General features: G+C 44.5%; 7 protein-coding genes, 1 long non-coding RNA gene and 2 pseudogenes across 15 annotated transcripts; 6 read left to right on the forward strand and 4 right to left on the reverse strand.

Annotated features, from left to right (window-relative positions):
- The first annotated feature begins 1,096 nt into the window (after positions 1-1,096).
- On the forward strand, positions 1,097-1,553 carry LOC309834864 (RNA-binding protein 3-like; annotated as a pseudogene). Its single transcript has one exon. The product of its transcript is annotated as an RNA-binding protein 3-like (transcript).
- A 38,239-nt stretch (positions 1,554-39,792) lies between these two features.
- ANXA11 (annexin A11) lies at positions 39,793-80,885 on the forward strand. The gene is made up of 15 exons (XM_082673431.1): positions 39,793-40,022; positions 63,657-63,719; positions 65,268-65,380; positions 66,326-66,712; positions 68,019-68,106; positions 68,352-68,446; positions 69,073-69,186; positions 71,168-71,258; positions 71,647-71,726; positions 71,859-71,915; positions 73,633-73,726; positions 76,788-76,883; positions 77,891-77,949; positions 78,162-78,284; positions 80,094-80,885. Exons 2-15 carry the CDS (start codon positions 63,665-63,667, stop codon positions 80,151-80,153), a joined length of 1,512 nt encoding a protein of 503 aa, XP_082529557.1. The 5' UTR covers positions 39,793-40,022; positions 63,657-63,664; the 3' UTR covers positions 80,154-80,885.
- Positions 59,626-60,487, forward strand: LOC309834636 (small nuclear ribonucleoprotein Sm D2-like; the record flags this gene model as incomplete). The annotated part of the gene is given in 2 exon segments (XM_082673622.1): positions 59,626-59,647; positions 59,650-60,487. Coding segments are annotated over 2 exon segments (354 nt in total). The 3' UTR covers positions 59,982-60,487.
- An 8,618-nt stretch (positions 80,886-89,503) lies between the features above and the next one.
- PLAC9 (placenta associated 9) lies at positions 89,504-102,690 on the reverse strand. Its single transcript, XM_082673602.1, has 4 exons — positions 102,547-102,690; positions 92,314-92,411; positions 90,990-91,128; positions 89,504-90,510 (listed from the first exon to the last, which is right to left on the reverse strand). The coding sequence occupies exons 1-4, from the start codon at positions 102,608-102,610 to the stop codon at positions 90,464-90,466; spliced, it is 348 nt and encodes a 115-aa protein (XP_082529728.1). The 5' UTR covers positions 102,611-102,690; the 3' UTR covers positions 89,504-90,463.
- On the forward strand, positions 101,754-212,921 carry LOC309834624. 3 transcript variants are annotated; one of them, XR_014297875.1, is made up of 4 exons: positions 101,754-101,856; positions 106,877-107,092; positions 115,556-115,646; positions 212,366-212,921. It is a non-coding gene; the product is annotated as an uncharacterized lncRNA (long non-coding RNA). The 3 variants fall into 3 exon arrangements; XR_014297876.1 differs by lacking the exon at positions 101,754-101,856 and adding an exon at positions 102,886-103,077; XR_014297877.1 differs by lacking the exons at positions 101,754-101,856; positions 106,877-107,092 and adding an exon at positions 108,535-108,562.
- On the reverse strand, positions 128,076-135,063 carry TMEM254 (transmembrane protein 254; the record flags this gene model as incomplete). Of its 3 annotated transcripts, none has more annotated exons than XM_082673537.1 (4): positions 134,930-135,063; positions 133,677-133,780; positions 133,430-133,489; positions 128,076-129,806 (listed from the first exon to the last, which is right to left on the reverse strand). In XM_082673537.1, the coding sequence occupies exons 1-4, from the start codon at positions 135,017-135,019 to the stop codon at positions 129,686-129,688; spliced, it is 375 nt and encodes a 124-aa protein (XP_082529663.1). In that variant the 5' UTR covers positions 135,020-135,063. The 3 variants fall into 3 exon arrangements, with proteins under 3 accessions (XP_082529663.1, XP_082529665.1, XP_082529664.1); XM_082673539.1 differs by lacking the exon at positions 134,930-135,063 and adding an exon at positions 134,546-134,653; XM_082673538.1 differs by lacking the exon at positions 128,076-129,806 and having other exon boundaries at positions 133,426-133,489.
- On the forward strand, positions 192,811-193,701 carry LOC309834690 (vomeronasal type-1 receptor 3-like; annotated as a pseudogene). Its single transcript has 2 exons — positions 192,811-193,175; positions 193,394-193,701. The product of its transcript is annotated as a vomeronasal type-1 receptor 3-like (transcript).
- A 24,366-nt stretch (positions 212,922-237,287) lies between the features above and the next one.
- Positions 237,288-247,705, forward strand: SFTPD (surfactant protein D; the record flags this gene model as incomplete). Its single annotated transcript, XM_082674127.1, has 7 exons — positions 237,288-237,501; positions 242,988-243,104; positions 243,376-243,492; positions 243,806-243,922; positions 244,277-244,393; positions 244,985-245,068; positions 247,332-247,705. The coding sequence occupies exons 1-7, from the start codon at positions 237,303-237,305 to the stop codon at positions 247,703-247,705; spliced, it is 1,125 nt and encodes a 374-aa protein (XP_082530253.1). The 5' UTR covers positions 237,288-237,302.
- Positions 247,706-259,441: 11,736 nt separating this feature from the next.
- Positions 259,442-263,961, reverse strand: LOC309834558 (mannose-binding protein A-like). Its single transcript, XM_082673493.1, has 5 exons — positions 263,796-263,961; positions 261,974-262,166; positions 261,470-261,586; positions 260,527-260,601; positions 259,442-259,884 (listed from the first exon to the last, which is right to left on the reverse strand). Exons 2-5 carry the CDS (start codon positions 262,155-262,157, stop codon positions 259,511-259,513), a joined length of 750 nt encoding a protein of 249 aa, XP_082529619.1. The 5' UTR covers positions 262,158-262,166; positions 263,796-263,961; the 3' UTR covers positions 259,442-259,510.
- Positions 263,962-269,717: 5,756 nt separating this feature from the next.
- LOC309834666 (pulmonary surfactant-associated protein A-like) lies at positions 269,718-273,980 on the reverse strand. 2 transcript variants are annotated; one of them, XM_082673694.1, is made up of 6 exons: positions 273,887-273,980; positions 273,257-273,418; positions 272,845-273,039; positions 272,465-272,584; positions 271,615-271,692; positions 269,718-271,139 (listed from the first exon to the last, which is right to left on the reverse strand). In XM_082673694.1, exons 3-6 carry the CDS (start codon positions 273,014-273,016, stop codon positions 270,763-270,765), a joined length of 747 nt encoding a protein of 248 aa, XP_082529820.1. In that variant the 5' UTR covers positions 273,017-273,039; positions 273,257-273,418; positions 273,887-273,980; the 3' UTR covers positions 269,718-270,762. The 2 variants fall into 2 exon arrangements, with proteins under 2 accessions (XP_082529820.1, XP_082529821.1); XM_082673695.1 differs by lacking the exon at positions 273,257-273,418 and having other exon boundaries at positions 273,887-273,920.
- Between the last annotated feature and the right edge of the window lie 14,378 nt (positions 273,981-288,358).

Genomic DNA, 288,358 nt, shown 5'->3' on the forward strand with positions numbered 1-288,358 from the left:
AGGAGAGGCCACAACAGTGAGAGGCCCGTGTACCACAAAAAAAAAAAAAAAAAATGTTGGCCTGATTACCCTAGAGAGAAGCCCACAGTCACCAAGCACACACCTCTACCTCCAAAACACAAACATACACAGAGTGTACAGTCAGATTTTGGTGTCTTCCTCAGACAAGAACACAGACAAGAATCACCTGTTGTTTTGGGGAGAGCCTCTACTAAGAAATAAAAGCAACTGGGAGAAACAGAGGCTTGCGGGGAGAGGAACACTTCAGGAAAAACTATCACGAATATTTTCAGAGAGATGAGAAGAATTATTCCACACATGAAACAAAAAGAAGGAACTATTAAAAAGAAGATCCAGAGAACAAAAATGAGCTATTAGACGTTAAACATATAATAATAATAAAAGTTCAGTACCTTAAGAGTAGGAAAAGGCACATCAAAGACTGGGAGAAAATATTTGCAAAACACACATCTGATAGAGGCTTGTATCTAAAATATACAAAGAACTCGTAAAACTGAACAATAAGAAAACCAACAACAAAAAAGAAAGAAAACCAACAAATAAACCAAAAAATAGACAAAAGATCTGAACAGATACCTCCTCAAAGAAGACATACGATGGCAAATAAGCATATGAAAAGATGCTCAACATTATATGTCATTAGGAATTAACAAATTAAAATAACGAGGTACCAGGAATTATCTAAAAGCCAAAACACTGACAACACCAAATGCTGGTGAGGATGTGGAGTAACAGGAACTCTCGTTTATTGCTGGTGGGAATGCAAAATGGTCCAGCCACTTTGGAAGACAGTCTGGAATTTCTTACAAAGCTAAGTGTAGGTTTGCCATCTAATCCAGAGATGGTACTCCTCGGTATTCACTTAAATGAGTTGAAAACTTATGTCCACACAAAAACCTACACACAAATGTTTATAGCAACCTTATTCGTAGTTGCCAAAACCTAGAATCAATCAAGATGTCCTTCAGTAGATGAATTCAAGAAGTACCAAGAGCGCCCAGTCTCTCGGCTCCTTGGCGGTAACTGTCTCTTTGGCCTTTTTACTTCTTCATTTCCAGGACTCAAATTTACTGCCATGTCCTCTGAAGAAGAGAAGCTCTTCGTGGGAGCCCACAACCTCAACACTGATGAGCAGGCTCTGGAAGACCACCGCAGCAGCTTCAGACCTATTTCTGAGGTGGTTATTGTCAAGGACTGGGAAACTCAGCGATCCCGGGGTTTAGGCTACATCATTATCGCCAATCCAGAGCATGCCTCAGACACCATGAGAGCCGTGAATGGAGAGTCTCTGGATGGTCGTCAGATCCGTGTAGACCACATGGGCAAGTCGGCCCTGGAGAACAAGAGGGGGTTCCTATGGGCATGGTCACAGTTACTCTAGAGGTCGTGGGGACCAGGGCTGTGGAAATGGCAGGTATGACAATCAACCTGGAGGATATGGATATGGAAGGTCTAGAGACTATGGCGGCAGAAGCCAGGGTGGTCATGACCGCTACTCAGGAAGAAATTACAGGGACAATTATGACAACTGAGTTGAGGCATGCACACCTAATATAGATACACAAGGAATGAAACTTCTTCTGATTCAGGACCATCCTTCCAAATGGCTGTATTTATAAAGATTTTTGGAGCTGCACTGAAACATCTGTTTTAGTACATCAACCTTTGTTTTTGAATTGAGCTCCCAAGGTACCTTGTTAAAGACCTTTCAGAAAGCTTCATGTGTTTTTTAAAATTTTTCTCCCATTTAAAGACAAATTCTGAGCCATTTGTAGAGTATGGGTATTTTTCCTTTTTTTTTTTTTTTTTTAAACCAGATTTTTAGTTCAGGCTCTCAGGATTATTGGTTCTGGCAAAAAATGTTTGGCCAGACTGATTGTTCTTAAAAATGTGTATCTAGGAACATTTTAAAAACCTGTGCACAATGTTTAATCACGGTTAGGAAGCAATTCCAACTGTTAACTACAAGAAATCAAGAACATGATTACTTAGAGGTGTTTTATACTCCCGATCTCTGTCTGATTATATAGAAATTTCTTCAAAATATTTGTGCATTTTTTTTGTTTTCTTTTTTTTTTTTTGACCGAGCTGTATGGCTTGCAGGATCTCAGTTTCCCAACTAGGGATTGATCCCAGGCCACAACAGTGGAAGTCCAGAATCCTAACCACTAGGCCACCAGGGAACTCCCCTATATATATTTTTTAATACTGGAAGAAAAAAATATTCTGTTGTGTTTCATGAAGCATTTAGGACATCCTTCACCGAGTTGATTAAAAAGATGAAACCTGAAAACAAAACAAACAAAATAAAACAAAAAACAAGTACCAATACAAGCAAGTTATTTTGAAATATGCAAGTAAATATGGAAAGCATTGTTTAAAAGAGTTGAGAGTGGTTGCCTCTGGGGAAAAATAAATAGTGAGGACGGGGTAAGAAACTAGTTTTTGTTGTAACAAAAGAAGAATTTGCCTCTTAAACAGTGTTAGTGGATCACTGTGATAAAAGTAAAAACAAAGATAGAGAAAAAGAAAAAAAGAACTGGAGAGGAAGGAAGACTCACACATAGACTGAGCCCCGACTCTGGGCCAGTGCTGTTCCAGACACATCTGCATGCTTTGTCTCTTGTAATCCCCACCAGCCCAGAGCATGTATCACTCTCCTGTGAGCCAGGTGATAAGACAGAGGCCCGGAGTCGCCAAGAGCATGCCTGGGGAGACATATCTAACAACAGCTGCCCAATCTGTTCATCTCCCTGCTCCCACCACTTTGGGCAGCTCCCACCAGCACGTTATTTTTCTTCTGAGTCAGTTCCTCTAAGGAGAAAAGGTCTTCCCCAAAGCCTTCCTCCAACCCCTGCTGACTTGGGGACAGAACTCTGTCAGTGATTTAATACAACCCAGATGGAAGGCTCCAATTGGCTCTTAAAGCATGCCTTTTGGGAGATTTGCAGATAAGCCTTGGGGTGTGAGCGGAGAACAATAAAACAGGAGGGTGACAGAATATGAAGGCTGCGAGAGGGGGAGTCACTTAGGGATGAGTATGAACCTGACAAAGCAGCCTCGTCCACAGCTGTCAGGCCTGTGGCCGGGGTTTGGGGCTCGGCCACCAGCCCAGAATCTTAGAGTCAGAGACACATGTGCTCCACACATTCACAAATTCCAGAAACACTTTTGAAGACCCAGTGGCAGGCATTGGGGTGGGAGCTGGGATACAGTGTTGAATCAGACACAGACCTCTGCCTTGAAGGGCTCACAGACTAGCAAATGAGACAGAAAGATGGACGGATGGATAGCCAAATATTTACGATCCAGTGGGATCATAAATAAACATTACAGTAGAGGCAGGGACGGAGTATAAGAGGAGGACAAGAGAAGAGTCCTTGTTATGGAGGAAATGACGTAGGGCTGGGTCGTGAAGAATGAACAGACTCATGCCAGCAAAAGACGTTGGGAGGGGCACCCCAGGCAGAGAAAAGAGCAGGTGCAAAGGCATAGCAGCTTGAATGGATGGTGAATCATAGAAGCAGAGTGAAAGGAGCTCTCAGGGCTGTTTGGAGCAGCCCCGCAGAGCTCAGAGGAGCTGGTGTCGTGAGATATGACATCCATTCCTGGTCCCTCCTCTTCCTAGTGTTGTGACCTAAACAAAGTCACCTCACCTCTCTGAGCCCAAGTTTCTTCATCTATTTTAATGGGTATGATAGATTTTAATTTTTTTAACAACATGGAAATAATATATTACATTGCATTTTTTTTAAATCAAGAAATGTTGGGCTTCCCTGGTGACGCAGTGGTTAAGAATCCGCCTGCCAATGCAGGGGACAGGGGTTCGATCCCTGGTCCGGGAAGATCCCACATGCCGCGAAGCGACTAAGCCCGCTCGCCACAACTGCTGAGCCTGCGCTCTAGAGCCTGTGAGCCACAACTACTGAACCTGCGTGTCACAAGTACTGAAGCCCACGCGCCTAGAGCCCGTGCTCCACAACAAGAGAAGCCACCGCAATGAGAAGCCGGCACGCAGCAATGAAGACCCAACGCAGCCAAAAATAAAATAAATTAAATTAAAAAAAAAGAAATGTTATACACATGTGTCATGAAAAACAAGTTTCTTGGTCCAATCCTTTCTACCCCTGACTCACTTCCTCAAGGCAACCTCTTTTAAACACCTATATTTTTGTTTACTTAGGTGGTAAGCCTCTGAAATTATTCCGTTTCTTGATTTACAGATTTTAGGTAATCTATTGACTCCACGGTATGAAAAATGAAAATTTAGTTCACATAAATGCCCTTCTTTTTCTTTTCCTCTCTGTTTTGCCTGCTTATCTATCTATCTATCTAGTCTATCTATGTCTTCTTCTGTTTACATTTGAACATTTAAACAATGTACTTACTCTTCTATCCCTTGTTTGTTTTATCAACTCTGGTCAATATCTCAGCAATCTTGTATGAGAATTAGACTATTAACTTCTCCACTTTTTATTTCATTTCCCCACCTCTAATTCAAGTATTCCACTGACTATACATTTATTTTTATATTGTCAAAAATCTTAACATTGACATTCTATCTTCAATCATCACTGAGTTTCTATGCTTTGTCTACAAATTGTTTCTAAAAATTGAAAACAGTGTTTATATTCTTATGACTACATATTGTTTACTACGTAACCAATAGGATGCTATAATTATATTACCTCGATTGGGTTTTTTTGCCTTTTTTTCTTTTTTTTTTTTTTAATATGTTGTCTTTTGCCTTTTTTTAAAAAATTTATTTATTTATGGCTGTGTTGGGTCTTCGTTTCTGTGCGTGGGCTTTCTCTAGTTGTGGCAAGCGGGGACCACTCTTCATCGCGGCGCGCGGGCCTCTCACTATCGCGGCCTCTGTTGTTGTGGAGCACAGGCTCCAGACGCGCAGGCTCAGTAGTTGTGGCTCACGGGCCTAGTTGCTCCACGGCATGTGGGATCTTCCCAGACCAGGGCTCGAACCCGTGTCCCCTGCACTGGCAGGCAGATTCTCAACCACTGAGCCACCAGGGAAGCCCTTGCCTTTTTTTCTTGACATTTATAATCGCCTTTCTTTTTCCCCCTGCATTACCTTATTTTGCCCTATCCCTAAATTCTTCCAGTGTCTCTAGGATAACATAAAATCTATGTAATTTCTAGATTGTGAGCTCCACAAGGGCAGACATTTTTATCTGTTTTGCACACTGTTGTGTGTCCTCAATCTGCCATCTTGAACCTGAAGTCAGAAGTTTTTTTTATCTACCTCTCAAGACTATTTTTTTGGCCGTGCCGCATGGCATGTGGGATCTCAGTTCCCTGACCAGGGATTGAACCCATGCCCCCTGCGGTGGAAGCGTGGAGTCCTAACCACTGGAGCGCCAGGGAATTCCCTGAAGACTATTTTAAGAGGCAATTGTGCCAAAACAACTATTTAAATGTCAAGTAGGACTTCCCTGGTGGCGCAGTTGTTAAGAATCTGCCTGCCAGTGCAGGGTACAGGGGTTCGATCCCTGGTCCGGGAAGATCCCACATGTCGCAGAGCAGCTAAGCCCCTGCGTCACAACTACTGAGCCTGTGCTCTAGAGCCCATGAGCCACAACTGCTGAGCCCACGTGCCACAGCTACTGAAGTCCTTGCGCCTAGAGCCCGTGCTCCACAACAAGAGAAGCCACCGCAGTGAGAAGACCCAACGCAGCCAAAAATAAATAAATAAATAAATTTATAATAAATAAATAAATGTCAAGTACTATAAACATGAAATTATTATTTCTATTAAATTTTTTTATTTTTATTTTATCCATCACCTCCCAGACTGATGACTGTTCAACCTCTGTATGCAGTAATGAGAAGCTCACTTTCTATATTTAGGCATCTCTGATTCCTAAAACATCTTTCCTCTATTAAGCTTAAATTTGCATCTCCATACTTTCTTGCTATTAGGCCTAGCTCTTCTTTCTAGGATCTTAGCATGTCAGACAGCTCATTGCCTCCTGGGCCTTCCTTCAGAAACAGGGCAGCCACATCGTGACCTGCCTGGTGCTCATCTGTAGAGTTTACTCCCAGCTCCTCCCTTCATTTCCCCGACCATGCAAGTTCCCACCCTTCACTGTCCTGACCATGCTGCCCAAAGGGCAGAGCCTACAGCTGCCCACAGACTCTAGGCCCATCTCAATCCTCACAGTAGACAGTAAGTATATGAATGGTATTATTTTCTTAAACTCTCAATCCTTAAAACAGCATGAGGACCAAATATAGAAAACAACAATCTCTCTCTCATTTAAAATGTCAGGTCTTGTTAATACACAAAATATGTACTGAAAGGCCAGCATTGACACTCTGCCTTATTACTGCAATCACAACACAGCCTCCTTACATGGAGTTCTTCTCAAACCAGGTCCTCACATCCGCTTGCTCCAAAACCCCAGCCCAAGGACACAAACTGGTTTGTGGTGAGTTTTTCATTTGTTTGTGCAAAACAGAAAAATTGAGGGCAATAGAGTGAATGTTCCATAAAGTTAAATTTATTAATTTAGAGGACTTTTCTTTATTCAGACACTCTGTTCCTCTTCCTTGTTTTGGTATTAAAATAAAAGTATCGATATTAAACTTTGTATTAAAATTATTTTATAAAATGATGAGTGATTCCCATTCAAAGGTTCAAGGAACTACATTTTGGGAAAACTGAGGTGCAGATCAGATCATATTTTAATGGACTTCTTGGAAAATAAAAAGTAGGGAACCTTATTTAGCGCTCCAAATTGCAGGCAGTGGACACGGGGGTGGGGGGTTGTTGCTTATACGCCCTTAAAATCCAGGAGTCTGGGAACTGGGCTAGATGGGTAGAGAGTAGAAATCCAGACGGTCTCTGATGTTAGTGGCAGGAACTTTAGGTCTGTTCTGAGCACGTGCAATTACCTTTGCTACCCTGAAGATCAGCCCGGGGCAGTGGTGTGTGAGTTAGGCAGGGTTGCTGGATGAGATGGTAAACTGGGACGGGACTAGGGCCGACTTGCTGCGGCTCAGGCTATGGCGCGGGCTGGCTCGTGGGGCATTGGAATGAGTCTTCTCATCTTTTCCTCTCTTGGAGATATTGGCCAGGAGGGCCTGTGCCTGTACTTGTTACAAATGAATGGAGGGAAGAGGTTTTGTTATACTAAGATGGGTAGAGCTAAGCATCCAGTTAGTGACAAAAAATGAGGTATCAGAGGACTTTCCTGTCAAATAACCTGGGGAATGCTACATTTAACAAAATCCTACAGGCTTATTCACTACAGGGCTTTTAACATGTGCTAACTCCATGTGAGATGCTTAATCTCCAGGAATCAAATATGCTATGTTTCCTCAAATTATGGACCCTTTACCCAGAAATGACTATGGAAAATAGGGGAGAAACATGATGAAGAGGTTTGACAGGCTAAGATCATAGAAAGCCTTGAACCTGAGGTTCTCAGTCCTTCCTGTGTATGAGAGGAATGTGGGCTGAGTATTAAAAATGCAGACACCTGGGCCTCATCTCCTGACAAGAGGTCTGGAGCAGGGCCCAGTAATCTACATGTCTACAAACTAGTTCCCACGCGAGGGCTCTAGGGACCGCACTTTGCGAACGTGGAGTGCAGATGAGACGGTATCCACAAACAGAAGGCCTGGAAGCTGCAGTTCAGACGGCGTGCATGAACTCACGCCTCTGAGCAGGCAGAAGTCTGGAGCTGAGAACCTCGTGGGCAACTCCACCCCTGCCCAAAGGAATGGGAGTGGGGAGAGCTGAGCCGTCTTCTCTCTGTCAGAGCAGAGGACATCCCAGCAAAGCCACTTGTCTTCCCCCTGGTGTCTGAACAAGATACTGCAGGTCAAGGCTCACAGACCTAGAGAGCAACAGACCGGCAGCTGCCCTGGGAAAAGTAAGTGGACAAGACTCAGCCCAAACCTTGCCTCTTCCAGAAAACTTCTCTTAATTTCATCCTCTCATCGGTGCTCCGAGAGTTTCTGAAACATATCACTTCACTCTGCCATGCCTCCTTCTGATGTCTCTGAAATGGTGATTTTCGAGCTTATGGGGACACGGAGAGCTTTATTTCAGAAAGTGCAGAGCCTTAGGGGTACTTTTACAGCTGGAGGTATACATATGCTAATTAGAGCTATGAAGATAACCATCAAGGAACAAATACCAGCGATGTAGCTGGACAGGGAGAAAGGGGGAGGGCAGATAGAATAATCTCCCATCTCATACGGCCGAACCTCAATAAAGTAGGTAACTTAAGAGACAGCAGAAAGGCTACATACTGTCACCCTCCATTTCTATGACATTGTGGAAAGGGCAAAATCATGGAGACATCAATTGGATCCATGGTTGTTAGGGAAGATTTGAGGATGAGCTGGAGAGGGTAACTGCTTTGCAATCAGGCGTGGAGGCAGGAGGAAGGGGAAATATACTGGGGAGCGGGAGTGGGTTAGAGAAAGTCCCAGAAAGCATCCTACCTCGGCGGACCATGCCACAGTAGTGCGGAAAGCAGCCTGCTGGGCTGTGCACAGCACTCTCCCAACTCTGCCCTGGCCGCTGACTAATGTCTTAGGGATGTAAGAGGCCCAGGAAAGGATGCTGCCAAGGATTCCAGGAGGGGCAGGTCACAGAATCTTGGGTAGGAACGAGAACAACAATAAGAGCAACTGACTTGATTCAAGCTTCCCATTTGCCCAGCACGGTATGCTGTAGACTTTACATGTATTGTCTCATCCAATCCTTGTAACAGTTTTTGGCATTATTACCCCCATGTAACAGAGGAGGAGACTACTGGAGCCCAGAGATGTTAGGTAATCTGCACAAAGTAACACAGCTAATAAGAGAGAACAGGATTGGAACACAGGCACCTCTGTCTCCAGAGCCCTAGCCCTTACCCACCACCATGCAGGCCATCTCCCGTCACCCCAGCGATGGCAGAGTCTCTTCCAACACCTTCCTGCAACGTGCCCATCCTGCCTTGACTTGCATACCTCTGTTGGTGGGTACGCATTATTCCCCTGCGAAGGTCGTGCTTCAGTGGACTTAACGTTGACTTCTGAATACATTCACTCATAGCCCAGTTACCCCTCCCGGCCCTGAGATCATCATTAGTGCTGCCCGTCAAACATTTCCATCTGCTCCTGGGCCCTGGGTGGGTCTGCGCTTCCAGCCCCCTGAAATTACGTGTCTCCACGTGACTTCCTTCAACCAATGAAATGTGACGCTTTAGAAGTCAGGGTGCGGCTCACCTCTTTACTCTGCCACGGTGTTTGGGGGGCAGGGGATGCTCACGTCTGGAGGAAACCCCAGTTGGCTTGGATCCCTGAGTGACCAGGATGAGCAGAGCCCCTCCTGCCCTGTACTGTGATGTCAGCAAGGAAAGAGCCTTGGGTGCGTAAGCCACTGAGACTTGGGGATTGTTCCTCATCGCAGCCGAACCTAGCCTGTCCTGGCTGAATCGGTCCCACAGAGCAAGTCAGTCTGCAACAACCCAGCCTCCTCTCAGCCTTCTCTAAGCTAGTCAGCCCGTTTTTTTCCAGCTGAGCCTCCTATGACTTGGTTTGTTGACTTGTCACCTGATCTTCTCTTCTAGACAGATTGCAACGTGAGAACTCTTGCAGGAGCAATTGGCGGAGCTGCTGCCTCTCCCCTCCCCCTCAGCTCTCGACCTCAGTTATGCAGCCGTGATTGCACTAAGCCTTGGGCAGGCAAATAAGTCTTCCCTCTCCCTGGGGTTCCATTCTGACCTGCCTGGTTCCAATTCTTTGGGCCCTGGCTAAAAAGAACACTCAGGATTTGGAATTAGAGTGACCTGGGTTTATATCATGGCTCTACTACTAACTTACTGAGTCACTGTGGGCACGTTACTTAACCTCTCTGAGACTGTTTTCACAAAGGGATAGAAACAATAAGACCCAACCTTGATATAGTTAGAAGTACCAGGTCAAGTGCCCAGCACCTCCCTGGCATCTAGTGGGCCTGTACAGATGTTATTTCCCCTCTTTTCCTCCTAAACTCCACCTCCTTCAGGTTCACAAAATGAGGGGCGCAGAAGGCATTTTTGGAATGAGGCCCCAGGTGGCTCCTCTACCACTGCTGTGCCCTAATCCCCACGTCTCAGGCCACTCAGGGGCCCCTCCTACGTCCCCTCCCAGGTCGCAGCTGTCTGCTCCCCCTTCCTCCCCCTCTCCGTCTCAGGGGGCTGGGAGAGAGGGAAGTGGACGCCAGGGTGCAGATGTTCAGAGTTCAGAGAAGGCTGCTGAGCTAATCCCAGGTCTGCTGGTGAGACTGGGCCAGCGCCTCAGAAGTGGGCGTCCAAGAGGCCCTCTCCTGCCTGCCGGCAGCCTGAGGCTCAGCTCGAATTTCCGAGGCCCCAGCTCGGGAACAGCTGCGTGGCTTCCCCTCCCCTGCCTCCGTTTTCTCTCCTCTCTTCTCCCGACATGAGTCAAGTAGACAGTGGGGCAGGGCTAGCCAGGGGTCTGGATGGAATCCAGAAGGCTCCCAGCCACTCAACCCAGGTCTCTAAACCCCCAGGGAGCTCAGATACACAGGGTTTCTTGGGCCTTTCCACTCCCTACTGCTCTCATCTGGCCAAAAATCTCAGGCCCAGCTTTGATGTTTGGATTGGTGTCCACCCCTCTGCTCCGAGCCTGGCTGGCCTTCACAAGACAGCTCCCCAGTGCCGCGGGCAGGACTAGACTTGGGGTGGGGCCTCTTGGTTCAGTGGTACCCTCACCTACAAGCCTCCGCAGCTTCCTCCTCCCCCCGCCCAGTTCCTAAATGCCTCTCCCAACTGTCTCCCAGGGTGCTGGATCTCTGACCTCCCTTTTCACGTCCCTGTCAACAGCCCCCCACCTCACCCTCTGCCAGCAGAGGTACGTGTGCATGCTCGCCACCACTTCCTGAATGTTTGGTACATGAAAAGCTTGTTTCCTTTTATCCTCAACTGTCTTGCTTTTTCCTCTTTGACAAATAAGGAAATGGAGAATCAGAGAGGCTAACTTGTTCACAGAAGTAGGAAATAGCAAAGTCAGGATTTTGAACCCAGTTCTGATGTGTTGATGATTTTTGAGCCCAGGCCCTCTCTCCACCCAACCACCTGGCCTAGTAAACACCAGCCCGGTCCTCTGGCCTGGAGCACGCAGAGCAGCTGCACCTGCTAACTTACGTACCGAGCACCCTGGGAGCCGTGGATATACGTGTGCCATTTCAGCTGAACACATCTGGCCAAGGGCGAGAATGAGGAGAGGATGATTTAGCTAGTGATTTAGGAAGCGGGCAATGGGAGGGCTGAATCCACCGCCCTTGGCTGGGTCCCCAGTCTCCAGCACAGTTCCTTTTCATGCTGGGAGTGATTCTGGATGAATATAGGGGTACTGTTTGTGTGTGACCTTGAAACACAAGCCTGCTACCACTCAAGGATCTGAGCCCGGGCGGGAGGGAAGCCCACCCCCCTGGGTGTATTGAGGGGCTGCGTGGAGGGTCCCCCAGCTGTCTTTTAAGATGTCTTTAAGGGTAATTTTGACTCTACACAGTCCCTGCATGTGATTGTGAACTAACTCTAAACATGAATAGTTGTTCCTTACTCCCAGGGAACTGGCCTATAATGGTTGGATTCCAGAAATGGGGGGAAGTCAGGGGAGGAGACTGGGGACCTGGGGCCTTTCGGGACCTCAGTCTCACACTGTGAGGTCCCAGGAGCTCCCCCTTGTCCCTCTCCATCTAGGTCTTCAGTGTGGAGCCATGAAGGAGTGTTGGACAGGGAATGAGTTCTGTTTCTGCGGTGGGACCCTGGGCAGGTCACTTACACCCACAGTTGCCTCAACTGTCCGATGAGGCTGCAATGCTGATGAGATGCTAGAGGCCCCTGGGGACTCCACCTGGGCTGGGGAAGGCTCAGAACACTGGCCTAGGGGCAGCCCCGCCTCCAGTACCGGCTGTCCTGCCTGAGGCCCCTCTGCCACCAGTGGTGGTTGCTTTGGGTTCGGGGCTGGCTACTAGATCTGCTTCCACGGATGGTGTCATCACCTCATTTTCTAGGTGAGAAAAACACCTTTGTTGCCTGTGTGGCCTGTGCAGCCTTCCCCTAGCCCTACCCGCTTCCCAACACCTCCATCCTCCCTGTGTCCCCCTGTTTCTAAGCCCCGTCTTCCAGCATTGTCCTTCCAAGGCCTGCCTTTCTGCTGAGCCTCAGGCTTAGGTCCCCGCAGGCCTCCGCCATAACCCGCTAGGTGCCCCATCCCCCAAAGAACTGCCCCTGCCCTTTCTCCCTGTTTCAAAAAGTCCATGTTTTGGCTTGAAATTGTCATGGGCCCAATTGCTCGTTAATATCGGCTAGGTGACCTTGAATAGATCACTTCAGCTCTCTGAGCCTTAGCTTTGACATTGGCAATATGAAATATGAACGACAATAATAACAGTAATTTGAGCATCAATCTTACACGGGGCGCTTACCCTGAGCCAGGCTGAAAACCAAGTCTTCACAACAAGCCAATGAAAGGAAAGCAGTTGTCTCTCAGATGAGGAATTGAACTTCAGAGAGGTTAAGTAACTTGCCTAAGGTCACAGAGTGAGTACGTGGTAGAACTGGGACTGAGCCCAGGGATGCCAGTTGCCGAGGTCACTGTGCCACGCTGTACTTCTGGGACCTCTGTGAGGTGAGATGGCAGTGCTAAGGGACTCAGCAAACAATGTCAGGTCTTTCTTCATGATCTTATTGAATCAAAGTTCATCATATCCAGTGAGAATGTGAGTGCCCGGTCGTCTCCAAAGCCCTGGGGATTGTGTCTTAGAAGGAAGAGTGTAGCCCTGACCTTGGGCCCTTACCCCAGGAGGGCCAGGCCTTGCCTAAAGTTTGGGACATTCTCTAGGCACTGCCCAGGCTAAAGGCTGATGCAGCGGGAGGCCTATACACGTGCACCTGCCCCGGGGTGGGGAGGCCTATACCCATAGCGCCCTGGGCACAGCAAAAGGCTGGGAGTGAGGCAGAGGGGGAAGTTTGCGTTGCTGTGTCGGAGGTGCTGTGGGGGGACGGTAGGCCTGTTGGCAGTGCAAGGGGCTGGACTGAGGTCTAGCCACCCACAGGAGAGCCACAATGTAGGGGCATTGGGCACCTCACAGCTTCTCCTCTGGCAAGCGGGGAGAAAGTTCCTACCCGGCAGTGTCAGCGGGTTATAAGTGCTCAGCGGGGCGCTGCTACACAGTAGGGTTAGCTAAATAGGGACAGCTGCATCATGCTTGCTCGATCCCCGGCAGGACGGGCTCAGTGTGAGGTGGCTGAAGACCCCCCTGCCTGCAGTGAGGGCTGGCCTGGAGGAGGGTTGAACCTCAGTGGTAGTAGAGGAGGGGGTGTTGGTGGGACGGCGGCAGTATCTGGAGGCAGCAGAGGCTGGGGAGGGAGGGAGGGGAGGGGCAGTCACCCTGGGACTAATGCATTCACTGAAGTAATAGTCAGGTAACATACAATTCACCACTCTTTTATTTTTTTTAATTCACCACTTGAGGATTATAATTTAGTGGCATTTAGTACATCCACAGTGTCGTGCAACCACCACTTTTATCCAGTTCCGAAACATGTTCATCGTCCGCAGAGGAGATTCTTTACCCATGAAGCTTTGCTCCCCTGCTTTCCCGCTGCCCGGCCCCTGGCCACCCACCAAGTCTGTTTTCTGTCTCTTGGATTTACCTCTTCTGGACGTTTCAGATACATGGATTCAAGCAACATGGGACTTTTTATGACTGGCTTCTTGCACTCAGCATAACGCTTTCAAGGTTCATCCCTATTGCCCCATGAATCAGTATCCCATTCCTTTTTTATGGCTGAACAACATTCCATTGGATAGATACACCACATCTTATTTATCTATTCATCATTCATCCACCATTCACCGAATGCTGGTGGACATTTGGGTTGTTTCCACCACTGGCCCCATTTTGAAGTGAAAGTCATTGAAAGGCTGAGGTCCCACCATCATCACTCAAACCTCGGGGTGAGCAGAGCTCCAACCAGAGTCCCCCCACGTAGCGTCCGTCCTTTCCTGCCCAGGCAGCTGCCACGATGGTCACAGCAGTGCTCTGGAGCGGCTGCTGAGCATTTCCCCTTGGAGAACAGCTGAGTTTCTTGGTCTTTATTCAGATCCTCTGGCCCAGGGCAGAGGGACAAGAGGATGGGAAGAGAAAGGGAAGGTGGGAGGAAAGAAAGAATGAGTATAAGCTCCCACAGAAGCCTCTGGAAGCTCCGGGCCAGTGAGTGGTGTCCACGGTGGAAAAGCCTAGTTGTACCTGAGTCTCAGTGGAGCCCACCTGAGCACCATTGCTGGGCAGGCTTGTCCAGGTGGGGAAACTGAGCCCTGCGGAGCGGCGGTGGCATGACCAATCTGGAGCCAAACCAGAGATCAACCCTGGCTGTTCTGATTCCCAGCCTGGGTGTTCTCTGCCTTCCTGACGTCAGCACGGGACCTGGTACGGGCTTGGAGGGGCTGCCCCACCTCTCCAGTGGGCCCATTCTGCAACCAGGAAGCAGGTAAGCGGTCTGTCTCCTTCCGTCACACGCAGGAGACGGAAGAGGGAGGAGCGAGCACTGGATCTGGAGCCCTGGGTTCCAGCTGCCCTCCTGCGAGCCCCTCCTGCCCTTGCAGCTAGCCTTCGCCCCCCCCCCCCACCTGTAAAATGGAAATTTTAGCTCCCTGGCAGGGGATTTTGGGGTCCAAATGAGACCACACCTGCAACAGGTGCATGCAGGCTGTAAAGCTGTACGCCGACCCTTCGCTCACCGTGGCCCTGGCAGGCGAGATCCGGCCGTCCTGTCCTCCTGGAGGAAGGACTGTCCCAAGAGGGTGTTTATCTCACCCTGGGCCAGTAACACACTTGACCCGACCCAGCCCCCAGCCGCAAGGAAAGAACAGCACCTGATCTGCATTAATCTCCACTCCCTGCTCCATGCCAGACTTGGGCTAAATTAAGTGCATCCTTGGCCAGCAGTTCCTTCCCCAGAAACTGAGCACATCCTTCCCAGCTCCCCTCCCACCCACAGCTGTGCCTTCCCATCAGGCTGGTGGCTGGAAAGCAGGCAGGCCTCCCACCCATCTGCAGCCCCGATCTGCCCCCTGGCCTCTGGCTGTCCGCAGTAGTACCAGGGAGGGGACGCTCTGCCACACCCCTCACCATGGGCCTGGCCCGGGGTGGGGGGGTGGGGGGGCGGATGTTGGCGTTAAGTCCCTCCCTCCTTCCCTATATATTTTTTGAGCACCTTCTAAACGTCCTGCATCCTCTCCTCTAAGTACAGATCCCTGCCCTCAAGGAGCTTACATTGTAGTAAGGGGAGACAAAGAGGAAACATAACAAGTAAATTATACAGTGTGTTAGAAGGTGAAAAGTGCTATTTTAAAAAAGAGAGAGAAAAGGGACCAGTGTGAGGGGTCAGGGTGCAGGTGGGTGAGAGTGAGGGGTGTGTTGCTGTCTGAAAGAGGGAGGTGGGACAGGCCTCACGGAGAGGATGGCAGCTGAGCGGGGCCCACCCTCCCCACCTAAGGATTTGCGTACGTTTGCAGAGCGTTGGCAGCAGGCACTCGTTTTGACTATTTTCAGGGGCAGTGAGGGCAGCTGCTGACGTGGCTCTTCTGTCCGGCCCAGGCACGGCTCCTCCCGTCCTGGGCAGGGGGCGTTTCTGCTGTGGGTGGAAGTCCCAAGGGAGCGGGGCTGCTGGCCTGGCCTGGAGGGGACCTGCCGTTGGGGACGAACCAGTGTGAAACCTCGGTCTGTGCCAAGGATGTGGGCCTGTTTGGAACAGAGGAAGCCCCAGCTGACACACTGAAACAGGTCTCGGCTGGGCACGCTGACCAACTAGGCAGGGATGCTGGGGCGGGTACCTGGGGGCCGTGAGCCACAACACACATGCCGCTAAGATGTGAGCGTCCTGTCCCGGCTCCCTCCGCGCCAGACCCGCCATCCCCAGGTACACACACTCCCACCACCCCACACGTCCTGCATCAGCAGACTCAGAAAGACCCACCGTCACACTCTCACACAAGAATATCACAGCACAGACACACAATGCACAGACACACCCCGTATACACGCACAGTATATCACACACACACCAACCATCATGTCACATACATGACACACCCACCCCACACACCCTCAAGCGAACACACCCAACATATACACGCTACTCCACACAGACACATACATGCCACACCTCACTGACACGTATCATACACCCACCCATTGCCATATACACAGCACACCTGCCATCCACACCCCACACTTTGTCATAAAGTACAGGTCCGAAGCGTCTAGGTGAGCTCTCTGGTACTGTCTCTGCCACTTACAGAGCTGGGACACCTGCGATGTGTCCCCTGACAACCACTTTATCTCTGTTCTACGGCAGGGAGGAGGGAGACCTTCAGAATTCTTGAAGTGTCACTTCATAAAATGTCCACTAAGGAAGGGGAGTTCTCTTTCACCACGTAGAGCTCTCTGGAACAAGGGGAAGATCTGGCATAAATACCAGAAACTGGGTTTTACTGCTAGCCTGACTGATTACCAGTTACATGTCACTAGGTAAGTTACCTTTCCCCTGTAAACCTCAGTTTCTTCTTCTGCAAAATGGGAATAAAAACTGCTCTTTCCAAACTTCTCAGATGAAGAGAAACTCTCTGTGAAATTGCTTTGTAACCTGAAAAAATACTGATACAAAATAGGATTGTCAGAAATTCATACAGGGCTTCCCTGGTGGTGCAGTGGTTAAGAATCCGCCTGCCAATGCAGGGAACACGGGTTCGAGCCCTGGTCCGGGAAGATCCCACATGCCGTGGAGCAACTAAGCCTGTGTGCCACAGCTACTGAGCCTGTGCTCTAGAGCCCGCGAGCCACAACTACTGAGCCCACGAGCCACAACTACTGAGCCCATGTGCCACAACTACTGAAGCGCACGCACCTAGAGCCCATGCTCCGCAACAAGAGAAGCCACCGCAATGAGAAGCCCGTGCACCACAACGAAGAGTAGCCCCCGCTCGCCGCAACTAGAGAAAGCCCGCGCGCAGCAACGAAGACCCAATGCAGCCAAAAATAAATAAATAAATTTATTTTTTAAAATAAGAAAGAAATTCATACAATTGTACATGCCTTGTTGTTCCTCCCTCATCTCAATCCCCCCATGCCCACCCCCACCCCTGCCACACACACACACACACACACACTTCCGGTCAAGTCCCGGCATCCTACACTCCGTGGGGTGGTATGAGCAGGGGTCCCTGCTGCTTCCAGGGGAGGCTGAACGGCGTCACACAGGAAGTGAGATGGTGCTGCAAGATGGGCTATCTCTTTCTTCTCAACCCAGGCCCCAGCAGGAAGTGATTCTTGCCAGCAACTGCCCTCCCATGGGCTGTCTGGGGCAGAGAAGTCACAGCCACGATGGGGAGAACACCAGTGCAGGACAGAGAGCCCAGCTCGGGAGGAGAGACACAGAGCTGGGGCATCTATCACTCGGCGCCAGCCTGCCCATCTGCTCGGGGCTGACACTTTGCAGAGAGCGCTGGAAGGACGTCTACACTGGAAGAGAGCTTCTCTGGGCAAGGTAAGAGCTGCTCCGAGCCATCGCAGGGCTAGGGGTCCTAGGCAAGAAGAGAACTAGGTCCCTGTAAAAACATGCAGTAAGATCTTGAAGCTTTCTGAAAGATGGGGACTCTGTCCTTCTCAAAATCCACAAAGGCTATAATAGCTTGGGTGGGCACAGGTCGGCAGCTCCGAGCCATTGCTAAATTGCGTCTGTTTCATGTAACAATCCTAAAGGCAGTCTGGGGCTGGGGCAGCAGCCCTGTGGCTCTGGGGACCAGGTTCACTGCAGTTTCTCTGCCATCATCTTCATGGTCCAAAATGGCCCACTGATGTGTCTGCAGTCCAGTGGTGGGATATTGTGGGGCAGCCTGCAGTCTCTGTCACAAAAGGCAAGGAAAGGAGCCCTTACGCAGGTCATTCTCTCTTGTCACCCCTTCCTCCACTTTTTTCTTTACCTGTCTCTCGGCTCTGTGCTGGGGGGGCTCACCCCTGCAGACTGAGTCCTCCCGGCTCCTTTGCCTCTAGCTTCCTGTTGGGTTAACCAAGGGAGGCGCAGGGGGATTCTGGAAGGCAGGAGGACAGAGCCCTGGAGTATCTCTCCCCTGCTCCCCGCTCTCTTCACCAGCATGTATCCATCTGCCGGTATGACCCCCACGGTCGCAGTTCCCTCAGGAGATCCTCCTCCGTGGCTCCAGCTCTCAAGGGGCCCAGAACACAATTTCCTTTCCTAATTCCTTCAGCCTGGGAGTGATGAAGTCTTCCCACTGCTGCTAGTCTCTATAAGCCTCTTGCTTCCCCATCTGTTCCCCTAACCTGCCCACACCTCTGTCGGTAATCTCTTTATTACAGCATCTTCATGGGTACCATCTGGGGTGATTCTGTTTCCCACAGAGACCTTAATGGACACAGCCCTCAAGGGAAATGATGTCTAAACACCCGGCTCACATGGAATATGCTTGACTCTTGGAATTTAAGCTCTGGATCATCATCAACGACCCCTCTCCCTCCTCTCTCCTTGCAGATTCTGCCTTCTCCTATATTTCTTTCTAGATATGCCCTGTGTCCCCCAAGACTTTTTTTTTTTTTTTTGGATGTGGACCATTTTTAAAGTCTTTATCGAATTTGTTACAATATTGCTTCTGTTTTATGTTTTAGTTTTTTTGGCCGCGAGGCATGTGGGATCTTAGCTCCCTGACCAGGGATCAAACCCACACCCCCTGCACTGGAGGGCGAAGTCTTAACCACTGGACCTCCAGGGAAGTCCCTCCTCCAAGGCTTAATCTGAACACACAGGTGCAATTTAACACCTTCCATCAAATGAGAAATGACCATCTCAGTGCCTAAATGAACTGGTTGAGAACAGAGGACCCAAGGGGATGAGACTGCCTTTCTCAGCCTCCACTGAAAGCTTAGGGGCCTCAAACTCACCTGGCAATATTCCACCTCATGCAGAAATCATGTGAGTAGCCTCCCTGGCAGATGGCCAACCAATTTCTGCTCGTGTCCTTCTGGTGACGGGGAGCTCAGTACTTCTTGAAGCAGTCCATTCCTAATGGCTTGCTCTCAAACTAGGGAGAATCAAAATCTGTCTCCCTCCACTTTCTACCCACAGGACACAGTTGTGACCTTCGCACAAGTGTTGTGGACTTTGAAGACGTCAGTAATTGTGTCCTCCTGAGTCTTCTTCTCTCGGGCATTTCACGTCTAACCCAGCCTTCCCGTGGCTTTCAGGTGACCTCCCTCTCTCCCTCCCTCCCTTCTTACCTTGATATGAAGAGTTTACAGACTATTTCCTGGGGAGATGGAAGAAGAATCACATCTCACCTCACACAGCAGAAACTTAATAACATTTCCCCTTAAACGTTTCTGACTTTTCCTCCAAAGCTCCTTTATCCTGCTGCTACTTCACCTTTCTTCCCCTCCCCCGCCCCCTCCTCGAGAGTGGTCCTTTCACCGTGGGACTCAGAATCTCTCCGCAGCCTCCAGGCCCACAGCATAGTGTGCGAGACTGTACTCTTCTCAGTCACCACCAGAGGTCTCCCTACTTGAGTCTGGTTTGCTCCCGTTCCAAGCCACCGTGCATCTTGGACAGTGGTTTTGCCCGTGCTGTTCCCGCTCGAGACTGTCCTTTTACCAGTGTCCATTTTTTGCCATCTGGATTAAAATATCCATTAATGGAGCTCCTAATTATCTTTCAGATATCAACTGATATGGAGTCTCTGAGGAGCGTCCCGGACCTTTCTGGTCCTGAGCAGTGAGATAACATTGCCCCAACACTCTCTGTACCCCGCTAGAGTACTCGTGACATGGTATCCTCAACGTGATGGCTTTTCTATCCTTGAACATAAGCCTTGTACATTTGATACTCTCTACACCAAATATAGGCCTCGTATAATACACTGAGCAATGTGGAATATGGGACTATCACCTCCCTTGTTCTTGTTTTTATATCTTTGTGGCTAAAGATGGCAAAAAAAAGTTTTTATTTTGTTTTAGTCTTGGAGCCAACCCAAATTCCTAGACTTTTTCCCAAGGATCCTTCCTGAGTCAGATGTTCCCTGATCCTGAATTTGTGAAATTAATTTTTTTGAGTCCAAGGAGATAATGTTAACAGGGACCTGTAGCAAATCTCTCCTTGTTCATTTTGGCCTCTCATCCATCTTTACAAGGTCTCTGTGGACCTTGGTTGTGTATAGAGCACAATTCCCCAGGTTTTTGTTCATGAAGGCCCACCGCACACCAGTGAAAGCTGTACCTTCCCCCATGACTCTCAGGTGGAGCACACGACCATCAAAACACAGTAGCTTCCCCTCCTTTGAAGGTCAGCTCTGAGCATTTCTGTCACCTGTCTTTATCCTCAAAGTCAACCAAATTCCAAAATGCTCTCCCATAACCTTGGACACGTAGTAGGTGCTCAAGAAATGTTAGTTCCCTTTTACGCTACACAATGATCTCAATACTTTCTTGTTACTCATTCATTCAGTAAAGAAATCACCTTTACATGCTAGTTCTACAAGATACAAAGATTTTTAAAATACACTGATTCATCAAAAGAAAAAAATTAAAAAGACATGCTTCCTGCCAACAAGGAGCTTAAAATAAGATATAAACAAGCAAGTGAACAATGATAAGACACTGTAAACAAGTGTTACATAGTCTCTCCTTCCAAATTTTTGAAAATTCTTCTATATAATTAGTTTCCTGCAATATTTTAGAATGAGGTAGTATCTCAGTCTTCCTAGGGATAGCCATAAACAGAACAAGCATTGGTACCAAAAAGGTATCATTAGATTTTGGAAGAAAGTATATCACCCATGTGTGCAATTCTACATCAATAAATACCTGTAGTCATTCATTCAGCCACCAAACATTTATAGAAACTGTGTTAGGCAAGACGCAAGTTAGGTTGTTGTAACAAAGACGCCCCAAATTAAAGAGGTTTAAGTAACAGAGAAGTGTATTTCTCTGTCATACGAAGAAGCACAGTTGGTAAAATAAGAAGCCATATAGGCAAGCCATGTTGCATAAAGTCCTCTGTCAGTGAGGCAGGCTGGAGGAGAAATATTGTCCACTGTGAGCTCTGCCTCTGCCATGCTCTGTTAGCCTGGAAAAAGTAAATGCCAAAATAACTCAGATACACAGCCCTGTGTCCTAGGGAAGATTCCAGCTGTCCTGAAACACAGTCCTGCCCTGCTCCCCAGTGAATGTCTTACAAATATCTAGTTGAGGAAGAATTTGTCTCATTCACAGATAAATAATAATCAAAGAGGAACATGGTATCTATAAAAAGATACTCCATAAAAATAGGAAAGTGACAGAATATTTGTCAGAGGAATGCCAGAATGATAGAAAAAGATCACTACACAGCAGTTGGAAATTGTGTTCAAATACATCACCATGAATTTTATAAATGTAATAAAGCAAATTCTTCTATTACACAAAAATTCTAAGCAAATACGTAAGAGGTCCGGGAAGATCAGACAAGACAACAGAGGAGATAAAACAGACCCTGATGGAGATCTTGAAAAGAAGTGAAGAGAAAAGAAGCATTCCAGAAATGAACAGTACACCAGGAGCAGCAGAAGAACAGACACTGGAAAACACAAAGAGAGATGGAGTATTTCTTTATCTTATCCCAAATCAAAGAGACATACTTTGGAATGAACAAACAATTTAAAACAGGAGAGAAAATTATAGCTATGGAAGACAAATGATGAACATTCAGTAGAGGGAAACTATACCCAAAGACATCATAGGAATTGAAAGAACTTGAAGAAATATTTAAAGGTATAATTTTTTTTTTTTTTTTTTTTTTTTTTGCGGCACGCGGGCCTCTCCCTGTTGTGGCCTCTCCTGTTGCGGAGCACAGGCTCCGGACGCGCAGGCTCAGTGGCCATGGCTCACGGGCCCAGCCTCTCCGCGGCATGTGGGATCTTCCCGGTCCTGGGCACGAACCCGTGTCCCCTGCATCGGCAGCCGGACTCTCAACCACTGTGCCACCAGGGAAGCCCGTTGCCTTTGCCTTTAGTGTCAGATGCAAAAACTCATTTCCAAGACCAATGTCAAGGAGCTTACCCCCCACGTTTTCTTCTAGGAGTTTTGTTTTGTTTTGTTGCGGTACGCGGGCCTCTCACTGTTGTGGCCTCTCCCGTTGCGGAGCACAGCCTCCGGACGCGCAGACTCAGCGACCATGGCTCACGAGCCCAGCCGCTCTGCGGCATGTGGGATCTTCCCGGACCTGGGCACGAACCCGTGTCCCCTGCATCGGCAGGCGGACTCCCAACCACTGCGCCACCAGGGAAGCCCCCTAAAGGTATAATTTAAAGTTTCTGAAACATGGCAGATTGAACTTATGAGTTCTTGCCACTCCTTTCTTAAATACCATTAGTATGCTAGTAAAGGTGTAAAAAGCCCATAGCACCACAGGAACAAGAGAATTGGGGGAAGAAACAACAGCAGAGAGGAGATGTCAACAAAATTTTAGAAATTGGAAAAGAAATGACTGTGTGCTAATCCAACAGGCAGGAAAACCCCCACGTTCTCGCTTGGTGGAGGAGACAGCCAAGGATCTAACACACAGAGCAGATTCCTGGAGACCGCCAGGAATTGGAGGCACCAGGAGGGGGCAGCAGAGTCACAATATCTGTTCTCTTCCTTCAGAGTAATGGAACGGGAGCTGGGCACATGATTGCTCAGCTGGACTCTACGTTTTCCGTCCTCCCTTGCATCTGACTGTGGCTATGGCCTAAGTGATCAGTGACCAAGTGTGTGTGAGGTAATGTGTGCCATTTCTGAGTCTGGGCCCAAACACCCTGGGTGTCTGCTATTCTCTCATCTTTATCCTTTTCAGAACCGGAACACAGAGATGCCTTTGGCCCGGCTTTGACCATGCAGAGGAGGACCGTGTCCTAGGAGACAGTAGAGCAACAAGATGGAAGAAACCTGGGTTCCTGAATGACAACGTGGAGCAAAGACTCTCGCCAACCCAGACTGCCCACCACGGCACTGTTTCATGTAAGAACATGTAAGAAACTTCTATTTTCTCTAAGCCACTACATGTTTAGGCGTTTCTGGTTTTGTTTGTTAGTTACACTGGCTTTAGCCAGTTACCTGAACTAATGCGACCAGAGTATGGAGTAGAGCTAAAAGCAGGAGTATTAGTTGAGAGTCTGAGTAAAAGTCAATAACAGTCCTAGATTTTCTTCTCCACTCACTGAGTCTGTAGGTCTCCCTCCTCCACCTTAGCAAAACCACGAGAGGTCTACTCAGAGGAAATGTTTTACCCTCTGGCCTCAGGGGCACCAGGCTTAGTCGCAGGTGGGCATTAGATGCTGGAATTAACATGGGATTAAATATGGACAATACCATGAGCACTGAGGCTCCTGCCCTCTCAGGCCACAGAGCCCAAACATTGTCCTCTGTCCTCTGCTCTAGAATGCTGGTAGCAGATGTATTACTCCAAACCCACACGCCAAGCAGGAGATTAGTAGATTCCTCTTGGGGGGAATTGGCCACCTTCTTCCCCAAAAAGATTTATAGGAATTCACATTTGGGGATCCCTACACAGTCACCGACAGTGAAGGCCACCAGTTGACAAGCCCTACTCATGCGCACAGGCTTTCCAGTAGATGTTTTAGTGCGTTACTAAAGGATTTCCAGAAATTATCACAAAGTTTTAACGTGAAAGATGGAGGCCAAACAGAAAAACAGCACACCTAGAAAACAATTCAGAAAACACAAAAAACAAGCAGGTAGAAAAAACTAAAACTATGCCACTAATATACTCAGAAAGATAAAAGAAGATTCATAAACGTGAAACAAGAGTAGGCTGTTTAAAAAAAAAAAAAAGAGCAGTCACAGGACAAAAAAGATCCAATGAATTTTATTTAAGAAAAACCATAAATGATGATTCTACAGAAAGAATATAAAATTATAGGACTCCTCCAAAACCTAGTATGAGAAGAAAATAGGAGAAGAAAATGTGAGAAAATTAGAAAATCAATCCAGAGATGCAGCATTTGATGAGTAGAAATTCCAGAAAGAAATAACAGAAAAACAGATTGGGGAAACATTTTTTAGGTAAATAATTTTTAAAAAAACTTTCCAGAATAGATAGGCATGAGTTTCCAGATTGAAAGGATACCCAAAGCACCCTGTGAAATGGATGAAAAAGAATTCATACATAGCATACCACTGTGGTGTTACAGAGCCCCAGGAATAAAAAGAAACTTCCAGAAAAAGATTTTAAATAAGAAACACAAAAAAATCAAGAATTAGAAAGACATGAGACTTCTTAATAAAATCATACCCTTGTGGGCCATGTAGGTATGCCTTCAAAATTCATAGCAGAAATGTTTTCCAACATGGAACTACATATTAAGACAAAATAATTACTCAAGTTTGAGTAGAGCTATTTACACATGTGCAAGACTTCCAAAAACTTACCCTCTGAGCATTCTTTCTCAGGAACCTAGTGGAGGATGTACTGCAAAAAAAAAAGGGGAGTAAAAATCAAGAACGAGGAAGACATGCAATCCAGGAAAACACAAGAAACTGGCAATGAGAATGCCCAGGATGACAGTTTAAAAAAAAAACAACAGCGAAAACAACAGCAAGCTAGCAGCGGTGCGGTGAGCTTACAGAGCCATCAACACAGAGGGGGCAGGTCAGGAAGCTCCAGACCAGGAAAGGTATCTCCCAGGCAATTCAATTGACAGAATACTTTACGTGGTGATGTAAACTCATAGCAGAGCATTGGGAATGAAACGTTCTAAGTACTTAAAAATATGGCAAATCAATAAAGAAAAAGTTGTTTACTCCAAGAAAAATTTTAAATGTACAAATTAGGGAAAGTAATTATGGTATACTTCAAGATTCAGCTGTGAATAACATGTACAGAGTCACCACTGAATGGAAATGGAAACCCAGCAAGACACCATTCACCCCACCAAATTAGCAAACCTTAAAAAATCAGACAATATCAAGTGCTTGCAGTGAATTTGGTGTACTAGGGATCCCCCGTCCTCCACACATACACAAACATACACACTTCTAACGTGAGTTTCAATTGGTGGAACCTCTTGCGATAATAAATTGTAATGATCTATAAAGTTGAAAATGCACATGGTCTACAGCCCAACAATTCCACCCCCTGAGTATATACTTGACAGAAATGTATGTGTATGAATGTCCAAGGTAGCAAAAAACTGGAAACAATGGGCAGTAATTCAAATGTCCATCCACAGTAGAATGTGTAAATAAATGATAATATATTCATATAATGGAATACTTCAAAGGAAATGATATGGTTCCTACTTCTTAAAGTTGGCAGAGATTACACAGGAGCTGGTTTCATTCTTCCTTCAAGAAGTCCTTCCAATTCCTCTGTCCCTGCCCCTGAGCAGCTGTCAGGGGAGGAGAGATGCTTAGAGATCTGAAGCCTAACTGGCTTCACAAACAAAGGGACAAGAAGAGGACACATGTCAGGCTTTCCAAAGGGCGTGTTTTGAAACCCTTCGTCTTAGACAAACCCTCAGTCTTAGTCTGCCTAGGATGCCCTCCTTTCCTTCTCAGTACCCACCTGTAACAACCTCTTCATCTTTTAAGGCCCTCCCTCCAAATCCTTTGTCCATCCACCTGTTGAGAAAACTGAAGTTGAAAGCAGCCGAAGAATATGCTTGGGGAACACAGCCATTGAGAAGCAGCCCTGGCTCTCTAGAATCTGTGTCCTGTTTACAGGCAGCATCCAAGACTAATTCACACCTGCATTCATACCACCCTTGAAGATGGTCCTTTGTAAACAGTAGGTGCTCAACAACTGCCACGTCCCCCCTCCAGGTCCTTAGGTAAGTTTAAATAAGAGTGTTGTAAAACTATTAATATTTTGATGCTGCTACACAGAAAATGACCAGCAGATGGCAGCATGGAGCTCTCCTGGCTCCTAAGGTCCCACTTGCAGGTGTAGGGGAGAAAAGTTGGTTTTTCTTTTCCATCTTCCAAACTCTGCTGTCAGTGCCTCCGGAATGCCCATTGCTCCCCTTTGAAACACCCGTCCTCCTACTCCTTTGATGAAAAAAGGTACTGGGCATCTGCGGAAGCTGTAGTTTGGGACACAGTGGCAGGAGGAGAGCACAGGGACATGCAACAAGGACGTGAACACTTTTACTCTCTACAGAGACTTAACATGCCGATTCCCATGGCAAGCCTGTGGTACAGTGGCAGGGAAGGCGGCTTACTTAAGGTTCCAGTTTTCACTTGGGGAAACTGAGGCTCAGAGAGGCAAGGCGATGTGCTCCAGGACACACAGCAAGGTCAGATTTTCTGACTCCTAATTCAGTGCACCAAGTTAGTTTTACCATTAGTTTCTCAAAGGCAAAATCTACCCTGAAGGCACTTTCAGCTTACATATGCAGAGAGGAGACCCGAGAGTTAAAAAATAATGCAAAATGCCCCACCTCCCCAGAGGGTTCAATGCCTTGTCCAGGCTTTCCTGTGGCTGCCCTGCCCCCAGTTTGAATAACTTATCCTCCAGGCACTCTTCGCTTGGGGTCTGTGAACACCCTAGGAGTAGTATCCCCCATGAGCAGGGGAGATTGTATATATATGTGAGCACATGCATGAGTGTGTGTATCCACACTTATGTGTTCCCAGTTTCTTCACATGCCCCCACCAATAACTGTGCTAGTTATTCATGTATTATTCCTCAACTCCAAATTCACCCACCAATACCAGCTCTGTGCTGATGGGCAGAATTCCCATAAGCATCTCTCCTGTACAGTGAGCATAGTGCTATAATGTAAGCTTTCTCAGTAGAGGGTGATGGGAGAACACTGCAGGAGGAAGGGGCTTCAATTGCTGGCTTTGCCGGTTATAAGACATCCTGTGGTGCTCTGCCCCACCCACGTGCCCAGAAGGTCCTCCAGAGACCTTGCAGTCCTGCCTGGCCTGGTGATCATTTTCCCATGACCCTCCCAACCCAGACACTGTACATGCCATGGCGCCCGCCTACACTGCCACTTGACCCCCTCTACATGCCCACATGCCCACCCAGCAGGTTGTGGCTCAACTGTGCCCTGGAGGTTTGCTTCCTCCTTGTCCGGCAGCTGCAGACCAGCTCTGGCCCAGGCACCAGCTAATCTCTCAGCCTCCAGTAGGGGCCATGACACCTTCTCCAACGGGGTCTGATCCCCAGCCTGGGAAGGGGGCCCCCTTCCATGGGTCCTCTTCCTCAGCTGAAGGAAGTGTAGCCTTACAGGGTTCTGTTTACGTCCTATAGTTATTCTTTTATCATAGCACAATATTCTTTCATTAAAGTCCCATTTCTTAAACCCCTATGTGGTTTCTGTCTCCTGATTGGACCCAGACTGGGACTTGTGTGCTTGTGGCCCCCCAAATATTAAGATCCTGGGACTTCCCTGGTCCAGTGGTTAAGACTCTGTGCTTCCAGTGCAGGGGGCACGGGTTCGATCCTTGGTCATGGAACTGAGATCACACATGCCGCATGGCACTAGCAAAAAAATATTTTAAAAATCCAAAATATTAAGATCCACCATACCTAGACCCAGATAAGACAAAAATATAAAATTCTCAGCTCATTGCTGAGCACACAGAGAACAATAAATCTAAGTTTTTGTGTTTCTACCGTATGCTGGGGATGGAGATCACTTCCCCTGTTGCCACAAAGGGTTGGCAGCTCTGGCAATCTCCCTTAAGGGGTCCCTCTTGCTTGTTTAGCTTGAGTTGCATTCTCTCCTGGTGTAGCAGTAAAATAACAAGCGATCAGAGCTATCATTTATAGAGCCCACACTTCATTTCAAGTGGTGTGCTATTAGCTCCATTTTACAGATTAAAAAAAAAAGCAAAGGACTAAAGAAGTTAGGAACTTGCCCAAAGTTTCACAGCTGGTCCAGGAAGAGCTGGATTTTGAACCCCACTATATCCAATTCCGAAGCCCAAACTCTTAAAGCCCATGATATACTTCTTCATAGCAAACATCTATTGCTGTGTCAAGCTCTGTGCTAGACGATTCACAGTAGTTATATAATGTCTCCTATAACAGCTGTGTGTGATAAGCAGTTGTGTACATTTTATAGATGAAGAGACTAAATTTCTTACCCGAGGCCACTCAGCTAGTGAGTGTGGAGACAGGGTTTGATACTGGCCCTCAACTCCAGAGCCCACAATTTTATTTTATTTTTTTCATAATTTTGGAATTAGTAAGGGCTCTCTTAAACAAGAGCACAGGTATAAAGAATATTGTTGAAAGACTTGATTACACACACGTAGACTGAATTATATACCCATATACATGAGTACACAGAAAACCTTATCCTAAACAAATAACATAATAATAATCTCTAATGGCAAAAGTTACCAAAAACTAAATTTTAAAAACCAACAACAGCTTGGAAAAGAATTTTTTTTAAATATGTGCAGTGTGAACTTCAGAGCCCACATTTTTTTTTTTACATCTTTATTGGAGTATAATTGCTTTACAATGGTGTGTTAGTTTCTGCTTTATAACAAAGTAAATCAGTTATACATATACATATGTTCCCATATCTCTTCCCTCTTGCGTCTCCCTCCCTCCCACCCTCCCTATCCCACCCCTCTAGATGGTCACAAAGCACCGAGCTGATCTCCCTGTGCTATGCGGCTGCTTCCCACTAGCTATCTATTTTACATTTGGTAGTGTATATATGTCCATGCCACTCTCTCACTTTGTCCCAGCTTACCCTTCGTCCTCCCCATATCTTCAAGTCCGTGCTTTAGTAGGTCTATGTCTTTATTCCCGTCTTACCCCTAGGCTCTTCATGACATTTTTTTTTCCCTTAGATTCCATATATATATATGTGTTAGCACACGGTGTTTGTTTTTCTCTTTCTGACTTACTTCCCTCTGTATGACAGACTCTATGTCCATCCACCTCACTACAAATAACTCAATTTTGTTTCTTTTTATGCAGAGCCCACATTTTTAACATCTACAGTGTACTATTTCCCAGCTCACATACTGGAAGTGATTTTGGGGGTGAGAATGTACCCTGCCCTGGGGGCCATGATGGGTGAAACAACGGAAAGCACATGGTGCCTGACTTCATATTCAATGTCCATCAGTTGTCAGTCATGTCATATGTGTTACAAGATAGGAAGCTAGTAAAGGAGACCCGTACCAGCAGATGTGTCTCTCTCCCCTCATCATCGCCCTACTGCACCTGACCTTAACCCTCACTCTAAGGAGGAGAGGTGATCTGCAGGCACCTCTGTAGGACTGCTTTGGAGTGACCTATGATCATCTCCAAACCTCGTCTAGGGAGGGGGTTCCCTGACACTCAATGGGGCAGGCACAGCCCCCTAGAGCATCTTGTCAGCACCCCATGCTCTGATTCTATACTCATCAATGGTGTCAATCCTAGTGATTAGTCCCCTTTGTATGGTCTCATGATTGTTCACTAATTTAGCTCTAAGACCCTAGCAGCTGATGGAGAGAGGGAAATATGACACATTATAAGATTCAGAGTATTTGCAGGTTGCTAAGAAAAAGCAACTATTCTAGGGGCTTCCCTGGTGGCGCAGTGGTTGAGAGTCCGCCTGCCGATGCAGGGGACACGGGTTCGTGCCCCGGTCCGGGAGGATCCCACATGCCGTGGAGAGGCTGGGCCCGTGAGCCATGGCCGCTGAGCCTGCGCGTCCGGAGCCTGTGCTCCACAGCGGGAGAGGCCACAACAGTGAGAGGCCCGCGTACTGCAAAAAAAAAAAAAGCAACTATTCTAGATAGTGAGGCCAAAGAGCATATTTACTTCGATGAGTGGTCCTCATGAAGAGGCCACTGTGAATGTAATAAGCTATGCCCTCAACAGCATCCCTACAACAGATAGGGGCTCAACGTTCAAAACTGTATTTTGTATAATGTCCCTCAGTGTAGGTCGAAGGCCACCAACCAAAGCAGAAAGCATGAAAAGTAATTCTCCAGGAAGCCATGGGAGGTAGTCACAGCACAGAAGTCTGCTGCTCTGGCTGAATTGGTAATATATTTAAGAATACATGTCTAGAGATTGAACAGATTACATACTTTATAGGCACTTGTCCACCAACAGCATTTCTCTTAGCCAAGCTTTTGAAAAGTACTTTGTGTCTATGGGTTTTAGCTTCTACTTGCAGTGGTGGTGCTTTCCATGGCCAAATAAGAAATGAGCCACATGCCTTAATAATAAACTGGGCTGGAACTTTTATTCGATCCTCTTATGAAAACTCAGGCACCGACAAGAACATGTCCCTGAAGAGAAGGCCAGCCCACATCCCCTCCAAAGTGCGTTGAGGGAGTCCTTGCCGGCAGAGCCAAGATTTCATTTGGGAGGAACTTTGAGAGTTCTCTAGCAATGCAACAGATGGGTAATTGAGGCCCCACAGTTCCACATCCTAAAGTGTGACAGCAAGAAAAATTAGCCTAGAGACATGGTAAAGCGGGTTGCTAACCATCTTCCCTATTTGGCCACACACGCAAAAACCTGCAACACGTCTCATTTTGAGCAACAGATCTGCTAGTTAAACTGGTTGTGAAATGTCCTCCCAAAGTAACTGAATAAGGTAACTTACTATTTATAATTATTTTCTATACATCTCCCTAAAGTTGGAGGCTAGCTATTAAAATTATTATCTCAGATCCAGAATGTTTCTGGAGGTAATTAGAGAGCAGTATCAATTGTCTATTAAGACCATTCCTGGTCCATGACGTGAAAATGAGGTAATTTGCATCCCAAAGACTGCTTGGCTTTCTGTTTTCCAGTGCAGGGCAGGATGGCACGGGGAGACCACATTTAACTGCGTGCCTGGCACAGACACTGACCCTTCAGAACTGACACTGGCTGGCGGGCTGCACTAAGTCCAGCAAGAAGCAAACCTGCAGCTCATCCAAAAGTGGTTTCAAGTGATAAAGATCAAGTTAAGAAGGACCTTCTATTTACTAGACTATGACTGCCCAATTCATAATTGTTGAATAAAGCTAGTTAGATCTTCAAAAAAAAAAAAAGATCAAGTTAATAATAAAAGAAACCAGGACACATCTTTGTTTGACCCGACTGGATGTTATGAATAGTGTAGACCATAATTTTCCCTACATATTGTGTCAAAGGCTGGGAAAGGATCAGCAAAAGTCACAAGCCCTTTAATACAATTTTTGGCAGATTTTGCCTCAAGGCCCTATAAATTAGAGCGGATGACTGTGCACACAGCTTGCAAGCTGTGCACGGAGAAAGTCAGGTTTGCAAATTGTTAAACAAAAGCCGAACTGTTGGATTTTGCTTGTACTTGCTGGAGTAGAGTGACCAGCTTGTCCTGGTTTGCCAGAGACTTCTCCAGTTTGAGTCTGAATGCCCAGTGTCCTAAGAAACCCTTCAGTCCCTGGTAAACCAGGATGGTGGGTCACCCTACCTGGAGGTCTTCCTTACAAGCTGGTGATCTTGGGCTGGACATCCGCATTTGGAGGTGAGGCACAAAACACCGCCTGGAATCTCTGGGTGGGAATTGGGCTTGTTGACTGATGGAGTCCACTGCAGGGTGTTTAAGCATCCATCCGCGTTGGCATTGAGAGAACCAGTAACTATCAGTCATTGGAGGACGTTTGTCTGGGATGCTCATTTTCTGCACAGATGTATCCTCCAGTTACCTGCTTGTGGATGGTAAATCAGGTTGCTCACTTGCTGGGGACTGGGGTCCCATTATTCAATATGCAGATTTTTGCTTATTCCTTGCTTAGCCCAGTACCTTACCTCTTCCTCCCAAATTCATTGCCTTACATCTACCATTTTGCAGTCCCCACAGTTCAGCTTATATGACAAATAAGTCTCCTTTCTCCTATATCTCCCTGAAGGAGATAGGGAAGGTGACCTAGGGTTTCCACTGGTGCCCCTGTCGTCCTGTGGGTGGGGTGGGGAGAAATAGCTGGCTTCTCCTTGTTTTCTCCCTCTGGGGGCCCCCATGTTGAAGCCTCCTCTATTCTACCAAGTTAGTTACCACTTCTCCATATGTTTTCTATCATCTAAAAATGTGTTAAAAATTCTCATCCACTATTTTCTTCTCTCTTGTTCCTCTGCTCTCGTAGGATTTTACCTTTGCTATTCCTCTCTTGTGCTTTTTCCAGGATTTGGGGAGGAAGAGGAAATAAACTTGTGCTGCCAATCAACCACACTTAACTGGACATCCATTACTCCAGTCTCTCTTTCTGTATCATGTGATGGATGGATGTTGGCATTTCTGCAACGATCTTCCATGTCCATTATCTTTTCTAGTTTCTATTTATTTCCCTTCCTGTTATTTTCAGGGAAAACTGCTTGGTCCAATCTTTTAGCTCATGAGCTCTTCAGCTGCACACATTCTACTACTTAGCTCATCCACTGAGGCAGTTTTTTTCACTATAATTATAAATGATGTATTTTTTATTTCCAACATCTCTAACTGATTCTTTTTATCCTCTCTTATTTGAGAACATTCATTATGTTTACTTCAAAGCTCAGTACTGGTTGTCCTATTTGTTCTGTTTAATCTTGGAATCTGGAGCAGACAGCCTGGGGGACAGAAATGTGCTTCACACACTAAGCTGTATGACTTTGCAGGAAGTTACTTAATCACTTATACCTTAGTTTAGTTTCCTCATTTATAAAATGGGGATAAAAATAGTTCTACCTTAAAAGATTCTGGTAGGGTTAAAGTTCTCTTGTTTTTTTTTAAAATGCATGCGGTACATTTAGAATAGTGCCCAACGTATAAATACTCAGTAACTCTTTCCTAGTGTCGGTGCTTCTCCAGTGACCTTTAATCTTTTGACAATGAATTTGTGTTTTCCTGTGAGATTTCCTGCAAGAAATCTGCTTGCATAACCCACTCTGAGGAGGGGTGAAAACCATTTTGCAAATGTATGTTCCACGTTGCTTCCAGGGAGAGTGCAGAATGGGCTGGATGCCTCACGAGTGGATGCTCTTTTGGGTGGTCTTTGGGGCTTAGCTGCTACCTTTCTTCCCTGGCTTTGCCATCCATCTGGGCCCTGCGCCGTCTCTCACTCCCTTAATACAGCTTGCACCTGGAGCTTGGCCACCTTGTTTGCAAGGGTGGGATTTAGGGAGCTCTCCAGGAGTCAGCTCATCTAGCTTCTCCCATGGGGATGCTTGTCTAACCTTCCCAGCAGTACTCCATTGTCCCCGTCTTGCTCCACGCCTCGCCTATCTCCGGGCATGGAGTGCCCTTGTTGCTGTTCTCACTTTTGTAGTATATATTGTAGTGTAGACATTCAAGAATATATGTAGTTGTAAAGCAACTATACTCCCGTAAAAATTAATTTAAAAATTAAAATTTTAAAAATCAAAAATAGAATTTATGTAATGTACGCTCATGAGCTGGGCTGTAACATTAAATCTCGTTGTGTCTGCTTTCAGTTTCTTAGAAATTCCTCAGCACTTCTGATTCTCTGAACATCTGTCATCTTTTTTGAGGACACTAACTTTTTCCTTTCCTGTCATTTCTGGAGTTTGGGTCAGGTACTCAGTCCACTGTGATGAAGAAGGAAGTCAGAGGATTTCTAGAAAAGATGAAAATTAAGCAGAATCTTGGAGAATGAACAGGAGCAGCCTAATGAAAAGGGAGAGAAGGACACTGCAGGCTGGAAGACGGCAAGAGCAAAAGTATGGGGACACACACGACACAGTACGGTAGCGGAGGGGGGCAGGGATTATAGGCACTTGACATTTCGAGAGAAATAGGACCCGTATAAGCTGCAAAGGGAGAGGCAGGGCATGGTCTTCTGTGCCAGGTTAAGAGGTTCAACCTTATCCTGGAGAGCTCCAGATGGTTCTAAAGGAATGGCATAGTCAGATGTGCGTCTTGTGCCACTCTGGAGGGTAGGTTTGAGTGGAATGACACTGGAGCCAGGAAGACAAGCTAGAAAGCTCCTGCAGAAGTCCAGGTTAGAAATCATAAGACCCTAGAAACCAGGGCAGTGGTACTTAGGGGGTGGAGAGTAGGGGGTCAGTGCAATAAATATTTAGGAAGAAGAATCTACAGACAGGGAGGGTTTTCTAATAGTATTGGTTTTCTTTAGGTAGACTAGAAAGAGACTTCAGTCTTCTTCCAGTATGGTCATATGTTTTTGTAAAATTTGTAAAAGTAAGCTATTTTCGCTGCAAATAGTTAATACTGCTGGTAGTATCATGTAAATTTTTACAACTATTGTCAAAGTTGGAAATACTTCTACCAAGTTTCATGTATGAACTATGAGATTTCAGGGCATTTTAAGTTTTCTTGTACAGTGTCTAATCTTAAATACTTCTTGAATGGATACAAGTATTTTCCAGTTTAACATGAATGTTCCGATTGTGGTGGTGAATTGAGTTTTGTGTTATCCTTGTAGATGTAAGTATTTCATATAAAGTTATCATGAAATTTAATATTTTCTTAGTGTATGCCTCTGGAATTTACAGACTTCATTAGGATGAAATACATCAGAGAAGCTAAGATGCAATCTGATACAGTGAGATGCATGAAGCATTTCATTTCACACGCAGGCATGCTTCGATGTGCAGTACTCCCACAGTTGGTGCCTTATTACACAAGAGTTTAATAAAATATATTCCCTGAAATTGTTCAAAAAAGATGTATGTATATATGTGTGTATGTTATCATTGTATAGGTTACCTTATCAAGTATATTCTCTATAGGAAAGAACTTTTCTTTTTTTTCTTTTTATTGAAGCATAATTGACTTACAATGTTGCATAAGTTTCAGGTGTACAGAAAAGTGATTCAGATATATATATATATATATATATATATATAAATATAACTATATATCTATTCTTTTTCAGATTCTTTTCCACTATAGGTTATTACAAGATATTGAGTATAGTTCCCTGTGCTATACAGTTGGTCCTTGTTGGTTATTTTATGTACAGTAAGAGAACTTTTGTTTTAAATAGGCATGGACGAGAATAGACTTACATGCTTAAAACTTTATACATACAGTGGTTGAAAGAGTTTTCCATTGACCAATTTCTGGCTCTATAAATGTAGAGTCTTGTTTCTCCTCTACTACCTACATACTTCTGAGAACAGATGCTATTTGGACACGTTTATTATTGAGATACCATCTCTGGCTCTACTGGCTGAATCAGAACAGTGTTCCTAAAAGCTATTCCCACACTGGGAAGACTAGCAGTAATGTAATTACACATAGAAGTGACTGCTAACAACATAAACATAACCTACTAAACCCAAACTAAATGCATCTCCAGCTCACCTTTCCCTAGCCAGACCCTCAAGTGCCCATGGGCACTCCAACTCACGGGAGGGGCTTGAGAAGAACTGAGATGGAGGAGAAATCAGAGTAGAAAGACGCTGCCATCTTAACTGTTTGTACCTAAAATAGCTTACTTTTACAAATTCCACAAAAACATAGGACTGCGTAAAACATTGCTAAGCCTCTCCCATGAGGAGTCCCTGGAAACAAGGGGCCCTGCAGCTTCGTGGTGAATCTTCCTAATGTACAGGACTTGGAAGGGGGTTCTGGCAAATCAAGTAGCTACCAGAGCTGTAGCCTGGATGCCTTGGCAGAAGGTGGTAGCTCACCTGAGATATAGGACCCAGAAGAAAATAAGGTTGAGAGGGAAGGATGGTTAGTTCATTTTTGACATTATAAGTTGGTGATTTTTGAGGGATATTCTGGTAAATGTATCCAGTAAGCAGTTATTTATTCATACATTTGTAATTCTAGTATCACTCCCCTGTTTAAACAAAGAAAATTCAAACAATCCAAAGGTAGGTAGGAAAAGAGAAAAAAGAAACCAAGAGAAAGCATATGTCACATGATATTCAAATATTAAGCCACCTGTATGGCCTGTCTGCTGACCAATTAGAGACTTGGAAGAGGTCGTGGAAGGCCTCCCTGTGACAAGCACTGCCTCTTTTGTTGCTAGATCAGGGGAAGGTCAGGGGTGGGGGTAATGTAAGGTCTCAAGGCAACAGCTATTTACCAAACAGGACAGAAGAATTTCAATTTGTTATGTCAACTGGTTCTAGTTGCATATTAGTATATCAGTCCTGAGGGCATATATATATATACATACATACACACACACACACACACACATAACAATAACAAAAAAGGGGCAGAAATAAGTCCCAATATTTCTGTAGTCATTATCAATATAAACTGGTTAAACTCACAATTAAAAGCAGATACTTAGATCTACTTTTTCATTTGTGGAAAAAAATTCATGTCATTTCCAAGAGAAAAACCTAAAGAACAATACAGTAAGAGTGAAAAAGAGAGAGAAAACACATATACCAGACAAGCACTATCTTAGATAGCAACACTAAGAGCAGGCATAATAATTTTTTAAGGAGAAAAGTAATAAAAGGAGATAGTCACCAAAAGATAAGACAATTATGAACTTGTATGAACCTAATAATGTGTTCTCAAAATTATAAGGCAAAATCAGACCAAATTATAGGCAGAAGTTGACAAACTACAAAAAATTGGAAAATGTTAAACTGTCTCACAAATCAATGGATTGAACAGAAAAGAACCTCAGGATAAAAACAATCTAAGTAACCAGATTAGCAAAGTGGATGGAGAGATATAGAGAGAGAATCTTGCACAGGTAAAGAGTGAATATACATTTACAAAAACTGGGATATTCAAAGTCTGTTTACTAGAAAACAAAAAGTCTTAACAAATTCTAAAAAGAGCACATCTCTCATCTCCAAGAATTAGAATTAGAAATCTATGACAGAATATTTTTTAAAAAGCCATAACTTTGAAAACAAAATTGGAAAACATACTTCTAAATAGTCCATGAATTAAGGATAAAATTCTAGTGGGAAAAAACCCAAAATATTTATAACTAAGGCATAACAAAAGCATGGCATATTAAAACTTGTGATATGTAGTTAAAGCAGGATTTAAAGGGAGATTTATGCGCTCACATAAATATTAGAAAACAACAACAAAAGATTCTGAAAATAAATAACTCTAATATTCAACTCTAGAAACCAGAAAAAGAACAGCAGAGCAGACACAAAGCAAGTAGAAGGAACAAAACTATTGATACAAAGATAAAAGTAGAAATTAAAGGAATAGATAACTTTTTAAAAAGAATTAACATGATTTTAAAAATTAGAAGGATATTCATTGCAAAGTCTGGCAAGACTGATCAGAAGACTTTCTGCACTCCAGTCTCTCACCTGCGTCTCACTTACCCATCCTTTTTGCAAGCCTCTATTGTGTGGGGGATTTACAATTTAATTTTTTCTCCATTGAAGAAGAGCTGTGTTTAGAGCCAAGGGGTTTTCTTTCGCACCTCTTCCTGTGGCACCTAGCATAGGGCCGGTCACGTTGGCTGGGTCACGCTGGCTGTATTCAACCATTGTCAGTTGAATGAATCGATGTAAGAAAGATGACAGTACTGTACTACTCTAAAGCTCTACAGCACTTGACCTTTTTACAAGGCACTTACTTTCCCTTCTTTTGATGTTTGCATCAACCCTGAGCAACAATGAAGCAGAGGTTACTTTCCAGATTTGTATAGATTGTTTTGAAAATTTTATAGGCGAGAAAACCAAGGTTTGGAGAACGCATCGCGTGCGAGTGTCAGAATGGGAACCAGAACCCAAACACCAAATCTAGAGTCATTTCCCCCACGTGGTGTTCCTACCGAGTCATAAAAAGCACAGTGGTAGCTATTCACCATTCTGGCCTAGAGGGTCTCAGTTCCAAGGCAGAAAAGTTTGTGCTACAAATAGAAGGAATTCCACCCTAAATGATTTGTTTATTATCTTTTAAAGTGGTATTTCAAGAAGCGTTCGCTCAGCCACGAGAAAAATGAGCCATTCAAAGAAGCTCGCTTTTGCTGCTGCGGGGCAGCAGGGAACGCTGCAAGGCGTGGGTGCAGGGTGTTAAGGCAAAAGAAAGGGCTGGGTGAGTGCCAGGTGACCTTCCCGGACGAAACCCCCAGCCCAGAGAGAGCGCCCGGTAACAGAAGCCCCCCGGAACGCCGCCAGTTCGGTCGGGGGCTTCACACTGGCGCCTGCTCCTGTGCCGCCGCAGGCGTCCCCACCCGAGTAACAACAACCCTGGGAGAGACGCCTTGTGCCTCTGACCCTCCGCTCTTCTTCAGCTCCGGGGCGCGTTTCCTCCGAGCAGCTCCCGAGCCTTTGGCCTGAGTTTCATCCTCCCCCGCCCAGTCATCTCCAAAAAATGCAGTCCAGTCCCGAGAAAGAGCCGCGCCTTGGGCGAGGTAGGGGTGTTGGAGAGGCTGCGGAAGATGACTGGATCCCCAGGGTTCGTAGCGGCCAAGGCTGCCGCAGGGCACGGCTTGCGTCCAGCCCCCGCACGCTGGCCTCCTCTGCAGCCCACCGCACCCGGCCCAGTCCCGCTCCTTGCACTATTAAAACGCAAGCTGGACCAACAGTTTTTTTTCTTTTTTTTTGAACAGCCTCAAACGGGCAACAATCTAAAAGTCCTTTCGTAAAGAGCTAAGTAATTAAGAATGGTGACGCACAAGACTGCTAGTATTATGCAGTGTTAAGGAAGAACCAAGTTGATCCAGGTGCGCTTGCATGCAAAGACCCTCCAAGATCTAGTGAGTAAAAAAGCGCGTTGCAGAAAAATACAGCAACACCGTTTTGTAGACAGTACATCTACGTAATGTAGGAAAGCCAAGCCTAAAAGTGGGCTGGGGGAATGAAGACTGAATCTGTTTTTTAAAAATATTTAATATATAATATCAATATAAATAAATATATTCATATATTGCGTAGGTGTCCTTTTTTCAAAAAAATAAACTTTATTTTTTAGAATAGTTTTAGATTTACAAAAAAGTTCAAATAGAGTTCTCATAAACTCCAGTTTCTGCTATTACTATCTTTTATTAGCATGGTGTTTTACTACAACGAATGAGCCAATATTGATGCGTTATTATTAATTAAACTCCATACTTTATTCAGATGTCCTTAGTTTTTAGCTAATGCCCTTTTTCCAGGATCCCATCCAGGATACCACGCTACATTTAGTTTTCGCATCTCCTCAGGCTTCTCTTGGCTGTGACAGTGTGTGTCTCAGACTTTCCTTGGTTTTGATGCCCTTGACAATTTTGAGGAGTACTGGTCAAGTTTTCCGTAAAATATCCCTGAACTGGGATTTGTCTCATGTTTTTCTCACGATTAAACTGTGATTATGTATACTTGTGAGGAAGACCACAATCGGTACATACTATCACTGTTGATTTAACATTCTTGATGTTGACCTTGATCATCTGGCTAAGGTAGGTGGTCGCGGTTTCTGCATTACAAAGCTACTCTCCCACCCCCATCTCCATTTCCATACTGTTATGTCACCTTTTTAACGTAGAGAGGGTCACCTTTTTAATGTACACAGTCACTAAGTAAGGTACACTGGGCTGGAGGGGGCTTGGGTAAATCCCCTCCCCACGAGTGCGGCGCAGGGCAGGACCGGTCGCGGGAGGCGGTGGGGAGAACTGGCTCCTCGCCTACCTCCAGGCGACTGCTGTATCCTCCTCCCGCGACAGAAGGCCCTTTAGCTTCCTTCCCCTGCTCGGGGAGGATGCTCGCAGCCTGCGGGCCCAGGGCAGCCCTAACCTGGGGGCGGGGCCGAGCGCAGACCACGCCCCTAGGGCCCGCCCCGCCCTGGCGCACGCGGCTCCGCCCTGGGGCGCGTTGGGGCGGCGGGAGAGGGGAGTTTTCCGCCCAACGGCTCCTCCTCCAGACCCTCCCTGACTGCTGAGCAGCTCGCGGGTCCCGAGTGCCCAGCGAGCCCCGAGAGCGGGAGTGGCACATAGCTCGAGGCTGGTCCGAGGTGCCGCGCCTGGGACGCCCGCAGAGAGAGCCGCTGCTGCCCGCGTCCCCGTTCGCCCCTCGCGGTCCCCCACCCCGGTGGCCAGTGGCTAGGTGAGTGAGGGCTCCCCGGCCTGCTGGGGGCAAGGGACGGGGCGGTGGCAGGGTTACGCGGCCCCCGCCGGAAGGCCCCGGACTGTTCCTCGCCCCCTCCCGGTCCGGCCCTGCGGCTTCCTGGTTACACGGCGTGTAACCGTAAGGGGGCAGGTGTCGGGCTGGTCCCGGACGGGCTGAGTCAGCCTGGCTGCCCAGCTCGGTCAACGGCGGGGAGCCCTCCCTGTGGGGTGGGGGGTGCACAGGCGGGGCCCACAGTGGCCAGGGCCACGTGATTGTGCTGCTCCGCCGGAGTCTGGGGCTCAGGGCCTGGGCCGGATTGGGACCGGGTGAACCTGCGACAAGAAGGCGACTGGCTGGTGTGGGGATGGCCGGTGGCCACGGCCCCTCTGACCCCGTTGAGTTCTCGGGAGTGTGCGTACCCTTCTGGGAAGGGCTTATGTTGAGGAGAGCTAGCAGAGGGGGCTGCCTTCAGGAACTTTCCTCCGGAACTGGAAAGACGGAAATTCCTGGGAGCTGCTAGTTGGAGTTGATTTGCAAGGCATTCTGTTTGAGAGAATGCGGGATCTATCCCAGGTGCTGTGTTCACCTGTGTGTTTACCTTCGCTGCCTTTCCTCCATTTCAACCTTGAGCTACAGTTTCAGGGAGGGATTCTTGACTTTTACCTCCCGCTGGGCTCTACCCAGTCCCCTGAAGATTTAAAAATGTAGAAACGCATCTGTTGGCCTGAAGGAGAGCTGTGCAGTTCATCAGCTTGCGACTTTGGGGAGAAGCTAAGCTAGACAGTTCTAGCCCAAGCTGGGAACAGTTTGCCTGGCACATTTCTGTCCCTGCCCCTCTAATCAGTGACCTTTCTTCGGAGATTGGGTGTTTTAGGACAGACCTGGGGGATCTGTGGTAGCCCGCCGCTCTGCCTTCCCTCCCTGCCGTCACTTTGCTCCCTGCTGCTTTGACCTGGGCATGGAGTGGCCCTGTGAGGGGTGAGCCTCTGCCCTGCCCCACGGCAGGGACAAAAGTTTACAGGGCAGTGCCAGGCTGAGTCCAGGAGCTGGACAGGTAGGGCGTGCTATCTTGCTCCCCCCCACCCCGGACTGGCTCTCATTATACTCCTCCATTCCTTCCTTGTTTCAGTCAGTTGTTGGGGATTCCAGGAGGATTAACAGGGCCCCTTCCCTCAAGGCACTCTTCATGCTACTGGGTGTTCCCTGCCAGGAGAGGCCAGGTGAGGTGCCAGGGCTATTTGTTGCCCTGGCGTGGGGTGCTCACTACCTTGGGCTCCTGCATCCCTCCCGAATCTCACCTCTTACTGGTCTCTATGCCTTCATTTCCTCATCTTTAAAGTGGGGGTAGTAATAATACCTACCTCACAGGGTTATGGTGAGGATTAAATGAGTTAATATACTTAATAACCATACAGCTCAGGCACTGATCTGAACAGGTGGTGACTGGTGCACCATACCCCTGTGTCGCAGGATAGACGTAAAGCTTACAGCAGGGCCTGGCGCATGAGTAATCATCTGGAAGAGTCAACAGTAATAATAACAATAGCTATCACTCCCTTCGTGCCCTGAAGGGCCGAGTTGAATTACTCTCCTTCTGACCTGTTCCTCTGTCATAGCTCATGCTGTTCTGCCCTCCTTCTCCCAGTTCTGCGTGTTATTCACCACCCTCCTGGGAGCCATCCAGGTGCCTGGAGCAGGAAGGGACAAGACATGCTGTGAGCCCATGCAGCCCTCCTCCACTCTTTTGGTATCACTTCTCAAAACTCGCCTTGGAGTAATAATTATATGGCCACAAGTCTTCTCTCTGCCCCGTCTTTTGTGTCTGGAGGGTGGGGGGTATTTCTCACTCGTCTCTTGGTCTCACAGCATCCAGAAGGGACCTTGCTGAATGTCGGTACTCAGTAGATATTAGCTAAGTGAAAGAGGCAGGCCAGGGAAGTAAAGTTTCCCTGTTCTTAAAATGTTTGACTTTGGAAGCTGAATTTGGATAGGCCAAAAAAACCCAACAACTTGGGAGAGTGAGATGGAAGTGAGTCCAGACTGAGAGGTGGGCCTAGGAACTGGCTGAGAGGCCAAGTGGGAGTCGCCTTGGACTCCTTTATGTCTCCAGGGCAAGGATGGTAGTCAGGGCTCATCCTGGATTGCTGCACCTAAGATCCATTAGTGATGCCTTGGCCACGTGATTTTGGGAGGATGGGTAGTTTGAGGTGGTAGGAGTGAGAATTGAGCCAGAATAGGTGAGTGTGGGTTTTTCTTGGGAATTCACTTGGGCGGGGAGGGGAAACCCTGTGTGGGCAGGAGGTGAACGTAGAAATGAAATCTGTGCCGAGTGCTGGATGTTCAGAGGACCCAGGGTCTTTGTGGAGCTCCCCTTCCTTCCTGCTCCTTCCTCTTCTCAGCTGCCGTCTTTTCCCTCCCGCTAAGCCTGAAGCAAGTCCCTGATACTTGCCCCATGAGGACCACTGGAGGAAGATTCTGTGTATAGGTGTATTTTACAATCACAGCCAAGCAAACAGACTCAGGTTTCTCTGAGTTTTTCTCCTCAGCACCCTGTGAGCCCATTGCCTGCAGAACATCAGGAATCTGAGGGCTACCTAAATAGAAAAGCTCTTAGGGGAAATGAAGACACCAAAGTTTCCTTGTTGGGAATTTGCATTTTTAAAAGGAGTTGTGAAATTCATGGTGCTTTCTAATAACCCTGAAACCATACCATATTAAGCCTACTGACCCTGAGCCTGGGTACCCCATGAAATAAAGGTCTGATTTCACGTGGTGGTTTGTATTTGGGAGAATCCTGACAGTGCAACATGTACAGTGACTTGAACCACAGCTGGCTTTGCTCCTGATGTGAGAAAGTAACAGGTGAGGCCAATGGAGGGGTGAGGAGACAGAGTTCTCATCCGTGCTTGGTATCCTGGGACAAGCCGCATAGCCACACAGAGTCCCAGAGTTCTGGGTGGTAAAATGCCTACCTCACGTGGTGGTTTGCACAATCTGGTGAGGTGATGTTTGCAAAAGGGGTTTGAGATCAGTTAGGGGGTGGTAATGGCAGTGTTGATATCTTCGTTGTGTGCCTGCGAGGAATCTTGAAGCTGGGGGTGGAGTGTGCAGATGGCAGGTAGCTGACTTCTGGTTCTGTGATCTCTGAGTGTCTAGTCTTCCAGGGGCTTGTGCTCCTGAAGGTCCCACTGCCTTAGCAGAAAAAAAGGGGGAGGAATCACTCCTGAAATTGAGAGGGAAGTCAGGAGCCCCCAGCCTCTTACAGCTGTAGCTGGGGAGAGACTGGCTTAGAGGACAGCGTGAGGGACGAGGAGAAACTCAGAGGCTGATAACAGGGAGCCAGAGGGAGTATATGGCAGATTAAGCCTGGGGAGTGGCATCCCTGGGGGAAAAGGTGTGTATGTGGGGGGCTGGTGATAGCAGACATCAGCTTGCTGTGTCCACCTAAAAGGTCACGGCTATTTTAGGAAGCGGGTGACAAGGGATATTTCTATTGAACTCAGTGTTAGTGAGTATCCACTGTTTGCCTAGCCCTGTGCTGGGAGCACAAAAGCAGAGGCCACCCCTACCCGCCCTAGGTTGTCCCCTGCCTGTTCTGTAGTATAGATGTAAAGTAATTTATTCAACCTTTCCCCCATTGCTGGGTATGGAGACTGTTGACTGTTTTTATAGTTTGAAATGGTGTTGGAGTAAACAATCTATAAAATCCTGTTTGGAATGTCACTGAATGTTTTATTTATAAGGAAGAGTTCACATTTTTATGATATTAAGTTTTCCAAATCAGGGACAGATTACAGGCCTTGTGATGTAGAATGTCTTCATTAGATATTAAGAATAGGATTCTAATTGGATATGCTGGAGATATATATATATCTCATAAAATATGTCATATAATTTGGAAATTATTTGTAAATAATTTTTTTTATTCCTACCTTTTTTTCTGTTTGTTGGTCATTCATTTCAACCTTTATTGTTACTCATTTCTTTTTACTTCTGGCTTATTTTGTTGCTCTACTTCTATTTTATTTATTTATTTTTATTATTTTTTTGTGTGGTACGCGGGCCTCTCACTGTTGTGACCTCTCCCGCTGCAGAGCACAGGCTCCTGACGCGCAGGCTCAGCGGCCATGGCTCACGGGCCCAGCCACTCCGCGGCATGTGGGATCCTCCCGGACCGGGGCACGAACCTGCGTGCCCCGCATCGGCAGGCAGACCCCCAACCACTGCGCCACCAGGGAAGCCCTGTTGCTCTACTTTTAACATCTAAATTGGTTCATTTATTTTTAGTGTTTTATTTTAATTAAAAAAGTATATAAAGCTCAGCGTTTTCCTCTGAGTACAACTCTAGCCAATGGGCCTTTGTATGAAATGCTCACCTTTCCATTGCTTTCTAGTACTCTGTAGATCAGTTTTGATCCAAGAATTTTTTAGAAGGCAACGTCCTGAATTTTTGAGTAAGTTTTGTGGGGGGGTATGGTCATATTTTAATGTTGACTGCTAGTTTTATTGAGTGAATGTGCTCAGCAAAATCTCTTGTTGGACTGTATTAAGATTTTCTTTGTGGCCACCTACACAATCAATGTGAAAAGGTTTCATGGACGTGTACTCTCTGTGGGATACAGACTTCAGATATATCTGTGATCTTGAGGTTGCCCTCTGCATCCCTGCTTATTGAATCTGTTTTTTGAGTCAAGCTCAACTTATATTTGTCTTGGATTTATGAATTTGGCATGCATGTTTGGTGTATACAGGTTTATCAAGCTTACCTTTGTGGATTGTACCTTTTGTCTTTTGCTTATTCAATGCTTTTGGCCTTTGGCCTTAAATTCTGTATTAACTCTTTTAGGAGCATATATCGCCAAGAATCTGGGAGAATCCCTTCTTCTTTACAGTCCTAAAATTAGTAACTAAGTGCATTTTATAGGACAGTAAGTGAAAGCCTCAGAAATTTGGAGGCAGGCGTCAGTCAGGGAGGGGGTAAGCCGCATCCTTTAGTTTCCACTCAGACTCATGCAGAGCAGGTAGTTATCAGACTGCCCTAGCTTGCTTCTGAGTCAGGATTACTGTGAGCTCCCCCTCCTTGCCTGTCCCAGTGGCCCCCATGATAGCCAGGTTTTAGGAGGGATGGATAAAAGGAGATCTGTCTGCAACGCCCAGGGATGGGCCTGAGTACCACTCCTCTGCCTTTGTGTTTGGTTCCCCCCCATCCCTTAGGTCCAAGGAGGTGGACAGCTGTGACTCGCAATTACATTTCCTTCCTCATCTGAAGCGGCAAGGCGTACTTTCTGTTTTCCCCAAGGGATATGACAAAACAGTACACAAAAATGTCCCAGGGCCAAATGTCAGGTATAAAGACTTGGGCCACAAGTTTTACACTCGTTTCTGTGCTTGTGTTTTAAGTCACATAAACTATTTCAAGGGACTAGAATGGCCTAAGCCCTGTTGTACCATGGATTCCTAGGGGGTAGTTTTCCAAGTCTTGTGTTTCCAGATGGCTGAGAAATGGTTGGAAAAAACCCTCAGTTTGCAGAGGCAGGATTATTGGAAAGTCCTCAACATGTTTTTAATATTAATATTTCCACTTCTGGTTTGTCTTTGTGTTTACCTAGTATGTCTTTGCCTTAATTTTTAACTTTTCTTTCTCGTTTAAAAAAAAAAGTGTTTCTCTTGTAATCAGCACGTGACTGGGGTTCGGGGACATGGCAGAAGGCAGTGATAATAGCAACAAACCGAATTTGGTCATTTCTGTCTTTGGTAGAGAATTCAGACTGTTTGCATACCAGATAGTCTTGATTTTATTTCTTGTGTCTTGTTTTCTCTTTATTATTTACTATAATTGGATGTTGTTTCTTTCCTGATTTCTGCTGTCTGGGTTAAGTTTCTCATCATTCCTCTTCCTTCCTCTTCCCCACCCACTTGCATTAGGATTCAGGTTTGGCCATGATTTAAGAGAGGAGTTTCTCGATCTCCAGAAATTGGAGTCCAGAGTTAATAAGTGTCTGTTCCATGAGGTTGTCCAGGCACGAGGCTTCTTATGAAAATTTGCTCCCAGCATTCTTCAGGGCTTTGGTTTACAACCTTGAGCATGTTTAAGAATAACTGGCAAGGTTTGTTAAAACACGGATTCCTGGGCCCCACCCCTAAAGGTTCTGATTTAGGGGGTCTGTGGTGAGGCCCGAGAAATTTCCTTTATGACAGGCACCCAGGTTGTGCTGATTCGACCAGTCTGGGGACCACACTTGGGCAGTGTTGCTCTGGGTGCTTCCCTTACCTGCAAGGCCCAGGACAGCTGACTCCCTGACAGGGCCCTGCCTTGCTGCCAGGGAGGCCTGGAAACATAGTCCTTGTTTGGGGCTGCCATGTGCCAGGCTGCGGGTAGTGTTCTGTCATGGAAGCAAGAGGGGGCAGATGGCTGAGGGGGGTGACGACTGAAGTTTCTGGAACACCACCCACTGGTGTCCTCAGTCTGAAACTACTCCTGTGCTTGTCGGTTTTGCCACTGGCTAAGCCAGCCTTCCTCGGGTTAGGAAGTAGGAATGGTATCTTGTGACAGGGGCAAGCCAGCAGGCAGTGCAGGGGGCGGCAGCCTCCGATCCTGAGGGCAAGTTGCTGCTGCTACTTTTCTCATGCTCTGAGAGTCTCGTTGCTTCCAGGCCATTCCCAATAGTCAGGTCTGGCAGCCATTCGTTCTGCCACTTGGAGTCACCTCCTGATCTTAGAGGGCCCTCGGGATGCGGGGGCGGGTGTCCCTCCAAGACCCAGCTTTGGGATGGAGAGAGTCTAACTGTGCTTCCTTCTCCCGACTTACCTTCATCAACTCCAGGTGTGACACATCATTGTCTATTTCCAGGAGAGCTTGGGGACAGAGGCCATTTGAACCCTGAACTGAGCTGGGCTGTTGGTCAGCGCGGCTCCTGACACCCTGGAGAGATCAAAACAAGAGGCTGCCAACCCCGGCTCTCTGCTCTTGTTAACTCATGGGGGTGAACCTGGAGAGAAGCAGTGTCCCAGAGGCTTCCCTGGGCAGAGGCTGCTTTCTCTGTGGCTTGGTGATATGGGCTTTATTAGGAGGCAGCAGAGTCATTTTCTCATTCTGTCTTTCCCAGGGTAGCCTTTGCATTTCCAAGTCCATTCTCCAGCCCAGGAAGGTGGAATGGCGCCCAGAAGCGTGAGTGGCAGGGAGCCAGCCTGGGCCGCGATGCATCGGCCGGGAGGTCGAGAAACATGACTTGAGTCTTTGTCCTGCCCCAGCCGATCCTGAGAGCCCAGGCAGGCCTTGCTCTCTAGGCCTTGGCTCTCACCTCAGTAAAACAAGCTGGTTGAGTCAAAGAAACTCCTGAAGGCCCCTTCCAGCCCTGATATTGTAGGATTCCTGTGTAATCCAAATGCCAGTGCACTGGGAATTGGCTTTATTATTTTTGTTTTTTTAAATAATTTTTATGTATTTTATTTATTTATTTATTATTTTTGGCTGCATTGGATCTTCGTTTTTGCGCGTGGGCTTTATCTAGTTGCGGCGAGCGGGGGCTACTCCTCGTTGCGGTGCGCGGGCTTCCCACTGCGGTGGCTTCTCTTGTTGCAGAGCACGGGCTCTAGGTGCGCACAGGCTTCAGTAGTTGTGGCATGCGGGCTCAGTAGTTGTGGCTTGAGGGATCTAGAGCTCAGGCTCAGTAGTTGTGGCGCATGGGCTTCGTTGCTCCGCGGCATGTGGGATCTTCCCGGACCAGGGCTCAAACCCGTGTCCCCTGCATTGGCAGGCGGATTCTTAACCACTGCATCACCAGGGAAGGCCTGGCTTTATTTCTAAGAGGTGTCTTTCTGAGCCTGCTTGCTCAAGTTCAACCCCTTGGTCAGGCCTGGACACTGGTCCGTGGCCACTCTCCAGCCTGCTTTGCCCGGAGCTTCTCCAGGCTGGGTCTCCCCAGGTGCCAGCCCTCGGAGGGCAGTGTCTGAGGCACTGTCTGGCTAATGATTGACATGGGCTCCAGCTATTCCTAATTCATGGGTGTGAGTGAGGAGTTAAATGTTTAACAGCACTTTCTATGGGCTTTTTGTTCAGTGCCTGGGAAAGGAGGGTCAGGGTTGGTGGAATGCGGCCCTGGGGCTCACTGGCTTGCTCCTGGGGCCTGATGGCATCTGTGACCCACACCTCAGAGGTGAGGCAGTGCCCCAGCAGAGTCGGGGATGTTCATACGCCCTCTCACGTAACTTGAGGTTCTACCTTGTCGTGGGAGGGAGAGAGGGAATGTCTTAGATCAGTCCTTTCTGCCCCCAGAATTCCTGGAGCCTCTGTACCAGAAGCTCTGACTGAAGAGGTCATTGGGACAGGTGCCACCAGGGTGTGAAAGAGATGAATCAGGGTACACTGGTGTCCTGTTGGTGTGTGTCAGGGACCTTGCTGTGCCCTGCCCCATACTGGCCAGTGGAGGAGGAGAGAAGAGGCCTGTCCTATAGCCCGGGCACTGACTGTCTCACTGGGAGGCCTAGAAAAAGTAATTCTGCCTTGGGCACTAGTCCGGTGTGTGATCCTTGCTTGTCAAGAATTATCCCTGAGCCTTAGTTCCCTTGAGGTGATAATACCTCTCTTGCAGGATCATTTCAAAGGTTAATGAGGTGATATATAATGCGGTAATATATGTATTAATACCTGTCATAGGTACTGGAAAAGGGGGAGTATTATTAGAGCACTAAGAAGACATAGAAAACATTTTAGGCCAAGTGCTGGTAAGTTCCAGAAAGGGAGATCATCGTTGTGGGTGGAGAGATCAGGGTGGGCTTCCTGCAAGAAGTGGGGCTCCATCTGACTAAAAGGAAAGCCAGAATTGACTTAGGCTTAAGGAAGGCACAAAGGAGATAGGAGGACAGACCAGGTAGAGGGACTGTTTGAGCAGAAGTTCTGAGGATGGAAAGTGCTGAGGTATTGGCTTGACTGAGCTACAGACATGCATTTCCTGCGTTCTTTCCATCACACAGAGACCTCCAGGGACCTTCCATTTTCTTGCCATGGCGCAGCCCAGGGCGGGTTGGCAGGCTTTAGCATCCCGCCTGCACAGTGATCAGCCCCACCTGAGATCTGAAAGAGCATCTTCTCCTCCAGGGTGATCTGCAGATTCTGTTGGGGATTTCTTTTCAGCTTCCAGCTGAATAAGACTGGCTGGGGACTTGGTCACCATTAGAAGAGCAGCCCTTGATAAGTGCTATTTGAAGGAGAGATTTCCTGGGGCTTCCAGGAGCTGGAGTATATACTCTGTCAGGTCTTCTAGGTTTGAAGGGACTAGGCCTTTCCAAAGGCTTTGAACAGGCCCCAGGACTGCAGAGGCCCAGGGACTCCCTGCGGCCTTTAGGTCTTTAGTCTTGTGTGCCACCCCTCTCCCCACCTCTTACCTGGCAGGGCCCTGGATGAACATCTGTTCCTTTCATTACAAATATCGGTACCTGCAGGGACTGCCCTGGTGGGGACAGTGGGCAGCCGAAACAGGCATCCTGGATGAATGGGCAGCTGCTGCAGCCCTAGCTGTGTGCCACCACGTGGGAATGTAGGACCCTTGTTGCCAGGTTTCCTGTTTTTCCATTTAAAACAAAATTTAAGTGGGAGAGTCTCTTTTGTGGCCTCACCTCTCCCCTCCCCACAACAAAATAAACGTTTGTGAACTACAAAACCTCCAGGGAGCCCCAGGTCCTGGGCAGCACAAATTGACAACCACGGATCCCTTGCAGGCTCGCTCATTTAACAGATGAGGGAGAGATGCCCAGGGGAGCCTTGGGTTCGCCAAGGCCCATCCATCAGAGAGAAGCCGCTTTCCTAGACACCACGCCTCCCACCTCTCCTGCCTCCTCCTCTCTGCTCTCAGAGCCCTTTCCTCATTCTCAGCCTTAATCTCCATTCTGCCTGGGAGTGGCTCTTAAACATTTTGTGGGTATTTTCCTGTGATTGCTCGTTTGTGTTTATCTCCCCAGCTAGAGGCAAAGCCTGGTGCAGGTCAGAACTTTTGTTTTTTCCTCCTGTGCTCCAGGAAGTCTAGCCCAGCACTGGGTGCCTCTCTGAGCCCAGAGGTGGAACTAGTGTTAAGCTAATGAAACTTAACCTTCAGGTTGAAGCCCCCCCCACCCCCCCAGTCACTTGCGTGTGGCCTTTGCAAGGCTGTGGGAGAGGCCCTGCAAGTGAATTCACAAAGTCATATAGTTTTGTCGAATTTGCAAGAAAGTGTTCTGCATCCAGGGTCTTAAAAGGGCCCCTAAAATTATATAGGCTTCAGGCGCAACAAAACCTGAACCTCCCTCTAAAGATGCTGTGAAAACTCAGCCATTGGCTTGGGTCCTGCCTTTTGGACAGTGGGCCCTTGGCTTGGGAGCAGGAAGTGGGCGGGTCCTGAGCCAGCCCTGGGAGGATCTTGCTGTGTCACCTTGGCCTGTCACTTCCACTCTCTGGTTGTCAGTTTCTCCACTTGTGAAATAGGAGCCGGGGTGGGGTGGGTGGGAATGAACTGAGTCATCTCTAGGGCAGAATGATCTCTGGTGTCCCAGTTGCTTGGTTTTGGCTGGCTGGGTGTGATTTTTTTTTTTTTTTAACATCTTTATTGGGGTATAATTGCTTTACAATGGTGTGTTAGTTTCTGCTTTACAACAAAGTGAATCAGCCATACATATACACATGTTCCCATATCTCCTCCCTCTTGTGTCTCCCTCCCTCCCACCCTCCCCATCCCACCCCTCCAGGCGGTCACAAAGCACTGAGCTGATATCCCTGTGCTATGCGGCTGCTTCCCACTAGCTATCTACCTTACGTTTGGTAGTGTATATATGTCCATGCCTCTCTCTCGCTCTGTCACAGCTCACCCTTCCCCCTCCCCATATCCTCAAGTCCATGCTCTAGTAGGTCTGTGTCTTTACTCCTGTCTTACCGCTAGGTTCTTCATGACATTTTTTTTCCCTTAAATTCCATATATATGTGTTAGCATACGGTATTTGTTTTTCTCCTTCTGACTTACTTCACTCTGTATGACAGACTCTAGGTCCATCCACCTCATTACAAATAGCTGGGTGTGATTTGATTGCCCCACCAACCCGAACATCACACTGCCCACCTTTCCCCTCCCAAGAGCATTTGCATTGCTGGCTGGGTGTGCCTGGCCAGCCATAGGGAACCCACTCACAAGCCCTGGGTCTCACCACGGTGACTTTGTTGATTGATAATAATACAAGCAAGCAAAGCTTTACTGAGTGAGCTCTTATTCCCAGACATGTAGGAGACGTGAGCACCTGGTCCCTCCCTTCTTGGTGGAATGGTTTTTTCTGTGGTCTTGGTTTATTGCTTCTCTTGCTGACTGAGGTAGACTTGTGCACTGATCTCTTATACAAAGAGAGGCTTTTCAAAGAGGACACCATGGAAAGATCTGGAGGGAAGGAGAGAAGCGGTGGTCACTGTATGTACTTGCTTTCTATTGCTGCTGTAGCAATTTATCCATATTTAGTGGCTTAAAACCACACAGCTTTTTTTTTTTTAAATACCATTTCATTTTAACCATTTTTCGGTCTGCTGTTTGGTGGCATTAAGTACATTCATATTATTGTGTAACCGTCACCACCTTCCATCTCCAGAACTTTTCATCTTCCCAAACTGAAACTCTGTCTCCATTAAACACTAACCCCCGACTCCACTCTCCCCTCCCCCCAGCCCTCGGCACCACCATTCTACTTTCTGTTTCTGAATCGGACTACTCCAGGTGCCTCATAGAAGTGGACTCATAGAGTATTTATCTTTTTTTTTTTTTTGCGGTACGTGAGCCTCTCGCTGTTGTGGCCTCTCCCGTTGCGGAGCACAGGCTCCAGACGCGCAGGCTCAGCGGCCATGGCTCACGGGCCCAGCCACTCTGCGGCATGTGGGATCTTCCCAGATCGGGGCACGAACCCGTGTCCCCTGCGTCAGCAGGCAGACTCTCAAACACTGCGCCACCAGGGAAGCCCGTATTTATCTTTTGACTGGCTTATTTCACTCAGCATAATGACCTCAAGATTCATCCATATTCTAGCATGTGTCAGAATTTCCTTCCTTTTTAAGGCCAGATACCCTTCTGTTATGTATATACTGCATTTTGCTGGTCCATTCATCTGTTGATGGACATTTGGGTTGTTTCCACATTTTGGCCGCTGTGAACAATAACTTCCGTGAACACTGGTGTACAAATATGTTCAGGTCCTGCTTTCAGTTCTTTTGGGTACATATGCAGAAGTGGAATTGCTAGGTCGTACGTTTAATTTTTTGAGGAACTGCCCTACTGATTGCGGCTGCCCCATTTTAGCACATGACTTTACTGTCATACGGTTTTGTCTCACGGGTCTCCTGGTGTTTGTTGGCAGGGTTATATCTTTTCTGGAAGCTCTAGAGGGCAATCTGTTTCCTTGTCTTTTCTAGCTTCTAGAGGCTGTCTGCATTCTTTGGCTCCTGGCGCCCATCGTGCATGGATGGAATCCCTCTCAAGCTTCTTATCTCTTTCTTTTCATCTTTATTTCTCCTCATCCTTTCCTTTCATCCTTAACATAGCAAGGAAAGGACTCATGGGTCCACCTGGATAATCTAGGCTACACTACCCATCTCAAGGTTGGTAACCTTGATCACATCTGCAAAGCCCCTTTGTCATGTAGGGCAACATAGTCACCAGTTCTGGGGGATCAAGGTGCAGTCTGTCTGTTGGGAATATTTTTGACAGACCTACAAGGAACCTGATGGTGCCTTGATCGTTGGCTTTGAAAAGCCCTCCCCTCTCCCCTTTCCCTTTTTCTAAATTGTCTTGAAGCACCCATGACCGTAACGATTGGTTAGGTACTACCCTCATTGTGTGGGCTAGACACCTGGTAGACACTGAATAAGTTTGAGTGTCTGTCTAGGATCTTTCTTTTTCCCCTCTCCAAACATCAGAGCCTGTCCTCTTTGACCACTTGGGAGGGTACAACACTGGCTGAATTGGTCACAGAGTGGAGAAAACTCTCCCTATATTATAGAGGTCTTCCCTGTTCTTACTTCATTCAGTCCTCACAGTAACTTCAAAGTAGGTGGGCAGACAGCTTGGAGGTTCAGAGAGGTTAAGTTGTCCTGTGAATGTCACACAGCAAGTGGTGAAGTTAGGACCCAGACCCTACCTACCAAGCTAATGCTCCTTAGGGAGTAAGTTAAAATTAACTGAGCACCTACTCTATGCTAATAAGCTACATGATGGATAGCTTTATATGCGTGTATCAGTGCATCACACCCTCACCACCACACAGTAAGATGAATGTACTTTCCCCAGTTTTAAGGAGAAAGGCTCAAAGAGGTTAGGCAACATGCCCAAGGTCAAACGGCCAGCAAGTGGTAGAGCTAGAATTGGAACCATTGTCATTGGACCCTGTGTTTCTCCCTGGTTGCCCAGCAGCAGTGTTAGAAGATTCTATCAAGGCTGTGTGGGCCGTGGGTAAAATTCATATGACAGAGCTCTTGATGGGGGAGTGTGGGTTGTGCAAAGATGGGGGCACTGGTTTAGAGTGTGGGAAAGAGAGTAATTGGAGGTGGTAGAAGGACCTACGGAGGACCTGGGGTTGGATGTTATGAGACCCAGTGTTGGTGATGCTTAGACTGTGTGACCTGGATGAACCACCCAGCCTCCCCTTCCCCACCCAGACAAGGGAGGGGTTCAGCGAAGGAGCTCCCCAAGTTCCTTTCCAGCTGAGCTTCTGACGGGTTCATTGTGCAGACAGTACCTGCCGCCGAGCTTGGAGTGAGGTGCACCCCTGTGGGCCCAGGCGATCCTGGAGGAACAGCGCTTGGATTGGAGTTTGCAGGAACTGGAGGGACTTGAGCGCCAAGTCTGCGACAGCCAGGAGGCCTCTAGTGCTCTGGGGCTTGCGCTCGATTTACATCCGCTAGTCCCGAGGAGCCCCTTCTGATCAGGTGGTGTGATTGCCGGCAGCTTCCCCACCGGAAGTGGTGAAACTGACAGACACAGACCTGCCTCCCCAAGCCTGAGCTGCACTCAGAAACAAACCACGGTTTCCGTATTTGGGGAAGGGGAAGGGGGTATTTCCTTAGGTCCTGGCCACACCTTGGACTTAGGTGGGGGGATTTTTCTTTCACTGCCACTGTGTCTGTCACAAGAACCTTGGCGACTACAAGAACCGCAGCCTGAGCCCCCGTCATGTCTTGGGCCTGGTTGTCAGCCAAATACTGACACCATACCTGGGTTCACCTGCTTCCTCTGTGGCTGCTTTCCAGTCCTCAGAAATCCTGAATCGGGGTTGGCATTTGGTTAAGTGTTGGCTCTTCCGGAAGCCTGTTTGGTATGGGCACCTGCCACAGGGGTCTCTCCCGATGAGCTGGAGTGACCCAGGTTTGCCAGGGCTGTGCCGTGGAGGAGTTAGTAGAGAGACCTGCTGTGAATCTCCCTGTCTGCCTGCAGGTACTTTTCCATGAAGGTGTTCCCTCCTGCCTCGCCCCCTCCTCACTCCTTCTCCATTCCCACGACCTGGTCTGGAAAGGCAACTGAGAGCAGAGAATATGGTTTCTCTCAGGGCCGTCCCAGGGTGGACATGCGGACAGCAGGCTCCTGGGTGCGGGCACGGCTGGAGCTTTGTGCAGGCTGAGGCCCTGCTCCCGGGCAGGTTTCTTTTCCAAAGGCCTTCTCAAAGGTGCTTCCTGCTCCATCCCTCCCACCCCCTTTTTTTCCTGGAGCTTGGACCAAGCCTCCAGGGCACCCAGGCCTGCAGCAGGGTTGGAAAGAAAACACTGCCAGTTTCCTGTTGGTGGTTTCTCCTCGTGGAGATTGGAAAATCCAGCACAGCCATTCCCGTCCAGGATCTGCTGCTGCACTGGGCTTGGTGTGGGAGAAGGAACCAGCTGACTTTACTGCTCCTGTCCTCTGCCCTTCTTCACACTGTTCTGACCCCCAGCTCTCCACCCTGTGCCCTCCCTGCTCCCACATTTCTCATCCTGTGTATTATCAAATGGCCCAGGGTCCTCTGGGACCCTCTAATCCTGTTTGCTATTTTATGTTGGGGAAACTGATACAATGAGAGGTTAAATGATATCATGAGAACATATTTGATGTTAAACTGTTACTATCTACATTTAACAGATGTGGAAAACTGAAGCCCAGAAAGGTTAAATAACCTGCCCAAGACCACGCACCTCTTAGGGAGCAGAACTGGGATTCGAGCCTGGGCCACATCTGGCTTCAGAGTTCACGCTCCTCCCACCACCCTAGACTGCCTTTAGTGAGATGCTCGGGATCACGGGGAAACCTGGTGTCCTGCTTCCTAGGTCTGTTGTATTCCATCAACCAGTGTTTTTAAAGTTTTGGTCTTTGAAATACTAGCGTCTGGGGCTGGTGGGCCATGTGAGGAAGTACAGCGTAGGGGTAAAAGTCCTGAGCCTCGGAGCCTGGCTGCTTGGGCTTGAATCCTGGCTTATCATTTACTAGCTGTAACCTAGGGCAACTTGTATAATCTCTCCATACCTCAGTTTCCTTATCTCTTATACAGAGATCATAATCTTAGTATTTGTCTTATAGAGTTGTTGTAAAGTTCTATTCCTTGTATAGCACTTAACACAGTGCCTAGTACATAATAAGTATTCGATAAATGTTAACTATTATTATTATTGCCTAGTAAGTTTGGGAAATTGAGGGAAAAAGTTAAGCAGGCACCTTTGTTACAGGACTTCTCAGAGCCTTTATTATCCTATTAAGTATTGGCACTTTTCCAGAAGGGGATGTCGTAGGCAGCGTTTTCCAAAGTTTTTGGACAACTATTCTCTTTCTCTTTTTTAACTGGGCACCTGCTAAATTCTCAACTCATAAGATGTAAGCTGGTGTCGGGGAACACAGTTCAGGAAGCACTGAGCTCTACCTCATGCTGCCTGTTTTTGCTTGGCAAGGCTGAGCTGGAGATGGGAGTCCAGGCTAGACCTGAGCACGACTTTGAAGGACTGTGTGTGGCAGAGCTTGGGCTGTGCCAGGCTTCTCTCCTCCTGTCCCTGTAGGTATGGGGAGAGGGAGGTGGTGGGAGCCGAGGCACCTGAGGGTTTCTGGAACCTCCTGGCCATGAGGAATGTCCTTGGCTGACCGCAGTTCAAAGCAGTCATTGCACTGTCCTTGGAGGAGGGGTCTTAAACTAGGTCACCAGTGGCAGGACCGGTTGGGACCACCAAACCAGCCAGCCCAGCCTAGGTTGAAATGGTCACAGGTTTTGCAGTATGACCCTCTTAGGGAAAGGTAGGCAGACTTTGCTCCCAGCAGGCTGAGTTCTACCTTGGACCCTCTCCCCATGTGTTTGTGACTTGAGTAAACGGTGTCCCTGGCATATTTTGGCTCCAAAACCAAGGTGGTTAGAAACTAGATAATCTTCAAGTTTCCTTCCAGCGTAGGCATTTAGGAAGTCTGTAAATCTAGGATTGGGGTGAAAACCTGAAGAGGTGTCCCCTTCAGGAGTCCTAAAATCCAACTAGGAAGAGCCCCAAGAGGTGAAGCCCCCTGTCACATCCGAGGTCTGGGGAGGTGAGGGCCTGGCTCCAGGTCACTGATCGGGGACCTTTTCCATATCAACATTCTTGGAACTGACTACCTTAAATAGTCTTGCTTTGGGCCCCATTTGCGCCCTGCTCTGGGTTGTTGCCTCTCAGCAATGACCCTGGAGAGATGGGCAGTGTATGGCGGTCAGGAGCTGCTCAGACCGGCTCAGGGCTGGCTAATCCTTCATCTCCCAGCAGCCAGGTACTGGAGGTGGGCCAGGAAGGCATGTGGCTGACCGGTTACACCTTAGCCTGCCCAAACCTAGCTTTGCACTGGAGCAAGCAGAGTTTGCAGATAAGCAAATTTCTTCCTTGTATTTTTAAAAATTATACATATATGTATACACGAACATACATAAACTGTATATATATACATACATGTATGCATTTACATTTGTGTGTATGTGTGCGTGTGTTTTGTCTTGAATTATACTTTGGAAACTGCTCAGTGGCGACCTTTGAGTAGGGGATTAGAGGGGAGAATGAACTTTGTTTCTTTGTGCCTTTCTGTTCCATTTGAATTTCCCTACAGTGTGTTTGTATTCCTTTTATTTTTTATTTTTAAATGTGATTTATATTTTAGAGCAGTTTTAGGTTCACAGCACCACCTCCACCACTATCATCACCCCACATCAGAGTTACAATTGATGAACCTATATTGACACAGCATTATCACCCAAAGTCCATAGTTTACATTAGGGTTCACTCTTAGTGTGGTACATTCTATGGGTTTTGACTAATGGATCCACCATTTTAGTGTCGTACAGAATAGCTTCACTGTCTTAAAAATCCTTTGTGCTCTGCCCATTCATCCCTTCCTCCCCCTAACTCCTGGTAATCACTGATTTTTTAACTTCTCCAGTTTTACTTCTAGAATGACATACAGTTGGAATCGTGCAGTACATAGCCTTTTCAGACTGGCTTCTTTCACTTAATAATATGCACTTAAGGTTCCTCCCTGTCTTTTCGTGGCTTGATAGCTCATTTCTTTTACTGCTGAATAATATTCCATGGTCCGGATGTACCACAGTTTATTTATCCGTTCACCTTTTGAAGGCATTTTGGTTGCTTCCAAGTTTTGGCAGTTATGAAGAAAGCCACTATAAATATCCATGTACAGGTTTTTGTGTCCATGTGTGTCTTCAGCTCCTTTGGGTGAATACCAAGGAGTGCTGTTGCTGGATCATATGCTAAGAGTAAGTATGTTTAGTTTGTAAGAAACTGCAAACTGCCTTCCAAAGTGGCTGCACCATTTTGCACTTCCACCAGCAATGCATGAGTTCCTGTTTCTTCACATCCTCATCAGCATCTGGTGTCATCAGTGTTTTGGATTTTGGCCATTCTAATAGGTGTGTAGTAGTATTTCATTGTTATTTTAATTTGCAATTCCCTAAGGATGTAGGATGTTGAGCATCTTTTCATATGCTTTTTTGCTATCTGTATGTGTTCTTTGGCAAAATATCTGTTCAGGTCTTTTGCCATTTTTTAATTGAGTTTTTTTTTTTTTCTTTTTAATTGAAGTATAGTTGATTTACAATGTGGTGTTAGTTTCAGGTGTACTTTATTGTTGAGTTTTTAAGAGTTCTTTCTGGATTTTGGATAACAGTCCTTTATCAGATGTGTCTTTTTAAACATTTTCTTCCATTCTGTAGCTTGTCTTCTCTTCCTTTTATTTTTAAAAAGAAATCAGCAAGGATCATCTGAGCTGCATGGTTTAAACTCTACATTTAAATTTTTGCATAAACACAGATTGAGGATTTAATGTTAAAAAACTAGCACAAATAAATACTCTAGCCCCCAGACTGGGAAGGCCGGTGGAGGGGTCATCCCACGAAAGCGTCCACCCTAGTCCAGGCCCTCTTGGTCTGCTGCTGGTCACTGGGGCGGGAGGTCTCACGGCCGTGCAACTTCTGGCCCTGGGAGACGCGTCCAGGTCTCTGCCTCCTCTCAGTGTTAGCCCGCTGTAAGCTGTGTCCCCACCTGGCCCTCTGGGGAGGACAGTGCTATATCCTTGTGTGAGGCATGGCCCTGCCACCATCCTTTTTCCTCCATGTCCCTGGAAGTGAGGCAGGACACCAGAAGATGTGCATAGTGCATCGTCCAGCCCGTCTTGCCATCTCCCACTGTGGGGGTTGGGGGAACAAGAAGACTCCCCATTATGGGGTGTGTGGCTAGGTCAGGGTAGTGAGGTGCCTCTTGTTCTGGGTGATTTTGCCTCTTCTCCCAACACAACAATATCTAGATTCCCGTGATTGGGACTCTGGCTAGGCCTTTGCGGAGCCCTTGAAACTGAATGGTATTCTTGTGTACATGTACACAGTTTTAGGGAACAGGCCATTCTACAGTCCCTGAGAAGCCCCCTATGTACTTGCTGTATGCTTTCAACATTCACCTAGGAAACTGAGGCTTGGTCTCATGGGATCTTGGGATGCCCAGGTTTGGTGTTTATCCTCAGAGTTTACTGCTGGGAATAAAGGCTAGATAGAATAAGCTAGAAAGTGTCGAAGTACCTTAAAGGAAAGTTTGTTTCCTAGAGTGTGGAGCACAGAATCAGTTACATCAGAACTTCTGCAGGACTTCCCTGGTGGTGCAGTGGTTAAGAATCCGCCTGCCAGTGCAGGGGACACGGGTTCGAGCCCTGGTCCAGGAAGATCCCACATGCTGTGGAGCAGCCAAGCCTGTGTGCCACAACTACTGAGCCTGCACTCTAGAGCCTGCGAGCCACAACTACTGAGCCTGCGAGCCACAACTACTGAGCCCGCACACCACAGCTACTGAAGCCTGCCTGCCTAGAGCCCGTGCTCCGCAAGGAGAAGCCACCGCAATGAGAAGCCCACGCACCTCAACGAAGAGTAACCCCCGCTCGCCGCAACTAGAGAAAGCCTGCGCGCAGCAATGAAGACCCAACGGAGCCAAAAATAAATAAATTAAAAAGAATCCCTGGAGGTGGGAACGGGATGCTTGTTTATATTTCGGATTCCTGGACCCTTTTCAGACTGAAGGGCCCAGAATGATTGCGGCCAAAGCCTCGGCACTGAGAGTGCGGCCACCACCATCGCCAACATGAGCCTCCTCAACAAGCCCAAGGTGAGATGACCCCGGAGGAGCTGCAGAAGCGGGAGGAGGAGGAGTTTAACACAGGGCCACTCTCCGTGCTCACCCAGTCGGTCAAGAACAACACCCAAGTGCTCATCAAATGCCACAACAGCAAGAAGCTCCTGGGCCGTGTGAAGGCCTTCGACAGGCACTGCAACATGGTGCTGGAGAACATGAAGGAGATATGGACCGAAGTCCCCAAGAGTGGCAAGGGCAAGAAGAAGTCCAAGCCAGTCAACAAGGACCGCTACATCTCAAAACTGTTCCTGCGTGGGGACTCGGTCATTGTGGTCCTGCGGAACCCGCTCATTGCCGGCAAGTAGGGGACTCCTCCCTGCCGTCAGAACTTGCCCCCTCGTTTTGCGAAGACCTGCCCTTTGTGCTGGGAATAATAAAGTCATGTGTTTTTTCTAAAAAAAAAAAAAAAAGCCTCAGCATTTTTAGCAAGCTGTCCAGGTGATTCTCACGCGTGATGAAGCAGTGCTACAGAAAGTGTAGTCCAGAGTCAGGAGCATCAGCATGTTTGGACAAGTCTCAGACCTACGCTTGCAGCGACTGTGGGGGCAGGACCCAACAACCTGGGTTAAAACAAGTCCAGCAGGTGATCGTTTTGCAGACTGAAGTTTGAGAAGCACCAGTTTAGCCAGAGAGGGCCACAGCTGGGTGAAATCAGGCATACAGGTGCAGGTCGATGGTCCCAGTGAGGAAGGAAGGGTGGTATCTGTGCTGCATCGTGCCCCAAGAGAAGCGGGACCAGAGGCCGGAAGTTCCCTGCAGGCTGGTTTCTAGGAACTGGTTGAACGCCTGTACCTGCGTGGTCCTGGGTGGGCTGATGTCGGGCTGGGAGTTGGTCGGCAGCGACAGTTCAGGAGTGCTCTTTCTGTATCACTCGCCTGGAAGAACGCAAATGCCATGCTTTCCCGATCGGTGGATATAAAAGAAAGCTGAGAGAGAGTGCTAAGATGCTTGATGTTGGTCAGGATGGCAGGTCTCAGTAGGCTAGAGGGACGATGGGCAGAATGGAAGAGAGAAATTTAACAGGAATCAGCATCCTGTCTCCATTGTCCAGAACACCCAAGTGTTACCCATCGGGGAGGTGGGGGGGGGGAGGGGCGGAGCTACTGCCCTGTGCTCTCCAGTCACCCCTGGGGCCTTTGGTTCCCAAGAGAGCTCAGAAGGAGAACGGAGTGGGTCGCAGACGCGAAGCTATTTCAGGCAGGAAATGGTGGGAGAAAAATGAGAAGACTGGAGGTGGTCTCTTGGGGAGAGGTGAAGATGGGGTCCTGGGGGCATCGTCAGGGAACTCTGGGAATGAGCACCATCACCCTGTGAGCGGGCTGAGGCTGGCCTGCGGTCCTGCCCCAGGCCGAGAACCTTAGCAGTCCCTTCAGGTCCAAGTCCCACGGTATATTTATATAATAATGCCAACCCCAGGCTCAGAGCTGGGCAGCCTTGCACTGAATGGACCCTGTGTGAGTTATTCAAATCTTGGAAGAACAGCACGGCCTCAAGTGAGCTCAGAAATCCCCACCTGAATTGGGCCTTTCTTAAAGTTGTTTTTTTTAATTGGCATACATGCATGTGGCAGGAGATGCAAATATAAACAGTGAGCTTCATTTCTATTCCAGTTTTCCCCTCCAGAGGCAACAAGTGTTACCCAGTTTCTTGTTTAACATTCCAGGGATGGGTGTGTGTGTGTGTGTGTGTGTGTGTGTGTGTGTGTGTGTGTGTGTGTGTGTGTGTGTGTGTGTGTGTGTGTAGCACTAAATTTGTACATTTTCTTTTTTTAAACGAAGTTAGCATACACACAGCACTACACCTCGATTAATAATGGCGATCGTTTCAAATCACCGCTTACAGAGCTGGCTATTTCTGAAAAAGCTGCGGAGTATCCCTGTGTGGATCTGCTTGATTTACTTAACCAGCCTCTCGCTGGTGCATATCTGGGGGCTCCTTCTTGCTGTTGTGGCAGGTGCCGCAGTTTAGTGTGTCTGGGAAACAGACTTCCAGAAGTAGAGCTTCTGAGTCAAAGCGTGTGTCATGTTTAATTTCTACTTCTCTATTTTTAACTGGCAAGTCAGCATATTAGTGAGGGTGAATATCTGTAGTTCCTTTTCTGTAATTGTTTGCATCATTTGAGTTTCTATAAAGGTTACTGGTCTTTTTCTTATAAAACATTTTTCCTAAATTTGTCACTTCCCTAGTCTTTATGTTGTTTTCGTTACTTGTTTCTTACGCAGAAATTTAATTTCATCCTTGGGGATAAGGGCTACTTCTTATGCTTAAACTTGGTCTGGCTGAAGTTTTATCTTGGCCTATGGAACAGGGTAGGATCCAGCTTTTCTGTTTTGTTTTTCCATCCGACTGTGGATGGGCCTTTGGGCTCGTTCTCCTGGGAGGTGGTCTCCAGAGACAAAGGTGTCAGTAGCACAGCTGCAGCTCCCCCTGTTTTTCTGAGGGCCGGTTTCTCTTTCTTCCATCAGAAAGTTCCTGGCCCATCCATCATTTGCCTCCCCAGGGTATCTCCTCAACAATGACATCCGAGGGTTCTGGCAGATGGGTCAGACTGAAAGCACCACTAGGGACCTCAGTCACCACGTGACAGCGTGCTTGGGAAAGGGCCTTTGGCCCACACCGCAGGTCGCCAATTCTAGCTCTCTCCAAGGTCACTAGGCCATCATCCGGCCTCCCATTGCAGTCACCAGTGGGACCCACTGACCCAAACAAATTACCATGCCCACAGAGCTGAGAACCCAGACCCACCCCATGGGGACCGGTGGCACCTTGAGGAAGCCCTTCAGCTTCCTTGGAAACAGCATGCCTAGTTCGCCAGTGAAGCTGTGAAAGGCAACCAGAGTCTTGTAGGTGACTGACAGCGTCTAGAGCAGTGTTTCTCAAAGTGGGGTCCTTGGACTAGCACCTGGGAACTAGTTAGAAATGCAAATTCTGGTTCTACTGATTCAAACCCTGTGGGTGGAGCCCAGCAATGTGTTTAACAAGCCCTCCAGGTGGTTCTGATGCACACTGCAGTTTGAGAACTAGCTTGGGACCCAGCCTGGGAAGAGAGCAGCTAACCTAGGGTCAGCAGGTGTGATTGTTAAGGGGGCCCGTAGGTTTCCTCACTCTCACTGGTTGTTGGATGCCTCTCAGACGGCAGCAGCCACTGATTAGCAAGAGTAGGCAGGTTGCCTGACAGTGTGTGGTGTTACGGCAGATCTGTGTCCCTCCTGGGCAGTTCCACTAACATGAGACACGGCAGAGGGATCTGTACAGAGAGGGACTTTGTGAGAACAGATATCACACCATCACCAACAGGTAAGAGCTCTAGGTTCTGGCCTTTCTCCTTCCCTTACTACTGATCTGCAAGTCACTTACCTTTCTGAGCTCCATCTGCCCCATCTGTAGGGACAGGATTGTGCTCCCTCACTTGTCCTGATTCCAGATCCTGGATCAGATGAGCCCTCCTGAGGTCTCTCCTTGTTTCTAGGAATGATGATATGATACCCCGTTCCCTTGCCTGGGGAACCAGAGGTTGGAGAACAAAAACCGTAGTTTGGGGCAGAGCCAATTTGGAGGCCGCTGTGTATAGCTTGGGGTCTGTAGGTTGGGCACAGGGAGATAGGGGCTCTGGCTTTCCCTGTTGCTGGATGGATGGTGATAAAGAAGATACCGGCAAATAGACCTGGATCTCCCTGAGAATGAGGTGGGAGAAGAGCTTCACACGTGCTGCATCCCTTGTCAGCAGAAGTGGGAATGGAGCTTGGGTGAAAGGGGTTTTCAGGGAAACTCACTGGTTCATTGGTGATGAATCCTGTAATGCCCCCGGTTGCTGTTGCTGGCGGGGGCCCGGCAGGTACAGGGTGAGCTGGGCTGCCCACCATGGGTCAGGCCTGATGCAGCTCCTCCTGCAAGGGCCAGCTTGCGGCTGACACTGTTCTCCGGTAAGACTGGTGAGAGCCCCCGGCAGAGCCTGAACACACTTTCCTCTTTCCTTTCAGATCTAACCATGAGCTACCCAGGCTACCCCCCGCCCGCAGGCGGCTACCCGCCAGCTGCACCAGGTAAGAGGGTCTGGGGCAGGCGAGGGAGGGAACGCCCTCTCTGCTCAGGGCCCAGGAGTGGAGAGGGGGAGTGATGGTGTTTTCCAGTTATTTCCTTGCTCCCTTCGGACCCCCACAGTGCAGCCAGGCAGGGAAGGGGCTGGAGAAGAGCTTGGACCTTGGGGCCAGGCGAGGTCAGGGTTTGAAGCCACTTCTGGAAAGCCAGGACCAGGCCAGGCCCCGACCTCTTGCCGTATTAGCTGATAGCAGCAGACAAACGTGTACCGTTCTCTGAGACTCAATTTTCTCCTTTGCAAATGGCTTCAAGCACCTCCATCCCTGGGCTGGCCCAGACAAGAACACGGTAGCCAGGTAAAGCCTCTGGCACAGTGTCCTCTGGAGCACTGCTAGGTGACGACTGCCCATTGTCGCTTCTCTTGCCCTGTGCTCAAGGTGTGTGGTTTCCCAGCAGCAGGGCCCCTGCAGAGGGAGGAAGTAGAGGCAGTTGCTAAGGGTCAGACGTTACTGCTGCAGCTGCTCCTGTGGCCCGATAGCAGGGAGGCTGCGCCAGCTGGTCAGGCACCCATGTCCTACCACTGCCACCTCTGTCATCACCTGAGCAGCAAGAGAGGGAGCAGGCGGGCGATTCCGGGAGAGCTCCGTCCTGAGTATCCCGGAGCCCTGGGGCTGGAAAGCCAAACACGGGGCCCTCAGGGCCTTTTCGCTGTCATGGACAGGGCTGCATCTAACAGGCCAACAGCCCGCAGGATGATGCTAGCTGCCTAGCTGCCGTGCTGCTTGTCGTGGTGACAGCTGTAACATGTGAATGCTCTCCGGGCTCCCAGCTAAGCCCTGCCCGGCATTAACTCTCTTAATCCTCCTCACAGCAGTTTGAGGCAAACACCAATTATCCCCACTTCACCTGAGGAAACTGAGCTAGGGTGGTTGAGTGCCTTGCCCCGGGGCACATACCCCGGTCCCGATGGTTTCAGAGCTGGGGGTCTTTACTGCTGTTCCCCTGTTGTCCCCTGACAAGGACAGGTGTCTGTTTTCCATAACCGAGCCCTGTCTCCCTCCATCCTGTCATCCTGCCTCTCCCTGCCCCTTACAGACTTGTGATGACAGCACACAGCCAGATTGGCAGGACACCCCACCCCGACGCCCACCCGCCTCCACCATGGTTCTCCATCACTGTGGACTCTCAGTGATCCCTGAGCTTGCCGCTGCCCTGGGCTTGGCACAGTGTACCCGAGTGACCTGTCTTTATGTCTATACTCCCACTCCATAGGGGTGAGCCCAGGAGGGCAGGTCTGCCCTTGGCCCTCCTACCTTAATACCCACAGAGGGTCTTGGGAGTGTTTGCTGAACACCGAATTGAAGGTTCCCTCCTCCCTTCCTCTGGCAGCGGGATCTGGCTAGACTTTGTTGCCCGAGTGTTTGCCGTGTGGTCTATATAGGACTGTCCGCGGCTCTGCTTGGCTTCCCCTCCGACCACCTGGGAGCTTGATGTCTCTGCCTTGTCCTGCTGGGGAGCCGCAGGGGCGCTGACAGGCCCGGTGTTGCTTTCAGGTGGCGGTGCCTGGGGAGGTGCTGGCTACCCACCACCCAACATGCCCCCCATCGGGCTGGATAACGTGGCCACCTACGCAGGGCAGTTCAACCAGGACTACCTCTCGGGAATGGTGAGTCCAGCCCTCCTGCTGGGCTGCCCCAGGGGCCACACCGGCGTGGCCAGAGGGAGAAAGGCTGCTGGCTTCCGTGGTGTCGGGGGGGTGGTGTGTGCACGTGCGTGTGTATCTGTGGGCACCGAGGGTGTTGAGCTATATCTTGGGACATGACGGTTTCCATCGGGGCTCTCACCGGCTCACTGTCCCTCTCTGCATCTTGATTTTCCCGTCTGTAAAATGAGCGGTGGGGGAATGCATTGGGCCACATGGTCTTCCAGGTCCCTTTCAGCTCTGGGGGATTGGGTAGGGGTGGGGCCTTCGTGGCGTATGCATCGAGCACCTTCTGCATGAGCTCAGCGTAGGGATAGAGGGGTGAGGGAGTGCCCCTGTGTGTGCACGCATGTGCCCTGTGCAGGTGGCCACACGCGTGCGGGGGCTGCTGGTACACGGGGATGACTCTCCTGGTTGGGCCTGGCAGCAGGTGCCTGGCAGCACGGACGCACGTGCTACTCTTGCTGATTTGCTTGTAAAGTAGCGTATTTTATCCTCTAAAAACACACGTGTGCTCAGTGTAAGCGGTGTAGCCACTCCACAGCCTAATTGTGCCCGGCCCATTCTAGGCGCTGGAGACAGAAAAATCCCAGCCTGGGAGGACTTACCATCCACTGGGAAGGGACAGGCAGTAGCATAAGGAAACGGTGTGGTGTTAGAGCAGGTGTGGGTTCTTTGGGCACAGGGCAGGTAAAGGGGGTCAGCAGTGCAGGTAGAAGGCGTGTAGCACAAGGCGGGTGGGCAAGGTGGGCCTTGCTGAGAAGCTGGTGGTGCTCGGACTTGGCTTGAGCTGAGTGTGGCTCCTGGGTGCCCGCTGCAGGGCTCAGGGCGGGGAAGGGCAGATGGACGGAGTATGGCTGTGCCCCTCAGGGGCTGTTAGTCTAAGGTTCTTGCTTCGTGGACTTTCAGGCTGCCAACATGTCCGGGACGTTCGGAGGAGCCAACGTGCCAAACCTGTACCCGGGGGCCCCTGGGGGCGGTTACCCTCCCGTCCCCCCGGGGGGTTTTGGGCATTCCCCTTCCGCCCAGCAGCCTGTTCCTCCATATGGAATGTACCCGCCCCCTGGAGGAAACCCACCCTCTGGGATGCCCTCGTATCCGCAATACCCAGGGGCCCCTGTGTCAGGCCAGCCCATGCCGCCCCCTGGGCAGCAGCCCTCGGGGGCCTACCCTGGACAGCCGCCCATGACCTACCCTGGGCAGTCGCCAATGCCACCTCCGGGACAGCAGCCGGTGCCAAGCTACCCAGGGTACACTGGGTCCGGGACCGTCACCCCTGCTGTGCCCCCAGCCCAGGTGAGTGCCAACTTTGTGCTACTCTCTGTCCAGGCCTGGCTCCGAGGGCCTGAGACATGTGGCCCAGTGTCCTCTGCCAGCAGGGCTGGGGACCGTGCAGGGGACAGGGGAGGACTAGGTCCTCCAGCTCTAACTTGTAGTTTTCAGCGTCACTTCCTCACAGACTCCCCATCCCCTGTTTGTGCGCCTGAGGACCTAGGGAGCTACTGTCTTTGTCCCAGCTTGTTAGATGGTCCCTGTGGGAGCTGGGTCTGAATGCCTCCGGGTACTCTTCATTCGTCTGGTGTTATTTACGGCCTGGATTTTGTAAGAACTGGTCTCAAGGCCTTTGCCCAATGGCTCTTAGTTTTCAATCCCCCGGATGTGCCCTCCCAGACTAGCTTCAGAGGATTCTTAAAACCAGCTCCTTTGGGTAGGGAAGATTGTTGGCAGTTCTTTCAGGGCTGCTCTTGGCTCGTTTTGGAGAGCAGTTCATGTTTGCAGAGCCTAGAATTCATTGTCATGGTTACACAGCGAAACCAGCCAAGCACAGGGCTAGTGGTATGTGGTTGACTACTATTTTTAGTCAGAGGGTCCCTTCCCCTCCCTCCCTCACACCCACACGTCCCCCTACCCCTGCCCTGCTCTGCAGCCTCCCTCTCTGCCTTCCCCCTTATTCTTTTCTCTCAGCTTGTCTCCTTACCTCTGTTAAAACCAGTTTGTACTAGACAATCCACCGAGGGAGAGTTCCGGCAGGAAAAATCAAGTTTGCTTGGAGTGTGGCTGTCATGTCAGGAAGGAGCCCAGCAGGCAGGCGGGTCGTAGAGTCCGGAAAACAGTGCCGGGAAATGAGAACTAGTCCGAGAGGTAGCTGGGCTGCATGTCCCATCGTGAAGGCTGGACACCTGCATCACAGAGGGAACACCTGTTTCTCGTGTGCACAAAGGTGGACTAAGCAGGCCCGCTAGGGAAGCCCTGATGTGTGCTGTGGTGCTGAGGCCTTGAGGAGAGGCCGCACCCCTGTTCCCGAGGCCTCCCCTTCATCAAGAGCCCGGGCCCAGGCCTGGAGGACCCAGGCATAGGGTAGATTTTCAGCATCAGGACTCAGTTCTAGGTGGGCTCCTAGCCACGGGAGCCAGGCAGACGTTTCAGTGCCAGGACAGGTAATGGTCACGTTAGGCCGACTCAATGTCGAGTCCCCTGTGCTGTTGATTGCAGGCTCCTTCAGGTACCCCAAGTTTTAGAGGAAAGGTCATTTCCAGAGTCTGGGGCAGGTAGTCTCACGTCTGGGGGATATAGCATTCTTGCTGTCTGTCTGTCTGAGCAGTTTGGAAACCGAGGCACCATCACAGATGCTCCTGGGTTTGACCCCCTGCGAGACGCCGAGGTCCTGCGGAAGGCCATGAAGGGCTTTGGTGAGAGACCCCAGGTGGTGCGAGTCCTATCACCCCCGACTCCCTAGGCAGTTACACAGTGGCTCTGTGGGCTGGGGTCGCTGGGTGGAGGCAGCCTGGCCCCAGTGGTGGAGGAAGAGAAGGTGGATATGGGGGTGCAGTTGGGATGCCCAGGAGAATTGGAAGACCCAGGCCAGGAAAGTCTGTAGCCGCAGAGCATCCCCACAACCCCCAGCCCTGCCCACTCCCACCTCTCCTTCCTCCAGGGACTGATGAGCAGGCCATCACTGACTGCCTGGGGAGTCGCTCCAACAAGCAGCGGCAGCAGATCCTCCTGTCCTTCAAGACAGCTTATGGGAAGGTGAGTGTTGGCGAGATGGCGGGGTGTGGGGGGGTCCCTCCTGACTTAAGGCATATCCTCTAGCACAGCCCTACTCCTGCTTTTCCTTGGGGCCTAGTGGGTCTAGATCTCCTGGACAAACCATAAGGCACACTAGGGCATTTCCTGCTGTCTCTCAGCTGATGGCATCTTCTAGAAGCAAAGGATGCTCTGAAGGAGAAATTCCAGAGTCCACAGGGTACTGAGGTTTGATGAGAGGCACCCAGGAATCTGGGCTCCAGTCTGGCTGTGCACGACTCACCAAGACCATGGGCAAGTTATTTCCCTTCGAAGGAAGAGGCTTTAAGTACTGAACAAATGCACGGGGGCCGTATTTTGATTCTGGGGGCTTTCAGATCTTTAGGTAGGTAACCACTGGGTACATGTAGGCTAGTGTTCTGGCCCGGTGCCTCTCCTACTTGAATGGCCATGAGTCCCCTCGGAATCTGGTTTGAATGCAAGCTCTGATTTTGCAGGTCTGGCTGGGGCCTGAGGTTTGGCTCTTCTGCAGATGCTGCTGGTCCCTGGATCTGGGATATTGTCCCTATTGGTCACCTCCTGTGGATTCTGAAAATAGGTTTTGTTTGTTTGTCTGAATGTCCAATCAGGATTTGATCAAAGATCTGAAATCTGAACTGTCAGGAAACTTTGAGAAGACAGTCTTGGCCCTGATGAAGACCCCGGTCCTCTTTGATGCTTATGAGATAAAGGAAGCCATCAAGGTGTGTATGGGTGTGTGTGTGTGTGTGTGTGTGTGTGTGTGTGTGTGTGTGTGTGTGTGTACCCGTGTGGGCTGTCTTCGCTCACTTATTAGCTACGGTTGTCAGCGCGGCTCCTGGGCCCTCCCGGTTGGAGTCCAAATGCTGTAGGAAGGGGAACTTCTGGTGGCTCCCCCAAGAGGCAAATGAGGCGTCATTCGTCATCAGGGAGCATCTAAGTCTCTCCACCTTAAAAACACGGTGGGGGCTGGGGAGCTGGGGTTGCAGAGGGAGCTAGTGATGCAGTGATAAGAGTGGGAGGTGTGGATTGTATCCTCATTCATTAGGACTCTGTTGTTAGCAGATAACAGAAACTGCACTTGAGGAGCTTAAGCGGAACAGCAGCCTGGCTTGGCGAGGGCCGGGGGCCGGGCAGACTTTCTCTCTCATCTCTGCTGCTTCTTGAGTGTCTGCTTCATTCTTCCATCTGCTTCTGTGTCTCTCCTTCCTTAGCACAGCATCCCTGTCGACCCCTCTCCATGTACCTGTCAGAGATCCAGCTACAGAAGAGGCCAGCTGCCCCTTGGTTCAAATTCCAAATGGGGGCAGGTTCTGATGGGCTTCGTTTGGGTTTAGTATCCCCCTAGTTCAATCAGTTATGACCAAGCGGAGGGTCCTGCACGTTTTGTACAGTCCTGTGGCTCCCAAGACCCCCAGCAGGTGTCCTGTGGATGGGGAGGAGCCACACCCACAGACAGGGGAGTCCTTGTGAACTGAGCAGGTGCCGCAGAAGGAATCTAACATTCCTCAGGGGCCTGATAGGCACAGTGACTTTTCTTGCCCCCACGAAGATGTTACCTGAAACTGGGTTCGCCTTTTTGTGGCTGTCAAGAGACCCAGCCAAGCCAAAGAGCGAGGCAAGGAAAGATTTATTACTTGCAGCAAGTAAGAACATTGGGGATCTTTCCCAAAGCCGTATCTCCCGGAACTGCAAAACTGGGGAAGTTTTAAGCTAAAGGCACATACATATTCATGAAGGGGCACAGAGTCCAAACTTGAAAAGGCCAACCTCTTCATCCCTTAGGTTCCAGTTGATTTGGTGGTTGAGTGCCCAAGGGGGTTTAAATTCTGCCAACAGCTCAAGAAAGTGCTTCAGGCTAGTTTTTACCATTGAAACAGAGCTGGGAGTCTTTACATCTGATTTGTTGTCTTTCCTATTGTTCTTTTGTTCCTTTAAGGGCAAGTACTGTGGCCAGGCTTAGATCACAAGATAGCTTAGGCTAAAAATGGTTTCTCTTATGTCAAGAAAGCCATTCCTGGTTCTCTTGCTCTGGGGACACCCTACTCTGTCTGCCTGCAATATCACTTCCATTTTATGGTCAAGGAACCTGAGGCGCAGAGAGGTGAAGTGACATGCCCAAGGTCACACAGCTAGTGACCAGCAGAACCAAGATTCAACCTGACACAGAAACCAGGCTACTGACCCTGTCCTCTGCCTCCTCACTGTCCCTGACTCGCTCATCGCTTCCATCCTCGATGTTGTTGCCTTCTCCTAGGTGTCTCCAGATGCTCCACGGTCCACTCTAGGACTCACGTTTTCCCACATGTCATGCTCTCGCTTTAAACCCATTTTCTCAGTGGCTTCTCATCTCATTCATGGGCTGAACTTGGAATAAAACAGATCCAGGTCCACCTCTCAACCCCACCATTTACTGTGTGGCCTTGGACAGGTTACTACACTTCTCTAATTCTCAGTGTCCTGGCGGGTGGAATGGGGATGTTCCTTCCCATGATCTCTACTTATCACCGTGTTGCTGTCATTACTGGTACTTTCCTAGGACTGCAGAGGGGAGGCTGGCTGCTTCAGGCCCGGGCCGCAGCAGCAGCACGATGGGCGAGTCTGTGTCTGTGGCCTCTGTCTCTGGGGTTTGTGCCCCGGGGGATCCTGAGTGCCAGGGAGGAGGCTGTAACAAGCCTGTGCTTTGTTGTGCTCTCTGCCTCCCAGGGGGCAGGCACTGATGAAGCCTGCCTGATCGAGATCCTGGCCTCCCGCAGCAATGAGCACATCCGGGAATTGAACAGAGTCTACAAGACAGGTTAGGCTGGCCCCAGGCCCTCTGCCCCTTGCAGAACCCTGTGCTTTTAGGGCCTTGGCCACACCCTCTCCCAGGGCCTCTCTTCCTTCCTGGCCTCCTTATCTCCTGCCACCCCTAACACACTGGGATTCCCTCCCAGACCCAGGCCTGCCTGCTGTTTACACTGGAGCAGGTGACTGAGGTAAGAGGGCGCTGGGGTAAACCTCCTGGGCGAGGTTGGGGCCAGGTCAGCCCGGAAGTCACAGCCCCTCCTGATCTCCGGTTGTTTGTTCCTGGGGGCCACGTGGGCCACCTGTCTCCTCATGCCAGAGCCCACTGTTAACTGTGTGCAGTGCGCAGCTTGGTCCACTGGGCTACAGGGCAGCCCTTTCCTGTGTCTCCCTTTTAGAATTCAAAAAGACCCTGGAGGAGGCCATTCGGAGCGACACATCAGGGCACTTCCAGCGGCTCCTCATCTCTCTCTCTCAGGTACCTTTCCCAGGGCAGAGATCGGGCCCACAGCAGGGAGAGGTGGATCTCTGGGCCATGGGGAGGAGGAACAGGGAGGGAGGGGTGCAGCTCCAAGGAGTGACCTTGACCTCACAGCCTGCTTCCTTTCAGGGAAACCGGGATGAAAGCACAAACGTGGACATGACGCTCGTCCAGAGAGATGTGCAAGTGAGTGTGGTGGCCGCTCACCTGGCTTCCTGAGCAGGGGAGTGTCTTCCACTTTCTTGTGTCACAAGGGAGGGGTTCTGGGATTGAAAGAGCAACAGATAAGGAGTGGATTCCAGATGCTGTGAGTTTCTCAGGGGAACAGTCTCTGGCTGTTTCCTCTCTTGGTTCAGGAGTCCGAGTGCCTCTCCAGAGGAGTTTGGGTTTCCCACTAATGAATTCAGACCATAGCAGTTCTGGCTGGAGAGACCCCTGGCTTCCTGGTGGGATGGAGCTGGCTGTGCCTCTCCCCACCTCACTGCTCCCGCCCCCCAGGGCGCTGCATTCACCAGGAGCTGCCAGTAGGCTCCTTGTCTCTGTCATATGTCAGAGGACTTCCGTAGTGCCCTCTTGTAAGGGCTGGAAGAGAACCACTCTTCTGGTCTGGCCCATTTGCTTTCCAGGTAAGGACACTGAGGCCCAGAGAGGTTGAGCATTGTGTCCAGAGAAACCTGGAGGCAGAGTCTGGGCAAGGGCTCACTCTCTGTGCCCAGACGGTGCCTGCCTCTGCCCTGGTCCCAGACCGCTCACTTAACGTCTCCCTGGCTTGGGACACCCATTCCTATAACTGGACTCAGGGCTGGATATCCCCAGAGTCCTGGGCTCCAGCTCTTGCCCCAGTGGGGATCTTCCGGTTTCTGTTTCCTGTCCAGGCCTTTTCCCAGCTGAGGCAGAAGTTGCCTCGGTTGCAGGGTCTCGTGCCTACTGCTCTGCCTTCCTAGGTCTGGACCTGCTCGGCTTCACCTCGACCTGTGGGGTCTCTGAGCCCCTGATGGCCACCTTCTGCCCTCAAGTATCAGTGCCTTCAGGTCCAAGAGCTGCTATCTGAGGCCTGGAAGGCTCTTTTGAGCCATCTGGTACAAGGGTTGCAAATTGGCAAATAGATTGGGCTCAAACCTTCAAAAACCGAACAGGAAAGTGCAAATTCTCCCCATTTGCAAACATAACAGTGTATGCAGTGAAACGGCAGGCAAGCACCTGTCACATAAAATCCCACATCCATAACTGCGATCTATCAGTTGTTGTTATAATTATTGTCTCATGTGTTCCCGCTTATAGATAGGGAAACTGCTTTTAAAGATTGAGAAATTTCACGTAGATATCTGGGTTTCTGGTTCCTCATGAAAAATGGATCAGGCAGCTGTGAGCCTTGTTCCTCTCATGTACTCGGCTGAGAAGTAACTGCCTCTCTGCATGGTCCCCGTGGTCCCCACCACTCTGGCCTTACAGCTGGCCTGATTCCTGCATTTAAGTTACCCAGCTGGCCCCTTTGGGCTTTCAGGTTTGTGACCCCGAATCTAATCCAACTTTGCGTTTTAGAGATGAGGAAACTGAAGTTCAGAGAGGGCCGGTAGCCTGCCTAGAGTCCCGTGGCAAGTGGGTGGAAGAGCTAGGTCTCAAGCCCATGTTTTCCTCTGTGCTGCTGCTCCCTTGTTGGGTTAAAGCTGTTCCTTGCCTGTCCTGGGCCCCAGCGGCCTTGACTTTCCTGGCTTAGTGAGAGGATGTGTGGGTGGCGTCTACTTCAGCACAGTGAATGGGGCTCAGCTGGGGCCCTGCCCCCCTTTCCCTCCCCTCTGGGCTTGTAGGGCTTGGAGACTCTGCCCAGCTCTCCTCCATGACCTGGGCCTGGAGTCTGGGGTGAGGTCTGCATTGCATGTCTATCTGTCCCTCTTCTGTCCAGGAGCTCTATGCAGCTGGAGAGAATCGCCTCGGAACAGATGAGTCCAAGTTCAATGCAGTTCTGTGCTCCCGGAGCCGGGCCCACCTGGTGGCAGGTAAGGCAGTCCCGGCCTCCCTGCAGCCAGGTAATGAGGTCAGATGAGGTATGGCAGGAAACAGCTTGCAGGAACACTTAGCAGTTCCGCTCTGCATGGGCCTTTCACTTCCTTGAAAGAGCCCCCTGGTGGAGATTTAAAAGATATTATCAGTGGGTTTCCTGAGTCTGCAAGCATCCCGTTCTGCAGGAAAGCAAGGGAGGAGGTTAGAGAAATGGGAGCCTCCTGTTGGCTGGTCTCTTTATCTGCTATAATGTGGAACATTAGAGTTGAGAGAGCCTTCAAGAGCACCTGACCCAGTGGTTTCCAAAGTGTGGCATAAAAAATTAATAGTACTAAGTAACACTTATTTACTCTTTCCTTCAACAAATATAAACTGAGCTCCTGCCACGTGCCAGGTCATGGAGTAGGTGTCCCTGCAGAATCTCTGTTCTCAGGGGGTTCACCTTGTTTGGGGAGCCTGGCAGTAAACAAAAATCAAATACAATCTGTACCAGTTGGTAAATCTTTAGAGAAGAATAAGTTCGAAACTAGGATAGGAAGTGATAAAGGTGTCGGAGGGTGCTGGGGGCATTCCTCACTGGGGTAATGACATTTGAGTCAAAAACATGAAGGGGGCTTCCCTGGTGGTGCAGTAGTTGAGAGTCCGCCTGCCGATGCAGAGCACACGGGTTTGTGCCCCAGTCCGGGAGGATCCCACATGTCACGAAGCGTTTGGGCCCGTGAGCCATGGCCGCTGAGCCTGTGCGTCCAGAGCCTGTGCTCCTCAACGGGAGAGGCCACAACAGTGAGAGGCCTGCGTACAGCAAAAAAAACCAAAACATGGAGGAGTTGCAGGTGCAAAGGCCCTGAGCATGGGGTTCCCAGTGCAACCGAGAAACAGTAAAGGGGGCTGGTGAGGTGGAGTAGATGGAGTGAGTGCGCATAGGAGGAGGTGAGGTCAGAGACGGTAGGAAGCCCTGATGACAATTGCATGGACTTAGGTGTTTACCCTGAATAAAACAGGAGGCCATTGGAGGGCTCTGAGTGAAGGAGAGATGTGATTTGACTTAGGTTCTGTGAGTGTCCTGGCTGTTGTGTTGAGAAGAGAGAAGGGATCAATGGCAGAGCAGGAAGCCAGTTAGGAGGCTGCCGCAGTAACTCCAGGGGAGAAGTGACAGTGGCCAGGACCAGCTGGCAGGGTCAGGTAGCAAGAAGTGCTCAGATTCTGGCCCTGTTTGCCAATGAACTGGACGTGGAGTGTGAGAGAGAGAAAGGAGTCAGGGATGACACGGGGTTTGTTCCTGCTGAGTCAGTGGAAGAGGGGAGGGGGCCCTTGACCAAGACTGGGAAGCTGTGCATGGAGTAGGCTTTAGGAGGGAAGGAAGTCAGGAGCCTTGAGCCACAGATACCGTGTAGGCAACGGGTCTGCGAGGCCAGAGGCCAGGAGAGGTCTGGGCTAGAGATGGCAGTTTGGGAACTATGAGTGGGTCGAAGGAGTTTGAGGCTCTGGGACTGCAAGAGGTCCCTTCAGAGGGAGACGAGAGGGAGACCAAGCAGTCTGAGGACAGGGCCCTGGCCATTGCAGGAGAATTAGAAGGGGCGCCCAAAGAAAGGGGCATCCTGGAAACCAGCAGTGTCAGCGGCGAATATGAGAGGGCAGGTGAGGACAGAGAACGATGACCACACTTAGCAGCGTGGGTGGGTGAAATCGCCGCACCCACTCTGTGCAGGCACTGAGTCTTTAATACATGCGAATAGGGGCCATTCTCCTGTTTTGCAGATGAGGAAGCTGGCAAAGGGCGGTTGGGGAAGTCAGCTACCCAGGTGGTAACGTGGCAGAGCTGGGGTTTCAACTCAGGCCGCCTGCCTCCAGAGCACACTTTTTAACCTCTGCCCTATTCTGTACTGGAGCGCGAGCGAGCATATGCTCATCTTAATCGTTGCTTATTTTAATGAGTATGGAATATGTCTGTAGCACATCAAACCCCCGCTTTCACAAATGTTATTAGTCAGGGGGAAAGAGGAGCTGATCGGAAGAAAGTAGTAAGTAATGAAGTTGGATACAGATGTAGCAGAAATCATGATACTGATATGCAAATCACAGCAGTTTGGAGAACACAGATAGAAACTGAGCCCCTGGCTGGGGAAGAGGAGGTTTGTATCCTGGGGCAGAGCTCAGCTTAGGACGCAGGTCTCCATGGCGTCACCTGCCTCTCTCGGAAACCACAGCCCACACTTCCTGTGGGTGCTCGGCCCATCCCAGGGTAAGCAGGGGCACTGGATGGGCGTTCGCTCGCCGTCAGACTGGGAAAGATTGGCACATAGAATGACGGAGCAGGGCTGGGGCTGGAGGTGCGGGGATCTGGGAAGAGACTATCGGTGTCAGGGCTCCTGGGCCGGGGATTGAGGTGTGATGGGTGAGCAGCGGCGAGGGCAGTGCTGGTAAGGGGACGGTGAGCAGTCCTGGGGGGCGGGGGGGTGCACTCTCCCTGGGGCAAAGAACTGGCCAACTCGAGAGCTGAGCAGGTGTGGTCACTGGGGCCGTCCAGGGCGCCGGGAGCAGAGGGCGAGAGGTGGGCTCTGGGTAGGGGCAGAGGCCTCCTCACCACGTGTCCTGTACAAGTCAGGTAGGGCTGCCGTAATAAAATACCACAGACTGTGTGGCTTAAACAACAGAAATCTATTTTCTCATAGTTCTCATAGTTCTCATAGTTCTCATAGTTTCTCATAGTTCTGGAGGCTGGAAGTCCAAGATGAAGGTGCTGGCAGCGATGGTTTCTCCTGAGGCCGCTCCTCTTGGCTTGCAGACGACCCCCTCCTTGCTGTGTCCGCGTGTGATCTTTCCTCTGTGTTTGCAACCCTGGTGTTTTCTTGTGTGTCTAAGTCTCCTTTTCTTATAAAGATACCAATCAGATTGGATTTGGACCCACGCTAAGGGCCTCATTTTAACTTAATTACCTCTTTAAGACTATCTCCAAGTACAGTTAAATTCTGAAGTCCTAGGAGCTAGGACTTCAACAAAGGAATTTGGGGGGGCACAGGATTCAGTCCATAACATGTCCCTCTGTCTTGCCCCTAGTTTTCAACGAATATCAGCGAATGACAGGCCGTGACATTGAGAAGAGCATCTGCCGGGAGATGTCCGGGGACCTGGAGCAGGGCATGCTGGCCGTGGGTGGGTATCTTGGCCTGCCCGCTGCGGGGCTGTCGTGTGTGGTGAGTTTTCAGGGTGCTCACCCAGCCTCCGGTTGAGGAAGCTCATAGTGAAAGGGTCCACGATTGCTAAATCCAGTTGCCTACACGGTGGGAAGTCAGGCTGCTTCTCGGTTGCTGCGTAGTCGTGCCTCTGGAGGCGTCTTGTTTATATTTCAAGCCCAGCCCTGGGGGAGGGAGCTGCAGTGCGGGCACTAGTGGGAACGTGACCAACTGTTCTCCCGGAGGAAGATGATGCATATCCTGCCAAGTTTCCTCTAAAAATACATCCCTGCAGGCAGTTGTCAGATGTTTGTGATGGAAACACGTGGAAAGATTTTTTTACTTGCAGCAGCAAAACAGGCCCTGGGCAAGGAAAGCTGGCGTAGCTCCCAGGACACTGGTGTACTTCCTGCAGTGCCTGTGTCATGTCTTCCAGAGCAGGGCCTGATGGGCTCCAGGTCTGTCCTACCCCCTCCCCCAACCCTGGGGTTGGCCCCTCTTTATACCCACTTGGGAACATCACGGTTTGCCCTTCTTCTGTTTTGCTTTTCTTGGAGCTTTCTGGATGGGACAGATTTCCCTGTGTACCCCATGGTAGGTATCGTGGCCTGAGAACCCTAGTTAGATGTTCGTTCCGCTCGGCCATCCTTTTCCACGAGGGTCACGGCATCTCCAGCCTGTCCTCTCCTGCCTGAGCAGCAACATGGTTCCACACACCATTCACGTTCCTTCCCTGCACAGCTTCCTGCATCACATTGGTTGTCAGGAAATGTGTTGGGTTGGTGTCCAGGCTCTGCATGTCTCTGTTCCAAAGGGCTGGAGCCAGGATTGTAGGATAATTGAGCCTAGAAGAGATGAGGGGAGAGGAAGGTGGATGCAGCGGTGTGTTTGATTGACATCTGGCCTCCTGAGAGGATGCTGTGTGTGTCATGTCCTCCTGGACTGAGTTTTCTGCAGATCGAGTTATGCCGTGTTTCTCTCTTCTAGTGAAATGTCTTAAGAATACCCCAGCCTTCTTTGCTGAAAGGCTCAACAGGGCCATGAGGGTAGGTAACCCCCAGGTGCAGGGTCTGGGTGGGGGGTGTCTCAGCCCACTCGTGACTGGGACCTTGCTCAGGGGAGGAGGCATGAGGAGGGCCACCCTTCAGCCAAGAGGACAGAGGGCCCAGGGGCGGGGAGGGGACCAGGGCCCAGGGAAGGTGGGGAAGTGGACGGTGAGGAGGCCCGTTGCTCACGCCCCTGGGCCCACCCTCTTTAGGGAGCAGGAACCAAGGACCGGACCCTGATCCGCATCATGGTGTCTCGCAGCGAGATCGACCTCCTGGACATCAGAGCAGAGTATAAGCGGCTGTACGGCAAGTCCCTGTACCACGACATCACGGTACGGGCCTCTGGGGGCTGTCTGGGCTGCCTCTTGGCGTCCTGCTCACCCTCGGACCTCCCTGGCCACTCCCACCGTCCCCTTTACTCTCCCTCCTCGGAGCTCTCGCGGGCTCGGCTTCAGCCAAGTATGGGCATCTTGTTTGTGGTCCTCGTACTTGCCCTCTTCAGTTTTCACTTGTTCATCTGGTTGTACAACAGCAGGGTGTCAGCTCCTGATGGCAGGGTGCCTCTTGACCCTGCTGTCGCCCCTCTCTGTGTCCCAACATCCAGCACATCTGCTGTTCAGTAAACAGTTGTGGGGGGGAGGGTCCAAAATCGGCATCAGAGAACACAGGACCTCCCCCACCTGGTGCCTGGCCTTCAGAATCCAGCCGCCCTGTGGGTCTGTGATCCATCAGTGAGAAATGAAGCCCCGAGCCCCCGGAGGGTGAGCGGCTCTAGCTCCCTGCTTAGTCCCTCAGCTCTGTGGTGGAGGCAGCACAGGAAGGCAGTTCACAGGGAGGGCTCGGGGGTCACACTGCTTGGGGTCCAGCTCTGGCTTTTCTGCTTGCTCACTGTGTGATCTCAAGCAGCTTGCTTAAACCTCCCTGAACCCCAGTTCCATCATTGTTAAGAGGAGGATAATAATAGTACCCCCCGCCCAGGACTGTTGCGTCTTAAAGGAGGTGGTCCACGTGAAGCATGTTGTGTGACACATGTACGTGTCTGATAGACACTAGCTCCTGTTTTATCACTGTGCCAGAGCCAGTCTGATAAAATTGATTCCTGTCGTGGCAGGGGTCAGGGGGTCTGACACTTAATTTCTGAACTCACATGAACCTTGAAATTGAAGCCACCACGCCCAGGTCCTGATTTCAGAGTGACTAACGTTTGATGTTGGGCATGTCACTGAGAGAGGCTTCTCTCTCTTTTCTTGGATATAAAAGCAATGCTGTTGATAGCAGAGAATTAATAATTATTCACAAAGTATCTTGTGTGTGCCAGTAGGTTGTGGGCACCGAACAGGCCTTGCCCTCAAGGAAGGAAACGATGGTAGGAAATGATGAGAAATTAGCTAAGTGTGGCCTTACTTCTAATGTAAGTGCAGTGGACTCAGATAGAGGGGATATCAGTGTGAACTGGGATGCCCAAATAATAACAGTCCCCTTCACTGGACAGTCGTATCATAGTAGATTACACTTCCTGTACAGGACACAGTAGTGCATTATGGTATAATCCCAGCTTAGTGCAACAAAAATGCACTGGGCAAAGGCCACTGGTAGTTAGCCCTGGGTAGGGGGGGTTTTGGCTATTTAAAATTTTTTTGTATTTGTTTTTCAAATTCTGACTTTGATCATTCGGGTGAGTACAGCTTTCTATTTTTTTTTTTTTTTTTGCGGTACGCAGGCCTCTCACTGTTGTGGCCTCTCCTGTTGCGGAGCACAGGCTCTGAACGCGCAGGCTCAGGGGCCATGGCTCACAGGCCCAGCCGCTCCGCGGCATGCGGGATCCTCCCGGACCGGGGCACGAACCCGCGTCCCCTGCATCGGGAGGCGGACCCCCAACCACTGCGCCACCAGGGAAGCCCCCAACTTTCTCTTTTTTAATGGGAGGGCTCAGGAGGCTGAACTGCGTTGGCAAAGGTCTGTGCCACCTGCAAGGCCAGCGTGTGAACCTCTCACCTGCTCTGGCACCAGCACGGTGGGGAATTTCCTAGGATGGGGCTGCCTCTCTGTAAGGGCACCTGGGGCAGAAGAAAATCAGGAGCCAGGAAGCCAGAACTGGCCGAGCCTCGCTTAACTGATGCCTTACTTGTTTCTGTGACCAGGGAGACACTTCTGGGGACTACCGGAAGATACTGCTGAAGATCTGTGGTGGCAACGACTGAGTGGTGACTGGTGGGTCACTTCTGTCCACCTGCTGGCAACAGCGATGCCAGGAAAAGGCCAAAAGAATGTTTGTCTATTTCTAACAAATCCACAAAAAACCCCTTGGTGTCCCAGCGCGGACCGTCCGTAGAACCTTGGCCCCGTCCCCCGCCTGCCCTCCTGATCCGTGTCTTGTGCTCGTGCTGAGGGACCTGGGTTGGTCTTGAACTCTCTCAGGATACCTCCTCCCCACCCCCACTCCTCACAGCCTCTTGCAGCTAAAGGAGACGTTTTGTTTCCTGACTCATGCAGTCATTCCCCTTTGCTTGTGGCTTAAACGCCTGGCTTCGTTTTAGTCATATAATGTTGTATGTTTATTTGGAGGTTTTTTTTTTAATATATAGTCGTTGCAGACAGATGCACACACGTCTTTGCTGCATACACAGTTTGGGTGAGACAGGTGGGGACTGGGGGCGCCATGTCCTCACTGAGGAGTAAAAGGGAAAACCTTTAAGAGTACTCTTTGCATCTGGTGAGAATGTGTCATGAGCTTTGTTATTGCCAAACTCACTCCTTTTTAGAAAAGAAAAAAGCCAGAAAGTCATCTGTTCCACGCAAAACCACGAGAACAGAGCCAGCTCCCTGCCAGTGACAGGGTTACTTGTAATTGAGAATGTGCCTTAAACCTGAATGTCGATGGCCGAAAGCTGTTTGCAAATTAAAGTCAGCCCGTTCTGGAAGTGTTTACCTGGTGCCAGCTTGTTTTCCTGTGCTTCATGATTCTGCCCTGTAGCGCAGGGGTCCAGCCTTACTAGTCGGTGGAAATTTTTATGACTTTAAATAGAAACTTGTGCTTAGGGAACTCTGAGCATAAGTAATTTGCAGGGACTGGGTCATAAGGACATGAGAAATGGAGGTTCCTGAAATTCGTGCTCAGGGCCCAGACGCTGAAAAGGCATCATATGCGGGCACGGTGAGGCCCACTAGGGTGAGGAGGAGGAGCGTGGTCCTTCCCGCCAGGTCCGGAACGAGGGGCACAGGAAGGAGGGGGTGTGCATGACTCCTGGGGGAGGCCTTACTGAGGAGGATCAGAGAGGTGTGAGACCAGCTCCTCCCCTCAGGGACCCTTCAGTCTGAAAGGGAGCTCCTGGCTGTGGTCCCCGGCAGGCCCTTTGCCCCTTGGTTGGTGGTGTTAGGAGAAGGCAAGTCCAGAAGGGACAGAGTTTCTAGAAGTCGTCGTCACTTCTAGAAGCCCAAAGCTTGTTTTCTGGCCAGGGATCTTCACTCCCTTTCTGGTTTCTTACGTTGAAAGTTTAGAAAGGAGAGAATCAGAGATTATGGTGGAAGCCCAAGCCTGCTGGGCCCTAGCAGGGGCCCCAGGGAGTGGCTTGTCCACAGAGTAGACATCTGCTTGGGAACACCACCCTGACTCCTCCCTGCCTTGTGGACATAGAAGAGGGGATGGCCCAAGGGACGTGGGGCAGCCGTGAGCTGGACACTAGCCTGGTCTACCTAGATCTGCCTTGCCCAGCCAGAAAGGCTGATGTGGGCCCTGGGATGGACGGCAGGCCCTGCTTGTCATGTCAGCTCTGCTTCAGTTTCCATGCCTGGAGCCTCTTGACCAGCATGCTTGGCTGCCCTTCCCCAAGGGCGGGCCCCTTGCCCTTGGGTGCCAGGTGGGACCTGCCTGGTGGGATGAACTGTGAGGCACTGCACAACTTGCCCTGGGTCCAGGCCGACTTTGGTGGCCTCCTGCACTGTGCCAGAGTCTAGATTCAACCTCCCATAACGTGACTGTAAATGTTCTGTGACATTACTTTGTCCCATTGTCTGCACCGGAGGTTCCAACCTGGTGCCCAACAGGCAGTATTTAACCTGTACGTGCATTCACTTTGGTCCCCAAAAAGTCCTTTTAGACATTTGAATTTGTTGCCAACATTTAAGCATTGAGCGATTTCATATTTTTAAAAATCTGGAAGAATGGATTCTCATGAAAAGCCAAAAATTCTAGTAACGCTTGCCCAGAATTCCTGCATAGCAGTTGCTGCTGGCGCCAGCTCACAGGTGCCCTGTTTAGGTATGTACTCTCCATTTTGCCACAGGCCCCACTACTCCCTATTGATATACCATGTGCACGTTACCTGTTGGGCCCTTACACGTCTTTGAGTTTGAGACCCCTGGCCTACACACTTGGGGGCCACCTGTGTTCAGCCTGGTCCTTATTTTCTACCTTTCTGTCCCTCTGACTTCCCTCTTGGTCATGCCCATGGGACCCAACTCATAGTAAGGATGGGCTGGAGGACTATGTGAATGCCTCACAGATCTCTCCAGAGACAAAGAAAGGCACCTACTGCCTTCTAAGATCAGTAAAAGGTTATTAACACTGACGGTGATGCTCAGGATAAAAAAAGATGAGGGAGACATTGATCTTACAGGTCATCTTTCTGGGAGGAAACTACACTGGGTCTTTTCCTGCCTCCTGGAGGTGTTAGTCAAGGCGGGTCCATGCCGCACATCTAATGTCACTTCCAGAATAGCAACCAGAGGATGAGGCATGAGGTAAGTTCAGCCCTGAGTCTGTTTTCAACAGCTGTGGGGACATTGGAATGAACACTGTGTGTTAGGGACAGGGACAGGACTAGGGTGAGGCAATCAGTCACTTGCTTCAGGTGCAAAATTTGAGAAAGGAACCTTGGAGTGCTCACTTTGTAGATGGGGAAACGGTCCTAAGTGGTGGTTCTCAAACCCTAGTGTGCATCAGGATTTTCTGAGGAGCTTGTTAAAGGTGCAGGTCCCTGGGCAGCCATGGGGACCAAGAAACTGCATCTGTAACCTGCTTGCCTTATATTCTGATGCTGATCTAAATACTCCTGCACTGAGCCAGAGAACTTCTGACATTAGAAATGTTCACACACAGGACAGGTGAGCAAGTGGCAGAGTGTTTCAGTCCGGCGGTGGGAGGTGGAACTGGTCCACTCCCAGCTTTGGCAAGAAGGATCTGAAAGATGAGCCTTTGCAGATGCCCATGGTCAAAGCAACAACTGGATGGCCGTGCCATGCCCATCCTTGTGCTTTGGCAGGGAGTTACAGTCCTAGCCTAGGACTTGGCCCCTTATTTCTGCCCTCAGCTCCTTCCTGCCCTGGCTGATATGGAGTGGAGTCAGACGTGAAAACAGAAATCAAGCTAATCATTTCTCTAGGCAGATACTAGACTAGCTTACATTTTTTACCCCATCAAACCTGAAAGCTTCTCTGCTCGTGTTCCTGTAAGGACAGGGACATCATTACTCAGTCCTCCAACTGGCCCTATACAGGGTTCCCTCTCAGCAAAGGATTTGGTCATTCAGGGTCTCAACTCTGTAAGGGGCTCTTACCCTCAACGCCTACTCCTTGGAAAGCTTGCTTTGGCCTAATACTGGTGTCCACTCTGAACCTGGTTCCTTCCCAGCAATAAGAGCTGACGCAGCCCTGAATCAGAAAGAGCACTGGTCCAGGAGTCAGGCATCCCTTTTCCCGTCTCAGCTCAGCTACTGGTTTGCTGTGTGACCCTGGATAAGCCACTTCCCCTCTTTGGGCCTAAAATGAAGGGAAGACTAGATCAGAGCTTCTTAAACTTGACTGTAGTCAGCAAAAATTGTAGAGTAGGGAACTCCAAAAGCCTGTTCCTCCGTGAAAGTGACAAATAAGATGGCAAAAACTGTCAGGATCAACTTTATGAGAGCTCTGAAAATGAAAGTTTGCAACCAAACAAAAGCTTAAAAAACAAAGTTGAGTCTTGGTGAGAGGATCTTGCTTCATTTTCACTTACTCCAGCCTTATCCTCCTCACCGCAGCTTGGCATCAGCCTCAAAAACAATATCCACATTCTGTTATAGGTTCCTAGCAATGAATGGAGCAGAATGGACCTTGTTCTCAAGAATTATGGTTGGTTGTTTTGATCTTTCTTATTGCTCCCTGAAAGACTGGCTCAAATGACTTGCTTTTTTTTTTGCGGTACGCGGGCCTCTCACTGTTGTGGCCTCTCCCGTTGCGGAGCACAGGCTCCGGACACGCAGGCTCAGCGGCCATGGCTCACAGGCCCAGCAGCTCCATGGCATGTGGGATCCTCCCGGACCGGGGCACGAACCCATGTCCCCTGCATCGGCAGGCGGACTCTCAACCACTGTGCCACCAGGGAAGCCCAAATGACTTGCTTTTATTTTACCTAATTTGGAACTCTCCCAAGGAGGAGGTGGTAACCCTCAGGGACATTGAAGGCAGATTCATTAGCACTGATGCCTGGAGAGAGGGATAACAGTTGGGGCAAACAGGAGACAAATTGAAAAGTTTGGGGAGCAAAGGCCGATGATGTGATGCTTTGGGGAATAATGGTTTTAGAGTGCTCCCATTAATTCCTGGGAATCTAGAAGGCCACACACATGCCTAGGGCTGGGCACATGCTTAGAAAAGACTTGAGAGGACCGTAAGCTCTCACCTCTGGCTGACCTTCAGGCTCTACACATGCAGAAAGTGAAGCAGGCAGAGTCATAGACTGCCTGGCAGAGTATCCAAAGATTTTCCCCAACACACACAACACATTTGTAAAGACTGGGAAATTTGGGGTTTTGTGGTTGTTCCAGGAGTTTAAGGAGTTGTGTTGGATCACTAGTGACCACTGAGTTAACTGAACAGAGACTTCAATGACCACACCAAATACAGACTTTAAAAAACTAGTTCAGAAAGTCACTAAACAAACTACAACAAATTCAACAAGCAGCAATAACAAACTGTGGGGAGCGGGAAGAATCTGATTTCCAGAGTTTTCACATAATGTTCAAAATGCCCAGTTTTCAACAAAAATTATTGAGGCATGCCAGGAAACAAGAAAGTATGACCCATACTCAGGAAAACAAGAAATCTGTTCATAGAAATTGAGGAAAACTGAGATATTGGACTTACCAAGAAAAGACTTTAAATCAACTGCCTTTAAAAAGCTCAAAGAGCTAAAGGAAACCACGTGTAAAGAACCAAAGGAAACTAAGAGAATGATGTCTCACCAAATAGAGAATGTCAATAAAAGGAAGTTACACAAAGGAACCAAATAGAGATTCTGGAGTTGAAAAGTACAATTATAAATTTTTAAATATCACTTAGAGGGGCTCAAGAGGAGATTTGAGAAGGGAGAAGAAAGAGTTGGCAAACTTCAAGATAGGTCAATTGAGATTTCCCAATCTGAGGAGTAAAAAGAAAAAAGAATGAAGAAAAATTAACAGAGCCTAAGACCTGTGGGACATCATCATGAAGTATACCAATGTACACATAATGGAGGTCATAGAAGAGAAGAGAGAAAGCAGAAATACTTGAAGAAACAGTGGTTGAAAGCTTAGAAATTTGATGAAAGACATTAATCCACACATCTCAGGAGCTCAGTGAACCGTAAGTAGTATTTTTAAGAAGATCCACTTTGAGACACATTATAACCAAACTGTTGAAAAACAAGGAATCCTGAAGTCAGCAATAGAGAACTGACTTGTCACATACAAGGGATCTTCAATAAGATTAACATCTGATTTCTTGTCAGATACCATAAAGGCTAGAAGGCAGTGGGATGACATATTCAGTGTGCTGCAAAAAGAAATGTTAACAGGAATCCTATATCTGGCAAAATAGTCTTCAAAAATGAAGAAGTTAACACATTCCTGGGTGAACAAAAATTGAGACAGGTTCTTGCTAGTAGACCTTTCATGTGAGAAATGCTAAAGAAAGTCCTTCAAACTGAAATGAAAGGATACTGGACAGTAATTCAAATCCACCTGAAGAGATGAAACATTGGTAAAGATAAACATAGGTAAATATAAACATCAGTATTAATATGTATTTTTTGGTTTGTAGCACCTCTTTTTTTCCTATATGATTTAAAAGATAATTGCACCAAACAAGGATTATAACACTGTGTTGATGGGCACAAAATGTATAAGGACGTGATTTGTGACAATAACAACATTAAAGGCAGGTGATGGAGCTATATAGGACATATATAGAGAGACAAAGCTTTTGTATACTATTGAAACGGTATTAATTCAAACTGGACTTATAAATTAAGATGTTAATGTAATCCCAGAAAATAACAAAAACAGTAAAAGAAAGGAGAAGGAATCAAGTGGTACACTTGAAACCATCTAACATAAAATGTGGCAATAATGGAGGAATTAAGGAGCCCCAAAATTATGACATAGAAAACAAATAACAAAATGGTACAAGTCTTTATTTATTAGTAATTACTTTAAATATAAATGGAGTAAATGCTCCAATTAAGAGGCAGAGATTGGCAAAGGACATTATATCCTAATAAAATGGTTAACCCATCAAAATATAATAATTATAAACATATATGCATCTAACAATAGATCCCCAGAAAGTTTGAAACAGACTGACAATTGAAGGGAGAAATAGTCCCAACAATAATAGTTGGAGACTTCAACACTTCACTTTCCCTATTGGATAGAATAATTAGACAAAAGATAAACAAGGAAACAGAAAACTTGAACAGCACTATAAATCAACTAGACCTAACAGACATATATAGAACTGTCCACCCAACAAGAGAATATGCATTCTTCTTAAGTGCACATGGAAAATTCTCCAGATCACAAAAGAATCTAAATAAATTTTAGAAGATTCAAACCACACGGAGTATCTTCTATGACCACAATGGAATGAAATTTAAAAGAAATATCAGGAGGAAATCTGGAAATTTTACAAGTAGGTGAAAACTAAACATACTTTAAAAGAACAGTGAGTTAAAGAAATGAGAAATTAAGAAATACTTTGAGATTAATTAAAATGAAAGCCCAAAACTTATGGGATGCAGTGAAAGCAGTGCTCAGAGGGAAATCTATAGCTGTAAATGCCTACATTAAAAAAGAAAAAAAAAATCTCAAATCAGTAGCCTAACCTCCCACTTTAAGGAATTAGAAAAAGAAGAGCAAACTAAACCCAAAGCAACCAGAAAGAAGGAAATAATAAAGATTAGAGTGCAGATAAGCAAAATAGAGACTAGAAAAACAATAGAATCAATGAAACAAAAGCTTCTTCAAAAAGATCAACAAAATTAACAAACCTTTAGACTGACAGAAAAAGGAGAGAGGAGACTCAATTACTAAAATCAGAAATGAAAGTGAGGACATTACTAACAGCTTCATAGAAGTAAAAGGATTATAAGAAAATACTGTTAACTGTATGCCAACATATTAGATAACCTAGATGAAATGGGGAAATTCCTAGAAACACACAAAGTCTGAAATTTGACTCAAGAAGAAATAGAAAGTCTGAATAGACCTATAAGAAGAGATCAGTAATCAAAAACTCCCAATGAGGAAAAATCCAGAACCAGGAGCCTTCACTGGTGAATTCTATCAAACATTTAAAGAAAAAGTTAACATCAATCCTTCTCAAACTCTTTCCCCCCAAATAGAGGGGGAAACACTTCCTAACTCATTCTGTGAGACCAGTATTACCCTGATACCAAAGCCACAAGAAATGTGCAAAAAACCTCAGTGAAATACTATCAGACTGAATCTAGCAGTATATTATAAGGATTATCCAGCATGAACAAGTGGGATTTATCAAAGGAATACAAGGAGCATTCAATATGTAAAAAATAAATCAATGTAATACATATTGACAGAATGAAGGGGGATAAAAACTACATGATGATCTCAATTGATGCAGAAAAAGCATTTGCAAAAACCCAACATCTTTTCACATATAATAATAACAAACCTAAGAAACTAAAAACAGAAGGAAAATCTATCAACCTGAAATAAAGGGCATCTACAAAAAGCATACCCAATGGTGAAAAAATAAAAGCTTTTCCTTGAGATCAAGAACAAGACAAAGATGTCTGCTATTGCCACTACTACTCAACATTGTATTGAAAGTTATAGCCAGGGTAATTAGGCAAGAAAAAGAAATAAGAGGCATCCAGATTGGAAAGTAAGAAGTAAAACTCTATCCACAGATTACATAATCTTATATATAGAAAATCCTAAAATATCCACAGAAAACCCATTAGAGCTAGTAAACGAATTCAGCAAAGTTGCAGGATAGGATACGCGATCAACCGAAAAAGTCGTTTATATATCCATGCACTAGCAATGAACAATCTGAAAGTAAAATTAAGAAAACAATTCCATTTACAGTCATTGCAAAAGGAATAAAATAAGGATAAATTTAACCAAGGTGGTGTAAGACTTTACCCTGAAAACTACAAAAAATACAAAACATCCTGTGCTCATGGATTGGAAGATTTAGTATTGTGGAAATGGCAATACTCTAAAAACTGATCTACAGATTCAATCTAATCCATATCAGAATTCCAACTGCCTTTGGCTGATGTGGACAGGCTGATCCTAAAACTCATACGGAATTGCAAGGAACTGTTCCTCAAATAGCCAAAACAGTCTTGGAAAAGAACAAAAAAGTTAGGGAACTCATACTTAATTTTAAAACTTAGCACAAAGCTATAGTAATTCAAACAGTGTGATACTGGCATAAAGACAGACATACAGAACCATGGGATAGAATTGAGAAGTAAACCTAAACGTTATGCTCAATTGATTTTTGACAGGGTGCCAGGACGGTTCAGTGGGGAAAGAATATTCTCTTCAACTAAGTGCAAGTAATGAAGCTGAATCCCCACCTCACACCACATACAAACATTAACCTAAAAGAGATTTTAAAAACTAAATATAAGAGCTAAAGCTATAAAAATCTTAGAAGACAGGATTAAATGATTCATAACCTTGGATGTGGTAGTGGATTCTTAGATATGACACCAAAACAAGAAGGAACAAAACAAAGATAAATTGGATTTCATCAAAACTGTTGTTTCAAAGGACACTATAAAGAAAATAAAAAGACAACCCAGAATATGAGAGAAAACATTTGTAAATCATATATCTGATAAAAACCTAGTATCCACAATACATAAAGAACTCTTACAACTCAACAGCAAAAAGACAACCTAGTTTTTAAAATGGGCAAAGGATTTGAATAGACCTTCCTCCAAAAAAGACATACAAGTGGCCGACACACACATGAAAAGATGCTCAGCATCACTAGGCATTAGGTAAATGCAACTTAAAACCACGAGATAACCACTTCACACCTAGTGTGATGCCTATAATCAATAAGATGTGTAGGGGAGGATAAGGAAAAATGGAAAACCTTATATATACATTGCTGGTAGGAATGTAAACTGGTACAGTTGCTATGCAAAAACAGTTTGGTTGTTCTTCAGAAACTTAACATAGAGTTACTATTTGACTCAGCAATTTCATCCTTAATTATAGACCCAAGAGAAATGAAAACATATATCCACACAAACGTATACATGAATGTTCATAGCATTATTCATAATAGCCAAAAGGTGCACACAACCCAAATATCCACTGATTTGATGAATGGATGAATAAAATGTGATATATCCATAAAATGGAATATTATTATTCAGCCATAAACAGGAACGAGGTACTGATACATGCTACAACATGGACGAACCTTGAAAACATTATGCTAAGCGAAAAACAGTTAAACACAAAAGGCTTTGTGTCTGACACAATCATACACAAAAATGTATGATTCCATTTATATGAAATGTCCAGCATAGGCAAGTCCACAGAGAAAGAAATATTAGTGGTTTCCAAGGGAGGATGGGAGGGGGAATGGGAAGTGACTGCTTAATGGTACAGGGTTTCTTTTGGGGGTGATGAAAATTTCTGGCATTAGAAGGTGATGATGAGAATTAGAAGGTGGTGATGACTACACATTATGAACCCACTGAATTTGTACTGTTTTAAATGGTTAAAATTTTGAATTTTATCTCAACAGAAACATTTTTTAAAACTTTAATGTGCACACAGATTCCCTGGGGATCTCATTAAAATGTAGATTCTGATTCAGGAGGTCTGGGCAGGGCCCCGAATTCTGCATTTTTGATAAGCTCCCAGGTGACACCCCTGTTGTTCACCTACAGCCACATTTTGAGTAACAAGTTTACTCAAAGGGCCCTTCCACTGTGCCGCCTTAATGATTCTGCATCTCAGGTGCCTCACCTCTTGAACTAACTCCTGCCCTGTCCACCCCTATAAATAAGGAGGGCGGAAGTACAGGTCTGAGCCTGCAGGGGGTGTGAGCCTCAGCGCATGGGAGCAGATGGAGAAGGGGCTGTGGCTGCGGGGGTCACTGTCAGCAGACACAGAGGGGAGCAAAGGAGTAGCTTTTATTTTGCACAAAGCTGAGGACGGCAGCCCAGAGCTCACGGCTCTGTTCTCAGAGGAGAGCTGTTGTATCACTGCCAGCTGTTGGGTGGCTCCTGCTCTGGTGCTGAGAGGCGATCTGAAAGAAAGGGGGCGGCCTCGGAGTGAGCAAACAGGGTGCTGAAGGCTGCCTGCCCTCCCCTCCCAGTCCCCTGGGGACTCCTGTGCCAGGACGCAGGGCTCGAGGGAGCAGGTGGCAGTCCCTCCACTGCCAATGAGAGGGATGCCAGGCTTTCCTGATAGGGTTTGGTGGCGGCAGAGGAGTAGAAGGGAGATGGGTAGGAGCTGTGACGTGTGTAAATGGCCAGGGAAGGAGGCAGCCGCTCTGAGTCAGGGTGGTGCTGAGAGTGGAACTCTTCCAGGTGCCCTTACCCGATGCTGGGCTGCAGCAACCCCGGGCGTGGGGGCAGAGAACACTTGGGGTGAGCCCGGAGGATGCCTCCCACTTCTGTCCCAAGGAGGAGCTGGAGCCTCCCTGGCTTGTCCAGGCTACACCATGGGGATGGAGCAGCCATCCCCACCCTGCTGCCCAGCCCTGGAGGCTGTCATCTCTGCTACCTGAGCTGCTCACTGGCTCCTCTGCGAGGTCGGGGATCAGGCTGAAGGGGCCCGGGGTCAGATTCCAAGCCAGCTCCTCCAGCTGAGCCAGCAAGCCTTTCACTTCTGCCTCCAGGTGCTCCACTGTCTTCTCCACCGTCTAAAGCAAGGAGAGAAGTTGGGGAAGGAGTAGAGGACAAGAGTGGTGACAAGTCCCACTTAATCAGCCACATCCTAAGGAGCACCTGGAAGTCCAGTAGGGTGTGGTGGGGGAGAGAACTGGGTGCCAGGGGACCTGGGTCCTCTTGATTGAGGCCCTGCCCTTGCCTGCCTCTCAGCTCCCCAGATAACAAATTCCTAGGAGCTCACTCTCTAAGGCTGCTCGCTCCTGCCTCTGGCACTCAGGGGGTTTACCCAGTCATTGGTTTGGGGCTTGGAGGGACTCTGGGATTCTTTTTTCCATTTCAGGGTGTCACCACTGGGAGCTCACATTCCTTTTGTTACCCCGCCCCCTGGTGGCAATTCTGCCAAATGACAGTATTGGGATTTTGAAATTTTCTTTATTCAGGGTTCTTAACTTTTTTCACAAATGAGCCCCATTAGCAGTCTGGTGAAACCTACAGACTGCCATCAGAAAAATGCTTTCATTGAGAAAAATAAAACATACAGGATTTCCAAGGGTATAAACTGCAGTAAAATACTATTAAACTATAAAAATTAAATTTTGATATAAACATTTATCTATTTATTAACTTATTTAACACCAGGTCTAACAACTACTGAAATTTTTTTTTTCTTTTTTTTTCTTTTTTTTTTTTACTACTGAAATTTTGACATACTGATAGTAAACAATATATTGAGATATTCACAATGACTATAATAGGATGAAATTATCTGTGATTTCTATTGCTGACAAAGTCACAGTGCTGTTAATACTCCTGCAGTTTGTTGTCTGTATTTATAGTGAATGAGAATGCTAAATCTCAGCTAAAGGTTTGTGAAAATGAAGTGCAATTTTTTTTTCCCCACACAAGTTTATGGACCCCAGGTTACAAACCGTGGCTGTGTAACAAAACACCGCAATTGAATTTCCACCTTCTCATTTGGTGATTATGGGGAGATCTCTGGCTGGTGGGAAGCAAGGTCCCGGGGAGGCAGGGTCTGTTGGGGGCTGGACAGCCTAACAGCCCAGGTAGGGCAAGGAGATGTTTAACATAGTGGCCAGGGAACAGGATTGGCCCAGATTTCCCCAACTTTCCAAAGCAAGATTGGCCTGAACCCTCCAAAGCCACCAGCCTGGCAGGTGGTCCTGAAGCTGCATGCCCTCTCAGGTCACCCTCATTACCTCCTCTATGACGTCTAACCGGCCATGGACAGCCATGTGTCTGTCACACCCTGCAGTCCGAGCTGGGTCTCCTCGGGAGGGGATGAAGGGTTCAGCAGCTGTAGGAAAACAAGTCTTGTCACTGTGGGGCCCTCGGTTTCCCTGTAACATTAGAGACTCCTGCAAACATGGGGCTCAAGGGAGGTGGGTCCTAAAAACAGTCCAAAGAGAAGCAGAGGAAGGCTCAGTGTGGATCAGGGTGTGAGTGTAGGGTTGCCTCACTCACTTGGCCATGGTCTCCTACAGACCCAAGTAGGCTTCCTTAAGGAGGTGCTGCCTGAACTGGGTAAGAAAAGGAAGGGAGGAAAGGTTTCAGCCAGAAGGAACGGCATGTGCAAAGATAGGAATGAAATAGCATGGCTCAGTGCACAAACCCTCAGGAAGCCTGAAGTGGCTGGAAAGTACAGGGTGGGTGGGAGTTGAGACTGGAGAGGTGGATCGTGGAAACAAGGCCGGGCCCTAATAAACCAATCACAATGCTTGTTTTGGGGTTTATTTAAACAGGAGAGTCATGCAGTCATATGTGAATTTTTAAAATACAGAGAATGGATTGGAGAGATTCGTTTTTGAAGGCAGGAAGTTACTGCAGTAATCAGCGTAAGAAGTGATGAAAGGAGGCAGTAACCATAGGAAGAGAGGAAGAAAATGCATGGAGATATTGTAGTAATAGTAATTGACATTGGTGACCAGTTAGTAACATCTGACACAAGTGAGTGCTAAACAAATGTGTTAACTCAGTCAACCTCTACAACCAATTATTAGCCCCAATTTACACATAAGGAAATTGATGCACAGAAAGGTGAAATGATACGTCTAACGTCACACAGCTAGTAAGCGGAATATCTGAGGTTCAGTTTGTTCAACATCATTTTCCTCCCCAACGTTGGCTCCTCCTTCGTTCCTTACACCACCAACCTTCACACTAGAAGTTTAGAGCCCGGGCTTTGAGCTCAAGTTGCAGTATTGGTGGCTCTGAGATAACCTGCAGGGCGTCTGACTTGGCCGAGTCCTTGGAGAACATGGACACACAGAAAGGAGGATGCTGCCCCAGAAGCAAGGAGAAGCCAAGAGCTTTCAAAAGGATGAAGCAGTCAGCATGGCCTAAAGCAGCATGGAGGTCTAGCAAGATAAGGACTCGGAGCAACAGAAAAGTGGATGCTGAATGCCATCCCAGCGCTTTTAGTGGAGAGGTGCCGACAGAGCAAAGTCTAGTCGCAGTGGGATGAGAAGGGAAGGAAAAGTCAGGAGGAGGAAACTAAGATCCTGGAAAACATTTCCATGAAGCCTGGCTATGAAGGAAGGGAGATCAGATCACAAGGTGATCTAAAGCAGTGTTTATTGTTGTTGTTTCCAGGTTTTTAAGCATTGAAGAAACGCAACCATGCTTATAGCCTGAGGACAGGAGGAAGCCAGGAGAACTGAAAGAATGCATTTCCCGAAGAGATGTGAGGCCACGGAATCCAGAAATGGTGGTGGGGCTAGGGGTCACATGTGGAAGGAAGAGAGAGGAAACGCAGCAAAAATGGGTAAAAAAGTTCTACTTAAAGGGCCAAGAAGTTGAGGGAGTCCCACCTGATGGCCTCTGTTCACTCGGTAAAGTAAGAGGGGAACCACCTGCTGAAAATTCATGTAGGGTTAGGAAAGGAAAGCGAGTTGTGAAGTATTATCAGGAATTCTGTGAGTGGGTTGTTGGACACAGACACTAAAATGGGAGCCGTGGTGAAAGTATTTCCACCATGGAAACTGACAAATGCTTTTTTTTGTTTTCCGAAAGCCAGTGTATCAGCCCGCCCCTGGGTAAGAAGCTTGAATAAAGAGGGGGCTCCAAAAGGGGATGAGGAGAATGAGGAAGGCGGTTAGGAGGATGGTGCAGAACAACCTGACATCACAAGGAAGCCCTCCCGCAGCAGCTCAGCAGGTGGGTGTCAGCAGCAGAGACAGATGGCTGATGAGCTGAAACCTGGGAGTCTGTGGCATGAGTGCGGTGAAGAACAGAGTGCAGAGGAACTGAGGATTCGACCAGCAAGGGCTTAAGGGGACAAGCTCGGGCATCTAGCTTGAATAACGAAGGAGAAGGCAATAAGAGGGCCAATAATTGGGAGAAATGGAGGGGCTGAGGGCACTGCAGATCTCAGTGAGATGATGGGAGTAACAGAAGGAACAAGTGATAAGGGATATTGCAGTTTTAGCTTTTAGAGGTAGAGCAGCTTCACAGTGACAATACCAAGGCTGTGGGCATCTGAAGCAGAGCAGGGGTAAGAGTTTTTGGACTTGATCTTTGTAGATGCAAAACTCTTGTAAGACCTCGATGTTGGCTGGGTTGCCCGAGGGGACATATAAAGTTTCCCAGGAGGTTGGCAGGTCTTGAGGGAAGGATAGTGAGCTATTTTGCTGGTGATGAATGTATAACTCTGAAGGCTGAGTGACTTGTCTAAGATCACACAGTCAGCGAACGACTGGACCCCAGGCACCCTGGCCTTCCCCTGGCCCCACCTCAGCCAGCTGGCCTTCTGGAGCTCTGTCAGAGTCCCCATGCCCTGCGAGTCCCTGGTCTCAACTCTCTCTGGATCTCAGCTCTTCCACTCAGGGGCGAGAACCAAGCGCAGGGGCAAAACTTCCTTCTACTCTGAGCATCTTTTGTGGAGAACAGTTTGGGTTTTTACATTCTCCCTTTCATTATGTCGATCCACTGGACATATGTCCATCCACTGAACTTAGAAAAACCTGTTCAAAAAACAATGGTGGATTTCCCTGATGGCACAGTGGTTAAGAATCCACTTGCCAATGGAGGGGACGTGGGTTCGAGGCCTGGTCTGGGAAGATCCCACATGCCACGGAGCAACTAAGCCCATGCACCACAACTACTGAGCCTGCGCTCTAGAGCCCGCGAGCCACAACTGCTGAGCCCACGTGCCACAACTACTGAAGCCCGCACGCCTAGAGCCTGTACTCCACAACAAGAGAAGCCACCACAATGAGAAGCCCATGCACCACAAGGAAGAGTAGCCCCTGCTCGCCGCAACAACAGAAAGCCCGCACGCACCAACGAAGACCCAACGCAGCCAAAAATAAATAACTTTAAAAAAAACAATGGTCTTGGGACTTCTCTGGTGGGCCAGTGGTAAAGAACCCACCTTCCAATGCAGGGGATGCCGGTTCGATCCCTGGTCGGGGAACTAAGATCCCACGTGCCGGGGGGCAACTAAGCCTGCACGCCACAACTACCGAGCTCGTGTGCCTCAACTAGAGAGCCTGCGTGCCGCAAAACTACAGAGCCCACGCACCACAACTACAGAGCCTGTGCACCGCAACGAAGATCCTGCATGCCGCAGCTAAGACCTGATGCAGCCAAAAGAAAAAAAGAAAGAAAATAAATATTTTAAAAAACAACAACAATGGTCTTCTTGTTGACTTTAGGGAGGGAGGGGATGTTATAACTTTGGTTATTTTTTTTAAGGGAGCCTTTTAGAGATCTATACTGAGCATATTTATAGGTAAAATGCTATGATGTCTTGGCTTTACTTCAAAATAACCCAGGCCTGGGAGTGGGAGGAGGCATGGGTGGGAGTACTGAGCAAACAAGATTGGCCAAGATTGGTAACTGTTGAAACTGGGTGATGTGGACATGGGGTTAATTCTGCTATTCTCTCTACTTTTGTATGTATGGTTTGAAATTTTCCATAATAAAAGCCAGTTCTCTGATGGGGTTGTTAGCAAAAAGCAGAAGCCACGGGCTTCGTGCATTGATACAAAATGTTCAGGATGGGTGTCGGGGGGTGGGTGGTCTGCGAGACCCCACCTGGAGGGCTGCGCTCCATTCTGGGCTATTCATCGTGAGAAGGCTTTCGACAGGCAGAGGCAGGGCTAAAGGCGGCCACCGTGAAGGGACTCCAGATTTTGACTCCTTTGTGCCAGCTGAAAAAACTGGGGTGCTCAGCTAGAGAGAAAAGATTTCGAGGGGGCAGGCAGAGTTGTTTTCACCCAAATAGAGGGCTGTCAGGGAAGAGGGGGTCTGTCTCGGTCTAGGTCCGGGCCCACACACACCCTCTGCAAGCTCCACCCAGGGGCCTCAGGCCAAGACGTTCCCCTGAGTCCCACCTGCCCCCTCCCAGACCCTAAAGTACTCTTCCCCCTCCTCCCAGCTTAGGCCAAGAGGAAGCAACATGACCCTGCCGGCCAAGTGGGGCTCTGCCAGCTCTGGAAGTCACGAACAACATGAATCTGCTCCCTCCCTCAGCCTAAAACATCCTGTTCTCTACGTGTCAGCGATGAGGGCTCACTTGGCTCCCAAACCCCTCCAGGGAAGAGGTTGGGCTGAGGTTGCTCTCCAAATCACACAGCACTAATGCATCACATCTGGACGCAGCTGCGCCCTGGGCTGCACTGCACAACCGTCCGTGAGCTCATCCAGGCCTCCGGAGGGGCTCTGCGGAGAGAGAGCTGGGGCAGAGCCAGGCCACCCTGCGCTGCGGCTCCCTCCCCCACGTGGGTGCTCATGGCATTGACATTGACCTCAGCGCATTATGGCAGAAAACACACTGCAGACCTCCGTTCCCAGCCATGAATTGGTGGGAACTTTCTTCTCCCCGAGCCTCTGCTGCCTCCTCTGCAACACGGGTTTGGGGATGGGGGCGGAGGCACTGCCAGACGCAGCTCATCCAAGGTTTGCCTCTGTCTTTCAGGCCTCAGAAATTAGCTACAAAGACCGAACCAGGATGAGTCAAGGACAAGTTGCTTCTTGGCCCAGAAGCTCCCGCAAGGCAAGAACTGGGCAAGGGCTCCCTTTGCTTCACGCTTCCTCACCAGTAGAAAGGGGCTCACGATAACGCCAGTTTCACGGGGCTTTGGGGAAGCTTAGACCAGAGGAAGAGTGGGGGAAGCTGAAGGATTATCACGACTGGCCATGCGCCGCCAAGGCTGTGTTTCCCGGTGCTCCCTTCCCTCCTTCGCTCCCGCCCTCCCTGACCTGGCCAGTTGGGAAATGGACCTTCTTGGATGCAGGGTTGTTTTCTCTGGCCTGGCTTCCGCTCAGGGCCTATGCGCACCCTGGATGGCGGGCGTGGGTGGAACATGGTGAGAGCAGGCTGCCAGTGGAGACGGGAGGCCCAGTGCAGGCACCAGTTAAAGGGACACGGCCACTGGGCCTCCCCCCCACCCCTCCCACTGACAGGCATAGGAGACCTTTTGTTTCTGGATCCGAACACTAAGAAGGCGCACACAACTCAAAGGATTTCTGACCCTGAAAGGTGCTGCTTTGACCAGCCACACTTGGCACTTGGGGGTTAATTCTATTTGACCACAGTCAATATAATAGTCTAATAAATTTGACCACATTTGATATTTGTATTAAAATTTGTGCTTCATTCCAAACCATCAGTATTTTTTTGTTTTTTGTTTTTTTTTAAATCAGAAGAACACTATTTTCAAACAACTATATGAAGAACTCTAGTCTATGGATGTGCTCTGGCTGAAACAGGAGAGGGACCCTTGAGGCCCCTAAGAGGGAGCTCAGATGCTAAGGAACATTTTTGTTTTGTTTTGGGAGTGATACGTTCTGTCTCCCTTGTTCTCTGGTCATTTTCCAGATGTGGATTTGAGCCTTGCCGATCACTCTGAGAGCTTACCAATGTCAGTCCAATACAGTCGGCGTCTGGGTAAGTGAGGATACAAGCTGAGCTGCTGCAACGAAGAGTCCCCCTCAATCACACGTGTGTTTATTTCTTTCTCACATATCAGTTCAGAGGTGGACTGGCTGATGGTCAGGGCTGGCAGGCAGCTCCGCTCTCCAAGGCCATCCAGGAAACCAGATTCCTTCTACCTTGGAATATGGTGATTTATAATCCACTGGGTTATAAAGTACTAGAACATTCCTAAACCCCCACCATGCTGAGGTCTAGGAAGCCATCCAGGATAAACCTCTCTCCACACACTGTCTGGGACTCACAAGTCTGGGAGTCAGAGGCACGGTCCCACCTCCACTGAACTGTGTTCTTTGCCTCTGACTCAGCTTCGTCTGTGAGGGATCTGCCCTGCTCTGTCTACTTGGTGGGACTGCTGTGCTGATCCAAGGGGATCCTGCATTTGAAGTTGCCTTGGAACTGCCAGATGATGTGCAAATGCCATGTAGGTCATTCACCAGGTGGACTGGAGACCAAGCAGGTCAGTGAAAGCCCCTGCAGCCCCGCCTCTCCCCCTGGAGCCAGTGCCTTTCACTAGATCACTCTGACCAGGTCTCCTCAAGACGGGGAGGCACCTGCTCTAGGACTATACCTGTGCAGGAGTCCAAGGGATGCTTGGAAGGGGCTTCTCCGACAAGCAAGCAGAGGGCTCAGGGCTGACCGGGCTCTCTGGGCTCTGTTACAAGCCAATCCCACTTGCTGGATCCTTAGTTTCTTCACCTTTAGAATGGGCACAACCACACTCTATATTTGAAGCTACTGTCAATTTGTGATCAGTTATTCTGGGCCAAGCTTTTTGTTGAGTGCTTACATGCATTAACTCATTTAATTCTATCTGTGAGCTCAGTACTCTTACTTATCAGTTTTTTATAGATGAGAAAACCAAAGAGGTTGAGTAACATGCCCAGGACTACACTGCTAGTAGGTAGTGGGGACAGGATTTGAATCCTACCTGCAAGACACTGTCTATACTATGTTCTGGCAGTTCTGTGATGAGTTAAGGGCCTCCTATCTTGGGGGGTCTCAGCTTCCTCCTTCATAAAATGAGGGGCTGGACAGGAATGGGGCAAAGGGGACCTATACACATGACATCTTTGCACCTGTCTTGAGGCCCAACAAGAGCCCAACTGTGTACGTTGAATCAGATTGTCTTTGAGAGGTTCCCTCCCCACAACATCCATTTTTGTAAGAAGAAATGCAGTGATCCTCACCACAGCCCTTCAGCGTCTTCCTCTTCCACCCAAAGCAAAAAGCAGAAGCCCAATGGAAGACAGATGTCCACAGAGACCTGGCATGGTGGTGGACAGTGAGAGCTTCCCCCCGTGGGCCCCAAGGCATGGGTGAGAATGGCTAATAGGACTAGGCTCTAGGACTTGATATCCCTCCAATAGCAAAATAGGAAAGGAGATTAACTGAAGCCTTAACTTAAAAAAAAAAAATTCTCTACAAGTAGCATAAGACAGTCTGCTTCACTCAACACATAAAGAACTTTTATAGATTGATATGAAAAAATCCCACTACCACGATGGAAAAGTCTAAGACAGTTCACAAGAATTAGCAGAAATGACCAATACGCCTTTGAAGAAAAATCCAACCTTGGTAGTAATCAAAGAAATGAAAATTAAAGCAATAAACCATCTTCAAGTATTCTTGCAAAAAAAATATCTAATTGGAATTAGCTGAAGCTTCTAGATCTAACTACCAGTTTATAGACAATATAGGGGAGAGAACAATTTAAATGACACCTGGGGGATGCAATCAGCTAAAATTTAAGTGGGAAAAACTTTATAAGACTAACAACCCAGTTTCTTCAAATAAATTTTAAGAAAAAAGAGGGAAAAAAGAACTTACTAAAGAAACTTAAAACTCACTAAAAGAAACTTAACAGATATATCAACCAAAAGCAATGTGTGTACCTTATTTGGATCAAACAAACCAAATATAAAAACATCACACAATCAGGGACAGTTGAACGCTGATTGGATATTTGATGACATTACGGAATTATTGTCCATTTTTAGGGAGTGATAATGGTATTGTTATTAAAAGATTATTTATCTTTTAGAAATACATAAGGCAATACTTACAGATAAAAATATATAATGCCTGGAATTTCCTTTAAAATAATCTGAGAGAGGGGAGAGAAGGTGGGGATGATAGATGAATCCAGATCTGTCAGGAATCCATTCTTGTTGAAACAGAGTGATGGGCACATGGTGGTTCACTATACTATTATTTTTATTATTATTATTCTTTTTCAAATTATTTTCCCATTTAGGTTGTTAAATAATATTGAGCACCGTTCCCTGTACTGTACAATAGGTCCTTGTTGGGTATCCATTTTAAATACAGCAGTACGTACATGTCACTCCCAAACTCCCTAAGTATCCCTCCCCCACCTCCCAACCATAAGTTCGTCGTTCTCTAAGTCTGTGAGTCTGTTTCTGTTTTGTAAAGTTCATTTTTATCATTTTTTTTTAGATTCCGCATATAAGCAATATCATATTTGTCTTTCTCTGACTTACTTCACTCAGTATGACAATCTCTAGGTCTCTATTCTGTGTTTATATCCAACAGATTTGATAATCAACAGTTAAGAAAAACCATGGTATATTGTCTGAAGTCTGAAAGGTTATACACAAAAATGTGTGAACTCAGTGTGAAATTACATTAATATGTTTATACTCTCCTCTTTTTTTTTTTCTTAATCTGGAGCAATGAGGATGATCAGGAGGAAAATGATGTTTAAAAATGGCTTTAAGCTAAAATGTATATACCAGTCATAGCTAAAGGGGCCACAAAAAGTCTGCCACTGTGGGCGGCCAGCTCCTCCCTCTGGGGGAGCACAGACTCGGCTTTGTCCCCTCAGCTCCTGGAGGTGGGGACTCCAGGCAAGATGGGGCGGGGCGGGGAGGCAGAGAAAAAGGACAGCACCTGGGCCTGGCTCTGTGCTGCATGGTCCCAGCCACTCCTCACACAGCCTGTGAGGAAAGGGTTGTTGGTCCTCCTTAGCCAACCATAGTGGAGAACTGGGCCTCAGAGAGCTCAGCGGAGCTGTCCGAGGGGACGAGGGAAGGAGACAATGTGTGTTGACAGATGTTCCGTGCTGGGTACTTCCCTTTCATCCAGCTCTGCTGGTGGGTACCATTCTCCTCACATTACAGAAGAGGAAATAGCTTCAGAGAGGTGACATGACTCACCCAAGTTCACTCAGCCAGGGGCTGCCCAGGATCAAGACTGGCCTCAACCCTTTCCCTGGATGCCCACTCCCACAGTTCCCTGTGCCTGAAAGGGGCTGGGCCAGGGGTCAGGGGAGCTTCCATCTTAACACAGGGCAGGGTGACTCACAGCCACCGGCTCCAGGTTGATGGGGGAGCAGCCTTAAGTGTGGACAAGGGCCTGGCTGAAGGGGTAGGGTCCCTGGATGCCTGGAGAGACTGAGCCTTCCCCTCGCCCGTTCAACTGGGATGGGCATCAGCTGCCTCTGGTTGAGGCCAGCAAGAGACCTTGGGTAAATGGGAATGTGGTTGTAAAGTGCTGTATAAAGTGCAGTCTTGGGGTGGTGGAAGGAACGCCTGTGCATACAGTCAGTCCCTCTGCAGCCACCTTGTCCGAGCCTCACCGGTGAAGGGGCAGCACTAAGACTGCTGTCAGGGAAGGCTAGAAGGGACAGGGCACGGCAAGGAGCCCAGCCAGTGGAGGGCCTCTTCCTCCCGCAGCCTCCTCCCACCCACCCAAGGCAGCTCAGGCCCTCAGGGAAGCTCTCCAAAAGGCTGACAACTGGCCTCCTCCACAGGCTGCAGAAGCCCCTCAGACTACCTGGCAGGTAAAGCCGTGGCCTCCAGGGGCCTCCTGCCTGGGCCCTGACCGGCTGTGCTGGGCCAGGCCTGGGCGCCTCTGCAGGCCCTCTGGGCAGGGCTGGTCTGGAGGGTGGGGAGCTGGGGCTGCCCCACCCTGCAGACTTGACCTTCCAGCTTGTGATCCTGGTCTCCTCCTCTCTTTCCTGTCGACCTGGGGCAATGGGTTTCTCCACTCCCTCTTTCCTTTTTTGTCTCTCTCAAAGCGGCCTCTCTTCCTCAGTATCCTCTCACCCTTTCTCTCTCCCCCACCCCCTTTCTCTTGCCATTTTAGTTCCTCTATTTCCTTCCTTCTTGTTCCGTTTGCCTCTCAAACTCCTTTTTCTCTCTATCCTCCTCATTCATAGTTCAGACCCATCTGTCTACCTCCAAAGTTTCTTTCTGTCCCAGCCTCTCCCTTGCTCTCTGTATTCTTCCCTCTCTCCTTTGTAATTCTCTCTGTTCCTCTGCCTTTATCTCTCTGCCTTTTTTTGTCTCCATCTTTCTCTGCAATTTCTCTCACCATCTATCTATCTCTCTCCCTCCCTGCATCTCCCTCTCTCCATCCCTCTCCATCTGGCTTCGTTCCCATCTCCCTCCCTCTTCCCTCCCTCTCTCCTGCTCCTTCCTCGCGGTCCGCGGCCTCCCCGACCCTCGCCCTGCGTCCGGGCCCCACTCACCGGTGAAGGCACCCGAGGCGCGGAGCAGGGCAAGCCCGGCCAGTGCGCAGAGCAGGGGCCGCATGCTGCCGGCTGGCGGAGCGCAGCGCCGTGTCTGCCCGCTGCCGCCCTCCCCGCCCTCCCCGGGATCGCGCCGGCCCGCCCGGGAGGAAATGCTCGCAGTCCCCGCCAAGATTCCTGGGCGGCTCCGGGCTTTCTGGCTCGAGCGAGCCCGCCCCCTCCAGAGACCCCGCGGGCGGAGGGGCGACGCGCCAGGCTGGGCGCCTCCCCTGGAAGGGGCCGCGCTCTGAGCCCCCGCGCCTCCCCCGGGCCCGAGCGCAGAAGAGTGGGCAATGCAGCCAGGGGTCCAGTGCTCCGTTATGAGCCCATTTCACAGACGGGCGGACTGCAGTTTGGAGAGAAGTGCCACCCACACCTGTGGCACGGGATCTGAATTCCTGACTGCACGGGGTGTGGAAGCTTTTCTCTGCCCACCAGGAACGAGTAAGCAACTCTCATGACATCGGAGAGAGTGTTCAGCACATACTTAAGGTCTGTACAAGTTAGTGTTAGGTAAACTTTGGAGGGGGGAGAAAACGAAATAATTCTCATATTCACATGTCTGCACTTGAGGAGTTCGTGGTCTCGTGACCACCCCAGTATGAATGAACAATAACTAAGCTTTGTTTGATTTATTCTACATACACCATCTCTCTGATCTTCACTGCACCCCCATCAGGAGTGCATCATTACGTCCATTCTGCAGACCAAGAAATTGAGGCTCAGAGATGTTAAGAGCCTTGCCAATAGTCACACACTTGGTGTAATGTGGAGTCAGGATTTGAATCCAGTTCTGTTCTTGGTAGATAATAATATATTGATACAACGTATTAGTGAGAGCCGGGTTCTTTCTCCATTCTAAGCAAACCCAGAGTAAGAGCTGGGTGGGGTTTTCAGTTAACTTCAAATCATCACCACCTCCCTCCAGCTTAAAAAACAGTAGTTGAACCTTCACCTATGGGACACACCCACTCAACAAGTGAAAAAAAGAGTTAAGATTTGGGAAAGCAAAAGCCACAGCCCTAACCTCTGCACTGCAGAGCCTTGAGTGCACGTCCTGGCTGCCAGTGGAGCCCCTTCATCGCCAAGCCCAGGAGTATGTTTTTATCCATCAAGGGGCCCCTTTAGGGTTAACTGGAGCCCTTGCAGATCAAGGCTGCACCTCTGCCTTCTCTATTACAGACTGTGGCTGTGCAATTGTACAAATATAGCCACCACACTAAGCAATAATCCTTCCTTCTCACTTCTTCCTCCAGATAATAGCCTCAGGAACAGAAATTCAGGTTTTGAGTCAGCAGATCTTGGACAGAGACTTGGATCTAAATTTTTAAAAAGCTCTCTTGGGAATTGGGATGCCCACATGAACTGGCTCAAAAGAAGGATTTATTTCAGAAATGCCAAGAAGGTTTCACACTTGGTAATAGGACTTTCTTGGTAGTTTACCTCGGTGGGAAGTTGTCAAAGAACAGTCAAACCCACAGGTTTGAAGCTCAGAATAAGTGGGCTGCCTAATATTTTGAATTTGCAATAAAAACAACATATATACAATATTTTCTTATTGTGGTAGAGGCGCAAAGTAATAAAGCATGCAGGGTGAAACCCCTCCCTGTCACAAACGCCCCCTACCGGGCGATTCTGTTACAGACCAGGCTTCTTGGCCTTCTTAATCAACAGAAATTGATAAGAAACAGGACAAGAAATTCAGGCAAGGCTTTACTGGGACTGGTGCTGCAGCACAAGGGAGTGAAAACAAGTAACAGTTTCCCTTGCTTACTCCCTGGGGGGGAGGGGAGGCTGAGCTGGTTCCTTATGTGGGGTGAGGGTAGGAGTGGGTCCAGGGGTCTTGCTGGAGGGGTGGTCAGGTGGTCTGCCCACCCCCTTGGTAGTGCTGCGTGCAGGGCGCATGCACAGTACCCTGCTTTTGCTCCCGGTTCCTCAGAAGTGGCCGTTGGGTTTTGGTCCTTTTGTATCTTGTTGTTCCTAATTTGCCCCAACTGCCCACGCACGTAGTTATTTTTAGTCCTGTATAGTTTCTTTGTATTATGTTGCTGGAGGAGACATTCGTCCAGGTGCAAGCACTGCAGCAAAGGGTCCCAGGTCCCAGGTCCCAGCCTGTCTCAATTCCAGTCAAGTTCCCTCAGCTTGGTGGACTCTTCCAGTTCCTTGTCTGTGCATTCCCTATCGATCTAATATAAATTCAGACACAAATATATAAACATAGGATTGAATAATATATTTTGGGGATTTGCTTTCACCTTCGTGTTCATCTCAGTCATAACACCAAATCTTAAAGATCATTCTATGTTAGTACACCTAAATCCGAGACAGGCAAAATATCTCATGATTGAAGGCGCTATTATTTGTCCAGATGATCTCCTGTTGATGGACATGGAGTTTGTTTCCTTGTGTTTTTTTCCAGTATAAAGCATGCTTCAGTGAACATCCTTTTGCATATATCTTTATGTATATATTACATAATTCTGTATTTCTGAAAGGCCTTATTCCTGGAAGAGGAATCAGTGATTCAGAGGGCCTTTTCCATTTTGCTAGATATGCCAAAGGCTCTTACTAAGCCCAAAGGAGGGGCGGGGCACTGAGAGCAAGGCTCCAAGGTGCACCCAGTCACATTGTAGTTTATGTTGCAGTTGTGCTGTAGGGGGTACCATTTACATAAAATACATCTGGAGTGGGAAGAGCTGAAGTAGATCTGGCAGCCCTGTACTTTCTCCAACACTGAATATTTATCTTTTGATATTTTGACAGTTTGATGATGAAAAAAAATGTTACCTTTTTGCTTCTATTTACATGCTATTTATTGAGTGAAGACGAGCTTTATTTGCCTAGTCAAATACTTTTTTCTATTTTTCCCTCTTTTCTTTACATATTCTGATTATTAATCCAGTAATGCCTGATAGATATGTTGGCAATGTTTTCTTCCATTCTTCTATTGTCTTTAACTTTCTTTGTGATATCTTTCATCATACAGAAGTTTTAGATATTTATTTAGGTAGCCAAATTTCTCAATATTTTCTTTTATGGCTTCTAGATTTTACAACTTGCTTATGATTCCTCACATCAGGGATATAATCAAATTATATTCAAATATAATCAAATTATATTTGATTCCTCAAATATAAAAGTATTTTCCAACATTTTCTTCAAATAGCCTGAAGTTTTTTTAAAGGTGTAACCTCTAATACTTCTAGAATTTTTATGTGGTTCCAAGGAATGATTCAAGCTTAAATTATTTTCCCACATGGACATCTAAATAGCCTGCTCTCTATTGCACAGTCCATCCTTTAGCCACTAATTTGAACATAAAACAAGTTGTTGGTTTAGCTATTCATTCCCAAGTGGAGGTCCAAAAAAATCTCTCGCCATCATGTCTGTTATAAGGTCAGAGAAACAAAACTAAAATAAGCTTATCATTTCAATAAATACTGAAACTATTATTTTATGAAATTAAATAGCCATCCCAGACTTAAAAACAACAACAAACTCTAAGAGGTAGAAATAAAGAAAATATAAGCACATTTTCTTCATAAGATAACTACTTTTACCTTACACAACTGGTTTGCACATACCTGCAGGAGAAAGGAGAGTGGCATCCTTTAGGAAGCCAGGAATGAGGTAAAGACACCATCCATCACCACTATTAATTATCTGTGGTCTGAAAGATGCAATAAAGTACTAGTGAAAAGAAGAGTTATCGTAAAGGAGACAAAATACTGATATTAGTAGAAGATTCAATTGCTTTCTCAAAAAACCCAGTAGAGCTAAAAGAACTACTTGAATTACTCAATAAATGGGCTGGATTTAAGATAAGTGGCGATCAACTTATTTCCTGATACCAACAGAAGCCAGCCCAAACATATGAAGGAAAACTTCTGGGCAGGATGATAAGGACCCAGTTTGCTAATGTCCTCCTTCCAATGTTCTCTAGAAATGACCAATGAAGTTAAAATTGGGGAAATTAGGGAAATATGCCAACCATATGCTGGGCCTCAAAGCAAGACGGTGGCCAGCTGGGACTGATGACAATTAAGTATCATTATTTATTATTACTCTGATATTTGCTAAACTTCTTTGAAACAGGTTGTGCTCAGGCTGTCCATATGTTATTTCATTTAATCCTTGCCCCAAGAAACCTAAAAAGAAGGTGTCTTTATCTCCTTTTCAGATAAGATATGTTTGATTAGGTCAGAGGGCTGCAGATCCCAGGTTGGAAGGCAGGTGGATCTGATTCTAAAACTCACTCTCTCTTTTTTTTTTTTTTTTTTGCGGTACACAGGCCTCTCCCTGTTGTGGCCTCTCCCGTTGCAGAGCACAGGCTCCGGATGCGCAGGCTCAGCGGCCATGGCTCACGGGCCCAGCCACTCTGCGGCATGCGGGATCTTCCCGGACCGGGACACGAACCCGTGTCCCCTGCAACGGCAGGTGGACTCTCAACCACTGCGCCACCAGGGAAGCCCTAAAACTCACTCCCTTAAGCATTATCAGGCCCCAGGTGAGTAACTAGGTAGTGAGGAAATCTGGAGGGAGGTGGAGGTGGAGGTGGAAGAGGACAAATCGGGTATTTGGGGGCTCAGAGCGGCAAGTCCTTAAGCAGTTAGGGGGAGACGACTCCTAACTGCCTGCATAGCTGAAGTGCCGTAATGTGCAAGCTTTCCTTTCCTCTAACGCTTCTGTCACCCTGGCAGGTGGCACCAATATCCACGGTGAACACACACAGTTTGAGGCTTCGGGAAGTTAGGTGGTGGCCTAAGGTCACATAGAAATGTGGGGATTTGCTCCCAGGGTGCCAGTGCCCCCATAGGCAACGCTGCAGGATGTGCGCGGCCTCCCAGCCTGGCCGTGTTGTGGGGAAAATGGGGGCAGAGGGCATCTGGCCGGGTTTGTTCTCCTAGTCTGCACCCAAAGGCAAGGGGCCAAGGCAAACAGGAAGTAGGGGCTGGCCATCCCTCTGGGGCTGGAGGCGGGAGAGAGGGACCACCCACTGAAAGGGCCTCAGTGGCTGGGAGGGTTGGAGCCATACAAAGCCTCCTTGTCTTCTTGTCTTCGTTCAGATAAGACCAATTCCAGGCAGCCTTCAGCCCCACGTGGGCCAGGCCACCCCCTTTCAGCACAGATGGAGCAGGGCTGCTAGCTCAGGGCCACACAAGTTACAGGCAGAGACAGTGAACCAGTGGAGTGTGGCTGTAGATGCCTCTGTAGGGGATGGAAGGTGTTGGGGGGCCTAACGAGATGAGATTTAAGAAGCTTTTTGTTTTTGTTTTTAAATCTACCCCCTTTCTGGCAAGCAGTCCCAAATTCTCCCAGGTAGGGGAAGATGTAGGAAGATAGGGAAATCTGCTGGGTACAGGGAGGAGTGAAGAGGGGATGGGGGTAGAGGCCTAATGTTAACAACTATAATATCAATAATTATAGTCACAAAGGCCAACATTCATTGATGCTGACATTCATTGATTCCGACTTTGCGTCAGGTGCTGTTCCAAGCACCACCTGCTTGTTTCTCAGTTAATCTCGGCTGGTACTATATGAGGAGGGTTCTGTGGTTATCCCAGAGGTTGGCAAGAGCAGTTTCCCACCCAGTGTATTTTGAAGTGTGATGAATCCACATTAAAGGTGGAGGAAAACAGCCTAACAGGGTCCACCTGCTCAGTTTTGAGATATTTTTGCATAGATTCACATTGCTCAGTGTCAGTTCAGTTCATTGTTAAAGCCATAGACATTTCCCAAGAATGTGTTCATTTATGACTCCGGGATCCTTGTGGGCTTGGGAGGGTAGGTAGTCAGTTGGCATTTCCCTAGTTCTGTGAGAACCTTGTCTGCAATGTTCTCTAGGGAGATGATCTCATTTTGCTCCTTGAGACCGCAGCTGGGGTAAAATATAAACCGAGAACACTCCTTGCGTACTGGCCTGGGTTCCTGGACTCTTTAATCAATAGAAGTTGATGAGTGCAGACAAGAAATTCAGGCAAGGCTTTACTGGGACTTGTGCTGCAGCAGGAGGGAGTGACAACAAGTAACGGGTGTCCTTGCTCACCCCCTGAGGGAGGGTGAGCTGGTCCTTTAAATGTGGTTGATGCCAGGATCTTGGTTCCCTGTCCACCAATGCCGAATAGAAATACTGAGACAGTTTGGAGGCAGTAGAAAAGAGTAGCTTTATTCTTTGGCCAGGCAAAAGGGAAACACAGTAGGCTAGCGCCTCAAGAACTGTGCCCCCTTCCCTGGGGAATAGGGAAAGGTTCTATAGCCCGGGGCTCCTGGTCTGGGGTAGGGGATAAGGCTCAAAGTAATTAAGGTCTTGCATTTCTTTTCTTCTGCAAATTCATGGCCAAAGCTGGCGTCAGGTGGTCTGGTGTCCCTGAAGTTATCACCATGACCTTCTTTCTGAAATGAAGAGCGCCACAACGGAGGGTAGGGGGAGAAGAAATGCCAGGTGCGAAGGGCGATTCACATGGAGTCAGAGGGCAATCAGCATTGTGAAGGACGGGTCTAGCTACAAGTGTTCCGTAGTAGTAACAGCTAAAGACTAAGCATGTAGAGAGTCAAGATTGCTTAACTCTTTCAGGCCTGTCTATGTTGTTTCCCCAGCCAGGTCATTGTTGCAGAGGGGGTAACAGTAACTCCTACCTCATGGCAGAAAACGTGATTTTCCTTGCCTGCCTCTGAGGAGCTCTCCTCAGCTGGTCACTGTTGTTTCGTCACGTTATTTATCTGCAGGTTGGGAGTTCCTTGAGGGTAGAAAGGGTGTGAGCAATGTGCAGGCCCGCAGAGGCCCTCAGGTGGAGTTAGGGGTTTCCAGGTGTTACCAAGTACAAGCTCACACTGCTTGCAACAGGACAGCCCAATAAATTCGAGAGAGGAGTTGTTGGGGGCAAGGAATAGTGACTTTATTCAGAAAGCCAGCAGACCGCATGGACTAGTTTCCCAGAGAACCATCTTGCCCAGGTTTGGATGCTAGTTTCTTTTATGGAACCAAGAGGGGGAGGTGAGGATGTAAAGTAAAAAAAGGAGATATATTTCCTGGTTCTGGCCAGACTTCGGAGGGGGTGTGTTAATTTCTTCATGCCTGAAGCCATTCACAGGTGGGCTTGGTCAGGATGTTTCCAGTGAGCTTAAAGAAAAGTATATTAGCTTAACCCTCAGGCATGGGAGGCAGGGTTTTCAGAGATGGGCTATTATGTATACTTTAAGGTATAGCCCACATCCCTTTAGTGATTAACTTGTAGCAAAAACGGCAGAATACAAAGGTTAAAAAAAAAGAAACAGATCCAATATGGAATCAGATTTGTTGTTCCCTATTACACAGGGAGTCAGGAAAGTCAACTGCTGACCAAGTAAGAGCCGCTGCTGACTCTGCTTCCTGAAGTAAGTGCAGAGTTAAGGCCCTACGAAGGGGGCCTTTGAACATGAGTAGGGTTTTTCTAAGCAAGAGGTACTGTGTGCCATGGAGGTTAGTGGGGTGTGAGTGGTTTACAGGAGAGTGGGGAGCCATAAATCTGGGGGGATGTTTGGCCAGATTATTGAGAGCCTCGAATGCCACTCTCGGGAGAGTCAGCCTTTGTGCTGTAGGCAGAAGTGCTGGCAGGGTTTTGGCTGAAGGATGACTCAATCATGCCAACCCTCTTCTTTTTTAAAAAAAACTTTTTGTTTTGAAATAAGTTTAGATTTACAAAAATAATACAGCGAGTTACTGAATATTTTTCACCAGCTTCCCCACATATTAACATCTTAAGAACTGCAGTAGAATTATCAAAGTCAGGAAATTAACATTAATACAATGCTATTAAAGAAGCTACAGACTTTATTCATATGTTGCCAGTTGTCTCACTACTGTTCTTTTTCTGGCCCAGGATGCAATCCAGGATCCCGCATTGATTCAATTGTCATGTCTCTTTAGGCTCCTTTAATCTAGAACAGTTCCTGTCTTTTTTTGTCTCTCATGATTGGACAGTTTTAAGAGTCCAGGCTAGTGAGTTTTGTCTTTCATAACCTTGACACTTCTGAAGAATATTGTCCAATTATTTTGTAGAATGTCCCTCAACTTGAACTTTTTTCATGAAGAGTTTGAGTTTCTGCATTTTTGTTGAGAACCTCGTATGAGTGATGCTGTGTTCTTCCAGTGCACCACATCAGAAGACACTTATGATACTGCTCTGTCTCATTATTGGTGATGTTAACTTTGAAAAGACGATGTGGTAAAGGTGATGTCTGCCAGGTTTTTCCATCGCAAAATTACTGCTTTCCCTTTTGTAACTAATGAGTATCTTGTGGGGCGGTCACTATTAGACCCATCCTCAGCCTGGTGGAGGCGGCCCTTCTCCCAGTCCTCTGGGCTGGGGATCATCTTTTCAGGCTCCTGTGGGCCTAAAATGACCTATCTCCTCAAATTTGTTTCTTCTGATGGCTCTACCTTTCCATGATGTAAGCCTCATTGACTGTTGTTGGGAATATAAATTTGTACAGCCTTTGTGGAGGGCCATTTGCCAATGTCTACAACAATTTTATATGTGTATACCCTTTGACTTTACAGTTTCACTTAGACAATGAAACACACAGATGACATATGGTGTACTAAGGAAATGAAACACACAGATGACATATGGTATACTAAGGAAATGTTATAATAAATGAATTTCCCTTTTCTCCACATCCTTGCCAATGCTTGTTATTTGTTCCTTTTTTTTTTTTTTAAATTTATTTTTGGCTGTGTTGGATCTTAATTTCTGTGCGAGGGCTTTCTCTAGTTGTGGCAAGCGGGGGCCACTCTTCATCGCAGTGCGCAGGCCTCTCACTTTCGCGGCCTCTCTTGTTGCGGAGCGCAGGCTCCAGACACGCAGGCTCAGTAGTTGTGGCTCACGGGCCCAGCTGCTCCGCAGCATGTGGGATCCTCCCAGCTCGAACCCGTGTCCCCTGCATTAGCAGGCAGACTCTCAACCACTGCGCCACCAGGGAAGCCCCTGTTCCCTTTTTGACAATAGCCATTCTGACAGTGGGAGATGATATCTCATTGTGGTTTGATTTGCATTTCACTGATGATTAATGATGTTAAGCATCTTTTCATGTGTCTGTTGACCATCTCTATGTCTTCTTTGGAAAAATGTCTATCCAGATCTGCACATTTTAAAATCAGCTTGTTTGGTTTTTTGCTATTGAGTTGTATGAGTTCTTCATATATTTTGGATATTAACATTTACAAATATCTACTCCCAATTCGTAGGTGGCTTTTTCATTTTGTTCATAGTTTCCTTCACTGTGCAAAAGCTTTTTAGTTTGATATAGTCCCATTTGTTTATTTTTGTTTCTTTTGCCTGAGACATATCCAAAAAAAATTTACTAACATTGATGTCACATAGCTTATTGCCTATGTTTGCTTCTAGAATCGAGTCTTACATTTAAGTCTGTGATCCGTATTGAATTTACTTTTGTGCATGGTGTGAGAGAGTAGTCTAGTTTGATTCTTTTGAATGTAGCTGTCCCATTTTCCCAACACCGTTTTTTAAAGAGGCTGTCTTTTCTCCATTGTATATTCTTGCCTCCTTCGACAGATTGTGTAGATTCATTTCTGGGCTCTCTATTCAGTTCCCTTGATCTGTGTGTTTGTTTTTGTCCCAGTACCATGCTGTTTTGATTACTGTAGCTTTGTAGTAGAGTTTGAAATCAGGGCACATAGTATCTCCAGTTTTGTTCTCCTTTCTCAAGATTGTTTTGGCTATTCTGGGTCTTTGTGTTTCCATACGAATTTTAGAATTATTTGTTCTAGTTCTGTGAAAAATGCTCTTGATATTTTAATAAGGGTTGCATTGAATCTGTAGCCACTATGGAAAACCATATAGAGATTCCTCAAAAGATTAAAAATAGAATTGCCATATGATCCAGTAATTCCACTCCTGGGTAGTTATCTGAAGAAAACAAAAACATTAATTAGAAAGGATACATGCACCCCTGTGTTTATTATAGCATTATTTACAGTAGCCAAGATACAGAAGCAACCTAAGTGTCCATTAATAGATGAATGGATAAAGAAGATATGATATATATGTATGTGTGTGTACACACACACACACACACACACACACACACACAGTGGAATATTACTTAGCCATAAAAATAATGAAATCTTGCCATTTGTGACAACATGGATCCACCTAGAGGGTATTATGCTTAGTGAAAAGAGTCGGACAGAGAAAGACAAATACTGTATGATTTCACATGTATGTGGAATCTAAAAAACAAAACAAATGAACAAATACAGCAAAATAGAAGCAGAATTATAGATACAGAGAACAAAAAGGTGGTTTCCAGAGGGGATGGGGGTTGGAGGAGGAAAGAAATAGGAGAGAGATTAAAAGGTACAAACTTCCAGTTGCAGAATAAATGAGTGGCAGATATTGATGCCAAAAGTCTTGGCTCTCTGGGCACCGATGCCAAAAAGAAATACAGAGACCGAGTTTTGGAGGAATGAGGAAAATGGCTTTAATCTTTGCCTGGCAAAAGGGGTAACAGCAGGCTAGCACCTCAAGAACTGTGCCCTTCCTTTTCTGGGAATAGAGAGAGGTTTCTATCCTGGGGCTCATGGTCTGCAGGTAGGTGATAAGGTTCAAAGCAATGAAGGACTTGCATTTTTTTCCTTCAGCAAATTCATGGCCAGAGCTGGTGTCAGGTGGCTCATCAGTGGGGTCTGGTGTCCCTGAAGTTATCGGCCAGTGACCTTCTTTCTGAAATGAAGAGTGCCACAAGGGAGTATAGGGGGAGAAGAAATGCCAGGTGCGAAGGGTGATTCATATGGAGTCAGAGAGTAATCTGCTTTGTGAAGGACGAGTCTAGCTACAAGTGTTTGTTAGTATAACAGCTAAAGAATAACCAGGATTGCTTAACTCTTTTAGGCCTGTTTATGCTATTTCCCCAGCCTGTTCATCGTTTCCTTATTTTACTTGTTTATCAGAAAAGAAATGTCTCATTTCTGTTTTTACTGCAACAATATGAAATGTACAGTGTGGGGAATATAGTCAATAATTATGTCATATCTTTGCATGGTGACAGATGACAACTGGACTTATCATGGTGTTCATTTTGAAATGTATAGAAATAGCAAGTCACTATGTTGAGTAACAGGAACTAAAACAGTGTTGTAGGTCAGTTATAGTTCAAAAAACCCAATCACAGAAACTCATCAAAAAAGAGATCAGATGTGTGGTTACCAGACATGGGGGGTGGTTGGAGGGGGAATTGGATGAAGGCAGTCAAAATGTACAAATCCCAATTATAAGACAAATAAATACTAAGGATGTAATGTACAACATGATAAATATAATTAACACTGCCGTATGTTATATATTGTGTGAAAGTTGTTTGGAGAGTAAATCCTATGAGTTCTCATTAAGGAAAAAAATTTTTTCTCTATCCCTTTAATTTTGAATCTATATGAGATGATGGATGTTCTCTAAACTTATTGCAATAATCATTTCATGATATATGTAAGTCAAGTCATTATGCTGTACACCTTAAACTTATACAGTGCTATATGTCAATAAAACTAAGTAAATAAATATTTACTGTAAGTAAATTAATTAATTAAATGAATGAATTCTATCTATGTACACCAGCATGGAATTACCTCCAAGATTTACTGTTGAATAAAGAAAGCAAGTTGCAGAAAACTGTGTGTAATACAATCTCATCATGAACAAAAGAATGTCTGTGAGTCTGTGTGCATGTATATTATACACTATTTTATTTATATATATATATATTTTATATGTATATAGCTGAAATCTAGAAGAATGCACATTCAGCTGCTAATGGTGTAATCACTGCTATGCACAGGGATTAGGATGAGAGTGAGGGTACTAATGTAACTGGGAACTTTATGTTAGACATTCTCATTGTTGAATGATTTGATGTTTCACAACAAGCACAGGATACATTTGTAATAGCAGTAACAACTCCTGTTGCAGCCACATTCATCTTTGTCCAGAAGAGGAAACTGAGGTCCAGAGAAAGGGCCTTGCCCAAGTCCAGCCAGGAGGTTAGCAGCCAGGAGGTTAGCAGGGCAGCAGGAAGCAGACGAGAGAGGGAGACTGGGAGGGACCAGAGGTGAGCAAACAAGGCCCAGCTGGGGAGACTGTAGAAAACGTGCTGAGTGTTAAGGGAGAAGAGGGGCTGGGCCCTGCCTCCCCAAACTCTTGAGAGCTCCCTCATCCCTGAGAAAGTGGAGAACAGAGTTTTGAGACCCAGCATAGGACACAGTCCCTGAGTGTGAAGGACCTGGTGGAGGTGGCCATGATGCAGATTGAGGAAATGATGCCGAGGACAATAACTGCCTCTGAGTGAGATAGGGAGTGGGTGCCAGAGATCAGGGTGGAGCAGCCCGGGACCCACTATTTCCACCTTCGTCGCCCCCATTTTACAAATGGGATTGAGAACAGATAGGAAACCTGCCCAAGGTCACACTGGACTCCAAAGGCTGCTCTTCACTGCGGACGTGCCTCAGGCTATGGAAGTGCATCTTGCTAAGGGTCGATCCCCAAACTAGCGTGTGACCTACACTTACCTAGGCCTTGAACATCCTTAAAAAAAAACCCCACTCTTAAATTGAGAATTTTGCAACCAAAATTTGAACACCACTGAACTTGACTAAGAAGGAACAAAAACAAAATAGAACAGAAAAGAAAAAAGAAGAAGGAAGGAAGGAAAAGAGGAAAGAAGGTATATGCAAATATCTTAGCTGTGGAACAATTCTGCTTTAACTCAGTTTCCTAGGACTAAGAGATATAGATGAGTGCAGAATTCTAAACTGTTCCAACCAGTCTGCAGATTTTATTCCTTTGTAAATCTAAAATATAATGAATATTTTGTATGGTGTTGTAAAGCTTAAATGGGGGGGAAGTAGGGTTGCACATTTCTGACTGAGGTATAAATTTAGTTTGTAAACTAAATGTTCAAATGCTTGCTGTCTCCTCAGGGTTGCCACTTGAGCCTGAATTTCCAATCTGCCCAGATAAAGAAGAGAGGATTTGGGAGGGAATTCTCCTGGAGTGATGGCTCGGAAAAAGGTTAGTTGGGATATGTACTTTTGGGTCAATGTTAGTGAAGTAATTTGCCTAAAAGGGACAGAAATGCCGATTCAGGATCAATAAGAGGTAAATTTGGTTGTGTGGGGCAAGGTTAGATTAGAATTTTCAAAAGAGCCAGAGAATTTAACTTTTTTGTGTTTTTGTAAATTAATTTTTATTGGAGTATTGTTGCTTTACACTGCTGTGTTAGTTTCTGCTGTACAGCAAAGTGAATCAGCTGTACATATACATATATCCCGTCTTTTTTGGATTTCTTTCCCACTCAGGTCACCACAGAGCACTGAGTAGAGTTCCCTGTGCTACACAGTAGGTTTTCATTAGTTATCTATTTTATACATAGTCGTGTATATATGTCAATCCCAATCTCACAATTCATCCCACCCACCGCTTCCCCCTTGGTATCCATACATTTGTTCTCTACGTCTGTGTCTCTATTTCTGCTTTGCAAATAAGATCATCTGTACCATTTTTCTAGATTCCACACTTACGCATTAATATACGATATTGGTTTTCTCTGACTTGCCTTACTCTGTATGACAGTCTCTAGGTCCATCCACATCTCTGCAAATGACACAATTTCGTTCCTTTCTGTGGCTGAATAATATCCCATTGTATATATGGACCACATCTTCTTTATCCATTCCTCTGTTGATGGACATTTAGGTTGCTTCCATGTCCCGGCTATTGTAAATAGTGCTGCAGTGAACACTGGGGTGCATGTATCTTTTTGAATTTAATTTTCAATAATTGCTACTCTTGTGAATCTCTAATTTGTTGTGCCTGATCTGTAGGCCTTCATCAGAAAAAAATGTGTATATATCAGATCTCAAAACTGAAGGACATATGAGAGCAACCACGGTCATAGCGATTAACTTTCCAACTAAGGAATGTTGCTTGCCATCCAGTTCTACAGGAATCAAGATACTAGCCACTGCAGTTACTGACGTATAGCAACACTCTGGAAGGAATTCAGGGTGAAGCTCAGGAATGAGGCACTCTGTGCTCTGGGAAAACTGCGAGAACAGGCCCTCAGATAGTTACATATTTTCAGGAGAAATTTTTATGAACCCAAATTCTTGCACTGTTCCATGCTTAGAAAAGTACTAAAATCATTAACTGAGATATCTGATCCTTGTGACTAGTAGCAATCTTCTACAGAGATGTGTGCTTGATTGTACATATCCCTTCTCCAAAATCACATACCTCTTCCTCCTGGGCTCTAGTCCTCAGTAAGACAGTAAATAAACTCAACTCCCAGCTCTTATGTTGTGTGTGTGTGTGTGCGTGTGCGTGTGCGTGTGTGTGTGTGAGTGTGTGTGAGTGTTTCAGTTAACAAGCTAAAAAACAGAATGACATTGAGAACTGGCCTGGAAGTTAAGGCTCAAGGTAGCTGTTTCCCAGCTCTGCTGCTTATTTGCTGTGTGTGCTTGGGTAGTCAGCTCACACTTTCTGGGCATTCGTTTCTTCTTCTGCAAAATGAAGTGGCGGGTGTAAGGAGCCCAGAGGAGCTGAGGTTCTTAGCAGCGATGGCAGCTCCTTTCTGCTCATGTCACAGGCCTTAGGAAAGCAGCCGTGTTGGCAAGCTGGCTGTCTGCATTCCATACTCAATTGCCCACCTTGGAGGAAGATGAAGTTGGAGGCAGTCACGTTGCCTTGTACTCAGAGCCCAGGCTGGCAGAAGGCATGCCTATCCTGGCTGCAGCAGGTGCTAAAGGCAGAACTGGGCAGTGGTTAAGGCTTGGGGGAGTCAGAGAAACCTGGTCTCCAATCTCAGCTCTACCCCTTTCTAGACATGAGATCTCTGGTAACTTGCTGTCTCTGATCTGAGTGTCCTCTGTAAAATGGGGATGTTAATAGTACCCATGCCTCTTGGGCTTGTTGAGAGAATCAGATGAGATGTGTATAAATGCCTAGAACAGTGCTGGGCACATATTATATATTCAATCAATGTTAACTATTATTATTTTTGTTGTTTTTATTACTCAAAATCAAATCTTAACTTCCTACCTAATATAGGAATTCTTTCTATGGCATATGAGACAAGTGGTTATTCTCACTTTTCTTGAATACTTCCAGTGACAGGAAGCTCACTACTTCTCCCAGTAAATTGTTTCACGAGTGGATAGTGCTTTTGGAATTTTATGGAATTTTAAAGCTGGTACCTTATATAAATCTCAGGTTTAACTGCCTCATGAGGAAACCCAAGTTCAAGAGGTATCAACAAAAGATTTGCTCAAGGCTGCATGGCTAATTAGGTGGCAGCTGCTCCCTTCTTCTGCCTTCCAATCTTTTAAATAGATTTATTTATATTTTTATTTATTTTGGCTGTGCCGGTAGCTGCGGCACACGGGATCCCCATTGCGGCATGTGGAATACTTAGTTGTGGCATGTGAACTCTTAGTTGCAGCATGCCTGTGGGATCTAGTTCCCCGACCAGGGATCGAACCTAGGCCCCCCTCCCCACCCCGCCCTGCACTGGGAGCGCGGAGTCTTACCCACTGGACCACCAGGCAAGTCCCCTGCTTTCCAATCTCATTCACTAAGTCCATTTTCCTCAGTGCATCTGAGAGCTTTGATACTGCATCCACAAATGCCCCCCACTCTCCCCAAAGAACAATTCCTGGAGGGCCCAGGCTGTCTGTTGCTGGGTCTCTTTGGATCCCAGATAATGTTAAAGGTTCGTTGACTCACTCATGGTTGCTGGGATAAAAACCTCTATTTTAGAACTTCCAAATGATGAAGGCTGAGTTCTCCTTGCTGCATTTTCCAAGACAGTCCCCTCCCCGCACCCCAACGTCACTGGGATGATTCAGCTCCGCCCCATTCCTCAGCACAGCCCTTTGGTTGCCCAGCCCTCCCTAGCCCCACTGGCCTCTTAATCTCCACCCTGATGCTGTTTGAATACGCCTGGTCTCACAGGCCCTAAAGGCCAACGCCCATTTCCCTACCTGCTCTACCTAGTCTGGATGTATCGTCACACCAGAAGTGGTACCCCTGGGGACAGTTATAGCGGTCCTGAATGGAGCTATCTTCCCCACAGTGATTCCAGAAAAATAGCATGTGTACCTGATCAGGAGAGGGGCCTGGCCACCCCCACCCCCAGAAGCCCTCAGTGCCACTGACCTGACGTTGGATGATGCCTCATAGCATCAACAGCATCAGCCCTCCTACCCAGCTCACTCGCTCTGCGCTCCTGATCTGGCCTCTTCCCCCCCACCTCTTGAATTAATCAGGAAGCATCACTGTGATCTTTAAAGGCCAAGCTCCAGTGGTTTCAGAGGAGGCCTCTCTAACCAGTCCCTGGTTAGACTCATGTTCAGATGGAAACATCTTTTCCTTCCAGATGCCATTTCAAAGGGATATTTGAATGGATTGCTTACTTGAAGTAGAATCCAAATGATTTCTACACAAGGATTTAGATGGTGGAGTCCACTTTAAATATGTATTTCACAGAGCAAAAATATTTCACTGTGAATATATGGATGCCAGAGAGAGATTTTATGCTATGGTTGCATCTGTAATTTGTAACCAATAGGCAACAAACACACATGTAACAAACATACGTTTGGGAGTCACAGCTCTCTCTTGACTCTTGGTTCTACCCCTCACTAGCTCTGATTGTTAACAAGCTACTTAATTTCATTAGGCCTCAGTTTTCTAATTAGGAAAATGGGATGCCAGGGCATACCTCCTAGGGGTTAAAGTGAGGATTAAATGAAAAAATGCAAACAAGGCTCTAAGCATAATGCCTGGCCACCCACTGACTGTTCAATTAATGTTACTCTTATTATTAACATAGAAGCAACATTCTGTGGGATTCCTGCAGATTCAAAGGATATAATGGGTTTACATAAGGAATGCTTGTCTCTGGCCTACAGTGTGTTTTGCAACAGCCATTACAGGATGCCAGGACAATACTAAATATGTTTCAAAATTGAAATTTCATAATATATTTATTTTCAGTTTCCTAGGAAATATTCTGTAATACCCAGAACATAAGCCCAGCAAATACTTTTGCTATGCAGACATTAAAGCTTCATAAATGCTATAAATAACCTTTTCGGTGTACATGTGCAACGTATTACTGCTGCACCTTTAACCAATGGCAAGAACATCCCTAGGTCTGCAGAATGTTTACAATATTTGTACATTGCTATGGATACAGTATCAAAGACAGGCGCCAGTAACATGAACAGGATGTAGGGGTTTAGGGCCGCTAACAATAATGATGGAAACTACTCTCACTCTTAATGCATCTTTCTTGGATAATATTTGTGAAATATTTGGGAGGTGGGAGCCATGCTGTTGAGAACATTACTTTGGATGTTTCATCCAATATGCTGACAGGCAGCTTGGTGAAATAGCAAGGAGTCAGAGACCCAGGTCTGACAGCAAATTGATTGTGTGACATTGGTGGTTACCATTCTTTGTAGGCGCACAATTTCTCCCAGTGTAAAATGATGGTGGGGGGTGTCTATCTGAAGATTTCTGTAGTCCGTTCCAGCATTCTGATTACGGGTTGACCACAGACATCATTTGGTCTCATATCCTGTGTAGTTAAATGCAATTCTGGCTAAGTTGAACAAAGTTAAGACAGATTTTTGGAGGCATCCAAGATGAGCTATACTAGTTGGCCAGCCTGGACTTTCTTTTTCTATTGTTTCCTGTCTTGTTCAAAAGCCTTGTAAGTTCCAGTTGGCTCTCACACTGTCTTAGAGATGATTTTTTTCCCCTCCAAGGGAGCAACAGGGAATGTGGGCAACTCAGCTCTTTTTTTGCAAATTGTCAAAAATTAACTGGAAATCAGATTAACTTACCAAACTCACACTGTCCTAGGAGTCCTTCTCAAGATGCCGAAGTTTAGTAGCAATTGACATATGGCAACATATATATTACTATTCATTTAAATTCGAAATACTTGCTCACAAAACAGCAGTGTACATTTTCCAAGAACAGGCACAGCAAACACCTTGGAATTGTTGCCTGGAAGTGGGGGCATCAGGGAGATGGAGATAAAAGGAAATAAACAAAACGAGAAGGGAGTAGACACTGGGACTCAAAGACGTGAGATTTATCTAGGGTAATATAGCTGGTAAGTATTGGGTAACAGTTTGAACATAGTTGTCACTCAAAAGCCAAGGGTGCAACACATATGTATGGAATCTAAAAAAATATGGTTCTCATGAACCTAGGGGCAAGACAGGAATACAGATGCAGACATAGAGAATGGGCTTGAGGACACTGGGAGGGGGAAGGGGAAGCTGGGATGAAGTGAGAGAGTAGCATGGACATATATACACTACCAAATGTAAAATAGATAGCTAGTGGGAAGCAGCTGCATAGCACAGGGCGATCAGCTTGGTGCTTTGTGACCACCTAGAGGGGTGGGATAGGGAGGGTGGGAGGGAGGCTCAAGAGGGAGGGGATATGGGGATATAGGTATACATATAGCGGATTCACTTTGTTACACAGCAGAAACTAACACAACATTGTAAAGCAAGTATACTCCAATAAAGATGTTAAAAAAAAAAAAGCCTAGGGTGCTATTCCATTACACCCTGCTGCCTTTTGCTCTTAAGTGGAAACACCCATTACAATAAAAGATTGAAATGTGACTTGTTATTTATCAATTCTCTCAGAGGGTTGCTGTGTTGTTACTTTTCCCTTAGAAAGTAGAATACCTGCAAGATTCCCTCTTAGGGAGCTTTCTCTTTATCAGATCTTATCTTTTTGGGGTGATTTCATTTCCTAGTAGCAGGAAAGATAAGGTTAATTCATCTCGGGTTTTCTGAGGTTGTATCAAGGTGAAAAATTGTAGTTCATTGAGATTTTAGAGGACTCTAGAGGGTTAGAAAGTGGAAAGTTCCTCAAACTTTGGTTCTTTTTTTTTTTTTAGATGTTGGGGGTACGAGTTTATTAATTAATTTATTTATTTTTGCTGTGTTGGGTCTTCGTTTCTGTGCGAGGGCTTTCTCTAGTTGTGGCAGGTGGGGGCCACTCTTCATCGCGGTGCACGGGCCTCTCACTATCGTGGCCTCTCTTGTGGAGCACAGGCTCCAGACGCACAGGCTCAGTACTTGTGGCTCACGGGCCTAGTTGCTCCGCGGCATGTGGGATCCTTCCAGACCAGGGCTCGAACCCGTGTCCCCTGCATTAGCAGGCAGATTCTCAACCACTACGCCACCAGGGAAGCCCTAAAGTTTGGTTCTTTTTTAAAAAATTTATGTATGGTTGACTTACAATATTATATTAGTTTCAGGTGTAGAACACACTCATTCAATATTTTTATAGAGTGCACTCCATACAAAGTTATTATGAAATATTGGCTAATTCCCTGTGTTGTACATTACAACCTTGTTAACATTTATTTTATACCTAGAAGTTTGTACCTCTTAATCCTTTTCATCTATTTTGCCCCTCCTCCCAACCGGCTCCCTTTGGTAGCCACTAGTTTGCTGATTATGCTGAGCAATGTCAGCAACTGCAGCTCCCAGTCAGCCAGGAGATAACAAGGGTAAACAACTGATACACTTACAACCATTCCATATCCACACAATCATTCCGTACAGTATTCATCAAATTACATCACATATTTAATACTTTATTATAAAATAGGCTTTGTACTAGATGATTTTGCCCAACTGTAGGCTAATGTAAGTGTTCTGAGCATGTTTAAGGTAGGCTAGGCTAAGACATGATGCTTGGTAGGTTAGTTGTATTAAATGCATTTTCTTTTCTTTTTTAAAAATTTATTTATTTTTGGCTGCACTGGGTCTTCGTTGCTGCGTGCGGGCTTTCTATAGTTGTGGTGAGTGGGGGCTACTCTTCGTTGCAGTGCGTGGGCTTCTCATTGTGATGGCTTCTCTTGTTGTGGAGCACGGGCTCTAGGTGCACGGGCTTCAGTAGCTGTGGCATGCGGGCTCTAGAGCACAGGCTCAGTAGTTGTGGTGCATGGGCTTAGTTGCTCCGTGGCATGTGGGATCTTTCCAGAACAGGGCTTGAACCTGTGTCCCCTGCATTGGCAGAGGGATTCTTAACCACTGCGCCACCAGGGAAGCCCCTAAATGCATTTTCGATTTACAGTTCAATGTACAGTGGGTTTATTGCGACATAACTGAAGAAGCTCTATATTTCAACTTACTCTCATGCCCAGTTCACTTATCCTTCTGCCCTCCCTCCCAAACACACATACACATATACCCATCATGGAAATTGGCTAGAATGTATATAATTTAAATTTGGGCTTGTTTATATCCTTTTATTTTTCTTTGATGCCTCTCCTCCCTCCCTACCCTATATCTCTGGCAGCATTGCCTGACTTCTTTCCCTTTTATTATTTAAGGACTTTTTCCAAAAGTGTTTTCAATGTGGGTCTTTTTGTGTGGCAAACATTCTGAGCCCTTGAAGGCAGGGAATCTTTTTCCCATCACTTTCTCCTGTTTGAATGATAATTTGGCTGAATATAAAATTCTACATTCAAAGTAATTTTTCCCCAGTACTTTTAAACTATTTTTCACTGTCTTCTAGCATCCAGTGTAGCTGCTTGATGTCTGTTCCTTGTCATTCCTTTGGAGGTGATCGTTTTTTCTCTCTGGAAACTTAGAATTTTCTCTTTGTCTTGATTATTCTCAAAGTTTATTGTTATGCCTAGGGATTGGTACGCCTTATCTCTTTTGTTTGGCCCTTTATAAGTCATTTCAAATAAGGTCATTTGGGGGAAATTACTCTCCATTATTTCTTCAAAAATTTCTTCCACTCCATTTTATTTTTCTCTCCAACTGGAACTAATACCCCTAGGCGTTGGCATTTCTATGTTTATCATCCACATTTCCAGGCTTTTCTTTTGTATTTTATGTTTTGTATTTTCCTGTGAGACATCCACAAGCTTGAGTCTACAAATTCTTTCTTCAAGTACATCCATTCTATTTCACTTGTTCTATTTTCATTTAATAGGTTCTTTATTTCAACTATTTTATTTTTCATGCCTAATATTTTCACCTAGTTCTTTTTTGTGTGTGATTTCTTATTTGTATATCATATTGCTAACATATTCTCTTATTAACTCCTTATGTCCTACTTCAAGAGGATTTTTAGATTCCGGGTCCCTATGTTCCAACACTTCTGTTTCAGATGACAGGTGTGGCTCAGCTTATGCTTGTCATTCTCTGCTGTCCAGTGCTTTGGGCTTGTCATCTTGTTTTCCCTTGGGGCATCAACCAGCAGGTCTGATAATGCATTGGGGGAGGGCTAAGGCCAGGCCCTAGTCTACACTGAAATCAGTGATTTAAAGATGAGAATTCAGGAACCACAGAACCCTTAAAGAGTCCCTGTTTGATACCATTCCATTGGTCACTCTTTTGCCTGAGGTTTTCACTTTTGAACCTTTAGGAAGAAATAACAATGTAGTCCACAATCCTTGTGATTTGATTGGGAGTATAGGGGAGTGATTGCCTGAGGGCTGTCAGCCTGTTTTCATGAACTCTCCCCCATCACCCAGTGGGGCTTTGTGTTGCTAATATCAGGAGAAGCTGCCATGGACCCTGCTACTGCCCACTTCTGTGCTGAAGGGTCAGGCCCATAACTGTCTGCTCAATTTGAGGGAGAGACAAGAACAGCAGATGAAAAGTTCTCCACCAACCTAGTTCTCCCTGCTGCCCAAGGCTCCCCTTTCTCCACCTCTACACCAATTCTAGTCTTCTGTCCAGGATGGTGGGCGGGAACATTCCCTACATTTTCCCTTTGGTTTTAGGAATTCATACTTCTCTCATGTGTTTACTGTTTCTTCAAGTTTGATCTTGGGAGAAGGAGTCAGTGGCCTGAGCTGGTCAGCCATTTGGGCAGGGATCTCCCCTCAGTGTCCTCAACTTTAAATTGTTACCTCAAAGAGTTGTGAATGTTAGGTATTTCATATCGGTGTCTAGAATAAAAATAAATATTTGAAAAATATTGAGTTCTTTTTTACTTTCAAAAGACCTCAATCCCAAACTTTTATTCTCAAGGAGGGAGGAGTATGCAGATATGCCAACTGGCTAATTTCATCAGCTTTTTAAAAATTCTTTTTTAAAAATCGAAGTATACCTGATTTACAATATATATTAGTTTCAGGTGTACAACATAATGATTCAAAATTTTTATAGATTACACTCCATTTGAAGTTATTATAAGGTACTGGCTATATTTCTTGTGCTGTACAATATACCCTTGTAGCTTATCTATTTTATATAGTAGTTTATACCTTTTAATTCCCCATCCCATCTTGTCCCTCCCCCTTTCCCTCTCCCCACCGGTGATCACTAGTTTGTTCTCTATATCTGTGAGTCTGTTTCTGCTTTGTTGTATTCATAGCATTTTTAGCCCCACAGCAGTGCTTTTTGCCGATTGTCAGGACTCCAAGGATTGTTTATACTGAGTGCTGAGCTCCCAGTGAGGGTGTTTAGCTGTGCTTCTTATTGACACAAACATGTTGTCATGTCTAGAAATCAACCCCAAGCCTCACGAAATCAGGGTCAAACCATTTGGGTTCTTATTCTAAATTTTCTCTAAAAATCTTACTACTCAAAGTGGTCTGAAGATCACCAGGGAGCTTGCTGGACATGCAGAATCTTGGACCCGCTCCACACTCACTGAATCAGAGCCTGAATTTTCACAAGATCTCACAGAATCCATCTGCACCGTCAAGTTTGAGAAATTCAGGATACATCATCACCCCTGACCAACCTTCCAGTAAAAACTATACTCTTTTTTTAAAAGTATTTATTTATTCATTTGGTTGCGCCGGGTCTTACTTGCAGCACACGGGCTCCTTAGTTGTGGCATGCAAACTCTTAATTGCGGCATGCATGTGGGATCCAGTTCCCGGACCAGGGATCAAACCTGGGCCCCCTGCGTTGGGAGCACAGAGTCTTATCCACTGCGCCACCAGGGAAGTCCCTAAAAACTATACTCTTGATGAATGTTACAGTTTACAAAGTTGGTTCACATAGATGATTTCATTTAAATTTACTATTTTATCTTCATCCCAGCCACAATGTAACATTATTCTTATTCTTTTTAATGATGAAATTGAGGTCCAGGAAGGTGACAGACTTGCCTAAAATCCTGTGTCTGGAGCCAGGTAAATCCCAACTTCAGTCTCGGTGGATAGTAGAATACTTTTTGATTATTAATAGCGTGCTGAAGGTAGCATTAGTATGCATGGTGATTTTAGGTATCTATGTAAAGTATGCTTTATTCTCGTATGTATTAGAGAAAAATATAATGAACAAACTAACCAGGTGTGGCATTTCATAGTTATTATTGCTTAAGGAGATTTGTGTTCTGAGGGTGGTCCTTCCATGTCCGAGGTTCAGGGAACATTTCTCTATATTATAGATGTCACTCCTCTCTTTTATTTACAGCAATGTCAAGATTCCAATTTTAGTGACAGTTTATATTGAGTAATTTTTTATTTACTACAAACATCCAGTGCAATGTGTTGGTACAGGAAAAAGTAAAAGTTCTTTCATGAATATTTCCCTGAACAGTATTAGTACACCAAAGGTATTTTCCACAATCCAACTTTATGCCTTACTATAAACAGCAATGGAACAATTAGTATACTCAATCCTATTCAGAAGGCTTAAGAGCCATCTTTTTTTTTTTAATAAATTTATTTTATTTTATTTTTTATTTATTTATTTTTGGCTCCGTTGGGTCTTTCTTGCTGCGCATGGCCTTTCTCTAGTTGCGGCGAGCGGGGGCTACTCTTTGTTGCAGTGTGCGGGCTTCTCACTGCAGTGGCTTCTCTTGTTGCGGAGCACAGACTCTAGGTGCACGGGCTTCAGTAGTTCTGGCACGTGGGCTTCAGTAGTTGTGGTTCACCGGCTCTAGAGCACAGGCTCAGTAGTTGTGGCGCATGGGCTTAGTTGCTCCGTGGCATGTGGGATCTTCCCAGACCAGGGCTTGAACCCGTGTCCCCTGCATTGGCAGGAGGATTCTTAACCACTGTGCCACCAGGGAAGTCCCTTAAGAGCCATCTTAAAATGTTTGTGGATAGAATTGCAAATACAGTATTTTGGATAGGATTTTCAAGTGTCCACCGTGGAATCAGACTATAGATCTTCATAAAGAGAAATGTGAAATGATAAGTACACACTCTCATTGTCCAACGTTGAGAAAAAAGGAACCATAATTTTCAATTCGATGTGGACAAGGAGCCTTGCAGAGAGAAGGGTCTCATAGACTTACAAATATATTACTCAGGCGCCCTAGATTCTTTTTTGTCTGTGCTGATAAGAAGGAAAGGAAAAATGATATTTACAACCCAGGCTGCTCAACTAAGAGATTTAGTTAACAAGGTTCCAGCAAGGGCCCTGAGCAACAATAACAATGTGATTGCATTCCATGCTCTAACCTTAAAGGCAGGTTCTCCAACGTTTCTTTGGCGTTTTCAGGCCCTCCATGTAAATACATACAGGCTCCCAGATGGCAAGTTGTTTTGCTAAAGAACCTCTTTACACATCTAGAGTATAGCCTCTTAAACTCAAGACTTGTTTTAAAACCATGGCTTATAAAACGTTTGGAGTTGGATTGCAATGGACTCATAAACATGTTGAATGTAGGAAATAGTGTTAGTTTATAAATCTGGCCTGTTTTTAGGTTGTGAGGTCATTAGTTTTCTGTTTTTGTTCCCGCCATTGGGGCTTGCTTTTTTGTCCTTCCAAACTATACTTGCCCTTGATATATCTGGGGTTTTAGTCTGTTTGCCCTCCATGGTTGTTTCCAACAAGATGCCTCTGGCCTTTTCTCATCCAAACTCAACACAGATGTTTCCCCTGTATCACCACTGTGACTGCAACACAAAGATGTCTCTTTTTGGTTTTTGCTTTAGACTTACTTCTAGGCTCCTGGACTGCGGGGGAGGAAGAGGCAGAACATGAGATCCAGTTAGTCTGGCCTCTGTGTGTTACCTCACCTCCATGGGATGCAGCTTATGGGCCTATAAAATGAATGACCTGCACTGTTTGCTAAGATCTTTTTTTGCTCTAGGCCATGATAATACCCCAAATAAGATAACAGCATTTTATACTTTTGGCATTTAAAAAAAATCAGAGTACTCCTTTCACTTGCTGCAGACTACATCAAACACTGAATGAGATGTAGTGGAAACAGGGGACCAATCCTGCAATGAAAGGAGATGCTTCTGTCCACCCACAACTTGGTGTACGTGGAGGAGTTAAGTGGACTATAGACAGCTCTAGCAACGTAAGGAAGACCGTATGTCCTACAATTAGGGCATTCTGCATTTCTTTATCAGTGAAAAAAAAATCCCTGCTACAAAGTTCCAGAATAGAGTCTTTTTGAGAAAGAGTAGAATCCAATGTGTGACAATACTATCAAAACTGACCAAAAAAAGCATTTGATTGGAGACACCATTCACAACATTTTATTCAAGTTAATACATTTCATTCAGTAATCTGCCATATTATCCTTGGCACCATTAATAACAACCCCTTAATCACAAGAGAAACAGAGGGAAAGACTGGGATTTATGTGCGGAAGTTGATTTCCACCAAAACCAGTTCATAGTCCATCATCTTTCATGGTTGTGCTTTTACTTGAGGCCTCTTTTTTGGGGGAAGGGGGGCTGTTTCTCCTAAGTGTTTGCTTAAAACAAATAACATGACCTACTGTGTCATGGAAGGAAAATAAGGTCTAGTCCCTAGTGAACAAGCAGGCGGTCCTCCAGGAAAGGAGCCCTAAAGGCTCCTTGAGGTGAGTCAGTAACCCTCCTGCCCCAACCAGTCAGTAGTTAAGTTATAACCAGGTGAATGAGAGAGGTAGTAACTAGTTGGAGAACCCATAGTGTAGACTCTCTAGAACAGGAATGGCTGAGTGAGTCAGAACTGGAGGGAGACATCTACAGTGTCCGGAAAAAGTGACCAAGAATAGGAAAGTGTGAAAAAGGTACGGGTTTCCCACCAGGGGACCCACAGAAACATGGCGGTACCAGTCAAGGGCAGTCCTGCGCTTTTCTCTGATGCAAGGGTACACTGAATGTGTTCTGCAGTTTTCAGATAAAAATTGGAATGATGCTGAACAAGTGCAAAGTGAAATCAGAGTTTCCCTCCTTTGTTCGGTAAACACTGAGAGAACACCTGTGTGTGAGGCAATGGGACAGGTGCTAGAGGAAAAAACAAAGCTGTCTTAAGATGTGGTCCTGACTTGAAGGTGGACATCAGATCCTGCACGTACAGAGCACTATATGTCGGAGGGTCCGAGTGGAGGGAAGCATCACTTCTGGCTGGCAGCAGCAGAGAAAGCATTCCCCAGTCGTTCCTTCTTGGTTCCCAGGATGTCCTCTGTGCCTGTGTCACCTCTTGGCCCGCCCCATTCCAGGCACTTGCTTGTCTTCCTCATCTTTCTCCATAATCTGAAATGGAAGCCTGAAAGGAGAAGATCCCGCCTCACAGGTGTCTAACAAATGTCGGTGGAACTGATGTGTTATGGAAGTGTCACTCTATTTTGGTCCAGGTGGGTGGACAAAAAATTGGGGGAAAGGAGAGCTGATAAGATGGTGGTGGTAAGGGTAAGGTGTTTTAATCAGAAGGTAGGAGCAAAGATATCCCAACAAGCAAACTTAGTATGTGGCTTAAACCAGGTGACAGGGAGAATGCCAACACAGCCAAGGACCGCAAGAAGGTAGCTGGAAGCCCTCTGCCAAATAGGATAGTCTGCAGAACTGGGAAGCTAAAATCTTTTCCTACTACCTACTCAAGTTCAACCAGAGCAGATGAAGAAAACAGTGAATAACTAGAGGGTCGTAACTTTCTAGAAAGATCAAGTAAACACAGCACCCCCCAAAAAAGGTGAGGCTGAATGTCAGTGTAGAGAAAGCTTTTGAACATCTTTTTTATCTCCTAGGAACTTTATATGCTATATTTTCTCTCTTTTTTAAAATTGAAGTATAGTTGGTTTACAATATTATATTAGTTTCAAGTGTACAAAACAGTGATTCCGTTTTTTTTTGGATATCTTTTTTAAGTTTGTTTATGGCGTCTCGGTCTGTAATCAATCAAGTAATAGAGAGATGCCATCCCAAAAAGGAACGTCTGCAGGAACCAGAGGAGTTGAGTCCAACTATTCGTGATGCCTTTAGACCTAAAAAAAGAGAAAAATTTATCCACCAGAATTTTAATGTTATTGTCTTCTAGTTTTTTAAAAACGTATTCCTTCTATCTATTTTCATGGGGCTTATGTTGCGCTCTCCTCCAGCTTACTAACTTGAATGCTTAGTTCATTGATTTTCGTTTTTCTTGTGCATTTAGAATGGTACACTCTTCCCTGGGAAGCAATCTGGCTACTGCCTAGGACATGGTATTATGAAACTGTTTCTCACGTGATTTTGATGAGCATATAGGGTTAGAAAGCACTGGGATGGCTTCAAAGCAAGTGTTTTGGACCAGATGTAAATCTAGCTTGGCCAACTACCAGCTTGACCTTGGGCAAATCACTCTCTCTCAGAATCAGTTTTTTCGTCTGAAAAATAGGAATAATGGTATTTATCTCACCAAGTTTTGAGATGATTTTTGAGATAAGTTATCCAAAGTGATTAGTAAAGGGCCTGGCACATGGTAATAATAAATACCTGTTTATACAGCCATTCAAACGAAACTGCTGAACACCAAGCTCAAAAGAAAATGGCCCAGATGAAGGGAATGGTTTGCTACAGTCTCATCTGTATATAAATAAGTCTCATGTGGATGCCTTTTCATTTAAAACAAAATTTTAAAAAATATATGTAAAAATATATAATTTTCTACACTAACAGATTAAAGGAGAAAAATTACACGATCATCTTAATAAATGCAGAAAAAGCATTTGATAAATTTCAACATCCATTCTCAATACAAGTTCTCAGAAAACTTAGAAGGAGAAGGGAACTTCTTTATTCTGACAGAGAAGGTCTATACAACTCTAGAGAAAACATGAGGCAGAATGCTGAAAGCTCTCCCTTTGATTAGGAACAAGGCCAGGATGCCTACTGTCACCACTTCTGGTTGACACTGGACTGGATGTACTAGCCAGTGCAAGGAGGGAAAAAACATAAATAAAAGGTATACGGAATTGAAAGGAAGAAATAAAACTGTCTTTATTTCTAGAGACAATTGTGTACCTAGAAAAAATGAATCGTTTAAATTATTAATGATGAACTATTAGATGAACAGATGAACTATTAGAACTAAAAAATGAATGTATCAAGGTCACTGGGTGTGAGGTCAGTAGAATCAACTATCTTCATACATTCTACCGCCAAACAATAGAAAAATGAAATATATATGAAAGTGAGCCAGGATGTACAAGAAATTCACGTTTACGCAGCATTATTTATAATAGTCAAAAAAAAAAAAAACCCAAAACTAGAGGCTTAAAAGTCTGTCAGAAGGAGGATTTGTTAAATACATTAAGGCACATCTATATAATAGAATACTATGTACTAATGAAATGAGGTAAATTTATAGGTATAGACACAGGAAAACAGGCATATATGACAATAGAAAAAAGTTATACAAGAGTTTATATCTATATGTATATAGGTATGGTGGCTATAAAGTCGAATGTTCAGTCAAGTCTTATGTCTGATTAAATGGAATTCATCAATTTCTTTTTATTGCTGGATAGTGGGATGTGGGGTAGGGCTTCCAATTGTTCTACATGTCTTCATGATTCTTTCACTTAAATGTATTCGTTCATAAGTCAAAAGGAATATTCATTCTGGTTTACAGTCACCAATGATACACTGCAACACGTTAGGCCATAAAGAAATGACTTCAGGAATGTGAGAATAGTGCCCTAACCTCTCAATGCCTCTTCTCCCACTGCCTATCAAAGAACTTGAGAGCAGGATGTTCAGTTTGAGTCTTTTCGTTTTCATTAGAGGCTCCAAATGACGATAACAAAATAGGTGTAAAGTACTCCAACACTATAATGTGGAGGGCTGGACCACACGCCTCCGAGCTAAGCTCTCACTGAGAGCCGGAAGAGGCCGTTACAAGGAGGTATTAGTGCTGCGGCACTTCCTATCCCAAGTCAGCCCAAAGAACAGCTTCAATGGAACCACTCAGCCTGGCAAGAGTCCCCAGTAATTTGAGGGAGGCTTAATATCTAACTCAGACGTTTAACTACTGGTACTTGGCTGCCCAGGGAACTGCACGCACTTGCAGATTTATCCTGCTGGACGGATAAGGAAGCTGTCATCGTGAGCCTTACAGGTCTTGTGGAAGGGCACTGGCATGGGTGAGCTTAAAAGCAACCCCGCCCCAGAGGCCTAACTAAAGGGTAGAAGAGATCTCAATAAAAGGGAAACTGCCCCCCACCACGCCCCCCATTACAGATCCTAAGGGAAAACTGCAGTGACATACTGACTGAGGTCTGAAGGAACCATCAAGGGAACTGCAGAAGGGAGATCCCTAGTGATGGGCGGTTTCTCAAAACTCCACCAAGGCTCCTTTGGAAAGAGTCAACAATGGGTATGCAACCACCACAGCACCCAGCTGCCTGCTCACGAGGCAGACTGTGCTCTGCTTCCGCTAACTACTCCCAGCACCCCAAGGGGCCACAGGCAGCTGTCGCTAGTGAACAGGGAACAAAGCTGGAATGAGAGGGAAGACATCAACTACCCCCTCTTCCCCACAGCAGGCTGCTGAGCCCCAGCTGGAGGAGAACAGATGTTCTGAATTAGATAGAAGTTCATAGTTTTAATGAATAGACTGGGCTTGACCAGATACTATGACGTAGTGACTGGAAGATCTATGCACCTGCTTCAGATTTCATCCAGGGCTGAGGTGGGGGACAGACAGTAATCCTCGGGGGAGTGGGGACGGGCGAAAAGTAAAGCTGCTTTCTCCTCCTCTCCTACAAAGTCCAGCTTGTTTAATAAACCAGAAGGTGGAGGAACATAATCTATTTAAATCAGTTAGCACTTGTCTGGCATAGTGTGTACCCAAGAAGTATTCATTACTTTTATTATTAAAACAAGAAAGTATCTTATTTTCCACTTTTAGAAGTAATACCACAAAAACAGAGGTGGTAATTAATCTTGACCAGAAGAAAAATAATCAATTGCAAAGCAACCTGGCATTACTATAACCATCTCTTTCATTACACCATACTTTCTGTGTGCTTACATAAAGTCTCAACGTAAAGAAAAGCTTTTTCAGTTCTCTCACATTGTATTATCCTGCACTGGCAACTGTAGAGTAGGGTCTAGTCGCAGGACTTTTAGGCTGCAGTGCATCCCAGAATCACCTACAGACCTTGAAACAATAACATGTTCCTACCTCTGAAGCAAGGCTACTACATTAGGATCTCTGGGCCTGGAAACCAGAGAAGTGAATGTTGAGAAAGCTCCTCAGGTGATTCAGTGGTGAAACTAGGCTGAGAATCACTGGGCTAGGTCAATACAGCTCTTTTTCAAACTAGAAGGCAGCCTCCTAATCTTTTCTTCTAGTTGGGGCTATACAGAGACTTTTGAAAAAAAGAAGAAAAATCATCTAAATTAAATGACTAAATAATTGACTCATTAACACAAATGAATCCATTCATTAACTATTTACTGAGTACTCCCTCCGGGTACTGAGAGAGGCTCAGTATTCGGTGTGGGGATTCAACTCTACCTGAGAGTGTTCTCGGCCTACAAGCGCATGAATTATTTAAATGTGGCTACTCTCAACTTATATTAGATACCAAGAGAAAAGCGACAAAGACCTATTAAAAACACTTACTTGCACAATACAATGGCATACAAGGACTCTCCCACGTGAATCAGCCACGCAAGCCAATACCTGAAACAAAAGTCAGCCTAGCTTAAGGTGATGGTTCTCTGCTGATGAAATCTAACACAGAAACCCCCAAGAGAAAGGTGCTTTCATGTGAACAAGCACCACTCTTAGAAGGCAACCAGGGGCCTTCCAGGTCCTCGGGGACACTGGAGCTGCAGGGTCCACACCCCATTGCTGCAGCTCTCCTTACCAGCTGTGCAGGAGGGTGTGATGATGCTCCAGCAAGTACTGAGTGAAGGGGCCCAGCGGCCCGAGGCTCTGATACGGAATAGCCTCAGGCCAGAAGATCACCCACTGAAAGAGAACCAGAAGCACAGAATGCCTATTAGGTCACTTAAATCTATTTTTAACCGAGGCTATTAAATACTCCCGATTCTATAAGAACAAGGAACAGACCAAAGAAACTCTGAGCTAAGTCATCTGGGCTTCCATTCTTTACTTCTATTTTCTGAAAGCGATTCTAGTGGGAGATTTATGCTGAGGAAACTCTGTGGTTATCAGATTTAGTGCCCAGGTTGGCTGACTTCTGTTATTAATGACTTACACAATTTAGTCCTCAACTTACTTTTCTGGGTATCTTTCCTGTATCCTTTAAATGAATTCTGTCGGCCAAACAAAAGTCGCTGCTCCTCTCAGTAGAGATTCTCTGTCTTCATGATTCCACATCTATGTCATAACATGTATATCCTCTCTAACTCTTCTTGCCCATTAAATTCTACCCATCCTTGAGGTTTACCCCCATTTTCCAAGCAATTCCAACTGCCTCAAACATTCTGCTTTGGAAGCCCTATCCTGACTTGGCAGGCCTAGAACTGTCCGTCAACTTGACCTCCTTCTTCTAGAGTTCTATTCAAACCTGGCTAAGCCCTAGTAACCGTGGGGACGCAAACACAGGTACATTTTCAAGCAGAAAGCTTCCAAGCCCACCGACCTTCCGCTTACGCCAATAACCTCGGCAAGCGCCAGGCGCGCAAGCGCAAGACCCCGCCCCCCAACAGCGCCCCTCGCCCTACGGGAGCCTGGCGGGCCAAAACAGATGCACCCCGCCCTACACCTTACCCCGAAATATCCCAGCCCCAGGACCGTGACCAGCGAGGGCAGCGGTTTGGCTGTACGGAAATAGGAGGTAGCAGCCCCACCGGCATTCGACTTCGCCACCACCATCTTGAAAGATCTAGACACCGAGTCATGGGGTGGGGAGTATTCCCTGCCTTCATATAGGGAAAGCGTGGGCAACCGGTTTCTCAAGATCTCAACACAGGCGGAAGGCGCGGGCAGACGGGTGCGCCTGCGTCTTCTTCCCGGGTCTAGTGCCCTGGCTTAGAGCGCTCGAGAGCCGCGATTGCGCCTGCGCGACCTCTCCGTGTCGTAGGTGCGGATCTTGTGGCTCAAGGCAGCACTCTGTCCCCTCGCATGGCCTTGCCCGGGGCCCGCTGCCCTTACCGTGTAATAGCCAAAGGAGAGGGTGATGACAGTGACCCAGAACAGACTGCTCCTCTGGAAGTACGTCTCATCTCCTCCTGTCTTCCCCATCGCTGCAGCACGTCCCAGGGAATGCCGAGCAGGTCACCTCTGCTCTGCAGGAAGGCAAGGATGGGGGCGGGGCCATGGCAAACACTCCTCCCTCCTCTCACCTACCTCCCCAGAGGGAGAAGAGTCAGTGGGCCTGAAACTGAAAAACGAGTCTCCATCGGCTCTGGCCTGGTGCGCTGGGGAGACCCCTCTCTGAGTGTCACTTTCTGGGGCTTAAGATAATGCTGTTGGAATAGATGGTGCTTTATGCTCTTAATGACTATGGATCTAATTTTTGAACTTCAGCTCTGCTGTGCTCTGTGGGAAATGTAAAAAAAATTAATAAATAGAAAGTGCAATTAAATAGACTTGGGCTACTGGAAGGGGGAACTCTCACACTCTGTGACGTTAGCAGAGGCTGATAGGGAGAAGACCTGTCTTCTTTCCTGGCAACGACTCAGCCAAAGAAAACCCATGGACTCTTTGTTTTTTATAGCCTTCCCAACTTCCTTTTCTTCTTACAAGTGTTGTAAGAAGAACAACAATGTCCCTGGGGGGGACACACGACTTGTGCTGTGGCTCGCTGTGGTTGCAGACCCTAAAGTGTAATTCTTTGCTTATCGCAGAATAAACCCATCTTTCCTGGAGAAGTATTTGGCAGTCTGTTTGTTTCAGGTCAATAGAAATAATGCTCTTTCTCTTCATTAGTAAAGATGTATGGACCGATGTGGCACAGCACTTACAAGAAGGGGTTGTGGAACAGATACCTGGATTTACTTTTACCTCCTGGCTCTGCCAGTAACATTTCGTGTAAGCTAACACTAGTTACATTACCCATCTGTGTCTTAATTTCTCTATCTGTAAAGTGGGGATACACTGGTTCCTACCTCAGAGGTTTTGGGTGGATTACATGAGTTAGTACTTGTAATAAAACCGCTGTAAAGCAAAGAATGTTGCCCACCATCCAGCTGTACAAGGAGCAAGTCATTAGCCACTGCAGTTGCTGACCTACAGGACACCCTGAAAGGAATTCAGGATGAAGAATAGCATGACGTGCTCAGTGCTTTGGGAGAACAGGCAAAACAGGCCCTTAGATGCTTAGATATATTTCAGGAAAAAATTTTTATGAACTCAGATTCTTGCATTTTCCCATACTTAGAAAAGCACTACAATCATTAACTGAGATATCTATTCCTCTTGACTAGCAGTAACCTTCTACTGAGATGTGTGCTTGATGGCATGTGCTCATTACCCAAAATCATATATGTGCTGGCCTCTCCCCCTACCTCCTCAGAGCTATCTGAGAGGCTGTCTCTTGGTCTGTAGTCCCCAGTAAGGCACTGCATAAACTCAACTCGTAGCTCTTACATTGTGCATTTTTCTTTCAGTCAATAGCACTCACAAAAGTGTCCGGCCCATAGTGCTTTATAAGTTTTGATTATTAATATTACTGAGCCTTTGGCGTATTTGCCAGGCCCCTGTGCTAAGTGCTGTATCATCAATGCAGGGTGGGAGGCACATCAAGCCAAAGTGTTCTGATGAGACTTCAGGAGAGACAGGGCTTTAAAAACTATTGTGAAAGCAATAGCTGATGTTTATTGAGCACTTACTATGTTCCAGGCATTGTTTTAGAAATATTAGCTCACTTAATTCTCAAAACAGCTCTATGCTATAGACTATTGTCCTTCATTTGAAAGACAGGAAATAGCACAGAGAGGTACCCGAAGTCATGTAAATGGGTAGGTATACTGGAAGTCAAGTGGTAGCTGAGTGTTCCAGCACTCTTAAGGACCATGCTTTATATAACCTATGGGATATTTCCAGAACTTTTTCAGTTGACATGGAAACAGCCAAAGTTGTTTCCTCATTTTTTTCATGACTGTATTTGGCTATGTTTTAAAGAATGGTTTCCAGAATGTGTGACACAGTCCATTTCCCAGATAAACCGCAGTGCCTGTCAGTATCAGGTTTACCGGGGCTCAACAGCTTTGCTTACTTCTAATCTTTCTTCATCACATCACCCTCTTGGTTCTCCTCCCTCTCTGAATACCTCTGTTTTCTCAGCTTTGCTTTTACTGCTTGTCCCCTACATAGAGGTGTTTCCTATTATCTTCTCTGTGTTTACAGTCTTTTTGAACTTTAATTTTCACCTCCGGATGACTCTAAAACAATCTCTCCAGTCTCAGCCTCTCTCCAGTTGCCAGCCGGTCACCTTTACTAGGTACGGCACCACACCTTAAAGACAAGAAGTTCACTATTATCCACAGAGTCAGTCCTCGCCAAGACTCCCCTATTTACATTAATATCATCGTCATTCTTCCAGGCACCCAGGCTCTTCCCTTTGGCTGCCCTCATATCTAGTCATCTGTCAAGAGTTCTGTTGATTAAGTAACATGATATCTCATCTTTCTGAATTAAACTGAAGCCAAGTCCCCCTAAAATCAAGTTACCTTGCTGAATTTACAATTTTTTATTTTTGAAATTTTTATTGAAATATAGTTGAGTTACAATGTTGTTTCAGGTGTACAGCAAAGTGATTCAGTTATACATATATATTCTTTTTTAGATTCTTTTCCATTATAGATTATTACAAGATACTGAATTGAATTTATGATTAATCGCTCTATCCAAAACTTTATTTCTTTTCTTTGTCCCATCTGGCCATTAATCTAATGAACTAATTAACTGAACACTAATCAACCAGAGTCAGGTGACTAAAATTGGTGTTGTAGATATCACCCTTAACGTACAAACTCAGGTTGTTTCTCCAGGATAAGATAAGCTAATAGACCCCAGAGCCATGGACCACTTGCCTGAGAATCATAAGCCAGGGACATCCTGATTCCCCAAACTATGATTAAGAAATGTCACAGAAATATCACAGAATGATGATTAATCCCAGCCTTTCTGTTCTTCCCCTTTAAAAAACCCGTCACTCAAAGACCAAGTTGGAGTGGTTCTGAGATTTGTAATAAATCCTGACTTTGCTGCAAACACCTGCAGCCAGAGTTTGGCTTTCTATGCCACAGGCACATGAGCCATTGCTGGTTACAAAACCACGGTTTAATTTTTACTGCCTCCCTGGGTCATCCCAATTGAGGTATGTTCTACCACTTCAATAATCTCTTTTTCAAATTTGTCCTACAAGTGACAGGGTAATCTTCCACAAGTATAGTTCTTTTTTTTTTTTTTTTAATAAATTTATTTATTTATTTATTTTTGGCTGCATTGGGTCTTCGTTGCTGCATGCGGGCTTTCTCTAGTTGCGGCAAGCGGGGGCTACTCTTTGTTGTGGTGCACGGATTTCTCATTACGGTGGCTTCTCTTGTTTTGGAGCATGGGCTCTAGGTGAGCAGGCTTCAGTAGTTGTGGCGCTTGGGCTCAGTAGTTGTGGCTCATGGGCTCTAGAGCACAGGCTCAGTAGTTGTGGCGCACGGGCTTCATTGCTCCATGGCATGTGGGATCTTCCTAGACCAGGGTTCGAACCTGTATCCCCTGCATTGGCAGGCAGATTGTTAACCACTGCATCACCAGGGAAATCCCCACAAGTACAGTTCTGATCAAGCCTTTACCTTACCAAAACTTTTCAAGAAATTCCCTAATTTTAAGCTATTTTTGTTTAGTATTTCTCTTCAGGTGTTAAATCTGCAGTGAGGAAGTTATTGGAAAATAACTCATGTTAGAATAAAAGTTGTTGAAGACGCAAAATGGCTTGGATCAGAGGACTATTGGAAGCTAGGTTTCATATCTTCCACCACTTTTCTCTGAGCCCAGCAAGTTACTTAGTGTCCTGTGCCTCCTTTTACTATGAAAGGGAAGAGCAGTACAGCCCATGACCAAAGGGTTTTAGCATTAACCCGTCACGCACACATAAGGAATCCAGAAGAAGGAGTCAGAAGATCTTTACTCAGACATGAGTATTTTATGTCAATCTATAAGAAACCCACAGTCAACTGGAGATGTCAGCTGGAGATTCAGAAGGGATTTCTCTCTTGTATTTAACTCACCCGCTCCCCAGGTAACAGGAGTAGCTAATTTCTTTATCCTCCAGGTATCCTAGACCTCCATCCCCTACGGGTTAGCAGAGAAATCTTTCACCCCTTTACGTTTTATCTCTCTCTCTCTCCCCTTTGGGTGGATTAATGACCTAAACATTGAAAACAATAAAGAAAATATGAGAGAAGAATTTTACAACCTTAGAGAATGGGGAAAGAGACTTCTTAGCAAGATATTAAAATTATACACTGTAGAGGGAAAGAAAAAAGTTAACTGCTTCTCAATTTAACACTTCATTCCTTATTTAGAGTTTATAATTAAAAAGTTACTTGTTGGGCTTCCCTGGTGGCACAGTGGTTGAGAGTCCGCCTGCTGATGCAGCGGACACGGGTTCGTGCCCTGGTCCGGGAAGATCCCATATGCCGCGGAGCGGCTGGGCCCGTGAGCCATGGCCGCTGAGCCTGCGCGTCCGGAGCCTGTGCTCCGCAACGGGAGAGGCCGCAGCAGTGAGAGGCCCGCGTACCACAAAAAAAAAAAAAAGTTACTTGTTTTACTCTCTTGTGTGTCACTTACATCTGGTTCCTTGATAACCTCTGAAGTAGTGTTCAGCATTCCCTGCCAGATCCTAGAAAGATCTCGAAGGTTAAAAACATAATGGAATTTGGCAGGGGTGGGAGCATTTGAATCTTAGTCATCTGCCATAGTCGGAGTGTCAGGGGAACCAATTTCGTCACTGAATCTCTCACTTCTTCTGAGAAGCCCCTTTGGGTACAGTAGTATCCTATCCCAATCACACCTGAAAGGGGAAAAAAGTCATAACATTTTGAGTGACAGTTCAAATCACCTAAATGAAAATGAAAAACATTATAATGTAGAGTACAAATATAATTAAACATTTTAATAGTTAACCACATATTAAAGAAATTTCTATTAAAAAATAAAACTTCATTCTTTTGAAAGGCACAATAAATAAAGTTGAAAGACCTGGAAGAAGGAATTCTTCAATATATATAATAGACAAATAAGTAAAAGACATGAATTGGAACTCCTTAAGAAGGAAACTTGAATAGCCAAGGAACATGAAAAGGTGTTCAACCTTAATGGCAATTTGGGATGTGCAAAATAAAGCAAAAATAAGATACATTTTTCCCCCATTAGATTGGCCTACTAGGTATGAAGACACACGATGATGAACTATAATAATTAAAAACATTTGGTATTCGACATGCGAATCAAATAAACCAATGGAAAATGATACTCCAGAGACAGATCTGATATATACCCAAGCATTTATTTTATGATAAAGATAATGTGCAGGCAGAAGAATATGCTCTTCTTCCCTTCTAGGTTTTTTGGCTGATCTAATAATTAAACTGATTTAAAACAGATTGTCACCCATATCAGCCCCTGAGGGCTAAAGGATCCTTGCCTTGATTTATCTCTGTGTTTGTTTCAAAAGCACCTGGTATTTGAGAGAGATGTTTTGCAGCTGTGCTTAGAGATATGTAGTGGTCAGCCACCCTGAACTGGCTCTGACTTGACCACAGGAACATACCTGCATAGATGAGACCTGGAGTGTCCGGAAAGTTACCTCTGCTTCATTACCATGCTAAGATCTCTGCCCCAAGCGGGAGATCTGTACTCTGCTAGGCACAATTCATGCATTGTGCAAAGAAGCATGGAAGACTGCGCATGCTCCAGCTGCCCCAGGCTGGCTCTGGAAATCTCTACCCCTTTCCTAGAGCCTTGATGATATGCCTGCCTCCTACCCCTTAAAATTCCCTCCTTCCCTTCAGAGAGAAGGTGTTTTGAGAACATGAGCTCTCTCTTCTCCATTCCTTGATCAGTGAATAAAATTTCTCTTCTGCTATTCAGAAACTGGTTTTGTTTGATTGGCCTTTGTGACTCTGGGCAAAGAAAGAACCCACTGAGGGGTCACTGACCTGTTGGGGATTGGTAACAAGATTAACAGGATAAAAAAGCAAACAAAATTATACAAGTCCCCATACAGATTTGAAAACTCAAAGGGTAGTCAGGTCATTGAAACTTATGTAACATCCTGACATGAGGAAAGGGGCAGGGGTTTGGGGATACAATGGTGAGGAAGGCCATTCACAGGAAGGCAGAGGAGATGTTTGGAAAACCAAGGTTGCCCTGTTACACAAATAAGTTTCCTGGTAAAAAGATATCTCTGGTAATAGCTCTCTTTCTGGTACAGTCCGCCTTGCCAGTGTAAATTTAGGCAGTTGAGGGAGAGGAAAAGAACTTTTCCTGAATCTTTGGAAATTTGATTGCCTTTAGCAGAAAATAATCCTTGTGCCAAGGTGGCATATTTTGGGGTGACAAATTCTGCTCCCCTTCAACATTTCAAATTAAGGAGGAACAAATAAACTATTGATTGGTTATCTATTTGGGAAAAAGTATTTTAAACTCTACCCCCCCAATACAAATATACAAATAATGCAGTATCACAAGGTACAGAGATAATAGTGCCCCTAGGCAAGTTCTGATGACATGGCTGTAGGGTAGAATGAGCATGTGCTGATATAGGAAACCCCCTCACACTTTCCCAGGATCATGGGGAACAGAGGAGAGCAATATAAACAAATCTATGGAAATGTGAATAGAGTATTGTGTATCCAGAGAATTAGGAGCAGTTTGTTGTTGCAAGAAGGAACAATGTGAAATTGAATGAAGGAAGGTGAGGCTGGAAGGGCAGGTAGGGTCTGATCATGAATGGCATTAGGTGTCCAACTGAGGAGTTTTGACTTGATCCCTTAGCCAAGGTGAGTCAGTGATGATTTTTTTTTTAAATCAGTGGAGCAAAAATGTCTGGTGTACATTGGAGGTAAAATTTGAAGCAGGGAAAGCAGAGAAGATGAAAGATTGATGGAGCAATACAAAGTGAATAGAGAAAAGTTTGCATCGCTCATTCGAATATTCAATAAACATTTGGTAGGCCCTGGAGATACACCTGTGAAGAAGACAAGTGCAGTCCAGGCTTCAGGTTGGGCACAGTGTAGTTCTGATGACAGCAAATCAATAGGAATGTACTATGGGCAGCATAATTTAATGTTTTAGTACAGCCATTTTGACCTTATGAGATCATGCATTCAAGGGTTGCAAACAGAAATGTCCTCATGACATTAAATTAAATGAATGAAGGAGGTAGAAGTAACCTAGTAGGGTGTGGTGAGACACTGGGGGAACCAGGGTGTGTTTGTCCTCAGTTAAAAAATCTTCAAATTCAAATAATGGTGATGGTTGATGATGATGATGGTGGTGGTTATAATGATTATAATGATTGTTTTTTCAGGATTTTGGCCTATAGGACACTGATTTTTTTATGTGCTTGGGAAGTGGTTAGTTTAGAGGTAGCGTAAAGTAAGAAATAAATGTTAGCTATTGTTCTTCTTTTGATTGTTCAGTGAACCATCTATTATTGGTTCTTCTATAGGAGAAGAAGAAGCAAGCAAATGGCTAGAATTCAGTCTGAGAAAATCCAGTTCATTCAAAGGGCAATTTACATAAAATCATCTCAACAAGACCCAGTGTGCTCAGAGCCAATTTGCTGACCATCAGTTTGCCAAATTCACCATTTATGGAATGTGGCTGTAATACTTCAATAGGGCCATTAGATAGCTCTGTCAGGCATGTTTATTTTTGGTCACAGATGAACTTTTCTGTTTATACTAATATTTTGTGAATCTTTTAACATGTCATTTCCTGTTTTGTTGACTTTTAGAATTTTTAAGGGATTTTAAAACCAATTTCTCAGATAGTACATTGTATTTGTTATTACGATTAGATATGGCTCTCACAAATCGAGGTGTGGACTTCCAGGGCTGGTTTGGGGGCTCCCATGGGGCCCTGGCCTGGCCTGTTCTCAGTTGACCCCTCTAGGCTTGTGGCCTTGTGATTAACCTTCCCAGACAGCCTCATGTCTGTGTGAATAATTTTACTCCTTTTTGTGCAATATTGCTGCACATGGCATACAGTTTGACAGAGATCAACTCACATCATGAATAACCAATATTTCAGAATAGGGTAAGGGGTGAGAGAAATTGAAATTGTCTGAAAATTTCCCTTTGATCACATACACTGAGAAAGAAAAAAAGTATTGCCTAGAGGCAAACGCAACATCCTTGTAAAAATAAAAACAGAAAAAAATGAATTTGCTTTTGGTTATTTTCTTCTAAAGTCACCTGGAGCTCTTCATAGCACTTGAAGCAGATGTATAGGCCAGGAGGGCAGAGGGTATCTCAGTGCCTGGAAATGGCCTAGCCTGGTTGGAGCTAAGAGTTTGCAGGACACCACGGAGTCTCAGAGGTGAGGCTGAAACGGAAGTTGTGGCCAGGTCATGAAACTCCTTTTTAGGCATTCTAGAAAGTTCTGCAATTTCCTTGCAAGTGATTATTGGGAGGTAAGTACTTTTAAAAGTTCCACCTGAATGTTGGTTTTCTGAGAGCAGAGACTGCATTTGTGCCGTTCACAGCTGTTACGCAGGACCTGGTATATGTTGGGCTCTTACTGTTATGAGGTGTTTTTTAAAAGTATAAAAGTCTCAGTGGATATCCTTTGAAGCCAAGGTTAATTTAGAGAATCTGAAGTAAGAGAGTTTAAGAATAAAAAAACAATGGCCAATAATGTTTGATGACTTAGTGGGGACGATTAACCATAAGCTTGGGCATCTGAGGCACTGATTGGTTGGCTTTTGCCAGCAACCTCTGAATAATGGAGTGGGAAGGGAGGCAGGATTGACTGGAACTGAGAAAAAAATGTAAAGCGAGGAAGTGAAGGTGTCTGGTAAAAATGGTTTTTGGAAGCAGCTTCATGGAGGAGGCCACCGAGTGTGAATTCAAGCTTCTGAGAGAAAAAATAAAACCCAAAAAACAAAAGTTGATCTGAACTTTGAATTATTGGGGGAAAAAAAGCCAGAGAAATCAGGTTAGGTCCATCTTATTTTGGTTTGCTCTGCTCTCTTGGTCTCCAAACTTCTTCAACACTTCCAGCCCCCAGAATATTCTCTTCAACTACCTCAAAGCACCTGGTACCGCCCAAATGGACTGGTTGGGCTATCAGTGCCTCTGACTCCAAACAGACGGCATAGGACCCAACTATAGTCATAACTCACTAATGTGACCGCCCAGGATTTCATCTGCCCATCAAGTCTGTTCCTCGTGCTTTTTCTTTATTTTGGTTGGTGAGTCATGATCTATTTTGGAATCAAATCAGAAACACGGGCTCTCCCTCCACCTGCATCTCAGCTATTAACTTGCTTATTTAAAAAAACCTTACTTTTATCTGCTTTATGGTCCTCTAGGAATTTTCCTCTTCTGAGAATCGATGGGTATAAATGCTATATCTCTATATAGGGCCACTATAAGATTTAAGTAAGGTTATGTGTGAAAGATTTATTCTTTGGGCTTGCCACATAAATTTGTAGTGATTTATTTAAATAGAAAGGGGGACATGTGAATCCTTCTGAAGTCAGATGAATTCATCTGAAACAGCTGTCAAGCATATGTTGTTTTTTTTCCATACCTAGGGTATAAAATAACCTCCCACACATTTGGGAAGAAAACCCCAAAGGCCTGAAGTTTCCTCATCTGTAAAATGGAGGTTTTGGTTATCTCAAAGCGTTGTTTTAAGAATAAGATGAATTAGCAAATAATGTAGTGTCCATAATCCTTATTCATTCTTAGTTTCTGGCCTCTCCGATCTGAGTATTCCTTAGTCAATGATATAATGATACAAAGCAATATGGATCATCTGTGAGCTTGACAAAGCTTCTGTTCTCACATGGCCTGTAGCCTATAACATAGCCTATAACATAATAGGATGATGGTGACAAGTGTGAGGTCAGAGGTCACACTGCCTTGGTCAGAGGCTCACTTTGGTCTAAACCTCTTTGCCCCCAGTGTTCTCAAGTCTAACTGGGGATAAAATAATACGTAGTTTATAAGGGTATTATGGAGATTAAATAAGAAAATTAGATCCAGCTGGTCATCAATGAATGGAAGCTGGGTTTTAAAAAGGTGGATTAGGCGGGGTTTTGAAAAGGTGGTTCCACTAAAGTGATTGAGAGGCGTGTCTGAGGCGGAGCCATGTCTGGGGCTGCATCTAAGGTCTATTTAAGCTGCGCACCTCAGGGGTGTGTTGCTGCTGCTCCGGAGCTCATCACTTTTTCACTCCAAAAGACCCCGGACTAGAGATTCAGTATGGATTCCAATGGTGAGTTTCTTTGGTGGGAGGCGGCCTACCTGGTGTACTAGTGTTTTGCAGGGGTCTGAGCTTTCATCTTTAAAAAAACATAGATTTATAGGCTGGGGACAGCTCATGTCACTGATGTAATTGTCTGTGGTTTCTGTACAGTGGAATTTGGCAGTAGGTCTTTCTGAGAGGCTCGGGGATTTAAAGATGAACTCTTTGTTACATTAAAAGGGATTTCTTGTCAACTATAGCTCAAAACTGGAAAAAAAGAAAAAGTAGAACCAATCTAAATATTCAACAACATGGAGCTGGTTTAAAAAAGATTTCTGTATTTTAGATATATATATATGGAAGTATTTTTGAGTGAAATGATATGTCTGGGATTCACTTCAGAATAATGGGGGCGGGCGGTTGTTGAGGAGATGAGTGGAATGCGTGGGTGGATGAAGTGAAATTGGCCAGGTGTTGCTATATATCAGAGTTGAGTGATGTGGTCATCAGGTTAATTATTTTCATCAGCTCAGCAAAGTGGAAAAAGATCCAGGCCTCCCTAACTTGGTCTGAAATAATCCCAAAGCAGTCGACAAAGACTAAAGATTGCTTAATGGGAAAAATTACCCTGGAATTTCCAAATTAAAACTTCTTCATGAAGAGCTCCTCTTCACTTTGTGCAAGCAGCGATCCGGATTTGGAGTCTCTCAGTCTGCAGTGAGGGGACTGCCCAGTGAGAACAGCTCACAACCTGTAATAATACTCAGACACTTCAACTTGCTGGAGCGTGAAGATTAGATTAGTTACTGTATGGGGACAAAAATCCAGACAGTGGTCAAGGAATGTCTCAAACACAAATAATGGTAATTTCCTCCCCATTCCCCATAAATGTTTCCTCAATGAAGACTAGGAAATGAGAATAGTATGGAGTGATAATCTGCACAAACTGGAGGTTAACCCTCCGGTTTGTGCAGAGATGTGGCAGGGACTGTTGTTAATCTCATCTGGGTTGAGCCCAATCCCACAATCAACAGGAAGCGTCAGAAGACAATTAGGGAGAGAAGCCCCAGTTTTGTAAAAATCCATCTCTTTGGGACAAACCTTTTCTGTCTTTTTGTGACCATAAGCATGTCATTTCACCCCTTGGAGACAGTGCCGGAAATTATTCGTTCTGAGTGTCATAATTCCCATGTAGGGTGGTAGTTATCGTTTACCTCCTTTACCTTGGGACGTAACAGAAGTTGGAAGACAGTAAGTGCCTTGCCCAAGGTCATGAGCGGAAAGAGACCGAGGCTGGGGGTCAAATCTAACCTGCAGACCAGACGGGCAGTGTTCTGCTCTGCACCTCAGCTGAGGAAGAGCCTCAGCTGAGTAAGGAGGCCAGTTCCCCCTCGGCTCAATATAATATCTTTAGTTCACATGTTCTTTCCTTAAGTTTCTTGAAAATCCTGTGCTAACGTTGCCTTAATTTGTATGTTTTTTATAAATCCAATATTCTATATAAATACCCTTTTAAATTATTTTTTTTTCCTGGAAGCACTGAGGAATTTTTATCTTTACAGTCTAATAGTTTTTTTAGGATATGTCTTGGTGTTAATCATCCTGCGTTAATTTTCTTCAGTACACTTGATTCATTCAGTAGATTCAGGTCTTCTATTTCTGGAATATTTTCTTGGATTACTTTATTATGATAAAACACATTAACAAAATTTACCATCCAAACCGTTAAGTGTTCAGTTCAGTGGCATTAAGTATGTTCACAGTGTTGTGTTACCATCATCACCATCCATCTACAGAACTCTTCTTGAAAAACTGAAACACTGCACGCATTAAACAATAACACCCCATCGTCCTCTTCCCTCAGCTCCTGGCAACCAACATTCTACTTTAGGTTTCTATAAATTTGATCACTCTAGATACCCCATGTAAGTTGAATCATACAGTATTTTCTTTTTGTGACCGGCTGATTTCACTTAGCATAATGTCCTCAAGGTTCGTCCGTGTTGTAGCATGTGTCACATTTTTTTCTTTTCCAGGCTGAATAATATTTCATTTTATGTATATACCACATTTTGTTTGTCCATTCATCCATTTATGGACACTGGGGTTGCTTGGATCAATTGGCTATTGTGAATAATGCTGCTGTGAACATGGGTGTACAAATTTCTGTTCAAGTACCTGCTTTCACTTCTTTTGTGTATATGCCCCAAAGTGGAATTGCAAGATCATATCGTAATTTTATTTTTAATTTCTGAGAAACTGCCATACTGTTTTTATTAGTGGTTACACCTTTTTAGAGTCCCAATGACGGTGCACACGGGTTCCAATTTATCCATATCCTTGCCAACACTACAGTTCTTTTTTTTTTTTGATAGTAGCCATCCTGAAGGGTGCAAGGTGGTATCTCATGATGGTTTTGATTTGCATTTTCCTAATAATTAGTAATATTAAACATCTTTTCATGTACTTAATAGCTATTTGTATATTTTTTTTGAGAAATATTTAAGTCATTTGCCCATTTAAAAAATCAGGTTATTTGTTTTGATGTTGTTGAGTTGCAGGAGCTTCATGTATTCTGAATGTTAACCCCTTATCAGATATGGAGATATTTTTTCCCATTCCTTAGGTTGCCTTTTCAATCTGTGGATTGCGTCTTTTGATGCACAGTTTTAAATTTTGATGTAGTCCAACTTATTTTTTCTCTTGTTGCCTGTGCTTTTGGTGTCTAAGAAATCATTGCCAAATCCGATGACATGAAGATTTTGCCCTGTTTTTCTTCTAGAAATTTTATAGTTTTAGTTCTTACATTTACCTCTTTGATCCATTTTTGAGTTGATTTTGTATGTGATGTTAGTGTCTGACTTCATTCGTTTGCATGTGGATATCCAGTTTTCCCAGCACCATTTACTGAAAAGACGAATCTTTCTCCATTGAATGGTCTTGGCACCCTTGTCAAAAATTATTTGAACATACATGTGAGGGTTTATTTCTGGGCTATCTGTTCTGTTCCATTGGTCTATATGTCTGTTTTTTTGTTTGTTTTAATATTTATTTATTTATTTATTTTTGGCTATTTTGGGTCTTCGTTTCTGTGCGCGGGCTTTCTCCAGTTGTGGCGAGCGGGGACCACTCTTCATCGCGGTGTGCGGGCCCCTCACTGTCGCGGCCTCTCCTGTTGTGGAGCACAGGCTCCAGACGCGCAGGCTCAGTAGCTGTGGCTCACGGGCCTAGTTGCTCCGCGGCATGTGGGATCTTCCCAGACTAGGGCTCGAACCCGTGTGCCCTGCATTGGCAGGCAGATTCTCAACCACTGCGCCACCAGGGAAGCCCCTATATGTCTGTTTTTATGCCAGCACCACACTGTTGTGATCACTGTAGCTTTGTAGTAAGTTTTGAAATCAGAAAGTGTGAGATCTCCAAGTTCTTATTTTTCAAGGTTGTTTTGGCTACTCAGGGGCCCTTGAGATTCCAAATGAATTTTTCTTTATCTGTAAAAAAAAAAAAAAAAAAAATCCCATTGGGATTTTAGTAGGGATTGCATCGACTCTATAGATCACTTTGGGTATTATGGACCTCCTACCAGTATTAGTCTTCCAATCCACAAACACGTATATCTTTCTATTTGTGTCTTCTTTAATTTCCTTCAGCAATGTTTTGTAATTTTCAGTGTATACCTCCTTGGTTAGATTTATTCATAATTTATTCTTTTGATGCTGTTGTAAATGAGATTTTTAAAAAATTCTGCTTTTGCGTTGTTCATTGTTAGTGCATAAAAATGCAAGTTATTTTTGTGCATTGATTTTTGTATCCTGCAATTTTGCTGAATTTGTTAATTAGTTTTAACACTGTGTGTGACCTTTAGGTTTTTCTACATATGGGATCATGTCATCTGTGAACAGAGATAATTTTACTTCTTCCTTTCTGATGTGGATGCCTTTTTAATTTGTTTTTCTAACCTAATTGCTCTGGCTAGAACTTGCAGTACTATGTTGAATAGAAGTGAAAGCAGGCATCCTTGCCATGTTCCTGATCTTAGAGGAAAAGCTTTCAGTCTTTCACCCTTGAGTATTATGTTTGTTGTGGGTTTTTCACATATTGCTTTTATGTGGAGGTAGTTTCCTTCTATTCCTAGTTTATTGAGTGTTTTTATGATGAATGGGTGTTGAAATTTGTCAGATGCTTTTTCTGCATCAGTTTAGATGATAATGGTTTTTTTCTTTCTGTTAATGTGGTATATTACATTGATTTGGGGAGGGTGTATATTAAACCGTCCTTATAAATCCCACTTGGTCATGGTGTAAAACTGTTTAATGTGCTGTTGAATTTGGTCCATTAGTATTTTAAGGGTTTTGCATCAATATTCATTAGGGATATTTTTCTGTAGTTTTGTTCCAATGTTTTTTTTGGGGGGGGGCGGTCTGGTTTTGGTTTCAGGGTAATGCTGGCCTCTAAAATGAGTTTGGAAGTGTTCACTCCTCTTTGGTCTTTTTGGGAAGAGCTTGAAATGGATTGGCATTAATTTTTTAAATGTTTGGTAGAATTCACCAGTGAAGCCATCTGGAGATGGCTTTTCCTTTGTTGGGAGAATTTTGATGATTGATTACTTATTCAATCTCGTTACTTGTTATTGGTCTGTTCAGATTTTCTTCATGATTCAGTCTTGGTAGGTTATATGTTTCCAGAAATGTATCCATTCTTCTAGGTTATCCAATTTGTTGGTGTACAATTATTCATAGCGTTCACTTGTAATCACTTTCATTTCTATGACATTAGTTGTATTGCTCTCATTTCTGATTTTTATTTGAATCTTTTTTTATCTAGTCAAGGACTTGTCAATTTTATTCCTTCAGAAAACAACTACAGGGCTTCCCTGGTGGCGCAGTGGTTGAGAGTCTGTCTGCCGATGCAGGGGACACGGGTTCGTGCCCCGGTCCGGGAAGATCCCATGTGCCGCGGAGCGGCTGGGCCCGTGAGCCACGGCTGCTGAGCCTGCGCCGTCTGGAGCCTGTGCTCTGCAATGGGAGAGGCCACAACAGGGAGAGGCCCGCGTACCGCAAAACAAACAAACAAACAAACAGCTACAGCTAACCCTTGAACAACATGAGTTTGAACTGTGTGGGTCCACTTATCTGCGGATTTTTTCCAGTAAATATACAGTTGGCCCTCCATATTCATGGGTTTTGCATCATGCTGTATACATCATTTTGTATAAAGTACTTGAGCTTCCTCGAATTTTGACATTTGTGTGGGTTCCTGGAACCAATCCCCTGTGGATACTGAGGGATGACTGTGTTAGTTTTGTTGACCCTTCCAATTAAAAAAAAATTCTCTATTTTATCTCTGTCTGCTTTTTTATATCCTTTCATCGTCTAAGTCTGGGTTTAGTTCTTCTTCTAGTCTCTTGAGGTATAAAGTTAGATTGTTGATTTAAGGTTTTAAAATATTTACAGCTATAAACATTCACAGCTATAAAACTTCCTTTAGCACTGTTTTCACCGCATCCCATAATTTTTGGTTTTACGTTTTTCATTTTCATTTGTCTCAAGGTATTTTCTAATTTCCCTTGCAACTTCTTTGACCCATTGGTTGTTTAAGGGTGTGTTGATTGATTTACACAGATTTATGGATCTTCCAATTTTCCTTCTGCTATTGATTTTTTAATAGAAGGGAATTTATTATTATTTTTAAAAGTTTATGACTTTTTTGAATTTTTTATAAAATGTTTAAAGGTTATACTCCATTTAGAGTTATTACAAAATATTGGCTATATTCCCTGTTTGTACTACACATCCTTCTAGCCTATCTTACAACCAGTAGTTTATTTTTTTGTGGTACGCGGGCCTCTCACTGTTGTGGCCTCTCCCGTTGCGGAGCACAGGCTCCGGACGCGCAGGCCCAGCGCCCATGGCTCACGGGCCTAGCCGCTCTGCGGCATGTGGGATCCTCCCGGACCGGGGCACGAACCCGTGTCCCCTGCATCGGCAGGTGGACTCTCAACCACTGCACCACCAGGGAAGCCCCACCCAGTAGTTTAAAAAAAATTTTTATCGGGGTATAATTGATAAACAATGTTGTGTTAGTTTCAGGTGTAAAGTGAATCTGTTATACGAATATCCACTCTTTTATTATTATTATTATTATTATTTTTTTTTTTTTTTGCGGTACGCGGCCCTGTCACTGCCGTGGTCTCTCCCGTCGCGGAACACAGGCTCCAGACGCGCAGACTCAGCGGCCATGGCCCACGGGCCCAGCTGCTCCACGGCACGCAGGATCCTCCCGGACCGGGGCACGAACCCAAGCCCCCTGCATCGGCAGGCGGACTCCCAACCACTGCGCCACCAGGGAAGCCCCTATTTATTTTTTTTACTTTTTTTTTTTAAATTTATTTATTTATTTTTGGCTGTGTTGGGTCTTTGCTTCTGTGCGAGGGCTTTCTCCAGTTGCGGCGAGTGGGGGCCACTCTTCGTCGCGGTGCACAGGCCTCTCACTGTCACGGCCTCTCCCGTTGTGGAGCACAGGCTCTAGACGCGCAGGCTCAGTAGTTGTGGCTCACGGGCTTAGTTGCTCTGTGGCATGTGGGATCTTCCCAGACCAGGGCTCGAACCCGTGTCCCCTGCATTGGCAGGCAGATTCTTAACCACTGCGCCGCCAGGGAAGCCCTATTTTTTTTACTTTTTAAAATATCGTTATTGAAGTATAATTGCTTTACAGTGTTGTGTTTCTGCTGTACAACAGAGTGTATCAGCTATATTTATACATATATCCCCATATCCCCTCCCTCTTGAGCCTCCCTCCCACCCTCCCTATCCTACCCTCTAGGTGGTCACAAAACATCAAGCTGATCTCCCTGTGCTATGCAGCAGTTTCCCACTAGCCATCCATTTTACATTTGGTAGTGTATATGTCTCAGTGCTACTCTCTCACTTCGTCCCAGCTTCCCCTTCCCCCTCTGTGTCCTCAAGTCCTTTCTCTACGTCTGTGTCTTTATTCCTGCCCTGCCACTAGGTTCATCAGTACCATTTTTTTAGATTCCACATATGTGCATTAGCATGTGGTATTTGTTTTTCTCTTTCTGACTTACTTCACTCTGTATGACAGACTCTAGGTCTATCTACCTCATTACAAATAACTCAATTTCATTCCTTTTTATGGCTGAGTAATATTCCATTGTATGTATGTGCCACATCTTCTTTATCCATTCGTCTTTTTAGATTCTTTGATTTCTTGTTTCATTCCATTGTGATTGGAAAATATACTTTGTATAATTTCAGGGTTCTTGAATTTGTTAAACCTTATTTTGTGGCCTAACATGTGATGTGTTCGTGTGTAGCTGAGAAGAATGTGTACTCTATTAGGTGGCATGTTTTGTATATGACTGTTATGTTCAATTAGTCTGTAGTGTTGTTCAAGTCCAGTATTTCCTTATTGATCTTCTGGGTTTTTTTAATCCATTATTGAAAGTGGGGCATTGAAGTCTTCTACTATTATGTTGTTGCCTATTTCTCCCTTCAAGTCTGTCAATATTTGCTTCATATATTTGGGAACTCTGAAGTTTGGTGCATAAATATTTTAAATTATTATATCTCCTTGGTGAATTGACCCTTTTATCATTATATAATGTCCTTCTTTGTCTCTAACAACAGGTTTTGACTTAAAGTATATTTTATTTGATTAGTATAGCTACCCTTGTTCTCTTTTGGTTACCATTTACATGGAATATCTTTTTCCATCTTTTCACTTTGAGCCAATGTGTGTCCTTAGATCTAAAATATGTCTCTTGTAGACAGCATATAGTTGAATCCTGTTTTTTGTTATTGTTTTTATCATTCATATATAAACTCACTACAGAACTTTCCTACGGTTTTCAAATGCCCTTTATTTGATTGCTGTGAAGGGTATGCTACATTTTGAATTTGATTGTGTATAATAAAAGTACTTCCAAAATGGTTCTGACAGTTGATACTAACCCTGACGCTAGTGTCCTGTTTCCTTTCATCTTTGTCATTCTTCCCCCATATCACCCCCACACATTTAAATTGTTAATTATCAGATGCATGTGAGCTGGTTTACTTCAATTACAATTGAGGCTGAGCATCTTTTCATCAGTCTTTTCCCTTTATAATGTGTGACTTTTTGTTAGACTAAAGAAATCTTTTCCTACCTTGAAGATCATAAATCTCATTTTATTTATTTATTTTTTTGCATTACGTGGGCCTCTCACTGTTGTGGCCTCTCCCACTGCGGAGCACAGGCTCTGGACACACAGGCTCAGTGGCCATGGCTCACAGGCCTAGCCGCTCTGCAGCATGTGGGATCTTCCCAGACCGGGGCATGAACCCATGTCTCCTGCATCGGCAGGCGGACTCTCAACCACTGCGCCACCAGGGAAGCCCATAAATCTCATTTTTTTCATCATAATTTTAAAGATAGGCCTTTAACCCGTTGTTAGTTTTATTATGAATAGGTATGAGGTAGGGCTGTACTTTAAAAAAATCTTTTACGAATGGTTAACCATCTTTTTCTAGATATTACCAGTATTCCCCAATGCTTTTCTCTTTCCATTTATACATTTTTCATGATCTCCAATTAAAGTGGTCATTGTGAAATAAAAGGAACAAAATGAAGAGAAGAAGAATAAGAACATACATTTACTAATGATGAATTGTGCATCCCAATCAGACATTTGAAGACAATCCTTACCCTAGTTTTACCATTTGAAAATAACTGGCAGAACTACAGTGCAAAGTGTATGAAATTGATATAAGTGAAATAGTGAAAGCTATGCATTCATATGTGTTTTTGTTGATATGCAACTATTTTTAAAATTTTTTATACAATTTAAAAGTTACTTTCCATTTACAGTTATTGCAAAATATTGGCTATCTTCCCTGTGTTGTACAGTACATCCTGGAGCCTATTTTACTCTGAATAGCTTGTACCTCCCACTCCTCTACTCCTGTATTGCTCCTCCTCCCCCACACTGATAACCACAAGTTCTCTATATCTACGAGTCTGATTCTTTTTTATATACATTAGTTTGCTGTATTTTTTAGATTCCACATATAATTAATATCATAGAGTATTTGTCTTTCTCTGACTTCTTTCACTTAGGATAATGCCCTCCAAGTCCATCTATGTTGCTGCAAGTGGCAAAATTTTACTCTTAGCTGAGTAGTATTCCATTGTGTGTGTGTGTGTGTGTGTGTGTGTGTGTGTGTGTGTGTGTGTATACACACACCACCTTTTTATCCATCCATCTGTTGATGGACACTTAGGTTGCTTCCATATCTTGGCAGTCATACATAATGCTCCTAGGAACATCGGGAGGCATGTATCTTTTCGAATTAATGTTTTTGGGTTTTTAGATATGTACCCAGGAGTGGAATTGCTAGATCATATGGTAGATCTAGTTTTAGTTTTTTGAGAAACCCTCATGTTGTTTTCCACACTGACTGCACCAATTTACATTCCCACCAGCAGTGTACAAGTGTTCCCTTTTCTCCATATCCTCACCAACATTTGTTATTTGTGTTCTTTTTGATGATAGCCATTCTGACAGGTGTGAGGTGATATCTCATTGTGTCTTTGATGAGCATTTCCCTGATGATTAGTGATGTTGAGCATCTTTTCATGTCTTTTGGCCATCTGCATTTCTTTGGAAAAATGTCTTCTGTTCTGCCCATTTTTTAATTGAGTTGTTTGCTTTTTTTTTTTTTTGATGTTGAGTTGTATGAGCTGTTCGTAAAAGTGGTATATTAATCCCTTATCAGTCATAGCATTTGCAGATATATTCTCCCATTCAGTAAGTTATCTTTTCAATCTGTTTTGTTGATGGTTTCCTTTGTTGTGCAAAAGCTTTTAAGTTTAATTAGGTCTTATTTGTTTCTTTTTGCTTTTATTTCCTTTACTTTAGGAGACAGATCCAAAAAAATATTGCTGCAATTTATGTCAAAGAGTGTTCTGTCTATGTTTTCCTCTGGGAGTATCTGGTCCTACATTTAGGCTTTAATCCATTTTGAGTTTATTTTTGTATGTGGTGTTAGAGAATGTTCTAATTTCATTCTTTTCCATGTAGCTGTTTAGTTTTCCCAGCACTGCTTATTGAAGAGGCTGATTTTTCTCCATTGTATGTTTTTGCCTCCTTTGTTATAGATTAATTGACCATAAGTGCATGAGTTTATTTCTGGACTCTCTGTCCTGTTCCTTTGATCTATGTATCTGTTTTGGTACCAATGCCACACTGTTCAGATTACTTGTAGTATAGTCTGAAGTCAGGGAGCCTGATTCCTCTAGCTGTTTTTCTTTCTCAAGATCATTGTGACTATTTGGTGTCTTTTGTGTTCCCATACATATTTAAAAATTATTCTAGGGACTTCCCCAGTGGTCCAGTGGTTAAGACTCCACGCTTCCAGTGCAGGGGGTTGCAGGTTCAATCCCTGGTTGGGGAACTAAGATCCCATGTGCTGCACAACATGGCCAAAAAATAAAAATAAATAAAATAAGAATAATAAAATAATTTAGAAAAAAGAAATAGTTTTAAAAAATTATTCTGGTTTTGTGAAAAAAGCCATTGGTATTTTGATAGGAATTGTATTGAATCTGTAGATTGCCATGGGTAGTATGGTCATTTCAACAAAATTGATTCTTTCTATTGTAGAATACAGTGTATCTTTCCATCTGTTTGTGTGGTCTTCAATTTCTTTCATCAGCATCTTAATAGTTTTAGGAGTACAAGTTTTTGCCTCCTTAGGTAGTTTTATTCCTAGGTATTATTTTTTGATATGGTGGTAAATGGGATTGTTTCCTTAATTTCTCTTTCTGATATTTCATTGTCAGTGTATAGATATGCAGCAGATTTCTGTATACTAATTTTGGATCCTGCAACTTTACGGAATTCATTGATGAGTTCTAGTAGTTTGCTGGTAGCATCTTTAGGATTTTCTATGTGTAGTATTATGTCATCTGCAAACTTCTTCCTTTCCCATTTGGATTCCTTTTATTTCCTTTACTTCTCTGATAACTGTGGCTAGGACTTCCAAAACTGTATTGAGTAAAAGTGGTGAGAGTGGGTTCCTTGTCTTGTTCCTGATCTTAGAGGAAATGCTTTCAGCTTTTCACCGTTGAGTATGATGTTAGCTGTGTGTTTGTCACATATGATCTTTATTATGTTGAGGTATGTTCCCTCTATTCCTGCTTTCTGGAGAGTTTTTATCATAAATCGATGTTCAATTTTATCAAAAGCTTTTTCTGCATCTATTGAGATGATCATACGGTTTTTATTCTTCAATATGATATACCATATTAACAAATTGATTGATTTGTGGATATTTAAAACTCCTTGCATCCCTGGGATAAATCCCACTTGATCATGGTGTATGATCCTTTTAAAGTATTGTTGGATTTGGTTTGCTAGTATTTTGTTGAGGCTTTTTGCATCTATGTTCATCAATGATATTGGCCTGTAATTTTCTATTTTTGTGACACCTTTGTCTGGTTTTGGTATCAGGGCGGGTGAAGGTGGCCTCATAGAATAAGTTCAGAAGTGTTCCTTCCTCTGTAACCTTTTGGAATAGTTTCAGAGGATAGATGTTAACTATTCTCTAAATGTTTGGTAGAATTCACCTGTGAAGTCATCTGGTCCTGGACTTTTGTTTGTTAGGAGTTTTAAAACTACTGATTCAATTTCATTACTAGTAATTGGTCTGTTCATATTTTCCATTTCTTCCTGGTTCAGTCTTGAGAGATTGTACCTTTCTAAGAATTTGTCTTGTGAATTTGTACCTTTCTAAGAATTTGTCTATTCTAGGTTGTCCGTTTTATTGGTATAGTTATTTGTAGTAGTCTCTTACAATCCTTTGTATTTCTCTGGTGTCAGTCATAACTTCTTTTTCATTTCTAATTTTATTGATTTGGATTCTCTCCCTTTTTTTCTTTTTCTTTTTAATTTATTTATTATTTATTTTTGGTTGCATTGGGTCTTTGTCACTGTGCATGGGCCTTCTCCAGTTGCGGCGAGTGGGGACCCTCCCCGTTGCGGTGCACAAGCCTCTCACTGCGATGGCCTTTCTTGTTGCGGAGCACAGGCTCTAGGTGCGTGGACTTCAGTAGTTGTGGCACATGGCCTCAGTAGTTGTGGCTTGCGGGCTCAGTAGTTGTGGCTTGCGGGCTCTAGAGCGCAGGCTCAGTAGTTGTGGTGCACGGGCCTAGCTGCTCTGCACCATGTGGGATCCTCCCGGACCAGGGCTCGAACCTGTGTCCCCTGCACTGGCAGGCAGATTCCCAGCCACTGCACCACCAGGGAAGCCGCCTCCCATTTTTTCTTGATGCATCTGGATATGTCTTTTTATAGACAGTATGGAAAATGTAAAGAATTATAGAAGTTTAATAACATTTTATCATGTAGAACAAAGTGTTGATATCTGGTCACTTTCCTTGTTCATCTCAATGTGGGTAGAATATGTTATGTATGAGTTTTATGGGAGAATAGACTATTACGAGGCAAGTCTGGAAGCAGAAATCAGTTAAGAATCTATTGTAACTATCTGGGATAGGGACAATCATGGTTTGGACTAGGGTGCTGGCTGTAGAAGTACGGAGAACTGGGAAGATTTTCATTATTTTGAAGGTGGAGATGATAGTTTGCTGGGAGATCTCTGCGTTCTCTCACTACATATCCAACAAAGAGGGCTCCAAAATTTTGGCTTAAGCAAACCAAAGATTGGAGTCGCTTTTAGGATAGGGTAGCCTGGGAATGGAGTCATTTTTTACCAGAGGCATTGGAGTTTCACTTTGAACATACTAAGCTTAGTATGCCAATTAGACCTCCCAGAGGAGATAGAAAGTGAACAGTTGGATACACAAGTCTGAAGTGCTAGAGAAGGGACTAGGTTTGATAGTGTCCCGGCATTTGGCACAATACCTCACAGCTTTAGTATGTATGTGCTTCATGACTCTTTGTTTGGAGAACTCTGATACAATTGTTTTTGGAAATGATTGGCAATAGCTGCATGAAATTTCATTAGAGTTGTACTTTTTTATTATATACATAATTAAGAATTTCCATATTTCTTCTATAATGGTTTGTAGATCATTGAATTGGTTGCTTGACAATAGGAATAAATTATCTTAGTGGAAATAAGAAAGGGCATGAAAGAGTAGCTTTGGAGGATAAAAGTATAGGCAAATACTATGTACGTAATGATGTAATCATATTATAAAAGTTTCATGAACTGGAAACATTTCAATGACAATAAGCTTTCGTATTATGTTTTTCATTTTCATTTGTCTCAAGGTATTTTCTACGATTTATACAAATAAGTAGACAATCTGAATAAGGTAATGTACTTAAACACTGTTAATACTATACATTTTCATATTTATGATCATTTGGGTTTTGCAAGGTCAAACTGCTTTTTTAATCATTTCTTAATCCTCCATACTTATTAGAGAGAGAGACTTATAACAGGAAGTTCACAGATACAGCTGTCCAAATACGTTCAATTGAATTGAGTTCCATGTGTTTAGAGAAAGTGCCCACGATGTGTTCAGGAAGCAAGCACAACTGCGGGGAGGATCATGGGAGTCTGTTAGATCAGAGAAAGTGAGCACGTGTTTTTCAGTTGGGTCCTCATGAGATCAACCTTCTAATTGGCTCTGTAACGCTTGATAAATTGACTCTTGCAACTCAACTTATTGTAAAATTATCTATGTTGTGGAGTTTTGAAGAGAAAATGAGAGCGTGTTTGGAGGTGTCTAGTTCACTGTTCCCAGAGTTTTGCCTTAAACAGTCATCATGAGTGTATCAGACGTCTTTCTAGCTTCAGTGCTACTCATGGCCTAAAGCAGTTCTGAACTTGGAGATGGTGGGAGGGGGTACAGTTCCAGGAGTGAGCAAGTTACAGAAGGCCCCCTGACACCATGGCCTGTGCTGCATGACTCTTAACCACCTTATAGCAACCATGGCTTATTGGGATGGATTGTTCAAAAGAGAATTTTATCATTTCCACCTCCTACAAAGTCCTAGTGGTTATGGTTGGCCTGTATAATCATCTTCATTTTAGGGAGGATTAAAAAAGAGACTAGAGATGTTAAATGAAATACTTAGGGTCACATATAAAACAAACAGTCAAATTATGACTCAGGCTCTTGCTTGTTTATATGTAGCCTTTGAAAACAATGGATTTAAGAACATAATTTAGAATATATTCAGTCATGACTTCATTCTGGTGAAGCAGCCCGAGTAAAATTTAAAAATTGTGGGGAAATTTTGCTGGGTTTAGAGAACAGCTGGGAGTCAGTTTTGTCTAAATGCAGAGGGTTGCAAACAGATTGAAGGGAGATTTTGAAAGGCCTAGGTTTGCAAGCACAGAAGGACCACTACATATGGTGGAGGGGGTGGGATTTTGGAACTGTGTACAGCGTGACTTCCATAATCACATGTGCAGCCGCAGGCAAGATGGCCGTTATTTTTTGTCTTACTCAAGGTCAGGAGGATAGTCAGTGATAGTGCTGAGCCTAGGCTTAACTACAGAATCCTCTCCTACATTATGGAAATACATTGTGGAATATAACCAGATAAGTAACCTTGATAAAACACTATTCTCTTCAGAACTGGTTCCAGAACAAAAATGCCCAACTACCACCTAGAGAGAGACATAGAACGTCTGCTGCTAGGAAAGCATGTGAGTTCCTTGTCCAAGGTCATTCACTTCTAAGCCTCCAGGTAGAATCTCCCAACTACATCACTGAACAGACCTTCTCTTCCACCCAGGAGGCTCTGCTGGGTAGAGCTGACTATCCTTCTCTGGAGACACAGGGAGTTCCCAGTCAACAGGATGGCTCATGTGACACTCTGGTCCCAGGTATTAAAAAGGAACCAAGCTATGCTTTGGAGTACCAAGGTGACGTGGGAAGTAAACTTGGTCCTGCCTATCCATTTGCCAGCTACAAATCGGCACTCCTTCTTCATCCTCCTACATCTTCTGTGCAGTGTTTTGAGAGGGACAGCCCTGAGAGAGGGGAAAGCCAGCATATAAGGCCCTTCATTCTGCACCATGTTTGTACTGTGCAGGGAGAGGCAGCAGCAACAGAAGCAGAAGGTCCATTGTCATTACTCACTATTTCAAGGACAGCAGCAAAATGATTTGCTTATGTTCTCTTCAGCTGCCTCAACAGCCTCAGAATCACCAAGGGAAACAGTAGTCCCAGGACAGCGTCTAATGCACCTGAATCATGGGGGTTTAGGGCAGCAGATGCCCGTGCTTCAGTCATAACAGCTTGGGGGGTGGGTGTTCCCAAACTAATAGCCTCTCTGTCCTCAGCTTCAGCATGTACCTTGGCAAATAATGGTCAGGTCTCTGCCAGTGCCTCTTGGGCAAGTTATACGGCAAGGAGCTGCAGAGCAACCCAGTTCCCAAATGCAGCAGCTTTGGAATGAAGGGTCTACAAAGGTCAACTGCTGGGACCAAGAATGTGGCTCTAGGAAATGATTCTAAGCTTCTGAAATAATAGCCATAGGTCATCCCATAGTCATCCACACAGCAGCTGAAGGCAAAGCCCTCTCCAGGGCCCGTTAATACTGCCTTTGGGAAAACTTCAAGAGCTGCTGATCCTTTCTGGTAGGGTAGCCGTGCCCAGCAGTGTTACAGCCCCTAACCAACAGCTTATAGCGATGTGTAGAAAGCTGGGCTGGAGTATGGAACACAAAACCAACAAACACAATAGCAGCAAGACAACCATCCAACAGAAGTTGCTGAATCCAAAGCAATTACAAGCAACATGAAGGGCACAACTGCAGTAGCCTTTGGATGAGAAGGCCTACAAGGCTGCTGTTGCAAAGCTCTCTACTCCGTGGAGCCAGTGCAGCAGCTGTATGTCTTCCTGCAGCCAGTTTCACCGAAGCCCTGACTGTGAAGGACCAACAACTTCAGTTGGTCTCCATACATCTGGAAGCAGCTCCTTCACTGAGGCCTCTTGAACTTTCTCCAGTTAAGGTAGGAACTTCCAATGGAGCTGCAGGCCAGGCTGTTGCACTCTAAAGAGCCCCAGGAGGATGTTGGATCAGCTGTGCAGCCCACAGCATCCCTTTAGCTGAGAGCTGGTGCGTGGGACTCAAGTGTTGTGACCAAGTCACCTGTGGATGTGGAGCAACAAGATGTCACAAGATCTGGGAGTACCCAGTGGAGCCTCTGAATGCCATATTGGTAACCTGAGTTTTTGAGGAAAAGCCTGGCGTCTGTGAACCTCTATCTTTAAAATGGTTTTCATAATTTTGAGCTTTAAGATACAGAACAGGGCTTCCCTGGTGGCGCAGTGGTTGAGAGTCCGCCTGCCGATGCAGGGGACACGGGTTCTGTGCCCCAGTCCGGGAAGATCCCACATGCCGCGGAGCGGTGGGGCCCGTGAGCCATGGCCGCTGAGCTTGTGCGTCCGGAGCCTGTGCTCCACAACGGGAGAGGCCACAACAGTGAGAGGCCCGCACACAGCAAAAAAAAAAAAAAAAAAAAAAAGATGCAGAACCATGTTCAGTGAAACATCAAGTTGCCTAAATAGTTTTATAGTGTGATAATTATGAAAATAAGGGATAAAATAGTAAATAATACTGATTATTCTTAGATACAAATACATGTATACATACACAGCAAAAATTTTAAAAACGTAGACTGAGTTTATATTCACTAGACAGTTGCATTTGGGCAAGTAGGAAAAGCAAAGGTATAAAATATACCTTTTAAGTTATGAAACAGTTTATATAAATGTGAATAAATCTAGCATCTGATTTAATGATGGCATTTTAATTTTATTTTTTATGTTGGTCTAATTAGTATATTTTCTTTAAAAAATTTTATAGAAGTATAGTTGATTTACAGTGCTGTGTTAATTTTTGCAGTACAGCAAAGTGGCTCAGTTATAGATCTCTGTATATTCTTTTTCATATTCTTTACCATTATAGTTTATCACAGGCTATTGCATATAGTTCAGTATCCCTATTGAATATAGGACCTTGTTGTTTATCCATCTGATGTATACTACTTTGCATCTGGCTAATCCCAAACTCACAATCCTCCCCCTCAACCCACCTTGGCAACCACAAGTCTGTCTCTATGTCTGTGAGTCTGTTTCTGTTTCATAGATATGTTCATTTGTGTCATATTTTAGATTCTACATGTAAGTGATGTCATATGGTATTTGTCTTTCTGACTTACTTTGCTTAGTATGATAATCTCTAGGTCCATCTATGTTGCTGCAAATGGCATTATTTCATTCTTTTTTATGGCTGAGTGATATTCCATTGTGTATGTGTATATATATATATATATATACACACCACATCTTCCTTATCCATTCATCTGTCAATGGACATTTAGGTTTTTTCCATGTCTTGGCTATTGTAAATAGTGCTGCTGTGAACATAGGGGTGCATGTATCTTTTCGAATTATAGTTTTGTCTGGGTATATACCCAGGAGTGGGATTGCTGGATCATATGGCGACTCTGTTTTTAGTTTTTTGAGGAACCTCCATACTGTTTTCCATAATGGCTGCACCAATTTACATTCCCACTAGCAATGCACAAGGGTTTCTTTTTCTCCACATCCTTGCCAGTACTTGTCATTTCTTGTCTTTTTGACAATAGCCATTCTGACAGGTGTGAGGTGATACCTCATTCATTGTGGTTTTGTTTGTTTGTTTTGTTTTGTTTTTTTGCGGTATGTGGGCCTGTCACTGTTGTGGCCTCTCCTGTTGCGGAGCACAGACTCCGGACATGCAGGCTTAGCGGCCCTGGCTCACGGGCCCAGCCGCTCTGCGACATGTGGGATCTTCCCGGACCGGGGCACGAACCCGTGTCCCCTGCATTGGCAGGCAGACTCTCAACCACTGCGCCACCAGGGAAGCCCTCATTGTGGTTTTGATTTGCATTTCCCTGATGATTCATGATGTTGAACATCTTTTCATGTGCCTATTGGCCATCTGTATGTTTTCTTTGGAAAAATGACTATTCAGGTCTTCTGCCCATCTTAAAATCAGGTTGTGTTTTTCTGATATTAAGTTGTATGTGTTCTTTATATATTTTGGACATTAACCCCTTATCAAACATATTGTTTGCAAATATCTTCTTCCATTCAGTAGGTTACCTTTTTGTTGGTTTACTTGGCTGTGCAAAAGCTTTTAAGTATGCTTTCCTCTAGGAGTTTTATGTTTCATATCTTACATTTAGATCTTTAATCCATTTTGAGTTTACTTTTGTATATGATGTGAAAAAATATTCTATTTTCATATATTTACATGTAGCTGTACAGTTTTCCCAGCATCACTCATTGAAGAGACTGTCTTTTCCCCATTGTATATTCTTGCCTCCTTTGTGGTAGATTAATTGACAATAGGTGCCTGGTTTTATTTCTGGGCTTTGTATTTTTTTTAAAGGATAGTTGATTTACAATATTGTGTTAGTTTCAGGTGTACAGCAAAGTGATTCAGCTATATATGCATTTTTTCCAGATTCTTTTCCATGATAGGTTATTGTAAGACATTGAATATAGTTCCCTGTGCTATACAGTAAATCTTTGTTGGTTATCTATTTTATGTATAGTAGTTTGTATCTGTTAATCCCATACTCCTAATTTATCCATTCCCTGCCTCCCTCCTTTCCCCTTTGGTAACCATAAGTTTGTTTTCTATGTCTGTGAGTCTGTTTCTGTTTTGCATATAGATTCATTTGTATTATTTTTTAGATTCCATGCATACGTGATATATAATATTTGTCTTTCTCTGTCTGATTTTCTTCACTTAGTATGATATTCTCTGGGTCCATCCATGTTGCTGCAAATGGTAATACTTCATTCTTTTTTATGGCTAAGTAATATCCCATTATATATATATGTGTGTGTATATATGTATGTATATATGTGTATGTGTATACCACATCTTCTTAAACCAATCGTCTGTTGATGGGCACTTGGGTGGTTTTCCATGTCTTGGCTATTGTAAATACTGTTGCTATGAACTTTGGGGTGCATGTATCTTTTTGAATTAGTTTTCATCTTTTCTGGGTATATGCCCAGGAGTGGGATTTCTGGATCAGATGGTAGCTCTATTTTTAGTTTTTAAATGAACCTCCATACTGTTCTCCATAGTGGTTACACAAATTTACATTCCCACCAACAGTGTAGGAGGGTTCCCTTTTTTCCACACCCTCTCAAGCATTTATTATTTGTAGACTTTTTGATGATAGCCATTCTGACAGGTGTGAGGTGATACTTCATTGTAACTTTGATTTGCATTTCTCTAATAATTAGTGATGTTGTGCATCTTTTCATGTGCCTGTTGGACATCTGTATGTCTTCTCTGGAGAGATGTCTATGTAGGTCTTCTGCCCCCTTTTTTTAAAACATACAGTTCCCTGTGCTATACAGCAGGTCCTTGTTGTTTATCTGTTTTACATATAGTAGTATGTATCTGTTAGTCCCAAACTCCTAATTATCCCTCCTCCCCCTTTCCCCTTTGGTAACCATAAATTTGTTTTCTATGTCTGTGAGTCTGTATCTGTTTTGTAAATAAGTTCATTTGTATCATTTTTTTAGATTCCACATATAAGTGATATCATGTGATATTTGCCTTTCTCCGACTTCACTTAGAATGATAATCTCTAGGTCCATTCATGTGGCTGCAAATAGCATTATTTCATTCTTTATGGCTGAGTAGTATTCCACTACACACACACACACACACACCACCACCACCACCACCACCACCACCACCACCACATCTTCTTAATCCATTCCTCTCTCAATGGACACTGAAGTTGCTTCCATGCCTTGGATATTGTAAATAGTGCTGCTATGAACATTGGGGTGCATGTATCCTTCTGCCCGTTTTTTGATTGGTAGTTTGTTTTTCTGACATTGAGTTACTGAGCTGTTTATATATTTTGGCTATTAACCCCTTGTTAGTCACATCCTTTGCAATACTTTTTCCCCTTCCGTAGGTTGTCTTTTCATTTTGTTGATCGTTTCCTTTGCTATGCATAAGCTTTTAAGTTTGATTTGGTCCCATTTGTTTATTTTTTCTTTTAAATCTTTTGTCTGAGGAGACTGATCTAAGAAAATATTGCTGCCATATGTGTCAGAATATTTTGCCTATGTTCTCTTCTAGGAGTTTTATGGTGTCTTATATTTAGGTCTTTGAACCATTTTGAGTTTATTGTTATATATGGTGTAAGGGAGTGTTCTAATTTCATTGATTTACATGAGGCTGTCCAGCTTTCCCAACACCACTTGCTGAAGAGACTGTCTTTTCTCCATTGTATATTCTCACCTCCTTTGTTGAAGATTAATTGACCATACGTGTGTGGGTTTATTTCTGGGTTCTTTATTGGATTCCATTGATCTATATGTCTGTTTTTGTGTCAGTACCATGCTGTTTTGATTACTGTAGCTTTGTAGTGTTGTCTGACATCTGGGAAGGTTATGCCTCCAGCTGTGTTCTTTTTCCTCAGCATTTCTTTGGCAATTCTGGGTCTTTTGTGGGTCCATATAAAGTTTAGGATTATTTGTTCTAGTTCTGTGAAAAATGTCATGGGTATTTTGATAGGGATTGCATTAAATCTGTGGATTGCTTTGGGTAGTATGGCCATTTTAACAATATTAATTCTTCCAATCCAAGAGCATGGGTTATCTTTCCATTTCTTTGAATCATCTTCAGGTTTTTTTAATCAATGTTTTATAGTTTTCAGGTTATAGATCTTTTACCTCCTCAGTTAAGTTTATTCCTAGGTTGTGGTTTTGTTTTTTTTTTTTTTGACCCAGTGGTAAACAGGATTGGTTTTTCTACTTTCTCTTTCTGACATTTCATTGTTAGTGTAAAGAAATTCAACAGATTTCTGTATATTAATATTATATCCTTCTAGCTTGCTGAACTCATTTACCTAGTTCTAATAGTTTTTGTGGAGTTTAGGATTCTCTATAGAGTATCTTGTCATCTGCAAATAGTGACAGGTTTACCTCTTCCCTTCCAACTTGGATACCTTTTATTCCTTGTCTGAGTGCTGTGGCTAGGACTTCCAACACTATGTTGAATAGAAGTGTTGAGAATGGGCATCCTTGTCTTGTTTTTGAATTTAGTGGGAAGGCTTTCAGCTCTTCACCATTAGTATTATGTCACTGTGGGTATGTCATCAATGGCCTTTATCATGTTGAGATATCTTCCCTCGATGCCCACTTCGGTGAGAGTTTTTATCATGAATGGTGTTGTATTTTGTCAAATGCTTTTTCTGCATCTGTTGAGATGATCATGTGGTTTTTTTCTTTCCTTTTATTAACATAGTGTATCCCATTGATTAGCAAATATTGAAACATTCCTGCATCCTGAGAATGAATCCAACTTGATCATGATGTATGATCCTTTTTATATGTCATTGGACTTGGTTTGCTAACATTTTGTTGCAGCATTATTTACAGTAACTACAACATGGACACAACCTAAGTGTCTACCAATGGATGAATGAATAAAGAAGATGTGATCTATCTATCTACAACAGAATACTATGCAGCCATAAAAAAGAATGAAATCTTACCATTGGTGATGACATGGATGGACCTGGAGGGTATTATGCTAAGTGAAATAAATCAGACAGAGAAAGACAAATACCACATGATTTCACATATATGTGGAATCTAGAAAACAAAACAAACAATAAACAAAACAAAAACAGACTCATAGATACAGAGAGTGGATTGGTGTTTGATAGAGGACAACAAGGGTGCTTCTGGGCAATGACATATCAGAGCTGCAACCTGGGATGGGTCTTGGAGCTCAAGGGAGCAGAAGCATGGTTGCAGCAATGATGGGTCAAAGCCATGACCTGGGACCTAGGGGTAGGGCTCAGGGCAGCAGCTGGCTAGTCCCAGCAATGGTGGTTCAGAGCTGCTACTTGGGATGCAGGGAGTGGGGCTGAAGGAGCAGAGGCTGCCCTGTAATGGGACAAAGATATGACCTGAGGATGGGGTACCAAACCATGACAGCTCCAGACCATATATGGTGAGGTTCTGTTGTGTTCTGATCCCAGAGAATGGGGCATAGCAGCGACTGGGATCCCTGAGGGCAAATCTCACCAGAGTTGGCTCTAGTCAGGAGGAGTAGATGCAGTGAAAGGAACACCAGGCAGCTCCATCAGTTGGGCTCAGTGTTGGTGAAGACTGTCAGAGACCTCCATAGCAAAGTCTGCAAATGTCCATGGTGGTGAGGCCTTCTGGGGTCTTCTGCTCTCCATTTCCCCTGATGTGAAATTCCTCTGAGGGCAACCCTTGTGGTGCCATGCTGCTTTTGACTGTATAATGGGATGACACAAAGTAATATGATTCCTATACTTTTCTATGTGACCTTCCTCAATTTTTGAGCTCCACAGGGGTTTTGATGCTTCTGCTTTGTAGTTCAGTGCTTTCTCTGGACTATTTTCTTTGGCCTGTAGTTATATATTGTTTTTGTTTTCTCTGGGGGAGATGAGCATTGGGACCTTCAAGCCCTCTCTCTTACTGACATCCTCTTTGACTTTTGGTTTATTATTTCTTTCTTTAAAAATTATTTTTATTTATTTTTGGCTGCATTGGGTCTTTGTTGCTGTATGCCAGCTCTCTCTAGTTGTGTTGAGCGGAGGCTACTCCTCGTTGTGGTGTGCAGGCCTCTCATTGCAGTGGCTTCTCTTGTTGTGGAGCACGGGGTCTAGATGCATGGGCTTCAGCAGTTGTGGCACGTGGGCTCAGTAGTTGTGGCTTGTGGGCTCTAGAGCGCAAGCTCAGTAGTTGTGGCGCACGGGCTTAGTTGCTCCGTGGCATGTGGGATCTTCCCGGACCAGGGATCGAAGCTGTGTCCCCTGATTGGCAGAATCAAGTCTGATTCTGATGCTTACTTTGTTTTTTCAAATTGATGCTTACTCTGTTTTTTCAAATGCTTACTCTGTTTTAAATTCCTGTCCTGATATTCCAACATCTCTGTCAAGTCTGATTCTGATGCTTACTCTGTTTTTTCAAATTGAGGGGGGTTGTTTTGTTTTGGTCTTTTGGCATCCTTTGTATTTTTTTCTAGCTTTTTTTGAGATAAATTTACAGGGTTATATGTTAATGGTATACAATGATGATTTGATACATGTATATATTGGGAAATGATTACCAAAATAAGGTTAGTTAACACATCCATCACCTCATATAATTACCATTTTTTGTTGTGCTGAGAACATTTAAGATTTACTCTCTTAGCAAATTTCAAGCATATAATACAGTATTAATAATGTCACCATGCTGTACATTAGATCCCTAGAAGTTACTCTTTTTATAACTGGAAGCTCATTCCCTTTGGCCAACATCTCCTCATTGTTCCCACCCTCCAGCCCCTGGCAACCAGTAATCTACACTATGTTTCTATTTGTTCAGCTTTCTTATGATTCCACATGTAAGTGAAATCATACAGTATGTAATTTTTTTCTTAATAGCTGGAAATGATGTACTGAGTAAAAGAACTCCTGTAGATAAAGCTCTAGTAATGTGGTAATAGGGTATGGAACTAGGGGAAGCATTCTATCATCCTAAGGTCTCAATCTTTTAGTAAGTCTATGCCTCTGGACTGTGAGCTTCACAATTTCTCAGTTTCTTTTGTTCACCTTTCGGTAGGAGAGGATGAGTAGAGTGGGCGACAGTTGGTATTTCCCTTCTCCCACATGGAAGGCTAGAGTTGGCTTTAGTTAGGGATTTGTTTCCCCCCCAGGTCACTTAGGTTTTGATCATACCTCAGCAGGCTAGGATCTGGTTAATTAGTTTCTCCTGAGTGCAGACCTTATTAAGAATAACAGAATGCTTGGTATATTTCAAAATGGTTTCCTTTGCCATCCTCCTGGCAAAAGCACGAGGAGATTTTTCTATGATATTTATTATGGGAACCTGGCTGAGCTCCTGGAGGTAAATCTCACAACACTGTGGTGCCCCTCAACAAAATACCAGCAAACCAAATTCAACAGCATATTAAAAGGATCATACACCATGATCAATTAGGATTCGTCCTTGGAATGCAGGGATGATTCAACATACACAAATCAATAAATGTGATATACTACCTTAACAGAAGAAAGAAAAAAATCATATCATCATCTCAATACATTTGACAAAAATTTGACAAACATTGCATTTGATGAAACACAACATTATTTCTTGATAGAGACTCTCAACAAATTAGGTGTAGAAGGAATGTACTTCAACATAATAAAGGCTGTATATGACAAGCCCATAGCTTAAATTATACCTAAGAGTGAAAGGGTGAAAGTTTTTCCTCTAAGTTCAGGAACAAGACAAGAATGACCACTCTCACCAATCCTATTCAACATAGTACCGGAAATTTTAACCAAAGAAATTAGGTAAGTAAAATAAATAAAAGGCATCCAAAATGGGAGGCAGTAAGTAAAATTTTCTGTTTGCAAATGGCATGATCTTATATAAAGGAAACCCTGAAGACTCAAACAAAAAAACTGTTATCAATAATAAATTGAAGGACTTCCCTGGTAGTGCAGTGGTTAAGAATCCGCCTGCCAATGCAGGGGATACAGGTTCGAGCCCTGGTCTGGGAAGATCCCACACGCCGTGGAGCAACTAAGCCCATGCGCCACAACTACTGAGTCTGTGCTCTAGAGCCTGCGAGCCACAACTACTGAAGCCCGTGCGCCTAGAGCCCATGCTCCGCCAACAAGAGTAGCCCCGGCTCACCACAACTAGAGAAAGCCCGCATGCAGCAACAAAGACCCAACGCAGCCAAAATAAATAAAAATAAAATAAATAGATTTATAAAAAATAATAATTCAAGAGTAGATCTCAAAAGTTCTCACCACAAGAAAGAAAATATAACTGTGTGTTATAGAGGATATTAATTAGATTTATTGTGATAATTTTGCAGTGCATATAAATATCAAATCATTGTGTTATAACTGACATACATACAACATACAGATATATATTTCAATTAAAAAAAAAAAGATTCTGCAGATGCTCCAGTGTTCAGAAAAATTTCTCATCACTTAAAACAGAGAAAAGCCCCCACTGGTACATGGGCATTGTTATCGCTATAACTTTTACAGAGAAAATGACTTATTTTCTAGGAGGGAAAAACCGTCAAAATTCAGTGAAGTTGCAGGATATGAAATCATCACATGCTTCATTGTTATAGAAATGCATTTTATCTGAACAAGAAATAAAATCTCATTTACAATAGCATCAAAAAGAATTAAATACTTTCGGAATAAATTTAATCGAGGTGAAAGACCTGTACATTGAAAACTATTAAAAATAGTGAAAAATTGAAGATACAAATAAATGCAAAGATATCCCATGTTCATGAATCAGAAGAATTAATATTGGTAAAATGTCCATACTACCCAAAGCCATCTACAGATTCAATGCAATTCCTTTCAAAATTCCAATGACATTATTCTTAGAAATAGAAAAAAAAATCCTAAAATAAAATAAATACAGAACCATAGAAGACTCCAAATAGCCAAAGCAATCTAGCACAAGAAAAATAAAGCTGGAGGCACCACGGAGCCTGATTTCAAAATATACTACAGAGCTAGAGTAATCAAAACAGTATGGTACTGGCATTAAAAACAGACACATATAACAGTGGAACAGAATTGAGAGCCTAGAAATAAACCCATGTATATAAGGTAAATCAGTATTTAACAAGTGAGCAAAGAATATTCAATGGGGAAAGGATAAATTCTTCAATAAATGGTGTTGGGAAAACTGGATACCCACATGCAAAAGAATGAAATTGGACCCCTAAATTACACCACTCACAAAAATTAATTCAATGGGTTAAAGACTTTATTGTAAGACCTGAAACCTGAAAACCCCTGAAAGAAAACATAGGAAAAAACCTTCTTGATATTGGTCTTGACAATAATCTTTGCACATGACACCAAAAGCACATTGCAATAAAAGCAAAAATATGCATGTGGGACTACAGTAAACTACAGTCCTTCTGCACAGCAAAAGAAACAACAAAATGAAAAGGCAACCTACAGAATGGGAGAAAAATTTTCAAACCATCCATCTGATAAGGGCTTAGTAACCTAAATATATAAAGAACTCATACAACTCAGTGGTTAAAAAAAGTAACTTGAATAAAAAATGAGCAAATGACCTGAATAGACATTTCTCCAAAGACGACGAGCAAGTGGGCTTCCCTGGTGGCGCGGTGGTTGAGAGTCTGCCTGCCGATGCAGGGGACACAGGTTCATGCCCCAGTCCAGGAGGATCCACATGCCGCGGAGCAGCTGGGCCCGTGAGCCATGGCCACTGAATCTGCGCGTCCAGAGCCTGTGCTCCACAACGGGAGGGGCCTCCGCAGTGAGAGGCTGGCATACCGCAAAAAAAAAAAAAAATGAGCAAGTAACCAATAGTACATGAAAAGATGTGTAACATTATGAATCATCAAGGAAATGCAAATCAAAACCACAATGAGATATTAGCTCATACCTATCAGGATGGCTATTATAAAAAAAATACAAGAGATAATAAATCTTGACAAGGATGTGGAGAAAAGGGAACCCTTGTATGTGGTAGGTGGGAATGTAAATTGGTACAGTCATAATAGAAAACAGTATGGAGGCTCTTCAAAAAATTAAAAATTGTCATTTGATCCAGCATTTCCACTTCTGTGTATATATCCAAAGGAAGTGAAATCACTATCTCAAAGAGATATCTGCACCCTGATCTTCATTACAGCATTATTTACAATAGGGAAGATATGGAAACAACCTCAGTGTCCATCAATAAAGAAAATGTGATATTCCATTGTGTGTGTGTGTGTATGTGTTATATATATGTATAATTTATCTTTTAACAATTAAGGAAATCTCACCTTTGCAGCAAGATGGATGAAGCAGCTGCTTAAGTCAGACAGAGGAAGACAAATACTGTGTGATATCACTTATATCTGGAATCTAAAAACAAAAATTGAATTTATGGAAACAGAAGAATGATGGTTGCCATGGGCTGGGAGCATGGAGGAAATGAGATGTTGGTCAAAGGGTACAGATTTTCTATTATACATAAATAATTTATGATGCTGTAATGTACAAAAGGGTAACTATAGCGAGTAATAGTGTGTTGTATTTTGGAAACTTGCTTAGAGTAAATCATAAGTGTTCTTACAGTACACACAAAAGTAACTGTGGGATGATGGATGTGTTAATTACTTTAGTTGTGATAATTTCACAATATATACTTATACGAAATTATCACTTATTAAGATATAATTGACATATTATTTGTCAATTATATCTTAATAAAGCTAGAAATACAAATAAAACAATAGAAAATTTTTCTTTTTTAAAAATTTTATTGAAGTATAGTTGATTTACAATGTTGTGATTAATTTCTGCTGTACAGCAAAGTGAGTCAGCTATACATATATACTTTTTCATATCCTTTTCCATTATGGTGTATCACAGGATATTGAATATAGATAGTTCCCTGGGCTATACAGTAGGACCTACAAAAATTTTTCTTCATTTTTAAAGCTAAATAATATACCATTGTATGTTTATATGACATTTCATTTATTTATCCTTCAGTGGAAACGAGGGTTGCTTTGATCTGTTGGTTACTGTGAATATTGCTGCTACAATCATGGGTGGACAAATGTTATTTCAAGTCCCTGTTTTTTGTTTTTGCTTTCCGTGGTTTCTGTGCCATTTTTTTAAATCTTTATTGGAGTATAATTGCTTCACAATACTGTCTTAGTTTCTGTTGTACACCAGAGTGAATCAGCCATACGCATACATATGTCCCCATGTCCCCTCCCTCTTGAGCCTCCCTCCCATCCTCCCTGTCCGACCCCTCTGGGTCATTGCAAAGCACCGAGCTGATCACCCTGTGCTATGCTGCTGCTTCCCACTAGCTATCTCTTTTACATTCGGTAGTGTATATATGTCGATGCTACTCTCACTTTGCCCCAGCTTCCCCCTCCCACCCTGTGTCCTCAAGTCCATTCTCTTATGTCTACATCTTTATTCCTGCAACTAGGTTCAGCAGTATCTTTTTTTTTTTTAGATTCCATATATACGCGTTAGCATACGGTATTTGTTTTTCTCTTTCTGACTTACTTCCCTCTGTATGACAGATTCTAGGCCAATCCACCTCATTACAAATAACTCAATTTTGTTTCTTTTTACAGCTGAGTAATATTCCCTTGTATATATGTGCCACATCTTCTTTATCCATTCGTCTGTCAATGGACATTTAGGTTGGTTCCATGTCCTGGCTGTTGTAAATAGTGCTGCAGTGAACATTGTGGTACATGTCTCTTTTTGAATTATGGTTTTCTCAGGGTATATGCCCAGTAGTGGGATTGCTCGGTCATATGGTAGTTCTGTTTTTAGTTTCTTAAAGAACCTCCATACTGTTTTCGCTAGTGGTTGTATCAATTTACATTCCCACCAACAGTGCAGGAGGGAAACACTTTTCACCACACCCTTTCCCGTGTTTATTGTTTCTAGATTTTTTGATAATGGCCATTCTGACTAGCGTGAGCTGGATACCGCATTGTAGTTTTGATTTGCATTTCTCTAATAATTAGTGATGTTGAGCATCTTTTCATGTGCCTCTTGGCCATCTGTATGTCTTCCTTAGTGAAACGTCTATTTATATCTTCTGCCTATTTTTTTAACTGGATTGTTTGTGTTTTTGATATTGAGCTCCATGAGCTGTTTGTATATTTGGGAGATTAATCCTTTGTCTCTTGTTTCATTTGCAAATATTTTCTCCCATTCTGAGGGGTTGTCTTTTTGTCTTGTTATGGTTTCCTTTGCTGTGCAAAAGCTTTTAAGTTTAATTAACTCCCATTTGTTTATTTTGTTTTTATTTCCATTACTCTAGGAAGTGGGTCAAAAAAGGTCTTGCTGTGGTTTATGTCAAAGAGTGATTTTTCCTTTGTTTTCCTCCAAGAGTTTTATAGTGTCTGGTCTTACATTTAGGTCTTTAATCCATTTTGAGTTTATTTTTGTGTATGGTGTTAGGTAGTGTTCTAATTTCATTCTTTTACATGGAGCTGTCCAGTTTTCCCAGCACTAATTATTGAAGAGGTTGTCTTTTTTCCATTTTATGTTCTTGCTCCTTTATCATAAATTAGGTGCCCATATGTGCGTGGGTTTATCTTTGGGCATTCTATCCTGTACTGTTGATCTATAATTCTGTTTTTGTGATAGTACCATACTGTGTTGATTACTGTAGCTTTGTGGTATAGTCTGAAGTCAGGGAGCCTGATTCCTCCAACTCCGTTTTTATTTCTCAAGATTGCTTTGGCTATTTGGGGTCTTTTGTGTGTCCATACGAATTGTACAATTTTTTGTTGTAATTCTGTGAAAGAATGCCATTGGTAGTTTGATAGGGGGTTGCATTGAATCTGTAGATTGCTTTGGGTAGTATAGTCATTTTCACAATATTGATTCTTCCAATCCAAGAACACGGTATATTTCTCCATCTGTTTATGTCATCTTTGATTTCTTTCATCAGAGTCTTATAGTTTTCTGCATACAGGTCTTTTGTCTCCTTAGGTAGGTTTATTTCTAGGTATTTTATTCTTTTTGTTGTGATGGTAAATGGGATTGTTTCCTTAATTTCTCTTTCTGATTTTTGGTTGTTGGTGTATGGGAATGCCAGAGATTTCTGTGCATTAATTTTGTATCCTGCAATCTTACCAAATTCACTGATTAGTTCTAGTAGTTTTCTGGTGGCATGTTTAGGGTTTTCTATGTATAGTATCATGTCATCTGCAAACAGTGACAGTTTTACTTCTTTTCCAATTTGTATTCCTTTTATTTCTTTTTCTTCTCTGACTGCTGTGGCTAGGACTTCCAAAAATATGTTGAATAAGAGTGGCGAGAGTGGGCGACCTTGTCCTGTTCCTAATCTTAGTGGAAATGCTTTCAGTTTTTCACCATTGAGTATGATGCTTGCTGTGGGTTTGTCATATATGGCCTTTATTATGTTGAGGTATGTTCCCTTTATGCCCATTTTCTAGAGAGTTTTTATCATACATGCATGTTGAATTTTGTCAAAAGCTTTTTCTGCATCTATTGAGATGATCATATTGTTTTTATTCCTTAATTTGTTAATGTGGTGTATCACATTGATTGATTTGCATATATTGAAGAATCCTTGCATCCCTGGGATAAATCCCACTTGATCATGGTGTATGATCCTTTTAATGTGTTGTTGGATTCTGTTTGCTAGTATCTTGTTCAGGATTTTTGCATCTATGTTCATCAGTGATATCGGTCTGTAATTTTCTTTTTTTGTGATATCTTTTTCTGGTTTTGGTATCAGGGTGATGGTGGTTTTGTAGAATGAATTTCGGAGTGTTTCTCCCTCTGCAATTTTTTGGAAGTGTTTGAGAAGGATGGGTGCTAGCTCTTCTCTAAATGTTTGATAGAATTCACCTGTGAAGCCATCTGGTCCTGGACTTTTGTTTGTTGGGAGATTTTTAATTACAGTTTCAGTTTCATTACTTGTGATAGGTCTGTTTATATTTTCTAATTCTTCCTGGTTCAGTCTTGGAAAATTGTACCTTTCCAAGAATTTGTCCATTTCTTCGTGGTTGTCCATTTTATTGGCATATAGTTGTTTGTAGGAGTCTCTTATAATCCTTTTTATATCTGCATTGTCAGTTGTGATTTCTCCTTTTTGATTTGTAATTTTATTGATTTGTGTCCTCTCCCTTTTTTTCTTGAGGAGTCTGGCTAAGGGTTTATCAATTTTGTTTATCTTCTCAAAGAACCAGCTTTTAGTTTTATTAATCTTTGCTATTGTTTTCTTCATTTCTATTTCACTTATTTCTGCTCTGATCTTTATGATTTCTTTCCTTCTACTGACTTTGGGTTTTCTTTGTTCTTCTTTCTCTAGTTGTTTTAAGTGTAGGGTTAGATTGTTTATTTGACATTTTTCTTGTTTCTTGAGGTGAGATTGAATTCCTATAAACTTCCCTCTTAGAACTGCTTTTGCTCTGTCCCACAGGTTTTGGGTCATTGTGTTTTCATTGTCATTTGTTTCTATGTATTTTTTAATTTCTTCTTGATTTCTTCAGTGATGTCTTGGTTATTTAGTAGTGCACTGTTTAGCCTCCATGTATTTGTGTTTTTTACAGTTTTTTTCCTGTGATTGATTTCCAGTCTCATAGCATTGTGGTCAGAAAAGATGCTTGATACGATTTCAATTTTCTTAAATTTTCTGAGGCTTGATTTGTGACCCAAGATTTGATCTCTCCTGGAGAATGTTCCATGTGCACTTGAGAAGACAGTGTATTCTGCCACTTTTGGGTGGAATATTCTATAAATATCAATTAAATCTATCTGGTCTACTGTGTCATTTATAGCTTGTGTTTCCTTATTTATTTTCTGTTTGGATGATCTGTCCATTGGTGTAAGTGGACAGTCCCCTACTATTACTATAAAGTCCCCTACTATTATTGTGTTACTGTCAATTTCTCCTTTCATGGTTGTTAGTATTTGCCTTATGTATTGAGGTGCTCCTGTGTTGGGTGCCTAAACATTTATAATTGTTATACCTTCTTCTTGGATTGATCCTTTGATCATTATGTAGTGTCCCTCCTTATATCTTATAACGGTCTTTATTTTAAAGTCTATTTATCTGATGTGAGTATTGCTACTCCATGTTTCTTTTGATTTCCATTTGCATGGAATATCTTTTTCCATCCTTTCACTTTCAGTCTGTATGTGTCTCTAGGTCTGAAGTGGGTCTCTTGTAGACAGCAAATATATGGGTCTTGTTTTTGTATCCATTCAGCCAGTCTGTGTCCTTTGGTTGGGGCATTTAATCCATTTACATTCAAGGTTATTATCAATATGTATGTTCCTATCACCATTTTCTTAATTGTTTTGTGTTTGTTTTTGTGCGTCTTTTTCTTCTGTTGTGTTTCCTGCCTAGAGACGTTTCATTAGCATTTGTTGTAAAGCTGGTTTGGTGGTGCTGAATTCTCTTAGCTTTTGCTTGTCTGAAAATCTTTTGACTTCTCCATGGAATCTGAATGAGATCCTTGCTCGGTAGAGTAATCTTGGTTGTAGTTTTTTCTCTCTCATCACTTTAAGTATATCCTGCCACTGCCTTCTTACCTGTAGAGTTTCCACTGAAAATTCAGCTGATGACCTTAAGGGATTCCTTTGTATGTTATTTTTTGTTTTTCCCTTGCTGCTTTTAATATTTTTTCTTTGAATTTAATTTTTGTTAGTTTGATTAATATGTGTCTTGGTGTTTTTTTCCTGAGGTTTATCCTGTATGGGAGTCTCTGTTCTTCCTGGACTTGGGTGGCCATTTCCTTTCCCATGTTAGGGAAGTTTTCAACTATAATCTCTTCAAATATTTTCTGAGACCCTTTCTTTTTCTCTTCTTCTTCTGGGACCACATAATTCGAATGTTGGTGCGTTTAGTGTTGTCCCAGAGGTCTCTTGAGATTGTCTTCAATTCTTTTCATTCTTTTTTCTTTATTTTGCTCCTTCGCAGTTATTTCCACCCTTTTGTCTTCCAGCTCACTTACTCGTTCTTCTGTCTCAGTTATTGTGTTATTGATTACTTTTAGTGTATTTTTTATTTCAGTTATTTTATTGTTCATCTCTGTTTGTTCTTTAGTTCTTCTAGATCTTTGTTAAACATTTCTTGTATTTTCTCAATCCCTGCCTCCATTCTATTTTCGAGATTCTGGATCATCTTTACTATCATTACTTTGAGTTCTTTTTCAGGTAGATCACCTATTTCCTCTTCATTTATTTGGTCTTGTTGTTTTTAACCTTGCTCCTTCATCTGTGACATATTTTTTTGCCGTCTCACTTTTTTTTTTTTTTAAATGAGTGGGGTTGTGTTCCTGTCTTACTGGTTGTTTGGCCTGAGGCTTCCAACACTGGAGTTTGTAGGCTATTGGGTAGAGCTGGGTCTTGGTGCTGAGATGAGGAACTCTGTGAGACCTTACTCCATTGAATATTCCCTGGGATCTGAGGTTCTCTGTTAGCCCAGTGGTTTGGGCTTGGAGCTCCCACTGCAGGAGCTTCGGCCTGACCCCTGGCTTGTGATTCTGCAAGCTGCGTGGGGTGGCCAAAAAAAAAGAGAGAGAGAACAATAATGAAGTAAAAAATAAAATTAGACTAGGAAACTAACAGATGTGTTAGAAAGAATATAAAAATGAAAATATAGATGAATCAGCAGCCAGAAGGTACATCAGTACCACAATAGGAAAAAAAAAAGAGGAGGAGAAAAAAAAAGGGGGGGGAAGACCTTGGCTTGGAGGGTGGTGCCTAAGCAAGGGTGAGGTTTGGGTGGTGGGTGGGGCCTATGCTTAGGACCCATGGGGCTGGAAAAGGCCCTGGGGGCTGTGGGGGGTGGAGCTTAGGCTCAAGGAACAGCAGGGGCCCAGGCGTTCCCCCCACCCCTGGTCTCAGAGGACAGGGGACCTCACCTGGGAGCCCAACAGGCTTCCTGGGCTTGAGTGGTCAGAGTAAATGCCCTCTCCTCTCCTGCTCCGCCGGCCTGGGAGCACCCCTCCCACCTGCCTCTCCTGATCTCCCCGGTCTATGCCCCAGAACCAATTCGGCCAGAGGGTGGGGTGGGCGGGGGGCCTTGGAGGGCAGGGAACTGGCCTGGGAGCTCAGCAGGCTCTCTGGGCCTGAGTGGGTGGGGTAAACCCCCTCTGCTCCTGTCCTGCTCCTCGCGGAGGGCCCCTCCTGCCTGCCTCTCCTGTTCCCCCCTTGGCCTCCTTCCTATGCCCCCAACGACCCATGCGGCATGGAGGGGGCTTTGGGGTGGGGTGGGGTACTGGCTTGGGAGCTCAGCAGGCTCCCCGGCCTGAGTGGCCAGGTGATCACCCTCCACTCCTCTCCTGCTCTTCCCAGAGAGTCCCTCCCGCCTGCCTCTCCTGATCTCCCCAGCCTCAGGGGGGCCGATTCTGTCTGGCCTTCACTTCTCCTCCCCCATCAGTTCCCCTACATTCTACTGGTTCACTTTGGGGTTCCTCCCGTCTCCTTGGGCATTAGAGTTCCCCACCAGTGGCCGGCAGCCGCCCTAGTTATGGGGAGACGCTAACTCCATGTCTTCCCACACTGTCATCTTGACTCCGTCTCCTCTGCTTTAGTTTTGAAAGGAAATGTAATGCTAGTAAACTTAGTAGTTTCACGGTTGAAGATATTTTTACTACTTACTTTTTTTTAAAGATACCATTTTATTTTTCATTTTAACTTTCTTACTAACTTTGTGGTATGTAACCTAAGGCACTTCTACTCATGTAATTTAGAAAGTACCACCAATTAAATCACAGAGAAAAATAATATTTTCCTTGGCAGAAGCATTTGGCAAGAAGACCGTTTCTTCCTTTCTATTATTTTTTTATCTAAGGGACAATATCATTTAAGGAAAGTTTTTTTTAATTGAAGTGTAGTTGATTTACAATGTTGTGTTAATTTCTGCTGTACAGCAAAGTGAGTCAGTTATACATATATATACATTGTTTTTCATATTTTCCATTATGGTTTATCACAAGATATTGAATATAGTTCCCTGTGCTCTACAGTAGGACCTTGTTGTTTATCCATTCTGTATATAATAGTTTGCATCTGCTAGCCCCAAACTCCCACTCCATCCCTTCCCCACACCCCCTAAAGAAAGTTTTAAATGAACAAGTTCATGGATCACCTACCATCAGAAATATTATACATTTTCCTTGGTCTCTAATAACTTGGATGTATATTGTCTTAAATAATGGTAATCAACAGTTAGACTTTAGAACCTATTTTATGTTTTGCTTTTAACACTAATATGTCTTTTATGTATTTTATAAAAAGATTTATTTATTTAACTTATTTTTGGCTGCGTTGGGTCTTAGTTGCAGCACACAGGATCTTCGTTGAGGCATGCGGGATCTTTTGCTGCGGCTCGGAGGCTCTTCCTTGTGGTGTGCGGGCTTCTGTCTAGTTTTGGCATGCGAGTTTTCTCTTCTCTAGTTGTGGCGTGCAGGCTCCAGCACGCAAGGGCTCTGTAGTTGTGGCACACAGGTTCCAGTGTGTGGGCTCTGTAGTTTTGCGACACGCAGGCTCTAGTTGAGGCACGTGAGCTCAGTAATTGTGGCATGCCGGCTTAATTGCCCCACAACATATGGGATCTTAGCTCCCTGACCAGGGATCGAACCCATGTCCCCTGCATTGTAAGGCAGATTCTTTACACTGGACAACCAAGGAAGTCCCTAATATGTCATTTATTTTCATTTATATTGTCTTCTTAAATAATAATTTAAAATATTACATTGTATTCCATCAGGTTGATATGCTGAAACTTACTAGTTATTCTTTCACCAGAAGAATTTAAATTCTCAGTACTTGATTTCCATTCCTCTTTCATATCCCTGATTTTCTGTTAATGCCATGTTTATTTCTGGAAAAGTTTGTATCCCTAGAGGATTATTTTCCCTGGGCAGCTAATTGTCACAATAAAGCATTAGTAGAATAATTTGCTGCAGCAAATCTAATTTGCCTATTTTTTTTTAACACCATCTCAGAGATTCACCCTAGAATCTGTCATGGCCAGTGCAGGTAACATGGTAATCGCATCCCAAATGGGAAATGAGAACACCACCTATTCCTTCTAAGGATGGGCCTGATGGTTCCTCACCAGAACTAGCCTGTCATTCACTTCCCACCTGCACGGGGGAGAGGAATCCCATTCAGATGAGTCACTTCTGCCTCAGCTCTTACAGGGAATGATAGAGACAGACTCTTCTGAAATTTTTTCTTTTTTCTCCTTTGATGCTCATTGTCATGTTTTTCTCATTTTTCCTTCTATTTTTTCTCTATATGTCATCATCTTTTCCATCAGTTATTGATCTGTCCTGTTTTCTTTCCTCTTTTTCTCATTTTTTTATTTCTTTTTTTTTTTTTACCACATTGCATATCTTTTGTTTCTTTCATGCTTCCTTTTCTCACCCACATCTCTCCATCATTTTAAAATTTTTTTCTGATTTTATCGCATTTTTCTTTGAGGTGTCATAGCACAATATTAGAAGAGCTGTATCTAGCGTCAGGTTTTCTGGGTTAAATCTCACTTCTACCACTTACTAGATGTATGACTTGGGCAAGATATATGTTCTTATCTGTAAAACAGGAATAAAAACAGTAATTCCCCCATAAAGTTGTTGTGAAGATTAAATAAATTATTACAGATAAATTGTTTAGAAGTGTGCTTGGCCTGTAAGCGTCTACTATTAATATTCTCATTGCTTTACACCCTTTATTTGTAGCTCCTTTTAATTCTCTTCACCTCTGTCATTTTCCTCAGCTACACCTTTTTTTCCTCTGTTGATAGCCTAACATGGGTTTATTTTTTAAATTGCTTTGCTTTTACTTGTGTTCTATTACACTCTTTTTTGCTCTTTTAATTCATTTCTATCTTTTCCTGTGCACAGAAAACTTTTACAGTTATAATTTCCTTTCTTTCTCTAATTTTTTTAAACAGGTTTGTGGGGGTTTTTTTTGTTTTTTTAAATTTATTTATGGCTGTGTTGGGTCTTCGTTTCTGTGCGACGGCTTTCTCTAGTTGTGGCAAATGGGGGCCACTCTTCATCGCAGTGCGCAGGCCTCTCACCATCGCAGCCTCTCTTGTTGCGGAGCACAGGCTCCAGACGCGCAGGCTCAGTAATTGTGGCTCATAGGCCCAGTTGCTCCGCGGCATGTGGGATCTTCCCAGCCAGGGCTCAAACCCGTGTCCCCTGCATTGGCAGGCAGATTCTCAACCACTGTGCCACCAGGGAAGTCCTTTCTCTAATTCTTTACCTCTCTTTAATGTCCTTAAGTCCATTTTATTTATCATAGGAATGCAGCCTTCTCTAGGTTTTATATTTACTGTATTGTTTTAAAATCTCTTCTTTTATTGTTTATCTATTCATCATTTAGTAATCTGGCTTAGTTATCCTTAGAGGTGACATTTTTTCACATATTCTCTTGTGTGTTTTACATTTCATTTCTGCTCCCCCGTCTCCCATTCCATTTATAATTTTATAATGTTATATATCTTCTATTATTTTGCATTTTTATTGATGTTTTTATTTCATTTATTTATCTTGAGATATTTCTATGTTTGAGTACTTCTATCCTCTTTATTTCTTTGAATATATTTTCTTCTATCGTTTGCTGTGTTTTTTCCCCAAATGACTCTCTTGATCACTTTATCCTATCTTATTTTCAATTCAATAAATTTGTTTCTCTAGAGAGTCTATTTTTTTCTTATCTCACAAACCCCCTTTACCTTATATTCTTTACGCATATTCCCCCTATATTTCTCACATTCTTTTCTCTCTTTTTTCTCCATTATAATTTGACTTCTTACTTGCTCTCAATATTTGCTCTTAAATGTTTTAAATTATCACCTATATTTTTTCTTATTATGTTGACAGGTTAAAAAATATCTTCTATGGGATAATCATATCTCTGTTAGCTCAGAAACAGATCTTTCCTATATGGAGCTCAGTTTCCAGTAGAAGCAGCAGAAACCCCAGATACTTTTAGTACTGTGATAAATGCTATGGGAAAGATAGATGAAAATTCCTCAAGAAGATAAGAAAAGTCTTACCTGGAACAGTTTCTAACTTTTAGTGTTAAATTATCTCACCTAATTTATTTTTCTTTTTTATACTTATTTTTTTCCATGAAATATTCCATTACCCTAGGAGTAAATGTTTCTATTCCATAGAAGAATATCTGTAGTGCTATAGAAATTTATATTAATAACATTTTAAATTCTAAATAAAGATATATTCTATAGACTGCATAGAGGACTTTGTGAATTACTGTTACAATTGAAATTATCACACTTTTTAAGGAGATGAAATTCATAATACAGTATTGTTCTTAAAACTTTTGAAAGTAAAATGTAAATGTGAGGATTACTATTTTAAAAAACTAAAAGGAAATTTTCAGATTTGATAACTTACCCTGCCAGATATTTGACTACATTTAAGCAACAATAAATAAACACGTGTAATGATGATTAGCTAACAATTCAATTATTCAGTGGAAAGTAGTAGTTCATTAAAAAGCAGATCAGAGGAATTATAAGCAACCTGTATATAATAATTTAGCATTAAGAATTAGGAAAGAATAGTCTCTATATGTGTGCTGTCCAGAATGGTAGCCACTAGCCAGTGAGTACCTGAAATGTGGCTAATTCAAACCAAGACGTGCTTTCAGTATAAAATACACACTGAATTTTGGAGACTTAGAATTGAAAAAGAATCTAAAACATCTCTATTTTTATATTGATTATATGTTGAAATAATGTTTGGATATATTGAGTCAAATAAAATACATGGTTAAATTATTTTATTTCCACTTATTTTTTCCCTTTATTTTTTTAATTGAAGGATAGTTGATTTACAATGTTAGTTTCAGGTGTGCAGCGAAGTGGTTCAGTTATACATATGTATTTAAATCTATTCTTCTTCAGAGTCTTTTCCATTATAGGTTATTACAAGGTACTGAATATGGTTCTTTGTGCTATACAGTAGGTCCTCGTTTATCTATTTTATACATAGCAGTCTGTATATGTTAATCCCAAACTCCTAATTTATCACTCCCCCCGTTTCTATTTATTTTTTAAAATGTATCTAGTATAAACTTAAAATGACAATATAACTTACATATTTTATTATTGAATAGTGCAGTGCTAGATAATTGTAGGTGAGGTGATGTGTCTCTGTCTCATTTGTATTGGGTTCACCATCATATGCCCCACATTAAGCACACGCTTTCATCAGTCCAGAAGTACTTGCAGACATCTACATATTAATACATAATCAGTTCCCGTAAATTCATTCCTCAAATCCTTTTCTCTTGTATAGTAATTCAGAATTCTATTTATCGTGCACGAATTTTGTGTGATATTCCTTGGTCTGATTTTGCCTTTTTATTCAGTGCTATTTTTTCAGATCTTTATATATTAATGATTTAAGTCTAAATCATTCTAACTTCTGCACATTTTTTATTTACAGAATTCACATTTATATTCATCTATATCTGAATTGATGAATAGTTGTTTCATGTCCTTGTAAAGTTGTCTATACTGAATATACATTCAAGCATAAAACTGATGTATCAGATGGTAATGTACATATTAAATTCAATAAACACTTCCAAATTACACTCTAGAATTAACATACTAGTTTACTACACCACTAATAGTATCTGACAGTTTCTATTTTCCCACATCCTCACTAGCTCTTGAGATTATCTGACTGATGTTCTTGTCAGCATGATGATGAAGTACAGTATCTTCCTGTTCTTCTAAGACGCATTTTTGTAATTGCTACTGGAGTTAAATATAGTTTCAAAGCTTATTTGATCATCGGGTAACCCCTTCTATGAATTATTCCATAGATTGTCCAGTTGTCTTTGGGTACCCTGTCTTTCTCTTATAGAGTTAAAGGAGATATTAGCATATTGAGGAGATAAGAATAATACATTTTCAGTTCAGGATGCATTGCAAATATCTCACTGTGTCTCCAACTTTTCGATTTTCCATTGTATAACTCTTGGTAGGGGATATTTTATATGAACATATACATACACACATATATGTACATATATACACATAAATATATCTATATGTATGTATATGTATACATATATACTAATATATACACACTCTAATAATTCCAGATTAAAATCAGGTTAATTGTTACTAAATAACTGATAGAAATCTTAGAAATAAATCTCAGAAGTTAGCAGGTAACTTTCTTATTTTAAAATCAACAAATACCAAAGGACAAAATAATTTTGTGTATAGTAAATTAGGTTCAATAACTTAGAAAAATATATGAACAAAATTCAATGGCAACATATATTGAAATATATAAATTGAACTGAATATATTGATTCAATAAATTGAATATATTTATTGAATTGAATATATTCATAAATCGAATATATTTTTTAAATTTAATAAATTTATTTTATTAAATATGCAAAATATATCAGCCATACAAATATGCAGATCATTTAAATCAACACTTTTTTTTCACACACACACACACAATATTTTATTTTTACAAGAGACAAATAAACTGACACCAAGCATTGTAAATGGATGACCACAACAAAAGCAACAATGATTGCAATTACCAAACAGGAAACACACTCATACTATGTCATAATATTGACATTTAGTCCAGTAATCCTCCACTGTAACAGCTCCTTTACTTTGCAGTGAAAATTGATTTGTGTATTTTTTGCCTCTGAGTCCTTGTGGGATTTTTTTTTTATTCAAACAAAGTCACAAAAATTATAATCATCCTCATCAGTTCACTCAGTCCCATGCAATTAATTTTTTTTCATCTTGATCTTTTGTTAGCACTTTTATGAATTCTGAAAATGCTTATTCATTCAGTTCAGCAGTATAGTCAGTTACCAGAAACTTGTACCTGTCAGAGTCTTTTCCATCAATTCCTTGAAGATGAAACCCTTTTATAGGAACATTTTTGCAAAAGCATCAGAGTACACCCAGAACTGTCTGTAAATGACAAAAGACTTTAAAATGACCACAGTTAAAGATTTGATGAAAGTTCATAATAATGCAATTGACAAGGAAATTTAGTTATTTCTGAGGTATACATTTTAAAGTAATAACTAGAATTATAACTTATAACATTATACCAGAACATATAAGCTTTTTAGAAATTTCATGTAATGTCTGAAACGTATTAACATATTTCCATACAAATAACCCAAAGAAAGTTTAGTATTAGTTGTTTTTTGTTTTTTTATACTGCAGGTTCTTATTCGTCATCAGTTTTATACACATCAGTGTATACATGTCAATCCCAATCGCCTGATTCAGCACACCACCATCGCCACCCCACTGTAGTTTTCCCCCCTTGGTGTCCATACATTTGTTCTCTACATCTGTGTCTCAACTTCTGCCCTGCAAACTGGTTCATCTGTACCATTTTTCTAGGTTCCACATACATGCGTTAATATGCGATATTTGTTTTTCTCTTTCTGACTTACTTCATTCTGTATGACAGTCTCTAGGTCCATCCACGTCTCAACAAATGACTCAATTTCGTTCCTTTTTATGGCTGAGTAATATTCCATTGTATATATGTACCACAACTTCTTTATCCATTCATCTGTCAATGGACACTTAGGTTGCTTCCATGTCCTGGCTATTGTAAATAGAGGTGCAATGAACATTGTGGTACATGACTCTTTTTGAGTTATGGTTTTCTCAGGGTATATGCCCAGTAGTGGGATTGCTGGGTCATATGGTCATTCTATTTTTAGTTTCTTAAGGAACCTCCATACTGTTCTCCATAGTGGCTGTATCAATTTACATTCCCACCAACAGTGCAAGAGGGTTCCCTTTTCTCCACACCCTCTCCAGCATTTGTTGTTTGTAGATTTTCTGATGATGCCCATTCTAACTGGTGTGAGGTGATACCTCATTGTAGTTTTGATTTGCATTTCTCTAATAATTAGTGATGTTGAGCAGCTTTTCATGTGCTTCTTGGCCATCTGTATGTCTTCTTTGGAGAAATGTCTATTTAGGTCTTCTGCCCATTCTTGGATTGGGTTTTTTGTTTCTTTAATATTGAGCTGCATGAGCTGCTTATATATTTTGGAGATTAATCCTTTGTCTGTTGATTCATTTTCAAATATTTTCTCGCATTCTGAGGGTTGTTTTTTCGTCTTGTTTATGGTTTCCTTTGCTGTGCAAAAGCCTTGACGTTTCATTAGGTCCCATTTATTTATTTTTGTTTTTATTTCCATTACTCTAGGAGGTGGATCAAAAAAGATCTTGCTGTGATTTATGTCAAAGAGTGTTCTTTCTATGTTTTCCTCTAAGAGTTTTATAGTGTAATCTTACATTTAGGTCTTGAGTCCATTTTGAGTTTATTTTTGTGTATGGTGTTAGGGAGTGTTCTAATTTCCTTCTTTTACATGTACCTGTCCAGTTTTCCCAGCACCACTTATTGAAGAGACTGTCTTTTCTCCATTGTATATCTTTTCCTCCTTTGTCATAGATTAGTTGACCATAGGTGGGTGGGTTTATCTCTGGGCTTTCTATCTTGTTCTATTGATCTATGTCTCTGTTTCTGTGCCAGTACCATAGTGTTTTGATTACTATAGCTTTGTAGTATAGTCTGAATTCAGGGAGTCTGATTCCTCCAGCTCTGTTTTCTTTGGCTGTTTGGGGTATTTTGTGTCTCCATACAAATTTTAAGATGATTTGTTCTAGTTCCGTAAAAAATGCCATTGGTAATTTGATAGGGATTGCATTGAATCTGTAGATTGCATTGGGTACTATAGTCATTTTCATAATATTGATTCTTCCAATCCAAGAACATGGTATATCTCTCCATCTGTTGGTATCATCTTTAATTTCTTTCATCAGTGTCTTATATATGCATACAGGTCTTTTGTCTCCCTAGGTAGATTTATTCCTAGGTATTTTGTTGTTGTTGTTGCAATGGTAAATGGGAGTGTTTCCATAATTTCTCTTTCAGATTTTTCATCATTAGTGTATAGGAATGCAAGAGATTTCTGTGCATTAATTTTGTATCCTGCAACTTTACCAAATTCATTGATTAGCTCTAGTGGTTTTCTGGTGGCATTTTTAGGATTCTCTATGTATAGTATCGTGTCCTCTGCAAACAGTAACAGTTTTACTTCTTCTTTTCCAATTTGTATTCCTTTTATTTCTTTTTCTTCTCTGATTGCCATGGCTAGGACTTCCAAAACTATGTCGAATAATAGTGGTGAGAGTGGACATCCTTGTCTCGTTCCTGATCTTAGAGGAAATGCTTTCAGTTTTTCATCATTGAGAATGATGTTTGCTGTGGGTTTGTCGTAGATGGCCTTTATTATGTTGAGGTAGGTTCCCTCTATGCCCACTTTCTGCAGTTTTTATCATAAATGGTGTTGAATTTTGTCAAAAGCTTTTTCTGCACCTATTGAGATGATCATATGGTTTTTATTCTTCAATTTGTTAATATGGTGTATCACATTGATTGATTTGCATATATTGAAGAACCCTTGCATCCCTGGGTTAAATCCCACTTGATCGTGGTGTATGATGCTTTTAATGTGTTGGATTCTGCTTGCTAGTATTTTGTTGAGGATGTTTGTATCTATTTTCATCAGTGATATTGGTCTCTAATTTTCTTTTTTTATAGTATCTGTCTGGTTTTGGTATCAGGGTGATGGTGGACTCATAGAATGAGGTTGGGACTTTTCCTTCCTCTGCAATTTTTTGGAAGAGTTTGAGAAGGATGGGTGTTAGCTCTTCTCTAAATGTTTGATAGAATTCACCTGTGAAGCCATCTGATCCTGGGCTTTTGTTTGTTGGATGATTTTTAATCACAGTTTCAATTTCATTACTTGTGATTGGTCTGTTCATATTTTCTGTTTCTTCCTGGTTCAGTCTTGGAAGGTTATACCTTTCTAAGAATTTGTCCATTTCTTCCAGGTTGTCCATTTTCTTGGCATAGAGTTGCTTGTAATAGTCTCTTAGGATGCTTTGTATTTCTGTGGTGTCTGTTGTAACTTCTCCTTTTTCATTTCTAATTTTATTGATTTGAGTCCTCTCCCTCTTTTTCTCGATGAGTCTGGCTAATAATGGTTTATCAATTTTGTTTATCTTCTTGAAGAACCAGATTCTAGTTTTATTGATCTTTGCTATTGTTTTCTTTGTTTCTAGTTTATTTATTTCTGCTCTAATCTTTATGATTTCTTTCCTTCTGATAACTTTTGGCTTTTTTTGTTCTTTTTTCTCTTGTTCCTTTAGGTGTAAGGTTAGATTGTTTACTTGAGATTTTTCTTGTTACTTGAGGTAGGCTTGTATAACTATAAACTTCCCTCTTAGAACTGCTTTTGTTGCATCCCATAGGTTTTGGATCATCGTGTTTTCATTGTCATTTGTCTCTAGGTAGTTTTTGATTTCCTCTTTGATTTCTTCAGTGATCTCTTGGTTATTTAGTAACGTATTGTTTAGTCTCCATATGTTTGTGTTTTTTACATTTTTTCCCCTGTAATTCATTTGTAATCTCATAGCATTGTGGTCAGAAAAGATGCTTGATATGATTTCAATTTTCTTAAATTTACTGAGGCTTGATTTATGACCCAAGATGTGATCTATCCTGGAGATAGTTCCATGCACACTTGAGAAGAAAGTGTAATCTGCTGTTTTTGGATGGAATGTCCTATAAATATCAATTAAGTCTATTTGGTCTATCGTGTCATTTAAAGCTTGTGTTTCCTTATTAATTTTCATTTTGGATGATCTGTCCATTGGGGTAAGTGAGATGTTAAAGTCCCCCACTATTATTGTTACTGTCTATTTCCTGTTTTATAGCTGTCAGCAGTTGCCTTATGTATTGAGGTGCTCCTATGTTGGGTGCACATATATTTATAATTTTTATATCTTCTTTTTGGATTGATCCCTTGATCATTATGTAGTGTCCTTCCTTGTCTCTTGTAACATTCTTTATTTTAAAGTCTATTTTATCTGATGTGAGTATTGCTACTCCAGGTTTCTTTTGATTTCCATTTGCATGGAATATCTTTTTGCATCCCCTCACTTTCAGTCTGAATGTGTCCCTAGGTCTGCAGTGGGTCTTTTGTAGACAGCATATATATGGGTCTTGTTTTTGTATCCATTCAGCAAGCCTGTGTCTTTTAGTTGGAGCATTTAATCCATTCACGTTTAAGGTAATTATCAATATGTATGTTCCTGTGACCATGTTCTTAATTGTTTGGGGTTTGTTTTTGTAGCTCCTTTTCCCACTTAGAGAAGTTCCTTTAGCATTTGTTGTAGAGCTGGTTTGGTGGTGCTAAATTCTCTTAGCTTTTGCTTTTCTGTAAAGCTTTTGATTTCTCCATTGAATCTGAATGAGATCCTTGCCAGGTAGAGTAATCTTGGTTGTAGGTTCTTCCCTTTCATCACTTTAAGTATATCATGCCACTCCCTTCTGGCTTGTTTGTAGTTTCTGCTGAGAAATCAGCTGTTAACCTTATGGGAGTTCCCTTGTATGTTATTTGTCATTTTTCCCTTGCTGCTTTCAATAATTTTTCTTTGTCTTTACTTTTTGCCAATTTGATTACTATGTGTCTTGGTGTGTTTCTCCTTGGGTTTATCCTGTATGGGACTCACTGCGCTTCCTGGACTTGGGTGGCTATTTCCTTTCCCATGTTAGGGAAGTTTTTGACTACAATCTCTTCAAATATTTTCTCTGCTCCTTTCTCTCTCTCTTCTCCTTCTGGGACCCTTATAATGCGAATGTTCTTGCATTTAATGTTGTCCCAGAGGTCTCTTAGGCTGTCTTCATTTCTTTTCATTCTTTTTTCTTTATTCTGTTCCACAGCAGTGAATTCCACCATTCTGTCTTCCAGGTCACTTATCCGTTCTCCTGCCTCAGTTATTCTGCTATTGATTCCTTCTAGTGTAGTTTTCATTTCAGTATTGTATTGTTCATCTCTGTTTGTTCTTTAATTCTTCTAGGTCTTTGTTAGACATTTCTTGCATCTTCTCTATCTTTGCCTCCATTCTTTTTCCGAGGTTCTGGATCATCTTCACTATCATTATTCTGAATTCTTTTTCTGGAAGGTTGCCTATCTCCACTTCATTTGTTGTTTTTCTGGGGTTTTATCTTGTTCCTTTATCTGGTACATAGCTCTCTGCATTTTCATCTCATCTATATTTCTGTGAATGTGGTTTTCGTTCCACAGGCTGCAGGATTGTAGTTCTTCTTGCTTCTGCTGTCTGCCCTCTGGTGGCTGAGGCTATCTAAGAGGCTTGATGGGAGGGACTGGTGGTGGGTAGAGCTGACTGTTGCTTTGGTGGGCAGAGCTCAGTAAAACTTTAATCCACTTGACTGTTTATGGGTGGGGCTGGGTTCCCTCCCTGTTGGTTGTTTGGCCTGAGGCAACCCAACACTGGAGCCTACCTGGGCTCTTTGGTGGGGCTAATGGCAGACTCTCGGAGGGCTCACTCCAAGGATAACTTCCTAGAAGTTCTGTTGCCAGTGTCCTTGTCCTCACAGTGAGACAGAGCCACACACACACACACACCCCCCCCCCGCCTCTGCAGAAGACCCTCCAACACTAGCAGGTAGGTCTGGTTCGGTCTCCCCTGGGGTCACTGCTCTTTCCCCTGGGTCCTGATGCACATGCTACTTTGTGTGTGCCCCCCAAGAGTGGAGTCTCTGTTTCCCCCAGTCCTGTCGAAGTCCTGCAATCAATTCCCACTAGACTTCAAAGTCCGACTCTCTAGGAATTCCTCCTCCCGTTGCCGGACCTCCCGTGGGAAGCCTGACGTGGGGCTCAAAACCTTCACTCCAGTGTGTGGACTTCTGTGGTATAGGTGTTCTCCAGTCTGTGAGTCACCCACCCAGCAGTTATGGGATTTGATTTCACTATGATTGCGCCCCTCCTACCATCTGATTGTGGCTTCTCCTTTGTCTTTGGATGTGGGGTATCTTTTTTGGTGAGTTCCAGTGTCTCCCTGTCAATGATTGTCCAGCAGCTAGTTGTGATTCTGGTGTTCTAGCAAGAGGGAATGAGAGCACATCCTTCTACTCTGCCATCTTGGTTCCTCTTCTAAAATCAACACTTCGAATTGACATTTAACAAGATGCAAAGCAAATCAACAAGTTTGTTTTAAAAGTTCAACCTAATACAAAATTAATCAAATTACAACAGCAAAGCCATATTTTTCTCCAAAGAAAAATTGGCAAAGATTATCAAAAGTTACTCTATGCCAGTTTGGTTAGAGTTGGTTAGAGACTTTGTTGAATATGAGTTTATTTGGGTATAACTTTTCTGGAAATAACTTGGCAATTATTGCCATTTATACATAAGGCTTTGTACCTGAAGAACACAGCAGTATTTCTAGTGAGGAAATTTCAACTATGAAAACACTGTCAGAAATTATGAAATATTAAATATTTATTTAAAAAATATATTTAAAATTATGTTTACAAGGCACTCTACATGGAGAATGCTTCTGTTCTCAATTACAAACATGATACAAAATTCTATGTTATCATTTCTTTAAAAAATTATAAAAAGCTGCAGTTAAGTATCAAATGTTAAATGTGTTTACCTCTATATGGGTAGGATTATGTATATTTTAAAATATCACATTATAATTCTTTTTTCCCCAAATTTCTGCAACTTTAATTTTAATAACTGTCTTAGGTAGAACATAATACTGTTTTAATCCATGCATTGGTCACAAATATTTGCTTTTCTCTGTAGTCTGCTTTCTTGTGGAAGCAAATAAAATTGTGTGATATTTACAGATCTAGTTATTTCTGATTATCTTATAATCTGTTCCTCCTAGTGATCTCACAAATGCCAAAAAATATGTTCCCTTATGTAGCATATAGTGTTTCAAGATCTGGGATAGTGTTTTCTTTGGCCTTAGTACAATTTTCCACTATTTTATTTTCTGTGTATCAATTGATTTTATCAACTTATATCTAATTCTACTTTTAGGTATTTGGGCATTGTTTTTAATCCTAACAAAGACACAAAAAAATGTTTTCAAGCAATGTGATCCTTGGAATTTTGTTCCTCTCCCAAACCTGCATTGGAGTTGTAGGGAACTCATTGATCACTGCATATGCTTACATTTTCTTCGACACATGTCAGAAGAAGGCCACAGATAATATTCTCATCCATCTGACTTTTTGTAATGGTTATCATAATTTGTAGAGGTATTCCAGAAGTGATGTTTTATTTTGGAATTAAACATATTCTAGATGATGTTGGATGTAAGGCAGTGCTATTCATTATTATAGAGTTGCATGTGGACTTTCTATCTGCTCCACGTGTCTCCTGAGCATCTTCCAAGCCATCACGATCAGTCCCAGCAATGCATCCTGCTATAGCTCAGACTCAAAGCATCCAGTTTAATTTTATCTTCTTTCCTCTTCTTTTGGACCTTTAACATCTTGCTCAACATCCAGATCATAAGAGATAGTACGGCATCAAAAAATGTCACTTTTCTTGGGCATGGATTTCCTCTGAAATAGTGTACAACATTTGGGCCTCGTGTTGCATTTGTAAGAGTTATTCTTACTAATGACATTCTCTTTATGTTCCTTATGGTCTGGACCAGTATTTACATGGTGACTCTCCGACACAGACATCAGAAGAAGGTTCAGGTTTGGCCCAAGAGCAAGAAAACCCAGAAAATCTCCTCAGAGTAGAGAGCCACTCAAACAATCCTTTACCTGGTGACATGTTTTTTTCTTTTTAATTAATTCTTTCCTCATTATGCACATTTCCTTTTCACATCACAAAGATTTTAATCAACAGTGCATCAGTGTCTTTTTCTCATCCTCACTGCTCTGCCCTTTGGTGCTGATCAATAGTGACAGCAGGGTTTTCAAAGTGCTCTGTGCTCTTCCAAAGAGAAGAAGGTAGCTTCAAAAGTAGATAACTGATGAATGATATTCAAAATCTTTAAGTTGCATCTAAGGGGTCCAGGAGGAGCAAAATTCTCCTTTATCATGATAAGGAAAATTTCAGCACACAGAATTTTAATAGACACACCTGTTCTCTTATGTCTCTAATTCCTGTAGAGATGTTTTCAGGAGATTTTTCACTCACCAACGGAATTGAAGGTAAAGTTTTGGAATGGTACAAGCAATGGAGTCTGGGTAGACTCTTTGAGGCAACTGAATGAGACATTTAAAGGTGTGATTATTTTATGTTAATGAAAGACTACCTTAAATCGTTGAATCAATTGTTAGCTTTGGTGTTAAATTTACAAATGCAATGTTTTCTAATCCTACCACATAGTATAAGTGATTTAATTAACAGCTAATGATAATTTAACAGAAAATGATGAAAAATAGAGGTGCAGGCCATATCAATAAAAATTACTGGAAGTTTATGAAAGCTACAGAACAGTCTGTCTTCAGTACTGAGAATTTCAGTACTTCATTATATCTCTTCCTTAAGTCTTCCTTAATCTCACTAAGTGATGTTACCTAGTATTCAGTATAGAAGGGAACATCAGTTCTGGATTTATACCTAAATATGTTTAGTTGTATCATTGTAATTAGCAACTTTTTTCAAAATAATTTTAAAGTATAAATCTTCCCACTTTACCTAGTTCCCTGTTAGCTTTTTTTAACTTTTTTTTAAAACTGAAGTATAGTTAGTTTACAATGTTGTGTTAATTTTAGGTGTACAGCAAAGTGATTCAGTTATACATACGTACATATATACCTATATATTATTTTTCAGGTTCTTTTCTATTATAGGTTATTACAAGATACTGAATATGGTTCTTTGTGCTATACAGTAGGTCCTCGTTTATCTATTTTATACACAGCAGTCTGTATATGTTAATCCCAAACTCCTAATTTATTCCCCCCTCCCCTGCCATGCCTCCTCCCTTGCTATTCCCCCAGTAACCACAAGTTTGTTTTCTATGTCTGTGGGTATATTTCTGTTTTGTAAATAAGTTCATTTGTATTGTTTTTTTAGATTCCATATATAAGCAATATCATATGATATTGGCCTTTCTGTCTGGCTTACCTCACTTAGTTTAATAATCTCTAGGTCCATCCATGTTGCTGCAAGTGACATTATTTCGTTCTTTTTTATGGCTAATATTCCATTGTATATATGTACCACATCTTCTTTATCCACTCCTCTGTCAGTGGACATTTAGGTTATTTGCATGTCTTGGCTATTGTAAATAATGCTGTAATGAACATTCGGGTGCATGTATCTTTTCGAATTATAGTTTTCTCTGGATTTATGCCCAGGAGTGGGATTGCAGAATCATATGGTAGCTATTTTTAGGTTTGTTTTTAAGGAACCTCCATACTGTCCTGTATAGTGGCTGTACCAATTCACATTGCCACCAAGAGTGCAAGAGGGTTCCCTTTTCTCCACACCCTCTTCAGCATTTATTGCTTGTAGATTTTTTGATGATTGCCATTCTGACCCGTGTGAGGTGATACTTCATTGTGGTTTTGATTTGCATTTCTCTAGTAATTGGCCATGTTGAACATCTTTTCACGTGCCTCTTGGTCATCTGTATGTCTTCTTTGGAGAAATGTCTGTTTAGATCTTCTGCCCACTTTTTGATTGGGTTGTTTGGTTTTTTGATATTAAGCTGTATGGGCTGTTTGTATATTTTGGAAATTAATCCCTTGTCAGTTGAATCATTTGCAAATATTTTCTCCCATTCTGTAGGTTGTCTTTTCATTTTGTTTATGGTTTCCTTTGCTGTGCAAAAGCTTTGAAGTTTAATTAGGTCCTATTTGTTTATTTTTGTTTCTATTTCCATTACTCTAGGGGATGGCTCCCCTAGAAAAAATATTGTTGTGATTTATGTCAGAGTGTTTGGTCTGCCTATGTTTTCCTCTAGGAGTTTTATAGTATTCGGTCTTACATTTAGGTCTTTAATCAATTTTGATTTTGTTTTTGTGTATATGGTGTTAGAGTATGTTCTAATTTCATCCTTTTACATGTAGCTGTCCAGTTTTCCCAGCACCACTCACTGAAGAGACTGTCTTTTCTCCATTGTATATTCTTGCCTTCTTTGTCATAGATTAATTGACCATAAGAGTGTGGGTTTATTTCTGGGGTTTCTATCCTGTTCCATTGATCTATGTGTCTGTTTTTATGTCAGTACAATCGTGTTTTGATTACTGTAGGTTTGTAATATCGTCTGAAGTCAGGGACCCTGATTCCTCCAGCTCTCTTCTTCTTTCTCAAGACTGTTTTGGCTATTTGGGGTCTTTTGTGTTTCCATACAGATTTTAAAATTTTGTTCCAGTTCTGTGAAAAATACCATTGGTAATTTGATATGCATTGCATTGAATCTGTAGATTGCCTTTGGTAGTACAGTCATTTTAACAATATTGATTCTTCCAATCCTAGAACACAGTATATCTTTCCATCTGTTTGTGTTGTCTTAAGTTTCTTTCATCAGCATCTTATAGTTTTCAGAGTACAGGTCTTTTGCCTCCTTAGGTAAGTTTATTCCTAGGTATTTTATTCTTTTTGACGTGATGGTAAATGGGATCATTTCTGTAATTTCTCTTTCGACATTTCAATGTCAGTGTATAGAAATGCAGCAGATTTCTATATATTAATTTTGTATCCAGCAACTTTATCATTTCACTGATGAGCTCTAGAAGTTTTCTAGTGGCATCTTTAGGATTTTCTATGTATAGTATCATGTCATCTGCAAACAGTGACAGTTTTACTTCTTTTCCAATTTGGATTCCCTTTATTTCTTTTTCTTCTCTGATTGCCATGGTTAGGACTTCCAAAACTATGTTGAATAAAAGTGGCAAGAGAGGACATCCTTGTCTTGTTCCTGATCTTAGAGGAAATGCTTTCAGCTTTTCACCATTGAGAGTGATGTTTGCTATGGGTTCGTCATATATGGCCTTTATTATGTTGAGGTAGGTTCCCTCTATGCCTACTTTCTGGAGAGTTTTCATTGTAAATGGGTGTTGAATTTTGTCAAAAGCTTTTTCTGCATCTATTTAGATGATCATATGGTTTTTATTCTTCAATTTGTTGATGTGGTGGATCACACTGATTGACTTGTGGATATTGAAAAATCCTTGCATTCCTGGGGTAAATCCCACTTGATTATGGTGTATGATCCTTTTAATGTGTTGTTGGAAGTTTTAAAATCACAGTTTCAATTTTAGTACTTGTGATCTGTTCATATTTTCTGTTTCTTCCTGGTTCAGTCTTGGGAGATTGTACCTTTCTAAGAATTTGTCCATTTCTTCTAGGTTGTCCATTTTATTGGTATAGAGTTGCCTGTAGTAGCCTCTTATGATCCTGTGTATTTCTGTGGTGTCCGTTGTAACTTCTTCTTTTTCGTTTCTAATTTTATTGATTTCAGCCCTCTCCCTCTTTTTCTTGATGTGTCTCACTAAAGGTTTATCAATTTTGTTTCTTTTCAAAGAACCAGCTTTTAGTTTTATTAATCTTTGCTATTGTTTTCTTCATTTCTATTTCACTTATTTCAGCTCTGATCTTTATGATTTCTTTCCTTCTACTAACTTTGGGTTTTGTTTGTTCTTCCTCTAGTTCCTTTAGGTGTAAGGTCAGGTTATTTTAAATTTTTCTTATTTCCTGATGTAAGATTGTACTGCTATAAACTTCCCTCTTAGAACTGTTTTTGCTGCATCCCATAGGTTTTGGATCATCGTGCTTTCATTTTCATTTGTCTCTAGGTATTTTTTGATATCCTCTTTGATTTCTTCAGTGATCCATTGGTTGTTTAGTAGCATACTGTTTAGCCTCCATGTGTTTGTGTTTTAACTGTTTTTTTCTTGTAGTTAATTTCTAATCTCACAGGACTGTGGTTGGAAAAGATGCTTGATATGATTTCAGTTTTCTTAAATTTGTGAAGGCTTGCTTTGTGGTCCAGCATGTGATCAGTTGGGGAGAATGTTCCATGTGCATTAGAGAAGAAAGTGTATTCTGCTGCTTTGGGATGGAGTGCTCTGTAAATATCAATTAAGTCCATGTGGTATAATGTGTCATTTAAGGCCTGTGTTTCCTTACTGATTTTCTGTCTGATCTGTCCATTGATGAAAGTGGGGTGTTAAAGTTCCCCAGTATTACTGTGTTACTGTTGATTTCTCCTTTTATGGTTGTATTTGCCTTATGTATTAAAGTGCTCCTATGTTGCGTGCATATATATTTACAATTGTTATATCTTCTTGGATTGATCCCTTGATCATTATGTAGTGGGCTTGTCTCTTGTAACAGTCTTTATTTTTTAAAAAATGTTCATTTTCTATTTTGGCTGTGCTGTGTGGCCTGTGGGATCCTAGTTCCCTGACCAAGGATGGAACCCCTGCCCCCTGCGTTGGAAGCATGGGGTCTTAACTACTGGACTGCCAGGATAGTCCCATAACAGTCTTTATTTTAAAGTCTATTTTGTCTGAGTGTTGCTACTCCAGCTTTCTTTTGATTTCTATTTGCATGGACTACTTTTTTCCATACTCTCACTTTCAGTCTGTGTGTGTCCCTTGATCTGAAGTGGGTCTCTTGTAGACAGCATATATACAGATCTTGTTTTTGTATCCATTCAGCCAGTCTATGTCTTTTGGGTGGAGCATTTAATCCATTTACATTTAAGGTAATTATCAATATGTATGTTCTTATTGCCATTTTGTTCATTGTTTTGGATTTGTTTTTATTGGTGTTTTCTCTTCCCTGCCTCTTGTTCTCTTCTCTTGTGATTTGATGACCAACTTTAGTGTTGTGTTTGGATTCCTTTTTCTTTTTTGTGTGTATCTACTATAGATTTTCAGTTTGTGGTTATCATGAGGTTCTGATATGGCAGTCTGTACATAAAGAAGATTGTTTTAAGTTGCTGGTCTTTTAGTTTCAAATGCATTTCCAATATCATGCATTTGTGCTCTCCTCTTCTCACAGTACCTGGTTTTGATATCATATATGTGGGCAGATGATTTCCTACCTTTACTGTATGTTTGTCTTTACTGGTGAGCTCTTCCATTTTTAATTTTTAAATTTATAGTTGTTACCTTTTCTGCCTAGAGACGTTCCTTTGGCATTTGTTGTAAAGCTGGTCTGGTGGTGCTGAATTCTCTTAGCTTTTCCTTGTCTGCAAAACATTTGATTTCTCCATCAAATATGAATGAGAGCTTTGCTGGGTAGAGTATTCTTGGTTGTAGGCTTTTCCCTTTCATTGCTTTAAATATATTGTGCCACTCCCTTCTGAGCTGCAGAGTTTCTGCTGAGAAATCAGCTGATAACCTTGTGGGAGTTCTTTTCTATGTATTTGTTGTTTTTCCCTTGTTGTTTTTAATATTTTTTCTTTGTCTTTAGTCAGTTTGATTACTGTGTGTCTCAGCATGTTCATCCTTGGGTTCATCCTGCCTGGGACTCTCTGTGCTTCCTGGACTTGGATGACTGTTTCCTTTCCCATGTTAGGGAAGTCTTCAGCTATTATCTCTTCAAATATTTTCTCAGGTCCTTTCTCTTCTCCTTCTGAGACCCCTATAATGGGAATCTCCAGTGTCCCTGTCCCCACAGTGAGCCATAGCTGCACCACCCCCACCCCCCGCCTCCACAGGGGACCCTCCAACACTAACAGGTAAGTCCAGCCCAATCTCTTATGAGGTCACTGCTTTTTTCTCTGGGTTCTGATGTGCACGAGACCTCATGTGCACCCTCCAAGAGTGGAGTTTCTATTTCCCCCAGTCCCGTGGAATTCCTGCTGTCAAACCCTGCTGGCCTTCAAAGCCAGACTCTGGTGGCTTCTCCTCCTGTTGCCATACTCACAGGCTGGGAAGCCAACGTGGGGCTCAGAACATCACTCCTGTGGGAGAACTTTTGTGGTGTAATTATCTTCCAGTTTGTGGGTTGCCCACCTGGTGTGTATGGGATTTGATTTTATCGTGATTGCGCCCCTCCGACCATCTATCGTGGCTTCTTCTTTGTCTTTGGACATAGGGTATCTTTTTTGGTAGGTTCCAGCGTTTTTTTTTTGTCAATGGTTGTTCAGCAGTTAGTTGTGATTTTGGTGTTTCCATAAGAAGGGGTGAGCTCACATCCTTCTACTCTGCCATCTTTCCTCCTCCTCAATCATAAATTCTTGCAACTTTGTATGAATGTTTACAATGTTCAAAATGCTTAGAAAAATTTTTGCGCTCATTCAGTACAAAATAAGAAATAATGGAGTAAGAACAAAGAAGATAAATAGAAAAAGAACTTCAAGTATGAAATAAAACCAAAGGAAGTAGAGATAAACCAGAGATCAATGAAATACAAAATGAACAGAAAATCAAAGAAAAGTAGGCTCTTTAAAAGTTTAGTAAAATGTATAAGACTACCAAGATTGATTGAGAAAAACAAAAACATTACTAATATCTGGAATAAAACAAGAACCATTAATTATTCTACAGAAACTAAAAAAAACAAGAGTAATCTGAACAACTCCATGTCATTAAATCCAACAACTTAAATAAATTCTGTGAAAACCCAATTTATGAAAACTAAGAGACGATGAAAAAGAAATCTGAATTGGCCTATAAGAAATACTGCTTTTATAAACTTCCTACAAGTAAAATTCTAGGATAAGATCCTTTTACCAGTGAAATCTATCTTATAAAAACTCTTTCATGAAATAGATGAGAAAGTATTTTAACTTACTTTATGAGGCCAGTGTCACTCTAAAAACAAAGCTGGATGCTGAAATTTACAAGACATTGTTAAGAGAAATTAAAGACAATCTAAATAAGTGGAGAAATATACCAGGGTTACCTATTGGAAGACTCAATACTGTTAAGATGTCAATACTCTTCAAACCGGTTTACTGATTCAATGAATAAAATCTGAACAGCCTTTCTAATAAAAATTGGCAAGCCTGTTCTAAAAATTGTATGGAAAATTTAAAATCTCAGCATTGTCAAAAGAATCTTTAAAAGTCAAAGGTCTTACACCACCTGATTTCCAGTCTTTTAAGTTTGTTGGAATCAAGTCAGTCTGGTTTACTTGTAAGCATAGACATATGGATTAATGTAATATAATACAAAGCCCAGAAATGCACATGGCCAGTTGATTTTGACAGTGTCACCAACGTAATTCAGCAGGAAAATTCTTTTCAATTACCTGTTAACTAGATATCCATTTGAGAAAAAAAAAATTAGCTTTCACCATATTTCAAACTGTAAACAAATTAATTTGAGATGGATCATAAAATTAAATGTAAAGGCTAAAACAACATATTGTAGAATTAAACATAAAAGGATATTTTTGTGACCTTGGAGTACTCAAAGAATTTTTTTTAGCAGGATGCTAATCTACTAACAATAAAGAAAATCTGCATAAATTTACTTTATCCAGATTTAAAATTTCTGATCATGAAAATACAATGTTAATAAAATGAAAAGACAAGCCACTGACTAGGAGAAAATATTTGTGATATATACATCTTTATAAGGGCATGTATTCAGAATATATAATTACTACTTCAAATCAGTACTAAATAGGTAAAACCAGTGAAACATTATAATTTGAACACATACTTCATGAATAAGATATACAAACTGCTAATATGCACATGGAAAGTTCTCAACATTATTAGGAAAAGTGAAAATAAAACCACACTGAAATTCTGCTGCCTGCTTATAGAATAGCCCAGATTAGAAAGACTGACAATACCAAGTGTTGATGATGGTGTAGAGCATCTGGGGCTCCCATACATTTCTTTTGAGAGTATGAAGTGTTACAACCACTCTGAAAAACCTTACAAGAAACTACCCCAAAGTTAAATGTACACTTTCACTATGAACCTGTGAAGATGCCTATAAAAAATGAAAATGTGAAAAGACTGTACATCATTCTTAACACCTTTATTCATAATACTGCACACTGGAAAAAAACCTCAATGTCCATCAACAGATGAATGGGTAAGCAAATTGTGCAGAATACTCCAAAAGCAATGAATACAGATGAATATATCAGTTTACATGAATAGAAGCCTTGCACACAAAGAACAATGCAAGATTCTATTTGCATAAAGTTTAAGTACAGGCTAAATAAATCTGGTGGTGATAAAAATCATAACAGTGGGCGGAATATCTAAATAGACACTTCTCCAGAGAAGACCTACAGATAGCCAGAAAGCACATGAAAAGATGCTCAACATCACTAGTTATTAGAGAAATGCAAATCAAAACTACAATGAGGTATCACCTCACACTGGTCAGAATGGCCATCATCAAAAAATCTACAAAACAATAAATGCTGGAAAGGGTATGGAGAAAAGGGACCCTCCGACACTATTGGTGAAATCTAAATTGGTACAGCCATTATGGAGAACAGTATGGAGGTTCCTTAAAAAACTAAATATAGAACTACTATATAATCCAGCAATCCCACTCCTGGGCATATATCTGGAGAAAACCATAATTTGAAAAGATACCTGCAACCCAATGTTCATTGCAGCATTATTTACAATAGCCAAGATGTGGAAGCAACCTAAATGTCCATCAACAGAGGAGTGGATAAAGAAGATGTGGTACATATATACAATGGAATATTACTCAGCCATAAAAAAGAATGAAATAATGTCATTTGCAGCAACATGGATGGACGTAGAGATTGTCATACTGAGTGAAGTAAATCACAGAGAAAGACAAATATCATATGATATCACTTATATCTGAAAACAAACAAATGAACTTATTTACAAAACAGAAATAGAGTCACAGATGTAGAAAACAAACCTATGGTTACCAAGAGGAAAGCAGGGAGGAGGGATAAATTGGAAGACTAGGATTGACATATATACTCTACTATATATAAAATAGATAACTAATAAAGACCTCTACTGTATAGCACAGGGAACTCTACTCAATACTCTGTAATGACCTATATGGGAAAAGAATAACTGATGCTCAATACTCTGTAATGACCTATATGGGAAAAGCATAACTGATTCACTTTATACCTCTATACCTGAAACTAACACAACATTATAAATCAACTATATTCCAATAAAATCATAACAGTGGTTGCCCTGGATGGGGAATTAACTGGAAAAGGTTAAGGAAACTTTCTGAGGTGATAAAAATGTTCTAATTATTGATCCTGACCTTCTTACATAAGTGTACATGTATGTCAAAACAAACTTTGGTTAAATATATTCATTTTATTGTATGTAAATTATATCTTAATTTGGAAAGGGCAAAAAGAAAGAATATTTATTAAAAAATAAAAAGATAATACTTTATACCTATTAGATTTGCAAAAATAAGAAATTTGTAGTACCCCATGTTGGTAGACATTTGGGGATATAGGAATCCTCATATACTTCTGGTGGAAATGTAGATTGGTATAGACATTCTGCAATGCAAACTAGCGCTACTTAGTCAAATTGAGTATAAATAGAAATCATGACCTGACATCTCTAATCCAGGGGAAAATATGCAATAACAGAAGTAAAAATATTCACTGGAGGGAATGAATGGAAATAGCAGAGGAAAGAGTCAATTAACTTACAGGTGGTTTACTAAGAATTATCCAATCTGAACAAACAGTAAAAAGACTAAAAAAAATTGAACAGAGCCTAAGGGACACGTGGTAAATTATCAAAAGTCTAATTCATGTCATTGGAGTCACAGAAGGAGAGGAACAATACTAATGCAGACAAAAAATACTTGAAGAAAGAAGACTTCTGATTTCAAAACCACCATGTAAAGAATTTGGAAGTAACCACAAGAAAAAAAAGGCAGTCAAACTGAAAATCAACAACTTCCTTGCACCCATCAGAGAACTGAGTATTCAGAGAAACCAGAATCTCAATCTTGACAGAAAGTTAGATCCAGAGTTACAGCCAAGATATGCTTACTTGGAGCATATCTATGCAGCATATTTATTACTGGAATTTTAAACTGGTAGGAACACTTAAATGATAATGTTGAGGAATTTCTGGAGCTGTGTGTGAGCTAAAATGAGAGTGAGAAAACTCCTAGATGCCATAGTCTTAGGCAAGATCCCACATAGTCATGGGCTGTACCTTAGGGAAACGCATCAAGTTTTCAGGGTAAAGACCAGAGAAAGATCCTCTCATGGCTCTGGAAAGTGATATATACCCAGAATCTTCTCCATACAAAGGTCTATACTCCAGGGTAAACGACTTTGCCAGAACTTTATCCCAATTGAGAAAAAGGTATTTTCTCACTCTAGATGCTAGCATCCCTATCTCACCTACGGGGTAGAGGGCTATACAGGAAGAAATGCTTGTGAAGGTCACCGACACAAAAGAAAGGATTTAATTAGATAATAGGGTGCCTCCCCCCCATTCATCTTACCACCACATCAACAGGGCTTCAGTATAACAACAGTGGATTACAGCTGAAAGAGCTGCAAAAAACTGACACTTTTTAAAGAGGAGTACTTGAAGAAGCTCAAAGTCAAGAGGGGAGACAGCAAAAAAAAACACTGGGTGAATTTGGAGTTTGTGGAACCTAAGGCTGCAGGAAACATGAACAAAGCCAAACTCTTAGACAGTTTAACATAATTAACATAAATCAGGTGTGAGAACTTATCAGTTTCTATTATCTGATAGAACATGTTTGTCTTTCAACCAAATGTAACAGGGCATACCCAAAGGCAAGAAACCAGCTGAAGAGACAAAGCAAGCAACACAAGATTCAGTTATGACACAGATCTTATAACCATAAGGCATGAAACAATTATGATTAAAGAGAATGATGTCAGCAAGATGTCAGACCAGGAGGTCCTAACACTCATACTCCCATGAAAACAATATAACTATGTAGGTCAAAAAATACCTCTTGTATGTCAAAAATCTCTCTTGGAGAGCTCTGGATTACAATTAAAAAGCTGCAACAGACCAATGACGCACAAAAATTGAGGATAGTTATATAAAAAGTGTAGGAAGCACTCTACTAGCATCAATGCTGGTATTGCTCAGTGCCATGAGGGATTCCCCTCAGCCACTACTTCCTCATTTGAGGGAAAAGGAGAGCAGGAGGACTGAAAGAGCCTTCATGACATAGGCCTCCAGTAACCCATGGCATCACCGTGGACAGCCACAGCTTTTGCCACTGAGGACTCCCATAAGCCTTCACGATACTGACCTGAGCCAATGTAATTCCCTGTAGTCCTCACTGGGGCACTCTCCTGAGAGCTGGAGCCACTATTGTGCATACCTGGGGCCTGGGCCACCACAACCATCCACTCCAGTCCTAGTGCTGCCTAGGTCAGTGCATGCATGTGCCCAGACCCCAGTGCAAAGACAGAACCCTTCCACAGTGACTTCCCTGTGCAGGGACAAGGAGAAAAGGAGACTCGCAGTGTCCTTTGCCACCAAGGACTTAAAAGCCCTAGTCATCACCATGGACACCCTCAGCTTCCCTCAGTCAGGACCAGTGAAGTCTTTGCCAGTGCTGATGCCAGCTGATGGAGATGCCCAGAGTCTAACTGCTGCACCTCCCCAGGAGTGAGAGTCACCAATGTGCCCCCTTTGGGCCTGGAGCTGCTGCACCCCACGCATCTGGTTCCCTAACACCCAATCATAAGTGAAGGTCTTTCTGCACTGAAACTGGACCATAATGTCTGTATGAGGGGGCCCTCCCTTCAAATGCATGGACACAAGTAACACACACACACACACACACACACACATACACACACATCAGGGAAATATGACACTACCAAAAAAACACATTAAGTTTCCACTGACTGACCCCAAAGAAATGGAGATCTATAAACTGCTTTGCAAAACCTTCAGAATAACTGTTTTAAAGGAGCTCAGTAAATTTTAAGAAAACACAGACTGCTCGATGGAATCAGGAAAACAATGTGAACCAAATGAGAAATTCAAAGAGAAGTTATAACATGAACTAAACAGAAATTCTGAAGCTGAAGAATACAATAAATAAAATGAAAAATGCAACAGATTCAACAGCAGACTCAATCAAGCAGAAGAAAAAAATCTGTGAACTCAAAGACAAGTCATTTGAAATCATCCAAGCAGAGGAGAAAAGAGAATAAAGAAATCTTGCATGATTTATGGAATACAATCAAAGAACTGCTGCACATTATGGGAGTCCCAGAGAGAGAAAAAGGAGATGTTTATTTAAAGGGAAAATGGTTGAACATTTTCCAAATCTTGGGAGGAAAAATGGACAACCAGACTAATGAAGCTCAAATGACCCCAAATAGAATCAACCCAAAGAAGATTACACGGAGACATATTATAATCAAATTGTCAAAAGTCAAGGACAGAGAATTTTGAAAGTAGTAATAGAAAAGCTACATGTCATATATAGGAGAACCCCCATAATACTATCAGCAAATTTTTCAGCAAAACCTTGCAGTCTAGGAGAAAGTGGCATGATATACTCAAAGTACTGAAAGAAAAAATTTTCAACCAAGAAGACTATACCCAGAAAATAATCTTTTCAAAGGAAAGAGATAATGTCTTTCTCAGACAAATAAAAACTGAGGGAATTCATCACCCCTAGACCTGCTGGCAAGAAAGGAACAAAGGAACAACAAAACTAGCAAAAAAAAGTAAGAAAATAATGAACAAAATGAAAGAAATAAGTCCATATCTATCAATAATTATTTAATGTAAATGGATTAAATTCCCCAATCTAAACAAAGAATGACTGAATGGGTTTAAAAAAAAAAAAACCCACAAGAGCCAACTATATGCTTCCTATAAGAAACTCACTTTAGCTTAAAGGACACATCCAGGAGAAAGCAAAGGAACGTAAAAAGTTACTCCAAGCAAATGTTAATAAGAGAGAGCAGGGTAGTCATAATTATATTGGATAAAATAGAGTATGAGTCAAAAACTGTCACAAGAGACAAAGAAGGTCATTATATTTATGATAATGGGGCCAATTCATCATGAGGGTATAAACACCAAATAGCTGAGTACCAAAATATATAAATATTAACAGAACGGAAGGGAGAAATAGGCAGCAATACAATAATAGTAGGGGACTTTAAATATGTCAGTTTCAACAATGGATAGATCATCCAGACAGAATAATGAGGAAAAAAATGGACCTGAGCAACACTATAGACAAAATGGACCTAACAGACTATACAGAACATGCATGCAACAATATCAGAATACACATAATCAAGCACACACAGGACATTCTCCACCACAGATCATATGTGAAGCCATAAAATAAGTCTTAACAAATTTCAAAAGATTTATATTATACAGAATAACTACAATGGTATGAAACTAGAAATGAATAACAAGGAAAAACTGAAAATTCACAGTAGGTTAAAATTGAACAGCATACTCTTGAACAACCACTGGGTTAGAGAAAAATCAAAAGGGAAATTGAAAAGTACCTTGTAATGAATGAGAATGAAAACGCAATATACCAAAACTTATAGAATGCAACAAAAACAATTCTAAGAGGAAAGTTTATAATGATAGACACTTACATTAAGAAAAAACCCAAATACTTTTACTAAAAAACAAAAACTTTACACCTTAAGAAACTAGAAAAATATAAACTAAGTCCAAAATTAGCAGAAGGTAGGAAATAATAGAGGAGAAATAAATAAAGACTAGAAAAATAGAAAAGGTCAACAAAATTTAAAGTTGGCTTTTTAAAAAGATAGACAAAAATAACATTTAGCTGGACTAACTAAAAAGAATACTCAAAATTATAAACAAAAGGAGAAAATAAAACTGATACCACAGAAATACAGAGGGTCATAAGGGACTACAATAAAAAATATATTCCAACAAATTGAAATAATTTATTGAAATGGACAATGAAGAAATGGATAAATTCCTGGAAACCTAATACTGAGTCATGAAAAATAAGTCTGAACAGACCAATAAAGAATAAGGAAGTTGAATCATTAGTCAAAAACCTCCCAACAAAGAAAAATCCCAGGAGCAGATGGCTAGAGTGGTGAGTTCTACCAAACATTTAAAGAAGAATTAATACCAATCCTTTTCAAAGTGTTCAAAAATTGAGGAGGAACTCTTCCACAATCACGTTAAGAGGCCTGCATTACCCTGATACCAAAGCCGTATAATGACAAGAAAGGAAAATTATAGGCCCTAATGAACATAGACACAAAAATCTCCCAAATACTAGCAAACCTAATTCAGCAGCACATTAAAAGGATCGTATACCATGATCAAGTGGGATTCATGCCTGGAACGCAAGGATGCATTGACATTTGTAAGTAAATGTTAACAGAATGAAGAATATATTATAACAATAGATGCAGATGAAGCATTTGACAAAATGCAAGATCCTTTAATGATACAAACTCTGAAGAAATTAGGCATATAAGGAGTGCACCTCAACATAATAAAGGTTTTGTATAACAAGCCTACAGCTAACATTATACTTGACAGTGAAAAGCTTTTCCTCTAAGATCATGAACAAGATAAGATGCTCACTCTAGCCACTTCTGTTCAATATGGTACTGGAAGTCCTAGCTAGATAAGTTAGGCAAGACTAAAGGAATAAAAGGCGTTCAAATCAGAACGGAAGAATTAAAACTGTTTGTTTGCAGATGACATGATCTTTTATGAAGAAAAAACCCAAGACTCCACCAAAAACAGATCTAATGAATCAATTTGGTAAAGTTGCAGAATAGAAAATCAATATACAGAAATAAGTTGTGTTTCTATACACTAAAATGTACATTATAAAAAATAATTTAAGAAATCTTTCTCAGTTACGAGAACTTTAAATAGAATAAACTACACAGGAATAAATTTAACCAAGGAGGTGAAAGATCTGTAAACTGGAAACTATACAACGTTTTAGGAGGATACAAGTAAATGAAAAGTTATCCTGAGTTCTTGGATTGACAGAATTAATATTGTTAAAACGTCCCTGCTATCCAAAAGTGATTTACAAATCAAAGCAATCCCTTTCAATATTACAATGGCATTTTTCACATCCATAGAAAAATTCTAAATCTTTATATGGAACTGTAAAACACTCCAAATAGCCAAAGCAAACTTGAGAAAGAACCAAAGTCAGGGGCGTCACACTTCCTGATTTCAAATTATATTGCAAAGCTATAGTAACTTTTTTAACCTATTTTTTTAAAAATTGAAGTATAATTGATTTACAATGTTGTGTTAGTTTCAGGTGTGTAACAAAGCTATAGAAATTTTTTAAAAGTGTGCTACTGTCATAAAAATAGTCACATAGACCATTGGAACAGAATAGAGAGCCTAGAAATAAACCCTTACATATATGGTCAACTAATCTTTCACAAGGGTGCTGAGAATACACAATGGGGACAGGATAGTCTCTTCAATAAACGGTGTTGGAAAGACTGGATATCCACATACAAAAGAATGAAAGTGGACACTTAACTTACACCATTCACAAAATCATCTGAAATGGATTAAAGGCTTAAAACATAAGACCTGAACCATAAAACTCCTAGGAAAAACATACAGAAAAATCTCCTTGACGTTGGTTTTGGCTATGATTTTTTGGTTATGTTGCTAAACTCTCAGGCAAAGAAAGCAAAAATAAAGTGGGACTACATTAAACTAGAAATATTCTGCACAGCAAAAGAAATAATCAAAAAACGGAAAGAAAGGCTTCCCTGGTGGCGCAGTGGTTGAGAGTCCGCCTGCCGATGCAGGGGACACGGGTTCGTGCCCCAGTCAGGGAAGATCCCACATGCCGCGGAGCGGCTGGGCCCGTGAGCCATGGCCGCAGAGCCTGCGCGTCCGGAGCCCGTGCTCCGCAACGGGAGAGGCCACAACAGTGAGAGGCCCGTACCGCAAAAATAAATAAATAAATAAATAAATAAATAAATAAAAGGAAAAGGCAGTCTATGGAATGGGAGAAAATGTTTGCAAACAATGTATCTGATAAGGGGTTAATATCCAAAATACGTAATGAACTCATACAACTCAACAGCTAAACGAAAGAAAACATTTAACCCAGTTTAAAAATGGGCAAAAGACCTCAGCAGGTATTTCTCAGAGGAGACATACAAATGGACAGCAGATATGTGAAAAGATACTCAACATCACTAATCAACAGGAACACACACACACACAAACAGGAGATCAACTCACACCTGTTAGAATGGCTATTATCAAAAGCAAAGATAATGATGGTGGTGGACAGGCAACCTTTGTATACTGTTTGTGGAAATGTAAATTAGTAAACCTTTAGGAAAAAACAGTTTCTTCAAAACATTAAAAAAAACTGTTATATGATCTATCAACATCACTTCTGGGTATTTAAAAGAATTGAAGTCAGGATCTTGAAGAGTTATCTGTACTCCCATGTTCATTGCATCATTATTCACAATAGCCAAGACAGAGACTACTTAAATTCTCATTGATAATTGGATAAAGAAATGTAGTATATACATAAAATGGATTATTAAGCCTAAAAATAACAGGAGAATCCTGCCATTTGCAACAACTTGGATGGAACTGGAGGGCATGATGCTAAGTGAAAATAAGCCAGATACAGAAAGACAAATGCTGCATGATCTTAGTTATAAATGGAATCTAAAATAGTAAAACACGAAAGAAACAGAGTCGAATGGTAGTTGCCAGGGAATAGGGATAGTGAGAAATGACGAGGTGAGGTGATGGTTAAAAGGTACAAAGTTTCGGGCTTCCCTGGTGGCGCAGTGGTTGGGAGTCCGCCTGCCGATGCAGGGGACGCGGGTTTGTGCCCCGGTCTGGGAGGGTCCCACGTGCGCGGAGCGGCTGGACCCGTGGGCCGTGGCCGCTGGACCTGTGCGTCCGGAGCCTGTGCTCCGCGGCGGGAGAGGCCACAGCAGTGGGAGGCCCGCGTACCGCAAAAGAGAAAAAAAAAAAAGAAAGAAAAGGTACAAAGTTTCACATATATAAGTTCTGGAGACCTAACAGCGTTTAAGCTAACAGTACTGTATTGTATACTTCAAACTCGCTAAGAAGTAGATCTTATGGTAAGTGTTCTTACCCTAAAAAAAAAAAAAAAAAAGTGTGGGGAAGGAAATTTTGGGAGGTGATGGATGTTTGTATACTTGATGGTGGTGATAGTTTCATGGATGTATAGTTATCTCCAATCTTATTTCATTGAATACATTGAATATATAATTACATGTCAAACATACCTAAATAAAGTGCTTTAAAAGAACCCAAAATGTTGGCAAAAAGTAAACAACGAGAAGATTTTCCATCATGCAGCTCCTCAACACACAACTTACACAAACATCTCTCTTTTCTTAATAGAGAGGCCTCAAATTTTCCATTAAAAACGTTTATTACAACCTGCTTAGAGGCCTCCCACCCACAGGACTTGCTGTGCTGTACAGCATCATTTAAACAAGCCCCAGCTGAAAACTAAGTTTGGAGAGTGACCTACTGGTTCCAGAGGACATTACTTAAAAAAAATTTTTTTAACATCTTTATTGGAGTATAATTGCTTTACAATGTTGTTAGTTTCTGCTGTATAACAAAGTAAATCAGCTATACGTATACATATATCCCCATATCCCCTCCTTCTTGCGTCCCTCTCCTACCCTCCCTATCCCACCCCTCTAGGTGGTCACAAAGCACCAAGCGGATCTCCCTGTGCTATACAGCTGCTTCCCACTAGCTAGCTATTTTACATTTGGTAGAATATATATGTCAATGCCACTCTCTGACTTCGTCCCAGCTTACCCTTCCCCCTCCCAGAGGACATTACTTTTATTTAAACTAACAATGTTTCCTTTAGTTAAAGCAGGGGCTAATTCTGGTACTTAAACACACACAAACACACCCACACACACCCCTAGCATTACTGTAATCTAATGAAATACATTTAGTCCCTGGTGTAATTAGTCCTATCCCCAACTGATTCTGGATATGTTTCCTTGTATTCATCTTAGTACATGTAACTTGAGTTTCTCAGTTCTCTGGGGCAAAAGTATACACACCATGTTATTTTTCTAATTTTCTGGAGCCCGTGTGCCACAACTACTGAAGCTCACGTGCCTAGAGCCCAAGCTCTGCGACAACAGAAGCCACTGCAATGAGAAGTCCACGTACCACAACGAAGAGTAGACCCCACTCGCCACAACTAGAGAAAGCCTATGCGCAGCAACGAAGACCCAACAATGAAAACCCAATGCAGCCAAAAATAAACAAATAAATTAATTTTTTAAAAGTTGGTATTCTACATACAGAGAACAGGACATGATCAACATTTTAAAGTTTATAAAAATACAAGTTTAATTTCATAAACCATATTTTATATTTTCTTAAAAATTTAAACTTGTTACATTTTCCTTTCATTGATGGCTTTTCTTTTTGCTTCCCTTTTTCTTCCATGTTACATTATGGACTGTTAGTGGTTGGTATCAATACCTAGTTCACTGATAGTTACCCTTTCTAATATACATATATCACACCCTGTGTGCAATTCAGCATGACATTAGGTGTATCCACACAGTGAAAATAGACTCCATTAGAGTTTGAAGGTTTCCACATGGCATAAATAGAGGCATGGGCTGACACCACAAATCTGAATAGATATCAACTGAAGTCTTTCTAGTAATCTTACCCTTTTCTTTAAAACAGGCTCACTCCCAAGAAGATCCTGATGAAGGAAGATTGTTTTGAAGCTTAACCAAAGAGCACTCTGCAGCATTATTTCACAGAACCCCTACCCTGGGCTATCTACCAGAGAATGACTGGTCAAAGAAATTGGCATTCCAAAGGACTAATGTCAGCATCATGTGGCATAAATCACTTTCCCTCTCCTTTTTTAAGCAAAAAATTAAATGTCCATAACGAAACAAAAGTGCCTCCACACATTACACCAATGGATCCTGGAGGTTTCTAGCCAAGCTGTGCATCCAAAAATAAATAAGACCTCAGAAAGGACTGTGGATCCAGAGGAGCTGTCAAACCTGCCCTACCCCAGCTCACCAGGCAGCCAGGAAAAAAAATGTAACCTACAAAGGAACCCCTGTTAGGCTATCAGTGGATTTCTCAGCAGAAATTCTACATACCAGGGGAGAGTGAAATGACATATTCAAAGAGCTGAAAATGAACATTTTCACCCAGGAATACTTTATCTGGCCAAATTATCCTTGATATATGGAGAAATAAAGGTTTTCCTAAACAAAAGCTAAGCGAGTTCAGCAACATTAGATTTGCCATGCAAGAAATTCCAAAAGGAGTTCCTTGAATTGAAATAAAAAGATGCTAATTAATAACATGAAAACATAGGAAAGTACACAACAATCTGATAAAGGTAAAATATAGAGAGAATCTGAAAACTGTTTTTCTATATTAGAATGGTATCTTAAGTATATAGTATAAAGGTTAAAAAAGTATTAACTAGTTATTATAATTTGTTAACAAATATACAACATAAAGAGGCAAATTTTGATATCAATTATATAAATGGAGAGGAGTAAAAGGATGGAGACTTTATAGGTGAATAAAGATAAAACTACATTCTATGCTGATAGCAATTTATCAAGGAGATGTTTTATATAACCCCTCATGGTAACCAAAAGCAAAAATGTACAGTAGATTCATGAAACGCAGAAAAACAGGGAGGCAGAGCATACCACCATGGGAAACCACCAATGTATAAATGTAGGCAGAAACAGAGGGGAAAAGAAACGAGATGTGAACCAACCAGAAGAAAAACAATAAGATGGCAGTAATTAGTCCTTACATATCAAAATCACTCTAAATATAAATGGATTCAATTTATCAACCAAAAGTCACAGATTGGCTGGCTGAATGAAAAAGAAGGAAGAAATAGAAAACAATGTAACAATAGTAGGGGAGGGAATTCCCTGGCAGTCCAGTGGTTAGGCCTCCACGCTCCACTGCAGGCGGTATGGGTTCCACCCCTGGTCAGGGAAATAAGATCCCACAAGCTGTGCGGTGCAGGCAGAAAACAAACACAAAAATCCAAAAAACAAAACACAATAGTAGGGGACTTCTGTACTGCACTGTCAGCAATGGATAGATCAGACAGAAAATTAACAAGAAAACGTTGGAGTTGAACCACACTTTAGACCAAGTGAACGCAACAGACATATATAGAGCATTCCATCCAACGGTAGCAAAATACACACACTTCTCAATTGTACATGTAACATTCTCCAGGGTAGAGCATATGATAGGACACAAAACAAATCTTAGCAAATATAAGAAGTTTGAAATTATAAAGAGACCTTCAAGATGGTGAAGGAGTAAGCCATGGAGATCACTTTCCTCCCCACAAATACATCAGAAATACATCTACATGTGGAAAAACTACAGAACACCTACTGAATGCTGGCAGAAGACCCACACTTCCCAAAAAGCAAGAAACTCCCCACATACATGGGTAGGGCAAAAGAAAAAACGGAAACAAAAGAATAGGGACAGGACCTGCACCTCTGGGAGGGAGCTGTGAAGGAGGAAAAGTTTCCACACACTATGAAGCCCCTTCACTGGTGGAGATGGAGGGTGGGGGGGGGGAAGCTTCGGAGCCATGGAGGACAGCGCAGCAACAGGGGGGCAGAGGGCAAAGCAGAGATTCCTGCACAGAGGATCGGTACCAATGAGCACTCACCAGCCCGAGAGGCTTGTCTGCTCACCCGCCGGGTCGGGTGGGGGCTGAGAGCTGAGGCTTCGGCTTCGGCTTCGGAGGTCAGATGCCAGGGAGAGGACTGGGGTTGGCTGCATGAACACAGCCTGAAGGGGGCTAGTGCACCACAGCTAGCTGGGAGGGTGTCTGGGAAAAAGTCTGGACCTGCCTAAGAGGCAACAGACCGTTGTTTCAGGGTGCACAAGGAGAGGGGATTCAGAGCACCACCTAAACGAGTTCCAGAGACGGGCACGAGCCATGGCTATCAGTGTGGACACCAGAGATGGGCCTGAGACACTAAGGTTCCTCCTGCAGCCACAAAGAAGCCTGTGTGCAAGCACAGGTCACTATCCACACCTCCCTCCCAGAAGCCTGTGCAGCCTGCCACTGCCAGGGTCCCGGGATCCAGGGACAACGTCCCCCAGAGAACACACGGCGCACCTCACACTGTTGCAATGTCATGCTGGCCTCTGCCGCCACAGACTCGCCCCGCATTCCATACCCCTCCCTCCCCCTGGCCTGAGTGAGCCAGGGCCCCCAAATCAGCTGCTACTTTAACCCTGTCCAGTCAGGGGTGAACAGATGCCCCCAGGTGGCCTACATGCAGAGGTGGGGCCAAATCCAAAGCTGAACCGCAGGAGCTGTGCTAACAAAGAAGAGAAACAGAAATCTCTCCCAGCTGCCTCACAAGCAGTGGATTAAATCTCCACAATCAACTTGATGTACCCTGCATCTGTGGAATACCTGAATAGACAACGAATCATCCCAAACTGAGGCAGTGGACTTTGGGAGCAACTGTAGACTTGGGGTTTGCTTTCGGCATCTAATTTGTTTCTGGTTTTATGTTTATCTTAGTTTAGTATTTAGAGTTTATTATCATTGGTAGATTTGTTTATTGATTTGGTTGCTCTCTTCCTTTTTTTAAAAAAAAATATATTTTCCTTTTTCTCTTTTTGTGAGTTTGTATATGTGTGCTTCTTTGTGTGATTCTGTCTGTATAGCTTTGCTTTTACCATTTGTCCTAGGGTTCTGTCTGTCCATTTTTTTATTACTTTTTAATTTATTTTTAATATTTTTTATTTTAATAACTGTATTATTTTCTTTCTTTCTTTTTTGCTCCATTTTCTTCTGAGCCATGTGGCTGACAGTGTCTTGGTGCTCTGACCGGCTGTCAGGCCTGTGCCTCAGAGGTGGGAGAGCTGAGTTCAGGACATTGGTCCACCAGAGACCTCCTGGCTCCATGTAATATCAAACAATGAAAGCTCTCCCAGAGATCTCCATCTCAACGCTAAGACCCAGATCCACTCAATAACCAGCAAGCTACAGTGCTGGAAACCCTATGCCAAACAACTGGCAAGACAGGACACAACCCCACCCATTAGCAGAGAGGCTGCCTAAAATCATAATAAGGTCACAGACACCCCAAAACACACCACCAGATGTGGTCCTGCCCACCAGAAAGACAAGATCCAGCCTCATCCACCATAACACAGGCACCAGTCCCCTCCACCAGGAAACCTACACAACCCAGTGAACCAAACTTAGCCACTGGGGGCAGACACCAAAAACAACGGGAACTATGAGCTTGCAGCCTGTGAAAAGGAGGCCCCAAACACAGTAACTGAAGCAAAATGAGAAGACAGATAAACACACAGCAGATGAAGGAGCAAGGTAAAAACCCACCAGACCAAACAAAGAGGAAATAGGCAGTCTACCTGAAAAAGAATTCAGAGTAATGATAGTAAAGATGATCCAAAATCTTGGAAATACAATGGAAAAAATACAAGAAACATTTAACAGGGACCTAGAAGAACAAAAGAGTGAACAATGATGAACAACACAATAAATGAAATTAAAAATTCTCTAGAAGGAATCAATAGCAGAATAACTGAGGCAGAAGAACGGATAAGTGACCTGGAAAATAAAATAGTGGAAATAACTACCACAGAGCAGAATAAAGAAAAAAGAATGAAAAGAATTGAAGACAGTCTCAGAGACCTCTGGGACAACATTAAACACACCAACATTCGAATTATACGGGTTCCAGAAGAAGAAGAGAAAGAGACTGAGAAAATATGTGAAGCGATTATAGTTGAAAACTTCCTTAATATGGGAAAGGAAATAGTCAATCAAATCCAGGAAATGCAGAGAGTCCCATACAGGATAAATCCAAGGAGAAGCACACCAAGACACATATTAATCACGCTATCAAAAATTAAATACAAAGAAAAAATATTAAAAGCAGCAAGGGAAAAACAACAAATAACATACAAGGGAATCCCCATAAGGTTAACAGCTGATCATTCAGCAGAAACTCTGCAAGCCACAAGGGGGTGGCATGATGTATTTAAAGTGATGAAAGGGAAAAATCTACAACCAAGATTACTCTACCCAGCAAGGATCTCATTCAGATTCGACAGAGAAATTAAAACCTTTACAGGCAAGCAAAAGCTAAGAGAATTCAGCACCACCAAACCAGCTTTACAACAAACACTAAAGGAACTTCTCTGGCAAGAAACACAAGAGAAGGAAAAGACCTACAATAACAGACCCAAAACAATTAAGAAAATGGCAACAGGAACATACATATTGATAATTACCTTAAATGTAAATGGATTAAGTGCTCCAACCAAAAGACACAGACTGGTTGAATGGATACAAAAAATAAGGCCCACATATAGGCTGTCTAAAAGAGACCCACTTCAGACCTAGGAACCCATATAGACTGAAAGTAAGGGGATGGAAAAAGATATTCCATGCAAATAGAAATCAAAAGAAAGCTGGAGCAGCAATTCTCATATCAGACAAAATAGACTTTAAAATAAAGACTATTACAAGAGACAAAGAAGGACACTACATAATGAACAAGGGATCAATCCAAGAAGAAGATGTAACAATTGTAAATATTTATGCACCCAACATAGGAGCACCTCAATACATAAGGCAAATACTAACAGCCATAAAAGGGGAAATCGACAGTAACACATTCATAGCAGGGGACTTTAACACCCCACTTTCACCAATGGACAGATCATCCAGACTGAAAATAAATAAGGAAACACAAGCTTTAAATGATACATTAAACAAGATGGACTTAATTGATATTTATAGGACATTCCATCCGAAAACAACAGAATACACATTTTTCTTAAATGCTCATGGAACATTCTCTAGGATAGATCATATATTGGGTCACAAATCAAGCTTTGGTAAATTTAAGAAAATTGAAATTGTATCAAGTATCTTTTCCGACAATGCTATGAGACGAGATATCAATTACAGGAAAAGATCTGTAAAAAATACAAACACATGGAGGCTAAACAATACACTACTTAATAACGAAGTGATCACTGAAGAAATCAAAGAGGAAATCAAAAAATACATAGAAACAAATGACAATGGAGACATGACGACCCAAAACCTATGGGATGCAGCAAAAGTTCTAAGAGGAAAGTTTATAGCAATACAATCCTACCTTAAGAAACAGGAAACCTCTCGAATAAACAACCTAACCTTGCACCTCAAGCAATTAGAGAAAGAAGAACAAAAAAACCGCAAAGTTAGCAGAAGGAAAGAAATCATAAAAATCCGATCAGAAATAAATGAAAAAGAAATGAAGGAAATGATAGCAAAGATCAAAAAAACTAAAAGCTGGTTCTTTGAGAAGATAAACAAAATTGATAAACCATTAGCCAGACTCATCAAGAAAAAAAGGGACAAGACTCAAATCAATAGAATTAGAAATAAAAAAGGAGAAGTAACAACTGACACTGCAGATATACAAAAGATCATGAGAGATAACTACTAGCAACTCTATGCCAATAAAATGGACAACCTGGAAGAAATGGACAAATTCTTAGAAATGCACAACCTGCCAAGATTGAATCAGGAAGAAATAGAAAATATGAACAGACCAATCACAAGCACTGAAATTTAAACTGTGATTAAAAATCTTCCAACAAACAAAAGCCCAGGACAACATGGCTTCACAGGCGAATTCTACCAAACATTTAGAGAAGAGCTAACACCTATCCTTCTCAAACTCTTCCAAAATATAGCAGAGGGAGGAACACTCCCAAACTCATTCGACGAGGCCACCATCACCTTGATACCAAAACCAGGCAAGGATGCCACAAAGAAAGAAAACTACAGGTCAATATCACTGATGAGCATAGATGCAAAAATCCTCAACAAAATACTAGCAAACAGAATCCAACAGCACATTAAAAGCCTCATACACCATCATCAAGTGGGGTTTATTCCAGGAAGGCAAGGATTCTTCAATATATGCAAATCAATCAACGTGATACACCATATTAACAAATTGAAGGAGAAAAACCATATGATCATCTCAATAGATGCAGAAAAAGCTTTCGACAAAATTCAACACCCATTTATGATAGAAACTCTGCAGAAAGTAGGCATAGAGGGAACTTTCCTCAACACAATAAAGGCCATATATGACAAACCCACAGCCAACATCGTCCTCAATGGTGAAAAACTGAAAGCATTTCCACTAAGATCAGGAACAAGACAAGGTTGCCCACTCTCACCACTCTTATTCAACATAGTTTTGGAAGTTTTAGCCACAGCAACCAGAGAAGAAAAGGAAATAAAAGGAATCCAAATTAGAAAAGAAGAAGTAAAGCTGTCACTGTTTGCAGATGACATGATACTATACATAGAGAATCCTAAAGATGCTACCAGAAAACTACTAGAGCTAATCAATGAATTTGGTAAAGTAGCAGGATACAAAATTAATGCACAGAAATCTCTGACATTCCTATACACTAATGATGAAAAATCTGAAAGTGAAATCAAGGAAACACTCCCATTTACCATTGCAACAAAAAGAATAAAATACCTAGGAATAAACCTACCTAAGGAGACAAAAGACCTGTATGCAGAAAATTTTAAGACACTGGTGAAAGAAATTAAAGATAATACAAATAGATGGAGAGATATACCATGTTCTTGGATCGGAAGAATCAACATTGTGAAAATGACTCTACTACCCAAAGCAATCTACAGATTCAATGCAATCCCTATCAAATTACCACTGGCATTTTTCACAGAAGTAGAACAAAAAATTTCACAATTTGTATGGAAACACAAAAGACCCCAAATAGCCAAAGCAATCTTGAGAACAAAAAACGGAGCTGGAGGAATCAGGCTCCCTGACTTCAGACTATACTACAAAGCTACAGTGATCAAGACAGTATGGTACTAGCACAAAAACAGAAAGATAGATCAATGGAACAGGATAGAAAGCCCAGAGATAAACCCACGCACATATGGTCACCTTATCTTTGATAAAGGAGGCAGGAATGTACAGTGGGAAAAGGACAGCCTTTTCAATAAGTGGTGCTGGGAAAACTGGACAGGTACATGTAAAAGTATGAGATTAGATCACTCCCTAACACCATACACAGAAATAAACTCAAAATGGATTAAAGACCTAAATGTAAGGCCAGAAACTATCAAAGTCTTAGAGGAAAACATAGGCAGAACACTCTATGACATAAAACACAGCAAGATCCTTTTTGACCCACCTCCTCGAGAAATGGAAATAAAAACAAAAATAAACAAATGGGACCTAATGAAACTTCAAAGCTTTTGCACAGCAAAGGAAACCATAAACAAGACCAAAAGACAACTCTCAGAATGGGAGAAAATATTTGCAAATGAAGCAACTGACAAAGGATTAATCTCCAAAATTTATAAGCAGCTCATGCAGCTCAAGAACAAAAAAACAAACAACACAATCCAAAAATCGGCAGAAGACCTAAACAGACATTTCTCCAAAGAAGATATACAGACTGCCAACAAACACATGAAAGAATGCTCAACATCATTAATCATTAGAGAAATGCAAATCAAAACTACATTGAGATATCATCTCACCCCAGTCAGAATGGCCATCATCAAAAAATCTACAAACAATAAATGCTGGAGAGGGTGTGGAGACAGGGGAACACTCTGGCACTGCTGGTGGGAATGTGAATTGGTCCGGCCACTATGAATAACAGTATGGAGGTTCCTTAAAAAACTATAAATAGAACTACCATATGACCCAGCAATCCCACTACTGGGCATATACCCTGAGAAAACCATAACTCAAAAAGAGTCATGTACCAAAATATTCATTGCAGTGCAGCTCTATTTACAATAGCCCGGAGATGGAAACAACCTCAGTGTCTATCATTGGATGAATGGATAAAGAAGATGTGGCACATATATACAATGGAATATTACTCAGCCATAAAAGAAATGAAATTGAGTTATTTGTAGTGAGGTGGATGGACATAGAGTCTGTCATACAGAGGGAAGTAAGTCAGAAAGAGAAAGACAAATACCGTATGCTAACACATATATATGGAATTTAAGAAAAGAAAAATGTCATGAAGAACCTAGTGGTAAGACAGTAATAAAGACACACACCTACCAGAGAATGGACTTGAGGATATGGGGAGGGGGAAGGGCAAGCTGTGACAAAGTGAGAGAGAGGCATGGACATATATACACTACCAAATGTAAGGTAGATAGCTAGTGGGAAGCAGCCGCATAGCACAGGGAGATCAGCTCAGTGCTTTGTGACTGCCTGGAGGGGTGGGATAGGGAGAGTGGGAGGGAGGGAGACACAAGAGGGAAGAGATATGGGAACATATGTATATGAATAACTGATTCACTTTGTTATAAAGCAGAAACTAACACACCATTGTAAAGCAATTATACTCCAATAAAGATGTAAAAATAAAAATAACCAGCAAGCTACAGTGCTGGAAACCCTATGCCAAACAACTAGCAAGACAGGGACACAAACCCACCCATTAGCAGAGAGGCTGCCTAAAATCATAATAAGGTCACAGACACCCCAAAACACACCACCAGATGTGGACCTGCCCACCAGAAAGACAAGATCCAGCCTCATCCACCATAACACAGGCACCAGTCCCCTCCACCAGGAAACCTACACAACCCAGTGAACCAAACTTAGCCACTGGGGGCAGACACCAAAAACAACGGGAACTATGAGCTTGCAGCCTGTGAAAAGGAGGCCCCAAACACAGTAACTGAAGCAAAATGAGAAGACAGATAAACACACAGCAGATGAAGGAGCAAGGTAAAAACCCACCAGACCAAACAAAGAGGAAATAGGCAGTCTACCTGAAAAAGAATTCAGAGTAATGATAGTAAAGATGATCCAAAATCTTGGAAATACAATGGAAAAAATACAAGAAACATTTAACAGGGACCTAGAAGAACAAAAGAGTGAACAATGATGAACAACACAATAAATGAAATTAAAAATTCTCTAGAAGGAATCAATAGCAGAATAACTGAGGCAGAAGAACGGATAAGTGACCTGGAAAATAAAATAGTGGAAATAACTACCACAGAGCAGAATAAAGAAAAAAGAATGAAAAGAATTGAAGACAGTCTCAGAGACCTCTGGGACAACATTAAACACACCAACATTCGAATTATACGGGTTCCAGAAGAAGAAGAGAAAGAGACTGAGAAAATATGTGAAGCGATTATAGTTGAAAACTTCCTTAATATGGGAAAGGAAATAGTCAATCAAATCCAGGAAATGCAGAGAGTCCCATACAGGATAAATCCAAGGAGAAGCACACCAAGACACATATTAATCACGCTATCAAAAATTAAATACAAAGAAAAAATATTAAAAGCAGCAAGGGAAAAACAACAAATAACATACAAGGGAATCCCCATAAGGTTAACAGCTGATCATTCAGCAGAAACTCTGCAAGCCACAAGGGGGTGGCATGATGTATTTAAAGTGATGAAAGGGAAAAATCTACAACCAAGATTACTCTACCCAGCAAGGATCTCATTCAGATTCGACAGAGAAATTAAAACCTTTACAGGCAAGCAAAAGCTAAGAGAATTCAGCACCACCAAACCAGCTTTACAACAAACACTAAAGGAACTTCTCTGGCAAGAAACACAAGAGAAGGAAAAGACCTACAATAACAGACCCAAAACAATTAAGAAAATGGCAACAGGAACATACATATTGATAATTACCTTAAATGTAAATGGATTAAGTGCTCCAACCAAAAGACACAGACTGGTTGAATGGATACAAAAAATAAGGCCCACATATAGGCTGTCTAAAAGAGACCCACTTCAGACCTAGGAACCCATATAGACTGAAAGTAAGGGGATGGAAAAAGATATTCCATGCAAATAGAAATCAAAAGAAAGCTGGAGCAGCAATTCTCATATCAAACAAAATAGACTTTAAAATAAAGACTATTACAAGAGACAAAGAAGGACACTACGTAATGAACAAGGGATCAATCCAAGAAGAAGATATAACAATTGTAAATATTTATTGCACCCAACATAGGAGCACCTCAATACATAAGGCAAATACTAACAGCCATAAAAGGGGAAATCGACAGTAACACGTTCATAGCAGGGGACTTTAACACCCCACTTTCACCAATGGACAGATCATCCAGACTGAAAATAAATAAGGAAACACAAGGTTTAAATGCCAATAAAATGGACAACCTGGAAGAAATGGACAAATTCTTAGAAAAGCACAAACTTCCAAGACTGAACCAGGAAGAAATAGAAAATATAAACAGACAACTCACAAGCACTGAAATTGAAACTGTGATTAAAAATCTTCCAACAAACAAAAGCCCAGGACAACATGGCTTCACGGGTGAATTCTATCAAACATTTAGAGTAGAGCTAACACCTATCCTCTTCCAACTCTTCCAACATATAGCAGAGGGAGGAACACTCCCAAACTCATTCCATGAGGCCACCATCACCCTGATATCAAAACCAAAGATGTCACAAAGAAATAAAACTACAGGCCAATATCACTGATGAACATAGATGCAAAAATCCTCAACAAAATATTAGCAAACAGAATCCAACAGCACAATAAAAGGATCATACAACATGATCAAGTGGGGTTTATCCCAGGAATGCAAGGATTCTTCAATATACGCAAGTCAATCAGTGGATACACCATATTAACAAACCGAAGGATAAAAACCATATGATCATCTCAATAGATGCAGAAAAAGCTTTTGACAAAATTTAACACCCATTTATGATAAAAACCCTCCAGAAAGTAGGCATAGAGAGAACTTACCTCAACATAATAAAGGCCATATATGACAAACCCACAGCCAACATCGTTCTCAATGGTGAAAAACTGAAAGCATTTCCACTAAGATCAGGAACAAGACAAGGTTGCCCACTCTCACCACTCTTATTCAACATAGTTTTGGAAGTTTTAGCCACAGCAACCAGAGAAGAAAAGGAAATAAAAGGAATCCAAATTAGAAAAGAAGAAGTAAAGCTGTCACTGTTTGCAGATGACATGATACTATACATAGAGAATCCTAAAGATGCTACCAGAAAACTACTAGAGCTAATCAATGAATTTGGTAAAGTAGCAGGATACAAAATTAATGCACAGAAATCTCTGACATTCCTATACACTAATGATGAAAAATCTGAAAGTGAAATCAAGGAAACACTCCCATTTACCATTGCAACAAAAAGAATAAAATACCTAGGAATAAACCTACCTAAGGAGACAAAAGACCTGTATGCAGAAAATTTTAAGACACTGGTGAAAGAAATTAAAGATGATACAAACAGATGGAGAGATATGGCATGATCTTGGATCAGAAGAATCAACATTGTGAAAATGGCTCTACCACCCAAAGCAATCTACAGATTCAATGCAATCCCTATCAAACTACCACTGGCATTTTTCACAGAACCAGAACAAAAAATTTCACAATTTGTATGGAAACACAAAAGACCCCGAATAGCCAAAACAATCTTGAAAAGGAAAAGCAGAGCTGGAGGAATCAGGCTCCCAGACTTCAGACTATACTACAATGCTACAGTAATCGAGACAGTATGGTACTGGCACAAAAACAGAAAGATAGATCAATGGAACAGGATAGAAAGCCCAGAGATAAACCCATGCACATATGGTCACCTTATCTTTGTTAAAGGAGGCAAGAATATACAATGGAGAAAAGACAGCCTCTTCAATAAGTGATGCTGTGAAAACTGGACAGCTACATGTAAAAGAAGGAAATTAGAACACTCCCTAATACCATACACAAAAATAAACTCAAAATGGATTAAAGACCTAAATGTAAGGCAAGACAGTATAAAACTCTTAGAGGAAAACATAGGCAGAACACTCTACAACATAAATCACAGCAAGCTCCTTTTTGACCCACCTCCTAGGGAAAAGGAAATAAGAAAAAAAATAAACAAATGGGCCCTAATGAAACTTAAAACCTTTGCACAGCAAAGGAAAACATAAAAAAGATGAAATGACAACCCTGATAACTGGAGGAAATATTTGCAAATGAAGCAACTGACAAAGGATCAATCTCCAAAATTTACAAGCAGCTCATGCAGCTTAATATCAAAAAAACAAACAACCCAATACAAAAATGGGCAGAAGACCTAAATAGACATATCTCCAAAGAGGATATGCAGATTGCCAAAAAACACATGGAAGAATGCTCAACATCACTAATCATTAGAGAAATGCAAATCAAAACTACAATGAGGTATCACCTCACACCAGTCAGAATGGCCATCATCAAAAAATCTACAAACAAAAACTGCTGAAGAGGGTGTGGAGAAAAGGGAACCCTCTTGCACTGTTGGTGGGAATGTAAATTGATACAGCCACTATGGAGAACAGTATGGAGGTTCCTTAAAAAACTATAAATAGAACTACCATATGACCCAGCAATCCCACTACTGGGCATATACCCTGAGAAAACCATAACTCAAAAAGAGTCATGTACCACAATGTTCATTGCACCTCTATTTACAGTAGCCAGGACATGGAAGCAACCTAAGTGTACATTGACAGATGAATGGATAAAGACGTAGCACATATATACAATGGAATATTACTCAGCCATAGAAAGAAACGAAATTGGTGCTTCCCTGGTGGCGCAGTGGTTGAGAGTCCACCTGCCGATGTAGGGGACACGGTTTTGTGCCACAGCCCAGGAAGATCCCACATGCCGTGGAGCGGCTAGCCCCGTGAGCCATGGCTGCTGAGCCTTCGCATCTGGAGCCTGTGCTCCACAACGGGAGAGGCCACAACAGTGAGAGGCCCACGTACCACAAAAAAAAAAAAAAAAGAAGAAAAAAAAGAAATGAAATTGAGTTATTTGTAGTTAGGTGGATGGACCTAGAGTCTGTCATACAGAGTGAAGTAAGAGAAAAACAAATACCGTATGCTAACATATGTATATATGGAATCTAAAAACAGAATAGGTTCTCTAGAACCTAGGGGCAGGACAGGAATAAAGACACAGACATAGAGAATGGACTTGAGGACAGGGGGAATGGGAAGCGTAAGCTGGGATGAAGTGAGAGAGTGGCATGGACATATATATACTACCAAAAGTAAAATAGATAGTGCGAAGCAGCTGCAGAGCACCGGGAGCTCAGCTTGGTGCTTTGTCATCACCTAGAGGGGTGGGATAGGGAGGGTGGGAGGGAGACGCACGAGGGAGGGGATATGAGCGTGTATGTATACATATAGCGGATTCACTTTGTTACACAGCAGAAACTAACACAACATTGTAAAGCAATTATACTCCAATAAAGATGTTAAAAAAAATTATACCAATTATATTTTCTGACACAGTGGTTAGAAACTAGAAATCAACAACAAGAGGAAAGCTGGAATATCTACAAATATGTGGAAACTAAACACCACCTTTCTGAACAACCAATGGGCCAAAGAAGAAATCAAAAGGGAAATAATAAATTATCTCCAAACAAATGAAAGTAGATACACACATATTGAATCCTAGGGGGTGTGGCAAAATCAGTTCTGAAAGGAAAGTTTTAGAGATAACTGCAAATATTAAGAAATTAGAAAGATCTCAAATAAACAAGCTTACTTTACACCTCAAGGAACTAGAAAAGAACAAATTAAGCTGAAAGTTAGTAGAAGGAAGGAAATAATAAAGATCAGAGCAGAAGTAAATGAAATAAAGACCAGAAAAACAATAAAAAGGGTCAACAAAACAAAGGTCTGGTTTTTCAAAAACATTTTAAAAAATCAATAAACATTTAGTTAAAGAAGAAACGACTAAACTTATAAATGAAAGAGAATACATTACAACTGACACTATAGAAATACTTAGGATCATAAGAGACTATAAACAATTATATGCCAACAAATTAGATAATCTAGAAGAAATGAATAAATCCCTAGAGACACACAACCTACTAAGACTGAATCAGGAGGAAATAGAAATTTAAACAGACCAGTAATAAGAAACTGAAACAGTAATTTTTAAAAACCCAACACAGAAAACCCCAGGACCAGATGGCTTCACTGATGAATTCTACCAAACATTTAAAGAATTAATGCCAAATCTTCTCAAACTCTTCCAAATGATTGAAGAGAAGGGAATACTTCCAAACATATTCTACAAGGCCAGCATTACCCTGATACCAAAGCCAGATAAGGACAGTACAAGGAAAGAAAACTACAGACCAATATCCCTGATGAATATAGATGCAAAGAATATTAGTAAACCAAATTCAAGAACACATTAAAAGGATTATACATGATGAGCAAGGGAGATTTACCCCTGGGATGCAAGGATGGTTCAATATATGCATATCAATAAATATGATACATCCCATTAATAGAATGAAAGATAAAAATTACATGATCACCTCCATAGATGCAGGAAAAGCATTTGACAGAATATAACATCCTTTCATGACAAAAACCCTTAACCTACTGTGTATAGGAGAAACACACTTTAACATAATAAAGGCCAAATATGACAAACCCACAGCTAACAATCTACTCAATGCTGAAAAATTGAAAAACTTTTCTCTAAGATCATTGTCAAGACAAGGATACCCACTCTCATCACTCTTATTCAATACAGCACTGGAAGTCCTAGCTAGAGCAATTAGGCAAGACAAAGAAATGAAATGCTTCCAAATCAAAAAGAAGTAAATTGCCACCATTTGCAGATGATATAATTTTACATATAGAAAATCCCAAAGACTCAACCCAAAACTGTTGGAAATAACAAAATCAGTAAAGTTGAAAGATAAAAAAAAGAAAAAAAAATCAACATACAGAAATCAGCATTTCCATATATATGAATAATGAAACATCTAAAAAAGAAATGAAGGAAACTAGCCCATTTTAATAGCTTTAAAAGCAATAAAATGCCTAGCAAAGATTTTAACCACTTAAGTGAAACTGTACAATGAAAAGTACAAGACTTTGTTGAAAGAAATCAGAGGCAAAAACAAATGGAAAGACATTTGATGTTCATGAATTGAAAGATTTAATATTGTTAGAATGGTCATAGATTTAGATATAGATAACAGCTTTATAGATATAGGTCACCATCGATAGATTCAATTCTATCCCTATCAGAATTCTAATGGCATTCTTTACAGAAATAGAAAAAAAAAATCCCAAAATTTGTATGGAACCACAAAACACCCTGAATAGCCAAAGCAATCCTGAGAAAGAAGAACAAAGTTGGAGGTATCACACCTCCTGATTTCAAAATACACAACAAAGCTATAGTCATAAAAACAGTATGGTATTAGACTAAAAATAGACACACAGACCAGTAGATCAGAATAGAGAGCCCAGAATGAAACCCTCCTAATACGGTCAAAATATTTGACAAGGGAGCGAAGAACACTCAATGGGCAAACGATGGTCTCTTCAATCAGTGGTGTTGAGAAAACTGGGTCAACACATGCAGAATAATGAAATTGGACCCCTATCTTACAACACTCACAAAAATTAACTTGAAATCAATCATAGACATAAGACCCGATATCATAAAACTCCTGGAAGAAAACATAGGGTAGAAGTTCCTCAACATCGGTGTTGGCAATGATTTTTTAGATATAACACCAAAAGCACAAACAATAAAAGCAAAAAAACAACCAATGTGACTACATCAAACTTAAAAGCCTCTGCACAGCAAAGGAAACAATTAAATGAAAAGGCAACCTACAGAATGGGAGAAAATTTTTGCAAACCATATATAGGGGTTAATATCCAAAACATATAAAGAACTCATACAACTCAATAACAATCTGATTTTAAAATAGGCAAAGGGATGAAACAGACATTTTCCCAAAGAAAACATGCAAATAGTTAATAGTAGGTACATGAAAAGATGTACATGAAACATGTACATGTTAATAGGTACATGAAAAGAGAAATATAAATCAAAAGCACAATAAGCTAACACCTCACACCTTTAAGAATGGCTATAACCAGGAAGACAAGGGATGGCAAGTGTTGGCAAGGATGAAGAGAAAAGGGAACACATCGTGTACACTGGGAATGCAAGTCGGTTCAGCTACTATGGAAATCAATATAGACGTATCTCAAAAAAATAAACAGATCTACCCTATGATGTAGCAATTCTATTTCTGGGTACATGTCATAAGGAAATGAAAAGAGGTTTTTTAAGAGATATATGCACTCCCATGTTTTTTATAGCATTATTCTTAATAGCTCAGATATAGAAACAACCTAGGTGCCCATCAACAGATGAATGGATAAAGAAGATGAGGTATACACATACGTGCAATGAAATACTATTCAGCCATGAGAAAGAAGTATATCCTGCCACTTGCAACAACATGGATGGATCTTGGGGACATTAGGCAGAATGACATAGTCAGACAGAGAAAGACAAATACTGTATGATATCACTTACACATGGAATCTAAAAAAAGCCTAACCCATAAAAACAGAGTAAATGGTTACTAGGGGATAATGAGAGGGGAGTTAGAACATGTTTTTTTAAGTGTACAAACTTGCAACAAGAGTAAATACGTCTTTGAGATCAAATACAGAGTATAGTGAATATAGACAACAGTATATTTTAATCAAACATGCTAAGAGACTAGAACCTAATATTCCATCCACTATAAAGAAATTATAATTATGGTTTATGTTAAAGGGGCTAATTATCACTACAATGGTAATCATATTACAATATATAAATGTATCAAATTAACATGTTGTACACCTTAAATTTATACAATGCTGTATGTTAAGTATATTTCAATTAAAAAAAAAAATTGGCATTCCAGAAACTAGAATCCAGGTATGCTTGAATTTCTCTTTCATTATGTCTCAGGGTCAAGATAAAGAGACAACCTGGGCTAGCAATTTTGACTCAATACCTTATATCAGGTATTTTGCTAAGAAATTTTTGCACGTTATATCATACAATGTGAAGGATTAAATACAAAAAATAAATTTGTCTATATCTTCTACCAATGGAGGAAAACTTGGTTTGGGACATTCACTGATGGGGGAAGGGAATTGTACTGGATATTCACTTCACAATAGAAAATTAAGTCACATGTGGACACTGTAGAGAATGTAAGCAATAGGGTCAACTTGATCATGGTACATTGTCATTGATCACTGCAATCAATACTACAGAATAATGAACAATATATAGTATAAGGACTCTGGATGAAAATAATACCCATATTTCCAGTTTTCAGACCAGGATTCCTTTTTTTGTACTACTTTTTTGACACAGGACTGTTTACAGACCAGTAGAATAATTTTGAATGGAATAATCAATATAAAAAAGAAAGAAAACAATGCATCTAGAGATCAAAGAGACAGCTAGAAGAAAATAGTTATTCTAGAAGAAGCCATATTCAGACTACCAACAAATAAAGTGACGCAACTTATTAGATATAGGGTTTTTTCAAATGTTATAGTTCCCAATAAGCTATGGCTTACAGGAACTTCCATCTGAGGGCATGCTGGGGAGAAGACTTTTCTGGGGTTTTTTTGGGGGGTGGGGGTGGGGGTGTGGTTGCACCACATGGCTTGTGGGATCTCAGTTCCCTGACCAGGGGTTGAACCCTGGCCACGGCAGTGAAAGCCCGGAATCCTAACCACGAAGCCACCAGGGAACTCCCAAGATGATGTATTTCTCTTCATACTTCCCTTTTGGGTGTCTGAGACAGCATTTACTCAAATCCTAGTAGTGAATGTGCATCACTTGGGAACACGTGGCCATAGGTGGCTGATGGCTCCAGGCCCATTTGAATGGATGGTCCAAAAGGAAAGTCCATGAAATAATGAAGGATCAGGCTGGTTAGGAATAAAGAAATAAACAATATGTCCATCTCCAAGGCACTACCTGTGCTGAAGACTGCATCTCTGGTAAGTTCTGAAGTTAATATGCAAGCAGAGGTAACATTTGTTTATCAGCATCTTGTGCCTGAGGGGCCTAGGGGCCCACACAGACCCTGCCCAAAATCCACATCCATCCTCCCCTACCCCTAGTAACCTAATCATATAGGGTCACTGACCTTATCCTTGGTTGGGGGTGGAGACACAACTGCCCCTGGTTGAGAACTGTTGTTCTCCATAAGTTATGAAGATAGTGGTTTTGGGTATATCAGAGTCTCAAAAGACTCGTTTGTATCCAAGAACCTGTGATTCTACTTCAACTGGCTTGCAAGACCTGGTGTTCTGACCTCTGTTCTCCATGGATGGAGAGGAAATTCAACCTCATCCGGAGAGCTCCTTTCCTGATACAACCCTGAAAGAAGAGTGTTGATTCTAGATTCAGGTGTTTTTCATCTGGACTTGGTGGCTGCCTGTGTCTGAACGTCTGTCCGTAAGAGATGGGCTTGTAGTCATATCAAGTGGGCACATTCACTGAAGGCATGATTTCAACCATGCCTGAACTGGGACATCCATCTGAGCCAGAGAAGGTGATTTTTCCTTTGGATCACAGCTCTTAGCAGACGGGGGAAAGGTTTTAAGGAATGCTTGTATACCTGAGGACTTGAGTATTCTGGGTAGGGAAGGGGAAGCAGATCACTATTTGCCCTAGGACTCATTAAGTGGGAGATATTAAGACATCAACTTTCAGGGAAAGGGCAAGAGAGGTAATAGTGTATGAGGAGCCTGGCATTCTAGCCAACCAATGTAGGAGCCACTCCTAGCCAGGTGTGGATAGTTGCCCTGAATTTGCACCTAGTTTGCAAGGACCAGGTGAAAGATATAAATAGGATCCCCAAGATTAGGCCTAACAGACATTGCCCTCTGCCTGACAGATCAGGGGGCAACTGAGCTGGAATCTTACTTCTTCTGAGGTCCATGTCTCCTTTTTTCTACCCTAGCTATGGTTTTAGAACCAAAGAGCTCAGCACCCGGAGCAGAGCAGAAGTGGGTCCGTGACTGCCCCGGCAGAAGGCCGCAATGCCAGACCTCCCCTGACTGTTCCCTGGGACCGAAACCAAAGCAACCTGTCCACCATGGTTGGGCTGTACCTCACAGGCCTGCAAGCCTTGTAGATATTCAGCCTTGAGACTGAAGGAAGAGCCAGAGACAGTGACAAAGACATCAATGGTTTATTGGACAGGGATCTTACACATCCAAAGCAGAAGTGTCCTTGAGCAACACCCCACCATGTACGGCAGTAGGACATGGCTGCAATCTTTGACACTGGGGGAGAAGGAGGCTACCATTTATAGGGGGAATTGATGTCAGGTTGGCTTATCAGTTACCATGGAAACCAGCAGCTAGGCAGGGGCAAGCATGTAGGCAGATACTAGTTAAGCCCTATAATTAAGAGGATTGGATAGTCATGTGAGTGAAGCAGGGCCTGTTGGAGCAGGGGGATGTAGAGAGAGCAAGAGAACAGCCATCTTGAATGACCTGACCATACACTGCCCCCCTACATATCCCACATGACCCTTGTAATCTTGGTCTGCCCCTCTTCCACGATATCCCTGGGGTCAGCTAGGTAGAGGTGCACTGCTACCAGATACCACAAATTCGATACAGACAACAGCAGCTAGAGAGTACTGAGAGTCCAAAAGGTGGGTAAACTTTGGGGCCAGGCGCTTATCGGGTCAGTTGTTCATGGAATTCCAGAGGAGGACAACAGTGGTATCTCACTGTAGACCCACCAATCAGACTCATTTTGCAGTGAGGCCACCGTTGTCACCCAGTCTGCAAACAGATTCCCTCCGCTCAGACTAGAGACGAAATGTAAGATGTCTAACCAACTCAATACAGGGAAGATCATGACCATTAAGCAAAAATACAAGCAGTAACAGCACTCTTTTTTTTTTTTTTGCAGTACGCGGGACTCTCACTGTTGTGGCCTCTTCCGTTGCGGAGCACAGGCTCCGGACGCGCAGGCTCAGCGGCCATGGCTCACGGGCCCAGCCGCTCTGCAGCATGTGGGATCCTCCCGGACCAAGGCACGAACCCATGTCCCCCGCATCGGCAGGCGGACTCTCAACCACTGAGCCACCAGGGAAGCCCAGTAACAGCATTCTGACATACCACCACCCCTGCCTGTGGTTTTTGTCCTGAGCTGCAGTACCATACCACCTGTCCACCCTCAGTCCCCACGGCCGGTGCCAAATACTAGAGAGGGGGTTTAACAGACCATAGGGTTAATATAATGGCGTCTTTCTACAGTAAGGGGCCTGGATTTATTACCTTAGTAGTCTTAGGTGGGGCTGGGTAGAAGAAAGGTGAAATCTATTAATTCCTTTTTAGTCCTAATCTCCATGGGACGGCAAACCCAAACCGCCAGGGGACTTACCTGCCAGTCCCAGGGCCATTTATAATATGTTCCCCTGGGGGTAGATTCTGTGGGAAGGGCGAAAGTGAGTTACTGTCCTGATCATTAGTTGGCAATGGTCCTGGGCCGCTCAACAGTTGAACTCGGATAGTGTTGACCAGTTGCCTCTGGGTTAACACGGCATAGGCACTGGGATGATTGCTGCTGGGATGTTTAGCTGTAAATTTGTATGAGCTGCGTTAGCCTCCTGGTCCACAGGTTGAGACAGCAGGTCTCCCGCCTCAATTGTTGTTTAAGTAGGCCGCTCATCCTTCAATTAGCCTGGCAGCAGTGGGGTTGAAGAGCAGGTGAAAATGCCAGGTATAGCATTTTATCGGCCCAAGTCTGAACTTCATGACCGCTAAAGTGGGGGTTTTTGCATTGCTTAACAACGCGGGTAGGCCTTTTGTAATACCTTCCACCTGTTGTAAGGCCTCGTAGGCTGCATATAGCTTTGCTCCATCACACTGTATCGCTGCTCTGCCCCCTGCCATAGCTGGGACCAGAAGCCCAAGGGTACCTTTATTGTTTTGCCGTTGTCACAGGCCTCAAACAAACCCTTCAGCGTAACTGGCCACGTCCAATTCACAAGCCTGTCCCTCAGTGAATATCCTTAAAGCCTGTGTCTGTAATTGTTTGGGGGTGGCAGATCAGGGGTATGTTTGTATTTTGTAGATAAAAACAACAAAAAAAACCCAGAAAGTCTCTTGCGTTTTGTCTGTATTCACCAGCCCTCCTCATGCACTGGGCTGCTGCTTTTAAACTGGAAAGGGGCTCTAAGGTTAACAGGATATCATCAATACAATGGGACAGAAAGACAACTCTCACAGTAGTCAGCTGCCGTGGGGCCCCACATGCTGGTGGACGGCCACCCCAGGATTACCCCCGCAACTTTCCATTCCCCGTCCTTATTCCCCAGCGTCTCGGCTCTCCCGGGAGTTTCCTCAGCGTTTTGGCTGACTCACCATTTGTTGAGCTGCACCCCGCAGGCCTGCAAGCCTTGTTGACGCCCAGCCTTGTGACCGAAGAAAGTGCCCGGAGACAGTGACAAAGACATCAGTGGCTTATTGGACAAGGGATCTTACACGTCCAAAGCACAAGGGTCCTAGAGCCACAACATACCACCTTCGGCAGAGAGCAGGAAGGACGTAACAATCCTCACTCGGGGGGGAGGAGGCTACCATTTATAGGGGGAATTGACGTCAGGTTGGCTCATCAGTTACCAAGGAAACCAACAGCTGGGGCAGTGGGTAGGCAGTTACTAATTAAGCCCTATAATTAAAAGGATTGGATAGTCATGTGAGTGAAGCAGGGACTGGTCGAGCAGGGGGATGTAGAGAGAGCAAGAGAACAGCCATCTTGAATGGCCTAACCCTACATGGGCCCACTGAGCTGGGTGTTTCAACAGTAATGTGGACGAGCAGCCGGTAAAATACCAGAGGCTACAGCTTAGCTCTGACAAAAGTGCAGCTGATGAAGTCCACCACGGGGTGCAGATACTTCTGCAGCTGCAGTACAGCACCAGTGACCAGCTCCCAAAGAAACTGTGCAGTCATCCTGGACTTTGTATTGGGAAGACAGTGTGGTCCAGTGATCCTCTGCGTGAAAGCCATTGTGATTCTTCTCACCTGTGTTGGTGGAACTGAGAAAAGCAAAGGTTATCATTGCAACACGAGTGTCTGGGCTTGATCATAAATAGAACTGGATTCTGTTGGAATGTGAAGTTAGACAAAGGAAACACCATATTCTGGGCTATAATGGGGCCTGAGGGCATCATGAGGGATGTATTTGACAGTCTAGGAGGTGGTAGTTAGTAGAAGCCAGCTTGCAGGAAGGAACAAAGTATAGGACTCCTGAAATAAAAGTCACCATAAATAAGGAGGGTTTGTCTAGCCACCGGGATAAGACTTGACAATTAGGCTTTGTGGGGAGAGGAGAGCTAATGTTCAGTTCAACCTCCATGCTGACCTACATCTCTAGGGGGCAGGGCACATGAACCTCTTAGAATAGAGAGGGCTGTGTGTTAATAATGGAAGAGCTCAAGCATTAGGGGCCCATGTTCTCTACTATGGGATCCTCCTTCAAAAAATTGCAGGATGGAAAAGAGAAGACCTTTCCCTACCAACTGAGGAAAGCTGGCATTATAGATTCCATAATATACAGGGATCATCAAAACCCAGGAGCAAGTCAGCACCTCCAGTGGGGTGGCCAAAGGAGAGGATTGGAGACCTGGGGTGACTGGTGTGTAGACCTAGGCGAAGGGTTGATGGAAGAGATAAAGTCACAGGGATCTAAAAGCAAGCAGAGATGCCAGCAGCTGCCCCACAGTCACTGGAAGTTAGAGTTTCCTTGGGGATGGTTGCAACAGTATATTAGCAGCTCAGGGATCCAAACAGGCCACTAGAGCCATGGAATGGACAAACACTGGCTAAAAAGGTGGAGAGATTCGGGCAACCAAGTTAAGGGGAGGCCATCCCATAAAAGGCAAGTGGGAGGCTGTCCTACATCTAGAGCAGGAAGCAAAAGAGTGGACTCTGCAGACACAAGCTGCTTTTGCAAGACGTGGAGGTCATTGTACAACTTGCTGGTCTTCTCTGGACCTTGGATTCCCGGACATCTGTGAAATACAGACACTGATGCTGCCACTGAACTCACAGGGCTGCAGTGAGGTGCAGATGAAATCGTGGGCTGAGGGTGCTCTATGAACTCTAAGGTGATGTGTGTGTAGTTTTACAAACATCAGTGACAGGTGTCCAGGACCCAGGTGGGGTGAAATTGAGTGTGTCAACAAGGAAGTAAATTGCCCCGCTTCTTGATGCGAGTTCTCGGAAAACCGGGGCTGGGAGGCTTACATTACAGGGCGTGTATAAAAAGCCAGTGCCTGCCCAGGAAACTCTATTTGCCTGGAGCTTCTGGAGCCCTAGAGGAAGCAACAGTGAGTGTCTCTGTCCTTGCCTCTCATTCTGTTTTCCCAATGTCTGGTGAATATCTTCCTGCCTGTCTGGGTGGTTTACCCTAGGGGTGTTGAGGAAGGCAGGTCTGTGCAGCTGCTCCCGTCTCGGAGGGTAGCTGTTGCAGGTGAGGGCACAATGGAGTACTAAGGAGCGCTCTTCATTCTGTTCCCTTTGCTCGGTGGGAGATGTGTTTCCTGGGCTGGGAGAGGTTGGGTGAGTTGGATGTGACATCCAACCAGACCTCAGATGCCATTGTCTGGAAGCCCCTGTGGAAAATGCAGCTCATCTTCCTCTTGGAAGGAGGTACTTCTCTGGCCAGGAAGCTTCTCCCCTCCCACTACCTCAGCCAGCCTGGTGACCCCCCCGTCCTTTGCACAGGTCCTCAGGCTTTGTTCCCAGCCTCTGCAACTCCCATGAGCCCTTTCCATGCTCGTAACTTTACAGTTTCTCTCTGAGAGAGGAAAGAAGCCCAATGTTGGGCCCAGGTCCTGCACCCACCCTGACCTCACTTAATTCCTGAGTCCCTTTCCGATGGTAACCGGATGCGCTCTTGGACATCTGCTCTTTCCTCCCAGAGACTAGCCTTCCCCGGACTGTGCCCGTCTCACACGTACCCTTCCTCCATGAGGCCCCTATTCCAAGTCCTCTCAGGAGGCCTGGACAGGACTCTAGGTGTCCCATGGACTTTCCTCATGGAGCCCGGGAATAGCAGATCACCTGGCAAACATGCAGTCATTCACCCATCCAGTGCTCGGGACTCTGGCTTTTTCTCAGGCAGCCCTTGAGCCCACCAGGACTAGTCCATCCAAGGCAGCAAGTGAGAGGAAACGAGTTTGCCTTGTCAGAATTAAGTCAACCAACTTACTGGTACAGAAAGGGAGAAGGAGGTCCAGAGATGGGAAGGGGCCCGCCCGAGAGCTCTCAGTGAGTCTTTCCTGATGTGACAGATGGCCTCAGTGAGGAATTCTACATCCTTGCCACAGTGCCCATGGCAGTGCCCAAGGGGAGGCACAAGAAGGGATGACACAGACCATCTAAGAATAGGTTCATGCTGCTGGTCACCCCCGTCAGAAGTCCAGCTGGTCAACTCATGTCCTCTCAGGCCAGACCTTATGCCCACCTTGTCCCTAAACTGCTTTCAGAGCCCCGCTGCTCTTGGCCCCAGAGCAGAGGAGAGGAGGTTGAGGAAGTGCTTCTCCTCACCTCCAGGAGCTAGGCCAAGCCCTAAAATCCACATCCTCGCACCAAAAGCATGGCCCCTTTCTTCCTGTTCCTCTGCCTAGGACATGCTTCTCCTCCCTCTCTCCACGCTGATTCTGCTCTCACAGCCCCCAAGGTCTCTGGGGGAAGAAATGAAGACCTATTCCCAGAAAACACTGGCCAACGCCTGCACCCTGGTCATGTGTAACCCTCCGAAGAAGGGCCTGCCTGGTCGTGATGGACAAGATGGGAGAGAAGGCCCCCAGGGCGAGAAGGGGGATCCAGGTAGAGCTGGGACCATGGGCTTGTCCTGGTGGGAAGGGGTGGGCATTGAAATTGTAACCAACCCAGAAACTCTGGATTTTCTGCTGTGTAAACCTTGGAGATGGTCTTCTTCATCCCGCATGGGTGGGTTTCCTCCAGATATCCAGCACACTTAAAACACAGCCTTACTGGTTGGCAAAGACGGGCTGCCCCGAGCCCCCAGCTCCGTCAGCAGCTGCCCTGATTCCTCCCCTAGGATCTTGACTCCACCCACCCAAGAAGGAGCAAACAGTGAGTAAACGACTGGTATTTGGGGTCCTCTAGAACCGTACTCCAGAATTTAACTGTTGTTCATTCTGCTTAAATGGTGCCTCTGCAGGATGTTAAATATTTTTAATATGCAATTAAACTCTACTCCATGAGGGGTGGGAAAGGATGAGGCTCTGTGGCCCCATACTCAGGCCTGGTCAAAAGGATTTTCCCTAAATACATTATGGAGAGAGGAGAGAAGGAAAGGCAGCTGACATTTCCTTGTTCAGCCCCGTGCTTGGGTGTTCACTTGAGTGGTTTATTTAATCCCACCAAAAGTCTTACAAGGGATGTATTAATCTCATTTGATAGGTAGGAAAATTGTGACACAAAGGTGCTATATGAAACCCAACGTGGAAGATGAAAAGGACATGGGCTTCTGCATCAGACACATCTGTGCTCGACTGCTAGCTCCAGCTCCATAGCAGGGACCCCCCCAGAGACAAGCCACTCAGTGTCTCTGAGTCTCAGTTTGCTCATCTGTAGATGGGAATAATATCTACTACACAGCAACAAATAATTGAGCCAGGGCTTCATTTTCCTGTTGAGTCTTCAGGATAAAGTTGCATCTTCTTGCTGTACCAATCAGGTGAATTCTCCTGAGGTTTCCAAAGGTACTGATTATTAAGGGAATTGTCCGAGAAATACTGCCCCACAGGGGAGGATCTGGGTCTTACTGGCAAGAAGTGAGAATTCAATGAACCAGCAACAAGAACAAGGGGACCACCATGGCACTAGGCCAGGGCTATGCAGGGATCAACTGAGGTCTTTATCTTTCTGGAGTTTGCATTTTGGTTGGGGAGGAAGAAAACGAGCAGCATTTAAGCTGGGGAGAATAGGTAACATCCCCAGGCTTTGTAGGATAAGGGACAATTATCGGTCTGTCCTTAACAGACAGAAAGTAGTTCCCAACATAACTGGGCTGGGGCTTGGAGAAGGTTGCCTGGAAGTGAACTCAGGAGAAGGGCGGTATTCAAGGTGCCAGCTCTCTCTAGCTCCCAGTGGGGCCCTGAACTGAATCCCGGGGCAGGGTGTGGGGTAGGGAGCCTTTCCTACAGTGGCTCTCTGAGCAGCATGGATGTGGCTGAGCCCCCCGCTTCTTGTGCGTTCCAAGCCTGGCCTTGGGTCGGTGCTTGGAGAGAGAACACTGCACAGCTGGACCAAGGACCAGGCTCCTCTCTGGCTCCTCAGTCCCAGGCACTTTAGTTATTCAACTGTTATGGGTCTGAGGATTTCCTGGAGATCAGAGCATCCCCAGAATCCTGACCCAGTAAGTCTGGGTGGGGCCAGAGTCTGCACTGGTGACAAGATTCTGATGCACGTGGTCCCAAGAACCTGCTGTAAAGGACAAGATGGGCCTGAGAGGAGAGACCCTTGGGCAGAGGTAGAGGGTGGAGCTGGGTCACTTGGTGATGCTCCAGACATTTCATGCAGGGCCAATAAGACCCGGACCCTGCTTGGGGGGCTGAATTTCCAAGGACAATTCCCTCATTCCTCAGCACCTCCAAGACCCCCGCCCGAAAGGATTCGGTGAGAGAGTCCTCCCAGGGGCGCACATCTCCCTTGGAGTAAAACCTCACACCCCACAGCAGTCCCCAAGACCACCCTCCACCCCTGCTGATCTCTCTGATCTCATTTCCTTCCACTCCTCCCACTCTCCCTGGGCTCTGACCACACTGGCTTGTCGCTGGTCCCTAAGCACGCTTGGCCCCCTGCCTCCTCAGGGCCTTGCTCTTTCCACACACATCCCCATGGCTCACTCCTCACCTCCTTCATGGCTTTAGTCACAGACAGAGTCCTTCTCTGGCCCTCCTATTGGAGAGAGAACACTGCACGGCCCCACCAATACTCTATGCTTTATTCTTCCTCTGTGGCACTTATTCTGATCTTATAAATTATCATATGTTGTACATTTTAACTTTGATTATCTATTTCTATGCAGTTGAGTTTAAGTTCCATGAGGAAGGGATTTGGGTTTTGTCTGTTTTTTTCACTAATAAAATCCCAGCATTTAGGACAGTGCTTTGTACCTAGTAGAAGCTCAGTGAATACTTGTGGAATAAATGAATGTAAATTGCCAAGACAGGAGGAATTTTAATAGTTACGACTGGCCAAATCGGTGGTGCATAAAACTTCACTTCGGGTGGCAGTAAGGTACAGGGCTAGGACTTCGGGGGATGCTAGGATGCAAAACGAGTGCTTTGGGAGGCATGGTTCTTGCTGCTGAAAAGGGTGCTCTCATGGCCTCCACAGTTTCTGCACAAGGATGGGCAACCTCTAATGCTCCCCTCTAAGGAGTGGCTTTTTTCCCATGTACCTGCTGCCACCCCGGCCAGTGGGGAGCCCAAGAGAGGCTTGGCCCGGGGCCAGGATGTCTCTGCCTGAGCACGGCACACTGTGGGATTGGGATGCGGGGCCCATCCTCTATGCTTCCATTTCACGCCTAGTGAGGATTGTAACTAAAAGCAGAACACAATGCCCAGCACAGAAGCTCTCAGCCACCCATCAAATGCACAGTCTCCCACCACCAGCACATGCTTGGCCCAGGCAGGTCCTGGCCTTTCTTACCCTGGGGCACAGTTTCCAAATCTGAAATGTCACCTCTCTTCTCCTTGAAGTCCTGTTTCCTCCGACTATGTGTGTGTGCTGGGGTTGGAGGTGCTGGGATGGGAGGAGGGACACCTCATAAACTGTCTTCCTCGCTCGTTACCCATGCCTCACAGTTTAAAATTCAGTGACAAATCCCTTGCAGACCAGGACCTGGTGCTAACATTTACATCCTGCTCAGTGCTAAGCAGAAAGTTATGTTCCATAGTTCGTTTCCCAGTGAACAAATAAATGAAACAATGAGGAAATGAACAAATAAGTGAATGAATAAGTTAGCAGCACCTGACAGGTGTCATTTCTTCTCTTGTTTTTTTGCACATGAATGCTTTATTCACAACAGCCAAAGGATGGAAACAACCCATGTGTCCATCAACGTTTACCCGTGGTGAATGGATAAACAGAACGTGTTGTGTTCATACGCTAGAACATTGCTCAGTCACACAAAGGAATGAAGTGCTGAGACGCGCTACAAATTAGATAAGCCTCAAGAACGTCACTCCGAGTTAAAAAAGCCAGACACAAAAGCTCATATATTGTATGTATTTACATAAAATGTCCAGAATAAGTAATAGAGACAGAAGCAGAATAGTGGTAGCCGGGCCTGGGAAGAAGCAGGGACAGAGTGATAACGGATATGAGGTTTTCTTTGGGGTTGATGAAATATTTTTGAACTAAATAGAGTGGTAGTTGCACCACGTTGTGAATGTGCTAAACGCCAATGACTTGTAAAATTTAAAAAGGTTAATTTTAGGGAATTCCCTGGCGGTCCAGCGGTTGGGACTCAGCCCTCTCACTGCCGGGCCCCAGGTTCGATCCCTGGTCAGGGAACTGAGATCCCACAAGCTGCACGCGCAGCCGAAAACAAAAAGGTTAATTTTATATGATGTGAATTTCATCTCAATGAAAGAATAACCAAACTCACAATTTTACACAGAGTGTAAAATTCTTAAATCGAGGTAGATCTCATATAATTTCAGACTTGGGCAGTCTTTCTTGAGGTAACAAGTTTAAAATGTTTGGTCATTTTTCCAATAAAAAATAATATGTGTAAAAAAAAAATAATAATAAGTGGTCACTAAAGATAAAAGGAAGAAAATTAAAAATACCTTAATTGTACCACTTAGAAACAGCAACTGTTAACACTTTTGTATGTGCTGTTCTTGTGGTTTAGCCAATGTGTTTTATGTGTGCACACGCCCTACACATTCATGGACATATTTAGGAAACAGAATCATATTAAATAGAGTGTTTATAGCATACTTTTATCACTTAATGATGCATAATAATTTGGTCTAATTTCTATAGTTTTAAGAGCATGTTACATAGCTTTTTCTCTTCTTTTTATTACAGTATAATTGATATATAATATTATATTACTTTCAGGTGAACAACATCATGATTTTATATTTGTATATATTGTGAAATGATGACAAGCCTTATGAAAATCCATCCACACACAGAGCTGCAATTTTTCGTGTGCGTGATGAGAACTTTTACGCCTTTAACAACTTTCAAGCGTGCAACACAGTATTATTTACTATAGGAACCTTGCTGTACATTACATTCCTAGGACTCATTTATTTTATAACTGGAAGTTTGTACCTTTTGACTACTTTCACCCGTTCTGCTCACTCCCCAACCCCACCTCTAGCAACTACCAATCTGTTCTCTGTATCTATGAGCACGCTGTTTTGTTCATTTGTTTTTTAGATTCTACATGTAAGTAAGATCGTATGGTACCTTTCTCTGTCTGACATATCTCACTTAGCATGATGCCCTCAAGGTTCACCCAGGTTGTTGCAAATGGCAAGATTTCATTCCTTTTTACAGCTGAATAATGTTCCATTGTATATACGCCTTGCATTTTCCCCATCCATTCATCTATCCATGAATACCTAGGCTCTAGGCCACCTCCACTTGGCTACTCTAAACAATGCTGCAATGAACTTGGAGGCACATAAATCTTTTTGCGTTAGTGTTTTCATTTTCTTTGTTTAAATACACAGAGGTTGAATTGCTGGATTGCATGGTAGTTCTATTTTTAATTTTTTAAGGAACTTACATACTGTTCTCCACAGTGGCTGTGCCAGTTTACATTCCCACCTACAGTGCACAAAGGTTCCCTTTTCTCCACGCCCTCCAACACCTGTTATTTGCTGACTTTTTGATAATAGCCATTCTCACAGGTGTGAGGTGGTAGCTCATTGTGGTTTTGATTTATATTTCTCTGGTGATTAGCATCTGGTGTCATTTCTGATATAAACTTTGGTTCTGGGAAGGGGGAGGGCAAGGAGTCCATGATCAAGGGCAAAAGCTGACAGGCTTGCCTGCTATAAATACTGTGGCCTTGGGGCAGGGGAAGGTGCGTTGTATGGAAAGTCAGGGCAGGTCTTGGTTTGATCTGCCTCCAGCTCTGGCAAGCCTGTTTCTTCACCTGTAAAATGGGGATGTGGATGCCCATTTCCTGGATCACCACTGGACCGGGTCTTGTGGAGGTGAAGTGTCTACACCTTATAGAAACCTGAAGGAATATCCTCCGGCTCCTCCAGGGCCTGGGGCCAGGTTTATGCCCATTTTTTCTGCTGCCACAGGTTTACCAGGACCTGTAGGAGAAGCAGGGATGCCTGGACCAGCTGGCCCAGTTGGGCCCAAAGGGGACAATGGCTTTGCTGGAGAACCCGGGCCAAAGGGAGACACCGGACCACCTGGTGAGCAGCTGGGCATGGAATGCAGATGTCTGCAGGTGGTGTGGTGTCGCTAGGACATGCCGGTAGGCATGCACAGATTCTACCCCAGGAAGGAGGCAGAAGGCTGTTTCCAAGGTGGCGCTGGGTTATTTCAGGGAAGACTGGAGCTGCTGTGGGGCAGCACCTCTAGGAGGATGCTGCCTCTCAGACTTCTATTACTGCCCTCATCTTTTAGGCACTCCCACTTCCAAGGAGATTCAGTGTCACTAACTGGGCTGGTCCTTTTCCCCAGGGCCTCCAGGACCTCCAGGTATGCCTGGTCCAGCTGGAAGAGACGGTCCCTCAGGGAGGCAGGGGAACATAGGACCTGCAGGTGCACCAGGCCCCAAAGGCGAGACTGGACCCAGTGGTAGGTGGCTGGTATGTGACGGGTGTGGGAAGGAGGCGTGGCAGTCTGTGATGGGGCCTAAGGCATGCGCACAGTGCCTGGAAAAGCCTGGACCATCTGCAGCGGGTAGGCCTTGCCAGGGTCTCTCTCCGCAGATTCCCACACTGACCGTATTTCCCCGATACCCTCCCCAGAGGAGGCCAGGCATTAAGGAGCACCGTCTCCCAGTTCATTCTCTCACCTGGAGCTGTGGGTGAAAAGCTCCACTTCCGAGGCAATGATAAGTGCTGAGCGCACTCTCAGCCGTGTTCGTCCCAATTTGTTCCTTCCTCAGGAGGAGTGGGTGCCACGGGCATGCAGGGCTCCCCAGGGGCAAGAGGCCCCGCAGGTCTTAAAGGAGAGAGAGGTGCCCCCGGTGAACGCGGAGCCCCTGGAAGTGCTGGGGCAGCAGGTGAGTGATGGAAGCTGGGCTGGGCTCCTGTTCCCCTGTGCCCACCATCACCACGCGCCAGGTCAGAGCTAGCACTCCAGGGCGACAGCCAGTGTTGGGCTCTGGGAACTGTCTGTCTCTAGGGAGAGGGTAGGGCGAGTAGCAGGGACCGTCTATGTACAGGGAAGGTTGGTTGTTGGGTGACAGGGACAGTCAGTACACAGAGAGGATGCAAGGCTGGGTTCAGGGCACAGAGGGACATATGTATATGGGGAGGGCGTATTGCTGGACGATAAGATAGTCCATGTACTGGGGGAGGTGAAAATGCTAGAAAATGTGTTCAGAACTCACGCAACTCTTCTTCTCTGATCCCAGGGCCTTCTGGAGCCATGGGTCCACAGGGACCTCCAGGTGCCAGGGGCCCCCCGGGACTGAAGGGGGACAGAGGTGCTCCTGGAGACAGAGGAGCGAAGGGAGAGAGTGGACTCCAAGGTAAGGAAGATCTGGGGGCCCCACAAGGGCACGGGTGGGGACGGAGGGTGGGAGGAGGCCCTCCCGGGCCCTCCTCTCAGGCGTCCCCCTTAGTTACAGGTGGGGGGCTGGAAGTCAAAGCGGACGCTGGTCTTAGCCTCTATGACTCGCTGGAGGGCAACCTGAGCAGTTTTTCTATCTGATCTTCGGGACGAGCGCACCTCCCTTCCCAATTCATCAGATAGCTTTGAACTTCAAATAACCCAGGGGACGGGAAGTACTTGAGCTACATGCATTCCTCTACTCCCACCCCCCAAAAGGAAGTGTTATCAGGCTCCTCGAATTTGGAATTACAGTGTCACCTGGTTCGGTGTCAGTGTGGTGCAGGGACCTGCTCAGGGAACAGTGTTCATAGCAGAAACATAGGAAATCCTGTGGGCAGCACAGGCCCACCTATGTCAGCAGATGTGGGCTTCCTAGGGCTCCGTCCCAGTTCTTTACCCCCACCCCCAATATGTGTCTGCAACTGGGTACCCTTCCCTTGAGGCCCGGGCTCTGAGCTGATCCCAGGCTGTGCTGGACCTTTCTTCACTCGACCTCTCTGCCCTGCAGACATCACTGCTCTCCGGCAGCGGGTGGAGACCTTACAGGGACAGCTACAACGCCTCCAGAATGCTTTCTCTCATTATAAGAAAGGTGAGTTCCTGGACCTGAACCTGAACCAGACACCAACGGTGGGCCTCATCCTAGGTCTGGGTCTTGGCTTGGAGTTGGCTGGGCTTGGGTCTAAAATTGAACTTGGCTGGGACCATGTTTAGGACTGGACCTGGAACTGGGGCAGGCAGTGGGGCTAAGGATGGGCTGGGACACAGCAGTGCAGCCACGTACTCCAGGAGCTGCAAGGAGATGCAAGGGAAAAGGAGGAGAATGCAGTCCTTGTCACCAATGCAGGAGACTTTCACCCCTGCCTACTCTGGGCATGTCCCTATGATAGACAAGGGGACACCCAACCCACGATGCATCTCTTCCCTCTGTGGAGCCAGGTATGCAAGTACCCAGAGATGCAGCTGCACAGCCCAGGCAGCAGAGAATCCAGACATAGTCCTGTGAGCAGGGGCTGGGATGCTGCTCATGGGGTTCAAGTCTGGTGGGGCCCAACCTTGCTGGGTGGCCACTGAGTATCTCACCCTAAAGATGCCCCTGGGTCTGGCAGGGGCAGGCTGCCTCCAGTCTCTGGCCAGTGCTGGACTCTCCCTGCATCTCCTTGGGTGTTTAAAGCAGAGATTCTTCCCTAAGCCTGGAATCCTAAGGAGGCAGAGGTCTCCTGGAGTGCGCACCTGACCACCCGGTGCCTTTGGGACTCTCTGCCTCAGTCCCCAACTGCCCCTCCCCCTTCTCTGCTTTCCCTGACATCAGCTTTGAGTCCACATCATTCATCAAACCTCATGATCCAAAAAAAGAAGAGTTTTCTGAAGGAGTAGAGCATACAGGGGTGGGATATAGGGTTGGTTCCTAAGGGCTCAAGCCAACTAAGTACCTAAGTAGTAAGGATGAGAGTTTCCAGCGTTTGATGTTCTCCTCCCTCTACAAACATATCTGCATACCCGTTCCCTTGCTCATATGCACACTGATGTAAACAAAGGAGAACATGGGCATAGGCACCGGCCACATGTGTGGGTACTTAAACACCATCGCTCACTCCACACCATCTACATACATGTGCACACAGGCACACGTATGCACACACACATATGCACACCCATCCAGATGGACCTTAATTCCACCTGTGTACCTCCAGATGGATATATGGGCATATTCACGCATGTCCCAGATGCATGGGACATAAACCCAATTATGGCGCATGAACTTGCACTGACCTTGTCCAGGGCTGCTCTGGGTGCCATCCTGACCCCGTGGAGAATCTGGCCTCTGAGTCCTTGTTGAAACTACTCAGAGGAGAAGGGCAGTGGGTCAGGGTGTAGTCTGGGTTCCTACCCAGTCCAGTGAGCCCTCTTAGGAGCCCTGAAGATTTCCATGCATGAGCCTAGAAGTCAAAGGGATGGGGATAGGATGAAGGAATAAGAGATACTTAACATGTCACACAGGCGATGCTTTTATGTAGTGTACACCTGCTTTAGAAATAAGGAATGGGAAACCCTGAAAAGGGAAGTGACTTTCCCTTGCCCACCTGGACCGTCATTGTCAGGTTGGGGCTGAACACGTGGCCTTCTGACTCCCAAACAGGGGTCTCTCCAGCGCCGATCCCACTCCTGCCCCCCATTCCCACACACACCTCTCAGAAGCCTTCATCCCCTGCCCAGCGGTCCAGGGAGGCTGACTGGCTGGGGCATCACCCGTAAGCATATCAAGAGGCCAACACTGGGCTGCCCCCAGTGCAGAGATTAGCATGTCGCTGCTCTCAGATGCCCCACCCTCTCCTCTCCTTTCCCCTCACCCCTTCACACAGTACAGACCCCCTTCTGACAACCCCACATGCCCAGCCATCATGCAGGGGTGAGAGCGAGCCCCCTGCATGGTGTTTCCCACACTCTTAGGAACTGCCCTGGTCAGCACCGTGTCATTTCCCTGGCCAAAGTCATTCCAATCTACACAGTAATTGAGAAACCAATTCTGGCATATGACATGGGGAGGAACAGAAAGTGCACGTCTAAGCTTTAGTGTCACATCCAACAAGGTTTGATCCTCACTCTACATTTGACATCTGTGTGACTTTGGGCCTCTTACGTAAGCTCCTCGAGTTCCAGGGTCCTCACCTGTAACTGGAGACCACAGCACCACTCACAGGGCGCATCGTGGAGCCAGGGCTGCTCTGGAACCAGTACCTCACTTCCATCCTATCTGGTGCCCTGGTACCCTGGATGGGAGGCTGGGGGGCTCTGGTTGGAGCACAAAGGTCCAGGTGCTGCCACACCCCAACTTGACTCTCCTCTTCCCCTAGTGGACCTCTTTCCCAGTGGCCGGGGTGTCGGGGAGAAGATCTTCAAGACGGGAGGTTTTGAAAAAACTTTTCAGGATGCACAGCAGATATGCACACAGGCCGGGGGAAAGATGGCCTCGCCACGCTCTGCAGCCGAGAACGAGGCCTTGAAACAGCTGGTCGCAGACCAGAACAAGTCTGCTTTCCTGAGCATGACCGACAACAAGAAGGAAGGCACGTTCACCTACCCCACAGGGGAGCCCCTGGTGTATTCTAACTGGGCCCCCGGGGAGCCCAACAACAGAAACACAGAGAACTGCGTGGAGATCTATCCCGATGGCACGTGGAACGACAAGGCCTGCGGAGACCGGTGCCTTGTGATCTGCGAGTTCTGAGCCCCCGGGGAGGGTGGGGCACTGCCCAGAGCTGTGTGCTGCCAATGTCCCAATAAAAAGGTGACCCTCAGGCCTTCCCTGGTGGTGCAGTGGTTAAGAATCCGCCTGCCAGTGCAGGGGACACGGGTTCGAACGTTGGTCCGGGAAGATCCCATGTGCCGCGGAGCAACTAAGCCCATGCGCCACAACTACTGAGCCTGCGCTCTAGTGCCCGCAAGCCACAACTACTGAAGCCCACACGCCTAGATCCTGTGCTCCACCACAAGAGAAGCCACCGCAATGAGAAGCCCGTGCACCGCAACAAACACCCAACGCAGCCAAAAATAAATAAATAAATAAAATTTATAAAAAAGAAAAAAAAAAAGGTGACCCTCTGCTGGCCAGGGCTTCTCCACAGAGCCATGGGTGAGCCCAGCAGGCAGGGCTGCTATGGAACGCCTTCCTCAGAATAAAGTTTGAAACTGGCTTCACACCAGGAAGACCTATCAGAGGAAAAGGGGGCCAGCCTGCTTTCCCAGGGCAAGGGCTAAAATGAGATCTCCAAGACCTTCCTGTTACAAAATCCAGCGTCTCCTCCTCTGCCCTCCACCTCCTCCAGCCATCGGCCGCATTTGACCCAGCGGATCACTGCCTCCTCCTTCCCTTTTCCTCTTGTGCTTGCAATTTTCTTATCCTTCTGGCTGCTCTGCATCAGTTTCATCCCTCCTCCTCTCCTGGACTGCTCCACAGAGGAGCTCGGGAGCCTCAGCTCCAGTTCCCCTCTCTCCTTATTCTCGCTCCAGGCTTGGGCTCATTCTCTCCCACGGCTTCAAATCCTTTCTATTGATACCTCCCCCATGTAGAGCCCTGTTCAAGACCTCCCCCCGAACCCCAGACTCCTCCAGCCAATGCAATCTGGAGCCCCGGGGCTGGGAGGTCTCAGTGTCTGCCTCTTGCTTCAAGCCCTGAGCCTAGGAAACTGCACAGTTACAGAGGGATGACCTGGCAGGGAGGCACCTTCCTCTCTGGCCAGATTGAGTGGCCTTACACCCAGTAGACTCCCCTCACCCCTGACCGCCCAGGATCTCTCTCTACCCATGACAGTGTGACTGTGGTTGGCTCAGGGGAGAACATACCATCTGCACAGTCCTAATCCCTTCTGAAATGTCAGACACAGAGGGTGCCCAGCCATGTTCAAATTCATCCCCAAACCTCTTCCTGCCTGGCAGTTCCGGGAATGTTCTCCACTCTGCCTCAGAGATAATCTACTCAAACCCTTCTCATTTTACAGACATGGAAACTAAGACACAGAGAGGGAGGGAACTTGCACAGGTAGTACCGGTGCTACAGCTCATGAAAAAGGCCATCTGACCCCAGAGCTTATACTTCTGGCCTGTAAATTTTTAGGCCAAAGGCCTCTGTATATTTAGTTGATTTTATTGACACACTGCTGCAAAGGAAGATTTAAATGACGTCTGTGCTTAAGAAATTGGAATGACGTCTGGATGAACCATAGGCTCATGGGAGGGGGCAACGAATACCCCTCCCCCAGACAGGAAACCTACCACTCTTTCCTTTGCTCCCAGGTACCAGGAGGACTGCCCTCTCTGGCCCTTTCTGAATGGGACCCCCGAGCCCTACCTGTCTTCCCAACACTCTTGCAGCCACACTTCATATATGGGACGGCACATCTGAAAACAAAAGCCACACGTCTCAACAGCATGCAGCTCAGCCTCCCTGTTCATATCTTTCCCCCGTTACTTGAAAAAATCCCCAATTCCTGGCAGCTTCTGAAACATAAACAGTTACACGATAACGAGCAAACAACTCTGCAGTACAAAGGCCTGGAGCTTAGAACAGACTTATTTGCTTTTATTGCAAATAAGAAAAACAACTGGATCTAGTTAAGCCAAAAAGAGGGTGTTTTTAAAGAACAGAGGATTCTGAATTGACTTACGAAGGACTGGGGGTGCACAGGCACCACTGTGCCACCTCCCTGGCTTCTGCCTCTCTCTGCCCATCCTCACCTCTTTCCCTCCTTTACACACCAGCTTCCTCCACCCACGTCCAGGTCTCTCGTGTGTCCCAGAGATCAGAAACTCTTGCTTGATATCAATTCAAAACTATGTAGAAATGCACCTAGTTGTCTCAGATGCCCACCTCTGATCCCATCAGCTCACCCTGGGGGCTGGGGAGGAGCCACACTGTACAGTATGGCCACTGGGATCCTTGCGAGGTCATGGTGGTCTGGACAATGCTCTATGGGTAATCACTACTCATCCCAATATGTAAGCCAAGCCTATTTCTTGACAAGAGGGAAGGAAAGAGTGGCAGAACTATGTGACTGCATAGGAAGAAAAAAAAATCTCCTGTGTTGTTGAAGGCCGGGAACGCTGAGACCCCAAAGCCTAGGAGGAAGCTTCAGATCAACCTGTACCACGGGCCGCGGGGCTCTGGTTGGCTTTCCAGCGCAGAGAATAAGTAAGGTGGGTCATTTGGGTTCTGCAGACACAGCCCGATTAAAGCAGAGGATCGAGGCAAGTATTTCAGAAAATGCAGGTCCTTACCCATTCTTGAGCACAGAGGTCTCTCCTACACCATCATTCATGGGCAAAGGTCAACATAGAACTTAAACAATGTCAGCCCCACCCCAACCATAGTAGCCGTGTCCCTAGTTTGGTAGCCTAGGTGCCAAATGAAGCCAGAGCTGTGTGACCCTTATTCTCAAGAGATGTTATGACACTCGCAATGCCAGGTGACATCATGGGAGCAAGCTGGGAGCCTTCCATACCTGGAGAGGGGACAACCACACGAGGAAGTCCCTGTTTTATAGTATATTCTCAAGTTGCGTCCTGGTTCTCAACCCTCCTGTCACCAGATCAGCCCACATCCCATACTGAGCAGCCTATGGGAAGCCCTCTGATGTTTACTTTTCTAGGATTCTATCTTTGTTCTGAATTCCACTGACATAAAACACGGGTATTGGGATTTCCCTGGTGGTGCAGTGGTTAAGAATCCCCGTGACGATGCAGGGGACACGGATTCAATCCCTGGTCCGGGAAGATCCCACGTGCTGTGGAACAACTGAGCCCGCGAGCCACAACTACTGAGCCCACGCACCGCAACTACAGAAGTCCAGATGCCTAGAGTCCGTGCTCCGCAACAAGAGAAGCCACCGCAATGAGAAGCCCACGCACCGCAACAAAGAGTAGCCCCCGCTTGCCGCAACTAGACAAAGCCCGCGTGCAGCAGCGAAGACCCAACGCAGCCAAAAAATATATAAATTAATTAATTTAAAAAATACTTAACTTTAAAAAACAAATAAATAAATAAATAAATCACTGGCATTTGAGTTGCTTACATTCAGAGCATTCTCAATCACTATTACCTTCCAGATGTCCTTAATTCAAGTTTAATCGTGTACTGGATCTTTTTGGGTTACTCGTGTTTTATATAGTAGAGCAAAGATACCAGGTACCTATCAGAAGAAATAAAAATATAAATTTATATGCCAAAGACTTATCCAGGCACTGGATACACAGATGGAAACAGCTGGTCATGCCCTCACATATGCTACAGGCCTGCGCTTCCTTAACATTAGAGGTCAGCTGTAGAATTGTGCTTCAGCAACGGGCAGTGAAGGTGCCCAAGGGGTAGATTGGGAATGAGTGGATGGATTATAGAGCCTTTTAACCAGGAGAATAGAGGAGAGCCATCTTCTTGTGAAGGCACCAAGATACTCAGAGACCAAGACACTTATTGTTGTTCAACCTAATTGCCTGTGACTATTAGGCCTCTGTATAGCTAATAACTGGTACCTTTTGGTAGATTTTATTGTTTTTCACTGTTTCAATAAGAGAGGCCTTATGGAGGCAGGCGTTACCCTGTGACATGTATTCCTTCTGGATGGAAGCAGTTGAGGGCAAGTGCACATTTCTGAAATGCCCAATTTTCTGCTGCCCTGGTGAGCACAGAAGTGTTGGTGGTTATTAAGTTGGACGAGCCAGGATTCTGGACACCTGAGCAAATGGATGGAAAACAACTGCCCTTGGGGATCACCCAGATCCACTTGGATTTTGACTGGGGTTTGGGGGTTGTTACTGCAGCATGTGTAGCCCATCCCTACTGGATACGTTTTGAATACTCACATATTTGATCTCCATTTACTTAAGCAGTATAGTCTCTCTCAGACTGCCTGGAGGCACAGAAGGACTCAAGAGGGCCCTGCCTGAGCAGAATGGTACTTTTCCTATTTATTTAGGAAGGAGACAGAATGGGTCAAGTGAATAAGTAGAAGAGTTGAATGAATGAAATCCTTAATTCCTGCTTATAAGTCTATTCGTAGGCCTGAAGAAAGTGCCTTCAAGATGCTTCCAGGCTCTTTGATATGAGGAAATAGCACCATGACCTCACTGCCAGACTTTCTGCACGTTTATTAACCCCCTGAATACTTCATTCACTTCAGGGGTAAGTGGCTGGGGCCAGGCCAGGGCCAAAAGGTCAGATGACAACTTCAGGCCAAGCAAACGCATCCTGTGACCAGAAAGATGGCCCAGGGCAGGAAAGGGAAGAAAACCAGTGGTGGGTTTTGTGCAAGCCTGGGATGCCTGGTCCCCAGCTACAGAGAGTCTGAGAGGGATGTGAATTCTCCAAAGATTCAATGCCCCCAAAAAAGAGTGATTGAGGCTGTGAGGACTTCATCAAATGATTCCAAAGCTCTGATGAAAGAAGAAACATCCTAGAACAGTCATAAACGTTAATTTAAAAACATAAGGAGAATGGACGTGGTCATTTTATTTTAAAGGGTTTTAGAAAGCTAACATAGTTACAACAGTGTATTACTGACACAGGACTAGATAAAACAATGTAAAAAACCACAGACTCCCAAAACGGGTCCAAATATACATATATATACATATATATCTTATATATGCCTGATAAAAATAGAAATAGAATACCCAAATTGTAGGAGAATAATGAATTGTTCAATTAGTAATACTGAATTAAAAAGTTAAGCATTTGGAAGAAAAATGAAGTCAGATTCTTTTAGTTATATATCAAAATCAAAATCAGAAGAAAATGTAAGTATGGTTTATGTAGTCTTAGAAGGGAAAAGAGCTATCTAAGACTATCAGAGAAGAAAATCCAAATAAAATATTGATATATCTACACACAAAAATATAGAAAACATCTCTGCCAAAAAGTAAAACACAACATAAAATCAGAAAAGTCTGATTTATTTGCAAAGTACATAACAGATAAATCAATAAGAAAATTAATATCTAAGTAGAAAAAATGGGATAAGTAAGAATGAGATGAGGGAATTTATAAAAGGAGAAATACTGATGGCCAATAGTATGGAAACATGAAAAAATGCACAATCTTAGTAGTAATTTAATTAAATTAAATTAATCAAGTTAATCAGTAATAAGTATCCAAAATCTATGAGCTATAGTTAAAGCTATAGTCAGAGGAAAATATACTTTACTTTTGTTATTAAAAATTAAAAAACCATAAAAAGGTGCACTGAAAATAATTGAATTGAGTGTTCATCTTTTTAAAACAAATTTTAAAAACAACAAAAAATAAAGGCCAAAACAAATAAATATAAAAGTGAAATTAATGAAATATTTAAAAAATAAAAGAAATGATCAATTAACCCAGAAACCAGACGTTTTAAAAGGCAAATTAGAAAAATATATCCTGATAAATCTATGTAAAAAAAACCAAAAAGACAAAACACCAACAGGCAGAGTAGTAGAGATAAAACAGGTGCTATAACCACAAACATGAGAAAGATTAAGAGAACTTTAAAACAATATATTCATCTCCTTTCAGGCACTGGTCATAATTAAACAGGGCAAGGATGAAGGGAATTTGGCATCTCTCCTCAGCCCTCCCTTAACCTTTACTTTGTGGCCTGGGGTCAGATTTGATACCTGTTGCCCTGGGGCTCCAGGGGGTTGACAGCTCCCTGGTCAGGGAGGAGGGAAGTGGCACTGCTTTTTCTCTTATCTGGAATTTAGCCCATAGCCTCAGTGCACTGATCTAGAATGACCATGTAACTGTGAGCATGGTCTTAAGCTGTCTGGGTCCAGGGTGCCAGAGACGTGTGGTCCCCCAGTGGGCGAGGACATCTGGCCCTGCAGGGTAGGGACTTTTAGGCAAAGGCATTCCAAGGGAGGGTAGCAACCCGGGGAAAGAGGGAGGAGAGGAAAACAGGATCATCTGAAGTCGAAGACAAGGGGCTCACGGGACCCCGCCTCTCACCTGGCTCGCCATATGAGCTCTGAGTTTGCTGGCCCTGTCTTAGAGACACCAGCAGAGGGCAGCAGGAGGCTGTAGCTGGCGGGGTACAAAGCCACTAAACCCGATAACCCGAGAACGGAGGCTGTGCCCACAGCCGTATTCCAAAATAAATTTGACTGCTTCTCTCATTGATCCAGCTTGGAGCTGAGTCAAGCTTCAGAGAAGGGAGTTGGGTCACACTCATTTGCGGGGAGGACTTAGATTCAGTCATTCATGTGTTCATTCTTTTCTTTATTCAACAGTTATTGAGTGTGCATGTGGTTCCCAGTCCTTTTCTAGGCCCTGGGACTGCAGAGGTGAGTGATCGAATTTCATAATAATCACAAGAGCAGCAAGAATGAACGCCTGCCTGCAGTTACTGCAGGCCATGCTAACCTCAGTGCCTTATTTGTTTGGTTCATTTATCCCTCATGAAAACCCTGTGGGGTGAGCACTGTTATTATTCCAATTTTACCAAGAAGGCAACTAAAGCACAGAGAGTGTATGTGACTTGCCCAGGGTCACACAGCTACAATGTGGTAGAGCCAGGGTTTGAATCCAGGCGGTCTGGCTCTTCATTGACTTTGCTACACTGACATAACTTAAACAAGTAAATGGTCAAGTTGATTTCAGGTGACTATAATTGCTAATAAGAAAATAAAATAGGGCATCATAATGGTGACTGGGGCTGGGTCAACCTTGATTCAGTGGTCAGATAAGGATTTTGGGGTAGGGGGTAGTGGTGACATACAATCCAAGACCTGGCAGGGGCGGAGGATCATATTAGCACCCAGACGGTCTCTGTTGAGCCCTAGCGGGTCCCAGGACACAACTCACAGCCACTTGCGGACCCTTGAGTCCATAACCAAGCACCCACACACCTTACCCAGAGCCCCTGGAACTACTCAGAGCCAATGGTCCTCAGTGAAGGGTGTGCAGAGAGCAGCTTGGACACAGGCTGGGGGCAGGGCAGAGGCTGAGCCCCCTAACAACAGGATGCTGGGAACTTCAAGCTCTGGGTCTGTTGGTTTTCCTACAGACGCTCACACACGCCCAAAAATACATGCGAATACCCCCAAGTCCATGTACACACAATTCCCCACCCAGAGTCTCACCTGCCCAGGGCCTCACCTTCTCTGACGCTCCCCAGGGCTGTTCCAGGCCCAGACCCACTCCCAGGGGTCACAAGAAGACCCTGGAAATGCACAGGGAAGGATTTCAGTCAGCAGCTGCTTTTTACTAGTGACGTCGATCAGCTGACAGGAGATTATTTCAGGTCTGACAATATAGAGTGAAGCACTATTTATATGTGATGATGGATGTTCCCTAGATTTGCTGTGATCATCATTTCATGATGTATGTAAGTCAAATCATCAGGCTGTACGCCTTAAACTTATACAGTGCTATATGTCAGTTATATCTCAACAAACATGGAAGAAAAAGTGTACAGAGGGAAGCAGGACGCCCTTCACCTCATGAAGGGTCTACAAGGAAAGGAGAAGCCTGGCTTCCTGGCTCTAGGCCCTCCTGCGAAAGTGAGGGGGAGGCAGAAAGCAGCTATGGTGACTATATTTCTTAGGGCAGTCGTTTCCCAAACTGACAAAAAACCCGGGTCACCTCGGGGCCTCGTGAACGTAACAGATTTCTGAGATTTTGATTCGCTGGGTGCAGAGTGGAGCTGAGAGCCTATGACTTTGGCTAGCATTCCAGGCAATTCTGTGGGTCACTGCTCTGAGAGCTGCATGAGGTGGCATAAGCGCTGTGCTTGCCAGGACAGGGCAGGCTGGGTTTGGGGTCGGTGACAGCTGGCCCAGCCCAAGGCGTTTGTTAGGCTAATAAATGCTTACTTGCATTTCACTGCTTTTGAGAATGACACTTGTATTTGCTTGGACAAATCACGGGTCCATAGTTAGAGATACTGTTCTCCTCCCCGCACAGGTTGCCACCATGACTAAGGGCACCCAGTCCAGGTGGAACCCCACCCTGAGATCCTCCTCGTTTCCCAGCACCCCACCAGCCACTTAGGGTTAGGAGGACAACATCAATTTTCAAAGTCCACTTTCCGGCATCTCCAGCCCACACTCCATGATAATGTTCAACCCCTTCCTGGTTAATGAGAAAAAAAAAGAAAGAAAAAAAAATCCCTGATTCCTGGCAGGTTCTAAAGCATAGTTCAGTTACACAATAATGAGCAAACAACCTTGACAGCAATGAGCAAACTGTGAACCCTGGTTCCCGCCCACCTCTGACAGCCAGAGAAGGGAGGCAGGCTGGTCCTGGGCAGGAAGGGGATTTGAGGAGTGTGAGTGCTAGGTCTTCAGCTGGTACCCCAAGCCCCTGTCCTCTGGCTTGGGCATGGCTAAAATGTGAGAACAGTAGAGCTGGAAGACTCCAAAGAAAGTCTGTCCTGCGGGAACAAGGCCTTGCCGTACCAGGATCCAGAATCCAGGCCAGAGCCTGGGCCTCGTATGTTGCAAGTTTTGGTAGTTATTTTCATTCTAGTACAGGAAGCAAATTGCAATCACATTGGCTGTATCTATATACCTTCATGGGAGACTGTTGACTTATAGACATAATTTAAACTCAAAGTCCCCATCTCAAGAGCAGGGTGTGTTTGCCATTCTAACTCACTCAGACTGACTTTCTATAGAACTGAGAAATTGGTGATAAGTGTTCAGGGCACAATGAGTTTGAAAAAAATTGGCAGGTAACAAAAACGGAAGACAGTTCTCGGATCCTGCAGCTTTGCGCCCGAAAGGGCCCTGGAGGTCTGCATCTGTGTGTGATCATTGATTCATCCAGCTTTAAAAGGGAGAAGCCATTACTGACCAATTTACAGATAGGGAAACTGAGGCCCAGGGAGCCAGCATGCCATGGCAAAGACTCCTATTTCACGAGAACAAACAACGGGACTCAAGAAGTTGCTCAGAGTCCTGAAGTCCCAAGGGGAATGTGCTGCCCGAGGCCCCTGAGGTCTGTCCTTGGAGCACCTGGCTTCAATAGGTCCCCTGTGCAAGAGATGTCAATCATCATATGTCCCTTAGTAAAGGAAAACAGCCTGCCTTCAGCCCTTGAGAGAGTGAAAGAGATGGTCTGGACAGTATTCTTGAATCCATAATTTCCCTCTTGTTTTAGGTCTTGGGAAGCCTGGATGAACTGTAGTTTCTATCCTTGGACTCTCATGAGAATCCACTTTTAGGTTAACTCCACCTTCTCTTGAGCTGATTTGCCCACTGCTTGCTGATAAGAATTGGGAAGTAAATACAGGGAGGTTGTTGCCTCAATCCTAGACTGAGGGAAGAATGCCGGCCAGGGGATACATTTAGAGAGAGGAGATCTGAAAAGACGATCAGGTGCTAGATCAGGGGAAGAACCAGCTCCACATGTCCAAGAGCCTGGGGAGAAAGCGTCATGTCCACTGGGGATGACTTAAGGGTAGAGGAGCAGGGTCAGGTCTTGGGTGGCATAGAAAGCACTCAGAGTAGGAATGTGAGGCTCTAGTGATTGAGGGATGAAGGGGGAAGGGAGCACCATGGAAGGAACTAGGAGAAGACTGAAAGGGAAATGGAAGAATTTGAGCTCATCCACAGATTTTTATTGCATTTCCCTGACTGAGGGGGCACTCATTACATGCTGGGAAACAATTCCTGTGAAGCACATGACTGCGTCTTGTACACTGACGTTTATACACAGTATAAACAAAGGAGACAATCATCTCAGGGTAGACATGGTCCCCGTCCCCCCTTACATAAAATAGAAAGAATTATATAATGGTTACCTGTCCATTTTCTCATTTTTGTCTTGGCAATGAGAAAATTCAGGTGTAACTTTCATGCTTGATTTTGATAATTCTCTTGTTCTGGGTTGTCTTACATGTATCTTCTTTCCTTCTAAAAACTTTCTGGTCTTTCCTTTTTCTATTTGCCATAACCTATGTTACCTAGGTTTCATATGTGCCTCTAAATTTTCGGCAGTTTCCCATTCCTTTGGCAAGCAGTCTGGATTTGAAGTGCAGATAGTGAATTGTTCTGCTGTACATCACGAAAGTACCCTTCTCACTGCCCCCAAGTGCAGTGCCTGAAGAAGAGCTTCATGAGGTTGAAAATTCAGTGATGTGACAGTCTAAGTGGGCCAGAGGCTGAGGACACAGGTACTGTCCTCCTCCCCCTGCCAGCCCCAATGTCTTCAGCACACCCCACCCCTACCCCGAGAGCCTCACAGAAGAAGCACACCTCAGAGAGAACTTTACCCTATAATATTCAATGTGCAGTATCCCACCCACTCGTCCATTTGGTAATTCTTTGGTGCACCCATGCAACAAACACTCATCAAGCACTTACCAAGTGTGAGGCGCTCCCTCTGGTAGTTCGGATACAAAGAAAAATAAAATGGAAAACTAATTTAGCAAAGATATTTCATGACGTTAAAGTGGCCCTTAGCCCATTCATGAAATATTTTCAGTTTCATTTTGTGATTGGCATACAGCTGGAAGCGGAATTCACCCTCTTCCCCCAGTTTGCTGCCTGGGCTCCATAGAATCTCAGCTCCGTCCACCCTGAGATTTCTCGAGAACATCCACGGTCATGAGCTTGACTGTGGGCCAAGACGGTGTCAGAACTCTGCTCAGAGGGGCGGTTTTATTTGCTGACTGGATGGTGCTGCCTCATTTGCCCCCCAGTGTGTGAAATGCACCTTTAGGGAGATCTTCCCTCTTGTCTCTAAGAATAATGGACCCATTGACCTATAATGGGATGAGGATGTCACAGAAGAAAGGGGATGTTGAACATGGAGGCATTAAGACCGATGATGCCCTAGTACGGAAGGACCCAGCCTGCCTGACCATTTGCCTCCTCCCGCGATACCGGCATAGGCCACAATATCAAAAGAGTCTCCTAAAAGCATGCGGGAAGGGAAGGCTGCCCTTTGTTCCCAAGATCACCCTAATGACCCTTGGGAGGCCACAGCCACTTGGGCAAGTGAGGGGATTCCTAGGACTATTCGCTGTCACCCATGTAGGACACTGCCAAGTGTCACAGTTTCAGTGTATAGCTCATGAACATCTAAAAACAACACTCATGTCGTAGACAGGGCTGGGCTAGCCATGGGAAGGAGACTCTGACACCAGGTAGTGGCAACTTGGAAAAATGGGAATTGGATCTCTTGGAAGCTGAGACACTGCCTGCTCGGACACAGATGTGGACCTCCATTGATCCATCTGCTGGGCTGCAGTGTCCTCACTAAAAAAGGAGAGGGTTTGAATGTGCTTTTTCTGAGATTGACTCTGACCCAATGCTGTGCTCTTTGGCAGGACAGAAGGTGTCCTTTGCCATGGACTGGACTGGACCAGAAACCCTCATGCCCCACTGTCAGTCTCTTTTCACTTCATCCCCCCACAGTCAAATATGTCCCCTTGCTTTTCTCCCATCCCCATGAAGGAATGAATCAACACTGGACATGGGGAAACTGGCACTGAATTCTCTTTCAGAGCAGCAGGGACCTCAGCAGGGAGCCAAGGAGGGGGCGGAGGAACCTGCCTCTTCAGGCTGGGAATTCACAGATGGCCAAGAAGGAGGAGGAGCAGGAGATGTCATTCCAGAGCCCATCTCTTAGGAGGAGGACACAGTCCTCCCCTGAGCCATGGTTATTAGGCTCATTCTTCTTCCAGTTGCTGTAGCCCATCCTCCCTCCTGTTACATACATAAACTGGCCTTCGGTCACCTCATCTGTGATGCCCAGGAAAGCAATGTCAGGGGCCATGTCCTGGATGGCTTTGTTCTCCTCAGCATTCTTGGGGGTGGCCACGGTGGCCCCAAGCTCAGCGCACAGAGCCTTCACTTTGGAAAAAGGCATCTTTTCACCGTTGGTCACGTAGAGCGTCTTTCCAGACTTTTTACCCAAGGAGAAGCTTTGCACTGAAATCACAAAATGTAGGTGAGGTTGACTTGGCTTCAAGCCCAGCCTGGGACAGCAGATGAAAAAGTCCTTCTCTGGGAACTTGGGAGTCTGGGGTTGAGCCCCATTCTCTACCACCTCTGGTGAGATCCTAGTAAGAAGGTGGAAGGCAAGTCCCTGGCAGCAAGCCGGGGCTCTCCTGGCATATCCCATCCTTAGGACAAATATCTGTTAAAAACTGTTCCAGTACAGGTGGACCTAGGGAAACATGCTTGAGCCCCACTGCCAGACATGGGCACCAGGATGAGAAAGAGGCATGGACCGCCATCTGAGGCCCGTGGGTGCTAAGGAAGGAGCAAAGATTCCAGAGTCAGCAGACCTCCACGCCATCCTCCTTCCCACTTCCTAACTGTATGCTGTTGAATGAATTATCTATACTTCCCGGACCTATTTTTTTCTCACCTGTAAATAAAATGGGTGTAATACCCACAAATAGGGATGGCAAGATGATTGAATAAAACCAAATTATGAGAAAATTCCCACCTAGTATATAATAAGTTATCATAAGTGTAAGTTCTTTTCCACCGTCCACCCAAAACCTAGAGCATTCTGGAGAAAAAAGTTAGAGTCAAGAACACATTGGGGACAGAAAAAAAGCTTACACTTTTTGATGTGATCCAGTTGTGATTTCAGGCTCCTTATCTGTCCCTCTAAGTCAGCCAGCTTAGCCTCGGCAACTATAAAGCAATAGGGAGAGGATATTTATTTAGAAGAAGACCCTCAATTGGAGAGCAGAGTATTTTGAAAAAAAAAAATTAGCTTACTGAAAAGTATTCGTATTCCAGAAAAATAAGAAAACAAAAAGAAGCAAAAGGGGAAAAAAACTGTATTCCTGCCTTCTCAGATATACTTAGTAACTATTGTAAACTATAACTCTGGAAATAATAATAATAATACCATAAACTATAGCTCTGGATCCTTTTCTTCATATACTGCTTAAATATTGCAATATTATAATTATTTATAAGAAAAGGCCCAGCTAATTTTTCTCCTTTTTGAAAATTTTTCTTAATCATATTTTCATTTCCTATTCTAGGCAAACTCTTTAATACGTTTATTATTCTGATAGGCCAGTGGACAAATATAAGTAAGAGGTCATCCTTTTGGTTTTGTTGTTACTGAATTTATTTTACTCTGAACTAAGTTGCTGTGATGTCCCCCATTATCCAGGGGTCCTATGAGGCCAACCCTTTTCATGCCACTCTTGTGACAACAGACAAAATCCAACAGCAGAGAGGACCAGTTTCCTCCCTTGCAGCCTGGAACCACATACTGGACTGTTGCAGCTGAAGAAGGGCCAGGGCACATGTCCTACAGAGGTCTGCTGAGGGTGAGGCGGGCAGGGTTCGGAAGTCTATACCCGGGCACCAGTGGGAATCCCCTTGGGCCCCAAGGAACTGAGAGGAATGAGGGCGCTGGGTCAGGAAGCAGAGCTGAGCATCTTCCAGTGGGGCAGCAGGAGACGGGGCACCTCCCACCTGGCCCTGGAATTCCCAGGTCCTGGGTCCCCTCAGCCCACATCACTTGCTGGGGTGAGCTCCTTACCCGAACTGTCTCCACGATCTCCTTTGTGGCCCTTTGGTCCTGGAAGCCCAGGATTCCCTATATTTCCTTGAGGCCCCATTTTCCCTGGAGGGCCCTGCAAGCCTCTGAGCCCTGGCCCTGTTGGAAGAGGAAGGAAATGTGACCCAGTGTCTGTCACTCATTCTCTTTCTCCAAAAGCTCAATATTTGATTGACCCCAAGAAACCACCACTCAGCTAGTAGTGACCCAAAGAAGAAAGATCCTCCTGCGTCTCAGGGGATGGCCTGTCCTAAGGGCCAGCTCCCTGAGCATCACCAATTCCTGGGTGGCAGTGAGGGATCCTGGAGAGCCAGAGAAGCATCCTTATTTTGGAGAGAATGCCCTTTTACAGGAGTTTTTCTGAGTGAATCATCATCTACCATAATGAAAGGTGAGCCTCCTCATGTCTCTGTGCCAGAGCCCTTATAGAGAACACTCTCCCGTTGGGGTAAAAGATTTAAGAAGTCAGGGCAGCCTGTCCTATACCTGGTTCTCCCTTTTCTCCCTTGGGTCCATCTCGCCCATCTCTGCCTGGGGTGCCGTTGGTGACTGGGATGCCACAGGTCACCACTGAACAGGTCTTCTGGGCATCCTCACAGCCTTTTGTTTCTGAGCAGGATGTTGTCACCACACACAGAAGGAGGACAGGAAGTGACAAAAACAGGAACATGGTCCTTACCTGAGAGTGGAGAAAGTCAAAGAAAATAATTCCATCTCATTTGGTTTGCTACCATCTCTGATGTGTTGGACCCTGTGCTCGGGGCAGCTGACACAGAGGGGGATGTCACAACTCTTGGCCCTGAGTTACTCCCAGGCTACTAGGAAAACTATTACTAGCACAAGCAAAATGTATTAGAGTTAGATCAGTGCTAAAACAAATATAGATGCAAGAGTAATATCACAGGGGCCCACTTTCCCTGGGGCTCTCATGCCCTGTGGGCCCAAGGCTTAGTTGGTTAGGCAGCCCTAAGCACGAAAGCCCACAGGGTCTACAAATGCCACACAAGCCCTGTTCCCGATGGCCCGGCAAAGACAGCTCATTTCTTGCATGACCTTTGGCTACTCTCGTCTCAACTCCCTTTCTTGAGGGCCTAAGTAGCCTAAACTTCCCTCTTCTTCTCCTTCCTATGGACGCTAAAGGTAGACTCAAACTATAGCGTGTGACCCATTGCTTGGCGGGACCTGTTTTACAACATCCGTTGTCTCGTGTCGCATAAAAATCTGTTTTACACCACAGAGCCCCAACCACCCCCAGAATCACAGCTGTTTCCCCAACAACCTGTCAATCATCCTGTTTAATAAAGTCTCTACTTTGTGACAGGCACTTGCTGGGACTCGGGACCCAGAGTACCCTGAGGTATGGAAACTTGTTCTGACCCTGAGAATGGAACCTTCTTTGGTCATTGATCCTGGCCAGTTGCCACTTAGATTTACCTCCTTCCCTTGCTTTGAGATTTTCTACCGAGAGGCCATTTTTCCAGCCAGAACCCAGGCTCCTAAAATTTCTGTTCACCCTGGGCCCAGCAGGGTCAGCTCATACTCCTCCTGGCAGGATCCTCTGCATGCTTCCGAGACGCTTCTCCGGCTCTGTGGCCCCATCCAGCCATCAGATTCCCATCCAGCCTTTGCTCGAGCTGGTCCCCTTCCAGGAAGCCTCACAGCCCAGCCCCCATGGGCCTATCCCTCTGCTCCTCTCTGACCTCTAATTCCAACGTCCCTGCATAACTACTGCATCTGTCCTTGGCCACCCTGGCCTGTCAGCTCCCTTAACCCTTCCTTCCCTCCAGGACTCAGTGAGAAGTAGGAAGTTGGGAGGGAATTTTCTTTCTTTCCTTCTTTCTTTTTTTTTTTTTTTTTAGGATTTTTAATTTTTAAATTTATTTATGTGCTCTCTCTTTTTTGTTGTTTTTTGTTTGTTTGTTTGTTTGTTTATTTTGTTTTGGCTGCACTGTGTGGCATGTGGGATCCCAGTTCTCTGACCAGGGATGGAACCCGTGCCCTCTGCTGTGGAAGCACGGATTCTTAATCGCTGGACTGCCAGGGAAGTCCCAGAAGGGAATTTTCTTGATCAAATCTTCTCCACCTTCCCTCTCTCTTAAGCTCCCCTGATTATGTGGGAGGCCAAAGCCAGAGCTAAACATGTTGCTGGCATACACACCCCACTTCCATTCTTCTGTTTGGCTGAAAAGACCACCTTTAGTTTGCAGATGGTAACCTGGATCCAGGAAGGGCACAAGGCCCCAGGTCAGAGAGACAGAGGCCCTCAGGGGGCCTGACAACCCCACCACAGCCCCTGCCTGGAACTCACCAGGGTCAAGCCAAGTGGCCAGACTCTTGGCCAAGGCCTCCTCTTCTGTCCTCAGAAATGACTTACTAGGGGCCTCCTCAGAGCACAGAGGCTATGGCAGGGAAGCTGGTCCTCCAGCCTAGGCCTCTGGCAGACGCCTCAGCAATGTCAGCCCCAATTAGTCTGGTGACCAGGGACAGTGCTGGACTGGCCTTCAACCCCAGATTAATAAACAACCATCCTTAGAACCGCTGTATCCTGGGCAGTTCTCCAGGGCTGCTGGTGGGGTCTCCAGCTTAGCACTGGGCAGCTCTCTACTGCAACACCCCAGACTCCTCCCACTGCTCCCTCCCATGCATCTGTCTCTATAGCTCTGCTATCTGATCCTCTAGAATCACAGATTCCCAGATCATAGATCAGAATCCCAGAGGACAGTTCTTTCCAAATATTTGTCTCTGGAAGGGACATGCATAGACATCCTACCAAACACGTGCTCATGCAGACACACATGTACAGGCGTACACCTGTGTATCAGTTGTTCTGCCTAGTTCCCCCTTCCATTCATATTTAATTTACTAGGAGCAGGAGGGAAGGGGTTAAACACCTACAACACTGAGTCACCTCATTCCTCCCTTGTCATTCAGAACATTCGTCAGCTGCCCTGTCTGGGTGCGTCGCAGCGCTAGGCACAAGGAAAGGAAGTGTTTGTAGACAACTCAAATTCAAAGCTGAACATGGGCATTTGCACTAGCTCTTCCAGCTTAGGACACTTCTCTCCATCTTTGCATAATTGCTTGTTGTCGTTCAGATTTCATCTTAAATATTATTGCTGGAGAAAGGGCTTTCCCTAACCATTCTATCACAAAATTATAATTCTCTGTTTTAGTTATCTGCTTATAATTCTTCTCTATGTAAAATTGTCTTATTTCTTTGGTTGCATATTTATTGACCATCCCACTCCTTTAGAACAGGAACTTCATGACAACAGGCATCTTGCTTCCCCACCTCTAAGAGGGCCTGGAAACGGAATCAACGCTCAAACATTTGTGGAACAAAGGAATCCTCCGGCATCGTGTCCTCCAAGTGGCCCTCTTGACTTGCCTCCAGCTAGAGCTAACATCTGTGCCCACTCTCCCAGTGCTTTTAATACTTTTCTAGGGCAGGAGCTGCATTTGATTCCCCTCCTTGTCTCCAGGGTGTAACTCAGGGCTGGGCACGTGGGGAGGATCCACTGAGAGAGTGAGAAGGGAAGCAGAGACGCTGAGCAGGGCAGACACCAGATCAGTCTGCGGCTCCTCCACGCCTGGGTTTCCAGGAGTGTCTGGTTCTTATCTCCAGAGGCTGATCAAGTGGCCTTTTTCAAGTCACTGATATAACTTTTGATTCCTGCCTTCCCCCAAACTTACACCCACTCTTTGAAACACTTAGTCTCACCAAACAACTCTAGAGGTTTGCTTTTTTCCTGCGGTGGAGCAGGGGTAGGGCCGCTTCCCTTGGACTCTGCCTTGTGATTGCTGCTTTCGACCCTCAAGAGTCATCGGCCCTTGTGTACTCAAGTCACTGTGCCCTGTTCAGCAAGCCCCCCAGGTTCCTCTTATCAAGGAGGCTGCCAGGCACGGAGAGGGGCCCCTTGTAAAGAAGACCCCCCCCAGGGCTGCGTTTCCTGATGCCATTGACACAACTCCGAAGGGCCCATAGGCTCAGAGGACAAATAAGTCTCAAACCCTACGGCAAATGAGCAGACCTCCCAGAAAGGTGGAAGTCTGAAGCTGAGAGATTTACATACAACCAGGAGCCTATGTGTCCTACAGACTTAGAGGAAAGCTGGCTTTAGAAGGAGGGAAGAGGATAGAACGGGAGGAGGGAGGGATATGCACTGCGGGCAAAGGGACAATAAGAAATACTTGACTCTGGTGGGACAAAGCCCCCCCTCGAGGATGCGTATCCATTGGGTCTGTCCTGTCATAGATCTGGGGTTTGAATTTATGCTTATTAGTATTATTTTGCTATTATTATTATTATTAAAATTTTCCCTTCATGCCAAGATGAAAAATTGTTTTTCAAGGGTCCCAGCTCATCCCAATCTAGTGTAGCATGGGGACGTAAAAGCAATGGAGGACCTTACCCTTAACCCAGGCACCTCAGGCTTCTCTCAGATGAAGATCAGGTAAATTAGAATTCACCTTATAAAAACTACTGAACACAGTGAAAAATAAGTAGAGTGAAATCTGACTGACACAAGACTCAAAACTAGGCCTCGGAATGCTGTCAACTCTAGACAACAGATAAATTGATAGTTTTAAAAAGACAGTATAGGGCTTCCCTGGTGGCGCAGTGGTTAAGAATCTGCCTGCCAATGCAGGGGACGGGGGTTCGATCCCTGGCCCAGGAAGATCCCACATGCAGCAGAACAACTAAGCCCGTGCACCACAACTACCTGCGCTGTAGAGCCCATGAGCCACAAGTACTGAAGCCCGCGCACCACAGCTACTGAATCCCGCGTGCCTAGAGCCTGTGCTCTGCAACAAGAGAAGCCACGACAATGAGAAACCCGCGCACCACAAGGAAGAGTAGCCCCCGCTCGCCACAACTAGAGAAAGCCCTCTCAAGGCAACGAAGACCAAACACAGCCAAAAATAAATAAATAAATTTAATTTTTAAAAAGACAGTATAAATAAGGAATAAAGAAGGAATAATAAATAAATAAGGAATAAATAAAAATTAAACAGTGAAACTCGAACTACAATAAGGAAATAACTATAGAGCTATTAATAAAATTTCAGAAACGCTCGTTCTTTGCAAAAGTAAACAAATTTGGCACACATAACCCTGGTGGTTTGAATTACTCTCCTGATTTCCACATTTTCTTTTCATAGAAATATATATCCATGCCCTTTGCCATGGTACTTTGCAATGCCTCCCACTGGAGTATGTGGAGTAAACACCCCAACCCCTTTGATATTTGCCTTGGCCATGTGACCGTGAGCGGACACTAAGGGAGCAGCAGCTTTAAATGTGGGAAGAATATGTCCCCAGTAGCCGCTAATATCAGAATAATGAAATGATGTGGAGCGAACAGGAACTCCCCTGAAAGCTTGAAGTAAAAAAAGAGTTTAAATTAAAGTCCAGCCATGCATCCATGGTTAATAGCACAGTCCCTGGAATCTGACTTCCTGTATTCATAGCCCACTTCTGCCATGAACTGGCTGCATGATCTTTGGAAAATCACTTTAATCTCTACGTGCCTCAATATTCTCATCTGTAAATTGGGCGTAATAATAACGTCTACATAATAGGGTTAATGAGGATTATATGAGTTAATGGAAGTATAATACCTGGTACGTGGTAAGTGTGATGAGAGTATCAGCCATTAGACCAAGTAGGGTATCCCAGGAATGCAAAGATGGTTCAACATCAAAACATAGTCCAGTTAACTCACTAATTTAATATATAACAAGTTTAAGAATCTTAATGCAGATATGTACAATCTTGAGGCTTGAAGCTCACCCTTTTCTCGAAACTAATACATGCTCTCAAAATTCTTCATACCTATTCTTCCCTTGGAATACAAACTTTCTAGGGTTGAGTTAAAATATAGTCCAAATGATTATTGTCCCTTAGTTTTGTCACTAAAATCTGTTTTATCTCTGATTCATCACCACCCTGGCCATAGAGTGGCGGCTTCTTGAAGTGAAGGGTGGACAGTGCCTCCTCTCTTATTTATTTATTTTTTTTTTTGCATGTATGGTTGGTAGAGAGAGTGATGGTGCCCAGGGTGGCAATACCTGCTCACAGGAGGCACCATATATCAGTGGGAACACTGCTGCTTCTCGGCCCATCCTAACTGGTTGTTGGGTCCCTCTGTATGACTGATTATAAATGACAGCTCCTCCCAGGAGCTGGTCCTTCAGATAAGGGGCTCTGTAAAAGCCTCCAGCTGCCTGCTCCCTACCCTCAACATGACATCAGTGAACACGTCACTTCATAGTCTCTTGCTCTTCAAGTCCCTGTGTTCCAAGAAGCAATCTGCTCGTGAGTAGGGCTTAAACTCTGGCTAGCTTCCATGACATCGACATTGGCAGCCCCTGGGAAATTCCATCCAAGTGGTGGAAATCCACATTGCCCCAGAACACACCTGCTAACAGTTCTATTCTCCCCCTTCTCCATCTCCCCATGCCTCAGCAAGATCAGGCCCTCTGCTGGTTCAGCTCTTCAGCAATTTTAGAACAGGAGATTCCTGCCTTAGGTGACTTAATGAGGGAAGGAAGGCAAAGTAATTCGGGCATCCCTATTTGCAAAGATTAGGAGGAGGATAGGACAGTCCCCTCCCCCATGCCACAGGGAGAGGAGAGGAAGGGATAAATTCCATTGTGAGAGTACAGATGTCACCCATGGAAGGTCAGCTTGCTTTCGCCTCTTTAGTCTTCCTTATACTGACCAACAGAACGCGAATTACTAAACCACTCACGTTGAATGGCCCTCACCTTGCAGGTTCCATGGTGGGGTCCCTGGAACCCCCTGGACTCATTAAAAGATGACCCTTTTACTCTCACCTGTGGGCTCTAGATGCCAGTACCCAGGAACAAGAAATGACTCAACTCACACTTGACACCCTTTTGATGTTAACAGCTTAAAGGAAATGCCAAAGAAATCACCCGATAAAGCTCAGTACACATTCATGATGAAAATGAATCTCAGCAAACTATGAAAAAGAGGGAACTTTGCCTTGATAAAAGGCATCAGAAACCTAAAACAAGCAACTCCATGCTGAAATACTGGAAATGTTCTCATGATACATTCAATGCGCCCCTAAAGATAACATTCATCACTGAGTGTCTTCAACAATATATAGGGTCTCCTGGCCCCTACAAAAAGATAAGAATGATATACAAGAAATATAAATATCATGAGGAACAGGCAAAATTTCTGTCATTTGTAAATATAAGCATATATTTATAAAATGTGAGAATCAATTATTAGAAATATTAGAGGGAAAGTGAGAATCCAAAATGATGGCTGGACATACAATCAACCAAAAATAAATCAATAGTTTTCTTATAAACCAGCAATAATTAATTTAAAATGTGATAAAAATAATATAATAACAATTGCAAATAACACCATAAAGGAAGTAAAAATAAACCTAACAAGAAATGAGAAGACAACGATTTTCAGAGACTTAGACTGTTCCTCCGTAAAATACGGGAAATATGTTTCTCCGTACTTTTTTGAATTTTGGGGAAGGCTCAATAATTTGTGTGCTGGGCCCTAAGCTCATGTGGCAGGGTGACCAGATTAAAAATTGACATTCATGAAAGAATGAGAAATAGTTCTGCTCGTTCCCATCTGGTTTTGTGGATTGTGATCCAGAACTTCCTCTTGTCCCGAAAAAGAAGTATATGCAGTGAGGGAGGGCATTACGTGAAGGTGGGAGAAGTGGGGACCTTTCTGGAGATGGGACATAGATATGGTCACCTCCTCAAGCAAGTAGAGACATGATCCAATTCCCACACAGCCTTGGGACATGGGGGCCATGGTCCCTTTCCATGCAGTCCTGAGACTGAGGTGGCTCACAGAGCCCTGAATGCCACCACTGTTGGGCCATGGCAAACATCCAGGGGGCTGAGTGGGGAACGGAAGGCATGATATCACCACCCTCAAATGGAACATGTAGACTTAGATCAGGAGCTATCTGGATGCCAGCCATCAACACTAATGCTCCTCTGTTCCTCCAGACATTTCTGTAACCCCCCATCTGCCCATACAACCTGAGGGTAGGAGCAGGTTGCCCCTTCCACCCAACAAAGAAAGCTTAACCTGAGATTGAACTTTCCACTTTTCAGGTAAGTGGGGCCTCAGAGCCAGAGTTAACTTGATTTCTAAAATCACAGAAATATTTCTTGAAACCAAAGCAATGGAAACTCATGTTAACATATTCATGATTTATTACACTTGAATCATCTCTGCTCGGTGAGAGGATGGGGTGGTGATGAGCATAAGCTTCAGGTTCAGGTAGATGGGTTTGAAAACAGCCTCTGTCACTTGCTCCGTGTAACAAAACTCAAAACATTTAACTTCTTTAAGTTTCAGTGTTCTTGTATAAAAAATGGGGAAAATAATGCTCGTTCCATGGCACTGTGTGAAGATTAAATCATAGTTTATAAGATGTCTTAGAAGTGCTTGTCAAGGTGCTTGGTATATAGTATATGCTCAATAAACACTTCACTGAGGTCTGAAGTGGTGGGGATGTGTTCATCAGCAGGAAGTTACTTGGGTAATGCCTGAGGTGGGAGTGAGATCTTCCCTAGAGGCATAGGCTGGCTGCTTTTAGGTCAGGGAGTTGAGTTGGTACCCCCAGAGTCAAGGGAGTGGATAATACATGCCAATCACTAGGGGTGGGTTGGCCTCCACCATGCTGGGGCACCACCCGGCCCTCTGACCTCATGGAGAGCCTGAGCAGATGTGCCCCACAGACCTCAGGCTGCCAGATAATCCCGAATGTATCCTTAGCTCCACACATTTGGAATTTCCCAGAAGTCCACCCATCTCTCATTATGCTTGAGCGGCACTGCTAAATCTTGATAAGGCTGGGCAGGCAGTGGGCTGCAAAGAAAGAGTAGAGGGGCCAGGAAGCAGGCACCCTGTGTGTGCTTTTGGAGGGAACCTCCATCCCAGGACTTCACTGTTGCCATCTATAAATGAAGGAGTTGGACAAGAAGAGGAAGAAAGAAGCCTCCCTCTCTTGCCAAAGGGCGAAGTTAGAGTGGCTGTCTAGAGTGCAAAGCTGAGAAGGGGCTCCGGGGGGAGTCAGACTGATTAGTAATCAAGGGGGAGGAGTCAGGGCCCAGCGGGGAGTGCCGTGGCTAAGATACCTCCAACTCTTATAGCTACAAAGGTGTTACAGCACCTCATAGACCAGGTGGATTCCCCAGGACGTGGGCTGAAAGGCAAGGCAGGACCCTCTCCATCCTGTGGCCGTGGTGCCTGCTCAAAACTCACAGATGGCCAGTCGGGACTGCAGGCAGTTCTTGTCATTCCACTGGCCATCTGTGTACATCTCCACACACTTCTCTTTGCCCCAACCCCCGGGCTCCCCTGGGTACCAGTTGGTGTAATCCACAGGGTTTCCATCCAGGTAGTGGAAGTTTCCAGCAGTGGGACCCTCAGTCAGGCCCAGGTAAGCATAAGTATTGTGCTTCTTCACGATGTTTGCAATGGCCTCATTCTCCTCTAGACTCCTTGGGGTAGCAATGCGTCCACCTGCTCTGGCACACGACTCTCTAGTGGCATCAAAATTGAGCGACTGCCCACTGGTGGCGAAGACCTTCTCTCCCACTGCCAGCATGGACCCCTGCAGACTGAGGACTGACAGCAGAGGAATCCGGGTCAGGCCACAGGCCTCTTTGTTTCCAAGTCCTTTTCCTTCCCTTTATGCTCTCTGCCTTTATGCGCTTTGCAATCTCTTCACCTCTTCCTCTCTCTCCTTCTTCCCTCCCTCTTCCAATCCTAGTCTTTCTGGATTCCCCTCCATGCTCCCATCATTTAATTATCCATTCACCCATTTAACAATTACTTATTGACCGTCTATTATGTGCCTGAAACTGTGCAATTTCCTGGGATTCAATAGAAAGCAGTACAGCCAGGAACATTGCTTCCCCAGGACATAGGGAGAGAATCCACATCTACCTCGGTCTCCTCTGAGCCGTTCAGGAACATCTGAACAAGGACCTCCATGTCCACACTTGTTTGTCAAGTCTCTAGAGTCTGGAGCCTGATGCTGAGAACGAGGAGAACTTATGGGAACCCCCTACCCTTAGAGGGCCCCAAGGGATCCCCTTACCACGCATCATCTTCAGCATTTGATGGTTGATCTCAAGGAGTGTGCTCTGGAGCTCCTCGTCTAGATAAGGTGGAAGCCCTGTAGAGAGATCCCCAGCAAGAAGAGGGGCAGGCCAACAAAAACCCCCACTTGTGCCAAGCAGGTGTGAGGCCAGCTGCAAGCCTGCCATTCTGCCCTTCACTTGTCTAGAGCCACTGCCCAGGCCCCAGGTCATAAGGGTCCCCGAGGTTGGAGTGTGTTTCCTACTCCCTACACACTTGTCCTTTAATGCAGCCTCGCACTTGCTCAGCCCCCTCTCTGCTCTTCTTTCCTGCCATATCCTTTCATGGCTCTGTCTGTCCACTTCTGCGGGGTTTTCTAGTTTCTGGGCAGGGCCCCCTTCCCCACCTTCCAACCACAAGAGCAAATGTGGTTCTCTCTGACTCTCCTGATGGACCTTGATTACTGCTCAGAGCTGCAGAGTTGCCCTGGACATGCGGGGTTCCCAGTGATATCATCTGTCTGGTCCTTGGTCCACATAAGCCCCTGCGCCCTCAGAATGCCCCTATGCCTCAGCACTAGGAAGTGCCTCGCCTCCTCGCAGTGCTGTCCCAGTTCCCACACCTGACGCCCTGTGTCTCCCCATCAGCTGTTGTGATGCGTGGAACACTTCCACTACCCACCAGTCCCTGCGCTGTGGCCCACGGCCCAGACCCCTCTGATTTCTCAACCTCATATTCTCTTATCTAGGTTGAAACATATACCCTTTGGGGACTTCCGTGGTTTTGTCTGCTCCCCTTCATCCCTCAAGTAACTGACCACATGGGCACGGTGTCCAGTTGCTTCTGTCCACTGGCCACATCCTGCTCACCTGGAGGACCCCTCTCACCAGGCTCTCCCTTTTCTCCACGCTCTCCAGTGAGGCCAGGGGCTCCAATCATCCCATCACGCCCAGGGGGGCCTGGCATTCCTCCAGGGGGGCCCATGGGGCCTGCAGAGAGAGGGGGACAAGGATGTATGCTATCTATCATCCACAGTGGGTTGGGGCTGATGGGACTGGACCTCCCTTATCAGCCAGGCTGACTCACCTGTCACTCCACGGGCACCTTGAGGGTAGACCCTCCAGGGCTGCTCCAGTCTATGGGTCCCCGGAAACTCCCACCATCCACCTGACCCTTGAACGCAGCCCAGAACCCTGGACAGCAAGTCCCCCTGAAAACAGGTCACTGTCCCTCAGCTCCCACTCAGTACCTGGAGGTCCAGGGTCTCCTTTGATGCCATCTCTCCCATCTCTTCCTGGCAGGCCATGGGATCCAGGAGTACCAGGGGTGCCAGGGCTTCCAAGACAAACTTCCTTCATGTTGTACTCAAGGCCAGAAACCACCATCCAGATGAGGGTGAGGGTCAAAGAGCACAGCAGCATGGTGCCTGCTCCAGCGGCTCCTTCTGTGGAAGGGAAAGGCTGTGGCCCACCCGAAGCATTTGCCAAGGTCTCCCCTTGCTGTGCTTTGTCAAGATTCAGGCACATGATGGAGCCTGAGGGCCAGGGCAGGTACGGACAGGAGCTCTGGAAAGACCCATACTATCCTTGGAAACTCCCAGCATCATCTGGTATCTAACATGGTCTCATGCCCCATCCCTCTGGCTGGAGGTGGAGTGGTACCTGGGCAGGTGAGCAGTGGTAAAGAGCTCTGGAGAGTCAGAGGACCTCGGTTCTAATGGAGTCTCTGCTCCTCGCTGTGTGACCGTGGGGAACTCACTTCACCTCTCTTGGCTTCAGCTGAAACTTCTGTCCTGGAGGCAATCCTGGCCTGTCCCTCCCAGGCTGTTGGGAGGAAGGATGTGGTCAACATCCACTCGCTCCATCTGTCCCTCATCCTCTCAGCTACCCGTTCCTCTTGAGTTCTAAGGGATCGTGATCCTGAGGATGAGCAGAGATGACCAGGGCCCACGTCTTGGCCCCCCCCACAGTGGTCAGTGATAGGGAGTCCCCTCCTCCCTGCTTTCTCGGGACGCTTTCTCTTTGGCAGGCTGTTTCTCCCCCTGCCTCCACCCTGCAGGCCCTGCTGAATCCCTGGGGCCAATGGGCCCGGCCCAGGCGCACAGTGAAGTATGAGGATATTCGCAAGCCCACCTTCCTGTACCCATAGTTAGGGTTCTGTGGAACAAGTCCCAGTGGTACCCAGGGAGGGCCCCTCCTTCCCTGCCTGACCCATAGTGAAGCCTGTGGCTGCTGGGCTGCTTCATGCTGCTGCAACCCTGGGAAAGACCCAAGGGATGGGGCTAAACTCACCCACACGAACAGAGCCTATGTGGCTCTCTGCCTCCCGATCTGCCTCCAGGTGGCGAGGTGGACAGCAACATTTATACTGACCGTAGGCTACCAGGCTTCCTCTCCACCCCAGGGAGGGGCCTGCCACAAGGGCCTCTACTCCAGGACAGCCAGGCAGGAAGCTGTCATCTTGTTTACCCAGTACTTTTCCCCACAGGGCACTCAGCTGGAGGGCCACTTAGGAAACCCACTAAAGAGAAACTCCAGATTGGTAAGAAGGGAAAATTCCCACGGACCGGAGGCCACCCACTCTCCCTCCACCCACTTTCCCCAAAGCAGTGAAGAACGAGAGCGCTTATACGGGAACCGATGGAGCCACGTGGCAAAGGGAGCCCTCTCCCTCCTGGGCCTTGGCCTCCCGGTCCTGGCTCGTGATACGTTCGCAGCCCCAGAATCACGATCCCCCAAAAGCCCGCCAGCTGGAGAGAACATACCAGGGCTGGACTCTTTTCCCAGGGGAGCAAAGAGGCAGGTCAGTGACATACAGGGCTTCCTCCTGGGGCCATTCCAGCTCCAGAGCCTCTTTGGCTCTTGGAAGTGTCCATAGGGCTCCAGAGTGTGCAGAGGTCACGTCTGAAGCCAAAGGGTGGTCAGGGTGAGCTGGAACAAACTGTCTGTCATGGGGCGTGGCTCCCCACTGAGCCCCCAGCTCTTGCTTCCGGGGCCTGCAGCTGAGTTGACGGAGCATGGTTCACCGGTACAGGTGAACCCTGGGCGGGTTCCCCAGCCCTCCGCCCCGGCAGGCTCAGAGGTGGGGAAGCAGGGCGGGGGCTGGAAGGTCACAGGAGGACAGCAGTTTCTGTCTCGGCCTTGGTGATGTCTGACGACCTGCAGTGGTGGTTTCTTTAAGTAGTGGAATGACACGTGAAGCCTTAATTGATAAGATTCCCTCTTCAAGCCACTTGATGAGGAGGGAATCTCTAACGTAGGGATGGTAACGATGGGGAACAGAGACAGGAAGAAATCGCCATGCTTACCTGTGAGTGGTCTGAAAAATCTTGAGATCCTCAGGGAGAGTGGGAGCTCAGCTAATGGAATCCCTTTCCCAGGAGCAGGGAGCCTGTCAGAGCCTCGCTGGAGCCCTGAGTGCTTTCAGCTGCCCTGCTGCCGCCTGTCACGTGCCCTGCGACCCTGTCAGGCACAGGATGGGGAGGCAGGGCCAGCGCAGGGTTGGGGCAACTGGGGAGCAGCTCCAGCTTAAGGACCACAACTCGGCTTGGAGGCAATGCGGTTCTGCAGGTGAAGGAATGGGAGCAGGGGTCTTCTTGGGCAGATTTTAAAGGGTCTGGGGGGAGGCAGCCTGGAGGTCCGGGCCATGGCTGGTGGGGAAGGGTGTGGACTAAGGAGTCAGACACACCTGAGCTGCACTTTGGAGCTGCCACTTGTTATCCCAGTGGCCTAGGTCAGGTTATATAACTTCCTGAGCCATGGTTTTCTGGGGTTCTTTGAAATTCTTATTTTGAAGTAATAACAAACCTACAAGAAAGAGGCAGGTGTACTACAAATTTTTTTCTGAACCTATGAGAGTAGGTTGCAAACATGACACTCCATCACCCTAGTATATTAGTTTATATTCCATATGAAGATGTTTTCCAATATAACCATCAAAATCAAGAAATTAACACTGGTTCAGATATTATTTTTACTTAAAAACATGAAAGAGTATCATGGGGTATTTTATTTAATCTTTTAAGTCACCTGTTTAACTTAAGTCACTCACATGGCTTAATGCCAATATATTAAAGTATGTCATAAAAATTCTAATACAATGACTAATTAATTATTTACCTGGCCTTACCTCCTTCTTCATCCTGTGTCCCACCACTCTCCTTCTCCAGCTTCTAAGAGGGTGCCCCAAGTTCACAGAACTGAGGGGTGCTTTCCACGGCGCTCTTCCTCTGAGCATGATTCTTCTCTTGTCTGGAGTGTTCTGACTGCCTTTTCTGCCACACACAACAAAGGGTGGATGTCATACAATATTTGTCTTTCTCTGTCTGACTTATCTCACTTAGCATAATGTCCTCAAGGACTATCCATGTTGCTGCAAATGACAGGATTTCCTTTTTTTCGTGGGTGAATAATATTCCGTTGTATGTATACACCACATCTTTATCCATTCATGTATCAGTGGACACTTAAGTTGTTTCCATCCTTGTGAATAATGCTGCAATAAACCTGGGAGTGAAGATATCTCCTTGAAAACCTGTTTTCATTTCCTTTGGATATATACCCAAAACTGGGACGGCTGGATCATATAGTAGTTCTGTTTTTAAATTTTTGAGGGACCTCCATACTGTTACCCATAGTGGCTAGACCCATTTACCAGTTTATAATCCCACCAACAGGGCACAAGGGAACAAAGAATTTTTTACTGTAAGTATGCAACATTTGGGACGTACTTATACTAAAAAATTATTCATTGTTGATCTGAAGTTCAGGTGTCGTTGGGCATCTTATATTTTATCTGGCAAACCTACCTGCAGGTACCGTCAAGCAGAGGCTCTGGGTGAGGCAGGAGAGACCTCCTCTGGCTTGCTGTCATCTTATGGGTTTAGTCTGGGCCCACATTGTTGGGCCCACATTGTCAAAGTTGCTGATTTTTGGCTCAGATACGGATGAAAAGTCTTCCTGACCTCTGTGTGGCTTTTGAGCAGGGGCTGAAGTGTGGAGTGTATGGGTTACAAATGGGGCTGGTATTTAAAACAAACCCCAGCTCTCCTGAAGCGGCAGGGAACATCCAGGAGCTGGGGGTGAGAAAGCCCAGGATTTGCTTTATCCCTGCCTCCACCTGGACTAGAATGACTCTCCTGAGGAGTTTCCATGGCTACATTGGGAGGGAGGACGGCAAGGTAAGACCCAGTAGGACAGAGCAAAGGAAGGGACCAGGTGTGGCTGCAGCTCCCGACCAGGCTTCCTGGGGATGAGTGTCCATCAAAGCAGGGATGTTGACCAAGTGCACAGGCTTCTCACAGAGCCTAAGTGTCCATTTCTCTGGGGCAGTGGGCTCTAGATGCCTTGCAAACACGTGCAAAGCCCAGAGAGGAGGCACCAGCCAGGGCTCAGGCCCTGGTGGTTGTTTACATGAGGCTGCCTGGTGGAGACAAAGCTGAGAGCAGCCGGTGGGACAGGACGGGACAGGCAGACAGCAGGGGCAGGGAGGGGTTGGCAGCAAGCAGGCTGGGGTTCTCCCCAGGAAAGGTGCAAGATGGGCTGCGCCTGGATCCCAGCCGGAGGGAGCTAGAGAAACCGTCTGCCACCTACACTGCGACAGGAGAGAACTCTCAATGGCCTGCAAGCTTCTTCATGGACAACACTTTAGCTTAACTCCAGTGCATCACGGGATCAAGGAGGCCCTGGTCTTCAGAATCAAACAGGTACATTAGCATGTGCTCTACGCAGTCACAGCTGTTCCCCTGGGAGGAATTCCAGGCTCAGGACAACATGGGATTCTTTTCGCCCTGCTTCATGGAACAACCAGCTTCTGGTCTGATCCCAGCCTCGTGTTTTCACTGGAACTGAAGGGACTTTTCCCATTATGGATCTCCCCATTCCTCCCCCACATTCACTGCATTCATCCGGTGCCTCCACTGTCCTCAGAGGACACCTGAGCCCACATCCTGACACCCACGTGACCCTCCCGTGACAGCCTCGGCCCCCTCCTGGCTCACCCAGGAGCCAGGCCCCGGAACACCGTGGCGTCAGCTGTGGGCGTGTCCACAGAGCTCTCTAAAGAGGCTCCTTCTTCCTGGTCCTACAGCCTGGATGTGTTCTACTCTCTCGTGTGCAGTGCCCTTCTGTGAGACCTCCTATATTTAATTAACCTCAGATTACAGCAACAATATCTCAACACATTCATTCTAGACTTTTGAAAACATTTCAGAAGGGACCAAAGCCTCTCGGCATTTAGGCCTGCAACGCTTGTCCCAGTGATCTGGGATGTCAGAGCGATGTCCCCTCAGGCCAAGTTGTGGGCCTAAGACTGGCTATGGTCTGGGTTTCATTTTCTAAAAGACCTGAATGTTCAAGAAGAGAGGGCATTCTCTGGAGTTTTCAGCTCAAGAATGGGGCCGAGAAGGAGGTCTCAGCACCGCCCACCCTGCTCCCTCAGGGCATCCTGAAGGGCAGCCAGACCACAGGCTGCTCCACCTCGTTGGGCTGAAGAGATGATGAAAGATGACAGTTCAGGTAGAGCTCCTGGCAGGGTGACTGGTGTGGGGAAAATCTGATCCTTGCCGGAGTGTCCCACCTCTGTAGAGGTGAAGGGACCAGCTCCTCAGGCACCCGTCCAATGCCCGCCCTCTGCGGGGGCAGGCAGGGCTTCCCTGGCATCTGCATCACTCCTAACTCTAGGGTCTTCTTCCGAAACTACCCCTGGTGTGTGGTTCCTGCTTTCCAGGCCCCTTGTAGCAGAGGATCTGTTGGGTGGGTGCTGGAGTTGTTACTCACTGACCCGGGAGAAACTGACTAGGAACAAATAAGACTCCAGCTTCCAGTCAACATGTATTTAAAACAGCTTCAACCAAACACATCTTGGTTTACTGGGAGATGGTGTTAATATAAAAATTATGACTGTGAGTATAAATATAAAAAACTGAATTTGTGCTTCATATATGACCCGAGCCAGAGGAACTCAGCCCTCTGCAAAGCGAGCACAGCCCCACCATGTGCCAGAGCTGGGACTCTCCTAAGCTACATGGCTGTGCCCCAACTCAAGACCAGAGGGCACATGCTGGGCCATGGACCCCACACTGCCCCAGGTCAGGAGCCAGGCCTGCAGGGACATTCAGAGAGGCAGGGCCTTCAGGAGTGCAACTATGGCAGGTGACCACTGCAGGGCCACTGGCCACCAGCCACATCTGCTTCCACCACAAAGCCTTGTCCCAGCAACCCAGCGGTACTGTCCTGGGGCTGTGCCCACTGCCGTGGCTTGTCTGTACACAGCCCTGCAGACATCCATAGGACAAACACGGAATCTGCATGAGATCCTGACCCAGCATCCAGCCTGGTCCGAGGAGCAACAGGGATATTGAAGCTGGAGGAGAAAGAGCCTCTGCCTGTGAAGTGTGGAAGGGTAACCTGAGGATGAGTGTCTCGGATAAACATGAACCAGGGAAGGGAGCAGGTGACTCATCACAGAGACCCACAAGGACGCAAGCACACCCTGCGAATGCAGAGGGAACTGAGAGACCAGCAGAGGGTTGCACACAGCTTGAGGTCCACCCCGAAGAACCAAGGAGAGTTAGCCAGATTGGGAGAGACACATGGGAGGAATAGAGGGGTCCACGGGGAGAAGGAGACCCAGGCTGGTACATGTCACAAAAGGCCAGGGAGTGGTAGGACACAGTGCCACAAATGCTGCTGCCTGTGCCTCAGACTCTCATGACCCTGGGGAGAATCCTCACTCAGGAAGCCCGCGTTTCCCAGCTGTGCCCCTGAGGCCTGGCTCGCTGCAGGGTGGGGGATGGCGCCTGGGCCCGGGGCTTCAGTGTCCTTGATCAGGAATTCCCATTCCCTTCTAAGTTCCACTTGAGAGCAGACACAAATGTTGGCTGGCATCTGTGTCCCCCCTGGTTTCCTGAAGAACCTGAGGGTCAGTCTCTCATGTGCATAATCCTTCCCCACCCCCAGAACAGTACACCCCTAACAAAGGAGAAAGAAGGGGGTACTCCCTGGGATGAGAGGGGGGCACAGGCACACCAAAGTCCTGAGAAATCTGATCAGACTGGCGCAGGAACATTTGCCTCAACTGGACTTTTTTGTTCCAGAGAGAGGGAATGATGAGAAAAGGGTTCTGACCTCTCAGGGGCTGTGAATGGCTTCCGTACCTACAGAGAGGAACGGTGCTCCCTGCGTTCTGAGGCTTATCATCCCCAATAGAACTCAGGAGAGGGAGCCTGGCCTCGATCCCACGAGGAATGTATGGGTCAGCTCTGCCCTCTGGTGGCTGAATGAAAAACTGCAGTCAAAGGCGAGGATGTGCAGACAAACATCGCACATCACCCTCCAGGTTCATTGATTCCACCTTCACGGGGGGCTACTTTGTATCAGGTGCTGTGATAGGCCCTGACTTAATCCTCTGACTCCCCTGGCTGCATCCATGAGGATTATTCCCCGCTTCCTCCTGACCTAGTCTGATACAGAGTCTTCACCCTTGTGGGCCTCCCTTTGTCAGGGCTCTTCTTGCTAATCGTCCCATCCTTGTTTGTCCACAGAGGCTGACTCAGTGCTGTGCCCCGGAGAAGGCTGATATAAACCAGTGTCCATTCCTGAACACCTGCTAGGTACATTTACATATACCATATCCCTCCAAGGCTCACTGGAAGACAGGGTCCATCTTTACCTGCTTAGAGCAGAGAAGGAAACTGAGTCTCAGTGAGGTTCCCATAACTTACTAGAAGTGGTCCAGCCTGCAGGTTCTAGAGCCTGGTTTAAATGTCTTTCCGTCTGATCCCACAGCATCTTAGGCATGGCTTCCCTGAAGATACAGTGCATTCTTTGCCCATAGCCATGGCTCAGGCCCTGGATGGGCTCCTCCTGGACTGTCACTCTGGCAACGTGGACCTCATCCAAGCCTCAGGTGCCAGGACGGCTTACTGTAGCTCCAGCCTTGCTCTTTGCCTAGAATCCACGTCAGAAGCTCCAGAAGCTCCAGCCTTGCTCTTTGCCTAGAATCCACGTCCACCCCTGGACATGCTTGATCCTGGCTCAGCTAGACTGAGCTCAGCAACTTATACCCCAGCCTTCGGCCCCAAGGCTGCTGGCCCAGAGCTTGGTACAGGCTGCCCCCAAGGCCCTCAGCAGGTGCACTGCACAGCCGGTGGTGCCACTGGAGCAGGCTCTTTGCTCTAGCTGAAAAGACCCAGATGCCCTGGAGAGGTGGAACAGAGCTGAGAATCCCAGCCTGTACCCACCTTCTGCAGCCCTGAGTAACTGAGTTCAGTCCAGCCCTGGCCAGGGGCCCTGACAACCAGAGGGCAGCAGCTCTACTGGGCCCAGAACACCAGGAGCCCCCTGGGCCCCTCATTCCACACACCTGCTCCCCACACAATCAGCACAGCCCAGCCATTCTTTGATCAACTACAGAGACCATGACATCATCCCCACTGTTCTCTTATTACCCAGCAACACAGAAGCCATCGGCAGAGAGAAGGTGTTCTGATATTTCCAATGTCTCTGGTGGTTGAACTCCTCCCAGAGAATAGTTGTTTAAGAAATAGTGAATTGTGTCATCAACTTAAATTTAACCCGTTATATTTTCTAGAAATTAAAATATGAAGAGAATCATTTAAAAACCCACTACTGGGCTTCCCTGGTGGCGCAGTGGTTGAGAGTCCGCCTGCCGATGCAGGGGACGCAGGTTCGTGCCCCGGTCCGGGAAGATCCCACATGCCGCAGAGCGGCTAGGCCCGTGAGCCATGGCCGCTGAGCCTGCGCGTCCGGAGCCTGTGCTCCGCGACGGGAGAGGCCACAACAGCGAGAGGCCCGCGTACCGCAAAGAAAAAAAAAAAAAAAAACCCCACTACTTACTAAATACTATCCAGAAGTTTGTTTATAATTCTATTGAGATACAATCTGAGAAAAAGTAAAAAACTTATGTACAAAGAGTTCTTTAAACTAAAAACAAATATAGATAATTCAAAATTACATTTGGACAAAGGTGAGCTATTATAGTGGGCCTTGGGGTGATTTGGGATTTGGTCATGAAGCTAGGAGGTAACTCATTTGCACGTTCTGGATGAGCGTGTTCAGGGAAGACCCAGCCCCTGAGGGAGGACGACAGGGAGGACAAAGACCCCTTGGTGAGAAGCCAGCTCAGGGCCCCGCCTGGGCTTCCTGGAGGAAGGGGTGGAAGAGAACATCCTCCCACCATGAACTCCACATGTGGATTCACTGGACAGCGTGGAGGAAGAGGAGGGGCAGGGAACACCTGGCAGCCACGGAGGGAAAAAGTGGGGGAGAAAAACAAGGGCCCAGGGCTCGGGTAGCATGTGCTCCCTGATAAGTGCTCCATCTGGATCATCAGATGTGTGACCCAAGTCTAGAAGCTCTGTTTGTTTTTTTTTTAATTAAACTATAGTTGATCTGTAACATTATGTTATCTTCAGGTATACAACAGTGATTCAATATTTTTATAGACTATACTCCATTTAAAGTTATTATAAAATATTGGCTGTATTCCCTGTGCTGTACAATATTCCCTTGTCACCAATTTATATTAAAGATAGTGCTTTACCTCTTAATCCTGCCCCTATCTTGCCCCTCCCCGCTCCTCTCTCTACTATAAATAAACCGCTAGTTTATTCTCTGTATCTGTAAGTCTGTTTCCTTTTTGTTATATTCATTAGTTTTGTTTTTTAGATTTCAAATATCAGTGACAACATACAGTATTTGTCTTTCTCTGTTTGATTTATTTCACTAAGCATAATACTCTCCAGGTCCATTCATGTTGTTGTAAATGGCAAAATTCCATCCTTTTTAATGGCTGAATAATATTCCATTGTAAATACGTCCCAAATCTTCTTTTCCATTCCTCTGTTGATGGACACTTTGTTTGCCCCTTATCTTAGCTGCTGTAAATAATGCAGCTATGAATATTAGGATGCATATATCTTTTTGAATTAGTGTTTTTGTTTTCTTCAGATAAGTACCCAGGAGTGGGATTGCTGAATCATATGGTAGTTCTATTTTTAATTTTTTGAGGAACCTCCATACTGTTTTCCACAGTGGCTATACCAATGTACATTCCCACAAATGGTATATGTACTAGGGTTCCCTTTTCTCCACATCTTCACCAACATTTATTATTTATTCTCTCTCTCTGTGGCTTTTTTTTTTTTTTCAGTCATGCTGTGCAGCTTGCGAGATCTTAGTTCCCGGACCAGGGGTTAAACCCGGGCCATGGCAGTGAAACCACTGGACTAACCACTGGACTACCAAGGAACTCCTTATTTATTCTCTTTTTGATCACAGCCATTATGACAGGTTCAAGGTGATATCTCATTGTGGTTGTGATTTTCATCTCCTGATGCTTAGTGATGTTGAGCATCTTTTCATGTGAATGTCGGCCACCTGTATGTGTTCTTTGGAAAAATGTCTACTCAGGTCTTGTCCATTTTTTTTATTGGGTTGTTCGGGTTTTTTTATATTGAGTTGTAAGAGCTCCCTTCTGGTCTGTGAAGTTTCTGCAGAAAAATTGCCTGATGAGGGTTCCCTTGTATGTGAATCTTTTTTTTTCTCTTGCTGCCCTTAAAATTCTCTTTAACTTTCGCCATTTTAATTATCTTGATATACCTTGGTGTGGGTCTGTTTGGGTTCATCTTGTTGGAGACCCTCTGTGCTTTCTGTACCTGGAAATCTGTTTCCTTCTTCAGCTTTGGGAAATTTTCAGCCATAATTTCATCAAGTACATTTTCTACCCCTTTCACTCTCTCTTCTCCTTCTGGGACTCCCATAATGTGAACGTTAGTACACTTGATGTTGTCCCTAAGGTCCCCTTAAACAATCCTCCTTTTTAGAAAATTTCTTTTTCTTGTTCTTATTGGTTGACTTCCATTATTCTATCTTCCAGATTGTTTATGCATTCTTCTGTATCGCCTAGTCTGCTGTATCACCTAGTTTGCTGGTAATTCCTTCTGTTTTTCATTTCAGTTATTGTATTCTTCTCTGACTGGTTCTTTTTTATATTTTCTGTTAAAATTCTCACTGTGTTCATCTATTCTTTTCCCTAGTTTAGTTAGCATTCTTATTACTAATGCTTTTAACTCTTTATCTGGTAAATCTCTCTGTTTCTCCAGCATTTTTTTTCTTGTTATTTTGTTTGAAACAAATTCCTCTGTCTTCTCATTCTGTTTAAACGTCTCTATAAAATTAGGTGAAAGTTAGTAACCTACCCCCGTCTTGAAGGTGTGTCCTTGTGTGAGAGTGCTCCTAAGCAGTTTGCGTGTGCCCAGTGGCTCTGGTGGAAGTGAGCATGGGTCACATCTTCCCTCAGGGTGTGCTGGCAGCTACCGCCTCGGTGGGGGGTAGGGCTGGAGATGGAGGGGCTAGAGCTGGAGCCAGCTGTGAGCAGGGGTATCTCCTCTGCTCAGTGGCCGTCAGTCCCTATTGGGGGCATGGTCAGGGTCCCAGGTGCTGGCGCAGAAGCCCTGAGGGTGAGGTCCAAGCTGGTTCCAGCACTGGAGCAAGACAGGCTGGAGAAGGTGCCTGCTGTGGGCTGCAGTACGCTCTGGGACAGTTCCAGCAAGCCCGTCAGAGCCCCAGTCGTTGCTGACCTGCTGTCTCTGCACGCTCGCCACCTACAGGAGCCCTCACCCTATTGGAGGCAGGGCCAGGTTCAAGCCATCTTCATCCCCTCACCAAGTGTGCTCTCTCCTTAGCAATGGCAGCCTTTGCCCTGGGGGACAGCTGCACCAGAGCCAAGAGTGGCTGGGCAGGCTCCCGCTGTGGGCTGGGGTACGCATGAAACTGGCCACAGCCCGGGGGAGGTTTCCATCTGCTTCCTCTGCCTTGTTCCCAGGACTAAGCACGAGTATGTGTGCGCTCTTCAAGGGTGGTGTCTAGGTCTCTTACAGCCCTCCACTAAGTCCCACGGCTTTTCAAACCAGCTAAGGGTACTCGTCTTCCCCGCATCAGACCCCAGAGCTGGGGCGTCCAATGTGTCGCTCAAACCCCTCACTCCCCAGGGAGGATCTCCAAGCCCATGCAGTCCTCCTCCTCTTCTGTGTCCCCTGCTAGGGGCACAGCTCCTGACCTGATCCCTCCTCCCTTCTGCCCAACTCCATGTGGACCTTTCTTTACAGCCTTGACTGGGGAAGAGGCTTTCTGCAAGTCCTGTTAGTTTTCAGTGAGAGCTGCTCCACATGTATTACAGATGCGTTCGTGGGGGGAGGTGAGCTCGGTGTCCTCCTACTCCGCCATCCTGATCTCCCTGCTGGAAACTCTGGTGTAATCGCTCTTTCCGATATTCTTTGTCTTGGGCCTGCACCTCCTGTCTGGAGGTGATGTTGTTTCTTTCAGCCTTCAATGAACATGAGTTTTCAGTTCAAGGGACAGAATCCTGTTTTGAGAAGAAGAAACGGATCTTTCCAGCTTTGTTCCAAGAGCTTTGTGTGTTTTTTTAAAAAATATTAATTAATTAATTATTTGTTTGGCTGTGCTGGGTCTTAGCTGTGGCAGGCGGGATCTTTAGTTGTGGCATGTGGGATTTAGTTCCCTGACCAGGGATCGAATCCGGGCCCCCTGCACTGGGATGTTCCAAGATCTCTGAATCATTCTTTGTAGCTCCAGATCCATTTTGGACACGTCCAGGACATCTGACATTTCTAGGCTTTGGTCTTCTATTCCAGGACAAAACTTGATGAGGGCTTTACATCTTCCTAGAATTAGTGCTGAACTGCTACTGGCATGCTTCTCAGCTCCCTGTAAAGAATGTCTGCCACTGGTTGAACGAGTCCATCAGAAACAAGAGAACTATTATCAGGACACCTACCACAGCACCCTCCAGCATCTCCCACTGAGACCCAGGGAGAGTTAGACTTGGCCTCATATCATACGGAAGGTTCTCCTGCCATGAAACTCTGCAGCATCTCCTAGGTTTGCCGCTATAACAGCTTCATGGGAGGCTAAGTCCTCCCTAGTTCCCCAGGCTGATGAAGGGCCCCCACCCTCAATGGTCTGCTGGGCCACAACAGGGAGGAGACCAGGGGACACACCTGTGCCTGGTAACCCGGGCAGACCAGCACTACAGGGGGGCAGGGAAGGACAGCAACAATAAAGGCACACACTCTCAACCCTCCTGCCTTCTGCTGAAGCCTTGCTTCTGTGGTCTCCGAGGACCCATCTCCCATCCTCTGCCCGCACTGTCCCCTCTGTCTGGTGAGCCCTTCCTCTCACTGCTCATGCTGTGAGCACGTTCCCACATGTAACCCCTGGGTTCCCCGGCCCATGTCCCCAGGGCCCGCGGCACAGTGCTCCATGATCCATGCAAGTCTTGGACGGCAGGAGGGAGGGAGGGAGGGAGGGAGGAAACCACCGTTTGCCATTCCTGAGTATTCACACATTTTTGTTCTCTCTTGTCTGTGGCTTTCCCTAAGGAAAGCTTAAAATTACTGTCCACAGGAGTATCTGAATTACAAATTACATAATTTAAAATAGAAATACGTGTTATATAAATTTAAATATTCAACAAATGAAAATAAATGCAAATCTATATGCTAATAACATCAGGTGACCACATAACATTAGAAGTCACCATTTTGGACTGTTATACAACAAAAACCTCAAAAATTTTTGAAAAGTACAAATAACAGAGATTATTTTCTGTAATTGCCTGTCAGTGAAACTAGGAACAAGTGAAAAAATTCAAGCAAAAACAACCATGTGGAAATTTTAGAACTGCCTCTGGGGTAAATTTTGGATCTAGAAGCAGCTGAGCCTACATGCAGCTCAGAAAGTTAGAAATGGAAAATGAAACACAAGGAAAGCAGAGAAATAGAAATGAGGTCAAAACAAATGAAATATCTGAGAACTCATAACCTCGGGATGCTTTGATGCCAAAATCAGAGCTAATTACAAGGTGATATTCCTTTTCTTTCCTTTCTTCCCTTCCATCCTTTTCTTTCTGTCTTCCTTCCTTCTTTCTCTTTTTTTCTTTTTTTTTAAAGGGAGAATGTTCAGAGCTGCCTTTCAGAGTTCTGTGCGGGGAGATGGATGGTCCCACAGTGCCTCTTGGGAGGTTGGAGCAGCCCTGGAGGAGGTGATGGGGAGGGGGCAGGGTCAGCCTGGCCAGGTGCTCCCCCTGGGACTCTTACGGGATCCCTCAGCCCAGAGTTGAGACTAGAACAAGCCATCCAACCTCCTGTCGGGAGGAGGGAGGTGAGCACAGTGGTTGGGGTCAGGGCCCCTGGAGGTGAGGGGTGGGTCCAGGACTGAGGGGAAGCGGTCTCCTACTCCTCCCCTAGGGGCTGCCCCTCCTGCTGGAGAACATGCACAGCTCCGAGGGTCCTCACACCCCTCCAGAGCAGCAGGACGAGGCCCAGTGCTGGGTGAGGACACGATCCAGCCACTTCTCCCAACGAAGGGAAGGGGAATCATGCCGCCACACCGTGGTTCCCATCCTGCCCGGGGACGGGGTCTGCCCTTTACTGAGTGGGGATCCTCAGAAGTGGCCTCACCCGCCTGAGCCTCAGTTTCGTCCTCTGTAACCTGGGGATCTGAATGGTCCTCTTAGGCTGCCATGGTCGCCTCAGCAGCTGCAGCCTTGGCTTGTGCAGGACGAGGGCTCCTCCCAGCCCCCGTGTCCCAGGGCCATCTTTTGGGGGCTCCACAAAACCCCCTAGAGGTAGCCCCCTCAGCCTTGGCAGCAAGGGGGGGAGTCCTGCTCTTAGGAGGCCAAGAGCAGACGTGGGCTTCCTGAGAGTCCCCCCTCCCCCCGACCACCCTGATCCGGTCAGCCCAAACCGACCTTGCCCTCCTGCCGTCCTCAGGACAGGGTGTGGCCACCTGACCCACAGGTCTGGGAGCAAAGCTCTCCCTCCCTATCTTGACGGCACCTCTGACCCAAGGCTCAAACCTGACAAACATGGCATTTAAATTTCAAGAAAAAAGAACGAAGTACCCTCCAGAAAGTTTGTAACAAGTCACACCGACCGTATTTGGAAACGCACATTTCCTTACATCTTTGCCAGCCCTGGATTTTAAGAACATTTCCCCCCCAGCCATTTGTTCGCCAAAATACAATATAGCATTTTTTAAAAGTTATTCCTTGAAATGTGCGCCTTCGAGCAACTTTCATTTCTTGTGGTTTCTTCCATTTCTTTAATTACATGTTTATTCCTGTCCTTATACTTTGTCCATTTACTTCTGGGGTTTGGGCTGCTTTCTTATTGATCTGTGGTTCATTAAATTTGACATTGTAAATATTTTCCATTTGTCAGTTATGTTTTATCGTTGTGGGTTTTTTCACCTAATGCACAAGAATTTCTTTTATGACATCAGATTTAGCGAATTATTTCCCTTATGCCTTTTGAGTCTCACACTGTCCTGTGACAGTCACATCAAATGGGTCTGCTGTAACCTCCCATATTGTAAGGGGACGTCTAATGCCACCTTTGACACAGATTTTGGGGGTTGTAAACTCCCCTGTTCCCCCTGGTTGGTTTCCTCTTCCAATGAATTATTTTCCTACCCACATTTTTTTGCATCTAGGGCTGATACGAACTGAACTCAGAACACAGCCCCTCTTCCTTATTTCTCCAAAACCTCTTTCATGAAGATGCCAAGGCAGTAGACCTCAGAGCCCAGGAACCAGGTGTCTGTCTCAATTTTTTTTCCCCACAGACTTATTGAGATATAATTGACGTATAACATTGTATAAGTTTAAGGTGTGCAAAGTGCTGATTTGATACACTTGATACACTGCACAATGATTACCAC

Source organism: Grampus griseus (genome assembly GCF_964374135.1).
Source record: "Grampus griseus genome assembly, chromosome: 16".
NCBI lineage: Eukaryota > Metazoa > Chordata > Mammalia > Artiodactyla > Delphinidae > Grampus > Grampus griseus.

Excerpts from the sequence above, each read along its gene's own strand:
- ANXA11 (XM_082673431.1), top strand. The coding sequence starts at position 63,665 with ATGAGCTACCCAGGCTACCCCCCGCCCGCAGGCGGCTACCCGCCAGCT. Across the intron at positions 71,259-71,646 it reads GAACAGAGTCTACAAGACAG|AATTCAAAAAGACCCTGGAG; the intron begins GTTAGGCTGGCC and ends TCTCCCTTTTAG. Across the intron at positions 77,950-78,161 it reads GGCTCAACAGGGCCATGAGG|GGAGCAGGAACCAAGGACCG; the intron begins GTAGGTAACCCC and ends CACCCTCTTTAG.
- PLAC9 (XM_082673602.1), bottom strand. The coding sequence starts at position 102,610 with ATGCGGCCCCTGCTCTGCGCACTGGCCGGGCTTGCCCTGCTCCGCGCC. Across the intron at positions 92,412-102,546 it reads CGCCTCGGGTGCCTTCACCG|CTGCTGAACCCTTCATCCCC; the intron begins GTGAGTGGGGCC and ends GTTTTCCTACAG. Across the intron at positions 91,129-92,313 it reads GGTTAGACGTCATAGAGGAG|ACGGTGGAGAAGACAGTGGA; the intron begins GTAATGAGGGTG and ends TCCTTGCTTTAG.
- LOC309834558 (XM_082673493.1), bottom strand. The coding sequence starts at position 262,157 with ATGTTCCTGTTTTTGTCACTTCCTGTCCTCCTTCTGTGTGTGGTGACA. Across the intron at positions 261,587-261,973 it reads GGGAGAAAAGGGAGAACCAG|GGCCAGGGCTCAGAGGCTTG; the intron begins GTATAGGACAGG and ends CTCTTCCAACAG. Across the intron at positions 259,885-260,526 it reads ACTGGATCACATCAAAAAGT|TGCAAAGCTTCTCCTTGGGT; the intron begins GTAAGCTTTTTT and ends TTGTGATTTCAG.
- LOC309834666 (XM_082673694.1), bottom strand. The coding sequence starts at position 273,016 with ATGCTGCTGTGCTCTTTGACCCTCACCCTCATCTGGATGGTGGTTTCT. Across the intron at positions 272,585-272,844 it reads AGGAGACCCTGGACCTCCAG|GCCCCATGGGCCCCCCTGGA; the intron begins GTACTGAGTGGG and ends CTCTCTCTGCAG. Across the intron at positions 271,140-271,614 it reads AATGCTGAAGATGATGCGTG|TCCTCAGTCTGCAGGGGTCC; the intron begins GTAAGGGGATCC and ends CTCTGCTGTCAG.